Here is a 279,092-nt window from a genome sequence, read left to right as displayed (position 1 = left end):
AAACTAGACCCCCCAAGGCACCTATATAGATGCATAGTGAGCACTTGGAACCCCCAGGTGCTTCACAAATTGATTGATAAAAATGAAAAAGTGAAAAAAAACAAACACTTTTTTATTTTTATGGATTAATTTGCTAAGGACCTGGGGGTCCCAAGTGCTAACTATGCATCTAGATAGGTGCCTTGGGGGGTCTAGTTTCCAAAATGGGGTCACTTGTGGGGGAGCTCCAATGTTTGGGCACACAGCGGCTCTCCAAACGCAACATGGTGTCTTCTAACAATTTGAGCCGACAATTTGTTAGCGGACACCATGTTGCATTTGGAGAGCCGCTGTGTGCCCAAATATTGGAGCTCCCCCACAAGTGACCCCATTTTGGAAACTAGACCCCCCAAGGCACCTATATAGATGCATAGTGAGCACTTGGAACCCCCAGGTGCTTCACAAATTGATTCATAAAAATGAAAAAGTGGAAAAAAAAAACACTTTTTTGATTTTTACGGATTAATTTGTGAAGGATCTGGGGGTTCCAAGTGCTCACTATGCATCTAGATAGGTGCCTTGGGGGGTATAGTTTCCAAAATGGGATCACTTGTAGGTGAGCTCCAATGTTTGGGCACACAGCGGCTCTCCAAACGGGACATGGTGTCCGCAAACAAATTGAATGGAAAATCGGCTCAAATTGTTAGCGGACACCATGTTGCGTTTGGAGAGCCCCTAATGTGCCTAAAAAGTGGAGCTCCCCCACAAGTGACCCCATTTTGGAAACTAGACCCCCCAAGGCACCTATCTAGATGCATAGTGAGCACTTGAAACCCCCAGGTGCTTCACAAAATGATCTGTGAAAACAAAAAAGTACTTTTTTTTTCACAAAAATTCTTTTAGCCTAAATTTTTTAATTTTCACATGGGTAACAGGATAAAATGCATCCTAAAATGTGTTGGTCAATTTCTCCTGAGTACACTGATACCTGATATGTGGTCATAAACCACTCTTTGGGCGCATGGCAGGGCTCAGAAGAGAAGGAGCGCAATTTGACTTTTGGAGCTAATTTTCCATTCAAAAAGTAAAATGGCGCTCCTTCCCTTCTGAGCCCTGCCGTGTGCCCAAACAGTGGTTTATGACCACATATGAGGTATCAGTGTACTCAGGAGAAATTGACCAACAAATTTTAGGATGCATTTTATCCTGTTACCCATGTGAAAATTAAAAAATTTAGGCTAAAAGAAAATTTTTGTTAGAAAAATAAAAATGTTCATTTTTTTTCTTCCATGTGGCTTTAGTTCCTGTGATGCACCTGAAGGGTTAATAATCTTCTTGAATGTAGTTTTGAGTAGCTTGAGGGGTGCAGTTTTTGGAATGGTGTCACTTTTGGGTGTTTTCTGTCATAAAGACCCCTCAAAGGGACTTCAAATGTGATGTGGTAACTAAAAAAATGGTTTTGTAAATTTTGCTGGAAAAAAGATAAATTGCTGATGAACTTTGAACCCTTCAAACTTCCTACCAACATTTTTTTTTTTTTCAAAAATTGTGCTGATGTAAAGTAGACATGTGGGAAATGTTATTTATTAACTATTTTGTGTCACATCACTCTCTGGTTTAGTAGTAAAAAAAATCAAAATTTGAAAATTGCAAAATTTTCAAATTTTTTCCCATATTTTTGATTTTTTCACAAATAAACGCAAATATTATCGACCTAAATTTAATACTAACATGAAGCCCAATATGTCACGAAAAAACAATCTCAGAATCGCTGGGATCCATTGAAGTGTTCCAGAGTTTTTACTTCGTAAAGGGACACTGGTCAGAATTGACAAAAATGCCAAGGTCTTTAGGATCAAAATAGGCTGGGTCCTGAAGGGGTTAATCCCCTTCCCCCACTGTTAGTGGAAGGCTAGGTTGTATTCATATCCCCCTAACCTCTCTTCAGAAGTGGGGCACCCTGGTGGGTTCTTTAATATTTTTTTTTTTTTAATTATACATGGGGTAATGTGATGTTGAAGTGGGAATCTCAAAGGTTGGCCACGCTTGCTTTATTTTTATGCCTACTTGTTGACGGTTTTCATAATTACACCACTGGATCTGGTGCATTAGAGTCCAATGGATTCCAGAGTGAAGAATTTGGACCTAGACCCTCACCTGCATCTTAGTCAGATTTAATGGCCCTCGTGGCATTCTAGATCCTAATAAAGACCTATAAGTGTTTGCCCACCTACCACCGCCATGAAATAGTGTCCTCTGTCCTAGTTACTTTTTGTAGTATCTTCTACATCCTGGGCCTCTTCCTGCTATAATGTCCCCCGTCCTGATCAGATCAACTTATATGTTGCACTCCTATACAATCATATAGATAAGTGGCATCTAATGTCTCTTCTGTATCTTGAAGTTTATAAAATCGGGTGTTTCTGTGAAGAGTCCACAAGATATGGAGCCCACTCTCAGCACTAGAAGTTGAATGACTGGAGTGGTCACTATTGGAAACTTTATTGACCTGTGACGATTATGATTTGTTACTTAGTTAAACAAACACTTTGCTTTGTACACAACAGGAAGGGTTAACGGTATTGAGTCAGCAACACCAAACTGATTATCTCCAGCCATGTATTTTCCAGGTGAGATTAAACGCTGAATTTACAATCGCTGCTACTTTCTAAAATCCCTGTAATGTCCCAAGCTCCAACTTTTTGTTAACTTTTTTTTTTTTTCCTCTTCCTCCTCTTCCCCCCCTCCTTCAATCCCATCTGCTTGTTCCAAATCACAGTACGAAAGTGGAGAAAAAAAACAAAGAAATGCTCCGCTATACTTTACACTGCAACACAATCCCTGGCACTAAGGTGAAGTCTTGACTCCACAGTTGTCCTTCACTTTCAGGCAAAGTAATGGTCCATAGCATCAACACGCCAGCAAGGAGGAAGGCAAAATGGCCGTTTTTATGGCTTTCCCCCCCCCCCCCCCCCAGTTTAAAGCTGAAAATTCCCTTTTTAGTGCTTTCCGTTTTGCAGCGCAGTATAACATAGGCCTACAATAGAAATCTACCAGTGCTCATCAACAAGCACAAATGCTAATGCTCAGATGGTAAATCACAGCGGACTTTGCTCCTTCAGGCACATGTGGGTGGGGGAGGTGGTGGCAGAAGTCCCCGGGGTGCAGCCGTCTGTTGGCAGTAATCTGCGCCGCCTCCTAGTAGTGTGTATATACGTCAGTAATCATCTTGTATAAACTGTGCAGCGTTACTGTGGATTGTAGGCGCCGGATTTATTTTCTTCACAATAAAGTCGTTCATTTCCTAAGGAAGGAGACGATCTTGAATGCTGATTTTTGGCGCACTATTGTAAAAATTCAGGGTTTACGTCAATTTTGGCAATGACATCCAAAAGTCTAATATGTACAGAGCCTGGGAAACCCTCACCGAAAATCTCCTGGAAAAATAGGACAAAATGGATCTTACTACAGCGATGAGCGGCAACTGCAGCATCTTGGCCCAATCAAGTATTGTCCAATGGAGAGAAAAGGCTCATAAAGGAGGAAAATTTCATTGTCCTTCCATATAATTCTGTCATGGTTATCTCCCGCCAACAGTTACATGCTATGTTTACCGCCAGCCTGGTTGTGAAGACGTTGCGGCGAAAAATCTACATTTTCCAAACTAATAAATAGGTAGAGATCATGTGTGCACCATACAGCGGCAGCCTCAGGCACTCTTACATACATCTCAGCTATGAAAGTCCAGAAACAAGGACACAGCACAGCTATTTTTTTTTTTTAATGCAAAGTAACTATCAAAATGATCCCCCCTCAGCACCCCCCACACAGTATGATGTCCAGACCCAAGATAATACCCCCAGAGTGGCCAACACAAAGTATGATGCCCCATATCCCCCTCACAGTATGATGTCCAGACCCAAGATAATACCCCCAGAGTGGCCAACACAAAGTATGATGCCCCATATCCCCCTCACAGTATGATGTCCAGACACAAGATAATGCCCAACACACAGTATGATGCCCCACATCCCCCTCACAGTAAGATGTCCAGACACAAGATAATACCCCCAGAGTGGCCAACACAAAGTATGATGCCCCATATCCCCCTCACAGTATGATGTCCAGACACAAGATAATGCCCAACACACAGTATGATGCCCCACATCCCCCTCACAGTAAGATGTCCAGACACAAGATGATGTCCTCAAGAGTGCTCCCTCTCATTATGATGCCCCCCATGCAGTATGATGTCCAGACACAAGATAATGCCCAACACAAAGTATGATGCCCCATATCCCCCTCACAGTATGATGTCCAGACCCAAGATAATACCCCCAGAGTGGCCAACACAAAGTATGATGCCCCATATCCCCCTCACAGTATGATGTCCAGACACAAGATAATGCCCAACACACAGTATGATGCCCCACATCCCCCTCACAGTAAGATGTCCAGACACAAGATAATACCCCCAGAGTGGCCAACACAAAGTATCATCCTCCACATCCCCCTCACAGTATGATGTCCAGACACAAGATGATGCCCTCAAGAGTGCTCCCTCTCATTATGATGCCCCCCATGCAGTATGATGTCCAGACACAAGATAATGCCCAACACAAAGTATGATGCCCCATATCCCCCTCACAGTATGATGTCCAGGCACAAGATAATGCCCCAGAGTGCCCATCACACACTATGTTGCCCACATCCCCCTTCACAGTATGATGTCCCCACACAAGATGATGCCCCAACATAGTATGATGTCCCACAGTGCCCTCAACATAGTATGATGTCTAGAGTGCTCCCAACTTAGTATGACGTCCTCACAAAGCCCCCAGCACAGTAAGATGTCCAGAGTGCCCCCAACTTAGTATGATGCCCCCACACATTATGACGTCCCCACATTGCCCCCAAAACAGTAAGAGGTGCCCTACAAAGATTATGATGTCCTCAGTGCCCCCCACACAGTATGATATTCCCATCGTGCCTCACCACACATAATATGATGCCCCTCTAAATGCCCCCAGAAACATAATGATTACCTCAGTGCTCCCCACACAATTTGATATCACCACAATGCCCTCCATATAATATAATGCACCCACAGTGCCCCCCCCCCTCCTCCCCAAATAGTGTGATGCCCCCATAACCTCAGTATGGTGCCCCTCCACCCCACTGGCAAAAATAAAAAGCTCATCTGACCCAGTCCCCAAGATGAGAGTAGAGATCGCCGCTCTGTGCTGTGCGTGTCCCGGTATGGCGGGTGTGATGTAGTGACGTCATTGCGCCCCCTGAGCAGAGTCTCAGATGGCACAGGTGAATGTTGGCGCAGGGAACCGACCGCCTCCATTATGTTCAGCTGTATCTATGCCCTAAAAATGCATATACAATTGAAAGTGGGACCTCGCCCCGACCGTCCTGCTGGATCCAGGGCGGCTCAGAGTGGCAGTGGGACCCCCTCACTATGATATGCACCCATCGTTCCCATAGTCTTCCTGGCAATGGTGACGGCAAGGTGGGCACTGGTGGTTTCAAAGGTACTAGACGCATAGGACTGGCAAGGAGCGCGGGTAAATGGTGCGGACACAGGAGACATGGCCGTCACACACTGCTGGGTAATGGACTGTGTGATGTCACAGCAACATCTCTGACCCCAATGATATGGCCTGATATATGGCTCCATGTTGGTATTTGTTTACTCCACCTGTGCTAATGATGTTCTGTAAATACATGTGAACGCTGCTGCCAATCACTAGCCTCAGCTTTAGCATGTGACCATTGACTGACTACAGGGGTCATGTGGATGTACATGATAAGGACTGGTGGGGAGCAATGGCGCTGGACAAGTCAGGCGAGCTATAGTTAGTCTGTTTATTATATTTACTGCAGATACTTTATTTTCATGGACACCCCCTTTAAGGCTCATGTATATGGCGGTGCTCAGAGGTCATACTACACTTAACACAGATACTAGAGCAGTGACTATATATAAACTGAGTTCTTGGCAGAAAATGTCTGTAACCCCCCCCCCCCAATCACTGTATTTAGGCCCAGAACAGGAAGGACTAGGCCTGGTTGCCATGGACACCAGACTCTTCCCCTGTTGCCAGGCGGCCCCCCTTTCTCTGCCCTATCTGCTGTCTCACATTGGCCACACCCCTAGCAGCACATTCCCCGCCTCCCTAGAGCGCTGATTGGTCACCTCTTACATTCTGTGGGTGGGGTCTTCTGATGTCACATGAGCGTTCTCGCAAGATGGCCGCCCGGTTGTTTTGATGAATAATCGTGTGTGAAGCGGCGCCGCTCCCGGTGTACAGGCCCCGCCCCCGTGTCCCCGGTCTACCCGCGTTACCTCACGGCGTCGTAGCGGAAGGAGCGTTGTGTGCGACGGCGCAGAGAACTGCTCCTCTCCTCATCAGCCATCATTCTCTCCAGACTCTGCCGGAGACAATGCAGCCCTGAAGCCGGAGGCCCCCGGCCCTGCCGCCCCCCCCTCCTGCCCCTCACACGGAGCCCACGACTCAGCCACCATTAAAAGGAAAATCATGGAGGAGCTGAGCGCTGACGAGGTGAGAAGGAGACTCCGGGGGGCGGCTGCTGGGCTGGAGCCGTGTGTGTCCTATACAGTGCTGGGCTGAGGTGTGTGTGTATATATATATATATATATATATATATATATATATATATATATATATATATATATATATATATATATATATATATATATATATATATACACACATACACATACACATACACATACACACACACACACACATACACACACACACACACACACACACACACACACACACACACACACACACACACACACACACACACACACACCTCAGCCCAGCACTGTATAGGGGACTCACATATATTTATATATGTATACACACACCTCAGCCCAGCACTGTAGAGGGGACACACATATATATTTATCTACATACACACACACCTCAGCCCAGCACTGTAGAGGGGACACACACATTATATATATATATATATATATATATATATATATATATATATATATATATATATATATATATATATATATATATATATATATATATATATATACACACCTCAGCCCAGCACTGTATAGGGGACACACATATATATTTATCTACATACACACACACACCTCAGCCCAGCACTGTATTGGGGACACACGTGTGTGTCTATATATATATATATAGACACGCATTAGGCTCTAGCCCAGCACTGTATAGGACATTATATTTTGTAATGTCCCGGGCTGGAGCGTAATGTGTGTATGTATATATAGTTATTAGTGTGTATACCATATAATGTCATGGGCTGGAGTGATATTATAAAATATACGGTATAGTTCGTATACAGTCCTGGGCTGAGGTGTCATTACACTTTAGTGTAATATATGTACTAATCTGTGATATATAGTAATTGACTGTAATATAAAGTCTGGTCTGTAATATAATGTTCTGTAGTCTGATATATAGTATAATGTATAGTACTGGAGTGTAATATGTGCTGTAGTGTAATATGTTATATCGTGTGCTTGGCAGTAATATGTTCTGTAATGTTTAGTCCTTTGATATAATAGTCTGTAATTTAATGTACTGTAAAATAAAATCCTGTATTATAATTTTTTTTCTATAGCGCCAACATATTCTGCAGCGCTTTACATTACAGAGGGGACTTGTACAAACAATAAAGACATTACAGAGTAACAACACCGATACCAAAAGTAGTGCGGGCCCTGCTGTCCTATAATGTATTAGTGCGCAAGACGGATATACTGTACTGTAATATAGTATATGATGTAGGACTAAACTATACTATAATGTCTGTAATATACAGGAATATTCTCCTAATTTCAGGGCTCCTGTGATCTTACAAATGATGTCCTGATTCTGATTTAGGGGCAGGACGTAGCATTTCTGTCTGAGTTGGGTTCACACCCCCCCTCAACTTTTTATACCTTTTATCTAACATTTGTAGACAAGGAAAACCTCAAAGTAAAATTACTTATTATATATAAAATACTTTTATCCTTTCTGCTTCTGGGAAAGCAAACAACGTGGCTGCTGCCAGTGAAGGGCTGTCAGTGAAGGGCTGTCTCCCCGCTTTCCTGGAGGGCGCCTATTGCCTTGTCCCTGTGGTATACTGCTCCTTTCCTTTATGTACAGCGCCTTAAAAAAGTCTTCATACTCTGAACTTTTCCACATTTTTTTTCATGTTACACTCACAAACTTTTAAAAATATTTTTATTGGGATTTTATGTGATACCAACCCAGACTAGCAAGTAATTGTGAAATGTAAAGGAAAGGATACAAGGTTTTCTAAGTATTTACTAAATATAAATCTGAAAACTGTGGCGTACATTTGTATCTAGCCCCCTGTAGTCTGATCCCCCTGTAGTCTGATCCCCCTAAATAAAATCCTGACTTACCAATTCCCCCAAGAAGTCGCATAATTAGTACAATGAATTCACCTGGGTGTCACTTCTCAGTAGAACTACAGCTGTTCTGTGAAAACCTAATAGGTTTGAGAACATTAGGGATCAAACAGCATCATGATAAACAATGAGCCCACCAGACAGGTCAGGGATAAAGTTGAGGAGAAGGCTAAAGCACGGTTAAGTTATAAAAATTAGCCCAAGCTCTGAACATCTCGCGGAGCACTGCTCAATCCATCATCAAGAAATGGAAAGAGTATTGAACAACTGCAAACCTACCCAGATATTGCCGTCCACCTAACCTGACATCTCAAGCAAGGAGTTCACTAATTAGAGAAGCAGCCAAGAGGCCATTTGTCATTGGAGGAGCTGCAGAGATCCACAGCTCAGTGGGGAGAGTCTGTCCACAGGATTACTCAGTCGTATACTCCACAAATCTGGCTTTTATGGAAGAATGTCGAAGAAATTATATTGGTTTTCTAATTATTTTAAAAATATAAATCTGAAAATTGTGTCGTGCAATTGTATCCAGTGCCTCTGAGTGAGTACTTTGTAGGACCATCTTTCGCTGCAATTACTGCTGCAGTCTTTTGGGGGTTTTCTCTCCCAGCTTTGCACATCTAGAGGTGACATTTTTACCCCTCCTTTGTACTCTTGCTCAGTGAGATTGGATTGAGACGTCTATGATCATCAATTTTCAAGTCTTCAAGTCTTGTCACAGATTCTCTGGGATTTAGGTCTGGACTGTGACCCTCTGTTGTAGCTCTGGCAGGATGTTTAAAGGTGTTGTCCTGCTGGAAGGTGAACCTACTCCCCAACTCAAGTCTTTTGCAGCCTCTAACAGGTTTTCCTCTAGGATTGCCCTGTATTTAGCTCCATCCACCTTCCCATCAAATCTGGCCATCTTCCCTGCCCCTGCTGAAGAAAAGTCTCCCCAGATCATCATGCTGCCATGTGCCACCACCATGTGTGATGGTGGGGATGGTGTTTTCAGGGTGATGCGCAATGGCAGTTTTCCGCCACACATAGTGTTTTGCATTTAGCCTAAAAATTTCTCCTTAGGTCTCATCTGACCAGGGCACCTTCTTCCACATGCTCGCTGTGCCCCCTACATGGCTTTTTGAAAACGAAATTTATTATGGCTTGCTTTCAAAAATGTCTTTCCTTTACACTTCACAAATACTTGCTATGTAGTGTTGGTGGAAAAGTTCACAGGGTATGAATACTTTTTCAAGGAACTGTGTAACTAGCTGGGTTCGTCATTCAGTTTTTGTGTGAGCTGTAAGGGCAGCCATATTGATTGTCACCCAGCTTTCCCCAGGTATTAGCTGCTGGTCTCCTGTGGCCATTATCAATTAGAATGGATTGTATCATTACTTTGGTTGGCAGATGTCCCCGGTTGACCTGTGGTGTCATTTAGTGACCACGTGATTTCAGTCCTGTGCCCGATGCTGGCAGAACAGGTGCTGACTCCAGAGCTGGGTCTCCTCCAGATTACACCTTTACTTGGGTGACCGGGTCATCTGCTGATCCTAGAAAGTGCCGATAATACCAGCAGCTTGTACTTAACATTTGGGAAAAAGTTTCCTTTCCCAGTTAGAAAACTACAACTCCCGGCATGCCCTGAGAGCCACAGATTGCTGATTCCAGTTCTAGTGTCTGAAGGTGCATTTCTGCAATTGTTTGCATATTGACTCCCCTCATGTATTTATTGGTCACAGAACAGAGTCAGGCTACAGATACACTGCTGAAATCTCCCACTGTTCATTGTTGGGTCTGTGATTTGCACTCAGGACGTTGTCTTTACATTAGACTGTTATATAGGAAAAGCTAGACAGGTCAGAATAGCTACTATGGGCCTCCTCTATCAAATCTATGGAGGGACTGATCATCGACAGGTTACGGGTCAGAAATAGTATTGGTGGTCACGGCTATCGGGTCTATGGAGGAACTGATCGACAGGTTACGGGTCAGAAATAGTATTGGGGGTCGCGGCTATCGGGTCTATGGAGGGACTGATCATCAACAGGTTACAGGTCATAAAAAGTATTAGGGGTCACGGCTATCGGGTCTATGGAGGGACTGATCATCGACAGGTTACGGGTCAGAAATAGTATTGGGGGTCACGGCTATCGGGTCTATGGAGGGACTGATCATCGACAGGTTACGGGTCAGAAATAGTATTGGGGGTCACGGCTATCGGGTCTATGGAGGGACTGATCATCGACAGGTTACGGGTCAGAAATAGTAGTGGGGGTCACGGCTATCGGGTCTATGGAGGGACTGATCATCGACAGGTTACGGGTCAGAAATAGTATTGGGGGTCACGGCTATCGGGTCTATGGAGGGACTGATCATCGACAGGTTACGGGTCAGAAATAGTATTGGGGGTCACGGCTATCTGGTCTATGGAGGAACTGATCATCGACAGGTTACGGGGCAGAAATAGTATTGGGGGTCACGGCTATCGGGTCTATGGAGGGACTGATCATCGACAGGTTACGGGTCAGAAATAGTATTGGGGGTCACGGCTATCGGGTCTATGGAGGGACTGATCATCGACAGGTTACGGGTCAGAAATAGTATTGGGGGTCACGGCTTTCGGGTCTATGGAGGGACTGATCATCGACAGGTTACGGGTCAGAAATAGTAGTGGGGGTCACGGCTATCGGGTCTATGGAGGGACTGATCATCGACAGGCTACGGGTCAGAAATAGTAGTGGGGGTCACGGCTATCGGGTCTATGGAGGGACTGATCATCGACAGGTTACGGGTCAGAAATAGTAGTGGGGGTCACGGCTATCGGGTCTATGGAGGGACTGATCATTGACAGGTTACGGGTCAGAAATAGTACTGGGGGTCATGGCTATCCGGCCCATTGGGGGACTGATTGTCAGGTTACCGGTCAAATTAACTATCGGGAGCCACAGCTATTGGGTTTATGATGGTGACTGGTCATCGGCAGGTTACGAGTCAGAAATACTATCGGGGGCCACAGCTTTCGTGTCTATGGAGGGACTGGTCATCAGCAAGTTACAAGTCAGGTTAGCTCCCACGGGCCACAGCTATTGGGTCTGTGGAGGGACTGGTCGTTGGCTGGTTATTTTACACACTAGATTACTGAAACCTGGTTTTACAAGTGTAGTTCTTCTGATATACCGGAAAGCCCGTGTGCTGTCACTGGTATTCGATCTTTTAGGGAAAAAGTGTTTTATATGAACTTTGCTGTCACTACCCAGTCCTTCCTTTCCTATATGTGGCCTGGGGAGTACAGGAGTACTGATATCCTCTATTAAATGAGCTTTTTATTACTATTTGTAGTATGTGGCGGACACTGGTAACTTGTACTTTTACATTTATAAAACCTCTGACATGTTAAAATACTTATCAGAAGTTTTGGTCGTGGGGAGTTGGATGCTTTAATGGAGTTCTATGTTCAGATCTGCCCCGGTAGAGGTGGTAAGCAGCGTATGGCCTCATAAAAAGTAATGAAGTCCATATACCAACAAACTGATGTCTCTGAGGAGCAGTCATAGAGGCGTCGTACCTGGGCAATAGGGCACCGCTCACATAGAGGCACTTCTTTTGTTTTCATTGATGTTTCAGCGCCCAGAATCTCAGACTACAACTTCTGACATGTCAAAAGTTTTCTGAAACTAGAAGAACACTTTAAACTTTTGTATAAACTTCTGCGTGAGTGTGTAGCGGGGGGCATACTTAAGGGATTTAAGTGTTTTTCTTAAAGGTAATGATATGGTTGCTAGGACATCTGATCAATGGCGGCACCCCACAATCCTGAGAGTGAATTTATAGGGAGACGTTACAGGGCTGATCATTATGTCCGTGTACATCCAGTCTGCATCACAGGGGGATCGGCTGCTGTAAGATGCCGCTCACTACAATGATTTGTTGTGGAGGAAATAAATGACTGGGATTTCGGCTGCTGTTGTCTGTTCCCCCAGTGCCACCAGTCCAGTGTGTTTTTCCATACTGGTGCTTGTCAGACAGGAGGACTATTGTATTGGCTGTTGGCGCTCTGTATATAAACTGAGTCACGTCGGTGCAGTGACTGATGCCGGTAATTGCAGCGCCGTTCCAGGTAAAGCACCGCTGTCCCTGTTATGTGACCTACTTTGCTTTCTCGCTTGTCACTTACATGCGATTATGGAAATGTTTGTTGTGATTTCCAGTGCAGGTTCACTTTAGAAACAACTGTGTGTAAACCGCCGCGTATTCTTAAGTTTACCAACTTTGTCATGTACTTTCTTTAGTTTCGGGGGTGCGGTTGACCTGGGGAAGGGATCGCAAAAGAAATTCAGCCGTCTAAGGTTATTTTTACACCACGTATTAAATGGGTTAAAATAAAACTTTGCCCAGGGGATGGGATGTGTAAAATACACCAAACTCAGACAGTCACCTGCCTGGATCCAGAGCAGGTCGCTCCATGAAGAGACAGGAGGCGGTGATGTCACCGTTCCACAAGCCGCTGGACCGCTGCAGCTAGTGATTAGCTGCATCATTGTTATAAATCCATTGTTACATTGCTAGGATTTCCCTAAAAAGAATTGATTTGAAAATCCACACGGCCTAGTAAAAATCTGCTGCAAACACCCGACATGTATGAATCCCTGATGAAACATGGGGGAGAAAAGAGGTGCACGAGTCCCCTGTATGAAGGTGACCTGAAGAAACCCCTGTTGTTGCCTTGTCATTTGCTTTTTCTCTTATTTGCATTCCCGTTCCCAGAATGCAGCGTTGGCTGTGACACATGGCGTGATTCTGTGCATCCGCCGTCACATGCTTTCCCCAGGACTGAAATAATATCTGGGATCCAAGTCTTGTGCAATGCAGAGCAGTCACGCTGCCGGCTGTATGGAGGACGGCGCAGTGGAGAACAGGATAATAATAATAATAAAAAAAAAACACTTAAGGCTGTCCTCTTGCATAGATTATAATGATTATATATTTTGCATACATGTGCCCTTGTATTGAACACATAGTTTCGTGCATGTTTTTGCAAATTTGTCTGGGTTTTTGGTAGCTTTTGACAGCAAAAATAGCAAGATCTGCAGGACTGTTATTGCCTCAGGAAGAATAATTGCCCCCCCCTTTTTAATTCAGCAACGACGCTAGTGTGAACATAGCCTAAGCACGTGAGGATTTGTAACCATTGCCTTTTTCTGTTGGATGATGAATTATGAAATACAAATATACCTGTTTAATAGTTATCAAAACTTTGAAGCCACATGCAAATTAGCCTGGGAGTGCTTTTGGGGGCGTGTTTATGCACTTGGTGAATTGGCACGCCCCCAATGCACCTCCAGGCTAATTTGCACGTTGCTTTAAAGTGTGATTTCTCAGCGCTGGCACATCAGATTACTTCCTAATCATTGTACTAGGACCTTTACAGCCCTAGCACTGGTTTCAGTAGTAAAATCGTCCTGATGAGTGAGTGCCCTCTAGGGTGCTGGTGGACGGCTGTATAGAAGCGCTTTGTAGCTTTTCCTCTTGAGTATTTCCAGTATTGGATTGTACCTTGATTTTTTTTTCTGCTGGGAAACGCAATGTTCCTTTTAATGCTGTGCGAAACGCAGCAGCCATTATGTGCTTGCGCCAAATATGAAGAATGGAGACTGGATATTGTTATGTGATAGCCGTGAAATAATAAGACCTGTTACTGCACAATAGTGTAACCGTCTGTATGCACACGGAGTTATTGAGCTGTAATGCAGCCTATGGGGCCTGTAATTTGCACGGACCTAGGGCATGTATGTGCAGCAAAGACAAGATGTTCATAAAAATTAAAGCTTTTCCAGGAGGAGTTACAGGGGGCCTGTCAAGACTTCTATGTATAGTGTATACATGCTTATTGGAGGGGGTCTGTTATTAGGTCCGTGTATACTACATAAGCCCACCCTACCACTTCTGTCAGTACCTGAGATCTTTTGTACATTACTCCATGTTTCTTTTCACTTTTACAGATAAGACGAAGGCGCCTGGCTCGGCTTGCTGGTGGGCCTTCTTCACAGCCCACGACTCCTCTTACGTCTCCACAAAGAGAGAACCCACCTGGACCACCAGTAGCAGGACCCGTTCCCAGTGCGTCCCACCAGCTTGGCCTAAATGTTCAGGGGATAACCCCAGCTACCTCACCCATAGGAGCTTCAGGTACTGGGAGACTATAACTGTGCAGATCTCGTGTATATAACGTCTGCATCGTGCTGCATTTCTGTGAACCGCATGGTCTCTGTATGAACCTCCGGAGGGAAAATAGTAGAAAAGTAATCGCTTTTTTTTTTTTTTTTTACTTTTCAATTGTTTCACGTCGACTTGCTGAGACCTTTTGCACCTACTGATCTTATTCCGGTCGGGGTTAAAAATTCCTCACCTGAATATTGTATTGCAAAACATCACTGCAATAATGTATGATTCTGCAGGACTGACTCTGCATTGTATATAGTGGTGTCTGGATACATCAGGGGTGGGGTGGATGGCACCTACATACATTGTAATGTTGAAGAGGACATTATATTCCGTCCACCTGGCTGGAGACTATTAAAGGGATCCTGTCTTGTGCCACAATGAATTGGGGCTTAAATAACTGGCGACACATGGCTACCCCTCCACTCGGCGTCACCAGACGGGGCCCCATTCCCCAGATAGGTGTTGGGTCTGCATCTATCAGACTTTTGTGGATATTTATGCCTAGGATGTCCTGGCGCAGAGGTGTAAAATACAAGTATCCTGCCAGGTTACATCATAGCGGACAATCAGCCATAAGTCCAGATGTGGTGGATAATTCACACCGTGGATCTGGAGCACAGTTTGCACATGGTGCACATGGATTTTGCCCCCTTTTGCACTGGAAACAAAAAATCCAGTCTTTTTTTTTCCCATTATATGTGGATGCAGTTTTCTTAATGTCACACTCACGTTATGGTACTGAACGCACCCAAAGTCGGCCACGTCCAGACAAACCCAAAATGCTTTTCAGATGTGTCACTTTTGGATGGATTTTCCCGTGTCAGTGGGGATAGTGACATACTACTCCTTCAGATGCGTTTCCTGCTGGTGTGCGGTCCACTAATACTTTTAATTTCTGTATTTTATGATTATGAGCTTTGTCCACTGCTTTCTCCATTTCATGTCGTGGGAATTGATCTTTTGGCTAAAATAATCCAAGCTTATCAATGGACATTGGTAACTGATGGGCACAGAGAGATTCAGTCCTGCGTGCAAACGACCCCTTGACTTAAGCCAGGAGGTTGACTAGTTTGAAAACCTGTGGCTGTGCAGGAGGAGGGACACCCCCCCCCCCCCCGTGGATGTGCAGGAGGAGGGACCCCCCCCCCCCGTGGATGTGCAGGAGGAGGGACCCCCCCCCCCCCCGTGGGTGTGCAGGAGGAGGGACCCCCCCCCCCCGTGGGTGTGCAGGAGGAGCCCCCCCCCCCCCCCGTGGGTGTGCAGGAGGAGGCCCCCCCCGTGGGTGTGCAGGAGGAGGGACCCCCCCCCCCCTGTGGGTGTGCAGGAGGAGCAACCCCCCCCTCTGTGGGTGTGCAGGAGGAGCGACCCCCCCCCCCCTCTGTGGGTGTGCAGGAGGAGGGACATCCCCCCCCCCTGGCTGTGCAGGAGGAGGGACCCCCCCCCGTGGCTGTGCAGGAGGAGGGACCCCCCCCCCGTGGCTGTGCAGGAGGAGGGACCCCCCCCCCCGTGGTGTGCAGGAGAGGAGGGACCCCCCCCCCCCTGTGGGTGTGCAGGAGGAGCAACCCCCCCCCCTGTGGGTGTGCAGGAGGAGCAACCCCCCCTCTGTGGGTGTGCAGGAGGAGCGACCCCCCCCCTCTGTGGGTGTGCAGGAGGAAGGGCCCCCCCCACTCTGTGGGTGTGCAGGAGGAGGGCCCCCCCCCCATGTGGGTGTGCAGGAGGAGCGACCCCCCCCCCTCTGTGGGTGTGCAGGAGGAAGGGCCCCCCCCACTCTGTGGGTGTGCAGGAGGAGGGCCCCCCCCCCCATGTGGGTGTGCAGGAGGAGGGCCCCCCCCCCCCCATGTGGGTGTGCAGGAGGAGGGCCCCCCCCCCATGTGGGTGTGCAGGAGGAGGGCCCCCCCCCCCATGTGGGTGTGCAGGAGGAGGGCCCCCCCCCCCCCCCTGTGGGTGTGCAGGAGGAGGGGCCCCCCCCCCCCCTGTGGGTGTGCAGGAGGAGGGACCCCCCCCCCTCTGTGGGTGTGCAGGAGGAGGGACCCCCCCCTCTGTGGGTGTGCAGGAGGAGGGACCCCCCCCCTCTGTGGGTGTGCAGGAGGAGGGACACCCCCCCCCCCCCCCCGTGGGTGTGCTGCAGGAGGGTACCCCCCCTTCCCTGGGCGTGAGGGGGGGTGTGCAGGAGGGACCGGGGGGGGGGGTTGCCTGACTTCACCGATGGTGATGGCACATTTGCCCTGGTCATCTGACTGGGACGGATACTAGGAGAATGAATGTCGCGGTCGCAGTCATACACTGCAGATCCTAATGTTCCATATTGTTCTCCAGTTTTCCAGTGTGCACTGCCCCTTATGGGATCCCCCTACGGGAGGCCTGGTGGGATGTATGGGTGTGAACACGTCAAACCTCTACTATGCCAGCTAGTGGATGCTGCGAGGTGGTAGACAAGGGTGAAGCCAGAGGTTGGTTGGGCTCTCCCTAATCTTTGAGGGGGGACGATTTATCCCCAATCTTTGTGGAGCCCCCTCCGGAGGGTTTGCTAGCTTGTGTCTGCATCGTTGTGTACTTTTTTGTGCAGCTCATTGCACTTTTTTTTATTTCTTGGTTGAAGTACGCAGGGGAGCAGTCGCTTTTGGTGACTAGAGTTACGGTATATCTATTATTTGATCTCTGTACATTGTTCCCTTCCCGGTTGGTTGTAAGGCTGCACTGTGTTTGGGGTCTCTGTGTGTGCTGGGAAAGCATATGCCGACTGTTATGTACTTCCAGCCTGCGTCAGGCGGGTGCACGCTGCTGTACTTTGTGGCATTGCATCGTCATAGTGTCCCCGGACCCCCTGGTATTGATGTGATCCTGTGCCCGTTCCCAGAGGAGGAGCAGGTTTAGTAATGGATGTTCCTGTGAGCAGTGTAAACAGAACATGGTGTCCCGGCGGGGGAGGCTGTGGGGTAACGCACCATCTCTGGCCGCTCTCTAGGATGTAAACAGCTGTGGAAGCAGAAACACAGGTTTGGTCAGATGTTCAGACTCTGCTTTTTTTCACATGTCTGATAGTTCTCGGCAGGTCAGGAGAGTTTCCAGAGTAGCCGGATTGCTGTCTTATGTGTCCGTCAAACTTGTTGGTTTTCCATCAACAACATTAAAGGGGTTGTCCACAACGAGTGATTGGTGATCAATATCATTGCAGCCGGCCCCTCCGCCGATCAGCTGCTAGCAGATGGTACAGCTGCCAGATGTACGCAGTGTATGGAGTCCGGACACCGCAGCTAGTACACTGTTGTGGCCGTTCTCAGGGACTCAGCTCCTATTGCAGTAAATGTGGTCTGAGCTGCAGTACCGAGAATGGCCACTATACACTGAGTGACGCTGTTTTGTTCCAGCAGCCACTGTGCTGCTGTGGGGGCTTTAAACAGCTGATCGACCTCCTCTGACCTGGTGGTGATCAGCCGTCCTAGCACAGGCCTGGGTCAGAGCCATGGACAATCTCCTTAGGTGGCTACATATTACAAGTTGAGAAAATTTGTAGAAGCTGGTAATAAAAATCAAAGTAAAAACTGCAGAATGGGACCTAAACTGGTGCGACGGAGTTACTGATGAAAAGACACGTCTAAATCATCGTCCTCAGTGACAAATGATTAGTGTTGAGCGAGTATGTTCTGTTCCGAGTATGCTCGGGCCGAGCTCCGAGTATTTACAGCAGCTCGGTGATATGGTTGAATCGCTCCCGTGTGCATGATTTGCAACTGTTTGACAGCTTTATTACATGTGAGGAATGTGTAAGAAATAGACATTCCTCACATGTATTAAAGCTGTCAAACAGTCACAAATCATGCACACGGGAGCGATTCAAGCATAACACCGAGCAGCTGTAACTACTCGGAGCTCGGCACGAGCATACTCGCCAAAAGTGTTAATAGAACATACTCGCTCATCACTACAAATGATGTGTTCAACAACGTGGATAAAGACGATCACAGAAATAATGAACATCATTGAGAAAAGACTACGTGTTCTACATAAACCATGGCCGGATACAAGCGCCGGTCATGTAACGTTGTGCATCAATGCTCGTTGTTTATCCATTTACATGCAGCGATCGTTGCGACATCCAGACTTTCTTATCCAAATCGTGGCTGCAATTCTCGGCCCGACGACCGCTGATGCTGGGAGTTTACCTGCGGTCGGTCACAACACGGATGACAAGCTACAGTTAGGTCCATATATATTTGGACAGAGACAACATTTTTCTGATTTTGGTTCTAGACATTACCACAATGAATTTTAACCAAAACAATTCAGATGCAGTTGAAGTTCAGACTTTCAGCTTTCATTTGAGGGTATCCACATTAACATTGGAAGAAGGGTTTAGTAGTTTCAGCTCCTTAACATGTGCCACCCTGTTTTTAAAGGGACCAAAAGTAATTGGACAGATTAAATAATTGTAAATAAAATGCTCATTTCTAGTACTTGGCTGAAAACCCTTTGTTGGCAATGACTGCCTGAAGTCTTGAACTCATGGACATCACCAGACGCTGGGTTTCCTCCTTTTTGATGCTCTGCCAGGCCTTCACTGCGGTGATTTTCAGTTGCTGTTTGTTTGTGGGCCTTTCTGTCTGAAGTTTAGTCTTTAACAAGTGAAATGCATGCTCAATTGGGTTGAGATCAGGTGACTGACTTGGCCAATTCAAGAATATTCCACTTCTTTGCTTTAATAAACTCCTGGGGTGCTTTGGCTTTATGTTTTGGGTCATTGCCCATCTGTAGAATGAAACGACAACCAATCAGTTTGGCTGCATTTGGCTGGATCTGAGCACACAGTATGGCTCTGAATACATCAGAATTCATTCGGCTGCTTCTGTCCTGTGTCACATCATCAATAAACACTAGTGACCCAGTGCCACTGGCAGCCATGCATGCCCGCGCCATCACACTGCCTCCGCCGTGTTTTACAGATGATGTGGTATGCTTTGGATCATGAGCTGTACCACGCCTTCGCCATACTTTTCTCTTTCCATCATTCTGGTAGAGGTTGATCTTGGTTTCATCTGTCCAAAGAATGTTCTTCCAGAACTGTGCTGGCTTTTTTAGATGTTTTTTTGCAAAGTCCAGTCTAGGCTTTTTCTTCTTGATGCTTATGAGTGGCTTGCACCGTGCAGTGAACCCTCTGTAGTTACTTTCATGCAGTCTTCTCTTTATGGTAGATTTGGATATTGATACGCCTACCTCCTGGAGTGTGTTGTTCACTTGGTTGGCTGTTGTGAAGGGGTTTCTCTTCACCATGGAGATTATTCTGCGATCATCCACCACTGTTGTCTTCCGTGGGCGCCCAGGTCTTTTTGCATTGATGAGTTCACCAGTGCTTTCTTTCTCAGGATGTACCAAACTGTAGATTTTGCCACTCCTAATATTGTAGCAATTTCTCGGATGGGTTTTTTCTGTTTTTGCAGCTTAAGGATGGCTTGTTTCACCTGCATGGAGAGCTCCTTTGACCGCATGTTTACTTCACAGCAAAACCTTCCAAATGCAAGCACCACACCGCAAATCAACTCCAGGCCTTTTATCTGCTTAATAGAGAATGACATAACGAAGGGATTACCCACACCTGTCCATGAAATAGCCTTGGAGTCAATTGTCCAATTACTTTTGGTCCCTTTAAAAACAGGGTGGCACATGTTAAGGAGCTGAAACTCCTAAACCCTTCATCCAATTTTAATGTGGATACCCTCAAATGAAAGCTGAAAGTCTGAACTTCAACTGCATCTGAATTGTTTTGTTTAAAATTCATTGTGGTAATGTCTAGAACCAAAATTAGAAAAATGTTGTCCAAATATATATGGACCTAATTGTATATGTTTGTGTGAATTCGCTCTTTAAAGCAGTGACTGTTTCCCTTTAAAATCCACGTGGCGTCCTCCATGTCTAAAGCTCCGCTGACGAGTCCGGTCTCCGGCTTCTGGCGCTGCTCCATTACATATTATTTAACCGTGACGAGCGGTCACACTGCTGCTTAGTGTCCCGGCCATGTGTATGCCCCACGCAGATGCCGTATTAACTTTATAAATAGGCCATCAATCTGGTTTTATACAACTCTTGTAAATCCTCCTGCTATTCAGAGAATGCAGCTCTAATATCCCAGAGCCACTTTATACCAGTCCTGCCGATCGCTGGCGCACCGTCGGCTTAGGGCTGACTAAGCTGTTTTGTATTCATTGATTCCTTTGTGCCAAGATTAATTATGTGGACCTATACGTAAGAAAAAGCCACTTAAAGGGCTTGTCCTGTTATATGTAAATCAATTCTGGACAACTCCTGGAGATGAGGCGAACACGTGCGAAAAGGATGTTTTCTGGGCTTTGAAATTGATCATGTGAATGATGGACGTGACGTCATCACTGCATTTACACTAGTTTGTCTGAAATATTTTGTTTTTTTCTTTTTTACTTAAAGGTCTTCGTTCTTCTACTTATTTGCTGCAATACTTGTTAGGATTTATTGTCTGTCCTTGCTAATTTTGTCCTGTGATCTGTTCCAGGGGTGGCCCACCGGAGTCAGAGCAGCGAAGGCGTCAGCTCGCTCAGCAGTTCCCCATCTAATAGCCTCGAAACACAGTCCCAGTCCCTGTCTCGTTCTCAGAGCATGGACATCGACAGCGTCGCCTGTGAAAAAAGGTAAAACGCAGGAGAGGTTATTCATAAGTGACCCCGTCCGCAGGTTCACGCTGCCCGAACCACACGCAGAATGAGACTGAGTCGGAGTTATCGTAGCTGTGTATGTCTTGCTCTGCAACGCTGCAAGAAAACATACTTCAAGACATCTTACGGGGACTATGCGTCTTGAATGACTAGTCCGGGATTTGTCCCCATCCCCTAGACTGACAGTTCTTTCCTTATACACACATAGGGACACACTTGCATGTTTTCTTTGAAACACCGCAGCTTTTCGGAGTAGCGGTTCATGCATACGTCCATGTAACCACGGTGCGAGCACAGAACACAATGCACGGACTGGCCGCCGGTTTCCTGATCTAAGCGTAACAGCCTGATAGAATATGATGCTGTCGCGTTCAGGTCAGGAGTCCTGCGGCCGGTCCTTGCTCAGACCGTGTTACACGGACACCTGCATGAGCCCTAAAACATACACTGCTGCAATAAAGCAGTCCGGCTGTGATTGTTGCTGCCCATGGTTCGGTCAGCATGAATCTCCTGACATGTTCCCTTTAAACCCTCACCCTGTTTTATGTGCCTAAAGTCTTGGAGTCAATAATCCAACTGTTTAGAGGATCATACTGAGCACTTCTGCCAAGAATAAAGGATCAATATGGTGTGACTGAGACTTTACAGCACGGTGTAACATTTGTGGGTGGTTAATGAGGTATTCCTATGCCAGTAAGGCCGATCTCACATGTCCTTATTATTCGTTCCTCGCTTAGTCCGCAATACCCACCATGACTGCTGGTCTCCTGGTATGAACTAGACGCCCCTCATATACTTTTGAGGTTGCTAGCTCTGGTCAGGAGACCCACAGTCAGGACAGGTTTACTCACTGATCATATAGTAGGGACATGTGAATTAAGCATTTGTGGTGGTATTTCACTGGCATATGCGATCGCTGAGGAGAATGCAGGGGTTACTGCACAAATTTTCCTTTCTTCTGGCCTTAGCTGCCCTTACATGGTAGCAGGTGGCCCCCAGAAAACCCTTGTCCAGAGGAAAAGCTGTGACCGGGGCACGGTGCTGAAGCTGCATCGCCTCCCCTGGGAATACCATGCGTGTCTCACATGTAGATGGGTTTATGGTGATCTAGATATGTGATCAAAGACATAAAACATCCCAAAGTTCCCCTCCACAGCCCAGTAGATTGTCCATTTGGCACTATTTGGATCTGCATTATTACTACAGGGTGGCAGAACCAGTCTAATATCTACGGGTCACTCTAGGTTAAGGGTGAGCTTACATTTTGTAAAATTGTATTGAACATAACCTTTCATTATGTTAATGCATTACACCTCTATCCGAGAAGACATAATCTCCTGTTTCTTGTCTTCCAGCATGTCCCAGGTGGATGTGGACTCAGGGATCGAGAACATGGAGGTAGATGAGAGCGATCGCAGGGAGAAGAGAAGCCTTAATGATAAGGTAGGGTAGATTACCAGAACTACGAGCGATGAGCGCGGCTGAAGATGAGGGTGCTCTTCTTGCATGTGCCGTATCAGCCTACAGGACAAGACTGAATAGTTAACGTCTATGCAGTGCATATTCAGCACAGCTGGGGCGTTTCCTTCCGGTTTATTAGGTGCCTCCGTCTTTTGCAGGAATCCTCTTCAGGATCTGAGGTGTCTGAAGAACAGTCGCTGCAGCTGGTCTGCAAGATCTTCAGAGTATCTTGGAAAGACAGAGACCAAGATGTCGTTTTCCTGAGGTCTCTATCTGCTCAATTCAGGCAAAACTCTAAAGAAGGTAAACCATAAACCAGGACATGGATGATTTAGAGGGGTAATTCCTATGTTATAACCGCTTGCCCCTTATGATCTGCCCATGTAAAAGTTCCTCTGATCAGGAAAACTCTTGTTCATCAGCTGATCAGATCGTTTCTACAGGCCAGTAAATCATTGATGTTAGCAGATCGTCTTCCTCCGTCCATAGGGGGTGTCCTGCTGCTAACATGCATGTGGTATTAACCTTCTTAAAGTTTGACAGTGGCCCTTGTGAATTGGCCTTTAAAGGAGCACCAATCTGCGCTCGTTAGAAATATACCCATGTATACAGACTTTGAGCTATGGCTAGGATATGATTGCTTGATAATTGCTGGGGGTCTGACTTTTGGGACCCCAAAATGAAAGCGGCGCAGTGCTGTATCTTGTTCCAAAATTCCCTTGAATTTCACCGCTCTTGGCCACCGGACTGCAAGGAAATGCAGCTGGCCTCATTTACTTAAAGGGAGCTGTATCTGCGCAAGTGGGCCAGAATCGCCCCCTATACAGAGGTAAAACTGAGAAACTTATCCTCAGCATTTGTGGAGGATTCTAGCAATATACCATCACTTACTGAGTTGACCAGAATTAGAAAAACATGGTGGCTTTCTTTCTTTTCTGACCATGGTTTGTGTGTGATGTTGCAGCTGCATTCACTTCTATAGGGATGAGTTGTGATACCAGACACTGTCGTTTCCTGATGTCTCTATCTGGTAATGGGTGATGCTGTGTCTAATAAAAAGCAGCCATGTTTTTTTTTTTTTCTGAAACAGGCCCCTTTTAGGCTACCTGTTGGACAATTCACACTGCCAAAACCGTGGATGAATCACAGCCGACACTTCCCAGCGCTTCTGCAGGTGATGAACAAGCCTCTCCCTACGTAAACTCAAAGGAGAGACCTGTCAATCACCTGCAGCGCGCTGGGAAGAGCCTGCCGGCGGCGTCACTAGCTATGGTCCTTGGCCAGATCTTCAAAAGCTTCTTGCAATTGCCTTTAATCCTGCAGCGGGCGTCCCACTTCCGAAATTGAACTTTTGACTAAACTCATGCCGTGCAGGTTTAGTGATTACCCGATGTTCAGTTACGGTTTACTAACACGCGCCGTTTTTTTTTTTTTTCTTTTCCGCAGTCTTCTCCAATTTTAAAGACTTAATAGGGCAGATTTTAATGGAAGTCCTGATGATGTCCTCGCAATCTAAGGACGACAACCCTTTCGCCAGCTTGACCGCCACGTCGCAGCCAATTGCAACCACGCGAATCCCAGAGAAGACTTTATTGCTGAACTCTGGGTCCACGCCCGGCACCAGCCCCATGTTGTGTAACTCCGGATCCTTCGGTGCCAGCTCCTTATCGAGGCAAGTGGAGTCAGCCTGTAGGATATTGTTACGGAGTCGTCTGTAGTAACTCCATCATGCCTCCAGAATTGCCAGTCACTTTAAATTACTTTCTATTGTGTTCCTGTAACTTGTAATTACGGAAAATGTCACCTTGATCCAAATCTGCCAGAGTACAATGGAGTCACGAGACGTGGTAATCGAGCAGTCGATTACAGGAGTAGCGGGATTGTCTCATGAAAGCAACCCCTGTCTTTTCTCTATTAGGACACATATATGGCAGAGGATGGGCCCCCACCTGGGAAGGAGAGACTGTAATAATTAGTAGCTTTTACTAATTATCCTGCCTAATTATGTATTACCTCTTCCGTCATTTTTCTGATTGTTTGCTTTGTTTTTGTACATTTCCCTTTTAGCAACTGGCCACAGCTTTCCCGGTTAAATCAGATGTTTGCCGGAAGGGAGACCCCGAGGGTTGTCTTTGGGTAGGCAACCCCTTTAAAGAAAACCTGTCGCCTCACCTGATATATTGAAAAATATTACCATGAAAAAAAAAAATTGAGCAGCTTTTCATAGATCCCGTCAACGTTCCGTTCCGCTGTTATTCCTCCTGGTAATGGCCAATTTATTTATACAAGTAGGTGATACCTTTCCCAATATTAGTGGGGGTTTTCTCAACACTGTCTTGCCTACAGAAACTGATCTTTCTGTGTAGGAACTCTCTCTGTTGACAAGAGAAATGGTAACACCTATTTGTTAATTTTTTTATACATTACCAGGAGGTATAATAGAGGAAAAGCACAATGCAGAGTTCTAAGAAAAGATGCTCCAAGATTATTTCTTTAGGAATTAAAAGTATTTACTGCTTCAGACATTTCAGGAGTGTTGATATTTTCCCCTGGCTCCGCTCACTTCCACATCGGGAATGACGTTACGTCTGCACTTATCTGATGTGACTCGTCTCGTGCAGGATCGACAGGTAATGTGCACGCGGCTGTACAAGTATGTGCAAATGCAACTATCTCAATGCTACCCACCTCTTTGTGGAAGTGAATGGCGCCAGACAACCCCTTTAACTGTAAGTAGTGTGGGTGTGCAATGCATAAGTATCACACTTAGATCTCGAGATCTGTTCTTGCAAAGTTTTGGGACACCATCGCTGCACATTTTGATTTCTCTGTATGCAATGTAGTGTAAGTGTATTAAATACTCACTAATCGCCGTCTTCCCCGGTTTCCAGCGCTGCTCCGGTTCTTTGCCGCACTGGAGCTTTGCTGGCCCACGCGACCGCACTGGAGCTTTGCTGGCCAACGCGGCCGCACTGGAGCTTTGCTGGCCCACGCGGCCGCACTGGAGCTTTGCTGGCCCACGCGGCCGCACTGGAGCTTTGCTGGCCCACGCGGCCCCCACTGGAGCTTTGCTGGCCCACGCGGCCACACTGGAGCTTTGCTGGCCCACGCGGCCGCACTGGAGCTTTGCTGGCCCACGCGGCCGCACTGGAGCTTTGCTGGCCCACGCGGCCGCACTGGAGCTTTGCTGGCCCACGCGGCCGCACTGGAGCTTTGCTGGCCCACGCGGCGGATCCACAGACTTGCATTGAGAAAGTGACTTCCGCTCCTCACATAAACCTGTGTGTGATCCGGTAAGATTGATCTGAGGTCTTGTGGTCCTGAAGAAGACCGGAGCGGCTCTGGAAAATGGGAAAAACGATGATCAGTATATATTTTATACACTGAGAGAGGATTGAAGGGAAATAATTCCTGCGAGTCCTACTTTAATCTATTTTTTTTCCCATGAAACTACTACATTTTTTCTTATGCCGGTAACATGTCAGCCCCTCTACAATATTCACGATTTATTACTTTTTTTGCTCCTGTCTAAATATTGTTTTCACTTCCTATTTTTCTCTATCCAGTCTTTACGATGCTAGTCCCGTTAATACTGCTCCTGTGCCAGCACCACACTCGCCATTGCCCTCCGTTTCTTTTGCCCAGTCGTGCAGCACTGCGCAGTCTCCGCCTGTACCGCCAAGCCCATCCCTAGGCCATGCATCGTCCTCCCCTCGTTATCGGCCTTACACCGTCACCCATTCAGGGCCCATGCCCATTCCTTCCAGCCCAGGGACTTCCAGCCTCTACCCTGTCTTGCACCTGACGTCCAGCCCTCGCACCTTGTCCAGCAGTCCTCGAGCCGTGCCGGCCAGCTCACCTAGACGGAGGTCTCTGGTATCTCTCAGAGAGTCCCCACAGCAAAACCGGATCCCCCCTAGGTATTCTGTGTGCAGGTTGTTGGTGTGTGCATGGTCTCTGTATGTTGTCTGTTCCCTTTTACTGACTGGTTTCTGAAGCATGAGAATTCTGCATGGTAGCTGAAATCTCAGATTATTAGTTGCACCTTTTATGGTGATGGAAACAAAGATGTTGTTGGAGAGGGGTGTGCTCTAGACTGCAGACTGCTTTCACCCACCTCTGCATTTTTTGGGGGCAGGGATGTATGTAATTTCAGTCTAAGCGTGTCATAGATTTGCGGCACAATATACATCATTTTCCATATGTCTACCTGGCCATGTACTGACATTTACTATGACTGCTGTTACAGCTCTTACAAAGGTGGTCACCCACCGTCGACTTGCACACATTTCCTGAGTATCCGGTAAAAGGTTTGTCACATTCCAGCCGTTGATCTGAATAGTAGCAGCAAAAACAAAACCTGTGCTGTGCGCGGATTTACAGACTGGGGGTCGTACTTTGTGCCGTATTCACGACCTCTCTGCTTGCTGGGGTTTGCAGTGCCGCCCTATGAGTGCTGCATGCCGTGTGACTGCCGGAATGAAACGGCCAGTGTCATATTGCTAATGTGTAGATATCCCCCTGACGTCCGTGCTGTAGGGTTATCTGCTGCCGCCTGTCGGCCTCCCGGACTAATGCATATGGATGTAGACAGATAGGACTTGCTGCCCCGTTTGTATTTGGCGCTTCATCTTTTCCCACCCTTCCAGTTATTGACTGTGTGTTTTCATGTTGTGCCAGTGCATATGACAACCCTCTGTCCCTCCTCTTCCTCACCCACGTCAATGAGGCTGAGGACAGCAGTGACGAGGAGAGCGACGAAGAGGATTTCTCTAGTGTGCTCTTTGGGTCCAGGTACTTGGCATGTCGACGTGCCCACGCGCTCACTAACTCACGTACCAGTTGCTGTGCCTGTCCAGTGAGTTGCAGTTTTTTGCATATGAGTGGGCTTTCTATCTGGACCGCATGCTACTTTTAGGGGCCCAAATTTGCTATTGAGGAAATAATTACAGAGGAAGAAGTCCGGATGTGAGAAAGTGCTCAACAAATCTCATCCAAAAGTTTCTGAAAGTTTCTGCACATAAATTATGATATTTTTCAGATTTCACCTTTGAAAGGGTAATATCTGCAATAAATCCACACTTAAATGCAGATAGGCTGCACAATAATCCACAGCAAATTGTCTACATGTGAACATACCCCTAAGCCACGTTCCTATGTGCAGAAATGCTGCGCTTTTTCCACAGGTGTCCGCATCAATATATGCAATAGCAATCTGCTCCAATTGCATTTTTTGCAGTGATTTTCTCTTTTTATGTATTTTGGGATGACCCGAAAGGTAAAATAATGCTCATTTTGTGCCATGGTTCGGCTGTGACCCCTTTGCCCTTCAGACCCCAGTTTCCCTCTGTTTTGGGAACGCGTCCTTATCTGTATCCTTACACTGGAAAGAGATGACTAAATCGCTGTGTGAACTAAGTCCTAACACTCCAGGCGTCTTTTGCCGCTTTCTCACTAACTTATTTTTTTTAATCTTATTAATGTATGGTTTTTCCTTCCTTGAATCGCTGATACTGTTAACTCTGCAAGTTTGAGATCTTGTGCACTGGATCCCGAATGATTGTCATTTTTTTTTTTTTTTTTACTGTTTTTCTCCTGCAGTGGAAATAGTACAGAGTCGTGCGGCGATCACTTCACTATAGAAACGTGCAAAGAAACCGAGATGCTCAACTACCTCATCGAGTGCTTTGATAGAGTGGGAATCGAGGAGAGGAAAGCACCAAAGGTAACATTTTGGAGATGAGCTGTAAGTGCATCCTGCGGCCTCTGGGTGGCAGCACTGCTCTGTGTAGTCTGCATTGGCTGCGGCCGCCATATATAATGAATGCAGAAGAGATAACACTGATCTGTTTCCTCCGGTAGATGTGCAGTCAGCCAGATGTGAGCCAGCTCCTGAGCAACATTCGATCGCAGTGTATCTGCCATGCTGCGCTGGTGTTACAGGGAGCACTCACCCAGCCAAGGTGGGTACAAGACGAGAAAGGGCATCACTCAGAATAGGACATACTTGCTGATGGTGCATGGATCCCGGAGTTATCTGTAGATTCATTGTCATCAGCAACCACTCACCTCCTGATGTTAATGGGAACAACGGGGGTCTACAAAATCCTTTACCATCAGGCTGGTTCCTAGTGATCCATCGTAGCATTTTAGATTGGGATAACCAACCTCTCGCCTGGTGCCATATGTCGATCTCTTACTATGTACTGAAATCAATATAAATGAGTGCACAGCTGTCCCCTCTCCCCATATGTAATTTGTTTTTTCTCGTTCAGGTCTGTACAGCAGCAGTCTCTCCTGGTGCCATATATGCTCTGTAGGAACCTGCCGTTCGGCTTCATTCAAGAACTCGTAAGGACGACCTATCAAGACGAGGAGGTGTTCAAACAGGTACGACAAGTTGTGATCCCTTCATCCCTCTGGAAATGTCGGTGCTGGTGCATTACACGGACAAGATAATAAAACCCTAAGATATTCCATATATTTTTTTTGTACACAGATCTTCATCCCCATTCTGCAAGGATTGGCTCTGGCAGCTAAAGATTGTTCTTTGGATAGTGACAATTTCAAATACCCATTAATGGTGAGGATCGCCCCACTTTCTGAATATACACACCCAGTGATGACGGCGAGGCCGGACGCGGCACCACCGCCCAGGCCGTGTTCTGACTGCTTGTGCATTGCATTAAAAATACAGAGAATCACAGCATTTACATAGAATTATTTTTGACACTTTTGTTTTCCAAGATCTTACACTTCGGGCGTGTAAGTTATGGACTTGTGATGAGTTGGGATAGTTTACAGGTTCACGATGAGGAGATGTACAGACGGTCTATCATAGTGTATCTGAGAAGGCTTTCCGATGCAATCCCCGGAGTAGTTAACCATTGTTCCCATATCTTTAGACATTTTTTAAGGGTGTTTCTTTTAATATATGTTCCCCTTTCCATACACAAGACATTGTTTAGTTTGGATTTCAATAGGATTTGTCTATTTAATTGCGCAGTTTCCTACAGAAGGGAACCGGATCGGCAGATGAACCCCTTGTTCTCTGCAGGGTTTCTCTTGCTGGGATGGTTTCTAATGCAAATTAGTAATAGATTGTAGTTCTCGGAGTTCAGCGATGTCTTCTCTTTTCTGCAGGCTTTAGGTGAACTGTGCGAGATTAAGTTTGGAAAGACTCACCCCGTCTGTTGCTTGGTAAGTAATTATTATTTTTAATTTACCATTTTTCTCAATTGTGTGTTACTCTTAGAAAAAAATCCAGAAAGGTGTACATCGCCTTCTCTATTGGTGTATAAGATTATAATACGCCTCATTACACTACGTTATGTTTTAGATGGCCTCTCTGCCCCTCTGGTTACCCAAGTCTCTGAGCCCTGCGACTGGCCGGGAGCTGCAGCGCCTCTCCTACCTTGGCTCGTTCTTCAGCCTCTCCGTCTTTGCCGAGGATGACGTACGTTTTATTTTTTAGTTGCTGTAACTTTGTCTTTTTTTACTTTCCAACATTTTACGTGGTCTTGAATGGTCACAGATTTATCCCGGTCATATAAAAAAATATACTACAAAATCCTCTATCTCCCGACAGAACAAAGTTGTAGAAAAATACTTCTCTGGTCCTGCAATTACTCTGGAAAACACACGAGTGGTCAGTCAGTCCCTTCAGCATTACTTGGAGTCGGCACGGGTGAGTATTGTACGCTGCTACTATGTTGTCCATGTGCCCCAATGATGGGACAACCCCTTTGTTTTTCCGTGGGCTTTATATGCAGTGGATTTGCCACCATTGAATCGCACCCAAATTCTGAGGAGAAAAATCTGCAGCGTAAATTGACCAGAAATGCTGATTTTAACCACCAGTAAATTTTTGGTGCAGATGTCACCTTTTGTAATGGAAAGGGAAAAATGTGCAGAAGCGTCATTGAGTTTCTGCAATGAAACTGTCTTTTTTGAATGTACACTTAGAGGGGCTTTCCACTACACTGATATTGATGACTAATCCCTAGAATAGGTCATCCATATTGGGCAGATACATTGCACAAACTAATGATGTGAGCAGATGAGGGCAGCACTCCATTTTTAACCCCTTACTGGCCTGGGGCGTATTAGTACGCCCCAGGCCATCACCCCCGCTTCAGCACGGGCTCCGGCGCTGAGCCCGCACTGAACCGGGCACATATCAGCTGATTCTTGCAGCTGACATGTGCCCGCAACATCCGCGGGTGGAATCTCGATCCACCCTCGGCTGTTAACCAGTTAAATGCCGCTGTCAATCTCTGACAGCGGCATTTAACAGCGCCGAAAGCGCGTCACTTACCCCGCCCATCGGTGACCCCGTCACGTGATCGCTGGTCACTGATGGGTGGGCATGACAACCCTGGGTCTGTAGTAGACCCCAGTGGTTGTCATGTAAAGATCGCTATGAGTGCCACCTAGTGGTCGGCACTCATAGTACAGGAGCATTTCTGCTACATAGTGGTGATCTGCTGATCACCACTATGTAGCAGAGGTGATCAGACAATTGCTGCTTCTAGTCTCCTATGGAGACTATTGAAGCAAGCAAAAAGTGTAAAAAAAAGTTTTTAAAAGTATAAAAAAAAATAAAAGTTTAAATCACCCCCCTTTTGTCCCATTCAAATTAAAATAATAAAAAATAAACCCCACATACACATATTTGGTATCGCCGGGTTCAGAATCGCCCGATCTATCAATATAAAAAAAATTAATCCGATCGGTAAACGGCGTAACGAGAAATTCCAAACGCCAGAATTACGTTTTTTTTGGTCACCGCAACATTGCAATAAAATGCAATAACGGGCGATCAAAACATTGTATCTACCCCAAAATGGTATCAATAAAAACGTCAGTCCGGCGCGCAAAAAATAAGCCCTCAGCTGGCCCCAAATCTCAAAATCTCAAAAGATGGAGACGCTACGGGTCTCGGAAAATGGCGCCATTTTTTTTTTTTTTTTAAAACTTTGGATTTTTATTTCACCACTTAAATGAAAAAGAACCTATACATGTTTGGCATCTATGAACTCGTAATGACCTGGAGAATAATGATGGCAGGTCAGTTTTAGCATCCAGTGAATGTGGAAAGAAAAAAACAAATAAAAATCAACTGTGGAATTGCATTTTTTTTTTTTGCAATTTTACCGCACTTGGAATTTTTTTCCCCCATTTTTCAGTACAAGATATGGTAAAACTAGTAATGCCGTTTAAAAGTACAACTGGTCCCGCAAAAAATAAGCCCTCACACGGCAATATTGACCAAAAAATAAAAACGCTATGGCTCTGGGAACAAGGGGAGCAAAAAACGGAAAATCCCAAGGTCGTAAAGGGGTTAATAATCACATTAATGCTGTTAGACTTTTTTACGTGTCTTTACATTTTTTATTTATTTTTTTTTTTTAGCAAGAGTTATTTAAGATTTTGCACAGTATTTTGCTAAATGGTGAGACCAGGGAATCTGCACTGAATTACATGGCTGCCATAGTCAATGGCAATATGAAGAAGGCGCAGATGCAGGTACTATCCTGTCCACAATTCCCTTTCTTCTAGATCCGCTCACAGTTTTTAATCCTGATTCTTTGTGCATTACAGACAGATGACAGGCTGGTGTCGACCGACGGATTCATGCTGAACTTCTTGTGGGTGCTACAGCAGCTCAGCACCAAGATTAAGCTGGAGACTGTGGACCCCATGTATATTTTCCATCCAAAATGCCGCATAACGTTGCCCAGTGATGAGACCCGTATCAAAGCCACAATGGAGGAGGTCGCCAGCTGGATGACAGAGCTAAGTAAGGGTCATATGCTAGTCACAAGAAATAATTTTTATTAGTAAAGATTTTATCTGGCGCAACTGGACCTCCAAATCGGGAGGTGAGCAAAGTGGATGACGTCAAGTCTGTACACGGCTGCAGATCCTGTATATGTCCTGGCATCCTAAACATTGCTCACCTGGTAATGACCAGTGTCGGGAAACCCCATTAATGGATGGTGCAATTTACCATTGTCCTTGTTGCTGCAATAAATATTCTATATCCAGTTTATAATTTTTATTTTTTTTGTAGATCAAGATCCTTCTTCGTTTTCTGAGCCCAAGTTCCCTACAGAATGCTTCTTTCTGACCTTGCACGCTCATCACCTCGCCATCCTGCCTAGCTGCCGCCGTTATATTCGGCGATTAAGGGCCATTCGTGAGCTGAACAGGTGAGCAATACTGCAGCGTAAAAGCCTCCCATCAATTCTGCCTAAATTTACGTTCACGGTAGTCGCACATATTGTGTGCAGTTTAGGGAGACGGTCATGATCCATATGTTTTTACCATCCTTAGGACAGTGGAAGAGCTGAAGAACAATGAAAGTCAGTGGAAAGATTCTCCTCTTGCTGCCAGGCACAGAGAGATGCTAAAACGTTGTAAAACTCAGCTCAAGGTTCGTTCACATCTTTACAGAATATTTTTTTTATTGGAGAGAGCAGCGTTTCTTGTTTCTCCCCCTTCAAATGAGTCACTTACTCCAAAAAATGTAGTGAAAAACCTAGTAAAAATCCCTGACCTCCCCTGATTCTGCCACTCTCTTCCGTTTTGTGCTGCGTCGCTCCATTTCTGAGATATTCACATGTTTTTTTTTCAAGCGCAGTAAGTGAAATCTCAGCTTGTAGATCAACTGGGTGTTTCTTCAGTGTCTTCTCTGCGGGTGTGCGCCTTCACCCCTCCCTCCCTGATATTACCATTCACCGCTCTGCAGCTGATTGTAGTGGTCTCAGGTGCTGCCGAGCTGTGATTGGCGGCGTCTGGGAGGGAGGGGTGAAGGCGCACACCTCCAGAGAGAAGAAAGCTTATATAGTCCAGCACCGCACCGTGAAAAAATTTAAAAAAACAACGTTTATTACTAAAATGGATTAAAAATTCATATTCTAAAATAAAACAATCGCGGTGTCAGATTTTTTATAATATAAATTTTTAATCCATTTTTTGTAATAGAGGTTGTTTTTTATTTTTTTTCCTGATTCCCCCCTCACCACCCAAAGGTATGGTGCTGGACTATATATATATATATATATATATATATATTTTTTTTTTCCCTCCCTGCCTGGATTTCTTGTGGCCGATACAAGTTTCAGTCCGTGCACTAACGGAGGATAACATCAGGAATGAGTGAGTAAGCTGGATATACATTCTTTCTCCAATAGCCTCCACGACAGCACCACTTGGAGGTTGCCTTCCCATCCTAATTAGGGACAGGAAACACAAGAGGTTAAATAGCCCCTCCCCTATACTATCCCCAGTGTTGCCCTGAGGTTCCTAGGGTAGCTGTGGCCGGCAAGCAGTGCCCTAATAATATACGTGAGCCGGGCTGCAGGGATCGAGCGCCATTTGCCTTCCTCCACTGTTAGCTCCCGTTCCCTCCGGAGCGGGACCTCCTCCCTCTCCTGCACTTTCGGGTAAAGCTGAGTGGGTGATGGGCTGGGGGCCTCCTGTAGCTCCCCAGCCTGTGGGATTGTCCTCCGTCCTCCATGGCAACGTCCTGAGCGCGTGCAGGATACACCGGAAGTACGCGATGTTCAGCCGGCGACGTCACTTCCGATTTGCATTCCACAGTGGAATGCATGGGGCCCCGGCGGGAAATTTGAAACTGCGGTTTTTCCCTAAAGTGGAGGAAAACTTCCACTTGTGTGATGGGAGTCGGCGCTGGATCTCGGTTCCTTCTATAAAAGGCCCAGATGAGAAGACACCGATAAGGTAGGACAGAAAATGTCTGTATCTATGGAAGGTGTTGTCTACAAGCCTGCATCTGCAGAGCCCGGCGTGAACCCGCTCCAGTAAGTACTCCTGGTTATTCCCCACTCTGTTGAGCAGGATCCGAAAAGTTTAAATACATCTTCCCTTCTAATTTTAGGGAGACAAGCATCCTGCTCCGAAAGTGTGTGAAAGTACTACAATACTCAAATGTGCCATCTGTAGAAAAAAAGCTTACCTCGGGCCATAAGAAACCCCTGCGCCAGAGATGTACGGAGAATATTGTGAAAGAGGAACAGCCGTCCCTTATGGAAGAAGTTAGGGGAATGGTCCAGCAGGAAATACAGTCCTCACTAGCTTCCTTCTCACAGTCCTTCCAGCAAGCGAGGGGTTGAAGGTCCTTCCCCGGCCAAAAATGAAGTATCCAGTCAGCGATCCTTCAGACTCAGAGGAAAATATTTCTATGGAAGAGCTTGAAGAAGGTGACCTGAGTGCAGATCAGGGAAGTGAGGACAAAAAGTACTATTTTTCGTCAGAAAAATATGAAAGAGTTGTTATTGCAAGTGAGGGACACTATGTAGGTGGAGGAAGAGAAGAAAACCCGTACAATCCAGCATGAGATGTTTGGGGGCTTGAAGTCGAAGAAAAAGCTAGTGTTCCCGGTGCACGACAATATCCGTAGTCTCATCATGGATGAATGGGAGTTTCCGGAAAAAAGGTTAAATATTGCTGGAGAAATGAAAGAGAGATTCCCGCTAGATGAGAGTATGACTAAAGCATGGTCAGAGATTCCAAAAGTAGATGTTCAAGTTGCAAGGGTGGCGAAAAAGACGACACTTCCATTTGAAGATTCCTCCCAACTAAAGGATCCAATGGAGAGGAAGATGGACAGCCTGTTGAGGAAGACATGGGAAACATCTGCGGATTCCCTGAGGACAAATATCGCCTCGACTTGTGTAGCACGATCCATGTTCCTCTGGTTACAGCAATTAGAGTATCATCTCTGGAAAGGTACTCCTAGGGAGGACCTTCTTGCATCTCTTCCCCTACTGCAGAAAGCCACAGGATTCTTAGCGGATGCCTCTGCAGAGTCTGTTAGAATTGCAGCAAGATCGGCAGTACTATCCAATTCCACGAGAAGGGCTTTATGGCTGAAGATGTGGAGCGGAGATAATGTGTCAAAATCAAAGCTTTGTTCCATCCCGTGTAACCCCTTCGCAACCTTGGGTTTTGTCGTTTTTGCTTTTTCGTTTTTTGCTCCCCTTGTTCCCAGAGCCATAGCGTTTTTATTTTTTGGTCAATATGGCCGTGTGAGGGCTTATTTTTTGCGGGACAAGTTGTACTTTTCAACGCTATTACTAGTCTTACCATATCGTGTACGGGAAAACGGGAAAAAAATTCCAAGTGCGGTAAAATTGCAAAAAAAAGTGCAATACCACAGTTGTTGTTTTTTTTTTTTTTTTTTTTTTTTTTTTTTTTTACCACGTTCACTGAATGCTAAAACTGACCTGCCATTCTTATTCTCCAGGTCATTACGAGTTCGTAGACATCAAACATGTATAGGTTATTTTATATTTAAGTGGTGTTTTTTTTTTCCCAAAATTTGGTAAAAAAAAACTAAAAAAAAATAGCGCCATTTTCCGAGACCTGTAGCGTCTCCATTTTTCGTGATCTGGGGCCGGGTGAGGGCTTATTTTTTGCGCGCCGGGCTGATGTTTTTATTGATAACATTTTGGGGTAGATCCGATGTTTTGATCGCTCGTTATTGCATTTTATTGCAATTTTGCGGCGACCAAAAAACGTAATTCTGGCGTTTAGAATTTTTTTCTCGTTACACCGTTTACCGATCGGATTAATTCTTTTTTTATATTGATAGATCGGGCGATTCTGAACGCGGCGATACCAAATATGTGTATGTGTTTTTTTTTTTTTATATATATTTTATTTTGAATGGGGCGAAAGGGGGGCGACTTAAACTTTTATATTTTTTTATATTTTTAAAAACATTTTTTTTTCACTTACTGCATGCTTCTATAGTCTCCATAGGAGACTAGAAGCAGCAGTTGTCTGATCGTCTCTGCTACATACAGGGGACGAGCAGATCCCCTGCATACAATGCTATGAGCGCCGACCACTAGGTGGCGCTCATAGCGACCAGATCATGACAACCACAGGCATCAGCTGCAGACCCTGGGTTGTCATGCACGCCCATCGGCGACCCGCGATCACTTGACGGGGTCGCCGATGGGCGGGGCTTATGACGCGCAACCCGGAAGCTCGCGTTAAATGCCGCTGTCGGAGATTGACAGCGGCATTTAACATGTTAACAGCTGCGGGTGGATCGCGATTCCACCCGCGGCTGTTGCGGGCACATGTCAGCTGTAAGAATCAGCTGACATGTGCTCGGTTCAGTGAGGGCTCAGCGCAGCAGCACTCACTGAATCGGGGGTACGCAAATGTGCTTACTAATACGGCAAGGGTTGGAAAGGGGTTAAAGGAGAATATATGTTTGGTTTGGCCTTGGATGAGCTATTAGGAAAAGCTTCGGACAAGAAAAAATCTTTACCAGACCCAAAAGTTCCAAAAAACTTTAGGAAGAGGTCATTACTCTGTTGCCTCATTGGGGGACACAGGACCATGGGTGTTATGCTGCTGTCCACTAGGAGGCGACACTATGCATAACCTGAAAAAGATTAACTGTGGCTCCTCCTCTGCAGTATACACCCCTGGACGGCGTCTGCCTTCTCCAGTTTTTGCTTAGTGTAGCATAGGAGGCACACCTAAAACTTTTACTCCGTTTTTCACCGACAGGATTACAGATGAAGAAAAGTGGGTCTACTGCGAGACTCCCGGCATGGCTCCTTCCTCGGCCCCTTATTATGGGGTGCACGGTTGAAGTTGAGATGGCTATTCCCCATGTTGCTCCTTCCCCAGCCCCTCGGGTGCTGGTTCGAAGTAGAGACCCCCCTCCTTCCCCAATTCCCTTTGGTTTCTGGGTTGAGGCCGAGGCGAGGATATAGCTCCCTGATGGTGACAGCAGCACCTCCCTAATCCCCCCCGGGGTATTAGGTTGAAACGCCTCAGGTACTTCCTGTACAGACAGCAGCTCCCAGCAGCCAGCACACTACTGCTGAATCCAGGGACCCCAGCCCTCCTGCGGGCTCCTGTCGGGGCCGGGGGGAGTGCAGGCAGAACACAACAGATGCACAGGCCTCCCTGCGCCCTGTTTCTGCGGTAGCACCAGCTCTACGGTGACTCGGGGACTCTTCACAGGGCCCCCCCCCCCTTCTGCTTATACCCGCCATCCAGCCTTTAAATCTGGGGGGTCCGGTTCAGATCTGGCCCCCTCCCGGACTTCCGCGCCGGCCTGCAGTCCCTTTGGGCATCAGGCATCTAATTTAGGCCACCTCCTCTCCCCGGCCCGCCCCCCCCGGATGACAAATATGACACTCTACAGTGTCATAGAGGGGGCGGATCGAGACTGAAAGGGCGCGATTTCACACAGTTCTGCCGCCCTTTTCAGCTCTTTCCCCCCTTCTTCCTTAACTTTTCTCCGGCGGCCATTATCTGCTGCAGGATAAGGGAAGACAAGCCAGTCTCCGGGGAGCACAGGACTGTGGATCTTCGGCTCTGGACCTAGGGACACACTGGTGGGATAAGATCACAGCTGGAGTTCTTCCTCGGCTGTGAGTCCAGGCTCCTCTGCATAGCCACCCCAGTGCACTATGACGGGCTCAAGGTCCAAGAGAACCAGGTAGAACTGCTATTACACACTCTGTACAGCCTGCAGCAATACTCTCCCAAGTGGCAGAACATACCCGCACTGCCAGGACTACATCCAGACTATTGTGCCAGAGCCCCAAGAAGCCCCTGCCAATGCTTCGGTGTCTAATGTCATGCCGGAATGGGTCACTCAGATGTCGCAATCTATGACGTAGTCTATAGATAACCTAACCTCCGCATTGCTCCAGACTCTGCAGAGTCATGCCTTGGCTATGAACGCTACCCAGCAAAGGGAAGGCTCGACTCAGGGACATGACTACCCGGGCACATCCACGTCTAGGTCAGGACACAAGCGGACCCACAGGTCACGTTCATCTGCGTCATCCCATAGCACACGGTCATCCCCTTCTAGGGAGAGACACCGTAGTTCCAGGTCTTCTAGACCGTCCCCTACCAGGGATAGACAATGCCGTTATCCACAGCGATCCCTGACCAGAGAAGGCCTCCACCCTGGTTGACCCAGCAGGAGGCGCCTTAGCGCTACACAGGATTCGTAAGGCATCTGTGATTCCGACTCAGACAAGGAAACTGAAGGGTCTCTGATCCCAATCCCCCCTAGCAATACAGCGCTAGTTGAGGACCTAATCTCGTCCATCCATTGGGTGCTGGACATTTCTGATCCGCCCCCGGAGGCACCACAACACAAGATTTCCTTTGAAGGAGTTCTGAAGCCGCCTAAGGTCTTCTTTGACCACCCAGAGTTTAAGTTGATCCTTAAAAAGCAGTTCTCACAGCCTGAGAAGAAGTTTACCAATCGCAAATATCTGGAGGCGCGGTACCCCTTCCCACAGGAGACCACCAAGGAATGGACAGATCCACCCGAAGTGGATCCCCCAGTCTCTAGGCTAGCAGCACAGTCACTCCTTTCACTGCCAGATAGCTCAACCCTCAGGGACACAGCAGACCGGCAGGTAGAACGCATGGCTTGTTCAATTTTCGAGGCCACAGGGGCTTCCCTGGCTCCCGCGTTTGCTTCAGTTTGGGCTGCCAAGGCCATCCTGGGTTGGGCCCAAAATTTACAAGCTGGCCTCCAAGTATCTGCTCCTGAGCTGTCGGACCAAGCGGTTCAAATAGCACTTGTAGCAGATTACATGCTTCATGCAGCTCTGGATTCTGCAAGGGGTGCAGCTGGGATGGCATCAAACGCCATCATGATTCGGCGTATCCTCTGGCTGCAGGAATGGAAAGCAGACGCAGCCTCAAAGAAGTCCCTCACGCACCTCCCGTACCTCAGTGGTCGACTTTTTGGTGAACGGTTGGACACGATGATATCCAACGCCACCGGGGGTAAGAGTACCTCTCTCCCCCAACTGAAACCCAAACGCACTTACAAGAAGCGTAACCAAACTCGATTCCGATCCTTTCGGAACTCTTTGGGCTGGTCCGTCTCGCGGCCAGCACAAAATAGCAACCGCTCCCTACGCAGGGACAACTCGCGGTCGACGCAAAAGTCGGACAAGACCTGGCAGTCAAAAGCAGGCCAGTCAAAGTTCAATAGAGGAAAATCTCAGACTTCCTCCTCATCATGAGTCATGGACTCCGGAAGACACCCCATCTGTAGGCGGCCGACTTTTGCTCTTTCATCAAGTCTGGCTGCCTATTACAGAAGACAGGTGGGTCATGGAACTAGTGTCTTCGGGATACAAGATAGAGTTCACTTACAACCCACCAAACAGACTCATTCTGTCTGTTCCCCCAAAACCGCCAGCCAAGGCTTGTGCCTTCCGCCAAGCGGTCTTCTCGCTTCTTCAAGCAGCAGTCATAGTACCGTTCCCCGCTGCCGAGCGCTTACGAGGGTTCTACTCCAATCTATTCGTAGTCCCCAAGAAAAGAGGCGGCGTACGGCCCATACTGGACCTGAAATAGCTCAACAAATATGTACGGGTACGTCATTTCCGCATGGAGTCCCTTCGGTCCATCATTGCGTCCATGGAAAAGGGAGAATTTCTCGCCTCCATAGACATACAAGACGCATACCTGCATATACCAATTGTACCCCCCCATCAGAGATTTCTCAGGTTCGCAATCGACCAGGACCACTACCAGTTCGTGGCTCTCCCGTTCTGACTCGCCACAGCTCCCAGAGTGTTTACTAAAGTCATGGCAGCCACCATGGACGTCCTGCACTCCAGAGGCATAGTAGTCGTTCCATACCTGGACGATCTTCTTATCAAGGCTCCCACCTTCAAGGACTGCGAGCTCAGCGTCTCAATCACAATCTACACTCTGAGTCGCCTGGGCTGTTTAGTCAACCTACAAAAGTCATAACCAACCCTGAGTCAGTCTCTGACGTTCCTGGGAATGCTATTTAACACCTTCAGGGGTCTAGTGCTCCTTCCCAAGGACAAGGCACTGCCTCTCCGTCTAGGAGTTCGCACTCTCCTCAGCAAACCCCCTCGATCTCTCCGGTTTGCCATGAGAGTCCTTGGCAGGATGATGGAGGCAATAGAAGCGGTCCCATTTGCCCAGCTTCACCTCAGGCCTCTCCAACTAGCCATCCTCAAGTCATGGGACAGGAACCCTTTTTCTCTCGACAGGGAGTTCCAGCTGACGTCGTCAACCAGGAGGTCCCTGCACTGGTGGCTCAAGCCAACCTCACTAACAAAGGAGAAATCCTTTCTCACGGGTCAATGGAAGGTTCTGACCACCGACGCAAGCCTGACGGGTTGGGATGCAGTACACCTACACCACAGAGCACAGGGCAAGTGGTCCCCAGCGGAAGCAACAATGCCCATCAACATCTTGGAAATTCGTGCCATCCTCCTGGCGTTGAGAGTCTTCCATCACTTACTGGCAGCCTCTCACATCAGAGTACAGTCGGACAATGCCATGGCTGTGGCATATGTGAATTACCATGGGGGGACCCGCAGTGCCCAGGCGATGCGAGAAGTGACACACATTCTCCACTGTGCGGAAGACACAGGTTCGGTTCTCTCTGCGGTCCACATTCCGGGTGTGGACAACTGGGAAGCAGACTTCCTCAGCCGGCAAGCAATGGACTCGGGAGAGCTCTCTCTCCATCCCGAAGTTTTTCGCCAGATCTGCCATCGCTGGGGGACTCCGGATGTGGACCTAATGGCATCCCACTTTAATGCCAAGGTCTCCAACTTCATGGCCAGAGCTCACGACCCACGGGCTCTAGGAGCGGACGCCCTGGTTCAGGACTGGACCCAGTTCCAGCTCCTGTACATTTTTCCACCTCTCCCCCTGATATCCAGAGTGGTGAGGAAGATCAAGCAAGAGGCAGTTCCAACCATCCACATCGCGCTAGACTGGCCCAGACGTACATGGTACGCCGACATCGTACAGCTCACAGCAGACGTCCCCTGGCGTCTCCCCGACCGCCCGGATCTTCTGTCACAAGGCCCGTTCTACCACCAGAACTCAGGGGCCCTCAATTTGACGGCATGGCCATTGAGACCTGGGTTCTAACCCAGTTAGGGTTCTCGCCGGACGTCATTGGAACCATGATCAGGGCACGGAAGCCAACCTCTGCTAAGATTTATTACTGTACCTGGAAAGCCTTTTTTACCTTGTGGGAATCTCGTTGCCAGACCCCATTCTCTTATTCCCTCCCCAGGGTACTTGGGTTTCTCCAATCGGGTCTGGAGGCCAGACTGTCCCTGGCCTCCCTTAAGAGCCAGGTGTCAGCTCTCTCAGTGCTCTTTCAGATGCGCATTGCTAACAAGCCGCAAGTAAGGACATTTCTTCAGGGGGTTTCCCGATTGGTTCCCCCCTACAGACGACCACTAGAAACGTGGGACCTCAACCTGGTGCTGACAACATTGCAGGAAACACCTTTGAACCCCTTAGTGAAGTCCCACTCCGCCTTCTATTCCAGAAAGTGGTTTTCCTGGTAGCAATCGCCTCGCTACGCAGGGTGTCTGAACTGACAGCACTCTCCTGCAGACAACCCTTCCTATTTTTTTTTACCAGGACAAGGTAGTCCTCTGTACGGTTCCATCCTTCCTTCTGAAGGTTGTGTCCAACTTCCACCTCAATGAGGAAATTTCGCTGCCATCCCTCTGTCCAGTCCCGGTTCATAGAGTGGAGAAGGCTCTGCATACGCTTGACCTTGTCAGGGCATCACGTATCTATGTGTCTAGGACTGCGCCCTTCCGGAAGTCTGATTCTCTTTTCCTTCTTCTGGAAGGTGGCCGCAAGGGTCTGCCAGCTTCCAAAGCTACCCTTGCTAGGTGGATCAAATCCACCATACAAGAGGCCTACCGCCTCAAAAATTCTCCTCTTCCAGCCGGTATTACCGCACACTCTACACGTGCGGTAGGGGCCTCCTGGGCCATTCGGCACCAGGCTTCGGCAAAACAAGTGTGTAAGGCAGCCACCTGGACTAGCCTACACACGTTTGTCAAACACTGCATGGTTCATACCCAGTCCTCAGCAGACGCGAGCCTGGGTAGACGTATCCTGCAGGCGGCAGTGCCTCAATTATAGGGGCCTGTCTACACAATATTCGTCCATTGCTTCCCACCCAGGGACTGCTTTGGGACGTCTCATGGTCCTGTGTCCCCAAATGAGGCGACAGAGTAAAGGAGATTTTTGTGTACTCACCGTAAAATCTCTTTCTCTTAGCCTTTAATTGGGGGGACACAGCTCCCACCCTGTCGCCCATTCCAGGCCGTTATGTTGAGTTCTCATATTGTTTTGAGCTCGTACATAGTTGCCTTCTTATAGGCATGGTTATGTTATCCATGTTGCGTTCCTCCTATTGCTTTTGCACAAAACTGGAGAAGGCTGACGCCGTCCAGGGGTGTATACTGCAGAGGAGGAGCCAAGGTTAATCTTTTTAAGATTATGCATAGTGTCGCCTCCTAGTGGACAGCAGCATAACACCCATGGTCCTGTGTCCCTCAATTAGAGGCTAAGAGAAAGAGATTTTACGGTGAGTACACAAAAATTTCCTTTTCTTCCACCTCAGCAACAGCAATCGTTTCACTATAGAGGAAAAGGAAAATCCGGTCGCTGGTATTACCCCAAAGGTGGAAGAGGGAAGAATATTTTTCAAGACAAGACAGACAATGAAGCCAGGAAGGTAGGAGGCAGGATTGCAAGTTTCCTTCCACAGTGGCGGCTAATATCAACAGACAGAAAGATACTGGAGATGGTGGAAACAGGAGTCAAAATCGGCTTCGCTGCTTACCCACCAAGAAGAGTAGAGATGACAACCTTGTCTTCCTCAAGATTGCAGAAAGTCCTTATATCAGGTCTTCAGGATTTACAAAATGCAGGAGTAATATCAACAGTTCCTGGCAGAGAACTATGAGAAGGTCACCATTCTCGAATATTCTTGTTAAAAAAGGCATCAGGTGCCTACAGGATAATTCTCAATCTGAAACGTCTCAACCAATATGTAAAATACAGAAGGTTCAAGATGGAATCTTTAAAGTCCACAATTCCACTAATTGGGGAAGATTTTGTGATGGCAACAATAGACCTGCAAGAGGTGCACTATCATGTGCCAATTCATCCTTCTTACAGGAAGTTCCTCAGATTTGCTGTAAGTCAAAATCAAAGAATACATCATTTTCAGTTTAACGTGCTTCCCTTGGGGATTTTGTCGGCTCCCCGCTTGTTCACGAAGCTCATGGCGGAAGTGGTGGCCTTTGTAAGAAGACGGGTCATCAGTATCGTTCCGTATTTGGATGATTTTTTTTATTAATGGCTCCCTCAGTCCCAATATTGAAGGAGCACCTCCAGATGACTCTTCACTAATAAACCAGAACAAGGTCTCAATAAGATTTGCCATGTCCGTCCTGGGGACCATGACCTCCTCTATTCAAGCAGTACCTTGGGCTCAAGCACATACAAGGGTTCTCCAGAACTTCATCCTTTCCCACTGGGACAGATCTCTTAAGTTCCCCTCACCAGCAGGATTCATCTACCATAGCAGGTGAAAATATCTTTAAGATGGTGGCTTTGTCCGAGAAATCTGGAAAAGGGAACAGAATGGTTTCAGCATCCATTTGTGTCAGTCAAGACAAATTCCAGCAAGAGGGGATGTGGAGCTGTGGTCTCCCAGGTGGCCTTTCAGGGAATTTGGTCGCAAGAAATTGCGGATCAGTCCTCGAACTTAAGAGAATTGAAAGCTGTGGAAGAGACCCTTCTGGTCGAGGGGTCGCATGTCAGAATATACTCGGACAATATGACAACGGTAGCCCACCTGAGACATCAGGGAAGCACAAGGAACAGAAACCCGCAGTTAATCTCAGCAAGGATCTTTCGCTGGACAGAGCTTCATCTCCTATACCTGTCAGATCTGCACCTGAAGGGCTCCGACAATTATCAGTCAGATTTATTAAGCAGAAGGGACCTTCATCCGGGGGAATGGAGTCTGAACTGGAAAATATTCCACATGGTCGTACAGAAATGGGGAAATCCAGAAGTGAATCTGTTCGCAAACCACGAGAACGCCAAAGTAAAAACCTTTTTATCCCTGGACCCCTAGGGTTCGGCAGCGGGGATAGACGCATTTGCTCAGTCAGACTCGCATATGCGTTTCCCCCAATTCTGTTACCAAGGACTTTACAAAAAATCAGGGCCGAAAGGGTAAAACAATCCTCATGTGGCCCAAAAGGGCATGGTTCGGAATATTGAACAGTTTGAAGGTGGCAGATCCGTTGACTCTTCCTCAGATACACGGATCTGTTGCATCAGGGTCCGATCTACCATCCGACCCCTCAAAATCTCTCCTTAGCAGCCTGGCTTCTGAAGCCACCATCCTGAAGGCCAGAGGCTTTTCAGAGGAGGTGATCCATACACTGCAGAAAAGCAGGAAACAGGTCACGAACTCCATTTATGGAAAGATCCGGAAGACCTTCAAGCTGTGGTAAGACCCTCATACACTAGATCCCTTTCAGCCGAATATATTTAAGATTCTGGATTTTTGGCAAAACGGTCTATCTAAAGCAGGGGTCCTCAAACTTTTTAAACAGGGGGCCAGTTCACGGTCCCTCAGACCATTGGAGGGCCGGAATATAGTTTTTAAAAAAAACTATGAACAAATTCCTATGCACACTGCACATATCTTATTTTGTAGTAAAAAAAACAATACAGGAACAAATACAATATTTAAAATGAAGAACAAGTAAAGTTAAATCAACCGGTATTTCAATAGGTAGGTAACTGTACCCAATAGGCAGCATAGGTCCCCAATAGGCAGGTAAATATCCCCAATAGGCAGGTAAATGTCCCCAGTAGGCAGGTAAATGTCCCCAGTAGGCAGGTAAATGTCCCCAGTAGGCAGGTAAATGTCCCCAGTAGGCAGGTAAATGTCCCCAATAGGCAGGTAAATGTCCCCAATAGGCAGGTAAAGGTCCCCAATAGGCAGGTAAATGTCCCAAATAGGCTGCATAGGTCCTCAATAGGCAGGCTGTTTCCCCCTTATAATGCCCCATGCAGGATGTCACCCCCCATATTATGCCCCATGCAGAATGTCACCCCCCCATATAATGCCCCATGCTGGATGTCACCCCCCCATATAATGCCCCATGCTGGATGTCACCCCCCCATATAATGCCCCATGCTAGATGTCACCCCCCCCCCCATATAATGCCCCATGCTGGATGTCACCCCCCATATAATGCCCCATGCAGCATGTCCCCCCCCCCCCCATATAATGCCCCATGCAGCATGTCACCCCCCCCCATATAATGCCCCATTCAGGATGTCACCCCCCCCCCATATAATGCCCCATTCAGGATGTCACCCCCCCCCCCATATAATGCCCCATTCAGGATGTCACCTCCCCCCCCATATAATGCCCCATTCAGGATGTCACCCCCCCCATATAATGCCCCATTCAGGATGTCACCCCCCCCATATAATGCCCCATTCAGGATGTCACCCCCCCTCCCCATATAATGCCACATGCAGGATGTCACCCCCCCCCATATAATGCCCCATTCAGGATGTCACCCCCCCTCCCCATATAATGCCACATGCAGGATGTCACCCCTAATATTATGTCCCATGCCTCCATACATTAAAAAAAAAATCCAATACTCACGTCCCTCCTCCTCACCTGCTGCCGCTGCTCAGGTCCGGACTCCAGCGTTGCCGGCGTTGTCCCTCTCTGCGCTCCCTGTGACGGCACTCGGGAGGACGCGGTGTAAAGACGTCACCGCACCCTCTGACCTGAGACGTCACAGGGAGCGCACACCAGGAAGACAGCGGATCTGCGGAGGCACGGGGAGAGGTAAGTATCGGGCTGCCGGGGCCCTGAGCAAGCGGGGGGGGAGGGCGGGCGCTGACACCGCTCTCCTCTGCCCACAGCCCGGCAGGCCGGATAAAAGTCCTCCGCGGGCTGCATGTGGCCCACGGGCCATAGTTTGAGGACCCCTGATCTAAAGGATTAAGACCAAGCACTCTTAAGGTCCAGATCTCGGCCCTAAGTTCCTATTTTGATACTGACTTGGCCCAAAACAGATGGATTAGGAGATTCATGATGGCTGCATCACGAATGAACCTGACAAGAGCAAGAAATTTTCCACCTTGTGATCTCAATACTGTTCTTAAAGGTCTTACCATGCAACCTTTCGAGCCAATATCTGAATCTCAAATAGACAAGCTGTCATGGAAAGCAGCATTGTTGGTAGCCCTGACTACAGCTAGGAGAGTGGGGGAAATTCAAGCACTTTCCATCAGAGAGCCTTACTTTCGTGTTTTGGAAGACAGAATCATTCTCTAGTTGGAGCCTTCATTTCTTCCCAAAATCTCATCTGAATTCCATATGTCTCAGCCTATAATCCTTCCATCCTTTTGTCAGAATCCATCAAATAGCGAAGAGGAGTTCCACTCGCTGGATGTTAGGACTATCATCTTCTACTTAAGTCAGACTGAGTCCTGGAGAAAGGATCAGAGCCTATTTGTGCAATATGGAGGCCCCAACAAAGGGAAGAAAATCTCCAAAAATATGCTGGCAAATTGGATTAAAAAAGCGATTTGTGAGGCATACAAAAATCAGGATTTGCTTCCTCCAGAATCCTTGAAAGCTCATTCCACCAGAGCTAAGTCTGTCTCCTGGACTGAAAAGGCCAGCGCATCCGTCCAGCAGATTTGCGGGGCAGCTACATGGTCATCCGTCCATACCTTTGCTAAACATTATAGATTGGATGTAATGTCAAATGGAGACCTAGCATTTGGAAGGAAAGTCCTTCAGGCGGTTGTCCCTCCCTAAAATTCATTCTTTGGTGTTGCTCCAGGTGGTGCTGTCGTGGAGGGGATTGGAGAAAATCGAATTACTAGTAAGACTAATTCTGTATCTAAGACCCTCCACGACAGCACGGGTAATTCCCGCCCTTTCTTGATTTATGACAAAAACTCCTTAGTGTTACTAAAATATTATTGAATCATTCATCTTGTGTGGTCCTTTGAAAACACGGGGGATAGTATAGGGGACGGGCTATTTAACCTCTTGTGTTTCCTGTCCCTAATTAGGATGGGGAGGCAACCTCCAGGTGGTGCTGTCGTGGAGGGTCTTAGAAACCGAATTACCGGTAAGACTAATTCTATTTTCTCTTACCTCCAGAGAAGACTCTGAAGAAACGCCCCGTTGATCTACAAACAGAGATTTCACATACTGTGCTCAAAATGTAATTATGTGAATATCTCTGCAATGGAGTGGCTCAGAGTAAAACTGAAAACAGCAGCAGAATCAGGGGAGCTCAGGCATTTTTACTAGGTATTTCACTCAGTTTTTCTGCGCAGTGACAGGTCCACTTAATTTGAATTGATTTGGTTCTTTTATGCCCTCATTTTGCTTTTGTGCAGTTTTCTAATACAAAAAACCTCATTTAATTCAGTGCATCGAAAGCTATAAGATTCCTCCATCTGTTCTTACTGCAGAAACTAGTACGTTGTAAGGCCTGTGCCGATGCCGGTTTACTGGATGAAAACTTCCTCAGAAGATGCCTCAATTTCTACGGGATGGTTATACAACTCTTATTACGCTTGGTAGATCCTGCTTACCCGAGGTTAGTTTTCCTTCAGATGCAGTGATAACAAGTTGATCATTTGTATTGTTGAACCGAGAAAACTTCATCCTTATATTCGTCTGACATGACAATGTTTTTTTTTCTCTTCCAGTATAACGCTGCCTTTAAACCCAGAGATTCCCAAGATATTTGCTGCACTGCCGGAGTTTTATGTAGAAGATGTAGCTGAATTTTTGTTTTTTATTGTGCAGTAAGTTAACCTGTGGTCTCCCTTGTATACTGTTTGTACTCTGCTCCTCATGTTCCTCTATATTGATTTTGTATATCTTGCTTGGGGGGGGGCTTTGCTCATTGATTTTCTTGGATTCCCCCCCAGATATGCTCCTCAGGTTCTCTTCGAGTCCTGTACTCAGGATGTTGCGACGTTCCTGGTGGTGCTTCTATGCAACCAGAATTATATCCGAAACCCGTACCTGGTGGCCAAGCTGGTGGAGGTCATGTTCGTGACTAATCCGGCTATCCAGCATCGGACTCAGAAGTTTTTTGAGATGATTGAAGGTCACCCTTTGTCCGTCAAACTTCTCGTGCCCTCTCTGATGAAGTTTTACACAGGTAAGGGACAAGGCGGCCGTTCACCATGATCAGTCTCATTGGTGGGTATTACTGAAGAGGATAGTCCCTCTTGGCCGCTGGGTGTTGTATATGTTTAGTGCATTTCCCATCATTAATGAAGGACCTCTCGCCGCCCCCTCAGTAGCTAATGGCTGGGAATGTGAGAAATGCGTGAGCCTTGCATGGCATGACCTTGTGTTTATTCGGACAGTTCTTTCATGGCTTCTGCCCGAGCGATTCCTTCCATTAGTTCCACTGTGTCGACTTGCAAAATCAGATTTTCTCTGGTTCTCTCGTGGCCTCCAGCTCGGGGGGCACTGGATATTTTTCTGAGGCAGTGCTCCGTGTCATGGCCTGCTTTTTCTCAGGCTGTGGGTTCATCAGTAAGCGTTTCTGCTTCTCTCTCCAGATGTCGAGCACACGGGCGCCACCAGCGAGTTCTACGATAAGTTCACCATCCGCTACCACATAAGCACTATCTTTAAAAGCCTCTGGCAGAATCCGGCTCATCATGGCACATTTATGGAAGAATTCAAGTAAGTGCAAAAACCACAAGAATCAGCCTCAAATTGTATGAGACAACCTCACTGCAACGTGATTGTCCAGCAGAAATGACCCGGTCCCTGGGCTGTTAGCGGTAAACATTAAAATTAAAAGTTCCTCCGGTCGTGAGAATGGGGAGTGTTTTTAATAACAAGTCAATTGCAAAGTTGCATGTTTTTACAAGCACTTTGCAGTTTTTTCCCCCTTTTTAAGACCATGAGAATTACCCTTTTAAAGGCTACATGGTTTAGTGGATGCAACTACTGTTTACCTGGATGATTGTGCAGCCATTTAGTGTATATCCAGCAGGTATACAGAATTACATGGTTGATAACGGGCTGATTCAGGCTGTTGCTGCCATCTTTGCACAAGCTCCATGTATCCATTAAAGAGGCCTCATCTCCCAAACTATTTTTATTCACATAAATGAACAAAAACTGTCAATTGGACAGTAAAACCTGGCACTCCCACCCAGGTATATGTACCCCTGCAGAAACAAGCGGCAAGGGATGCAAAAATTGGAATGTGTGCGCATTGCAATTTCTGTTTTTATGCATATGTAGCTTTTTCAAAGAAAAGTCCAGCAATCCCTTTACGTGGCCAATCTGTTCCTGTTACTGCGCAATTGGCGTTTGAATTTATACACACATGAGTCGAAAGAGTTATGGTAGATCTGAAGCCTCTGTCATTCCAGCTCTATTCCCCGGCCAGCTCCGCCGCCTCCTGCTTGACTTACAGCCTCTATGCCGTGTGACTACAGGCTAAGGAGCTGTCAGTCAAGCAGGAGGCGGTGGCATTGGGTAAGGCATAGAGCTGGAGTGACAGAGGCTTCAGATCTACCATAGCCATTCAGCCTCATTTGCTCATCAATTCAAAAACTTATTTCCCATTAATGGAGGAACAGACTGATCATGTAAAGGTATTGCTGGACTTGCCTTGGAAAGAACTAGGAGGTGAAATTTTGCTTTTTTCCTCCAGCTTAGGATCTATTATGCAAGTTTTGCCTGCAGTAGAGACGCCCTTGGTTCGCTGGAGCTTAGTACTTCCTAGCACATACTTTCTCCAGATCTAACACTATTTGTTCCGGATATGCACATATTTCATGTGCCTTATATGACTGTTCACTATGTGTCTTCACATAATCACATCCATGGTGCTCCTCAGAATTTATCAAGGTCCTAAACGCAGACATGTTTGTTTCTAGAGTTTGGATCCGTCACTCACACAATTACCCCAGTGTTCCTCGTCATAATGCAGGTCCTTGAAATGCCTTGATATTGGTAGAAACATTTTCATGACCTATTATTAAACTAGGAAAACTGAGCAGAAAATATAATGTACGTATCTAATAGTGTCTCCTGAATCTGCGAGTGTCTTGACCCGTTTAGCTGTGATGTCTTTGATTTTTTTTTTTTTTGCTTTTTGGGTAAGGATCGATATTGACATGTTCTTGCGTTTGCAGCTCGGGGAAGCAGTTTGTGCGATACATAAACATGCTGATTAATGACACCACCTTCCTGCTGGACGAGAGCTTGGAGTCCCTGAAGCGAATCCATGAAATGCAAGAGGAGATGAGGAACAAGGAGCACTGGGAGCAGCTGCCTCGGGTCAGTGTCACAATGCAACTTGCCTTCTGCATGACGGGGCTGTCGGAGCTGGGGAGGGCATATCCATTTCTGGTTTCGTGTGCCCTGTGCTGTACTGATGTCTTATCATAGGAAGCCTGATGATTATGTTGCAGGCGTTTATGATACGTTTGCATTTACTTTTCAGGATCAGCAGCAAGCACGCCAGTCCCAGCTGGCCCAAGATGAGCGCGTCTCCCGGTCCTATCTTGCTTTAGCCACCGAGACTGTTGACATGTTCCACATTCTTACCAAACAAGTGCAAAAGCCGTTCCTCAGACCCGTGAGTGCTGCACCTCTGACTTTCTGATTGCGGATCCCGTTGTATTTCACCTTTAATCGTTGCCGTCTATATTCTGCTTTCTTTTTCTGCAGGAGCTTGGTCCCCGGTTAGCAGCCATGCTCAATTTTAACCTGCAGCAGCTATGTGGACCGAAGTGTCGAGACTTGAAGGTGGAGAACCCAGAGAAGTATGGTTTTGAACCAAAGAAACTTCTGGATCAGCTTACAGATATCTACCTGCATTTAGACTGTCCCCGATTTGCAAAGGCCATAGCAGATGACCAGGTGTGTACGACAACCATACATCTGTTACCTATGGATAGCGCACAGATGTCACCTTAGATCCAGCAGCAGAATGAAATGACAAACACATTTGTGCTCTTTCCCCAGAGATCCTATAGCAAAGAACTTTTCGAAGAGGTCATATCCAAAATGAAGAAGGCCGGAATTAAATCTACGATCGCCATCGAGAAGTTCAAGCTCTTGGCGGAGAAGGTGGAGGAGATTGTGGCCCGGAACGCCCGGGCAGAGATCGATTATAGTGATGCTCCAGATGAGTTCAGAGGTATTTTATTACTCAGGAAAAATAAAAGTATGTTGTCAGAAAGCCTGCAAAGGTTTCTTTGCATCGTTAAAGGCGTTTAACCCCTGATGATGAGTATATGATAAACATAATATGGGCCTAAAAGGCCTGTGTCGTGGAAATATGTGGTTTTCCAAAAAAGCATTTTTATAAAAAAAAATGTCTATCACATAAAACGATATAAACAACTGGAAATTTACAAAAACTACAAGTCTGAGGAATACCTAGAGTTTCAAAAGTTAACTAATCTTGCAGAAAATAGCAAAAAAGTAAACTAATGGCCTCAAAGGCCCGCGCTATGCATCCTAGGGTTAACCTCTTAAAAGCTGCTGTCAATCAGGGGGTGTTGATGTGTTGTCTGAAGGCCTCTGTCACTGCCATTTGTGTACTTCCATCATTATTTTTTGTATATATTTCAATACGCCAGTATTGCTGTATGTGCAAGAGTTCCAGTATATGTACGTATAGAGGGAATATAAAGTAAAAGTGAATTTATTTGGAAACTGTCTACAATAACACTTGGGAACTAAAAGGAAGCTTGCATCCATCAAATGCCACTTAAGAACATGTCTTTGGTTAAAGGGATTTGTCTTAACGACAAAAAGGCAAGAAATGAATGTTATATTTGGCCTTTTTGCCCATCAGATTACAGATGAGGGTCACAACCTGTAGGTGACAGTCTATTGGGGGTAAATATTGTGTTTTTCACACATTTAGTAATTTGTGTTCATCACACCCAGATCCCCTGATGGACACTTTGATGTCGGAGCCAGTGAGACTGCCGTCTGGGACCATCATGGACCGCTCGATCATCCTGAGACACCTCCTTAATTCATCTACAGATCCCTTCAATAGACAAACGCTCACGGAGAACATGCTTGAACCAGGTATGACGCACGCCGCTTCCCAATGTGTTGTCTCACATTATACACGTATCACTGCCTAGAGATATCGCGTCTTTCCCATAGAAGTGAGCGGCGCAGAGGTCACTTGTACTTCATTTACAATGGAGACTTTGTGACCCACATTGCTTTGTCTGCGGCCGGTTTTATCGGTGCGGTGACGTTCTGTAATCTGTCATGTAAGGGAGGTGCATTCCTCTCCTATAATTGAATCATTAAGAAAAGCATTAATGGCCACATTTCCTGGCACACCTGATATATAACCGTCTTTATGTGGCTTCATATGCCTTCATTAGGGTGTTACCGTCTCGACAGACTATGGGCGGGGGTGTCTCTTATTTCTACAATTAAATAAGACCAAATCTCCTGCACACACAGGTCTGATCTGTATATATGGTATATGCATCATGTCCTGCAGTTGCTGCCGATAATCTGCAAAATTTTATCTTGAAGGTCAGCCGTTTATATGCATCAATTGGGTAGAACAAGAGCTCGTTGGGCTTAAAGGAGGAGTTCCTCCATAGTAGGACAGTCCGTTATAGCAATCGGCTAAATGGCAACCTCACCACATAAAGGGTTATTCCCAAAATGAAAAGTCATCACCTATCCAAAGTATAGGCAACAAGGTGTTGGACCCCCCACTAAGCAACTACAAGACCCCTACACTGATCCTGAGAACAAGGCATGTGGGGCTGCGCGTGTCCCGCGCATTGCCTGTGGGGCTGCGCGTGTCCCGCGCATTGCCTGTGGGGCTGCGCGTGTCCCGCGCATTGCCTGTGGGGCTGCGCGTGTCCCGCGCATTGCCTGTGGGGCTGCGCGTGTCCCGCGCATTGCCTGTGGGGCTGGGCGTGTCCCGCGCATTGCCTGTGGGGCTGGGCGTGTCCCGCGCATTGCCTGTGGGGCTGCGCCTGTCCCGCGCATTGCCTGTGGGGCTGCGCCTGTCCCGCGCATTGCCTGTGGGGCTGCGCCTGTCCCTCGCATTGCCTGTGGGGCTGCGCCTGTCCCTCGCATTGCCTGTGGGGCTGCGCCTGTCCCGCGCATTGCCTGTGGGGCTGCGCCTGTCCCTCGCATTGCCTGTGGGGCTGCGCCTGTCCCGCGCATTGCCTGTGGGGCTGCGCCTGTCCCGCGCATTGCCTGTGGGGCTGCGCCTGTCCCGCGCATTGCCTGTGGGGCTGCGCCTGTCCCTCGCATTGCCTGTGGGGCTGCGCCTGTCCCTCGCATTGCCTGTGGGGCTGCGCCTGTCCCGCAGATCCGGAAGTGCCATAGAGAATGAAAGTAGCGGAGCGCACATGGATGCATGGCCACCGCTGCTTTTATTTAAAGGGGTTGTTTGGGGACAATTTTTTAATTTTTTTACGAGTGTATTTCTAGCTAAAAATCGTATTTGTAATTGGGTTTAATTAAAAAAATTTACATACTGCTTTGCAAATTGCATCGTCTATTGCTAGCTGCAGAGTGGGCTAACTGAGAATCCATCAGTGAGCTGGTCTTTTTTTTTTTTTTTTAAGCTCCTTTCAGCTGATTTGACCACATCAAAATTGAATTTACGAGTAAAGGAAAAAAAGGAGGCAGAATTTCTAATGATTCCCAATTTCAAAAATTATTTGTAGCCCCAAATACATGCATTTTAAGCAACAACAAAAAAAAGTCACGAGAGGTGGACAACCCCTTTTAAGACAATGTTCTCGGTCAGTGCCAGTGGTCTGACCCTCAATTATACGCCAATTCCTCACTTATTCTTTGGATCAGTATTATACTTTTTTTTTTTTTTTTTTTTTTCCCAGGAAATTAAAAATCTTTTGAATACTTTTTGTTTCAGTGCCAGAACTTAAGGAGAGGATCCAGGCGTGGATGAGAGAGAAGCAGAGCGCCGACCAATGACGCGTCCGTGAATGGCAGAGAGGTTTGTCAGTCTGGAGGCCGCCGCACCACCACAGATGAAACTCTGTACATATATTTAAATAATGTCACGCGCATAGACGAGCTCACCCGGCGAGGAATACACAAAAAAGGGGATTATATTTTCTTAACAAGGGCCGACAATTACGTTCCGGAGACCGTCGGGCTCATCCGTGCCAGAGAGCAGACGGACGGGAAACATCAAGCTTTCACTACAAGCAGGCGACAAGTTGACTACAATAATGTATCATTTTTTTTTTTTTTATTATTATTATTTTTTTTACATATATAATTTTTTTTCTGCTGCTACATCCTTTTTTTTTTTTTTTTTCACCCCTTCTGTTCTTCCCGCCAGGACGCCAGGGTGAAAAGATATCGAAAATATCCCCCAAAAAAATCCATATTTGGGCTGAGAATTTTTGTTTTCCTCTCATGTCGTAACCACACGTCCCTTCCTCCGAGATGCGCTATTCTAATTTTGGGACCCGATTTGTGGACCGCCGCTCTTTTTATGATCTATATATAATATATGATATATATTACCAAATATATATTTATATATTATAAGTAAATTTGTTTTAAGCTTAGCGACTGCAGATGTTTTATCACAGGCTTTAGATGCTTTTTTTTTTTTTTTTCCTTTCTATTTTTCATTCAATATTATTTTTTTTTCCTGAAAGAGCAGCACTGGGATTTGCTTTTAATTGCTGACTTTCTTGAGATTCGGGGGGGAGGTAATGGTTTGCCAGGTTACACCCCAACGTTACTTTGCACCCCCCCATCCTCCTGCTTACATGTGAGAGGATAATTGCCCTGTATGTGAAATCTTTTTGCACCTATTGTTTAGCCTTACCAAAGTGACTGGTGCCAGGGGGACTGGCATGTGCAAAGGTTTTTTTTTTTTGGCTTTTTTTCTTTTTTTTTTTTTTACGAAACCTTTTTGTATTACTGCCCTCCACGACATACTTGAATTCCTGTACTCTCTTCATGTGGAACGGCAGGAAACTTTTAAAATGAAACTTGTAAAAAGAAAAAAAAAATAAGACGTGTGTTCTCCCTCTCCTTATATTTTCACTTTTTTCCTGCAGAATTTACTTCCTACTTCCCAATGAGTTATGGAGTCTGGGAAGGGAAAAAAAACGAAAAAAAACAATAAATGATGATGACATTGCAGAGGCTGGGTCGTGTCTTCATTGTCTCACTATTGCATTTCTCACAGGGTCGGCCATGATGCATTAATCTTACAGCATCGGGACGCACAGTGTGCAGCGGCGGCATCGGGACGCACAATGGGCATCGGCGGCATCGGGACGCACAGTGTGCAGCGGCGGCATCGAGACTTATTTCTTGCCATTGTATAGGTGTAATTTATCATAATAAGAGCAATGCAGATGGCATCAAAGAAAATGTCCAGTTGTGGTAAAAAATGGCATGTAAGTGGCGACCTGTCGCCCTCCGGTGTATAACCTCCATCCTCATTGCCGAGGATATTTAACCTCCAGCCCCCCCACCATGCTGTCTGCCTATACTAACGGCCGTTGGTGAAAAGCTCAATGACACCAGCACGATCCTGTAATAGGAGACACCGGGGTAACAAGTCCGTTCAGGACATTTCTTCCTCCTGGATCTCTCCCCCCCCATCATCTGAGTGATATGATTGAGAAGTGGAAGGAACCGCAGCAACTCAGTCACAAAGTGGAGACCCTGTAACGTTACAGAGCGGGGGGTGCCGAGTGCTGTGGGCAGAAAAGTCACCACCGCTCTGCTGACCCCATAACTGCAGAGTCCAGATCTCCTCTGGTATTAAGATCAGCACAAACACTACGCCCCCTCCAGGAGCTCAATATCCGAGCAGCTGCACACAGCCGTACATCACCAAGCACAATGCAGAGTGTCGGATGGAGTGGTGTGGAGGAGACGTGTTCTGTGCCGTGACTGATCGCACTTCTCTAGCTGCGTCTAATGGAGGAGTCTGGGTTTGGTGATTCCAGGAGAACATACTTTCCTCCATATAGTTTGTGTAAATAATTTTTTTCCCAATTGGTGGAAAAAAATTTCAATGCTAGTTCCCCAATGTGTTCGATCAGATGGCATTTTTGTTTAGATCTTTTGTCTTCCCGCCAGAAATGGCCGACACTTCCCTCGTGGAGAAATCCCATCTATTATCCATGTATAAGTGACGTCGGTGACCTTTCGGTTGTGCAGAGGACGCTGCGCACCGCTGTAGCCTTCCGATTTCATACAGACGGTTTTTCTTTTTCTTGAATTGTTTTGGAAATTTGTATCTTGCTCCATCGGATGCAACAGTAGAGATGTTTTATGTCCTAGAGGGGTCCGGGGGCCACAGGGAGCCATACAGACACTATGCACCTAGTTCTGCCCTGTGCATGACCCCTTTATTGGGGGCGCACGAACGCTTGACTTGAGTCATTACTCAAGTGATGTTGTGTCCTGTGTGAATGTGGGAAATTCATAGATCTCCAAACATCAATCTATTAATACATTGAGATAATATTGCTGAACGGATGTCTGGGGAATTTATCAAGAAAACCATAAATCCTGGGAGGGCTGTAGGCCCTTACGAGCAGGTAAAAATCCTAAAATTATTGCATTTTTGCATCTGTAATAGGTGTAGTTCGGCTGCTGATAGGAGTCCGGATCCATTTTTTTCCCTACACCTCTTAACAGTCAAATTTTTGCTAGTCTATGTGACGCAGAGCCCGCTGACCGTATACCTAGCAGGGTACGTCCTTATGAGATGACCCCTTTAAGGTTAGCTTTTTTTTTTTTTTCATATTTTTACGTCGTAGGAATTTTTACAACCTTAATGCAGTGATGTAGCATCTATATAATCCGTTTCCTTTATTGCAGTTGATTAGCAGAGCCGAGTGTGCTGACCGTATTAGTGCGGGATGTCGAGGCCGCTGCTCATGTCTTATGAATTATTCTCTTGAGTAGTAAATTCATCACCGAGACCTTTTATAAAACGCAGCTTTCATCGTCCCGGCTATTAATAACTGTTTTGAGAGGTGACTGATTCATAACTCTGCCTGTCGGGCTGTGGGAGCGGAGAATACATGGGGATCCGGGATCAGGAGGTGCGGTGAGTGTTAATTCTGCCATATTTACTTGTGGTGTCTGCATAAAGTGACTCCGGGAGGGGGGGGGGCATTAATGCTATTGCACTATTAGGCTGCGTTCACACCAATTCTGCAGTACAAGATTCCAGCAACATTTTGGTATCGGAAATTCGGTGCTGATTTTGAAACAAATTTCTTTGGAAGAATTTACCTTTTGCGATGCGTGCACTAAAGTCCATCAGATCTGCTAGGAGTGAACTATATGTGAAACACTATAAACCCGGGGGGATTCTGGTGGGCACCGTTACTATACAGCTTAATAAAGGGTCAATATACATGACACTAATTGGTGAGAACTATTCTGGCGGTTCTACTATTTTCAGGGGGGCTATCAGTATGGCAGACCTTTTTTGGGGCACCATATTGTAGCTATTGTAGTTATAGCTTCATATAACATGTCGAAAATATGATGCTTCCTCTACGTGTTTGTACCCCAGGATCTTTAGGATCCGTCCGTAGACCGTGAATAATTTAGTTTTTGTTGCATTTATTTGCCGTAATGGGAAAACAATGCAACGTGTGTCCCCCCCCCCCTCCTTCTGGAATGATTGGTTTATCGTGTGACTGTATGTGGACGGAGAAGCGGAGAGCGATAAGGCGGAAGATCATACAGGCTTATATTATTACAAGTCGGGACAAACACAAATCCTCCTCCATAAGAAGCAATTAACCATTCCCTCTACACCAGGGGGAGTGTAATCCCTGTTTAGCGGCTTGTGGCTGCAAAATAAAAGATTAGCGGCTTGCATGCAAATCATTCAGCGTCCCCTTCTACAGAATCCCAGCCCCGGAACCGGCATTGATCTCATCCTGACAGTAGAAGGGTCACCGGGGAGGCTGCTTCTGGCAGGATCTAACGTGCGGAGCAGACTAATAACGCTGCGCCGTCCAATTCACGGCAGGAGACTCCAGGAAAACTCCTTCCTGCACCTTCATTATATTTACAGCGGAAGACGTATCTGTAAGATAGAAAAAGGCTGAAAAAACGGGGGGAAAAAATACTCTGAAGATTTTTCTGATTTTTTTTTGCATTTATTCTTTAGTGTGTACAGAATGAAATAAAAATGAGTTTACAGTCATATAATAAACGGAAAAATATGGCTGCAGACTAAACAAACCCTGCATAGTCTAAGGCTATGTTCACACGTTGCGTTTTTTTGCTTCCATTTTTTTTTTTTTTTTAATGCAAATGTCAAGCTGTGTTTTACAGTACCAGCAAAATAGATAAGATTTCAGAAATCTCATGCACGCACCATGGTTTTTTTTTTTTTTCCTGACTGATTTGGCAAACTGCAGCATGTCACTTTCAAGTTTTTTTTCACTCCTAGAAAGCAATGGGTAAGTACAAAAAAATGCAGGTATCAGGTTTTGGTGCAAAAACCTAAGGAAGTTTCATCATTTTTTTTTGGAGGGCATTAAACTGTATCAGCATGCACAAGAGGCAATAAAAACGCAGCAAAGAATTCAGCAAAACCTGCTTTTGTGAAGCTGCTTCTTTACAGGTTTTGCCTACGGAAAAAAAAAAGCGACTTCTGGACATAGCCTAAGGCTTCATTCAGACGTCCGTTTTGTTTTTTTCATGCATGTGGACTTATTTTCATGTAAGAAAAAAAAAATAAATAAAGCTTCTCCTTATAATATTAAAAATAGGCAGCACACAGATGGCATTCATGACCACGGCTGTTATGGTTCCATAGACTTGCATGGAAAACTATAATCCATGGCATGACGCCATGTTGTTTTTTTTTTTTCTTTTTGCAGACCCACGGTCCAGAAATAACACTGATATGAGAACTGCACCACAGACTAAAGGATGTATGTTGTATCTGTGAAACACGGACATGTGAATGAGGCCTAAGCCTATGCTGCGTAATAGCAATTCTTGGACAAGCGCTGAGAATTTCCTTCAAATTTTTCATGCATTCAATAAATTCTGTCCTCGAGCACCAGCTTCTTGGTGCATTAGGAGACGTTTTGCATGTCCAGGACGGAGCATATGCCAAGATTTTTCCAGTGCAAAAAATAGTGGTGCTTATAGATACGACACCTATCGCAAAAATTAATGGCCAAGAGCTCGGTCTCCATTCTTCAGTTAAATTGCTCCAATACATCTCATTGTTTATCTGTACATTCCAGCAGCAGAGACGCAATCGCCTTCCCTAAGGGATTATCACTACAGCACCCCAAGCTCTACATCTCCGGGGGTGACTGAATCTTGACAAGACCTTCATTTACACTGGAGTCTGAATCCCCTGACCCGCCATGGGTTTCTTATCGATATAAAGAAATCGCATCTTACTTCTGTGCAGGAAATAAAGTTTCTATGTTTCAGCTTTTTACATTGAGAAAGACGCCGAAATGCGTTGGAACAATAAAGAACCATTTTGGAACTCAAAAGTCTTCTCATTTACTGCAACACAACCCGTACAACGTGATACCATCCTCCTCTACTGCGTTTCATTCTCGCCTTAAATTGTCTCCAGAGAGTGAAAAAAAAAAAAAAATAATCGGGGGTGAATCCCATCTTGTTTCTGTCCCAATTTTAATTTCCATACAGAATATCATGGTCTCGCATACACAGCACCGAGAGATGGATTCCTGTTCTTTATTCCTTAGCATACAGTAAGAATCAGCAACATGGAGGATATTATACAGCAGTACTGAGCAGTGTAGTTATGAATCCAGCTCTGGGTGAGGTAAAAGACTTGTTAGAAAGCTCAGCTTTATCTTTTTGTGTCTCCCTTTGCTTGTTCCCTCACCCCTCCCCTCTCCATAGGAAATAATGGCTTGCGTAGCCTGACTCTTCACTGTGCAGGCAGCATGTCTTCTCTTGAGCAATTTTTTGGAATGTTTTGTGAGTTCGGTGAGAAGTGGAGAAAGAAGCAAACTTTCTTTGATATATTGCAATATTTCTTATATTCCCCAGTTTTAAAGGGAACCTGTTGTGTGATTTGGAGCATGTAAACTGTCCCCAGGTGGTTGTTAGTGATGCCATGTGCATCATTAACATGCTTTATTCATGAAACTCGGCGCTATAATCATTTGCAAAAAAAACACTTTAAATACTAACAGTGAAGGAAATAATTATTTGATCCCTTGCTGTTTTTGTAAGTTTGCCCACAAAGACATAAACAGTCTATAATTTTAACATTGAGAGAGAGAATATCCAAAAAAAAATCAAGAAAATCACATTGTATTAATTAGATAAATTTATTTGCATTTTGAAGTGAGAAATAAGTATTTGATCCCCTACAAACCATTATGAGTTCTGGCTCCTACAGACTAGTTAGACGCTCCTAATCAACTCGTTACCTGCGTTAAAGACAGCTGTCTTACATAGTCACCTGTATAAAAGACTGTCCACAGACTCAATTAATCAGTCAGACTCTAACCTCTACAACATGGGCAAGACCAAAGAGCTTTCTAAGGCTGTCAGGGACAAGATCATAGACCTGCACAAAGCTGTAATGGGCTACAAAACCATAAGTAAGACGCTGGGTGTGAAGGAGACAACTGTTGGTGCAATAGTAAGAAAATTGAAGAAATACAAAATGACACTCAATCAACATCAATCTGGGGGACCATGCAAAATCTCACCTCGTGGGGTATCCTTGCTCATGAGGAAGGTGAGAGATCAGCCTAAAACTACACGGGGGGAACTTGTTAATGATCTCCAGGCAGCTGAGACCACAGTCGCCAAGAAAACCATTGGTAACACATTACACCTTAAAGGTTTAAAATCCTGCAGTGTCCGCAAGGTCCCCCTGCTCAAGAAGGCACATGTGCAGGCCCGTCTGAAGTTTGCCAATGAACACCTGGATGATTCTGTGAGTTATTGGGAGAAGGTGCTCTGGTCAGATGAGACAAAAATTGAGCTCTTTGGCATTAACTCAACTCGCCGTGTTTGGAGGATGAGAAATGCTGCTTATGACCCAAAGAACACCATCCCCACTGTCAAGCATGGAGCAGTTAAACTCGCTGCCAGGTCGGCGAATTTGTCTAATGCTGCCAGACGAGCCCTGTGGCTCAAGGGTTGCCCAGGAGACCTACAATCTAAGCATAAGCTTTGTTCTCTTCCGTGTGATGGTAAACTGTTGTTTGGCCAAAAACTGGACGAGCTTTTGGAGAAGGCTGGCGACAGAAAGAGAGGTTTCCCAGGGTTCACGGGGGAAACAAAAAAAAGGTCCTATTTTCGGAGGAAGAGATTTAACCTGGGTCGCCCTCCGGGAGAAAGGAAAAGATGGGAGCCCAGATCTAAAAAGGACTCTGGTTACATGTTTGGAGGACCATCCTCCAGTTCCAAAAAATCTCTCCAATGACGCGAGGCTAGAGGTCGGGGGAAGGCTTTCCCATTTTATCCCAGCTTGGGAAGCCATCACTTCAAATCCCTGGGTGTTGGATATCATAAAGAACGGCCTAAAGATACGCTTCAGTCAGGTCCCACACCAAACCTTCATGATCACCTCCAGGAGGAAGTCCAGGGAGGAGCAGATGGCTCTAGAATCAGAGGTATTAGACTTAGTCAACAAGCAGGTCCTTCACGAAGTTCCGGATTCACAAAGGGGAAGCGGATTTTATTCCCCCCTGTTTGTGATAAAAAAAAAACATGGGTCCTTAAGGACCATTATCAACCTCAAAAGTCTAAATCAGCTGATAATCAACCAGACTTTCAAGATGGAATCAGTGAACTCTGCAGTGAAACTCTTACACCACAATTGTTTCATGGCGGTCATCGACCTAAAAGATGCCTACTATCATGTCCCAATCCATCCAGACTACCGGAAGTACCTAAGGGTAGCCCTGTTCATCCAAGGGCAATTGAGACATTTCCAATTCACTGCCCTACCTTTTGGACTCTCGATAGCACCGAGAGTATTTACAAAGGTTATAGCGGAGGTGACAGCTTTTCTCCGAATCAAGAACGTGGTGATTGTTCCCTATCTGGACGACTTTCTGATAATAAGGAAATCGGAGGACCACTGTTCCTCTCAACTTTTAGAGGTCAGGACAGCTTTACATCACCTGGGGTGGTTAATAAATATTCAAAAATCAAAGCTATCCCCCCTCAAGGACTCAGATCTTTCTGTGCTTGACCCTAGATTCCCAACACCAATCCTGTTTCCTCCTGGAAGACAAGGTTTGCAAAATAATCAGCCTGGTCTCAAGGGCCATAAAGTCTCCAGTGATGTCGCTGAGAGGAGCAATGTCCCTACTAGGCTCCATGACTTCCTGTCTCCCGGCAATCAAATGGGCCCAGAGTCATATTAGGCTTCTTCAGTGGGAGGTCCTGTCGGCTCAGAAATCCTTCAACGGACATTTAGGAAGAAAACTATCTTTCTTTGGGGACAGTAAACTCCCTCTCCTGGTGGACAAACAGGGAGAATCTGACTGCAGGCTTACAATGGTCCAAACCAGTCGACCACACAATTACAACAGATGCAAGTGGCTCCGGCTGGGGGGGTCATCTAGCAGAGCTCTCAGTTCAGGGGCTCTGGCTACGTCACGAAAAAGAAGCGTCATCAAACCTAAAAGAGCTTTTGGCAGTAGAGAAATCCCTGATAGGCTTTCTTCCCCACATACAGGGTCGCCATGTCCAGATCAGGTCCGACAATCAGACGACAGTGGCATATATAAATCACCAGGGAGGAACAAGATCTCGCTCCCTTATGGTAGTGGCAAACAGGATCCTGCATCTAGCAGACCAGTATCTCCCATCCCTCAGTGCTCTTTACATCCGGGGGGGGTATAAAATTCAAGAGCAGATTTCCTCAGTCTCTACACTTAAAGACAAGGAGAGTGGGCTCTAAAGCCGATAGTCTTCCAACAGATTATACAGCTATGGGGGTCACCGGACATGGATTTGTTCGCCACCAGGGCGAGCAGGAAGGTGGAGAGGTTCTGGTCACTAAATCCAACAGACAATCCCTATGCTGTAGACGCTCTCCAGATACCCTGGAAGTTCGGGAAGGCCTACGCATTTCCGCCGATAGTAATGATCCCGACAGTTGTGAGGAAAATTCGGGAGGAGGGGGCGAGGATAATTCTAATAGCCCCCTTTTGGCCCAAAAGACTCTGGTTCTCCCTGCTTCGCCTAATGTCTGTCTCAGATCCCTGGGTCCTGCCGGACAGGCCGGACCTTCTCATCCAGGGGCCAATATTCCATGCACAAGGCAAAGGTTTCCATCTGGCGGCTTGGAATTTGAGAGGTTGTTACTGAGCAATAGGGGGTTTTCACCAGGCCTAGTTTCTACCCTGTTGGGTAGTAGAAAGCCCATAACAACTAAAATTTATTCCAGAATCGGGGGAAAATTCCTGGATTTTATAGACTCCCCATTGTCGGATAAACCTCCAGTTAGCACGGGAACACTTAAAGTTCAGGTGTCCGCCCTAGGGGCGCTCTATAATTGTAACCTGGCAGGGAACAGATGGGTCTCTATATTCATTAAATCCTGTTCCAGAGCTAAGCCAGTTCGGGCTCGGAGTTCCTCCCTGGGACCTGAATTTGGTTTTAAACGCACTCTCTGGCGACCCATTTGAACCCCTGCAGGTTATCTCTGCAAAGTTCCTCACCCTCAAAACCATCCTCTTAGTGGCCCTAACGTCGGCCCGTAGGGTGAGTGACCTGCAGGCCCTTTCTGTTGATCCCCCATACACCCAGATTCATGAGGGCCGGGTCGTCCTGAGTACAGATCCGGAGTACCTTCCTAAAGTAGTATCCAGATTCCACTGTAATCAGGAGATTGTACTTCCCTCTTTCTGCAGTAACCCTAAAAACCCCGGGGAGGTTAGGTTCCACAATCTAGATGTTAGAAGGGCATTACTACAGTACATAGACATGACTAGTCAGTGGAGGAAGGACAAGTCCTTGTTTCTGGCCTTTCAGGGGAGTAGGAAAGGTCACGGGGTATCAAAGGGAACTATTGCTAGGTGGCTTAGGGAGGCCATTTGTCTAGCTTATACATCTACAGGTGTTCCGGCACCGGACGGTATTAAAGCTCATTCCACCAGAGCTGTCGCAACCTCCTGGGCAGAGAGAGCAGTCGTCTCGATTGACCAGATATGTAAAGCTGCTACTTGGTCTGCACCATCCACCTTCTACAAGCACTATAGGTTGGATCTATCCTCCTCTGACCTGACCTTTGGGAGAAGGGTACTTCAGGCGGTGGTCCCTCCCTAGGGTGCTCATATTCTCCAAAATTCTCTCAAGGTGTGCTGTCATGGGTGAGGGGAAAACACCAAGGTTACTTACCGGTAGCCGGTTTTTCCTGAACCCATGACAGCACCTGTAGTCCCCCGCCCCCCCCCCCCCCCCCCTGTCTTTCTCACGCCCTGGTGAAGCACTTTACATTTTGGGTGATTTTATATATATATATATTGTAGGTGTTGGTTGTTGGTTATGTGTCTAACCTTTTCTGGAGGTCCACTCAATGGTCTGTAATCCAACTGAAGCGAGGGAGAGGTACCGCCCTTTTATTTCAGATGGTTTCCTGTCCTTGGGGGGGATCCCTCTCTCAAGGTGTGCTGTCATGGGTTCAGGAAAAACCGGCTACCGGTAAGTAACCTTGGTGTTTCTCTGCTAAGTGCACAGGACTACTTCACCACATCAATGGGAGAATGGATGGAGCCATGTACCGTAAAATACTGAGTGACAACCTCCTTCCCTCCGCCAGTACATTAAAAATGGGTCATGGCTGGGTCTTCCAGCAAGACAATGACCCAAAACATATAGCCAAGGCAACAAAGGAGTGGCTCAAAAAGAAGCACATTAAGGTCATGGAGTGGCCTAGCTAGTCTCCAGACCTTAATCCCACAGAAAACTTATGGAGGGAGTTGAAGCTCCGAGTGGCCAAGCGACAGCCTCAAAATCTGAATGATTTAGAGATGATCTGCAAAAAGGAGTGGACCAAAACTCCTCCTGACATGTGCGCAACCCTCATCATCAGCTACAAACAACGTCTGACTGCTGTGCTTGCCAACAAGGAGTTTGCCACCAAGTATTGTGTTGTTTGCCAGAGGGATCAAATACTTATTTCTCACTGCAAAAAAAAAAATTATATAGTAATACAATGATATTTTCTTGATTTTTTTTTATTTTTTTTTATTTTTTTTTTTGGATATTCTATCTTTCAATGTTAAAATTAACCTACCCTTAAAATTATAGACTGTTCATGTCTTTGTCAGTGGGCAAACTTACAAAAACAGCAGGGGATCAAATACTTATTTCCTTCACTGTATATCTTACTTGCTCGTTTAGTCATAGGGGTGTTCTTCACTGTATTCAGTCAGGCTTGTCATCGCCCACCCAATTTGAATTATGTCCCCGGGTTTGCGGCGACGTCACATGAATATTCGAGTTCAGATTCTGCGCTTGTGCACTGTGTAGTGTGAGCCACGCTTGCGCAGTGTGTATGCCAGTGTCCGCTCTTGTGTAGTGTGAGCCACGCCTGCGCAGTGTGTATGCCAGTATCCGCGCTTGTGTAGTGTGAGCCACGCCTGTGCAATGTGTATGCCAGTATCCGGGCTTGTGTAGTGTGAGCCACGCCTGCGCAGTGTGTATGCCAGTATCCGCGCTTGTGTAGTGTGAGCCACGCCTGTGCAATGTGTATGCCAGTATCCGCGCTTGTGTAGTGTGAGCCACGCCTGTGCAATGTGTATGCCAGTATCCGCGCTTGTGTAGTGTGAGCCACGCTTGCGCAGTGTGTATGCCAGTGTCCGCTCTTGTGTAGTGTGAGCCACGCCTGCGCAGTGTGTATGCCAGTATCCGCGCTTGTGTAGTGTGAGCCACGCCTGCGCAGTGTGTATGCCAGTATCCGCCGCTGTGTAGTGTGAGCCACGCCTGTGCAATGTGTATGCCAGTATCCGCGCTTGTGTAGTGTGAGCCACGCCTGCGCAGTGTGTATGCCAGTATCCGCCGCTGTGTAGTGTGAGCCACGCTTGCGCAGTGTGTATGCCAGTATCCGCGGCTGTGTAGTGTGAGCCACGCCTGCGCAGTGTGTATGCTAGTATCCGCGCTTGTGTAGTGTGAGCCAAGCCTGCGCAGTGTGTATGCCAGTATCCGCGCTTGTGTAGTGTGAGCCGCGCCTGCGCAGTGTGTAGGCCAGTATCCGCGGCTGTGTAGTGTGAGCCACGCCTGCGCAGTGTGTATGCCAGTATCCGCGGCTGTGTAGTGTGAGCCACGCCTGCGCAGTGTGTATGCCAGTGTCCGCTCTTGTGTAGTGTGAGCCACGCTTGCGCAGTGTGTATGCCAGTGTCCGCTCTTGTGTAGTGTGAGCCACGCCTGCGCAGTGTGTATGCCAGTATCCGCGCTTGTGTAGTGTGAGCCACGCCTGTGCAATGTGTATGCCAGTATCCGCGCTTGTGTAGTGTGAGCCACGCCTGCGCAGTGTGTATGCCAGTATCCGCGCTTGTGTAGTGTGAGCCACGCCTGCGCAGTGTGTATGCCAGTATCCGCGCTTGTGTAGTGTGAGCCACGCCTGTGCAATGTGTATGCCAGTATCCGCGCTTGTGTAGTGTGAGCCACGCTTGCGCAGTGTGTATGCCAGTGTCCGCTCTTGTGTAGTGTGAGCCACGCCTGCGCAGTGTGTATGCCAGTATCCGCGCTTGTGTAGTGTGAGCCACGCCTGCGCAGTGTGTATGCCAGTATCCGTGGCTGTGTAGTGTGAGCCACGCCTGCGCAGTGTGTATGCTAGTATCCGCGCTTGTGTAGTGTGAGCCAAGCCTGCGCAGTGTATATGCCAGTATCCGCGCTTGTGTAGTGTGAGCCGCGCCTGCGCAGTGTGTAGGCCAGTATCCGCGGCTGTGTAGTGTGAGCCACGCCTGCGCAGTGTGTATGCCAGTATCCGCGGCTGTGTAGTGTGTATGCCAGTATCCGCGGCTGTGTAGTGTGAGCCACGCCTGCGCAGTGTGTATGCCAGTATCCGGGGCTGTGTAGTGTGAGCCTCGCCTGCGCAGTGTGTATGCCAGTATCTGCGCTTGTGTATTATGAGCCGCACCTGCGCAGTATGTATGCCAGTGTCCGCGCTTGTGTAGTGTGAGCTGCGCCTGCGCAGTGTGTATGCCAGTATCCGCGCTTGTGTAGTGTGTATGCCAGTATCTGCGCTTGTGTAGTGTGAGCCGCGCCTGCGCAGTGTGTATGCCAGTATCCGCGCTTGTGTAGTGTGAGCCACGCCTGCGCAGTGTGTATGCCAGTATCCGCGCTTGTGTAGTGTGAGCCACGCCTGCTCAATGTGTATGCCAGTGTCCGTGCTTGTGTAGTGTGAGCTGCGCCTGCGCAGTGTGTACGCCATTATCCGCGCTTGTGTAGTGTGAGCCACGCCTGCGCAGTGTGTATGCCAGTGTCCGTGCTTGTGTAGTGTGAGCTGCGCCTGCGCAGTGTGTATGCCAGTATCCGCGCTTGTGTAGTGTGAGCCAAGCCTGCGCAGTGTGTATGCCAGTATCCGCGCTTGTGTAGTGTGAGCCGCGCCTGCGCAGTGTGTAGGCCAGTATCCGCGGCTGTGTAGTGTGAGCCACGCCTGCGCAGTGTGTATGCCAGTATCCGCGGCTGTGTAGTGTGAGCCACGCCTGCGCAGTGTGTATGCCAGTGTCCGCTCTTGTGTAGTGTGAGCCACGCTTGCGCAGTGTGTATGCCAGTGTCCGCTCTTGTGTAGTGTGAGCCACGCCTGCGCAGTGTGTATGCCAGTATCCGCGCTTGTGTAGTGTGAGCCACGCCTGTGCAATGTGTATGCCAGTATCCGCGCTTGTGTAGTGTGAGCCACGCCTGCGCAGTGTGTATGCCAGTATCCGCGCTTGTGTAGTGTGAGCCACGCCTGCGCAGTGTGTATGCCAGTATCTGCGCTTGTGTAGTGTGAGCCGCGCCTGCGCAGTGTGTATGCCTGTATCCACGCTTGTGTAGTGTGAGCCGCGCCTGCGCAGTGTGTATGCCAGTATCCGCGCTTGTGTAGTGTGAGCCGCGCCTTCGCAGTGTGTATGCCAGTATCCGCGCTTGTGTAGTGAGCCGTGCCTGCGCAGTGTGTATGCCAGTATCCGCGCTTGTGCAGTGTGTATGCCAGTATCTGCGCTTGTGTAGTGTGAGCTGCGCCTGCGCAGTGTGTATGCCAGTATCCGCGCTTGTGTAGTGTGAGCCGCGGCTTCGCAGTGTGTATGCCAGTATCCGCACTTGTGTAGTGAGCCGCGCCTGCGCAGTGTGTATGCCAGTATCCGCGCTTGTGTAGTGAGCCACGCCTGCGCAGTGTATGCCAGTATCCGCGCCTGCGCAGTGTGAGCCGCGCCTGCGCAGTGTGTATGCCAGTATCCACGCTTCTGTAGTGAGCCGCGCCTGCGCAGTGTGTATGCCAGTATCCACGCTTGTGTAGTGTGAGCCGCGCCTACGCAGTGTGAGCCGCGCCTGCGCAGTGTGTATGCCAGTATCCGCACTTGTGTAGTGAGCCGCGCCTGCGCAGTGTGTATGCCAGTATCCGCGCTTGTGTAGTGAGCCACGCCTGCGCAGTGTATGCCAGTATCCGCGCCTGCGCAGTGTGAGCCGCGCCTGCGCAGTGTGTATGCCAGTATCCACGCTTGTGTAGTGAGCCGCGCCTGCGCAGTGTGTATGCCAGTATCCGCGCTTGTGTAGTGTGAGCCGCGCCTGCGCAGTGTGTATGCCAGTATCCTCGCTTGTGTAGTGTGAGCCGCGCCTGCGCAGTGTGTATGCCAGTATCCGAGCTTGTGTAGTGTGAGCCGCGCCTGCGCAGTGTGTATGCCAGTATCCGCGCTTGTGTAGTGTGAGCCGCGCCTGCGCAGTGTGTATGCCAGTATCCTTACTTGTGTAGTGTGAGCCGCGCCTGCGCAGTTTGTATGCCAGTATCCGCGCTTGTGTAGTGTGAGCCGCGCCTGCGCAGTGTGTATGCCAGTATCCTTACTTATGTAGTGTGAACCGCGCCTGCGCAGTGTGTATGCCAGTATCCGCACTTGTGTAGTGTGAGCCGCGCCTGCGCAGTGTGTATGCCAGTATCTGCACTTGTGTAGTGTGAGCCGCGCCTGCGCAGTGTGTATGCCAGTATCCGCGGCTGTGTAGTGTGAGCCACGCCTGCGCAGTGTATGCCAGTATCCGCGCTTGTGTAGTGTGAGCCACGCCTGCGCAGTGTGTATGCCAGTATCCGCGCTTGTGTAGTGTGAGCCACGCCTGCGCAGTGTGTATGCCAGTATCCGTGCTTGTGTAGTGTGAGCCGTGCCTGCGCAGTGTGTATGCCAGTATCCGCGGCTGTGTAGTGTGAGCCGCGCCTGCGCAGTGTGTATGCCAGTATCCGCGCTTGTGTAGTGTGAGCCGCGCCTGCGCAGTGTGTATGCCAGTATCCGCGCTTGTGTAGTGTGAGCCGCGCCTGCGCAGTGTGTATGCCAGTATCCGCGCTTGTGTAGTGTGAGCCGCGCCTGCGCAGTGTGTATGCCAGTATCCGCGCTTGTGTAGTGTGAGCCGCGCCTGCACAGTGTGTATGCCAGTATCCGCGCTTGTGTAGTGTGAGCCGCGCCTGCGCAGTGTGTATGCCAGTATCCGCGCTTGTGTAGTGTGAGCCGCGCCTTCGCAGTGTGTATGCCAGTATCCACACTTGTGTAGTGTAAGCCGCGCCTGCGCAGTGTGTATGCCAGTATCCGCGCTTGTGTAGTGAGCCGCGCCTGCGCAGTGTATGCCAGTATCCGCGCTTGTGTAGTGTAAGCCGCGCCTGCGCAGTGTGTATGCCAGTATCCGCGCTTGTGTAGTGAGCCGCACCTGCGCAGTGTGTATGCCAGTATCCGCGCTTGTGTAGTGAGCCGCGCCTGCGCAGTGTGTATGCCAGTATCCGCGCTTGTGTAGTGTGAGCCGCGCCTACGCAGTGTGAGCCGCTTCTGCGCAGTGTGTATGCCAGTATCCGCGCTTGTGTAGTGAGCCGCGCCTGCGCAGTGTATGCCAGTATCCACGCTTGTGTAGTGAGCCGCGCCTGCGCAGTGTCTATGCCAGTATCCGTGCTTGTGTAGTGAGCCGCGCCTGCGCAGTGTGTATGCCAGTATCCGCGCTTGTGTAGTGTGAGCCGCGCCTGCGCAGTGTGTATGTCAGTATCCGCGCTTGTGTAGTGTGAGCCGCGCCTGCGCAGTGTGTATGTCAGTATCCGCGCTTGTGTAGTGTGAGCCGCGCCTGCGCAGTGTGTATGCCAGTATCCGCGCTTGTGTAGTGTGAGCCGCGCCTGCGCAGTGTGTATGCCAGTATCCGCGCTTGTGTAGTGTGAGCCGCGCCTACACAGTGTGTATGCCAGTATCCGCGCTTGTGTAATGTGAGCCGCGCCTGCGCAGTGTGTATGCCAGTATCCGCGATTGTGTAGTGTGAGCCGCGCCTGCGCAGTGTGTATGCCAGTATCCGTGCTTGTGTAGTGTGAGCCACGCCAGTATCCGCGCCTGCGCAGTGTGTATGCCAGTATCCGTGCTTGTGTAGTGTGAGCCGCACCTGCGCAGTGTGTATGCCAGTATCCGCGCTTGTGTAATGTGAGCCGCGCCTGCGCAGTGTGTATGCCAGTATCCGCGCTTGTGTAGTGTGAGCCGCGCCTGCGCAGTGTGTATGCCAGTATCCGTGCTTGTGTAGTGTGAGCCACGCCTGCGCAGTGTGTATGCCAGTATCCGCGCTTGTGTAGTGTGAGCCGCGCCTGCGCAGTGTGTATGCCAGTATCCGTGCTTGTGTAGTGTGAGCCGCGCCTGCGCAGTGTGTATGCCAGTATCCGTGCTTGTGTAGTGTGAGCCACGCCAGTATCCGCGCCTGCGCAGTGTGTATGCCAGTATACGTGCTTGTGTAGTGTGAGCCGCGCCTGCGCAGTGTGTATGCCAGTATCCGTGCTTGTGTAGTGTGAGCCACGCCAGTATCCGCGCCTGCGCAGTGTGTATGCCAGTATCCGCGCTTGTGTAGTGTGAGCCGCGCCTGCGCAGTGTGTATGCCAGTATCCGCACTTTTGTAGTGTGAGCCGCGCCTTCGCAGTGTGTATGCCAGTATCCACACTTGTGTAGTGTAAGCCGCGCCTGCGCAGTGTGTATGCCAGTATCCGCACTTGTGTAGTGAGCCGCACCTGCGCAGTGTGTATGCCAGTATCCGCGCTTGTGTAGTGAGCCGCGCCTGCGCAGTGTGTATGCCAGTATCCGCGCTTGTGTAGTGAGCCGCGCCTGCGCAGTGTGTATGCCAGTATCCGCGCTTGTGTAGTGTGAGCCGCGCCTACGCAGTGTATGCCAGTATCCACGCTTGTGTAGTGTGAGCCGCGCCTGCGCAGTGTGTATGCCAGTATCCGTGCTTGTGTAGTGAGCCGCCCCTGCGCAGTGTGTATGCCAGTATCCGCGCTTCTGTAGTGTGAGCCGCGCCTGCGCAGTGTGTATGTCAGTATCCGCGCTTGTGTAGTGTGAGCCGCGCCTGCGCAGTGTGTATGCCAGTATCCGCGCTTGTGTAGTGTGAGCCGCGCCTGCGCAGTGTGTATGCCAGTATCCGCGCTTGTGTAGTGTGAGCCGCGCCTGCGCAGTGTGTATGCCAGTATCCGCGCTTGTGTAGTGTGAGCCGCGCCTGCGCAGTGTGTATGCCAGTATCCGTGCTTGTGTAGTGTGAGCCGCGCCTGCGCAGTGTGTATGCCAGTATCCGCGCTTGTGTAATGTGAGCCGCGCCTGCGCAGTGTGTATGCCAGTATCCGCGCTTGTGTAGTGTGAGCCGCGCCTGCGCAGTGTGTATGCCAGTATCCGTGCTTGTGTAGTGTGAGCCACGCCTGCGCAGTGTGTATGCCAGTATCCGCGCTTGTGTAGTGTGAGCCGCGCCTGCGCAGTGTGTATGCCAGTATCCGTGCTTGTGTAGTGTGAGCCACGCCAGTATCCGCGCCTGCGCAGTGTGTATGCCAGTATCCGTGCTTGTGTAGTGTGAGCCGCGCCTGCGCAGTGTGTATGCCAGTATCCGCGCTTGCGCAGTGTGTATTTTGAAGCCGTGCTTGCAAATTGTCCATCGGCTCCTCCTACGTGCATTTTGACAAGTGGCAGCCCGCTCGTGCGCAGTGATCACCATGACTGAATGCCGTGAAGAACACCGCCTATGACTAAACGAGCAAGTAAGATATACAGTACAGACCAAAAGTTTGGACACACCTTCTCATTTAAAATTTTTTCTGTATTTTCATGACTATGAAAATTGTACATTCACACTGAAGGCATCAAAACTATGAATTAACACATGTGGAATTATATACTTAACAAAAAAGTGTGAAACAACTGAAAATATGTCTTATATTCTAGGTTCTTCAAAGTAGCCACCTTTTGCTTTGATGACTGCTTTGCACACTCTTGGCATTCTCTTGATGAGCTTCAAGAGGTAGTCACCGGAAATTGTTTTCACTTCACAGGTGTGCCCTGTCAGGTTTAATAAGTGGGACTTCTTGCCTTATAAGTGGAGTTGGGACCATCAGTTGTGTTGTGCAGAAGTCTGGTGGATACACAGCTGATAGTCCTACTGAATAGACTGTTAGCTGCTTTTTTCTTGCCATAATACAAATTCTAAGTAAAGAAAAACGAGTGGCCATCATTACTTTAAGAAATGAAGGTCAGTCAGTCTGAAAAATTGGGCAAACTTTGAAAGTGTCCCCAAGTGCAGTTGCAAAAACCATCAAGCGCTACAAAGAAACTGGCTCACATGAGGACCGCCCCAGAAAAGGAAGACCAAGAGTCACCTCTGCTTCTGAGGATAAGTTTATCCGAGTCACCAGCCTCAGAAATCGCAGGTTAACAGCAGCTCAGATTAGAGACCAGGTCAATGCCACACAGAGTTCTAGCAGCAGACACATCTCTACAACAACTGTTAAGAGGAGACTTTGTGCAGCAGGCCTTAATAGTAAAATAGCTGCTAGGAAACCACTGCTAAGGACAGGCAACAAGCAGAAGAGACTTGTTTGGGCTAAAGAACACAAGGAATGGACATTAGACCAGTAGAAATCTGTGCTTTGGTCTGATGAGTCCAAATTTGAGATCTTTGGTTCCAACCACCGTGTCTTTGTGCGACGCAGAAAAGGTGAACGGATGGACTCTACATGCCTGGTTCCCACCGTGAAGCATGGAGGAGGAGGTGTGATGGTGTGGGGGTGCTTTGCTGGTGACACTGTTGGGGATTTATTCAAAATTGAAGGCATACTGAACCAGCATGGCTACCACAGCATCTTGCAGCGGCATGCTATTCCATCCGGTTTGCGTTTAGTTGGACCATCATTTATTTTTCAATAGGACAATGACCCCAAACACCTCCAGGCTGTGTAAGGACTATTTGACCAAGAAGGAGAGTGATGGGGTGCTATGCCAGATGACCTGGCCTCCACAGTCACCAGACCTGAACCCAATCGAGATGGTTTGGGGTGAGCTGGACCGCAGAGTGAAGGCAAAAGGGCCAACAAGTGCTAAGCATCTCTGGGAACTCCTTCAAGATTGTTGGAAGACCATTTCCGGTGACTACCTCTTGAAGCTCATCAAGAGAATGCCAAGAGTGTGCAAAGCAGTCATCAAAGCAAAAGGTGGCTACTTTGAAGAACCTAGAATATAAGACATATTTTCAGTTGTTTCACACTTTTTTGTTAAGTATATAATTCCACATGTGTTAATTCATAGTTTTGATGCCTTCAGTGTGAATGAATGTACAATTTTCAAAGTCATGAAAATACAGAAAAATCTTTAAATGAGAAGGTGTGTCCAAACTTTTGGTCTGTACTGTAAGTATTTAAAGTATTTTTTTCTTCAAATGATTATAGTGTTAGTGACGCACATTGCATCACAAGCAACAACCTGGGGACAGTTTACATGCTCCAAATGACATTTCAGGTTCCCTTTAATGATTTACTCAGTCGGCTGATAGTACAGTTACCTTTTAAAAGGCTTAGCCCAAAATGCATTTTTTTTTTTAATGCCAGTGCCTATATAATTTTTGTATTAAAAATAAAGTTTGTGTTGCCATTTTCCAAGACCCAGTAAGATAGGGCTTATCTATTGCATGTTGAGTTGTATAATTTTGGGGTACAAATGATTGATTTGATCACTTTTTTGTTTTTTTGGGAGGTGTAGCTAACGAAAAGCAGCAATTACAGAGTTTTGACTCTTTCTTCGCAGCATTTAATTTATGGATTATATATTTTGACAACATCTTTACAGATGCAGACAAACCATTTTTTTTTTTTAAATGTCTATCTTTGGATGGGTAAAGAGGGGGGTGAATTATTCCGAAATAAATATATATATTTTTATATATAAAATAAAATGTTATCCACTCGGGTGCTTGAGCCTGCAGTTGTTTAATCACTTGTATTATGAACTGTAATATTTCATTTTTGCAGTATATAGTAAAAATTACAATCGCCAGACTGGATTTCACAAGAGCCACCAAGATGGCAACAGGGGCCTACAGCAAGCCCCATTGCCACCCCGCAGTAATGAGCGAAGAAATGGATCCCCAGCATGAATAACAGCGGCATTTAAGTGGTTAAAAAGCAGCGAGCGGAGCTAACTCTGATCGCTGCTGTTAGAGGCAGGTGCCGGCTGTATAGTACAGCCGGCACCTGCCCTGTAGGGAGAGGATCCTTTGCCCACTCCCTACAAATGCATTCTCCCTATACATTTCTGGGGAGTTCTGATATCCACCTTCTGTGCCATTAGAGGCTGCCGCTCTATCCATCCCCAATTCTTTACACTGCAGCTCTGCTTAGCTGCTGTTCAGTGCAAAAAAAAATGTTTTTTTTTTTAATTAGCATTTTAAAAGTATCGGTAAATGTAATGTAGGATTTGAAAACAACGTCTCCCAATTATGAAGTGCTGATTTATGTGAGATCACGTACACGACGTTCCCAAAGTGAGTCATGGACGTCGGACTGTTAGGAGGAGATTACTGAACTCTGCCATTAATCAAAGTTGGATGTGATTTTCTATGTGGCGCTCGTTTACTAAAGTCACTTGTGATGATGTGAGCTGGAAATTATAATGGCTCAGTGATATTTAGCCGGCGGATCATTTATATGAGCTGGATTCTGCATCACTGCCAATTATAAGAAGCTTATGTGTAACTGCTGGACATGAGCATAATACAGTTATATCATATTCTATACATAGAACACTACAACTCCCAACATGACCCAACTACTGTACATGTCCATGATGCAATTCTATTACACTCTCTATAACACTACAACCCCCATTATGGCCCCACTGCTGAGTTGTGACCATGGGATATGCACTGAATGCCCACGATATTCTTGCTCCACGATGTGAAGACTATACTTAGAATGTGAGATTGAAAAAAAGAGGTCAGAGGAGGATGTGAAGAATCGTTCTGATGCAAGGATCAGAGGAGGATGTGAAGAATCGTTCTGATGCAAAGATCAGAGGAGGATGTGAAGAATCGTTTTGATGCAAGGATCAGAGGAGGATGTGAAGAATCGTTCTGATGCAACGATCAGAGGAGGATTTGAAGAATTGTTCTGATGCAACGATCAGAGGAGGATGTGAAGACTCGTTCTTATGCAAGGATCAGAGGAGGATGAGAAGAATCGTTTTGATGCAAGGATCAGAGGAGGATGTGAAGAATCGTTCTGATGCAACGATCAGAGGAGGATTTGAAGAATTGTTCTTATGCAAGGATCAGAGGAGGATTTGAAGAATCATTCTGATGCAAGGATCAGAGTAGGATGTGAAGAATCGTTTTGATGCAAGGATCAGAGGAGGATGTGAAGAATCGTTCTTATGCAAGGATCAGAGGAGGATTTGAAGAATCGTTTTGATGCAAGGATCAGAGGAGGATGTGAAGAATTGTTTTGATGCAAGTATCAGAGGAGGATGTGAAGAATCATTCTGATGCAACGATCAGAGGAGGATTTGAAGAATTGTTCTTATGCAAGGATCAGATGAGGATTTGAAGAATCGTTCTGATGCAAGGATCAGAGGAGGATTTAAAGAATTGTTCTTATGCAAGGATCAGAGGAGGATTTGAAGAATCATTCTGATGCAAGGATCAGAGGAGGATGTGAAGAATCGTTCTGATGCAAGGATCAGAGGAGGATGTGAAGAATCGTTTTGATGCAAGGATCAGAGGAGGATGTGAAGAATCGTTTTGATGCAAGGATCAGAGGAGGATGTGAAGAATCGTTCTGATGCAACGATCAGAGGAGGATTTGAAGAATTGTTCTGATGCAACGATCAGAGGAGGATGTGAAGACTCGTTCTTATGCAAGGATCAGAGGAGGATGAGAAGAATCGTTTTGATGCAAGGATCAGAGGAGGATGTGAAGAATCGTTCTGATGCAACGATCAGAGGAGGATTTGAAGAATTGTTCTTATGCAAGGATCAGAGGAGGATTTGAAGAATCATTCTGATGCAAGGATCAGAGTAGGATGTGAAGAATCGTTTTGATGCAAGGATCAGAGGAGGATGTGAAGAATCGTTCTTATGCAAGGATCAGAGGAGGATTTGAAGAATCGTTTTGATGCAAGGATCAGAGGAGGATGTGAAGAATTGTTTTGATGCAAGTATCAGAGGAGGATGTGAAGAATCATTCTGATGCAACGATCAGAGGAGGATTTGAAGAATTGTTCTTATGCAAGGATCAGATGAGGATTTGAAGAATCGTTCTGATGCAAGGATCAGAGGAGGATTTAAAGAATTGTTCTTATGCAAGGATCAGAGGAGGATTTGAAGAATCATTCTGATGCAAGGATCAGAGGAGGATGTGAAGAATCGTTCTGATGCAAGGATCAGAGGAGGATGTGAAGAATCGTTTTGATACAAGGATCAGAGGAGGATGTGAAGAATCGTTTTGATGCAAGGATCAGAGGAGGATTTGAAGAATTGTTCTGATCAGAGGAGTATGTGAAGAATCTTATTGATGAACAGGCTCTGCACAGTCAGGAAAACTGCAGCCAAATATAGCACTAGCATCCATCTAATGTGTCCAAATATACAGCTTTCATTACGTGGATGGGTTATGACAGAAGCAACTGGTTCCAACACCATTGCTATCTAAGGGAAACAGAGCAGTGACTCCAGTAGGCAAAGGAGCAAGAATTGTATCACTGAGCAATAGAAAAACATTGCCTGGTCAGATGCATTCAGATCTCTGGAGATGACGTAATAATGGGAAAAACTTTTTTTTTTTTTTTTTTTTTGGTGCACCCTGACTGCTTTGATACCTGTGGATGGATGACTCTTCTTGTCAGGCTGGTGTAATAATGGTAGGGGGAAGGCCTTTTTTGCCGCACCCTGGCTCCTCTGATACCTGTGGATGGATCTTTGGACAGTATGAATGGCCTAATTATTGAGTTCATCCCTTAATGCACCATATGCAAGTAGCTACTTCAGAGAGGAAGAAGACTTGAACCCTAGCGCCACCTATTGGAAGTAGGAATCCTGAAAGTCAATATTGACCCTTCAACCCCTTTAAAGCCTGGGGTGTAATATTATGCACCAGGCCATCACCCCCAGTTCAGTGAGGACTCTGGGGCTGAGCCCGCACTGAACCGGGCACATGTCAGCTGATTTATACAGCTGACATGTGCCCGCAACAGCCGCGGGTGGAATCGCGATCCACCCGCGGCTGTTAACCAGTTAAATACTGCTGGCAATCTCTGACAGCGGCATTTAACAGCGCCAGAAGCGCGTCACCCCGCCCATCGGTGACCCCGTCACATGATCGCTGGTCACTTATGGGTGGGCATGACGACCCTGGGTCTGCAGCTGACCCCAGTGGTTGTTATGCAATGATCGCTATGAGCGCCACCTAGTGGTCAGCGCTCATAGCACAGGAGCATTTATCAGTCGACCATGACAGCACCACGAGAGAGGGGATCCACCCACCAAGGACAGGAAACCTACAGGCTTAAAAGGGGCGGCCCTCTATCTCGCCTCAGTTTGGTTTCCTGTCCTTGATGGAGGGAACCTATAGCAGGCTCGTGGAAGATCTTCGTTTGGAACTGGATGGCGACAACTGTCGAGCAGCGCCCCTATCTGGGACCGGCAGCTCCAGCGTCAGCTATGCGGGTGCACCCCTATCTGGGGAATGCACAGCATCCTTGCACCGGATAGCAGTGGGCTGCGCCCCTATCTGGGGTGGCAGCCCTTTCATCATCTGCTACAGCCAGGTCTGCGCCCCTATCTGAGGGGGGGACTGCCCCTGGATTGATTCAGACTGCAGTGGGACTGTGCCCCTATCTGGGGTGGCAAGCCCACCAACGCCCTGAAGATGATGGCGGGTTGCGTGGGGTGCCATTTACATCGACACTTGGCAGAGGTCGGTGCGCTGGATATTCTGGATGCTGCGCCCCGATCTGGGGTAGCAGGCCCGTCGGTTCAGCAGAGCCTACCTGGAGCAGCGGCAGCTGGAACATCCCGGCATGGGCCTATGCAGGCGCGCACTTCCGGCCTCCTCCTGTGAGTCGCGGCCCTATGACGTAACCACGCCTCGGGGCGGTCACTTGACCGGGACCTGGAAGTCCGGTCACGACGTGCATCTAAGTTGTAAGTGCGGTATTAACCGCGGTGGCGCCCCTGAAGGGAAGGATAAAAAAAATATATATATATATATATATATATATATATATATATATATTTAATTTAAATCAGGTGGCTGAGGGAAGGGTGGAACAGTTGCTATTTAACTGGCCCAGGCACCGCTATTCGGGGCTTCCCAGCTTCAATTCTCCCTATCATGGAGACTGATAGTGAGCAGCAGCAGCAGCAGCTACTGCTGCAGCCGCCATCTCCACCATCTCAGCAGCTGTTTGGGGAGCTTCAAAAGGTGCATCGCCCTCGTGTTACTGGTAATGCCCGGTCCTCAGGAAAATGAGGTTCGACGTCTAAGTCCAGTCATCACGGCTCCAGCAGGATGGACGAATCTGCAGCCTCCAGGGATGATCCCCCGGCTGAGAAAGGTCCTTCCTCCAAATTGGTGCCAGCCCTTTGAGCCGCCTGAGTAAGTGATCTTCGAGAAAGTTCGCTTAGTAATGGAGTATCCCTTCTCCCCTTCTATTTTTAATAGGGGAAGAAGTGTACCTCCAAGACCAAGCATTTTCAATGTGCATTGTGTAACACCGTCCTTCCTGACTCGTATCCCAAAAAATTGTGTCAGTCCTGTATAAATCAGACGCTAGCAGAGGAGACCCCTAGTTTGGCCTCAGGATTGAAAACCTTGGTCAGGTCTGAAAATAGTAAAATCCTCTCTAAAAAGACTAAGGAGAAGGTGGATACAGACCGTGAGATCTCCCCAGCCCCTGATGACTCCCTGTTGTCGGCTTATGAGTTGGACTTGGACAACTCAGCCTCTTCATCATCCTCTTCCTCAGACAGTGGTGCGTGTCAGCATTGTTTCCCACTTAATGGAATTAATGGTTTGATTAAAGCGATTCGGTCAACCATGGGTATTAGAGGCCAGACCGGAAAAATCAGTCCAGGATGTTATGTTCAGGGGGGGCTGGGGCAAAGGAAAAGAAGAAGTTTTCCCTTTAGCGATAAACTTCAGGATTTGATACGTAGAGAATGGAAAAGGCCAGAGAGAAAGGGTATTCTTCCTCCGTTCTTTAAAAGGAAATACCCCTTTGAAGACTCAGCTTCTTCCTCCTGGGAGAAAGCCTCAAAAATAGATGTGGCTATAGCTAAGGCATCTAGACGATCGTCTCTCCCCTTTGACGATATGGGAGCTCTTAAGGACCCTTTGGATAGGAAAGCTGACACCTTTCTCAAAGGGACCTGGGAAACGTCTGCGGGGGCCTTAAAGCCGGCGGTTGCCGCTACTTGTACCGCCAGGTCCCTAATGATATGGTTGGACCAACTTGAGTCCCATCTGAGAAATAACATCCCCAGGAAAGAGATTTTATCAGATAGGTCACTCTTACAGGGGGCAGCAGCCTTCCTGGCGGATGCCTCTGCGGATTCAGTCAGATTGGCAGCGAGGTCAGCCGCCATGTTCAACGCAGCCCGTAGAGCCCTGTGGCTTAAATGTTGGCCAGGTGATATTCAGACAAGAACGAGACTCTGCACTATTCCATGTGAAGGAGAGCATCTTTTGGGGCCTGTTCTGGATGAGCTTCTGGATAAAGCTAGTGACCAAAAGAAAGGTTTCCCTAGCTTGTCTATTCCCGGTTATAAACGTCCTTTCCATAGAAGAAGATTTCTACGAAAAAGACCGCAGAAGGGTCAGGAGAAATGGGAAGACCGCAGACCGAAAGGTAGAGGGCTCTGTAAGGCAGCGGTGTTCACACCGTGCAGTAACTGAGGCAGTGACCCAAGCAAGTCCAACATAAACAGCTTTTATTCAGCAACTCACGGGTAAACAGAAAGTCCTCCTGTTCGCAGCCGGGTTAACATGAGTCCATAAACAACGGTTGCCGGGGACAACGGCCACGCCTGGGCCGCTCAGAGCCTGACAGGTGCAGAGCCTTCCTAGGTGGTGGTTCAGCCACACTCCGTCCTGCTGAGCTTTCCTGCTGTGCTCCTAGCAGGTTGCAACATAGAACAACACTAAACCTTAGTGAAGAAGTTTTAAAGGACCTGTGGCAAGAGCCACTGGAAAACCCGGGTTGGAGGGAGGAGGCCGCCTCACTGCCTCCTGTGACCTCCTCCAAGAAATGAAGGCCCTGCTGGGTTTTACTAATCTGCCTTAGCCAGGTAGTCTGACCAGGTCAATGCTCACCTTCATTCCTGCATTGCAGCCGCAGGTGTGTCTGTGACTGCAATACACTCCAATGGATTTAATAGGTCTCTGTAGTCATTCTGGGGGATATATAACGTCCCTCATATACGATTCCGGTCACTGCCTCACATATCCCCCCTCTGTTCAAACTTGTGGGGTTGAACATTTGCCACCATACAGGGTGCCCGGGACAGGGCATCCGCGTTTCCCTGCGACTTCCCAGGGCGATGTTCTACCGAGAAACTGAAATTTTGCAGTGACAGGAACCACCTGGTGACTCGCGCATTCCTCTCCTTGGCATTCCTCATCCATACCAAGGGTGAGTGGTCCGTCACCAAGCGGAACTGACGCCCGAGTAAATAATAACGTAGCGATTCCAAGGCCCACTTAATAGCCAAACACTCCTTCTCTACCACGCTATAGTTTTTCTCTGCCGGGACAAGTTTTCTACTCAAGTAGGTGACCGGGTGCTCTTCACCATTCACTTTTTGTGACAATACCGCCCCTAGGCCTACCTCCGAGGCATCTGTCTGTACAATGAAGGTTTCACTGAAGTTGGGGTTGATGAGGACCGGCTGTCCACACAGGGCCAACTTCATGGACTGAAAAGCTTCCTCTGCCTGAAGGTTCCACTGAACCATTACCGATTTTTTTTTTTTCCTTTCAAGCGATCAGTCAGGGCCGCCGTTCGCCCAGCAAAATTAGGTATAAACCGGCGGTAATACCCAAGGATGCCAAGGAACGCCCTCACCTGCTTTGTACTTGACGGTTTAGGCCAGTTTTTTATGGCCTCAACTTTATTGATTTGGGGCTTAATAGCTCCTCGGCCTATCACATACCCCAAATATCGGGCTTCCTCTAGCCCTATCGCACATTTTTTTGGATTTGCCATTAACCCCGCACCTCTGAGAGAATCCAGAACCGCTTGTACCTGGGATAGGTGCGTATGCCAGTCAGTGCTAAAGATGATAATATCATCTAGATACGCGGATGCGTACTCCTGATGAGGCTTGAGCACTATGTCCATGAACCTCTGGAATGTAGCCGGGGCCCCATGTAACCCAAAAGGTAAGACCACATAGTGGTATAGACCCTCTGGAGTTACGAAGGCGGTCTTTTCCTTCGCCGAATCTGTGAGGGGTACCTGCCAGTAACCCTTGGTGAGATCGAGCATGGTAAAGTACTGGGCCTGCCCCAGTCTCTTAATCAGCTCATCCACCCTGGGCATTGGATAAAGGTCAAACTTTGACACTTCATTTAATTTCCGGAAATCGTTACAGAAGTGTAATGATCCGTCTGGTTTTGGAATCAGTACGATGGGGCTAGCCCACTCACTCCGTGACTCCTCTATGACGCCTAGCTGAAGCATTTGTTTTACCTCTGCCGTGATGGCTTGCCTCGGGTACCCGGTACGGTCTTATTCGTACCCTTACGCCAGGTTCGGTGACAATGTCATGTTGGATAACCGTAGTCCTACCCGATAGCTCTGAGAACACGTAGTTATTGTGCTGCACCAGCGAGCGAGCCTCCCGTCGCTGCTGTTTAGTGAGGGCACCATTTATCCTGACCTCCCCCTCGGATGCTTCCCTGGCTAAAGGTAGAGAACTCTCTGGTGATATGCACGGGGTGACGTCTGTAACTAAACCCTCTCGATCTTTCCAAGGTTTTAGCAGGTTTACATGGTAAAGCTGCTCAGGTTTCCTTCTTCCGGGCTGATATACCCGGTAATTTACCTCCCCCACTTTTTCTCGAATCTCATATGGCCCTTGCCACTTGGCCATGAACTTACTCTCGGCTGTGGGTACCAGTACTAACACCCGATCGCCCTTGTTAAAAGACCTGACTCTGGCTCTTTTATCATATGTGCGCCTCTGGGCTGCCTGGGCATCTAACAGATGTTCTTTCACGACGGGCATGACGGCCGCGATCCGGTCCTGCATACTAGCCACGTGTTCAATTATACTCCTATGCGGAGTCGGCTCTTGTTCCCATGTCTCTTTGGCTACGTCCAGCAGATCCCTAGGGTGTTTGCCATACAATAACTCAAAGGGAGAGAATCCTGTGGAAGCCTGGGGTTCCTCACGGACGGCGAACATCAGATAGGGTAACAACATGTCCCAATCCCTTCCATCCTTAGAAACCACCTTTTTTAACATGGACTTGAGGGTTTTATTGAACCGTTCTACTAGTCCGTTGGTTTGAGGGTGGTACACCGAGGTGCGCAATTGCTTAATTTTTAGCAATTTGCACAGTTCCCTTGTCACTTTGGACATAAAAGGGGTCCCTTGATCCGTCAGGATCTCCTTAGGTAGTCCAAGGTGACAGAACATAGCAAACAGCTCCCGTGCAATCAGTTTTGCTGCTGAGGTGTGGCGTAGTGGTATAGCCTCAGGGTACCGGGTGGCATAGTCGATGACCACCAGTATATGTTGGTGGCCCCGGGCGGATTTTACAATGGGCCCTACCAAGTCCATTGCAATCCGTTCGAAAGGTACCTCTATTACTGGCAGGGGTACCAATGGGCTGCGGAAACTTGCAGTGGGCGAGGTCAACTGACACTCGGGGCAAGATTCGCAGTACCTTTTGACCTCCGCGTAAACCCCAGGCCAAAAGAACCGCTGTAAGATATGTTCTAGCGTCTTCTTTACCCCTAAGTGTCCACCGAGTGGGTGTGAGTGTTCCATTTCCAGAACCGCTCGACGGTACGACTGAGGTGCCACTAACTGTTCCACCACCTCGTCCCTGATCTTATCTATCCTATAGAGCAACTCACCGTTGATTACCATGCGTGGAAATACAGTATCTGCACCGGGCTGTTGAGCTACGCCATTTACCTCTAACATCCTTTCCCGCGCCTCAGTCAGGGTGGGATCCTGTAGCTGAGCTGTCCCAAATGTGCCCCGGGACACTTCCAGCTCGGGGATCGATGGGGTGTCCTCGACCTCTCCTGCCAGCACCTCTAAGGGAAACCTATCGGGTTCACACTCTGTCCCTAGGTTGGACACCCCTACGGCAGGTTCGTCGGGTACAGCGTCTGTAACACATTTTACTGGGGAAGAGTGGATTTTATTTTTCCACAGAGACCAGAACAGGGGCAAGTCTCTTCCCAACACAGTCCCATAGGGAAGAGTTTTTACCACTCCCACCATATGTTTTATGTCCCCACATGGCGTGGACAAAACTACCTCTGCAGTTGGGTACTCGCGGAGGTCCCCATGGATACACACAACCCCGACTGGCCGTCCACTGGGGTTGTCTCCTGCCACCAGCGACCCATGTACCAGAGTCACGAGGCTCCCTGAGTCCAGGAGAGTCTCCATGGGGTACCCATTAACCAGTACCTGACATATTTGGAGTTCATTGTCCTGGGGTTCGGGGCTCACTGTGGAGACGGTCTGGGCGTACATTGAGACACGGCGGCTATATCCGCAGTCCATGGGTTCTGTAGTCAGGGGACAATTAGCAATCACATGTCCCGGCCCCTGACACCGCCAGCACCTAAGGGTGGTGGTACTGTTAGGTCTTATGACAGTTTGGGAGGGAACTGGTCTCCTGCCACTCTCACTGCGAGGCTCCCCTTCAGCACGGATACGGTGCTGACTGTCCTCAGCAGAGTGACGCGACCCCTTTCCCGATTCCTGGGTTGGCAGGGATCGACGTTACAGCCGAGAGGGGGCGGAGTCTCGAATGAAGTCCTGAGTGGCTGAGTAGCGCTCGACCAAACTGACCACCTGGTCGAGCGTGCCGGGGTCCCCTTGCCCCACCCAACGTTGGATAGCGACTGGCAGAGTCCTCACCAGCCGGTCAACCACCACCCTCTCCACTATCTGGGCTGGGGACAAAGTCTCAGGTTGGAGCCACCTCTTTACCAGCTGCAGGAGGTCATAAGCCTGAGACCGGGCAGGTCGGGTCTCCACATAGGCCCACGAAAACACACGCTGAGCCCTCACGTATGTATTGACCCCTAGCCGGGCAAGGATCTCACCTTTGAGCCTCTGGTAGTCCCGGGCGTCCTCCTGACTGAGGTCGAAACAGGCCTTCTGGGCATCGCCAACCAAAAACGGAGCCACGACTTCCGCCCACTGGTCGGCTGATAGGTTTTCCTGCTCTGCTGTGCGTTCGTAGATGGTAAGGAAGGCTTCCACGTCGTCCTCCGGTCCCATCTTCCTCAATGCTGAGCGAACCTTGTCCCGGGCGTCTCGACGTTCCGGGGCTGATGCGGTCGGTGTCTCCCGCAGGGCAGCAATATGTTGCATCATCAGTTCATTTGTTTTTTGCTGCTGCTGGTACAGTAGCTGCTGCTCATGCTGTTGCCGTTCCCTCTCCTGCTGTTGCCGCTGAGACTGCAGCAACTGCTGCTGGGCGAGTGCAAGCTGCTTTAATAGCTCCTCCATTTTGTCCATGGGGTGGAACTGAAAGGTGGTCATGCAGCTGCCGGTGGGGTATGCCTCAGTCACAATGCCCGCATTCTCCAGCAAGCTGTAAGGCGGCGGTGTACACACCGTGCAGTAACTGAGGCAGTGACCCAAGCAAGTCCAACATAAACAGCTTTTATTCAGCAACTCACGGGTAAACAGAAAGTCCTCCTGTTCGCAGCCGGGTTAACATGAGTCCATAAACAACGGTTTCCGCTCTGGGCCGCTCAGAGCCTGACAGGTGCAGAGCCTTCCCAGGCGGGGGTTCAGCCACACTCAGTTCTGCTGAGCTTTCCTGCTGTGCTCCTAGCAGGTTGCAACGTAGAACAACACTAATCCTTAGTGCAGGGATTTTAAAGGACCTGTGGCAAGAGCCACTGAAAAACCCGGGTTGGAGGGAGGAGGCCGCCCCACTGCCTCCTGTGACCTCCTCCAAGAAATGAAGGCCGCGGTTGGTTTTACTAATCTGCCTTAGCCAGATAGCCTGACCAGGTCAATGCTCACCTTCATTCCTGCATTGCAGCCGCAGGTGTGTCTGTGACTGCAATGCACTCCAATGGATTTAATAGGTCTCTGTACACATTCTGGGGGATATATAACGTCCCTCGTATACGATTCCGGTCACTGCCTCACAGCTCCTATTCGACTCTTCTCCTAACCCCGGAAACCGAGTCAATGACTCGCAGCCCAGGTTTGGGTCTGAGGTTCGAGTTTCAGCAGATTCCTCGTGGGAGATTCATCTTAACCCCAAACCGTTCCTCAGCGTTAGAGCAGACGGCCCTACAAGTGGAAGTCCTGGACTTGGTTTGTAAAGCGGTCCTAGTGGAAGTCCCGACAGCAGAAAAGGGGCTAGGATTCTACTCGTCTCTTTTTGGTTTCTAAGCCTGACGGTTCATTTAGGTGCATCATTAACTTAAAAGCCCTTAATAAGTTTTTGATAGTTCCCACCTTTAAGATGGAATCCATTGAATCTACAATAAAGTTACTTTTTTTCAGGCTGTTACATGATAGTGTTAGATCTAAAAGACGCCTATTACCATGTACCTATACATATGGATTTCCAGAAATACCTTAGGGTGGCTTTGATCATAGATGGAGAAATTAAACATTTCTAGTTTTAGAGCCCTACCGTTCGGTCTGGCCATAGCCCCCCGGGTAGTTACTAAGGTTATAGCGGAAGTCATGGCTCATGTTGGGTAACATAATATTTTAATTATCCCTTACCTGGATGATTTCTTGATAGTTGGAGACTCAGCCTCCCAATGTGATAATCACCTAAAATTAGTATCCTCCATCTTAGAAAGTCTGGGCTGGATCCTGAATCTAGAAAAATCTAGGGTAGTGCCTTCAAAAATACAGCAGTTCTTGGGTGTTATGCTGGATTCAGACCTTCAAATAAGTTTCCTCCCGGAAGCCAAAAAACAAAAGGTTAAAATTCTAGTAGGGAAAGCATTATCAAACCCGGTCATGTCCCTTAGAGCTGCGATGTCCTTGTTGGGGACCCTGTCATCTTGCCTTCCCAGGTTTCTGTGGGCATAATACCACTCCAGGGTTGTACAGTGGGACATTCTACTTAATGAGGTTTTGTTAGATGGGCACTTAAAGGACGAATGTCCTTGTCACCCCGATCTGTTGAGTCCTTGCAGTGGTGGGTGAACGAGGCGAACCTGTCACGAGGAGTTCCCTGGGTGTTTAGAGTCACTAAGATAATTACAACCGATGCAAGCTTCTGTGGGTGGGGGGCCCATCTGGGGGATATGGTGGCCCAGGGGTCCTGGCCAGATGCTGAAAAGGGTCTTTCCTCCAACAATAAAGAACTGCTAGCAGTGGATAAAGCGATTAATCATTTCTTGCCTTTCCTTCATTATAAAAACGTTAAGATCCTTTCAGATAATAGGATAGCGATAGCTTACGTGAACCATCAGGGGGGTACGCGTCCAGGATCACTGATGAGAGTGACGGATCATCTTTTTCAGATTTCGGAATGCCATCTCCTTTCCTTAACGGCCCTCCACATCAAAGGAAAAGAAAACATAAAGGCAGACTACTTAAGCAGTTTTTCTCTGAGGCAGGGCGAATGGGAACTAAAGTAGGACATTTTTTCCCAAATAGTCCGAAGATGGGGGCTTCCGGTGGTAGATCTCTTTGCCACAAGGCTAAATCGAAAGACAGAGCTCTTTTGCTCCCTAAATCCCAGAGAAAACCCCCTGGCAGTAGACACTCTCCAAGTAACTTGGGATTTCAGCCTGGCCTATGCCTTCCCCCCCATTGAATCTTCTTCTTATGGTCCTAAGAAAGATCAGAGAGGACAAGGAGAGGGTCCTTCTGGTCGCCCCATTTTGGCCCAGGAGGCCCTGGTTCTCATGCCTGAGGAACATGTCCATCTCCGATCCTTGGGTCCTGCCCGAAATTCCGGATCTCCTCGGCCAGGGTCCAATACTCCATCCTCAAGCTCCTGGCCTCCACTTGACGGTGTGGAACTTGAGAGGTCTCTGTTAGAACGCAAAGGATTCTCCCTTAAAACAGCGCTTCTAATAGCTCTAACATCAGCTAGAAGGGTTAGTGACATCCAGGCTCTGTCTTCAGCCCCACCTTTCACTCAGATCCTGGACGATAGAATAATTCTTAGAACTGGCCCAGCGTATCTCCCTAAAGTAGCTTTCCGTTTCCATAGACTCCAAGAAATAATCCCACCCTCGTTCTGTCCTAATCCAAGTAACCAAAAAGAGGCAGAATTCCATACCTTAGATGTAAGAAGATGTGCGATTAGGTACCTTTCGGTCACCCAGGCTTTCAGGAAAGATAGTTCTTTATCTCCTACCAAGGGGTTAGAAAGGGGCTTAAGGTTGCTAAGTCCACCATAGCTAGGTGGATCAGGGAAGCTATTAGTCTAGCCTATGCCTCCAGCGGTGAGGAAGCGCCACAGAGGTTGAAGGCTCACTCTACCTGAGCAGTGGCGACCTTGTGGGCGGAGAAGACGGGGGTCTTGATGGAAGACATATGTAAGGCTGCTACCTGGTCTTCTCCATCTACCTTCTATAGGCACTATAGACTGGATTTGGGTGTTTCATCTGACCTCACATTTGGGAGAAGGGTGCTCCAGGCTGTGGTCCCTCCCTAGTCTTCTTCATCTCTGCAATTCTCTCGTGGTGCTGTCATGGTCGACCGATAAAGTCATAAGTTACTTACCGGTAACGGGATTTTTCAGAGACCATGACAGCACCCTTATATTCCCTCTCTTCACTTTATGGGAGCACTCCTCATTTATTAATTAAAATTTTCTCACTTAGTGTTGTATAAAAATATTATTTTTATGGTTGTTTGCTATGTCTACTAACCTGGTGGTCCTCTCAATGCTCTGTAATCCAAACTGAGGCGAGAGAGAGGGCCGCCCCTTTTAAGCCTGTAGGTTTCCTGTCCTTGGTGGGCAGATCCCCTCTCTTGTGGTGCTGTCATGGTCTCCGAAAAATCCCGTTACCGGTAAGTAACTTATGACTTTCTGCTACATAGTGGTGATCTGCTCATCACCTCTGTAGCAGAGGCGATCGGACAGTTGCTGCTTCTAGTCGCCTATGGAGACTATAGAAGCAAGCAAAAAGTGTAAAAAAAAAAAAAAAAAAAAAGAAGTTTTTAAAAATATTAAAAAATATAAAAGTTTAAATCGCCCCCCTTTTGCCCCATAGAAAATAAAATAATAAAAAAAAACACATACACATATTTGTTATCGCCGCATTCAGAATCGCCCGATCTAGCAATATAAAAAAAGAATTAATCTGATCCGTAAACGGCATAACGAGAAAAAAAATTCTAAACGCCAGAATTACGTTTTTTGGTTGCCGCAATATTTCAATGCAATAACGGGCGATCAAAACATCGGATCTACCCCAAAATGATATCAATAAAAACTTCAGCTCGGCGCTCAAAAAATAAGCCCTCAACCGGCCCCAGATCTCCGAAAAATGGAGACACTACGGGTCTTGGAAAATGGCGCCATTTTATTTATTTATTTTTTTTAGCAAACTTTGAATTTTTTTTTCACCACTTAAATAAAAAAGAACCTATACATGTTTGGTGTCTATGAACTCGTAATGACCTGGAGAATAAGAATGGCAGGTCAGTTTTAGCATTCAGTAAACGTGGTTAAAAAAAATAGAAATAAAAAAAAAAACATCTGTGGTATTGCACTTTTTTTTGCAATGTCACCGCACTTGGAATTTTTTTTCCTTTTTCCCATACACGATATGGCAAAACCAGTAATGTCGTTCAAAAGTACAACTCGTCCCGCAATAAAATAAGCCCTCACACGGCCATATTGACCGAAAAATAAAAACGCTATGGCTCTGGGAACAAGGGGAGCAAAAAACGAAAATGCAAAAACGGAAAATCCCAGGGTCCTTAAGGGGTTAAAAGGGCCTTGTCACATGACTTAACAGAAGAAGCCTAACCAGACCCTCCATTTGCACACATGTGTTTGCCCCTCGTTAGTGAAAAGTAAGAGGTCTGATTTGGCTGGATGAGAGGCCTCTGACATGGTCTAAGGGGGAACGTTTCTTCTTGTGGTGAGTGCCGAGCCAGCGTTCGTTGCATTGCCTGTAAGGTTCCTTACATTGGTTTGGCAGTTTCTTCATGCGCCATAGCACAAGGGTCGCGTAGTCCTGGATCGAAGCTTCAGCATATACTTGGAAAATGTGCTGTCATGGTCAAGACGGTGACTGGGTGCTGCTTGGGACATCAGGAGGAAGAGGACTTGTGGCTCCTCCAGTGAGGTGACCTAGTTAACTTGTGTGTGACCCAGACTCTGACCTTGCCTTTAGCTGTTCTACTGGACCCTACTTTCTTCTTGATCTTTGTATTCATCCCCTGGTTCTAGGAGTCCAACATCCTGGTTTTGCAATAACTCTTGGTTCCTGGTTTTTCAAATACTAAGCTCTTTCCCATTAATGACCCCTGGATTCCTAACTGCACCTTACAAGCAGTGTACCTTCTCCCAGTTGGTGCCTATTTTCATAATCATGGGGTAAAGGGTAATTCAGACATCAGGAGGTGAGTGGCACCTCAGATGCCACGTGTACAGCTACTTGCAATGACAAGCACAATTGGGCAAATATCGTGCGTCAGCCTATTCTAATGAAACAACCTGAAGAAATGAACTGGAATGTAAATTGGTGTGTATGCAGCATATAAGAGCATGTTCACACGTGGCCATTAAACAGAAAAAAACAAAGACAGAAACATAATACACAAATACCCTGCAATAAATAAATAAACCACAATAGTGCATGAAAATAATATAGGGTACTTTTAGTTAACATAATTTTGATCAAAATAATGCACAAGCCATCCCACCTCGTCATGGTGACCCTATTTGGGACAGTCCTAACAGTAATATAAAAAACCTAACCGTTTGTCAAGTGACATACATGTGAATAAGGACTGAGAGACTGAACCCAGCTAGTGGACACACAGACCTGGGACGCAAGATGAATGAACTTTCCAGCTCAAGGAAAAGGCGGCCACACCCTTAAATGCACTTGTGCACATTAAACTGAAGAAATGAACTGGAATGTAAATTGGTGTGCATGCAGCATGTAAGAGCATGTTCACACATGGCCATTAAACAGAAAAAACAACAACAGAGTTTTAGAGTTAGGACTGTCCCAAATAGGGTCACTGTGACGAGGTGGGATGGCTTTTGCATTATTTTGATCAAAATTATGTTAACTAGGTACCCTATATTATTTTCATGCACTATTGCGGTTTATTTATTGCAGGGTATTTGTGTATTATGTTTATTTGTTGTTGTTTTTTTAGCCTATTCTAATGAATGGGACAGGTGATCAATACTTACCTCCCGGGATGCGTGCACACATGGTATCTGTAGAAGTGACAACAGCGGCGCTGCTCACCTCCTGATGCGGAAGTGAGCGGTGCTGGAATATCTTTTAGGTCATGGCCCCACTATCAGTATTTGGTCAGTATTCGATCAGTATTTTTTCTCAGGAGTGGGAGCCAAGACCAGGAGTGGGTGATGAATGCAGAATTGGTGACTTGATTCTATTATACCTTTTCTCTGATTGTTCCTCACCTGGTTTTGGCTCCCACTCCTGAGAAAAAATACTGACCAAATACTGATAGTGGGGCCGTGGCCTTAGACTCACTTTAGCCAATGCCAGACTGATTGCAGTTCAAAGATTCACTTTTCTAGTGTGAACTGCAGCAATAATACTAAAGACAATAATAATACAGTAGGTTCTTCATTCCTCAAAGGTGTAAAACTAGAAATGGATGGGAACAGAAAGACAGAAAACCGTACCAGTCTGCAAGATATTGAAACCGTGATATGCTCCATAACAGCATGTGACTGGTGATGGGCACTATAGTGTGCAGTTAGGGTCACCCACTGTGTGTGGTGAAAAGTGGGTAAGTGCCGCATAATAGAAGTATCAAGGACAAGCTTAGATTTTATACTACACCAGGACTTCAATTGCCTGCTGCTCTCGATGCCAAAATTGCATAGTACACTGGTCCTGTTCTGCTCCAACAGTCTGACTTCCTGGTCTTTCCCCTATACAGAGATATTATATGTTCCCCAATCAAATACACCTGACATAGTAAAGCCGGTCTATCATACTGCAGATTCTCCTGCCTGTTCCGTGCCTCTTATTCCTGACTTTTTCCCCTTACTGAACTTCCTGGCTCCTCTTGCCACTTCCACTGCGCTGGTCTGTGCTGCTGCTGCAGCTCCTCCTGTTTCTTCCTCCTTTCTGCTCTCTGCTGCTGCCACTTTCTTCTGCCTGCTCTTTGCTGCTGCCTCCTGGCTGCTTTGTGCTGCTGCCTCTTGCCTGCTCTATCCTTTTTCCTTTCAGCTGATCGGTGCCTCTTTCTCCTGCCTGCTCTGTCCTTCTTCCTCCCGGCTGTCCTGTCCTTCTTCCTCCCGGCTGTCCTGTCCTTCTTCCTCCCGGCTGCCCTGTCCTTCTTCCTCCCGGCTGCCCTGTCCTTCTTCCTCCCGGCTGCCCTGTCCTTCTTCCTCCCGGCTGCCCTGTCCTTCTTCCTCCCGGCTGCCCTATGCCTCTTCCTCCTGCCTCTTCCTAATGGCTGCTCTGTGCCTCTGCCTGCCAGGTGAGCATTCCATATGTTTACCTACTCTGTTCTACTAGGATAGGACCCTATTGCGCTTTGTGCCTCCCCACAGCCTCTTTTCCTCTTGCCTCTTCCTCCTATCTACTCTTTGCCTCTTTCTCCCAGCTGCTCTGTGCCTCTTCCTTCTGCCTGCTCTGTGCTGCTGCTACTTTCTCCTGGCTGCTCTGTGGTGCTTCCTATCGCCTGCTCTGCCCTTTTTCCTTCTGGATGATCTGTGCCTCTTTCTCCTGCCTCTTCCGGCTACTCTATCTCTCTTCCGCCAGGCTGCTTTGTCTCTCTTCCTCCCAGCTGCTCTGTGCCTCTTCTTCCCAGGTGAGCATTCCATGTGTTTACCTACTCTGTTGTACTAGGATAGCACCTATTGCACTTTACACGTCCAGGGCCTCAAACCACATACACTGTACAGACATATATCCATGAGGACCTGGACGAACCTAGCGTCAATCAAATGAAACCCCAGAAAGGCAGAAATAACCACCTTATTTTTGCCCATATGGATTTCAGCCGGTAGAAAAAAAACATGACCTACTCACGGAGGAGATATATACACCCTGGTTGCTACCCTCCCCACAACCCGGGCTCCTTAGTTTTCCGGTGGCTGTTTACGGTGAGGTAGGGAAGGACAAGCACACGCGAAATGACCCTTTCTCCCACAGTAAAAACATACTCCCCCTTTACACCAAACTACAATTTGATCCACAGAACTAGTGGCCCTACTCAACAGCATGGGTTTCTCAGATGACTCAGACTGGGGTTCCTTTGGCCTCGGACCTCATGCACATTGGGGTGTCTCTTTATGTCTCTGGTGAAGATGGTGATACAGCTGGATAGCCAGAGACTTGGCCGCCTCAAGGAAAACTGGAGTCTCATAGAAGGCAAAGGCATCCTTCACCCTTGACAGAACTGGCTACGGAGTGTGGGGTGGGTCATTCCACTTAATGTCACTGGGCCACCTCCGAAACTCGGAGCAATACTCCTCTGCGGGTTGGTCTCCCTATGTCACGGGTGTGTCAGAGGTGACAGACAGTTGCCCTGCAGTTGGATGCAGGAGATCTCTGTTTGGCATTACAGACATCTTCTTAGAGGCTGGCTGTCTCTAGAACCCAGCGGCTACCTTTCTCTGGCTAATTAACACCCTGGCCTGGGTGTATAAATACCTGCTGTGTGCCAGAGGGAGGTGCCGGCGATATTCACATAATCCCTTGTGAAGGCTTGAGCAAGACCTCTCTGGTGCTAGAGGACCTATGCGCATTTGTCTGGAGTCGTCTAAAGTTAAGCGATTTTCCCTTGTTTGACCCCCCTTGTTGTCGGTAGTGGTCAGTGGAGATCGACTAGCGCTCATCTCCTTCCCTAGCAAGGGCCCAAAGCCAAGGAAAGACAGGGCGCGTGTGGCAATTTGTGAAGAACCAACATAGGGACGTCAATGGAGAAAGGGTGAGATTAGATCTACCTAGGAGGTCTCCACTCTCCCCTTTCCCTAGAGTCTGGGCTCCCTTTCCCTCTTCCCTTTGTGCTGCACTTAGTCTTTCCTTCACCTTGCATGACACCCTGCTGAAGCTGATGTAGCGTGGACTCAGCCAGGGAGACATGGTCGGAGTTGTCGTATATATGACCCAGCTCCAGAAAAAAATTCTCCACTGTCCGGAGCGACTGGGAGTCCAATGGTAGAAAAAATACCCTTGCTTGGTGATCACCCTAAAGGAGCGAGATTGAAATCCACACCCATTGGTCCTCAGTTCCCGAAGAGAAAGGAAGTAACCTGAAGTACAGCTTACAGACCTCCCTGAAAACAAACTTGTCATGCCCCCCGGAGACAAATCGATCTTGGGCTGCACTAATGGTTGCCTGTGAGTCAGGGTCTCTAAACCTGATGTGTCAGGCTGTGCGCCCACGATGCGTTTTTTAAGCGTTTCCACAGCAGCAAAAACGCTGCAGAAACGCTTAAAAAACGCATGGTAGAAGGTCTGCCATGTACCCCAAAAAAACGCAGCACTACCAATTATTTTGCGGAAGTGCTGCGTTTTCACCGCCATTGACTTGCATTACAACGCGCCATTTCCGCAAGACTGCATCTGTACTTGCGTAAATGGCGCGTTCTAATGTGCGGATGGTACCCGGGTGTAGAGGAGAGGAGACTCTCCTCTGGACCCAGGTACCATTAAAAAAGCTGTAAAAAAAGAATAAAATAAAAAATAAATATATACTTACCTTCTGGCGGCCCGCGCTGCGCTCCTCCTTGCTTCCCGGCACTTCGCGATGGAATGAAGGACCTGCGCTGACGTCAGAGTCATGTGACGGGTCACGCGACGCTGATGTCGGCAGCTCCTTCAATCCACCGCTGCTGGCAGCCGGGACGGTGAAGCAAGACTCCAGGGGCCATCGGAGGGTAAGTATACATTTATTTTTTATTTTTGGACATTCTCTCGGTCACGCTATATAAATCCATGCTGGTTGTATGGATTTATATAGTGTGACCAAGTTGACAAATACTTTCCAAGTGATGCTAAAATCGCTTGGAAAAGCGCTTGATAACCCGCATGCGGAAATGCAAGTGAAGAACGCTTCACATCCGCATGTCCCTGGCAGGAAAACGCATGTACAATCCGCATGCGTTTTTTTTCTGCCAGGGATATGCAGAAACGCTCAGGAAAAAATCCTGAGCATTTCTGCATCGTGGGCACATAGCCTTAGGGTTCTATAACACTACAGTGCTTAGATCTGTCACCTCCAGGCTAAGTTGCTGCAGTTGCCCTATCAGTAGTGATAGGATCCATGATGGATCAGAAAACGGTTTCTGCCAGAGCTAATGTCACGACTCTGTTGTCGGGATCCCCGAACCAGGGGCTCCTTCCCTGTCCCTAACGCTAGGGGCCACCCTAGCTAGCCCTGTAAGGTGAAGACCCTTGGGCCACATACTTTGTCTGAGCTCCTGAATCCGCGCTCAGTGTGTTCTCTCCCCCCGACCCAGGGAAGAGGGGTGTAGTAGTGTATGGCAATACACCATCCAGACTAACAAGGTAAAACAAACAGGGCTAAAGGAAAATACCAATCATACAAATGTACTCACACAAGCAACAGAGGAAAAACACTGGGGAGTGGAGAATGGGGAAAAAAACAAAGAAGAAGAAGGGGATTAACACATAACCAAAACCATGCAACAGTCTTGGATAAATCCACTAAATGCCTTCTCAGCACTCCACCAAACTCCTGAAACCATGCAGCACGAAGCTAGCTCTGGAAATGACTGCTTGCCAGAGCCCAGAATATACCGTGGGGCAAAAAGTATTTAGTCAGCCACCAATTGTGCAAGTTCTCCCACTTAAAAAGATGAGAGAGGCCTGTAATTGACATCATAGGTAGACCTCAACTAAGAGAGACAAAATGAGAAAACAAATCCTGAAAATCACATTGTCTGATTTGGAAAGATTTTTTTTTTCAAATTTTGGTGGAAAATAACTGTTTGGTCGATTACAAACCAGCAAGAGTTCTGGCTCTCATAGACCTGTAACTTCTTCTTTAAGAGGCTCCTCTGTCCTCCACTCATTACCTGTAGTACTGGCACCTGTTTGAACTCGTTATCAATATAAAAGACGCCTGTCCGCAACCTCAAACTGTCACACTCCAAACTCCACTATGGTGAAGACCAAAGAGTTGTCGAAAGGCACCAGAAACAAAATTGTAGCCCTGCACCAGGCTGGGAAGAATGAATCTGCAATAGGCAAGCAGCTGTTGGCGCAATAATTAGAAAATGGAAGACATACAAGACCACTGATAATCTCCCTCGATCTGGGGCTCCACACAAGATCTCACCCCGTGGGGTCAAAATGATCTCAAGAATGATGAGCAAAAATCCCAGAACCACATGGGGGGACCTAGTGAATGACCTGCAGAGAGCTGGGACCAACATTACACAGGCTACCATCAGTAACATCCTACGCCGCCAGGTACTCAGATTCTGCAGTGCCGGACATGTCCCCCTGCTTAAGCCATTACATGTCCAGGCCCATGTGAAGTTTTCTAGAGAGCATTTGGATGATCCAGAAGAGTATTGGGAGAATGTCATATGGTCAGATGAAACCAAACTAGAACTGTTTGGTAGAAACACAACTCGTCATGTTTGGAGTAGAAAGAATGCCGAGTTGCGTCCAAAGAACACCATACCTACTGTGAAGCATGGGGGTGGCAACATCATTGTTTGGGGCTGTTTCTCTGCCAAAGGCCCAGGACGACTGATCCGTGTGCATGAAAGAATGAATGGGGCCATGTATCGTGACATTTTGAGTGCAAACCTCCTTGCATCAACAAGGGCATTGAAGATGAAATGTGGCTGGGTCTTTCAGCATGACAATGATCCCAAGCACACCGCCAGTGCAACGAAGGAGTGGCTTTGCAAGAAGCATTTCAAGGTCCTGGAGTGGCCTAGCCAGTCTCCAGATCTAAACCCTATAGAAAACCTTTGGAGGGAGTTGAAAGTCCGTGTTGACCAGCGACAGCCCCAAAACATCACTGCTCTAGAGGAGAGCTACATGGAGGAATGGGCCGACATACCAGCCACAGTGTGTGCCAACCTTGTGAAGACTTACAGAAAACGTTTGACCTCTGTCATTGCCAACAAAGGATATATAACAAAGTATTGAGATAAACTTTTGCAATTGACCAAATTCTTATTTTCCACCAAAATTTGAAAAAAAAAAAAATTCTTTCCAAATCAGACAATGTGATTTTCAGGATTTGTTTTCTCATTTTGTCTCTCATAGTTGAGGTCGACCTATGGCGTCAATTACAGGCCGACCTCATCTTTTTAAGTGGGAGAAGTTGCACAATTGGTGGCTGACTAAATACTTTTTTGCCCCACTGTATAGGAGCAGGGAGAGGCTAACAGTGAACAGCTGAGAGCTAAAGCAGGGAAGCTTCCAAGAGCTCTCAGCTAAGCATATTAACCCCTGCACTGCTAAAATAAACCTGTACCATTTAATATGAAGGTGAAATGCTTCTAATCAGTGCAGGAGTAGGAGGAATCAAACGCTGTGATCCTCTGTCACGGTAAACCTGTGACACTCTGTGCCTCTTCCTTTCACCTCTTCCTCCTGGCTGCTCTGTAACTCTTCCTCCTGCCTCTTCCTCTCTTCTGCTCTGTCTCTTCCTTCCACCAGCTCTGTGTCTCTTCCTTCCGCCTGCTCTGTTTCTCTTCCTCCTTCCTCTTCCTAATGGCTGCTTTGTGCCTCTTCTTCCCGGCTGCTCTGTATCTTTTCCTCTCATCTCTTTTTCTCGGCTGCTCTGTGCCTCTTCCTCTTGCTTTTTCCTCCTGCCTCTTCCTCCCGGCTGCTCTGTGCCTCTTCCTCCCAGCTGCTCTGTGCATCTTCCTCTCGGCTGCCTTGTCCCTTTTCCTCCCGGCTGCTCCTTGTCTATTCCTCCTTCTTCATCCTAATGGTTGCTCTGTTCCTCTTCCTCCCGGCTGCTCTGTGCTTTTTCCTGCTAGGTAAGCATTCCATATGTGTACCTGCCCTGTTCTACTAAGGAAATACCCTATTGCCCTTTACGTGTCTCTCCACAGCCTCTCTTCCTGCTGCCTCTTCCTCCCGCCTGCTCTGTATCTCTTCCCCTTGCTGCTCTGTGCCTCTTGCGCCTGCCTCTCCCTCCTGTCTGCTTTGTGCCTTTTCCTCCTGCCTGCTCTGTGTCTCTTACTGCTAGCTGCTCTGTCTTTTCCTCCTGCCTGCTCTGTCCCACTTCCTCCCCGCTGCTCTATCCCACTTCCTCCCTGCTGCTCTGTCCCTCTCCTGGCTGCGCTGTCCCTCTTCCTCTCGGCTGCTTAGTATTTCTCCCTCCTGTCGCTTCATTTCGGCTGCTCTGTGCCTCTTCCTCCCTCCTGCTCCATGCTTCTTCCTTCCGGCTTTTCTGTGCCTCTTCCTCCTGCTGTCACGCAGGGTGCGGGAAAGACTGCAACACCGAGGGAAGAAGGAAAGGGAGCCCAGACACTAGGAAAAAGGGGGAGTGGAGACCTCCTAGTCTGGTCTAGTGTCACCCTGTCTCCCCTAACATCCCTATATTGGCTCTTCACCTATCGTCGCATGCGTGCCTCGCCCTGAGATCGCACTTGTCGATCTCCACTAAACTATAGCCCACAAGGGTAGACAAACAGGGGGGGGATTGCTTTGCTTTAGACGACTCCAGACCAATGCACATATGGCCTCAAGCTCCAGAGAGGACGAAGTACTGCTCTTGCTAAAGCCTCACAAGTAGTAATGAATATCACCGTCACCTCCCTCTCAGACACACCAGGTATTTATACACTCAGGCCAGGGAGCTAATTAGCCAGCGGGAGGTAGCCGCTGGGTACTAGAGCCAGCCAGCCTCTAAGAAGATGTCTGTAATGACAAACATAGAGATCTCCTGCAATCAACTGCAGGGCGACTGTCTGTCACCTCTGACACACCCGTGACAGTACCCTTCCCTTTACGAGTGGCCTCCGAACACTCAGGACCTGGTTTCTCAGGAAAAGAGGTGTGAAATGAGCAAACCAATCTGAGAGCATTCACCTCTGACGCTGAGACACACATCCTCTCCTCTGGACCATAGCCTTTCCAGCGCGCCAAGTATTGTAGAGAACGACGTTGGAGACGAGAATCTACAATCCTCAAAATCTGGAACTCCAGATTACCATCAACCATTACTGGGGGGCCGGTGGTAGAGGCGAGGGCTCAAGAGGTTCCACATATTTTTTAAGTAAGGGCCTATGGAACACGTTGTGGACTTTAAGGGACTGAGGAAGTTCAAGACGAAACGCTGCTGGGTTAATGACGGCGGTTATTTTGTAGGCACCAATAAACCTAGGTCCCAGCTTCCAAGAAGGAACTTTCAATCTTATATTCCTGATAGATAACTACACAAAGTCATTCACATTCAGGTCCGGACCTGGCAAGCATTTTCTGTCAGCCATACATTTATACCTGTCTCCCATGATCTTTAAATTACTCAGCACACCCTGCCATACCGAGGAGAGCAACGAAGCAAACCGTTCCTCCTCAGGAACTTCTAAAGTGCCTCCCCCACTAAAGGTACCAAACTGTGGGTGATAACCGTATGCACCGAAGAACGGTGACCTGACAGTGGATTCTTGACGATGATTATTAATGGCAAATTCTGCCAGCGGTAGGTAGGATGCCCAATCCTCCTGATTTTTCGGAAATGAAACACCTGAGGTAGGTCTTCAAATTCTGATTGACATGCTCGGTCTGTCCATTCGCTTGAGGGTGGAAGGCAGAGGAAAAGGACAGCTGCACCCCCAGTTGAGAGCAGAATGCCTTCCGGAACTTGGAAACAAACTGGGTCCCCCGATCTGACACCACATCGAAGGGAACCCCTTGAAGCTTCACGATCTCATTTATAAACACCTGAGCAAGTGTCTTGGCATTTGGAAGTGCAGGCAATGCGACAAAATGAACCATTTTACTGAACCTATCTACCACCAAAACCACCGTTTTGCCTGCAGAAACTGGTAGGTCAGTAATAAAATCCATGGACAAGTGTGTCCATGACCTACTAGGGATAGGTAGCGGAAGAAGAGCACCAGACTGACCGGTGTGCGAAATCTTAGAATGCGCGCAAATACTACAAGCAGCTACGTGTTCAATTACATCCCGATGCAACCCGGCCATCAAAAACGTCGAGAGAGGAGGTCCGCGGTTGCCTTACCACCTAGATGCAAGCACAGACTTATGATGTTCCTTAATAACTTTGTGGCGAGGATTAGATGGTACAAATAACTTTCCTGAAGGGCAGGAGGCAGGGGCGTCACCCTGAGCCTCCAACACCTCACCCTCCAGTTCAGGATAAAGTGGCGAAATGACTACCCCTTTCTGTAATATCGGGGCAGGGTTCTCATGGTCACCTCCACCAGGGAAGCTCCGGGACAAAGCATCAGTCTTGACATTTTTGACCACTGGACGAAAATTGACAATAAAATTGAACCTAGTAAAAAACAGGGACCATCTGGCTTGCCTAGGGTTGATACGTTTAGCTGACTGGAGATATGACAGGTTCTTATGGTCAGTAATAACAGTAATAGGATGGACAGCCCCCTCCAACCAATGTCGCCATTCCTCGAACGCCAAAAGTTCCCTATTACCCACGTCATAATTTCTCTCAGCCAAAGACAATTTTTTAGAAAAGAAGGTGCATAGACGCGATTTACCAGGGGACGAACCCTGAGACAACACAGCACCAACCCCGACATCCGAAGCATCGACCGCCACAATAAAGGGTTGAGAAACATCGCGTTGACTTAGTATAGGTGCAGTGTCAAAATGATTCTTTAAGGAAGAAAAAGCCTGGATGGAAGCATCCGACCATTTGGAAAAATCAGACCCCTTCTTACTCATGTCAGTAATGGGTTTCACTATAACAGAGCAATTTTGGATGAATTTCTGGTAAAAATTAGTAAAGCCCAGAAAACGTTGTAGAGCCTTCAAATTTTCGGGACATTCCCAGTCAAGGACTGTAAGGATCTTCTCCGAATGCATCTGAAAACCCGAAGATCACAACAAGTACCCCAAAAACTGCACCTCCTGAACAGCGAAAACACATTTTTCTAGTTTGGCATAAAGTTTGATATCCCGTAATAACTGGAGCACCTGCTTAACATGCCCCCGATGAGTCTCCAAAATCAGGTGAGTAAACCAAATATCGTCCAGATAGACCACCACAAACCTCCCCACCAAATGTTAGAAAATATCATTTGAAATGCTGGAATGCCGCAGGTGTTTTGGTCAAACCAAAAGGCATGACCAGACTCTCGAAATGTCCTTCCGGGCTATTGAACGCTGTCTTCCATTCGTCCCCTTCTCTAATTCTAACCAGGTTGTAGGCTCCCCTTAAATCCAACTTGGAGAATACCTTAGCTCCCACAACATGGCTGAACAAATCAGGAATCAGAGGAAGAGGGTATGGATCAGGGATGGTAATTTGATTTAATTCCCGGAAATCTAAACAGGGACGTAGACCGCCATCTTTTTTTCTTCATAAAGAAGAACCCTGCCACCATGGGCGAAGATGAGGGTTTGATATGTCCCTTCTCCAGACTTTCCGCAATGAAATCCTTCATGGCTTGTCTCTCAGGGCCAGAAAAATTATACAGCCTAGACTTCGGTAGTTTAGCTCTGGGGGTCAGGTTAATAGGACAGTCATAAGTGTTGCGCTCATGCCTGGACTGTTTGGCGTGGTTTGTGGTCCCACTGGGCCATGAACCGAGGAGTGCCTGGAGGAACATGACTAGGGACCTCGCCAGATCCGACCACGGACGCACGGCGGCTTAATCGACTCTGTGGTCTGAGGGGGGTCGAGGGAGGTGACCCAGATGCTACTCCAGGTCAGACCCCGGTCACACAGCTGTAAAACCAAATCGGGGAATGCAGAAATGGGCCGCCTTGGCTGCTATACAGAGAGACGGGTACTGGCAGGCACGGCTGGTATACAGACAGGCAGCTACTGGCAGGCACGACTGGTATACAGACAGGCAGGTACTGGCAGGAAGGTAAACAGGCTGGATAGGGACCAGTACAGGCTGGGATACAGGAGCAGAAATGCAGGTGCGGACGGGAAGCGGAGCAGGGCAGAGCAGAGCCGCAGGTGCGGATGGGAAACGGCGCAGGGCAGGGCAGAGACGCAGGTGCGGACGGGAAGCGGAGCAGGGCAGAGCAGAGCTGCAGGTGCGGACGGGAAGCGAAGCAGGGCAGAGCAGAGCCGAAGGTGCGGACGGAAGCGGAGCAGAGCAGAGCCGCAGGAGCGGACTGGCAGAACAGGGCTCTGTTCACATGGAATAGACAGGGACAGGAAAACAGGAAGATAGCTAGAACACAGGAGGTAGATACAGAGGCAGGAATACGGGATAAGTAAAACCACATACACACAAGGTACTTTCTATGAAGAAGCAAGTGGACTCAGAACTCGCAAACAGACGTACAGAGACAACGAGTTGGAGTCAGGTACTGGTTCAGACACTGCAGGAAAAGGGAAGGATCAGACATAGAGACAAACAGGTAATGGGCTAGGACACAGTTCAGTCAGGAACAAGATACAGGTACGGGCCTGGTTACTCAGCCACCAGGGTGGCGGAAACAGACTAGAAGTCACAGATACAGGTAACGAGCATGGGTATACAGCCCCCAGGGTGGCGGAAACAAGCAAGATTCAGGACAGGACCTGGCACCTCACAGTTGCACAGAACACACTGTAAGAAAGTGTTGCTCAGGCACCTCCCACTGGGTGGAGGTGGTTTAAGTATCCAGTGACTCACAGAAATAGGCTGGGGACGCATTAGGACTGCGCACACTGTAACTTTAAGAAACAGGAAGTTCCAGCACTGCCACCCTAAGCCAGCAGACAAGAGACATGCATATAGCAAGTAGAGGAGCATAGTGTGCAGCCAGGACTGGTAGGTAAATTGGCGGTCTTGCATGGTGGGAGATGGTAAGCCCTGCCAGCACGCTGCCAGGGATGTTACAATAAGCACGATGAGGAGGCAAATCCTGACACCCCCTCTCAGAAAAAAACATCCTCAAAACCAGACAGAAAAGCAGGTAAAATTGCCGTAGAGACAGAAGCAAGGGAAATATCTAAACAGTTCTCATGACAGTAATCTCCCCGTTCAATAATCTCCCCAGTTTGCCAATCCACCAACGGATTATGTTTAACAAGCCAAGGGATACCCAAGACAATTGGTGTGGGAAGATTGTCCAGAACATAGCAAGGGATGATTTCACAATGAACTGACCCCACCCTCAGTTTTACATTATGTACAGTTTGAGTAAATGCTTTCTGTGCAAGTGGCGCCGAGTCAATGGCAAAGATGGAAATAGGGTCAGCTAAAGCACAGCAAGCAAGACCATGAGTTTTCACAAACTCAGCATCAAATATAGAGACTCCGGCTCCACTGTCAACAAACACAGAAATTTTCTCGGTTTTGCTCTCTAGCACCACCTCTGCTGTCAGGAGAAAGTGGGAACTGCAGCTTGTCCACAAATGCACCCCTTGTTTATCCAACTCCAGACTACCAAGAGTTAATCGAGTCTCCTTTTGTTTTGGAATTGAAGGACAGGTCCCAACAAAATGTCCCTTTTTCCCACACAAAAAAAATACGCCTTTTTTCTCTGGGGAGATGTATGATGTTGAGACACCCCCTAACTGCATGGGTTCCTCCACCTCCCCCAGTACTGGTTCACCCCCAGACCGCTCCCCTGGCAGAGATACACAACCCCGACAAGAAGGCCCCGGAGAAGGTGGTCTCACCCGTCTATCCCAAAGGCGCCTATCCAGAAGTATGGCCAAAGACATGGCTGCCTCGAAAGACTGAGGGGTTTCATATACAACCAAGGCATCTTTCAACCTTCCAGTAATCCCCTCACAAAATTGACTTCTAAGGGCTGAGTCCTTCCATTTGGAATCCGTCGTCCATCTACGGAATTCCGAACTGTACGTTTCCACTGACCGATTCCCCTGCTGAAGGTGACGTAGCCGAGACTCAGCCAAGGAGACTTGGTCAGGGTCATCATAGATGACGGCCAGAGCCCCCGAAAAACCCCTCCACAGACCGGAGACAAACTAAGTCCTGCGGTAAAGAAAACGCCCACGACTGAGGATCTCCCTGCAATAGAGAGATCACAATACCAACCCGTTGCTCCTCATTACCAGAGGACGAAGTTTGAAATACAATTTGCAGGCCTCCTTAAATACAAAAAACTTGTCCCTACCTCCTGAAAACCTGTCCGGGAGGGCAACCTTGGGTTCAGGCTGGACAGGCCTACCCGCAGAGACCCCCACATTGGCGACTTGTAACCGCTGATACTGCTGCTGAACCTCACAGCGGAGGTCATTCACCTCCAGAGACAGACAGTAGAACTGCTCTGCAAGCTCTACAACTGAACCCATACCAAGGGAGAAAAGAAAAAAAAAGTCCATGCCCAAAAACACAGAGAAAAACCACCCCAAAATGTCAGTTTTTTTTTTTTTCCCTTTTCAAAGCGTGCTCAGCCGGCGATAATGTTACGCAGGATGTGGGAAAGACTTAGTGCAACACAGAGGGAAGAGGGAAAGGGAGCCCAGACACTAGGGAAAGGGGGGAGTGGAAACCTCTTAGTCTGGTCTAGTGTCACCCTGTCTCCACTAACATCCCTATATTGGCTCTTCACCAATCGGCACACGCGTGCCTCGCCCTGACTTTCCCTGGCGTATATCTAAGGCTAGGGAAGGGAGGTGATGAGCACTAGTCGATCTCCACTAATCTCTATAGAGAACAAGGGTAGACAAACAGGGGAGAAATTTCTTAGCTTTAGACAACTCCAGACAAATGCATGCACAGCCTCAAGCTCCAGAGAAGATGAAGTATTGCTCTTGCTAAAGCCTCACAAGTAGTTATGAATATCGGCAGCAACTCCCTCTCTGACACACCAGGTATTTATACACTTAGGCTAGGGAGCTAATTAGCCAGAGGGAGGTAGCCACTGGGTCCTAGAGACAGCCAGCCTCTAAGAAGGTGTCTGAAATGCCAAACGTAGAGATCTCCTGCAACCAACTGCAGGGTGACTGTCTGTCACCTCTGACACACCCGTGACACCTGCCTCTTCTTCTTGGCTGCTCTGTGCCTCTTCCTCCTGGCTCCTCTGTGCCTCTGTCTCCTGCCATTTCCTTCTGGCTGCCCCTTGCCTCTTCCTGCTAGGTGAGCATTCCATATGTTTACTTACTCTGTTCTACTAGGATAAGACCCTATTGTGCTTTACGTGTCTCTCCATGGCCTCTCTTCCTCCTGCCTACTCTGTGCCTCTTCCTTCTGGCTGCTCTGTTTCTTCCTTATAAGCCTATAAGAAGAGCTGACAATCACAATAAGAACATCCAAGAAAGGAGGGAGAGGGATATTATGGAGATAATACCAATATGTAGAAAGAACATCACCCTCAATAATAAGCAGCCAAAGGTATAGCTGTTGTTGCAAAATGCAGCATCTTTATTAGTTAAAATATAACATACAATGTATGACCGTAAAAGACAAACAGGAGTGACTCGGATGAAAGACCACAATGGGGGTTAAGAAAGAAAAAACCCCCTAAGAGTGAGAGGGAAAACCTTGGCCCAATTGCAGGTGTAACTCCATAATGAATGACCAGGTATAATACGTAGTCAGGCAATGTGGTATAGATCCAGCTAGGCTATAAAACTGAGTTAAATAAAGTGATATAGCAGATAGAGGTATCAGAAATAATCTGCTTGTAATGATCAGAATAGCCACACATTACCTTGTGACATGATGATGACCAGGTAACAGGAGTCTGCAAGAGGGGATGAGTAGCGCGCCTCGACGCGCGTTTCACCGAAGTGGCTTCGTCAGGAGGCGTGGCTAAGGTCCGTCGGAGGGTGTATATATACAGGGACTGATAGCAGCGTCTGTCCAATGGACACACAGCCCGTCATCATATCCCGCCCCCTCAGGCACCCGAGCGAGTCCCGCGCCGCCAGACACAGCAGGAAGGGAGGAATGAACGTCCCCTCCGCTGTCTAGGCAACCAGGGCACGCCCACGACGCCCGAGCGGCAGGGCAAGAATCAGAAAAGACAGGAAAGAAAAGTGAGTAGGATAGTTGCGATCATGAGCGGATCTCCTGCCGAGGGGTGGGTGGCCAATCCACAGATCGGCAGGGAGGCGCTCAGATCCGCAGAATAAGGAATAGAATGAAGAGAACATAGGATCTCCTATGTAAGGAGGACGATTGGGAAGGTGTGCATTAGCCAACATAATAGAGATAGTCAAAAATACAATAAAAGGTAAACCACTATAGTGGTAGGATGAAATAGCAGGTCATCAACAGAAAAACAACAAAACAGGAATAAGTACGCATATAATCCTACAGAACAAAACAGATAAATAATATCGGGCCAGAGTCACTGTTACAATATATTGCTAAGTTACATAGATTATGACAGTTCAAAAGAATCCCACAGGTCAGTCATAGAAGATAAAGCTGAAGAATACAGCTATTAATATAACAAGATTCGTATAGTAATTGCGAAACGTTCAGGCAAGGATAAATCACAACTTGCCAATATAGAGAATATATCCAGTGTTCATTGCAGATTATAATAGTAACAAAATGTATAAAGTTTATAAAGATTATGGGTCTTCAAGGTGGTATATATGGCACACATCCATTCCTCCCGTACAGGTCAGGCGCTGCTAATGTGAAGAACATAAGGAAGTATCTAGGGTGAAATAGAGACAGCAGTTAAAATCTTATATGAACACACAGGATAAATAAAATGGACTGTATAACCCACCGGTTATTTAGACCAGGAAAGACTTAAAACTCACATATTCATTGAGTCCGAAGGGAGCTATTGTATTAAGGACCGTTATCCAACGGGTTTCTTTTTGTAGGAGTTTTTGTTTGACATTACCCCCTCTAATCCCCAGGTAAACATGATCAATACCACATATGGTTGTACCCATAGGGTTGCCCCTATGTTTTTCTAGATAGTGTCTGGGGATTGTTTTGAGAGTTTGTGGATCAGGGCATGTGCTTGAATTTTTAATATCACGGATATGTTCTTGAATGCGGACTTTTAGTGGTCTCGTGGTCATTCCTATGTAAATAAGTCCGCAGGGGCAAGTAAGATGGTATACTACAGCCTCAGTATCACATGATATGTGGTGTACTATTTTGTATATTTTGTTATCACTAGAACCATGAAAATCTGAAGTTCTGGGAACATATTTACAAATAGAGCATTTACTGCAGGGGAAACTTCCCCATGGTGGACCTTTACTACCAAAGATAAACTTATTACAGGGTGGTATGTAGTGACTCCTAGAAAGCAAATCTCCTAATGTCTTAGATCTACGCCATGTAATGGTAGGATATACTGTGAGATTAGGACGCAAGTCCTTATCTGTGAGAAGAATGGGCCAGTGTCTTGAGACAATAGATTTAATTTCTGACCAATTAGTATTAAATGTAGAAATAAAGCGAGGAGTTAAGTTAGATTGAATATTACCCTTGTTTCTGTATGTACCTTGGGGTTTATTTAGGAGATTTTGTCTGTCTGACTGTAGGGCTCTGGTAAATCCTCTGTCAATATCCCGATATTTGTACCCCCTCTCATAGAATCGTTTAGACAGTTCTTGTGCTTGATCCAAAAAATTATCCTCAGTAGAACATATCCTGCGAGCCCTCAAGAACTGACCTATTGGTATAGAGTTCTTGAGTTTTGGAGGATGGGATGAGGTGTAATGTAGTAAAGAGTTCGTTGAAGTTTTTTTACGGAAAATATCCGTTTCCAGACTTCCGTCTGAATTTTTATAGATAAGAAGATCCAGGAAGTCAATCTGTTTTTGGCTGTATTTCCATGTCAGCCTGATATTTTGGTCATTGTTGTTAAGACGAGTGAGAAAGTCCTCCAACTGCGACGTGGAGCCCTGCCAGACAAATAATACGTCATCGATAAAGCGTGACCAGAGGATCACCGCCTCATTGCCCGGGGTGTTAAGGACCGTATCCCTCTCCCACAGCCCCAGGAAAAGATTAGCATAGGAGGGCGCACAGGCCGCCCCCATTGCTGTGCCCTGGAGCTGTAGGAAGGGGCGGTCCTTAAACACAAAATAATTATGAGTTAGAATGAATTTCAAAAGTCCCAGTATGAAGTTAATCATCTGGGGTTCGAGATTAGTCATGTTCAAAAAGAATTTGGCGGCCCGAATCCCCTGGTCATGTCCTATCGATGTATAGAGCGACTCCACGTCGCAGGTAACTAACCACATGCTCTCGTCAAGCTGCACCCCATTCAGCCTTGTTAGGACATCAGTAGTGTCCTTAACAAAGGAAGGAAGGGTCTCCACACATGGTTGCAAGAAAAAGTCCACAAATTTGCATATGGGTTCACAAAGACCCCCCATGCCGGAAACAATGGGTCTGCCAGGTGGGCAGTGGGGGTCCTTGTGAACCTTAGGTAGGAGGTAAAATGGCTGCTCTGTGCCTCTTCTTCCTGGCTGCTCTTTGTCTCTTCCTCCTGCCTCTTCCGTGCCTTTTCCTCTTGTATCTTCCTCCCTGCCTACTGTGTGCTTCTTCCTTTTGCCTGCTCTGTGCCACTTCCTCCCTCCCGCTCCATGCTTCTTCCTTCCGGCTTTTCTGTGCCTCTTCCTCTAGGCTGCTCTGTGCCTATTCCTCCTACCTCTTCCTCCCGGCTGTTCTGTCTCTCTTCCTCCTGGCTGCCCTGTGCCTCTTCCTCATGGCTGCTCTGTGTCTCTTTCTCTTCATCTTGGCTGCTCTGTGCCTCTTCCTCCTGCCTCTTCCTCCCGGCTGCTCTGTCTTTCTTCTTCCTGGCTGCTGTATCTCTTCATCTTGACTCTTCCTAATGGCTGCTCTGTTCCTCTTCCTCCTGCCTCTTCTTCTCTGCTGATGTGTGCCTCTTTCTCCTGCCTCTTCCTCCAGGCTGCTCTGTCTCTCTTCCTTCTGGCTGCTCGGTGTCTCTTCCTACTGCTTCTTCCTAATGGCTGCTATGTGCCTATTCCTCCTGCCTCTTCCTCCTGGCTGCTCTGTGTTTCTTCCTTATGCCTGCTCTGTGCCTCTTCCTCCCGACTGCTCTTTGCCTCTTCCTCCAGGCTGCTCTGTGCCTCTTCCTCCCGCCTGCTTTGTGCCTCTTCCTCCCGGCTGCTCTGTGCCTCTTCCTCCCGGCTGCTCTGTGCCTCTTCCTCCCGGCTGCTCTGTGCCTCTTCCTCCCGGCTGCTCTGTGCCTCTTCCTTCTGGCTGCTCTGTTTCTTCCTCCTGCCTTTTCCTAATGGCTGCTCTGTGCCTCTTCTTCCTGGCTGCTCTTTGTCTCTTCCTCCTGCCTCTTCCGTGCCTTTTCCTCTTGTATCTTCCTCCCTGCCTACTCTGTGCTTCTTCCTTTTGCCTGCTCTGTGCCTCTTCCTCCCTCCCGCTCCATGCTTCTTCCTTCCGGCTTTTCTGTGCCTCTTCCTCTTGGCTGCTCTGTGCCTATTCCTCCTACCTCTTCCTCCCGGCTGTTCTGTCTCTCTTCCTCCTGGCTGCCCTGTGCCTCTTCCTCATGGCTGCTCTGTGTCTCTTTCTCTTCATCTTGGCTGCTCTGTGCCTCTTCCTCCTGCCTCTTCCTCCCGGCTGCTCTGTCTTTCTTCTTCCTGGCTGCTGTATCTCTTCATCTTGACTCTTCCTAATGGCTGCTCTGTTCCTCTTCCTCCTGCCTCTTCTTCTCTGCTGATGTGTGCCTCTTTCTCCTGCCTCTTCCTCCAGGCTGCTCTGTCTCTCTTCCTACTGGCTGCTCGGTGTCTCTTCCTCCTGCTTCTTCCTAATGGCTGCTAAGTGCCTATTCCTCCTGCCTCTTCCTCCCGGCTGCTTTGTGTTTCTTCCTTATGCCTGCTCTGTGCCTCTTCCTCCCGGCTGCTCTTTGCCTCTTCCTCCAGGCTGCTCTGTGCCTCTTCCTCCCGCCTGCTTTGTGCCTCTTCCTACCGGCTGCTCTGTGCCTCTTCCTCCCGGCTGCTCTGTGCCTCTTCCTCCCGGCTGCTCTGTTCCTCTTCCTCCCGGCTGCTCTGTGCCTCTTCCTCCCGGCTGCTCTGTGCCTCTTCCTCCCGGCTGCTCTGTGCCTCTTCCTCTCGGCTGCTCTGTGTCTCTTCCTCCCGCCTGCTCTGTGCCTCTTCCTCCCGCCTGCTCTGTGCCTCTTCCTCCCGGCTGCTCTGTGTCTCTTCCTTCTGCCTGCTCTGTGCCTCTTCCTTCTGCCTGCTCTGTGCCTCTTCCTCCCGCCTGCTTTGTGCCTCTTCCTCCCGCCTGCTCTGTGCCTCTTCCTCCCGCCTGCTCTGTGCCTCTTCCTCCCGCAAGCTCTGTGCCTATTCCTCCCGCTTGCTCCGTGCCTCTTCCTCCCGGCTGCTCTGTGCCTCTTCCTCCCGGCTGCTCTGTGTCTCTTCTTCCCGGCTGCTCTGTGTCTCTTCCTCCCACCTGCTCTGTGTCTCTTCCTCCCGCCTGCTCTGTGCCTCTTCCTCCCGCCTGCTCTGTGCTTCTTCCTCCCGCCTGCTCTGTGCCTCTTCCTCCCGGCTGCTCTGTGCCTCTTCCTCCCGGCTGCTCTGTGCCTCCTCCTCCCGGCTGCTCTGTGCCTCTTCCTCCCAGCTGCTCTGTGCCTCTTCCTCCCGCCTGCTCTGTGCCTCTTCCTCCCGGCTGCTCTGTGCCTCTACCTCTGCCCGCTCTGTGCCTCTTCCTCCTGCCCTCTCTGTGCCTCTTCCTCCTGCCCGCTCTGTGCCTCTTCCTCCTGCCTGCTCAGTGCCTCTTCCTCCTGCCTCTTCCTCCCGGCTGCTCTGTGCCTCTTCCTCCTGGCTGCTCTGTGCCTCCTCCTCCTGCCTGCTCTGTGCCTCCTCCTCCTGTCTGCTCTGTGCCTCTTCCTCATTCCTCTTCCTCCTGGCTGCTCTGTGCCTCTTCCTCCTGCCTGCTCTGTGCCTCTTCCTCATTCCTCTTCCTCCTGCCTGCTCTGTGCCTCTTCCTCATTCCTCTTCCTCCTGGCTGCTCCGTGCCTCTTCCTCCTGGCTGCTCTGTGCCTCTTCCTCATTCCTCTTCCTCCTGGCTGCTCTGTGCCTCTTCCTCCTGCCTGCTCTGTGCCTCTTCCTCATTCCTCTTCCTCCCGGCTGCTCTGTGCCTCTTCCTCCTGCCTGCTCTGTGCCTCTTCCTCATTCCTCTTCCTCCCGGCTGCTCTGTGCCTCTTCCTCCTGCCTGTTCTGTGCCTCTTCCTCATTCCTCTTCCTCCTGCCTGCTCTGTGCCTCTTCCTCATTCCTCTTCCTCCTGCCTGCTCTGTGCCTCTTCCTCATTCCTCTTCCTCCTGGCTGCTCCGTGCCTCTTCCTCCTGGCTGCTCTGTGCCTCTTCCTCATTCCTCTTGGCTGCTCTGTGCCTCTTCCTCCTGCCTGCTCTGTGCCTCTTCCTCATTCCTCCCGGCTGCTCTGTGCCTCTTCCTCCTGCCTGCTCTGTGCCTCTTCCTCATTCCTCTTCCTCCCGGCTGCTCTGTGCCTCTTCCTCCTGCCTGCTCTGTGCCTCTTCCTCATTCCTCTTCCTCCCGGCTGCTCTGTGCCTCTTCCTCCTGCCTGCTCTGTGCCTCTTCCTCATTTCTCTTCCTCCTGCCTGCTGTGTGCCTCTTCCTCATTCCTCCCGGCTGCTCTGTGCCTCTTCCTCCTGCCCGGTCTGTGCCTCTTCCTCATTCCTCTTCCTCCCAGCTGCTCTGTGCCTCTTCCTCCTGCCTGCTCTGTGCCTCTTCCTCATTCCTCCTGCCTGCTCTGTGCCTCTTCCTCATTCCTCTTCCTCCCGGCTGCTCTGTGCCTTTTCTTCCTGCCTGCTCTTTGCCGCTTCCTCATTCCTCTTCCTCCTGCCTGCTCTGTGCCTCTTCCTCATTCCTCTTCCTCCCGGCTGCTCTGTGCCTTTTCCTCCTGCCAGCTCTGTGCCTCTTCCTCATTCCTCTTCCTCCCGGCTGCTCTGTGCCTTTTCCTCCTGCCTGCTCTGTGCCGCTTCCTCATTCCTCTTGCCTGCTCTGTGCCTCTTCCTCATTCCTCTTCCTCCCGGCTGCTCTGTGCCTCTTCCTCCTGCCTGCTCTGTGCCTCTTCCTCCTGCCTCTTCCTCCCGGCTGCTCTGTGCCTCTTCCTCCTGGCTGCTCTGTGCCTCCTCCTCCTGCCTGCTCTGTGCCTCTTCCTCATTCCTCTTCCTCCTGGCTGCTCTGTGCCTCTTCCTCCTGCCTGCTCTGTGCCTCTTCCTCATTCCTCTTCCTCCTGCCTGCTCTGTGCCTCTTCCTCATTCCTCTTCCTCCTGGCTGCTCCGTGCCTCTTCCTCCTGGCTGCTCTGTGCCTCTTCCTCATTCCTCTTCCTCCTGGCTGCTCTGTGCCTCTTCCTCCTGCCTGCTCTGTGCCTCTTCCTCATTCCTCTTCCTCCCGGCTGCTCTGTGCCTCTTCCTCCTGCCTGCTCTGTGCCTCTTCCTCCTGCCTGTTCTGTGCCTCTTCCTCATTCCTCTTCCTCCTGCCTGCTCTGTGCCTCTTCCTCATTCCTCTTCCTCCTGCCCGCTCTGTGCCTCTTCCTCATTCCTCTTTCTCCTGGCTGCTCCGTGCCTCTTCCTCATTCCTCTTCCTCCTGGCTGCTCTGTGCCTCTTCCTCATTCCTCTTCCTCCCGGCTGCTCTGTGCCTCTTCCTCCTGCCTGCTCTGTGCCTCTTCCTCATTCCTCTTCCTCCCGGCTGCTCTGTGCCTCTTCCTCCTGCCTGCTCTGTGCCTCTTCCTCATTCCTCTTCCTCCTGCCTGCTGTGTGCCTCTTCCTCATTCCTCCCGGCTGCTCTGTGCCTCTTCCTCATTCCTCCTGCCTGCTCTGTGCCTCTTCCTCCCGGCAGCTCTGTGCCTTTTCCTCCTGCCTGCTCTGTGCCGCTTCCTCATTCCTCTTCCTCCTGCCTGCTCTGTGCCTCTTCCTCATTCCTCTTCCTCCTGGCTGCTCTGTGCCTCTTCCTCCTGCCTGCTCTGTGCCTCTTCCTCATTCCTCTTCCTCCCGGCTGCTCTGTGCCTCTTCCTCCTGCCTGCTCTGTGCCTCTTCCTCCTGCCTGTTCTGTGCCTCTTCCTCATTCCTCTTCCTCCTGCCTGCTCTGTGCCTCTTCCTCATTCCTCTTCCTCTTGCCCGCTCTGTGCCTCTTCCTCATTCCTCTTTCTCCTGGCTGCTCCGTGCCTCTTCCTCATTCCTCTTCCTCCTGGCTGCTCTGTGCCTCTTCCTCCTGCCTGCTCTGTGCCTCTTCCTCATTCCTCTTCCTCCCGGCTGCTCTGTGCCTCTTCCTCCTGCCTGCTCTGTGCCTCTTCCTCATTCCTCTTCCTCCCGGCTGCTCTGTGCCTCTTCCTCCTGCCTGCTCTGTGCCTCTTCCTCATTCCTCTTCCTCCTGCCTGCTGTGTGCCTCTTCCTCATTCCTCCCGGCTGCTCTGTGCCTCTTCCTCCTGCCTGCTCTGTGCCTCTTCCTCATTCCTCTTCCTCCCGGCAGCTCTGTGCCTTTTCCTCCTGCCTGCTCTGTGCCGCTTCCTCATTCCTCTTCCTCCTGCCTGCTCTGTGCCTCTTCCTCATTCCTCTTCCTCCTGGCTGCTCTGTGCCTCTTCCTCATTCCTCTTCCTCCTGGCTGCTCCGTGCCTCTTCCTCCTGCCTGCTCTGTGCCTCTTCCTCATTCCTCTTCCTCCTGGCTGCTCTGTGCCTCTTCCTCCTGCCTGCTCTGTGCCTCTTCCTCCTGCCTGCTCTGTGCCTCTTCCTCATTCCTCTTCCTCCCGGCTGCTCTGTGCCTCTTCCTCCTGCCTGCTCTGTGCCTCTTCCTCATTCCTCTTCCTCCCGGCTGCTCTGTGCCTCTTCCTCCTGCCTGCTCTGTGCCTCTTCCTCATTCCTCTTCCTCCTGCCTGCTGTGTGCCTCTTCCTCATTCCTCCCGGCTGCTCTGTGCCTCTTCCTCCTGCCTGCTCTGTGCCTCTTCCTCATTCCTCTTCCTCCCGGCAGCTCTGTGCCTTTTCCTCCTGCCTGCTCTGTGCCGCTTCCTCATTCCTCTTCCTCCTGCCTGCTCTGTGCCTCTTCCTCATTCCTCTTCCTCCTGGCTGCTCTGTGCCTCTTCCTCATTCCTCTTCCTCCTGGCTGCTCCGTGCCTCTTCCTCCTGCCTGCTCTGTGCCTCTTCCTCATTCCTCTTCCTCCTGGCTGCTCTGTGCCTCTTCCTCCTGCCTGCTCTGTGCCTCTTCCTCCTGCCTGCTCTGTGCCTCTTCCTCATTCCTCTTCCTCCCAGCTACTCTGTGCAGCTCCTCCTGCCTCCGCCTCTTCTGGTGCTGATGCTGCAGCTTTCCTGCATTCCTCCCACTTACCGGTAGAGGTCTCGGTAGACACATTCTCAATCTCCGCAACCCCCGACGTCATCCTAACTCCACGCCCCTCCTTCTTCCCTAAATCTGATTGGCTGTTGTTTGCGTTCCGCGCTCAGCTATTGGCTGCTTTCCCTGTCAGCCATGTGACGCAGAACGTGTGTCCCGGCGCTGACTTCACTCGGCACAGGGGCCTCAGTTAGAGCCAGACCGCCGAGGAGGAAGCATCGGGCCCCAGGCGGGTCAGGAAACCCTCACACTACAGCACACCCCGGCCTCAGTCCTCCTGGTGCCCCCGGAATTTCCATGGCGGGGCTCCCTTCTGTTGGATGACTGTCCCAGCCCACGGTAAGTCGCGACCGCTCGTCCTATCGCTGAAGAGAATCGGGATAGTGGCCGGGGTGTGGCATCCTGACTGGAGCACAACAGGGTGACATCAGGGGACGTCACTGCGGGAGGAGGCCGTCACCTCTGTCGTGGGAAATCCTCTATGTCACGATAGTGCTGACAGCTGCGTCCCCAGGAGGCGGGAGGGTTATTATTGTGCTGTTATAATGGATGGGTGCAGAATGTGACGTCACGGCCGGGTGATGACATCATGGCTGGCTCAGATTGGGGTCCTCCCGTTTTACCCTTGCCCTCCCCCTGCAGAGCTGGATGTTGGGGGTCCATGTCCTCTGCACTGGGGGGGGGATCTGCAGACACAACAGGGCGTCAGCTGCGGCTTCTCCCTTCCTTGGGGGAGATATTAACCCTTTCTGCATGGAGCAATGGCCGGAATCTGTTAACCCCTTCAGTGACCGTATCGATAAATTCACCGCCAGGGATGTAGACACTTATATTAACCCCTTCTCGGCTCAGTGAGCTGCCGGATTAACCCTCCGTGATCCATTATTAGCGCTGACGGATTCACGCCTTTGGCTGCTGGTGCATTTTCTGTCTGCGTCGCTGCTGCTGCTGCTGCTCGCCGTCCCCCTCCCTTGATCCATATTTTTCTTCCAACGTGTGAGCCGACCCCGTCTGCCGGCCGGGACTCAGGAGCTCCAGCAGCCATATTATGTGAGAGCCCAAGATGGCAGCTCCGTGCGTGGCCCCGGCCTCCCTGATCATGTCACATCCCTCCGCTGTTATCAGCCACCGGCCGACCTGTGACCTCACCGCTGGTAAGTGAGAACTAACCGGAAACGATCGATCTTGTACGTATCTATCCGTGTAGATCCGTCTCCATAACGGTGAGATTCGGCCTGCAGATGCAGCAGAGCCGACTTTGCCACTTGCCGCCGCTCCTTATGATGTCAGCATCTTTCTCCCCAGCTCTGATCTATATGACAATGAGAAATCAATAATCCATCCCCCCCCCCCCCCCCCCGACTTCTGGATAGGATTAAAGATAATTCCGGTTATTGATCCCACCGTGCAGAAAAAATTATATGGTGACAACGCGTTCTCCTCTGCTACATCGGTTTGTTTGACGCGTTCTCCTCTGCTACATCGGTTTGTTTGACGCGTTCTCCTCTGCTACATCGGTTTGTTTGACGCGTTCTCCCCTGCTACATCGGTTTGTTTGACGCTTTCTCCCCTGCTACATCGGTTTGTTTGACGCGTTCTCCCCTGCTACATCGGTTTGTTTGACGCGTTCTCCCCTGCTACATCGGTTTGTTTGACGCGTTCTCCTCTGCTACATCGGTTTGGTGTCTCGGTCGCTAATAGATCATTGATATAAGGCCTTGTATGGGATTACCTGCATGTAAAACCTTGCTTCATGTTGTGGGCATTGGTGACATCACAGCGATATTTATACCACATGACAAATTCGTCCCTGACGTGGTACGGATGACGCTCGGTGACGAGCTTGGCTCTGCTACATTTCTATGTTTAAATTTATTGACAAAGCTCACAGTTTGCTGTCTGGATTTACATAGGACTGCAGATTGACCCATTGTATTTTGTTTACCGACACGATCGGCTCTGCTACGTTATTCTGGTTAGCAGGGTGTGTAATCCGGACCGTAGCGCATATTCGCAGCAGGACGGTCACTCTGCATATGAAACGTTCCCCGGCACCTGCTCCGCTGCTGGTGGCACCAGCGATTCCCCCGCGTGCGAGGGCTAGTGCGCGGCACTACTGCGGCTCTCATCAATGCCAGACACAAGGACCGTCTTATGATGTCACTCACCGGTTTCTATGGAGACAGAATGACGGAAAGGGGAACCTGATGGGTAGAAATTGCAGAATTTTAATGTTCCCGGTACAGACTAATGAGTTATTAAGACAGGATCTCGCTGGCGTCATACGACGTCGTCCGTGAGTCATCCTCCTCGTCATTGATCGGAGGCAAGGAACTGACGTGTTCACCAGTTCGGGAAAGCAGAGCTGTAATGCACTAGATTTACCTGCAGTCCCATGTGAAACACCTTACTGACAGACTGGGTGCTCCTAATTTATCACAATGATGCAGGATGATACACTTGGTGCATCTTTAGAAACCTTTTTGCCACCTTGTGCTTGGCTCGTAGTCAGGTGGCATCGGGCCTAACATGGCTGCGTCCTTGCAATGCGGTTGGTGCCTCAGAATAGCTTTGACTAAGGCTATGTTCACACATTGCGTTTTGCTGCGTTTTTTTCTACAGGCAAAACCTGCTCTCTTGGCAGTAAAAAAAACTGCTTACAAAAAACTGTTTTTTTGGTGCTTTTTTGTCAGGTACATTTGTCTCTTGTGCATGCTGATAAAGTTTAGTACATAAAAAAAAACATGATGCAACTTCCTGAGTTTTCTGCACCAAAAACACTGAAAGTGACCTGCAGTTCGCAAAAACGCTGCAGTTTTCCAAATCAGTCAGGAAAAGAAAACAATGTGTGTACATGAGATTTCTGAAATCTTATAGCTTTTGCTATGTGCATAAAATGCATAAAAAAAAAGCCGCAAAAACGCAACGTGTGAACGTAGCCTTAGTCGGTGTAGTAAGATAGCAGACGTCCATTTTTATTTTTTTCTGAAATGAGGCCTTGTGCTCCTGTAACTCATTACCCTGGCATGCTGTTGACTTCTTAGATGCTGCGATCACTATTGACTGTGGCATTGAAGCGGCTGTACGGACGGGATCGGGCTGATGTCTGACGGACGGGATCGGGCTGATGTCTGACGGACGCTGCGGCTGTAAATCACTTGCAGTCTGAACATATAGTTGTCTCTTTCTGGTTAGGGCGAATATCATGAGACTTCTTGCAGCATCGGTCCTGGGCTCGACTCCGTCCAGGGGCAGAATCTGCTTTGGGTTTGCATGTTTTCCCAATGTTTGTATGGGTTTCTTCGGTTTTCTCCCACACTCGATTACATAGGTAAATTGTGAGTGATGGCGATCTCTGTACAGCGCTGCAGATTATGTCGGCGCTATATAAATGAAGAAGTGTAATTGTGCCGGTCCTCTGGAGTGACTGGGACCTGGATCTGCATTAATTCTACCTTTTGTTACAATTGTAAATGTTTTTTCTTGTCGATTTGTTACATTTGTAGCAAAATATTTTAAACAGGAAATTGCTCATCTGCTCAGCACCTCCAATCAGACCACACAGATAAGTGATGGGTTCGGTGGCCGTTGGACTACGATACTATTTGGGCTGTGTATCCTGACAGGCTGGTCGCCTCCTATAATCTGCGGTGGCTGACGTTCCTTCCGTGCGTTCCTTGGCATTAACATTTGCACATGTGGAATTCCCATCATTCGTCTCCCAGATCTGTTTCCTTCATTCTTCGCGGCATGTGGGATATCTGTGTGGAATCTGAGGCTGCTGTTATAGATGTGATGAGACTGGAATACGCCCCCTCTGTATGACGCCCACAAAACCACTTATAGGGCTAAGTTCAGTCCTCTATAACTGTGGGGTGATCCAGGTCTGGCAGCTGTAGGGCCGCGTTCAGACGTCATCCATAATATGGCCAAATGTTACTGTCCACGGCTGCATATCGTGATCTGATTGTGGGGCTCGTTGTTGGTCATTAACAGACGTGTGGGCAGTAGGATCAGGCCCTAAGACTGGTTAACACTTCCTTTTACCCCAATAATCAGTGCAGGGCTTGATTTAAAGGGGTTGTCCACTCCTAATCTTTCAGAATAAAATTAGAATATTGTCAAGTTACTAATCTCCTGCCCTTTTCTTCCAACACTCCCTGGGTCCCCGGCCAGTGTCTGTGCCCCACCCCCGGCCAGTGTCTGTGCCCCACCCCCGGCCAGTGTCTGTGCCCCACCCCCGGCCAGTGTCTGTGCCCCACCCCCCGGCCAGTCATGTGACTGCTGCAGCCAATCAGTGGTGACCAATTTGCTTCCCTAATTGCAGATCTCTCTCCTTTGGCCGAGACTCCTGATAAATAGAGATTAGTAAAATGTCTCAATCTTATATTAGGTTATTTTTTTTTTGCACAATTTGGACTCTGCTGTTCCTGCTGTGAGTGCGTCATGTCCAATGTGTGTCGTGCCCGACGTATAATTACTGATCATCTTAATTACTGACTCATAAAACAGGTTTCTTTATTATGTGCGTTCACTGTTGTGCATTATAGCCGCCCTACCCATCCCCCGCACAGTAAAACATCCAAATGGTCACAGCAGCACAGAGCATTTGAGGAGATGTGTTGGTCTCGTTGAAGTCCTATAACCAATCCCCTTCCCTCCTCCTGTATATATCACAAGAGTGGCTCGTCTGATGGCCGCCCCTTTTCCTGGGTCCCATGTAGCACTCCCCTATTCATGAGCTCTGTATAAACCCGTCCCTACCACTTATTGGTAGTTTTCTGTCTATGCACAGTGTACACAGTAAGCTGTCAGTCAGTGATGTGGGCGGAGTTATACAGAGCTCAGCAGTCAGAGCTCTTCTAGATGTGTAGCAGAGATAAGTGATTTTATCAAATCAAGAGCAAGCAGCTCAGTAAGCGACACATCGCTGGAATCAGGGTCTCTGTCCCTACATCATGCTGCTCTCAGGGCAGCAATTTTTGGTGGCGGTTTCCCTTTAAGGCCTGGCATGTGCGCATTAGGGCAGAGGACGGATCGCCGTGATTTACTGGGGCAAGAAGAAGAAAGCGAAAACCAGAAGTATCCACCCAGTATCTCCATAAACAAAGCTGCGTGTCTGGAGAGGCCCCGCCGTGGGATGAAAGGCACGGCCTATATTTGTAGGCTTTATAGGAAGATGGTGGCTTCCTCGGTCACAGCCGGAGCAGCGCTCATTGTGCTGCGCACAAGTCGGTGCTTTCTGATCATCCTCCGCTGAGACTTTGTATTTGATCAGCCAAGATATGAGATGCTCGATATTAACACTTTCAGGGGCTTTTTACTTGTCCTTTATTCATTTGCTCGGAGGCAGGATATGTTGGAGGATGACCCCGTCTGTCTACAGGCCCCGTGTACCCGCATTAGGCCGAATCAGCGGCTTTTTGACCGGTTTGGATTTCCTATAATATTTTGAACAGATCAGTTGGGGGGGAGGTGCGACCTCCGCATTCATCTTTTTGCCATTCTGTATCTTTGGAAAGTTGGGTAGCTGCCATTTGTACTGTCAGCGCCGGATAGGCAACTTTTTGATGTGTGCGGCATAACGGACTCTTATTATATGGCGGCACTTTTTCAGTGTTCTGTCACCTGCCTCCGTGAAACGCAAGCGATGGCGGCTGCCCGGGCAGCAAATGAAGCGCAGAGGAGAACGTCCTGCTCTCTGCAAACTTTAAAATCCTGAATTTTCTTGGATGTGGGAATGATCTCATCTGCTGCGCTCCCCACGAGGAGGGGGCTTCACTCTTTGTCTCGCCTCCCAGCCCCCCGCCACCGCTCCTCACAGGTTCATTCCCTTACACTCCCTTTCAGAGGTCAAATTCTTCACATCCAAATGCCGGGACAGCAAGAAAAACTGTATTATTCCAACTACCAGGAGCGGAGTCATTGTCCACACTCCACACTGCCGTGCCTTGTGCTGATTTCAGTTGTGCGGCGTTCTGTGTAATCTCTGAGGTCTGGTGGGCGTGTGTGGCCTCTCTGAGGTCTGGTGGGCGTGTGTGGCCTCTCTGAGGTCTGGTGGGCGTGTGTGGCCTCTCTGAGGTCTGGTGGGCGTGTGTGGCCTCTCTGAGGTCTGGTGGGCGTGTGTGGCCTCTCTGAGGTCTGGTGGGCGTGTGTGGCCTCTCTGAGGTCTGGTGGGCGTGTGTGGCCTCTCTGAGGTCTGGTGGGCGTGTGTGGCCTCTCTGAGGTCTGGTGGGCGTGTGTGGCCTCTCTGAGGTCTGGTGGGCGTGTGTGGCCTCTCTGAGGTCTGGTGGGCGTGTGTGGCCTCTCTGAGGTCTGGTGGGCGTGTGTGGCCTCTCTGAGGTCTGGTGGGCGTGTGTGGCCTCTCTGAGGTCTGGTGGGCGTGTGTGGCCTCTCTGAGGTCTGGTGGGCGTGTGTGGCCTCTCTGAGGTCTGGTGGGCGTGTGTGGCCTCTCTGAGGTCTGGTGGGCGTGTGTGGCCTCTCTGAGGTCTGGTGGGCGTGTGTGGCCTCTCTGAGGTCTGGTGGGCGTGTGTGGCCTCTCTGAGGTCTGGTGGGCGTGTGTGGCCTCTCTGAGGTCTGGTGGGCGTGTGTGGCCTCTCTGAGGTCTGGTGGGCGTACGTGGCCTCTCTGAGGTCTCGTGGGCGTACGTGGCCTCTCTGAGGTCTCGTGGGCGTACGTGGCCTCTCTGAGGTCTCGTGGGCGTACGTGGCCTCTCTGAGGTCTGGTGGGCGTACGTGGCCTCTATGTGGGCAGAATAGATAAGCAATGGTTTGCTTGTTTATTTGGTGACTTTCAGGAATTAAAGGGTCTCCTCAGTTATTGACTTCTGCTCCAGAGGACCTCTGGCATCCATTTAAATACCATAATGGTTTCTCTTTGATTATAGTGGTCGCCTTGTGATACTTCGTTCCCCCCCAGCGGAGGCGCTGCAGAGAAAGCAAGCACTCTGTTGTCTACCGAAATAAGAGAGATCATTGGTTACTGAATAACTTCTGCCATTGTAGAATACATTTTGTGTGTGTGTGTGTGTGTGTATGTATGTGTATGTGTGTATGTGTGTATGTGTATATATATATATATATATATATAAAATATATACACACACACATCTCAAACCACCTTTTTATTAATTTGTTCTGATTCGTTTCTGAATCGGCAGTGCACTTGAAGTCCACTTCCTCTGACTTTCTATCATGCTGTGTATGAATGTGAGCACTCATGTTTTAAAGGGATATCTGTCATGATCATAACCACCCACACCAAACCCCCTCCTTTCTGCTTTCTGGCTATGTAGTCAAGCCAGTAAGCTGTCAATCAAACAGTAGAAATCGGCACTAGGCAGGGTATAGAACCGGGGAGGTAGAGAAGTTCGGAAAGTGCTCTGATCACGCCCAGAGCACTTCAGCCTCATGTGCATATGGAATGAAACATTTATTATATCATTTTTTGGTGGAAGGGGGATATAAGTAAAGGTACGAATTGGCTTTTTGTCACGCAAGATGTGGGAAAGACTAAGTGCAACATGAAAGGAAGAGGGGAAGGGAGCCCAGAATCTAGGGTAAGGGTGAGTGGAGACCTCCTAGGCTGATCTGATATCACACTGTCTCCCCTATCGTTCCTATATTGGTTCCTCACCAATCACCGCACAGGAACCTAAGCCCTGTATTTCCCTAGCGCTTGGCCCTGGATATGGAAGGGGGGAGTGAGCACTAGTCAGTCCCCACTAGCAACTAAAGATAACAAGGCAGACACACACGGGGAAAAGTACTTAACTTAGCTTGAGCCGACTTCAGAGAGATTACACCAAACGTCGTCCTAACACCAGAGAGGAAGTAAGCAGACTGCAGCTCCAAGCCTTCACAAGGAAACATGTGAATATCACTGGCACCTCCCTGCTGAAAACAGAAAGTATTTAAACACCCAGGCCTGGGTGTTTAAATACTTTCTGTTTTCAGCAGGAGGGAGGTAGCCGCTGGGTCCTAAAGTGAGACAGATTCAAGAAGGCGTCTGTAATGCCAAACGAAGAGATCTTCTGCAACCAACTGCAGGGCGACTGTCTGTCACATCTGACACACCTGTGATACTTTTCTTTCAACAAGCTACATGACTATCTAGGTGCTTTTCCTCTGCAGGATCTGAGGAGCACAGGGGGCTACTGAGGAGCCGGGGGGGGCTCTGAGAATATCAGGATCCAACCAGTTTCTGAGCAGCGTTTGCAAGCTGCATATCAGAAAGCTTACAGGTGCTGCGCTCCTTGCCTAGGAGACGCAGGCTACCTCTGATTAACTGCAGCGGTGGCTAGTAACCTAGGCAACAAACTTAATTGCAAAGTTGCTTGTTTTTACAAGCATTTTGCAATTTTTTTTTTCTGCATTTTTGTCATTTTTGCTGATGTTTTCATGCTACATTGACGGAGTCGGCTGAATTGCTCATGACTAGTAAAATTCATTTATTTCTCTTGCACTGGAAATATGTGTAGGGAGCGGTTGCCATGGCGTCCCCCGTATACTGTAATATGCACTGATTTGCTCTGCAGTCCTAATGGCTCGTGCATCGTTACGTAAGGCTGGTGCTGAATAAATGGGAAATGGGAAATCAGAGAGCGACTAATTAGGGATGGGGGGGGAGGCGAGGGTAACGGGATAAGGGAAGTGACTGGCATAAATGATGGCCTCCATATAGTGGATCTCTTCAGTCCTCTCGGCTTCCTGCCTCACACACCAGCCGCCGGGTCATTGACATAACACAAGCTGCTCTCGGCAGGTGACAGATCGCTCCCCGCGAGCACAGATATTAATATATAATGCCAGGCGCTGGCACTGATATATTTAGTCTCACTGAGGGGCAGAGGTGGGGCAGGGCACATTTTTCTTTCCTAAGAATATTGTATTTTGCAATCTGAACAATGCCAAAATATTAGCAAAGTATTAAAAATTATATATATTCATTCATTCATTCATTCATTATTGGGTCTATGCTTTACACTGCAGCTCATCTTTATCAGATAGGCTCCTGTGTACTAGCAGCAGCTCAACAGCAGGAAGTCGGTGTATAGAGTTGATTTCCACTGCACCAAGGACAGAATATCTATATATTACTCGACTTCCTGCTGAGCTGCTGCTTGTACACAGGAGCCTATCTGATCAAGATGAGCTGCAGTGTAAAGCATGGAGCTGATAAATAGCTTATGCCTCAAATTAGGTAAGAGATGGACTTCTAACTTTCCTGGAGATGCACCGCATATTGAGGTCCTAAAAAATAAACATTTAACTTGGAAAAATAATTGACAAATTCTGGTGGCCTCCAAGATGGAGTTTGGGGCTATCACCTGAGTATTACCTGGGGTGTGTGTCATCTGTTTTTGGTTTCCTCCTGGCTTAGAGATCATACATGACTATTTTAAGAGCAATTGGTTCTTTATTAAGCATAAGGGATATTTAATACCCGGAAGGAGCGTGGCGACCGCTGAGGAGTATAAAAGACGTGAAGCTCTCAGGGGTCGGACTGTATTGATGTAATATAACCTGGGGCCATTGCTCCGACCTCCTATGTGACGGCGCTGCAGGAATTCACGTTTGGTTCTGCGCACATCTTCCTCTGGGATGTGAATGGTGGAGGTTTTATTTTATGAGCTGGAAACCTCCCTGCTGTTTGCAGTGGACACTGGAGAAACAATGGGCTTTGTAGTCTGAGCCGCGTCCTATTGTCTTCATGGGGCGGGGGCTGATCAGGAAGAATGGCTTTAGACCCCCTCTTGGGCTCCTGCAGCCCCCTCTAGGTCCTGGGATGTGCGGATCCCTGGAGAGAGGAATTCGATATAGTTGGAATCAGATTCCTTCTTTCATGATTCTGAATATATTTCTTCCCGTATGTAATAATCCCACATTGTCGGAGCTCCCGGACTGAAGGATTCTTCCTGCGAGTCAACTCCTTAGGTTATAGACAGACATAATATGCTCCGGGCGGCTGTGCAGAATCGTGCGGGCATTAAGGGTCTGCTCATTATTGGTCGCATGATTTTGCAAGTGGTCAGCAGCTTTATTTGCAAAACCCATTAAAGTCTATGCGGCTGTACACGTGTTTTTTTTTTTTTTTTTTGATGAATCAAATGGTTCACACCAAAACAGTCATGTCCATTTTTTGATCCGAATGATAGATCCAAATTACCCATAGAGGTCTATGGGTCTGAGATAGTCAGGGACAGCACACGGCCCATGACTGATATTGTAACGTATAGGAGAAGCTTTGCAAAGTTTTATCATTTTATTTTATAAGCATATGAGAAAATCACTAATGGCAAAAACAGACACTGGCCAAACTCTGATGAAAATCTGATCCACGGACTAGCAGGTCCCGGCCATTACTGTGTAGGTGGAAACAAGGCCAAAAGAGCTCAAGTTTTTTGATCTAAAAGTGGAAAAATTATGTGGATTATTGGTGCAGAGAAGGTTTTTTAGGTGCGCCCTGGTCCTCTGGAGGTTTTGATGTTAGGGCTTAAGCCTCATTCACATATCCGAGTGTCGCAGACCCAGTATGCGATTTAGGGGTTGGCTGCGGTGTCCTCGCCTTCCCATGAGGCTGTTAAATCTGTGCTAGGAGGCCCACGGCCGGTCCGTGATTTACAGTCCTCGGATTTGTGAATGTGGCATTGCCTATACATTGTGATTGACCAAGTTCAGCTATTTCCCCTGTGGCAGAAGGACAATGCCCATTGGCACTAGGGTCGTATAGTCATGGATCGCTTACAAGGACATGACAGCGATTTTACTTCCCGTCCTTCATGGTCCTTATTACATCTCCAGCACTACTAGATGGTCGTCTCCTAAGTGGCCGGGGATTATATCCAAAGCTTCTGCAGAGAGTGATGGCCTAGATTTCCTAAACTCCAAAATGTCAAATATGCCTAGTTATTAAGCGTCTTGGCTTCATTGCCTTCATGGCTAAAAATCGGTATGAGTGCTCTTTTTTTTTTTTTGTGTGATTTTTTTTCCCAAGATTAAACCATAATGTCTTGGTGTCATCACCTAAGATGGCAGTTAGGATTAGTACAGTTTAATTAAATTAGTGATATATGTAAAGTAAACATTGGCCGACCAAGGTGTGATATTGAACAATACCTGATCAGCTCAAGGGCCGACCAAAGTGTGAAAGTAAACAGTGTCCTACAAACTCAATGCTCTTCCAATGTATTGGGTAAACTATGCCTGACCAGTTCACTTTCCCCCCGCTGTTAAATTTATAATTGTGTATTTTTTCATGAACTTTTGTGTTCAGAATAGTCACAATTTTTTCAGACATAAAAATCTTTTTCTGCTAAATAATTTTATCATATTGCCCTTGGGGGAGATATAAAATACTAATTGACTGTGACTAATTTCTCATCGTTCTATTGTCTGGGATGGGAGGGGGGTCTTGTATGTGCAGGACTAATGTCCCAGCTAATGGCTTTAAGCAACTCTCAGATTTCTTGTGACCCAAATATATTTCAGAGAATAAGACGCCCTAATCCCATTGTTCCCCGTACACCGAGGAGCCGCGCTCTCGTCTCTCTGATCTTCAAGAAGCATCTGAGGAGCTTTTGAAGCCTGGGAAATAAAATGCAAGGAGATTTTGTATATCTCACAGTCTGTAGGAGTTGTTATCCAGCGCTCGTGGTTGTCAGGGCCAAGCAGGCGCTTATTGAGGGTCATTTTGGTAATCCAGTATTAATTACTGCTTAAGGTTTGGAAAATCAAACAATCAGAGTTCGGCTTTTATTTCCTAATCTGCTCTGAGCAAATGTAAGCTGCTTTGTGATTGGTTGCTATGGACGCAGAGGAGTCACTGGCCGAGCTCCTCCGGGAAGGTTCAGGTGACCGCATCACCAATGAATTATCCTCGTCCTGACACCCTGCCGCTCTCCATGACTCTGCACCAAGTGAGGGGCGTAGGGACAGCTGCAGCCGATCAGGGATTTGTACATGACCCCTACTATAGACGGCGGTCGGAGCTCGGCACACACAACTCGGGCCGCAGTAACAACCCCTTAAAAATGCAACCAATTTTTGGGGTTTTTTTGCGTTTTTTTCCCCTATTCCAAACGTCGTAATTTTTTATTATTTTTCAGTTGATGGAGCTGTATGGCAAAAATAAAAAAAAAAAAGACAAAACTGCGGGTTGTTTTTTTTTTTTTAAATGTATTTATGGCTTTTATTGTGTTGGTTAAATAATTTTTAATAATTTGATTATTCGGATTTTTACGGACACAGCAAAACCAAATATATTTAGAGTCCGATTCATTATCTGTGATTTTCTTTTAAGTCACAAAAAGGCGCAAATGCAATAATGAATCAGACTCTCGGATGTTAATTATAGATAGATGTCTGTCCCCGTCGCTCTTTGTAAACCTTTTAAACTTCTTTTTGTTATTTTTCAGTCCCCTACGGGGACTTGAACATGTTTCCTTCTGATCACTTGTTCCTTATCCTGTAATATTCCAGTATTATTGTAAATAGTGAAGATGACACTATGAAGCCCAATGTGGTAGTGACAGAGATCTTCAGCGGGTCCCAGGCTGCCATCGCTGGGGCTCGAATGGACGCGTGGGCAGGATCACGTCTGCATTTTAAGGGGTGTAACGCCAATCGGACCTGGCTCTGATCGCTGCTGTATAGCACAGCTGGCATCGGTTCACTATGGAGCAGGCTCAGCTCCTGAGCCTGCTCCACACACCCGTTATGGTGCATGAAGGAGTTTACATTTCTAGCCCATGTTAGCAGACTAAAAACTTTTTTTGGTTTTGTCTTTTTTTTTTTTTCTTCATTTTTCTGCACTTTAAACTTGGCTTATAAGTCTAAATTTATAGCATTTAATTATGGAGTGACTTGTGGTCAGTGATATGAGGCTACAAACAGGAAGTGATTGTGTGCACCAGGAAAGTGTCCCCCTTCCCCTCGCCACTGTATTGGGTGAAGAGCGATGTTTTTTTGTTCAGGGCTTTGCAGTGGTGGCCGTACGGGTTGCGGCCCAGCTCTGCCTGAGCTGTTGTCCTGTGTTCAGCTTGCACCTGGTATACGCTGTATACTCTGCTGAGTCAGGTCCTCGGCTGCTCCCAGTTTTTTTAACCCCCTGTTTGCCTATAGCTGGGTGCATGACGTCAGGCTCCTCCATAGATCCGGCTGCGGTGCGGAGCGTTGTTACCGTCTTGTTACAATGTCGTTCACTCTTCTATTATTAACGTCACATTGTTTGATCTTTCTTTTCCAGAATGAGGACCTGAGATTTACCACCTCCCCCCCCCCCCGCCCCAACAGACTTTCTATTCTTTTATACATTTGGCACGTCCCTCCCTCGGACCACCATGTCGGGCGCTTCTGTGAAAGTGGCCGTTCGGGTTCGCCCCTTCAACACAAGAGAACTCAGCAAAGAATCAAAATGCATAATCCAGATGCAGGGAAATTCAACCAGTAAGTATAAGCATCACCCACACCCGTGCCTTACTTTGGGGGTCTGCTGCGGTGACATGATCTGCAGGGTCTGGAAGGGTGGGGGGTAAATATATATCCACCTTTTGAGCACCATTTTATAGTTTATGTATAGATATGATGTGCATAACAAGTAGACAAGCTTTGTAAATGCATTACTTTATTATAGTCCAGAGCTGCACTCCTAATATAATTATAATTTTATTTATATAGCACCAACATGTTCCTCAGCACTTTTTAATTAAGCGGGGACATGTACAGACAATAGACATCACAAAGTAACACACAGTTCACCAGTTACAGAATCAGTAATGTATGTACAAAGTGACTGCACCAGCAGAATAGTGAGTGCAGCTCTGGAGTATAATACAGGATGTAACTCAGGATCAGTAATGTAATGTATGTACACAGTGACTGCACCAGCAGAATAGTGAGCACAGCTCTGGAGTATAATACAGGAGGTAACTCAGGATCAGTAATGTAATGTATGTACACAGTGACTGCACCAGCAGAATAGTGAGTGCAGCTCTGGAGTATAATACAGGATGTAACTCAGGATCAGTAATGTAATGTATGTACACAGTGACTGCAATAGTGAGTGCAGCTCTGGAGTATAATACAGGAGGTAACTCAGGATCAGTAATGTAATGTATGTACACAGTGACTGCACCAGCAGAATAGTGAGTGCAGCTCTGGAGGATAATACAGGAGGTAACTCAGGATCAGTAATGTAATGTATGTACACAGTGACAGCACCAGCAGAATAGTGAGTGCAGCTCTGGAGGATAATACAGGAGGTAACTCAGGATCAGTAATGTAATGTATGTACACAGTGACTGCACCAGCGGAATAATGAGTGCAGCTCTGGAGGATAATACAGGAGGTAACTCAGGATCAGTAATGTAATGTATGTACACAGTGACTGCACCAGCAGAATAGTGAGTGCAGCTCTGGGGGATAATACAGGATGTAACTCAGGATCAGTAATGTAATGTATGTACACAGTGACTGCACCAGCAGAATAGTGAGTGCAGCTCTGGAGTATAATACAGGATGTAACTCAGGATCAGTACAGGATCCGTAATGTAATGTATGTACACAGTGACTGCACCAGCAGAATAGTGAGTGCAGCTCTGGAGTATAATACTGAAGGTAACTCAGGATCAGTAATGTAATGTATGTACACAGTGACTGCACCAGCAGAATAGTGAGTGCAGCTCTGGAGTATAATACAGAAGGTAACTCAGGATCAGTAATGTAATGTATGTACACAGTGACTGCACCAGCAGAATAGTGAGTGCAGCTCTGGAGTACGATGTATGGGATAAGTAATGTATTCACAAATATCTCAGCTCATTCTTCAGATCTCCTCTCCCTTCCCAGGAGGTAAAGCCTTGGTGCAGGATTATAGCTCGTCCCTGTGTCCCTTAGCTCTTAGGATGTCCGCTGTCTATTGTACCCTCTTACTTGTTCAGCATGCAGCCTGTGTACTCCCTGCAGTTCTCAGGCTCTCGCTGAATGTTCCTGTCTCCTCACTGCCCTGGGTGATTATAATTAGATGGGTCACAGACTAGTAACAGCATACAAACCACACAGAACCCAGGGGCTGCACGGCCCGGACTCCCTCTGTCTTTTGGGGTCAGTAACGTCTGACCTGACTTATGTTACAAAGTCAGAGTCTATCATTGGAATAGAAAGAAATTGAGAAACAGATTACATGAGCAGCGTTTGGTGATCCATTGCTCTGCACAGGAGGAGAGCGCCTCATGGGGTCAGCACAGGCTATAGGGTCCTGGTGCAGTTTGTGCTGGAGGTTTCTTTGGTTGCTATGGGTTACATATTCTTTTTCACATGCTCTCCATGCGTTCTTGCATTTTCTGAATATACAGGTATTGGGTTGACGTAGTTGAGTGAATTGGAGACTTTTAAGGCAAGCGCTCGCAATGTGAAGGTAGATGTTATCTAATATATATATATATATATATATATAATATATTTTGCATCAGCATATAAGAAGTTGCTGGCAATTTACCTTTTATAGTTTCTCGCTTTCATCTGGAAGATGCGTTATTTTGTACAGCAGCACAGAGCATTTTAGCTTGGCTCGATTGATGTGATCTGAGTGGGCCATATATTTAAAGGATTTCTACTTTGCAAAAAGTGTGACCTTTTTAATGTTTACAGCTCCTGTGCAGAACTATGTATCTCCATCGTTGTGCACAGTTTTTTTTACTTGTAGGTTATCAAACAGAGGAGGGAGAGGGAGCGAAGTACCACCTGACCGCAGGATCACACCACAGAGTGTTTGACGTCTGTCGTCATTGAGACACTTAGGTCTGCACAGGAGCTGCATACTCGGCCAAACCCACCTTTTTTTTTTTTTGGCTGGGACCCTCCATCTAAGTAAAGATTTATGGTTGATGTCCACACAGCAGGTATCGGGGGCAGGATTGGACATGTTTGGATTTCAACATGTCCAATCCTGTGTTTATTTTTCTGTTTGTGGCCGATAAGTCTCAACTAGGGGTTCTGTGCAGCGCTGTACTCCCCTCTCCCCATTTAGGACATACACATGCTTGGCCAGTATAAATGTGCTTGTGTGTCCATGCTGTGTGCCAAGCTGTCAATCCTTTGGAGCGCACCGCCACTCAGCAAGCAAGTAACTGGGAGGCAGGATAGCGGTGCACTTTACACTGGGGGTCAATTTCACAGCCGGCAGATTGTGGTGAACACAAAGAGTTAAGACAAATTCATCTCTGCTCCTTCTATATCCAGTTATTATCAATCAGCCGCAGTGCAATTTGCAGAGCAGACTGATGCATTATTTACCTTCCAGTGCGATCTAAATGGAAGGATTTAGAGGAAACCGCGTCATGTGTTTATGGCAGCAGGTTACAGAAAAGGAATTTTAACCGATTGTGCCGGTCGGATGAGAATGAAATATTTACAGGGTCGGAGCTGCTCCGCACCGTCCTATCATTCAGCATGTGATTCTTTGGTGTTTTTCAGGCTATTTAGGGCTCATACCAGAGTTAGGAAAGAATTCAGGAGGCGATCACAGCTCAGCGGAGGGAAGGGCCGAGCGCAGGGACAGGGGCTGCCAAGTCTGAGTGTTGTGGTGGGTGTGAGGGAGCGCGGCTTTGTGTCTGCTCCTTCATCACTGCTTCAGAAAACTATACAATTATGCAGCCTTTTATACTTCTCTACAGCAGTGGTCAGCAGCCTGCGGCTCTCCGGCTATTGCAAAACTGCAAACTTCAGCATGCAAAGATAGCTGGCGTGCTGGGAGTTGTAGTTTTACCACAGCCAGATTGGTAAAATGATTTGCAACATAAAGACTTTGCACAGTTGTAATTTAAAAAATGTGTATGCAGCTCCTATGCAGACTTATGTGCATCCATGGTTGCAGACTACAAAGCAACCCTGTGTGATTTCTGATTCTGAAGCCATGTGTTACTTTACAATCACCACTTTTCGGAGTTAGGTCTGTTTGCAGAATCTAAATGGTTAAACAGCAATCGCTGAGAGGGTGCAATCGCCAGTGCACATGAAAATATTTTGCCATGTGGCTGCCATATTGGGATTCCTCTGATGCCCAGCCATCATTGTACACAGAGCAAGCGATGGAAGGTTTCCAGGCAGGAAAAAGGCTGAAAAAGAAAGTATATATTAAAAAAAAACCAATACATTTATATATAGTATAATAATAATTATAATAAAAAAAATATACAGCATATATATATCATTTTTTTATTTAAATTGTTCATCTATTTCCAGCTGAAAAGTAAACCCATCTGCTTTCACCAGATTTGTAAATGCTCAATTTATTAAAAAGATCAAAGTAATTAACCTGGAAGATAAGCGCCTTTTTTAGATAAAAGAAAAATGCAAATGCAACAAAAAGTTGATCAAACTATATCTAGATCCAAAAGTTATCGATAAAAATACCAGCCCGCCATACACAAAAATTTGGATTTTTTTTTCCAGTATATTATATTATAGGGTAAAATGAATGGTGTCTTGCAAAACTACAACTTATCCCGCAAAAAAACAAGCCCTCATACATCTATGGAGATGGAAAAATAATAAAGTTTTGACTCTTGGAAGTAGGGGAGGAAAACCATAAAAAGGCTGTTATCACTTTGTACTGGACCCTATTACTGACTGATAATGCAGGATATTTGGTTTTCTGATCTATTCTACTGGTGATGGATTAAATGGATTTTTACATTATTTTGAATTTTATATGTATTTTTTTTATTTTTGTCGCCTGCGTTGTCATCTCCACCTGTGCGCACATCCGGACATCTCCCTCTATGACGGGGAAGCCACAGGGGCAGGATGTCCCCCCCCGATTTGCACATCTCTCTGCTGTGTGACCCTTGCCTCCGTCCCGCTGAGTCTGTATTGTGGCGAGCGCCTTATGAAGGGTCCGGAGAGGACGAGCGCCGGCAACGTGAGGAATATCGCCTTGTTTTCCCAGGAGCTGAGATTCCATATCCTCCCATACTGAGTCCCCAAAAAGTGAGGAGGGGAGCATCCCACAATATGGACATCAAAGAGCTCCTGTCGCCTGCATACAGGAGTCCGCCAGGACTACGGTTTGGGGACGGGGGTCTGAGCCGTCACTCTCTGCAGCAGACAGAGCCCCCAGATCTAACCATGGAATATCTGTGGCCGGCACGAGGCGCTGCAGCAGCTCCTGGTGTTGTCTCCTCTCTGGTTTCCATTGCTTAGGAACGGTAATATTTGTGTGGGGAAGAGTCTGAGCAGCACCCAGCTGCCATCACATGAGCCCCATCCATTAATGCCGGTATGCTGGCAGTGGGCCCGGGGGTGCGTTGTGCGCAGGGGCCATGTGAGTGTGAAGGCTTTAGCTTTGGGATTTGATTGAAGTGCGGCCGACACAATGGTGAGAGGAATAAAGAGGCCGTCCGGTCTGAAGCTTCCACATTCTCCATAGAAAAATAAATACGTGGTGCAAAATCTTAGAGATCCCAAACTTGGATGTAAAAGGAATTATGTGACGTATATGGTGACATGCCAATGGACTCTGACCCTCAGTATAGGCGCTGTATACAACTAAGTTACCAGCAGTAGGGGCCCTGTATACGGGAGCATTGCTCTCAGTAGGGGCCCTGTATACGGGAGCACCCCTCTCAGTAGGGGCTCTGTATACGGAAGCATTGCTCTCAGTAGGGGCCCTGTATACGGGAGCATTGCTCTCAGTAGGGGCCCTGTATACGGGAGCATTGCTCTCAGTAGGGGCCCTGTATACGGGAGCATTGCTCTCAGTAGGGGCCCTGTATACGGGAGCATTGCTCTCAGTAGGGGCCCTGTATACGGGAGCATTGCTCTCAGTAGGGGCCCTGTATGCGGGAGCATTGCTCTCAGTAGGGGCCCTGTATGCGGGAGCATTGCTCTCAGTAGGGGCCCTGTATGCGGGAGCATTGCTCTCAGTAGGGGCCCTGTAAGCGGGAGCATTGCTCTCAGTAGGGGCCCTGTATGTGGGAGCATTGCTCTCAGTAGGGGCCCTGTATGCGGGAGCATTGCTCTCAGTAGGGGCCCTGTATGCGGGAGCATTGCTCTCAGTAGGGGCCCTGTATGCGGGAGCATTGCTCTCAGTAGGGGCCCTGTATACGGGAGCATTGCTCTCAGTAGGGGCCCTGTATGCGGGAGCATTGCTCTCAGTAGGGGCCCTGTATACGGGAGCATTGCTCTCAGTAGGGGACCTGTATGCGGGAGCATTGCTCTCAGTAGGGGCTCTGTATACGGGAGCATTGCTCTCAGTAGGGGCTCTGTATACGGGAGCACCGCTCTCAGTAGGGGCTCTGTATACGGGAGCACCCCTCTCAGTAATGGCTCTGTATACGGGAGCACCCCTCTCAGTAATGGCTCTGTATACGGGAGCACCCCTCTCAGTAATGGCTCTGTATACGGGAGCACCCCTCTCAGTAGGGGCTCTGTATATGGGAGCATTGCTCTCAGTAGGGGCCCTGTATACGGGAGCACCCCTCTCAGTAGGGGCCCTGTATACGGGAGCACCCCTCTCAGTAGGGGCCCTGTATGCGGGAGCATTGCTCTCAGTAGGGGCTCTGTATACGGGAGCACCCCTCTCAGTAGGGGCTCTGTATACGGGAGCACCCCTCTCAGTAATGGCTCTGTATACGGGAGCACCCCTCTCAGTAGGGGCTCTGTATACGGGAGCATTGCTCTCAGTAGGGGCCCTGTATACGGGAGCATTGCTCTCAGTAGGGGCTCTGTATACGGGAGCACCCCTCTCAGTAGGGCTCTCAGTAGGGGCTCTGTATACGGGAGCATCCCTCTCAGTAGGGGCTCTGTATACGGGAGCACCGCTCTCAGTAGGGGCCCTGTATACGGGAGCATTGCTCTCAGTAGGGGCCCTGTATACGGGAGCATTGCTCTCAGTAGGGGCCCTGTATGCGGGAGCATTGCTCTCAGTAGGGGCCCTGTATGCGGGAGCATTGCTCTCAGTAGGGGCCCTGTATACGGGAGCACCCCTCTCAGTAGGGGCTCTGTATACGGGAGCACCCCTCTCAGTAGGGGCTCTGTATACGGGAGCACCCCTCTCAGTAGGGGCTCTGTATATGGGAGCACCCCTCTCAGTAGGGGCTCTGTATATGGGAGCACCCCTCTGAGTAGGGGCTCTGTATACGGGAGCACCCCTCTCAGTAGGGGCTCTGTATACGGGAGCACCCCTCTCAGTAGGGGCCCCGCATACGGCGGAGTTGCTCCATTGAATCTTTGGCATTGCTGCGGTTGTGGATTTCTCGCTTCTTTATTATTGGCCCCATCCATTGGGCTCCTATGTTTTCGATGGAATATATGACACGTGCACCACCTATCTCCCTCCTGATGAGCTTCTGCCACAGCCTGGGGGTCTCCGCTCACAGCAGCCTTTGTGTGAGGAGACCCCTTTTGTTTCCTCAGACGGGAGGGATTATTTCCTGGCTCCAGGTTTGGTTTCTTCTCCAGGGGCTGAAGTCCACCTTGTCTGTGATCATAAAGGCTCAGGACCGTGACCAAGGAGCTAATGGCTTCCAGCATGTCTGCAGCGTCCTGGTCACCTCAATTGATTTAGGGTGTGTGGCCCTCTCCCCCTTCTTGGAGTCGCCCCAGTCTCTGTCGCTCTGTGCGCTGTCTGCCATGTCACCCCTGCCTTACTGCAGATTTCTCAATACATTTTCCCTTTCTGGGTACTGGAGGACAGAGAGCACGATGATTATTTCTACTGGTCTGCAAATATGTAGATGTGGCAAATTCATGAACCTGGTGGCTCAGGATGAACATCGAAGATATGTACAAATATAGAGGCACACTGCCGCATTATTGCACATTATATCACCAGCTATAAGTTTCCATAGGAGTCCTGGGAGCCGTGCAGATTGTATTCTGGCCCCTCTTCTGTGTCTGGGCCTCTTTGCAGAGGAGCCTGAGCGCTGATCCCCCTTTTCTCGGTGCAGTTGACCCCCTCCTCCGTCACTCCAGGCATCAAGCAATTTTTCCGAGAAGCGTTTCTAGGGCCGTTTGTATTAGTAACATCCCTGCGGTCTGGAGATGTCTGGTCGCTGTAAAAGCCGAGCTATCAATCTTGTCCTGTGTCTTGGATCGGATCCGCCTTCCATATCGATCCTCTGCACTTGATGGCTCAGTTCTGTATTGACGTCTCAGCCTTTCACTAATGCCGTGCAATGTGTGCAGCTTATAATGGTGTATTTAACCCCTTCCAGTAATTTTTATTAAGTTTCTCTCCGAACTTTCCGTTACTTTATTTCCTGACCCATCTGTTTCTATCCTGAACCTGTGCATTATGGAAGCTTTTAGCCATGCTGAAGGTTTTCTACAGGGAGACAGTCAACAGGTCGAATAATTATGCATTAGGCTATCCGGTCTGTCAATAGCAGGGGTCAGTTCAGGTCCTCTGCAGCGCCACCACTGGTTAAATGCAGCATTGATTTGCATTTTTGAGGTGATACAGTGAATGGACTTGTACCCACTAGGTGGGCATAGTGCAAATGTGTAAATGGTTGCAGATTGTTGATTGACTCTTTGCCCGGGCCTCTTTTTAGCCCCGGGCCGCTTCCTCCTAGCCCCGGGCCGCTTCCTCCTAGCCCCGGGCCGCTTCCTCCTAGCCCCGGGCCGCTTCCTCCTAGCCCCGGGCCGCTTCCTCCTAGCCCCGGGCCGCTTCCTCCTAGCCCCGGGCCGCTTCCTCCTAGCCCCGGGCCTCCTCAGACCTGTGTCAGATGGGGTAATGCAGGCCCATTATATTGTCCCTACCCGTGCCGTGATACACTTCCTGAAGGCGTCCTACTTGTGTGTTCATACACTGAGGGGCGATTTATAGGGCCGCTGCTGACATTTTTTTAATGATGGGTTACCGCCGTTCTTGCCCTGGCATGTAGAGACCTCCGTTGCCCTCAGTGCCACATTACTCACATTGCACAGATGCTTCACGCTGACTTTGTCACCATTCCTGAGATGCTTTTCTGGCGTTTTCTGTCACTCTCAGATGTTTTTCCTGCGGGTTGGTTAGATGTAATTATATTTTGTGTCTGGCCCCTGCCCTGTGTCGCTCCTCTGTGCCCTTCCCGATGCCCGTCCTGCTCGCTCAGCTGAAGGGCTTTTGTATGAAATGACTCTGCTAATCCTTCATTGCCAGCAGGGTGTTGTGCCCGGCCAAATCCTCACCAGCCGGGTTCTAGAAAGCTCCAGCGGCCGAGGCTGTGTACTGTGTGTGTCTGCCTGGACTGGAGTATATATCTGAATGTATATGTATCTGGTGACAATGGTGGCGAGTGAACAGTCCGTACAGGAAGGATCTGAGCCACTGTGGAAGCGGGCACATTGTGATGGTGCTGGGTCACAGCATCTTTAAAATTGGAGATCTTGTGGGGTGTTCCTGGTTTATGGCAGGTCTTATGGGATGTTCCCAGTATACAGCATGTTTTGTGGGTTGTTCCTTATATACAGCAGGTCTTGTGGGGTGTTCTTGGCATACGGAGAGTCTTATGGGATGTTCCCAGTATACAGCATGTTTTGTGGGTTGTTCCTTATATACAGCATGTTTTGTGGGGTGTTCTTGGCATACGGCGAGTCTTGTGGGGTGTTCCCGGTATAGCATGTTTTGTGGGGTGTTCCTTATATACAGCAGGTCTTGTGGGGTGTTCTTGGCATGCGGCGAATCTTGTGGGGTGTTCCCGGTATACGGCGGGTCTTGTGGGGTGTTTTCAGTATACGGCAGGTGTTGTGGGGTGTTGTTGGTATATGGCAGATGTTGTGGGGTGTTGGTATATGGCAGGTGTTGTGGGGTGTTGTTGGTATATGGCAGGTGTTGTGGGGTGTTGGTATATGGCAGGTGTTGTGGGGTGTTGGTATATGGCAGGTGTTGTGGGGTGTTCTTGGTATATGGCAGGTGTTGTGGGGTGTTCCTTTATATACAGCGGGTCTTGTGGGGTGTTCCTTTATATACAGCGGGTCTTGTGGGGTGTTCCTTTATATACAGCGGGTCTTGTGGGGTGTTCCTTATATACAGCGGGTCTTGTGGGGTGTTCTCGGTACATGGCGGGTCTCGTCTGTTCTCGGCACAAGTTGGTTCCGTTATGGGGTCGTACCCTGGATATATAAGATGGGTCTCATGGGGCAGTTCCCTGGATATACAGCATGTCTTGTGGGGTGTTCTCGGTATACGGCGGGTCTTGTGGGGTGTTCTCGGTTTACGCCGCCTCTTGTGGGGTGTTCTCGGTATAAGGCTGTTCCTTATGGGGTGGTTCCCGGGATATCTAAAGCGGGTCTCATGGGGCAGTTTCTAGGATATAGGGCGGGTCTTGTGGGGTGTTCTCGGTATACGGCGGGTCTTGTGGGGTGTTCTCGGTATACGGCGGGTCTTGTGGGGTGTTCTCGGTATACGGCGGGTCTTGTGGGGTGTTCTCGGTATACGGCGGGTCTTGTGGGGTGTTCTCGGTATACGGCGGGTCTTGTGGGGTGTTCTCGGTATACGGCGGGTCTTGTGGGGTGTTCTCGGTATACGGCGGGTCTTGTGGGGTGTTCTCGGTATACGGCGGGTCTTGTGGGGTGTTCTCGGTATACGGCGGGTCTTGTGGGGTGTTCCCGGTATACGGCGGGTCTTGTGGGGTGTTCTCGGTATACGGCGGGTCTTGTGGGGTGTTCTCGGTATACGGCGGGTCTTGTGGGGTGTTCTCGGTATACGGCGGGTCTTGTGGGGTGTTCTCGGTATACGGCGGGTCTTGTGGGGTGTTCTCGGTATACGGCGGGTCTTGTGGGGTGTTCTCGGTATACGGCGGGTCTTGTGGGGTGTTCTCGGTATACGGCGGGTCTTGTGGGGTGTTCTCGGTATACGGCGGGTCTTGTGGGGTGTTCTCGGTATACGGCGGGTCTTGTGGGGTGTTCTCGGTATACGGCGGGTCTTGTGGGGTGTTTGCGGTATACGGCGGGTCTTGTGGGGTGTTTGCGGTATACGGCGGGTCTTGTGGGGTGTTTGCGGTATACGGCGGGTCTTGTGGGGTGTTCTCGGTATACGGCGGGTCTTGTGGGGTGTTCCCGGTATACGACGGGTCTTGTGGGGTGTTCCCGGTATACGACGGGTCTTGTGGGGTGTTCCCGGTGTTCGGCTGTTCCTTATGGGGTGGTTCCCGGGATATATGGCGGGTCTTGTGGGGTGTTCTCGGCGGGTCTTGTGGGGTGTTCTCGGTATACGGCGGGTCTTGTGGGGTGCTCTCGGTATACGGAGGGTCTTGTGGGGTGTTCTCGGTATACGGCGGGTCTTGTGGGGTGTTCCCGGTGTTCGGCTGTTCCTTATGGGGTGGTTCCCGGGATATATGGCGGGTCTTGTGGGGTGTTCCCGGTATACGACGGGTCTTGTGGGGTGTTCCCGGTATACGACGGGTCTTGTGGGGTGTTCCCGGTGTTCGGCTGTTCCTTATGGGGTGGTTCCCGGGATATATGGCGGGTCTTGTGGGGTGTTCTCGGCGGGTCTTGTGGGGTGTTCTCGGTATACGGCGGGTCTTGTGGGGTGCTCTCGGTATACGGAGGGTCTTGTGGGGTGTTCTCGGTATACGGCGGGTCTTGTGGGGTGTTCCCGGTGTTCGGCTGTTCCTTATGGGGTGGTTCCCGGGATATATGGCGGGTCTTGTGGGGTGTTCCCGGTATACGACGGGTCTTGTGGGGTGTTCCCGGTATACGACGGGTCTTGTGGGGTGTTCCCGGTGTTCGGCTGTTCCTTATGGGGTGGTTCCCGGGATATATGGAGGGTCTTGTGGGGTGTTCTCGGCGGGTCTTGTGGGGTGTTCTCGGTATACGGCGGGTCTTGTGGGGTGTTCTCGGTATACGGCGGGTCTTGTGGGGTGTTCTCGGTATACGGCGGGTCTTGTGGGGTGTTCTCGGTATACGGCGGGTCTTGTGGGGTGTTCTCGGTATACGGCGGGTCTTGTGGGGTGTTCTCGGTATACGGCGGGTCTTGTGGGGTGTTCTCGGTATACGGCGGGTCTTGTGGGGTGTTCTCGGTATACGACGGGTCTTGTGGGGTGTTCCCGGTATACGACGGGTCTTGTGGGGTGTTCCCGGTATACGACGGGTCTTGTGGGGTGTTCCCGGTGTTCGGCTGTTCCTTATGGGGTGGTTCCCGGGATATATGGCGGGTCTTGTGGGGTGTTCTCGGCGGGTCTTGTGGGGTGTTCTCGGTATACGGCGGGTCTTGTGGGGTGCTCTCGGTATACGGAGGGTCTTGTGGGGTGTTCTCGGTATACGGCGGGTCTTGTGGGGTGTTCTCGGTATACGGCGGGTCTTGTTTTTTTTTTCCGGTGTTCGGCTGTTCCTTATGGGGTGGTTCCCGGGATATATGGCGGGTCTTGTGGGGTGTTCTCGGTATACGGCGGGTCTTGTGGGGTGTTCTCGGTATACGGCGGGTCTTGTGGGGTGTTCTCGGTATACGGCGGGTCTTGTGGGGTGTTCTCGGTATACGGCGGGTCTTGTGGGGTGTTCTCGGTATACGGCGGGTCTTGTGGGGTGTTCTCGGTATACGGCGGGTCTTGTGGGGTGTTCTCGGTATACGGCGGGTCTTGTGGGGTGTTCTCGGTATACGGCGGGTCTTGTGGGGTGTTCTCGGTATACGGCGGGTCTTGTGGGGTGTTCTCGGTATACGGCGGGTCTTGTGGGGTGTTCTCGGTATACGACGGGTCTTGTGGGGTGTTCCCGGTATACGACGGGTCTTGTGGGGTGTTCCCGGTGTTCGGCTGTTCCTTATGGGGTGGTTCCCGGGATATATGGCGGGTCTTGTGGGGTGTTCTCGGCGGGTCTTGTGGGGTGTTCTCGGTATACGGCGGGTCTTGTGGGGTGTTCTCGGTATACGGCGGGTCTTGTGGGGTGTTCTCGGTATACGGCGGGTCTTGTGGGGTGTTCTCGGTATACGGCGGGTCTTGTGGGGTGTTCTCGGTATACGGCGGGTCTTGTGGGGTGTTCTCGGTATACGGCGGGTCTTGTGGGGTGTTCTCGGTATACGGCGGGTCTTGTGGGGTGTTCTCGGTATACGGCGGGTCTTGTGGGGTGTTCTCGGTATACGGCGGGTCTTGTGGGGTGCTCTCGGTATACGGAGGGTCTTGTGGGGTGTTCTCGGTATACGGCGGGTCTTGTGGGGTGTTCTCGGTATACGGCGGGTCTTGTGGGGTGTTCCCGGTGTTCGGCTGTTCCTTATGGGGTGGTTCCCGGGATATATGGCGGGTCTTGTGGGGTGTTCTCGACGGGTCTTGTGGGGTGTTCCCGGTGTTCGGCTGTTCCTTATGGGGTGGTTCCCGGGATATATGGCGGGTCTTGTGGGGTGTTCTCGACGGGTCTTCTGGGGTGTTCCCGGTGTTCGTCTGTTCCTTATGGGGTGGTTCCCGGGATATCTATGGCGGGTCTCAAAGGGCAGTTCCCGGGATATACGGCGGGTCTTGTGGGGTGTTTTCAGTACCAGGTGGGTTTTGCACGGTGCTCCCAGTTTGCAGTTTTTACTACTTAACAGAACTGACCCAAGGTAGAATCACTGGAGAACCATCTGCAGGGTGTTGGACTCTTAGAGATCCTTGATGTGAGCAGATTTCTAGCCCACCTGGTCCTATAGAAGATCTACTGTTACACACGTTGCTAAAATTATGCTTGCTAATATACATTAGGAGTCAGAACAAGCAGAGCATTACAGCTTTGATGGCAAGTTGTGATGCTCTGCCTCCTTTCTGTACATGGGGCAGTGTAGTCACAGACCGGTCAGAGCTCAGGCTGATTCCTGTGAACTTACAGAAGTGCCTGCAGTTTACACATGAGCATCAGAACGGGAGCAATGGAAGACGCGGCCGGGCCTGATGAATCTTGCTTTCATGTGGATGGCCGGGTACATGTCCATCACTTATCTGGGGAAGAGAAGGTGAAGAAAGCCACTATAGGAAGAGTACAAGTCTGCAGCCGCAGTGTGATGGGGCCACTATGGGAAGAGTACAAGTCTGCAGCAGCTGTGTGATGGGGCCACTATGGGAAGAGTACAAGTCTGCAGTGTGATGGGGCCACTATAGGAAGAGTCCAAGTCTGCAGCGGCAGTGTGATGGGGCCACTATGGAAAGAGTACAAGTCTGCAGCCGCAGTGTGATGAGGCCACTATGGGAAGAGTACAAGTCTGCAGCCGCAGTGTGATGGGGCCACTATGGGAAGAGTACAAGTCTGCAGCCGGAGTGTGATGGGGCCACTATGGGAAGAGTACAAGTCTGCAGCTGCAGTGTAATGGGGCCACTATGGGAAGAGTAAAAGTCTGTAATGTGATGGGTCCACTATGGGAAGAGTACAAGTCTGCAGTGTGATGAGGCCACTATGGGAAGAGTACAAGTCTGCAGTGTGATGGGGCCACTATAGGAAGAGTACTAGTCTGCAGCGGCAGTGTGATGGGGCCACTATGGGAAGAGTACAAGTCTGCAGCGGCAGTGTGATGGGGCCACTATGGGAAGAGTACAAGTCTGCAGCGGCAGTGTGATGGGGCCACTATGGGAAGAGTACAAGTCTGCAGCCGCAGTGTGATGGGGCCACTATGGGAAGAGTAAAAGTCTGCAGTGTGATGGGGCCACTATGGGAAGAGTAAAAGTCTGCAGTGTGATGGGGCCACTATAGGAAGAGTACAAGTCTGCAGCGGCAGTGTGATGTGGCCACTATGGGAAGAGTACAAGTCTGCAGCCGCAGTGTGATGGGGCCACTATGGGAAGAGTACAAGTCTGCAGTGTGATGAGGCCACTATGGGAAGAGTACAAGTCTGCAGTGTGATGGGGCCACTATAGGAAGAGTAAAAGTCTGCTGTGTGATGGGGCCACTATGGGAAGAGTACAAGTCTGCAGCGGCAGTGTGATGGGGCCACTATGGGAAGAGTACAAGTCTGCAGTGTGATGGGGCACTGTGGGAAGAGTACAAGTCTGCAGTGTGATGGGGCACTATGGGAAGAGTACAAGTCTGCAGCGGCAGTGTGATGGGGCCACTATGGGAAGAGTACAAGTCTGCAGCAGCAGTGTGATGGGGCCACTATGGGAAGAGTACCAGTCTGCAGCAGCTGTGTGATGGGGCCCCTATGGGAAGAGTACAAGTCTGCAGTATGATGGGGCCACTATGGGAAGAGTACTAGTCTGCAGCCGCAATGTGATGGGGCACTATGGGAAGAGTACAAGTCTGCAGCGGCAGTGTGATGGGGCCACTATGGGAAGAGTACAAGTCTGCAGCGGCAGTGTGATGGGGCCACTATGGGAAGAGTACAAGTCTGCAGTGTGATGGGGCACTATGGGAAGAGTACAAGTCTGCAGTGTGATGGGGCACTATGGGAAGAGTACAAGTCTGCAGCGGCAGTGTGATGTGGCCACTATGGGAAGAGTACAAGTCTGCAGCCGCAGTGTGATGGGGCCACTATGGGAAGAGTACAAGTCTGCAGCAGCTGTGTGATGGGGCCACTATGGGAAGAGTACCAATCTGCAGCAGCAGTGTGATGGGGCCACTATAGGAAGAGTACAAGTCTGCAGCAGCAGTGTGATGTGGCCACTATGGGAAGAGTACAAGTCTGCAGCAGCAGTGTGATGTGGCCACTATGGGAAGAGTACAAGTCTGCAGCAGCAGTGTGATGGGGCCACTATGGGAAGAGTACAAGTCTGCAGTGTGATGGGGCACTATGGGAAGAGTACAAGTCTGCAGCGGCAGTGTGATGTGGCCACTATGGGAAGAGTACAAGTCTGCAGCCGCAGTGTGATGGGGCCACTATGGGAAGAGTACAAGTCTGCAGCCGCAGTGTGATGGGGCCACTATGGGAAGAGTACAAGTCTGCAGCAGCTGTGTGATGGGGCCACTATGGGAAGAGTACCAATCTGCAGCAGCAGTGTGATGGGGCCACTATAGGAAGAGTACTAGTCTGCAGCAGCAGTGTGATGTGGCCACTATGGGAAGAGTACAAGTCTGCAGCTGCAGTGTGATGTGGCCACTATGGGAAGAGTACAAGTCTGCAGCCGCAGTGTGATGAGGCCACTATGGGAAGAGTACAAGTCTGCAGCTGCAGTGTGATGGGGCCACTATGGGAAGAGTACAAGTCTGCAGCAGCTGTGTGATGTGGCCCCTATGGGAAGAGTACAAGTCTGCAGTATGATGGGGCCACTATGGGAAGAGTACTAGTCTGCAGCAGTAGTGTGATGGGGCACTATGGGAAGAGTACAAGTCTGCAGCTGCAGTGTGATGGGGCCACTATGGGAAGAGTACAAGTCTGCAGCAGCTGTGTGATGTGGCCCCTATGGGAAGAGTACAAGTCTGCAGTATGATGGGGCCACTATGGGAAGAGTACTAGTCTGCAGCAGTAGTGTGATGGGGCACTATGGGAAGAGTACAAGTCTGCAGCTGCAGTGTGATGGGGCCACTATGGGAAGAGTACAAGTCTGCAGCAGTAGTGTGATGGGGCAGAGTTCCTCTGGCATCATGTGGATGTGACACGCACTAGTGGCAGCGCCTCCATCTCATCGATTGGGATGTGCTGCAGAGACAAGTCCTCTCCATGGATCTGGCATCAGGCGGCCCTCAGGACTGATCTCCTGGTTGTCTTTGTCTCTGTGGTCTGAGTTTTGGGCTGTGTACATAGTGTCGTGTATGGCGGCAGAGCCGGCCTGGAGTGTCTCCGGGATTCTCCATGTGTATATAGGGCCTTATCATGCACCAGCTGCACAGACTGTATTTATAGCTGGCAGCTGGAGAGGAGGGAGCTTTCCGCATTTTCTGCCGCTCTCTACATTCCTGGAGCCGTCCAGATTTCATTCATCTTTCCTGGAGCTGCGGCTTCTTCCTTTCATCCCTGAACGTCCTGCACCGTGGGGTTGTCCCTGGCCGGCGTCAGGTCGCTCCTTATACCACATTCTGTACATGGCACCTCCCTCTGAGGATTTTTGTGTCCAGAGTTTTCGGTCATCCTATAGAACCTTCTTCTTTATTTTTTTTCCTCCTTTTCGTCATCTGCTTCATCCTCTGATTTGAAGGATTTTCTTCGGTAATCGCACTGTTCCAGTGACCTACATCTGCATTTCAGGCATCAGAGTTGGCTTTACGTTAAGTCGCAGACACCAGCGTGGCCCCCTCCCCAGTTTTAGGATCTTTAGAGGTCTGTTCCTGCAGGGGTCCCTGAACCTGCTCCAGACAGGGAGGGGGTTATTCCTGATCCTCCACCATCTGCTCAGCACTCCTACTTCTGACCTTGCTGGATCCTCTCCTCTTTGTGTCTGGATTTATCTGCAGGAAGATCCATTCTGGCTTTTAAAGATGTCCTTTAATGGAGGAGGCGCACAGCACACGTCTTCCTATGTGCCTGTGTGTCATGACACTGACAGTAATGTGTTTTTTCAGGAGGTGTGAGTCATGATTAGAGCAGTGATAATGGATGATGTCATCTGTTCTCTGCTGAAACCAATGACATCATCTTCATTTATACAGAGGATTATGTTTGGCTTCATGTCTGCTCTATCAGTTGCAAATAGCAAAGGGTTGTGGCTCAGCTGCACATGGAAAAGGACAAACATTGTATCCAGTGGTGACATCAAAAAAACCTTCCTGTATATGTCCTGTCAGCCAGAACCTGAGGAAAGAATGGTCCTGCTGCCTCCATATCCCACAATATGGCGTTTGGGGCACATTCCTGTTTAATATTTCCTGCAAATATCTCAATTTTATTACTCTATAAATTGCCATCCACTTTTTCTGAGTGAGCATTTCCCTTTCACCAGTATCTCACCAGCACTATAGGTGCTTGAACTTCCTTTTTTTCACTTATCATGCATTGTTACTTTCTGTTGAGGGGGTCGCAATCATGCCTCCGCTTTCTGTTGAGGGGGTCGCAATCATGCCTCCTCTTTCTGTTGAGGGGGCCGCAATCATGCCTCCGCTTTCTGTTGAGGGGGCCGCAATCATGCCTCCGCTTTCTGTTGAGGGGGCCGCAATCATGCCTCCGCTTTCTGTTGAGGGGGCCGCAATCATGCCTCCGCTTTCTGTTGAGGGGGCCGCAATCATGCCTCCGCTTTCTGTTGAGGGGGCCGCAATCATGCCTCCGCTTTCTGTTGAGGGGGCCGCAATCATGCCTCCGCTTTCTGTTGAGGGGGCCGCAATCATGCCTCCGCTTTCTGTTGAGGGGGCCGCAATCATGCCTCCGCTTTCTGTTGAGGGGGCCGCAATCATGCCTCCGCTTTCTGTTGAGGGGGCCGCAATCATGCCTCCGCTTTCTGTTGAGGGGGCCGCAATCATGCCTCCGCTTTCTGTTGAGGGGGCCGCAATCATGCCTCCGCTTTCTGTTGAGGGGGCCGCAATCATGCCTCCGCTTTCTGTTGAGGGGGCCGCAATCATGCCTCCGCTTTCTGTTGAGGGGGCCGCAATCATGCCTCCGCTTTCTGTTGAGGGGGCCGCAATCATGCCTCCGCTTTCTGTTGAGGGGGCCGCAATCATGCCTCCGCTTTCTGTTGAGGGGGCCGCAATCATGCCTCCGCTTTCTGTTGAGGGGGCCGCAATCATGCCTCCGCTTTCTGGTGAGGGGGCCGCAATCATGCCTCCGCTTTCTGGTGAGGGGGCCGCAATCATGCCTCCGCTTTCTGGTGAGGGGGCCGCAATCATGCCTCCGCTTTCTGGTGAGGGGGCCGCAATCATGCCTCCGCTTTCTGGTGAGGGGGCCGCAATCATGCCTCCGCTTTCTGGTGAGGGGGCCGCAATCATGCCTCCGCTTTCTGGTGAGGGGGCCGCAATCATGCCTCCGCTTTCTGGTGAGGGGGCCGCAATCATGCCTCCGCTTTCTGGTGAGGGGGCCGCAATCATGCCTCCGCTTTCTGGTGAGGGGGCCGCAATCATGCCTCCGCTTTCTGGTGAGGGGGCCGCAATCATGCCTCCGCTTTCTGGTGAGGGGGCCGCAATCATGCCTCCGCTTTCTGGTGAGGGGGCCGCAATCATGCCTCCGCTTTCTGGTGAGGGGGCCGCAATCATGCCTCTGCTTTCTGGTGAGGGGGCCGCAATCATGCCTCCGCTTTCTGGTGAGGGGGCCGCAATCATGCCTCCGCTTTCTGGTGAGGGGGCCGCATTCCTGCCCCCGCTTTCTGACGAGGGGGGCGCGCAGTCCTGCCCCCGCTTTCCGTCGAGGAGTACGTAGTCCCACCCCCGCCTTCTGTGGAGGGTCACGCAGGCTCGCCGCCGCTTTCTGTGGAGGATCACGCAGGCTCGCCCCCTCGCTTTCTGTCGAGGCTCACACAGGCTCACCCCACGCTTTCTATCAAGGGGGACACAGTCCCATCTCCACCTTCTGTCAAGGATCTCGTAGTCCCACCCCCGCCTTCTGTGGAGGGTCACGCAGGCTCGGCCCCGCTTTCTGTGGAGGGTCACGCAGGCTCGCCCCCTCTTTCTGTGGAGGGTCACGCAGGCTCGCCCCGGCTTTCTGTGGAGGGTCACGCAGGCTCGCCCCCGCTTTCTGTGGAGGGTCACGCAGGCTCGCCCCCTCTTTCTGTGGAGGGTCACGCTGGCTCGCCCCCGCTTTCTGTGGAGGGTCACGCTGGCTCGCCCCCGCTTTCTGTGGAGGGTCACGCTGGCTCGCCCCCGCTTTCTGTGGAGGGTCACGCTGGCTCGCCCCCGCTTTCTGTGGAGGGTCACGCTGGCTCGCCCCCGCTTTCTGTGGAGGGTCACGCAGGCTCGCCCCCGCTTTCTGTGGAGGGTCACGCAGGCTCGCCGCCGCTTTCTGTGGATGGTCCCGCTGTCCTGCCCCCGCTTTCTGTGGAGGGTCCCGCTGTCCTGCCCCCGCTTTCTGTGGAGGGTCCCGCTGTCCTGCCCCCGCTTTCTGTGGAGGGTCACGCAGGCTCGCCCCCACTTTCTGCAATGGACATTACATATCACCTCCTGTGTAAGTCTAAGGAAATGTGAGCGGTTCTGGTTGGGAGAGAGGGCTCCAGCTCCATGAAGAGCTCATTAGATGGTTGCACCCCTTTTCCTAGGGCATCTTTCCCTGAACCTTCATTCAGACCACAGGCCCCTTTGGTACCTCGCACACCGGGGTCTTTGCTTTGCATTGTATGTTTTTCTCAGAATTCTGTTTTTCCCACATTGATGCATTTTTATAAAGGACATCGCTCGCCGCTTCTTACTGTGCGTCATTATTTCCGCTGGTTATTACAGTCCTGCAGCAGTGCATTCTGGGAGAAATGTAATTATATAAGCATCAAGTGTTGCCTCTCTGGAGCAGGGCACCGACAGACGTTTCTGCGGACCCTTAATCGCCTCCCAAATTAGGTTTCGTTCTTTCTTTCTAGGAACATTCCCCAGTGATGATAATGATGATATTCTTACCAGTCAGCGCTCACATATAAAGCAGAAGATTGCTGATAACCACACTATTTATAACTCATTAATGTCCTATGCTCTAGTCACTTCCAAAGCTGCAGCTTTTTTAATATTTTTTCTGGAAATTCTTAGATTTGAAGTTCCTAAAAGTAATTTTTGCAGTTGGATTTAATTAAACATTTTGCACCATTACCTTCTATAGCCTCTGTGTTGAACTATGTATGACTGGCTGCAGTGAGTTAACTGAGAATTTGTCAGCGAGCTCTTTCAGATTAAGTACCGGGAGAGTTTGGAACTCTTTTCATGGTCTTTTTTCCTGTGCTGCTTTCAGTTGGTTTAGGGCCACAGACCACAGCAAAGTTGAATGTGCCACAAAACAAAGAGCCTGTAAAAGCCAAACTGCTTTTATTTAATAAAACCCAATTGCAAAAAAATATTTTTATTTACATTAAAGTAAAAAAAAAATAAATGTATAAACATGGCGGACCGCCTCGTGATTGTTGGCGGCCATCCTCCGCAGCTGTCGCTTCTTTTGTTCTGCGCACTGTGGCTTTCACACGAGCCGCTTCCTATAGACGCTTCCGTGTCCGGTTTCCTCGTGAGACGTCTTCGCTGCGGCTTTATCATAACTGAAGGTTATGGAAACCACTCCGATTACCAAACACCCACGGATCCTGAAATCCTCTGCAGCCCCGGAATCCAGCTGGCACTGAGCGGGTTAAGAGGGCCGCCTGCGAGAAAGCGGGCGACGTATAATACAGTCAGCCCTCAGCCGATGGTTTCCGCAGCCTCTCGCCGCTGCCGAGCGTTTAATTATAACCGAGGTGACAGATCTCAAGAAACTTTTATTCCGCTGTTTGCAAACACACAAGTTTTTAATTACAGCTGAGCCGTGAGGGGATCTGCCGTGGCCGACACCGGCGAATGTAACATCCTTTCCGCATCTTTTGTATTTCACCGTGGCATCTAAACATAGCAACGCCGTCACCCGCTGTGCGCTAGGAAGCGAATCCAGATAAAGCTTTTCCTCTGGGGTAAAGCGCTGATCTCTGGCACAATGGTCGTTGTATGCAGGTAGATAATACGTATTTTAAGGGAACGTGTAATCCAGGATATGCAATGGCTTATACACGGGCATCAGCAGTGGCTCTTCGATATATGTGTATACTAGGTCCATTAACCCATCAGAGCTGAAAAACTTAACCCTCTTGGAAACCGTAGTCCTGGGATTTAAATCCACGGCATTGTCATTGTTCGGCTCATAGTCCTGGGATTTAAATCCACGGCATTGTCATTGTTCGGCTCATAGTCCTGGGATTTAAATCCACAGCATTGTTATTGTGCAGCTCGTAGTCCTGGGCTTTAAATCCACAACATTGTCATTGCGCGGCTCGTAGTCCTGGGCTTTAAATCCACAACATTGTCATTGCGCGGCTCATAGTCCGGGGCTTTAAATCCCATGTTATAGTAAATCTACTCAATGGGTTTAAAGCAGCAGACTGTGTCAGAACAAGCCACGGACCTTGAGGAGAGGATAAGTGCAAATTATAACCTCTGCACCAGCGTTCTCTTTTCCACCGTAAATAAGAAGAAATGTCCCTGGATCATGGGATCGCCGTTTAGCAAATGAACTCTAACATCATCCCAGGGGCTTACTTCCCCTATACTTACAGCTCCTACAAACTGCAAAATTAAATTCCAAAAGGTGAACATGCCCAGGAGTCTCTTATGACCTCTAGGTGGGAAAAAAAAAATCAGGTTAAAATAATATATGTGAACATAAGTAAAAAAGAAAGAGAGCAAATATATTTATATATATATATTTTTTTATATTCATATATAATCCTATAGCCATAGCCGTCCTGTATACATGATGACAACACTGCATCCAGTTTCTTTTTTTTTTTATTTGAATCCTTGATCCTTTGGAGCAATACATTTTTACACAGATTAACCCTTTTAAAGAATAAAGAACTATAAAAATGACTTTCTTTCTACTTTCCTCATAAAACTAAGAAGAAAAGAAAACAGAAAGAAAAAAGAAACGACAGAAAACAGTATTTAATAAATGTTCCACCGATAAATGTAGGGCACTGAAATCACTGCAAGATCATCTAGGATCAAAACACTCAGGTTGTTAAAGGGGAATCTGTCACCAGGTTCTGAGAGCAGCATGGTGTAGGGACTGAGACCCTGACTCCAGCGATGTTACTTATTGGGCTGCATACTGTCGTTTTGATAATCTCCTGCTGATTAAAACAGTGATTTTATCAAAATGACAGCAAGCAGCCCGGTAAGTGACACATCGCTGGAATCAGGGTCTCTGTTAAAGTAATAGGGAGATTTCCCATTGATTTTAATTGGTCACATGTAATCTGTAATCATTTAAAGAGCTGCGACACCTGCAGTCACGTCTGATCCTGGGGCTCCGAGTAACAGGACCCCACTGGTTTTGTGCAGAAAAGAGTGTGGGTCCAAAGTGGAGTTGTCCAATGCAATCCCTCTAATATATAAAAATCTTAAAGGTATAAGATGCAGACGCAAGGACTCGTGTGGGTCTGGATAAGCCCTTGAGCGCACCTTGTTGTGCGGTGTGCGTGTGGCACCGAGGTGCGATTATACAGTGAGGACGGCGCTCAGGCCTTGATACTGCGGATGAGTCAGATGTGATGTGAGCGCTCTGTTTGGGAGGAATGTGCACCTCTCGTGCGCTCTCTCTTTTGGAAACAGAACGTTCACTGTGAGTCACCATTATCCCTAATCCCTTTAAACTCGGCCTCTGCAGCTGCTTCATATCCCCCGGGGAGGGGCGTTCTCGCCTGGTAACCGAGCGCCAGGGTAATGTGCTTCCAAACAGGGTCCCTGATACTATTTATACTCCCTCCTTCTCCGTCCGCCATGTTCATCTGTGTCCTCCTGCGCCAGACCTGACCTGTGGCTTTCCTGTATAGAAATCCCACTATATCCTATATCCCACTGTGACTGTCACCTGGCTGGTACATTTATTTATTACTCTGATCTTTCTGTGCTTCAAGTGGAAAACTGAACGTTCCCCCCCCAAAATTTACCATCCCATTTAAGCATCTTTTTTCTGTGACCCCAAAAGTGTATTTAAAGGGGCCTATTTTTAATAGATCACCTGTTTGGACCCCTAGCAATCAGCTATAGCCTGTGAGAAATCCTGACAGTAACGGTTCGGTGGTGTAACGTCAGTATCTTGCATGCATGTGCCAAGGTGCTTCTTTTAAATTCGGGATGTCCTCCGGTCATGTGTTGCGCTTCTCCTTTTGCTGCGCTTCTCCTTTTGCTGCGCTTCTCCTTTTGCTGCGCTTCTCCTTTTGCTGCGCTTCTCCTTTTGCTGCCCTTTCTCCTGCTTCATTGGTGGCAAGACGCAAGACCTGCTTCATTGGTGGCAAGACGTTCAGTGGAGTGTGGTAACATGACTACAAGTTCCGACTACACAAGGTTTGTTTGTAGTCTGTAACCATGGAAATGCATAGGTCTCCCCTGGAGCTGTGGACACACAATGATGCAAAGTTGCTTGGAAACTAATGATAAAAAATTTGACTGCAGAAGTGCAGACGCTCTGTAATTCCATGATGTGTAGAGCAGCCGAAGCTTTCATCAGCCTTTGGTTGTTTGCTTGTGTAGCTTACTGTACATGTATTTAAATAATAAATAAATGAATTAAAGAAAAAATGGTGTGGGCTCCTCCATATTATTCTTAACCAGCTAAGGGAAAGCGGACAGCTGGGGGCTGGTGTTTATAGTGTGGGAAGGGGATAATAAACATGGAGCTTCCTAGGCTAATAATATCAGCTCACAGCTGTGTGCTTAGCCTTCAGTGGTCATTAATAAGGGTGGACCCCACAAAAAAAATGACGTGGGGTCCCTCCTATTTTTAATAACCAGCAAAGGCTAGGCAGACAGCTGTGGGCTGATATTTATAGACTAGAAAGGGGCCATGGATATTGGCCCCCTTCCAAACGAAGAACATCTGCCCACAGCCGCCCAAGAAATGGTGCATCCATAAGATGCACCAATTTTGGCGCTTAGCCTCTGCTCTTCCAACTTGCCATGGTGCGGTGGCAAGTGGGGTAATAGTTGTGGAGTTAATGTCACCTGTTTTATGGTCACCTCCATCAAGCCCAGGGGTTATTTATGCAAAGAATTCTGCAATCTTCACCCTTCACTGCGACAAGCAGGTTGCAAGGAATCCAACTGGCTCTGACTTTTTGCGACTTGCTCTAGAGGTCACAATGCGACCCCCATTACCTGCATTACTCTGTGATGTAGCGGCTGCACAGAATGACCTTTGGCCGCTTGTCCTGTGTCCTTTCCAAAGTCGCTGTGTAGCTGCAGCGTTATTACTGGGTGAGGTTAGAAGATCTGAGCAAAGCGGGAACGATCCGTGCGGAGGACGGCAACGAAATTGCACTGATTGTTCTCCCCGTGTCTGCTGTGCCTCCTGCCCACAGGAGTCAACACTCTCGAATTATAGATGAGTCAGGTGCTGTTGGCTGCAGTTTTTGTTTTTATGAGGTTTTTTTTTCAGTTTATGCCTATTTTTTTCTTACAAATGCAGTTTTATTAACCCGAATTTGCTAACTGAAGACTAGTGTGTTGCATTGCAGGACGCTGTGTTACGCTGACATTCTTGCAAGGTGCATCAGGAAGGTTTATTTAAGGGAAAATGACATAAGGTTTTATTACTTATGACTACAGATAATATTAGTTTAAGCATTTCTTTTATAACCCCATTGCCTCCTTTCCATGTTCCTTCGGCTGAAAGGGCAGAGTCTGAAATAGTGCTCAGAATTTGGCAAGTCCGGCTATTTCTGGTGCGGCTGAGACTTCCAGGGAATCACAAGGACACTACATCTGCTAGGAAGCTTAGCTCGGAGCAGGTGGCGTTCTGATCTTTGTGGCCGTCTGTCAGTTCCTGGTAGTCTTCATCTTACCTGCCCTCGTTCTGCCTGTGGCACAGATGACCACTTGTTTTCTAGAACAGTAATAATTACAATATAAAGACTTGCACTATGGTTACCACCAATTGAGACGAATCAGTTGGAATGAATTATTTGCCCCATGTAACGTTGGGTGTCGGTGTTGCCGTGCTTCTGGGTCCTTGGGTATCCCTGTCATTTTGGGTGCTGATTTTGCCTTGGTTCTGGGTCTGTCGTGTTGTTCTGGATCCTGGTAGTCAGTGTTGCCGTGTCCCTCGCTCCCTGGGTGATATTGCCATGCCTCTAGGTTTTTGGGTGTTCGTGTTGGCATGGTTCTGGGTGTTGCCATGCCTCTAGGTTTTTGGGTAACTGCGTTGGTATGGTTCTGGGAATTGCCATGCCTCTGGGTTTTTGGGTGTCTGCATTGGCATGGTTCTGGGTGTTGGCATGGTTCTGGGTGTTGGCATGCCTCTAGGTTTTTGGGTGTTAGCATTGGCATGGTTCTGGGTATTGCCATGCCTCTAGTCTTTTGGGTGTCTGCATTGGCATGGTTTTGGGTGTTGGCATGGTTCTGGGTGTTGCCATGCCTCTAGGTTTTTGGGTGTTCACGTTGGCATGGTTCTGGGTGTTGCCATGCCTCTAGGTTTTTTGGTGTCCACGTTGGCATGGTTCTGGGTATTGCCATGCCTCTGGGTTTTTGGGTGTCTGCATTGGCATGGTTCTGGGTGTTGGCATGGTTCTGGGTGTTGGCATGCCTCTAGGTTTTTGGGTGTCCGCGTTGGCATGGTTCTGGGTGTTGCCATGCCTCTAGGTTTTTGGGTGTCCGCGTTGGCATGGTTCTAGGTGTTGCCATGCCTCTAGGTTTTTGGGTGTTCGTGTTGGCATGGTTCTGGGTGTTGCCATGCCTCTAGGTTTTTGGGTGTCCGCGTTGGCATGGTTCTGGGTGTTGCCATGCCTCTAGGTTTTTGGGTGTCTGCGTTGGCATGGTTCTGGGTGTTGCCATGCCTCTAGGTTTTTGGGTGTCCGCGTTGGCATGGCTCTAGGTGTTGCCATGCCTCTAGGTTTTTGGGTGTTTGTGTTGGCATGGTTCTGGGTGTTGCCATGCCTCTAGGTTTTTGGGTGTCTGCGTTGGCATGGTTCTGGGTGTTGCCATGCCTCTAGGTTTTTGGGTGTCCGCTTTGGCATGGCTCTAGGTGTTGCCATGCCTCTAGGTTTTTGGGTGTTTGTGTTGGCATGGTTCTGGGTGTTGCCATGCCTCTAGGTTTTTGGGTGTCCGCGTTGGCATGGTTCTGGGTGTTGCCGTGCCTCTAGGTTTTTGGGTGTCTGCGTTGGCATGGTTCTGGGTGTTGGCGTGCCTCTAGGTTTTTGGGTGTCCGCGTTGGCATGGTTCTGGGTGTTGGCGTGCCTCTAGGTTTTTGGGTGTCCGTGTTGGCATGGTTCTGGGTTTTGGATCTATGATTGGTATTGTTTCTGGGTGATGATTGTCATGGTTCTTGGCACCGTGGTGGTGTGATTCTAGGTCCGTTTGTGTGGTTCTGTCCCCTTCTGCTCCTCGGTCCTGATTTCATACGTGCCTGTGCTTCCATAGTTTTTGTATTCCACTTGCAGGTATAAACTCTCCGCTTGTGACGATACATTGCAGTGCACAGTCGGGGCTGGGTGACTGTATATCGTCATCATATTCTTTTTTTGCTCCGCGGTCCAGTAATAACTCACACATTTCTCCTTTTCTTCTTTTAGGTATTCTCAATCCAAAGAATCCCAAGGAACCAGCAAAAAGTTTCAGCTTTGACTATTCCTACTGGTCCCACACCTCGGTAAGTCCTATAGAAATCCTTTTTGATTGATCTGTAGATAATTTTAGTAATGGCGCAGTCAGACGGCCGTATTTCTCACGCATCGCGATCCTCGGACTGACCGTCTTCTCTCCTGACCTGAGCATGTATTTCTATGCTCAGGTCAGAATAGCCGACGGCCAGTCCTAGGATTGCGATACGATCCTCATGCGAGTGATACAGCCGTCTGTTTGCGCCCTAACAGTGTTTCTTGCAGATGTGCTTGTTTCGGTAAAGTTTGATCACCTGTGCCCGCGCTCACTGACTGTGCCACGTCCTCTCTTTGCACAGCCGGATGATCCCAGTTTTGCATCCCAGAGCCGCGTGTACAATGACATTGGAAAGGAGATGCTGGAGCACGCCTTCGAGGGATACAACGTTTGTATATTTGCCTATGGGCAGACGGGTGCCGGCAAGTCCTATACTATGATGGGTAAACAGGAGGAGACGCAGGCGGGCATTATCCCTCAGGTACTGTTTTGTTTCCTTTGGTCTCTAAAATTTCTCATCAAACTCTGTCTTGCAATCCCTAAATATCCCTTTAACCTGCACATATAGGCTGCAAATTAAACTAAATATGTTTATGGGATGAAACCTAAGACCATATAGCAGGACGGCTGTGTGACTCGCCACATGGCTTCCTTGTGTGTATATACTGCATGTGGGGACATACGGACCCTTATAAACAGTTTCTTGCTCTGGACATTGATGGTTTATTCTGTCAGTATTGACGGAGTTACAAGATGACCGGATTCAGCACAAATGTGCTTATGTCTGAGCTTATACATTATAATATAAGCCCAAGTGCTTGACTGTTACCATATTTCTTGTTCACTTTAAAGGGATTGTGCACTACTTACACAACCCGTTCTTAAAGGGATTAAAAAAAAAACCTGTCCCTCGTTCACCCTCCCCAGGTCCGGCGCTAACTCTCTGCCGCTGCTTCTGGCGTCTGGTATTGTCACATTGACAGCTCTTTGGGCAATAATTGAGCTCGTCGGCTCGTGCTGTCAACTCTGGTAGACCCCCTGAGTTTGGTTATTGGTTGAAGAGCTGTCAACGTCATGTCACCTCTGCAGACGGTAACCGACACCTGAAGCACCAGCGGAGACTCAGCACTGGACCCAGGGAGGGTGAACACTGCGCAGTTTGTTTGTTTTTTTAACCAAACTGGAGCAGGAAGACAGGGATTTTCTGAAACCAGAAAACCCTTTTAAATGCTGTTGTCCCCTGTGGAAAATAAAAACCTTATGCTCTACTCCCACATCGGCAATGTCGGCATTTGTGTGACATTGTCTGCAGCGCTCTCGTAGCTTATCAATCAATGACCACTGACGGACTGCTTCGCTCACACTTCAATTGGATGATGTGAACTTTGTCCGAGGGAAGTGTGAGCGAAGCAGTCTGTCAATGGTCGTTGATTGTCTGCAGCGTGTACATGGCACAGTAACCTCACACAAGTGCTGGGAGACACTGCAACATTGCTGGAGGGGAGTATAAAGTTTTTTTAAAAAATTTTACACTACTAACTACGTCATTTAGAGGTGCTGTCCGGTACATTAATATTGATGGCCTGTCCTTAGGATAGGTCATCAATTTCAGATCGGTGGGTATGCGACTCCAGACACCCCTGCCTATCAGCTGGGCCTGGTGTCTCACTGAGAGATCACTTTACCCATGCCTACTGAAGCCTATGGGCAGGGGGAAGGTTGAGAGAGAGGGAGGCAGAGGGATGGAACTGCTGCTTTACAGTAAGAGTTTATCTCACCCCAGAGCTGGATTTACAGCTACACAGCTCAGTACTGCTGCATAATGTCTTCCATGCTGCTGCTTTGTAGTATTTTATCTCACCCCAGAGCTAGATAACCGGTGAAAAATACAAGAAACAAGTCATATTGGTTGTCGGAAATAGTGTTATTCCTCATGTATTCACACAGGACAGCAAAAAAAAAAAAAAAAATAAATAAATGTTACATATATTTATAAAATATATAAATATATATATATATATATATATTAATCACGTGAATTGACAGACTGAAACTAACCCCCCTCCCGTGTTCTCTCCCCAGCTATGCGAGGAACTATTCGAAAAAATCAATTGTAATAACAACGATGATGTGTCATTCTCCGTGGAGGTGAGTAGTGACTGCTCCGCACCCGATAGAGCATCGGTATTGCCATCGTGCCGGTCTTTCTCTAGCGGCCATATATATCATCGAGAAACCTCTCCGCAATCAGTATCGCAATAACTGCAACCAATCAGATTCTAGCTTTCATTGGGGTAATGCAAGGTATGGCATAAAAGCTGACATTGGATTGGCTGGCATTATGGCGGTTCTGTATACACGTATATATGCAGCATGAATGCTTTGTATTCTGCGGTATTAAGTATATATTTCGTGACAACCCTGCCGGGTATATAAACGATCATCTCTGCTCGCCGCGATCCCCCACTGTAACTGTTGTTCTGCCGAGAGCGGTTTATGTGATTATATAAGATTACATACCGCCACATAAAGCTCTGGGACTCGCGGTATCATGGCGTCGACAGGTTGCAGACATTTCTTGGCATAAGCGGGTTTCATTCATTACAGTGTGTGGCCATTGCTGTTCACATGGGGTCCAGATAATTGCAGGTTCCTCTAACAAGGTCAGGTCCTTTCATCTACGTCAAAGCAGAAACTTTAGCTCGGCTGAAAAAAAATAAAAATCGGCGTCGCTGTGAGTCCCCGCCGGGCAGTGATATCGAGCGGGATCCTGTATCCAGGTACATGGCGATGACTAATGTAACTAATGAGTAGCCACAGGGCATTACTGACGGCCATTCAGTCCACCGAGGCGACTTTCCGATGATTGATTAATTGATTATTACAGTCATGGCTGAAAGTGTTGGCACCCTTGAAATTGTTCTAGAAATTGAAGTATTTCTCCCTGAAAATGATTGCAATTACACAAGTTTATTTCCTTTGTGGGTATTGGAACAACGCAAAAAAAAACTAAGAAAAAAAGGCAAATTGGACATACTTTCACACTAAAACCCCCCAAAGATGCGCCAAACAAAATTGTTGGCACCTTTCCAAAATGGTGGGTGAACAATTTTGTTTCAAGCATGAGATGCTCATTCACAATTACCTCTGGCAAGTAACAGACGTGGGCAATATGAAAATCACACCTGAAACCAGATCAAAAGGGGAGAAGTTGACTCAATGTTTGCATTGTGTGTCTGTGTGTGTGTCACACTAAGCATGGAGAACAGAAAGAGGAGAAGAGAACTGTCTGAGGACTTGAGAACCAAAATTGTTGAAAAATATCAACAATCTCAAGGCTATAAGTCCATCTCCCGAGATCTTGATGTTCCTTTGCCCACAGTGCACAACATAATCAAGAAGTTTACAACCCATGGCACTGTAGCTAATCTCCCTGCGCGTGGACGACAAAGAAAAATTGATGAAAGGTTGCAGCGCAGGATAGTCCGGATGGTGGATGAGCAGCCCCATGCAAGGTCAAAAGAAATTCCAGCTGCACTGCAGGCTCAGGGTGCATCAGTGTCATTGTGAACTATCCGTCCACATGTGAATGAAATAAAACGCTAGGGCAGGAGACCCACGAGGACCCCACTTCTGACCGAGACATAAAAAAGCTAGACTGTAGTTTTCCAAAATGTACTTGAGTAAGCCAAAATCCTTCTGGGAAAGTGTCTTGTGGACAGATGAAACCAAGATAGAGCTTTTTGGTAAAGCACATCATTCTATGGTTTACTGAAAACTGAATGAGTCCTACAAAGAAAAGAACACAGTACCTACAGTCAAGTATGGTGGAGGTTCACAGATGTTTTGGGATTATTTTGCTGCATCTGTCACTGGGGGCCTTGGCTTTGTGCAAGGCATCATGAAGTCTGAAGATTACCAAAGGATTTTGGGTGGCAATGTAGCGCCCAGTGTCAGAAAGCTGGGTTTGGGTTCTAGGTCATGGGTCTTCCAGCAGGACAATGACCCCAAACATACTTCAAGAAACCCCCAGAAATGGATGGAAACAAAGCGCTGGAGAGTTCTGAAGTGGCAGCAATGAGTCCGGATCTAAATCCCATTGATCACCTGTGGAGAGATCTTAAAATTGCTGTTGGGAGAAGACGCCTTCACATATGAAACCTGGAGCAGATTGTAAGAAGCTGATGGTTATAGGAGGCGATTGATTGCAGTTATTTATTCCAAAGGGTGCAAACAAATATTATTTGTATGCGCTGAGCTCATGAGCTCCCCCTAGTGGTGGTGGCTGCAGTCAGTTTTGTCATTCAGGGGGTCTTTTGGAGGATTGATGGTCATTTAGCTCGGATTCTCGCACTGATTAGGGGTCTCCTTTCTCGTTAGATCCTTACAGAGATCTAATGATGTCACAACTTAGTGCTAATCATTATAAGACATTAATGGTGGCACACGTCCATACAGTCCATACAGTGAGGAGAGGCTTTGATTTCGGACGCTCCTCTTCGTTACACTGGATCTTTCCCTTCAGCATCGCATTACAGATTGCCCTGTCAGCTCCAAAAACTCTACATTATTTATAGGAATCGATTCCTTTTTAAAAATCCATATCTAACCATTACCTGCTCAGCGAGACACGTGAACACATCTCGTTCCCTTTTACCTTGATCCCATCATGCGCGAATAGGAAAAACATCATTAATGCCGATCCGAACGACGCGCCATCTATACAGAGATTACGGGACCGAAAAGTGAAATAAATCCCTGAAAATCAAATTGGTCGGATCTTTGCAAAAATCAGTTTCTTGTACGATTGCACATGAAGTGATGCATGATGCGCACCCCCCAAAGTATCTACAGCAGGTACAGCGCCACGGGGGGGGGCTCAGACCAAAGCATAATGTTGACTATGGAGATAGTAAAGGATTTGACGGCCTCCATGTATAAGCAGCGGTGCAGCACATTTATATGCACAGATATAAACTTGTCTCGTGATTCTCAAGATCCAGGACTTCCCTCCGCTGATTATATGAAGCCATCGAAGATCCAAACTCCCAGTGAATTATTCATTGCTTCCTTATAAAACTTTAATGCCAACATTACTAATGTGCGCTGATGAGCCGGACGGCTTCAACCAGCCAGATGAGAACCGATGAAAAGGTTTTTTTTTTTTTTACAATGATAAAGTTTAATCTGCAGAAAACATGAGACTTTATGCCGAGAATCCACAGTAACCGCATGGATCAGTAGTCGTGCATGAATTGTCTTTGTACGTTCACTTTTACAACTGTTCTTTCAGTTGCTCCAATGCAGCTAAATTATGTTTTTTTTTCAGGAAAATAAACTAAAATCTGATTTATGTGCACAGCTCCTTTCTTCTGTCTTCCTGCATTCTCTTTGCTCCAGGCTTAATTGTGGGCAGAAGAGAGTAACACTTGACTGTAGGGTGGAGATGCATAGATGCGCATTGGAGCTGTAAACACAAAATGGTCGATTTTATTTATTTATTTTTTTATTTATTTTTTTTTTTTTTAAATTAAGACTTTTTGCAAAATTAGCTTTTTTGCTTAAAAAAAACAATAATAAATTGATCATTGCTCAAATTTATCATTGGTCTTTCTCCACTTTTCAGGAGTAATTGGCTCCTTTTCAGTGATCTTAGTATTTGCGCTTTATTCTCTATATATTTTGTGCCACTTTTTAAGTTGTTTTATTCTTTTTTTAAGTCATCTTTTCCTCTACAACTTAGCTTATTTAAATGTTTTAGACCGATTCACGAAATGTACCTATTATCAAATTTTTTGGGGGATGCATCTAGCTCTAGTTCTGGCTTGAGTATAATTACAGGAGGAGTTTATTTTACTCACTTATATAGCGCCATTAATTCCGCAGCGCTTTACTTTACAGACATCATCATCACTGTCCCCATTGGGGCTCACAATCTAGGTTCCCCATCAGTCTTTGGAGTGTGGGAGGAAACCGGAGAACCCGGAGGAAACCCACGCAAACACGGGGAGAACATACAAACTCCTTGCAGATGTTGGGATTTGAACCCAGGACCCTAGAGCTGCAAAGCAACAGTGCTAACCACTGAGCCACCATGCTAACCACTGAGCCACCGTGCTGAGTTTCCAATTTGTCTTACTTTTTAAAGGATTTGCAACTTTTGGTATTCTGGTTTAAAGGCAAAAAATAAGAGCATTTTTGATTTTCTGTCATGAATTTGGCACAGAAAACATCACTGAATACCACAAGTAAAAAAAAAAATAAGTGACTATAATAAATTGCAAATGAGGAATCGGGCTCAATAGGTGCAAAATTTCAGATCGGAGATTGGCAAGAGACAACTGAGCATTATTGATCATTATACATCCAAGTTTTCTAATGATGAGAATCCTGTCCGTAACTCGTCTTTTTCTTATGATCCTCCTAGGTCAGTTATATGGAAATTTACTGTGAGCGAGTCCGTGACCTGCTAAACCCTAAAAACAAAGGTAACCTGCGGGTGAGGGAGCACCCACTGCTCGGTCCCTATGTAGAAGACTTGTCTAAGTTGGCCGTCACCTCCTACACAGACATTGCTGACCTGATGGATGCAGGGAATAAGGCCAGGTAGGTGGGGGCGGAGGTTGCCTTTAACTTACTTGTCTGGCCACAGTTTGACCACCAGGGGTCACTTGGTCATCAACCGATCTATGGGCACCTAGATATGGGGGATACCCACCAATGTCATCCTCGGATATCTGTAATGTTTTAAGTCTTGGATCCCTCAGGATGTCATTCATTTGGGGGACAAAGACAATACTTTACCAAACCGCCACCTAAATAACATATAAACGGATCCTTCTTTTTTGTGCATTGATGGATTTGTATAAAACTGCACATCCGCTATGAATAAATTCATATAGTCGCGTAATAAATTATAATTTATTGTTTTGTCTTCTTCCCAGGACTGTGGCCGCCACAAACATGAACGAGACCAGCAGTCGCTCCCACGCAGTCTTCACCATAGTCTTCACCCAGAGGAGGCTCGACATAGAGACCAATCTCTCCACGGAAAAGGTAGATCTGTGTAATAGACTCATTTTGGTTTCTAGCACACAGATTTCAGCACGTAAATTAAAACATTTTGCATTGTTTGCAATGGGAAACTCGGCTGCACCTTGAATATTGAAAATTATTGACGTAGATTCCACCAGGAAACCGCGGCTGGTAGCCATACGCAGAATTATTTCCTATCTATAAATGATGTGATATTACATGTGCTAGATGATTGACATGGGACATATGATTAAAAAGTGTGAGGCAAGATAAAGATTGACTTTAATAAGTTCTCCGACAGCGAGTTTGGATCTGAGGTTTGGTGCGCAGTTTGGAGGGTCCGTCTCCCATCTTCTGGTGTCATTAATCCTGAAATGTTTATTTCCTCTTCAGGTCAGTAAAATCAGTCTGGTAGATCTGGCCGGGAGCGAAAGAGCCGATTCCACCGGAGCCAAGGGGACCCGACTAAAAGCAAGTATTGATCCTTGGTAACACGAGCATCACACGGCCCCATTGTCTCCAAGAACTCATGTTATTACGTCTTGGATCCAGAGACTTAAATACTTTGGAACCAATCCATTTCACTATTGAGTAAATCCTATCCTAGATGACGGGGGGGCAAATTCTACACTTACTCACATCTTATGTCCCAATGACATGATGTGCGGACCGACTCCGGAGCTACTGACATGATCTCGCTGTGTTTGTGTCCGGAGACTCGTAGCCGGTCCACATATCACGACACATTCTCAGGCCGTGTCAGACTTATGGTGAGGACAAAACCTAAATCTTTCCTCTATGGTCTAACAGGTGTTGAGTCCAATCCAAGATCTCTGTAAGCGTAATATTCTGACAAGTGCTCGCTGTGCACCCATTCCCGCCCTGCCCGCAGGGTCCAGCTGTGATAAGCCCGCCAGGAGTACGGTGGGGTTGTACCGGTGCTGCATTTAGCACTTGTCAAGCTGCATTTTCCTCTCTTCAACCACATTACATCCTCACATTGAGCACGACCTGCTGCCTTTTACCAACCTGCAAAAGTTTCCTGTTAAACTAGTTTCTACGTTGCCGAGAGAGTTTCCCGTGAATGATTCTAGAACTCGTAGAGTTCATGTAAACTTGGTAATTTTAAGAAAGAAAAGCAGAAAAACTGAATGTGCATCGGGCGTAAAATACAGCGAGAAATAACCTTGTGATGTTTTGTGTTTGCAGGAAGGTGCTAATATTAATAAATCTCTGACCACTCTGGGGAAAGTCATCTCGGCTCTTGCAGAGGTGGTAAGTGTCATTAATACATCGTGGGAACGGAAATTAAAAGGCTGTGATCCAGCAGTAATGAAGGGGTTGCTGAAATTTCTTAAGGGACTGATCTCCCAGACAAATCCTTACCTGCAGATTTAATGTCGCAATTTACATCCCACCTAATCGTTTTAGTGTATAGGGTAATTGTAAGTTCACAGGTCCATGGATTTGTTTAGCGTCTATTTATAACAGAATCCATGCAGTAAGTCCAGGGCTGATGGTCGTATTTTTGCAGCAGATGATCCACACTAATACTTTCCCTATGTACAGGGGGTAATCAGGGGCTGTCCAATGCTGAATCTGCAGGAAATGGAAACTCTTGCAGACAAGTTTTTTTCCACAATGTGGACAAATAAAAACCATCCAAATTTTTGGGGGATGTGAAGGAAAAATTCCATCTAACCCATTCACATGCATTAGTGGGGCAATGAATGAGCATTTCCGTGCAGACAGATCTATTGCCACTATTTCATACACTGGAAAAACTTACACTGACCCAATAGAAGCAAAACGGACACTGTTGGCATCTGACATGGCGGCCTACGAATATGTTTGATATATGTGCACGTACGGCAAGCGCTTACTACTAAATGACTTGTAAGATGTAGTTTGGATCCGGCCTCTTATATGTCTGTGCTCTCCTCCTCCATGCTGTCTATCAGGATAACTGTCCCAGCAAGGTATGATCCATCCACTGTCTATGTAGTTGGTGCTTTCCACTCATTCATTTACTTTTTTACCATATTCGTGTAAATCATAACTAGAACCCGTTGTGTAAAACGTCCTCCTTCATTTGAGGCTTTACTTTAATATTTTTTTTAATGTATTTTCAGAGCAAAAAGAAGAAAAAGTCAGACTTCATCCCCTACAGAGACAGTGTACTGACCTGGCTGCTGCGGGAGAATCTAGGTATGAACTGCAGCTCCGGAGGCAACATTCAGGAAGCAGCAACTATCACTAGTCAATTGATCGGCCGAGCTTCTATAAACGGTGATCACATTTGGCGGCTGAACTTACGGGATCTAATCGTGAGCTTCTATTTCAGGTGGAAACTCTCGCACGGCCATGGTCGCAGCTCTGAGTCCTGCAGATATAAATTACGATGAAACTCTCAGCACATTAAGGTGAGAGAAGAGATGGAAAAGTACAAGAGGTGTTAAAGGGGCTGTCTATGGTGCCATATGTGTCGCCTTCTGCACTTCCTTGTCACAGTATATATATATATATATATATATATATATATATATATATATATATATATATATATATATATATATATATATATTATAATATAATATAATTAATTTCCATATCTGACTTGTGGATCTCTTTATAACAGATACGCTGACCGAGCTAAACAGATCAAATGTAACGCTATTATCAATGAAGATCCCAATGCTAAATTGGTGCGGGAGCTTAAAGATGAAGTGTCCCGTCTGAAGGAGCTGCTGCGAGCCCAGGGCCTGGGTGATATCATCGACAGTAAGTGGCACCGGCTGATACCACTGAAGTTAATGTATACGTCTGCTTGACATTTTACCTTTTATTAAAGGGGTATTCTTCACCCAGACACTCGCGTCATATCCACAGGCTGTGCCGTAAGTGTCTGATAGATGCAGATCTGCTTCTTTGTGTAACACAAGAGTCCTTGACCCACCGGGTGGGAAAATAAATGCTCTGTTCGCTCTGGAACATAAGTGGGTTTTCCATAATTTAATATTGTCTGTCCTTAACCAGGAGTATGTAATTTGGTGGGGATCAGCCGAATGAATGGGACATAGTGCTTGGTAAAGGTGACGCTCTCGACACTGTGGCCGGGTCTGTTACTGCTGCATTCGGCTATGGCTGACTGCAGTACCAGACTCAACCACATGGCGGTGCTGTGTCAGGAACGTTAGTGTATTGGGCATATTTTGTCCCCACACACCTAAGGGTTGGACATCAGGGTTAAATTCTGGAAAAACCCCTCTACACATCACTGAGTGTTCCCGAATACTTAAACTTCCTTCTGTCTTGTCTTTCCTCCTGCTTCCATCAGTTGATTCAATTGAAGACAATTTCCGTGGAGTGAAATGTGTGTATATCCGTCCCCTTTATACCCCTCGGCCTCGCTTACCAGCCACAAGCAGCGTACAGCTGAATCTTGCATGCCAGCACAGGCCGCAGAGAAATCCCAGACAGGATTATTGTGGCGCTAGGAGAAAATGCAGCCAAATTTCTACATCCCACAAAGCAACTTCTGGGTTCCCGTCTTATATTTAGGCTCCAGGTTCTGATATAATTGCACAGCAAAAGTGGCCAATTTCTTATATTCATTAGGTTTTCACTTATTTGCTAAGATACATAAGGATCTGTTCACACCTGCGTCATGGTGACTGTTTATTACAGACACCCGGGCCAAATCTGTCATATGAAGGACACAAACTGCACCCGGCTGAACTACCTAGGTTCCCCAATCACCACTGGGCATGGCTGTTAGAAAGCGGGCATATGATTTCCAATGGCAGTTAGCTGAATAGTGAGTGCAGCTCTGGAGTATAATACAGGATGTAACTCAGGATCAGTAATGTAATGTATGTACACACTGACTGCACCAGCAGAATAGTGAGTGCAGCTCTGGAGTATAATACAGGAGGTAACTCAAGATCAGTAATGTAATGTATGTACACAGTGACTGCACCAACAGAATAGTGAGTGCAGCTCTGGAGTATAATACAGGATGTAGCTCAGGATCAGTAATATAATGTATGTACACAGTGACTGCACCAGCAGAATAGTGAGCGTTGCTCTGGAGTATAATACAGGAGGTAACTCAGGATCAGTAATGTAATGTATGTACACAGTGACTGCACCTGCAGAATAGTGAGTGCAGCTCTGGAGTATAATACAGGATGTAACTCAGGATCAGTAATGTAATGTATGTACACAGTAACTGCACCAGCAGAATAGTGAGTGCAGCTCTGCAGTATAATACAGGATGTAACTCAGGATCAGTAATGTAATGTATATACACAGTGACTGCACCAGCAGAATAGTGAGTGCAGCTCTGGAGTATAATACAGGATGTAGCTCAGGAGCAGGTAGTTAGATGTGTGTGTAGATGGATATTATTTTGTACGTTGGTGGAGGGGCACTTTCTATAGGATTGTGTGACCTCCGGGTGATTGATTGAGGTTGACCAGTTGCGTTGAGTTGTGGGATCCTGCAGAGCAGCGGTGATGGATCAGACCTTAGTGCCAGCGTTGTGTAGACATCACGGAGGACGCCCCCTGCAGGCTCTAATACCGCTGACACCTTTCATTGCCTACAGTTCTGTTTCTGGGTAAGGTTCAGCATTTCTGCTCCGCGCTGTGAGGATCTGTCTGAGATTTCCTGCACATTACGTCTCTGCTGCTGAGGACACTAATGGTTCTGCTGGGGATCTTTGCATGACGGCTTCGCAGTCTCTTACCAAGCGATCGACATGTTCTCCCGCTAATGGCGCCTGAATTCTGTATCTATTATCGTTTCTGTTTCTTACTGAATTAATCATCAAGCAGATATTATTTTTCTACCTTTAATGAGGTCGTCCAGTCTCAGTCGTAATTGTGGTATAATAAAACGTCACACAATCTTGTTTTCCTCCTGTTGCTGTCAATAACTAGAATCTTGCTCTCCGTGTCGGTCTTTATTATAGGTCATTTAATATGATCCGGGACTTCTCACCCATCAGAAGAATGAGGGGGAACGCTCCAGCAGTCATTGCAGTCCTGTCCCTGTCCACACGGGCACAGTGCCATAGACATGCCAGCCCTGTCCCATTCACTTAGACTCCAGACCGGCCTTTTCTGCGCTGATACATTGTAACAAACTTCAGCTATCTGCAGCTTTGAATGTAAATATCAATATTCCCATTCACTGACTGCAAGTAGAACTTAATACACTTTATGTATCACAAGGTTGCAGACGTTTTATCATACGATTTAAGCTTATGACTGGATGACCTCTGTAGGGAATATTTACTCCGTACATTTATGGCAGAAATATTTGCAACCGAATACCACAAATGCGGATGATTTGTCGGCAGGCGCATGGATTTCTGCAAGCCCCATTCATCTGGTGCAGAAATTTCTGCAACAAATCTGCTGCGTGTGAATAAAACCTTCTCGCTTCTTTTCCCGGTCTCGCTCGCTTCGTACACTATACTACTGGTCGGCTTTGCTGCTCTCTATGATGTTTGCTGCTTTTTGCCCAAAATGTTACCAAAATGATCATTTTTTTTTAGCTTTTCTGGAAGATCCTGATTATTGTGTTAAATGTGAATTAACCTAGAATGGAAAAGTCAATGAAAAATCCATCAGTAAACCTAAATCCCCAAAGCTTCTTCCCAAGGGGGTCCCATACTGTGACTACATAGGTGCATGTATAGGAAATGACTGCATTGATGAAGCAATGGCGTTGGCCATGGATGCCTGATTTTCATACTATAAATTGATAGTTGTAACATGATCGGTGATCAGCCCGGCATATCTACATGACCCCCAGTGTGCACCATCCAAGATGGGCTCCCGTGATCTAAGACTTCTTATCAGATGCTGTAAAGCGAGTAGTATCTTACACTGCTACATCTTGGGGGATGTACCCCCTGAATGACAGCAGTCCAATAATGACATCTATGGGGGTACAATGGTAGGGACCCTGCTGGGATGGCGGGCTATAATAAACTCTAGCTGGGACCCCAGACCCATTTGCTTGTCTCAGGAAGGCTCTTATATTGGCAGGAGTTTTATATAAGCTATGGAGACTTGGGTTTGCTGTAATAATCACCCCTCTTAAATGTGTATCTATAGGGCAGCACTGTGTTGTGTGCCGTGAGCCTATCTGCAGCCGGCCGACGCTGTCCATACTGAGCGTGTTTTCAGCATTGTGGGATTGCTGCAGGACGGGCTTATTCCACCATTTATTGCATAGTTGTGATATAATAGGCACCTCTCTCCACCACCGTCTACCTGTCACTATCCACCTGTCACTCCCTTGTGATTTCTGAGCTGCCATCATGTCCGATGTGATGCAGAGTCTCTCCTATCTCTCACTGCCGTTTCCCTCTCTCCTTGTTCCTCCTCCTTATGGCGCTTCTCCCGTGTCCAGCTCTTCCTTCTGTCGTGGCCTGCCTTCCTCTCTCAGACATCAACGATAACCAGAACCTTAAGAATAAGTACTTGCTGTCCAATGAGAATCAACGGCCTGGCCATTTCTCCACAGCCTCCATGAGCTCGCTGGCATCTTCCCCATCATCCTGTTCTCTCAGCAGTCAGGTGGGGTTATCGATGGTGACAAGCATCCAGGAGAGGATCATGTCCACCCCCGGAGGAGAGGAAGCCATCGAGCGACTCAAGGTAAGCTTAATATATATGCGCCCTCCCTACCGTGGAGCATCGATCTTCTCCAACCATTCATGGTGTCTAGATCTCCACCATGAAGTGCGGTGGTGGATATGGAGATCTCCTAGTCTTGGTGGAGGACCAGCTCCTTCTAGGACGTCTTTATATTTATGATTTGCCAAATTGATTTGTGCCAGTCAGATTGGGGCCATGAAAAATAACTTGGGACTTTTATATTTTATGTGTAAATTCTTTTCCAGAGTCTGATTTTTTTTTTTTTCTATCCTCGAAGATCTGCCTAGAATTCCTTAACCATGCCCTATTGACCACATATAATGAACGCTGCAAAATTGCTCTTTCCCCATTGCAGCCCATTGTTCTGCGCTCTTATACACTTTCCTGTTTTGGAATATTCCTAATTTAGTTCTTGGAAATTGTGTAATGCAAATGCCATAGAGCTGGAGGTTTATGATCCATCACGTTTCATTTGGTAAAGCTTTAGCATTTTTCAGAAAGCCCCTTCACTCCGTACGTGAAGATTTATAACACTAGTGCAGAATACGCCGTATTCAGTCACATTGGACAATAAAGGAGAGATGACTTGCCGATCACTGGTCGTTCCACCACATGGACCCCCACAGATCCAAATAATGGGCTCGGAAGAAGAGAGATGTCCACTGTGTGATTCCTGGTGTATGGGGCTGCCGGGGATAGCGGAGGACAGCTCTGGCCCATCACTGGCGGTCCCGGTGGAGCGGTCATCACTCTTTTCAAACAAGGCACTTTAGAACCCTTTATGGGGGTCCCAGTAGTGAGACCACCAGCAATTAGCAACTCATCACTAGGAATGAGAAAAAAAGATTCACACACTCCTGTTCTGGCTCTGTAGCAGCCAGGCCAGTGCGGACTTCCTCGGCCGGCACTCGTGACTACTAGGCCCCAGAGACGTCATGACATCGCAAGGTGCTATTAATTTGAAGGGGCGCCCCAGGATCCTGACCGGAGAAGTTGTCACCGCCCTGTTCTGGCTGCCACGGAGGACCAGGGTTGGGCAAATCTTTTTGCTCATCTTTTGTCGCCTATCTTGTGGTTAAAATGAGTGACTGCCCCTTTAATGCAGACCGGAGTAGTCGCTGTTGATAAAACATCCACTTCTTGGATCAGCAGAGACCTTATTGAGGGAAGGACAACGCCGAGTGCGGCGCCTCCTAGAGGCTCTTGCACAGATGGCCGAGATATGACCCCATTCACTTCAATAAAATCTACGTATCGTCTGCACTGCTTGTTATTAAAGGTTTAGTCAGCAGCTTAAATATAATGGAAAATAGGGAAAAAATTATCTTTCAGAAGAGGATTACATAAGTATTGCCCCCAGAAAAGCTATAGGGGGTGTGATTGGGATGTTTGGGGCCTGCGCTCCTCCTCCTATCTGCCCCCATCCTGCGGCTCTACAGTTGTACAAGACAGAGACTGTACAGTCCTAATATCTGAACAGTTCCCCTATTGTCTGCAGAAGCCGGGGCCCGAGCTGTCGTCCATTTCACTTATATGCAGAATGCAAAGAATAGAGCGATTATTGGGCCTGATTTCCTCAGTGCTCGGATCGCACCACGCGGTGCCTGATATACCCAGGAACGTCTGCACCCGACCTGCCGTCTGCACGGGATTATCCCAGACGGGCGCGCGGCTTCTCCTGCAAAGTCTTATTTATTCTCAAGGTGCAGTAATGCAGGATATGTAGATGCCGCAGTTCTTAAGGTTTCTGCTTGTAGTCCGTGATTGTAAATCTTCACTGTCTTCTCCAGGATGACAAGCTTGTGATGGACACTGGTGCACGGCTCGTTACTGTCACATTACTTATTGCAGATCTGTTTTGTAACGGGCCGTGCGCCCGGGTCACCTGCACAGGACTTGTACAGAGTTTCACCTTCTGGAGCAGAGCAATGTTTCCATTCACTGACAACAAGCAGAATTCTGGGAAACAAGAATTGGGGCATAAAATGTACTAGGAAATGGCATAATGTATGTGCTATAACCAGCGATCGCATATTGATTGGATAGTCCATCACTTAATGACTACTGCGCTCAGGGGTCAACACCTTTATGTTTGCAGCAGTTCTGTAGTATAGGGGTTGTCGCACCTTCACCGCTATATACCAGCACACCGGCTCTGGAGTGCCGCCTTTATACTAAGCGATGGTCCCACATGTGCACCACTCATAGGCGTGAATGGAGCGATGGTGCGTAAGAGGGACAGTGGCTTTATTCAGATGGAGCACCCCTGGGTGTCCCAGTGGTCGGACCACCCCATCGGTCAGCAACCTACTACCTGGCCTGTGTGCTTATGATGGGGCAACCACTTTAGTGAACCTCTCAGATTCCCTTTATCCTGACTTGTAGGACATAATTATGTCACCGTGAATCCCCATGTTCTCTGTGACCCGGGACCATCATGCCCTTTATCCCCGTTATGCCCGTTCATGTTAGGCGGCACACATCTGACTTATGTCCGATCTTCCACCAGGAATCCGAGAAGATTATTGCAGAACTCAATGAAACTTGGGAGGAGAAACTTAGAAAAACGGAGGCGATCCGGATGGAGAGGTAGGATGGACCGCGCTGATATGGGGCTCCTGATCTGTACCCGGCATTTTTATGGCTTCCTGTAGCTGCCTGAGTTTGCACCGCTGCCGACGGCTTCTGTCTGACATCTGTGGATCCGGCCTTTGTAAATCCACTGGAATCTTATAGATCGTAGTCTGGGGTGACACAAACTGATCCTTCATGTGTTTCTTTTCAGAGAGGCGTTATTGGCAGAGATGGGGGTGGCAATCCGAGAGGACGGTGGAACATTGGGAGTCTTCTCACCGAAAAAGGTAGAGACCTTCCTTATGGACTATCCTGTACGGCTGGAGGACGAATGACGGGTTCTCATTCATGATGTGACAACAGAACATACTACATGGTTTAATATAGTGTATTTAGCTCATATCTATAGTATATATTTAAAATATTGCAGGTCGAAAGTCAATTTTTAAGGGTTATCCTACTGACAGCATTTATCACCTATCCTCAAGATGGGCGATACATGGTGTCCGGGTGGCTGAACCCCTTAACCCCTCCATCACATATGTGCACTACTCCTATAGAAATAGATGGAGTAGTGGTCACGTGCACTACTCCTTCTATAGAAATGGATGGAGCAGTGGTCACACGTTCACCACCACTCCCATATAAGTGAAGGGAGCAGCGGCCCCACATGCGTAATACCACTCCAATCACTTGGGGTAACTGGGAGGATAAGGACCCACATGTCCATTCTCGTGTTCACTCTCTTTAAGAAAGTAGCTGTTAGTGACAGCATCTATGATGGCACCATCTTTACACAGGGTAAGACCCCATTAAACTTGGGCACCTGAATGGTGCGGTCATAAAAGAACATTTTTGACCCAGTATAAAGTTCTGGTCTGTGAGGCTGGGGCCGGTGTCTACCATGTGCTGTTGGAGAATTGCCCATGCTATCTTTGAGGCCTGCTGGGGGGTCTATAGTATAACACCTAATGGCATTTATTACTTGCACATTAGCCCCTTCCTCTAATATACAGGCATGTGGGTGTCTGGCGCTACGTGTGCCAGGTGTGGGGAGTATGAGCACTACGCCCATCTCCTCTCGTCTCCATACTCTCCATTTATGACTTTCCCTATGTTCATCTCACATTTCATTCTCAGATTTCCTCCATGTTTTTTGATGAGTATTTTGACTCGCTTTCTGCAGATCAGGTCTGTCGTAGTAACTAATTCCGTACCCTCCCATAGTAGTCATTAATAAAGTAGTAGCTTACTTCCACCTCCCTTCCTTCTTCCCACTGTTCATGACCCCTGTTTAAAGGGAATCCAAACTATTATGACTTTTAGCCGCCATATTGATGTAGACGATTGGGTATTCTGCCAGCGTGGGCGAAACGGGAATGGGGTGAAGGTGCAGCTGCCCATCATTGGGCATTAAGGAGACCCGATCAGTTACATCCCATCCTCTGCTAAAATTGGAAAAATCCCTTTAAATGTTACCAGGGGAAGACCTCGGCTTCATCCACCAAGACCCATTGTAGTAACCTGTGTCCCTGTGTAGTAGTAGAAGTCCAGATCCGTTCCACCTCCCAGACTCCTCTGTGGTTGTGTAGGTGTGGGGGATTCTGGGATCTGTAGTTCTACAATGTCAAGTTATAGACACAAGTAGCAAGAATGAAGCCCTGCAGGTCGTGTGGTCATTGTCGCTCTGCCTTCATCTGTCTCCATCCTCACTCATCTGTCCAGATCTCGTCACCCAGCCTCTGCGACCTCATGGCCGACTCCTATGGGGTCTTCTCCCCCAAGAAGGTTTGTCATAGTGGATAGTCTAACTCCTAGTAATGCGATCTATCTGTGACCCCCAATATTTGCTTTTCCGTGAAATGATTGTTCTCACAAAGTGTCATGTAGAGATTTCCTGTAATGGTGACATCTTTACTGGTGGAAAAATGATTTATAGTTTATAGACTAATAGATATAATATAGATAATTAGTAATCACCGATTTATATTTTACTCAATGAGACTCAAGATATTTATAAAACATAATCGTCGAATAATTAAAAGTTTTGGCAACTTTCTAATAGTTTTTTTTTTTTTTTTAAATCCTTGTCAAAATCTCTGCTTGCTGTGTAAAATGGAAAAGTCTTAATCTTGCCTCCTGTTGCAATTTATCAATGAAGACAATTGATTATGAGCTTCAAGGGGTTAACAATTATTAGAAAACATTCACTGGAAATGTGGATGAGCTGCAATACCAGGCATGGCCATGGACAAGAGTGGGCGCTAAGTGTCGGCACAAATGGATCTCCTCCTGTCCAGGTCACGGCTGGTAGAAATAAATATATCATTGCTATAGATAAAACCTTATGAGGTCAGGTCCATTTTTAGTCTCTGATGCTTCCATTTACTGACAGGAAGCAGAGATGTGTCACAACTATATTTGCACAAGTTTTACATGAGACGGGAAAACTTTATTTCCGAGTTCTGCGCTCTCACTTTGTTACTGATCCTGTAATGTCTCATTCCAGACTCCGCACCTCGTTAACCTTAATGAAGATCCTCTCATGTCAGAGTGCCTTTTGTATTACATTAAAGACGGCATAACCAGGTGAGGTCCGAGGCTGCCGATCACGTGTGCCCACCGGTGGATTGCCCTCCAAATTGGGCTGCCATTGGCTATTGCACGTGGGCTTGATTTTCATGGAAGGGATCTGCGTAGAAAAAAAATCAGCCTAATAATAGTTATACCCTTGTTATAGCGACAAGTGATTATAATTCTGGCCTTATGTCTGCAGGGTTGGTCAGGCGGATGCAGAAAGACGCCAGGACATTGTTTTGAGCGGTGCCCACATTAAGGAGGAACACTGTGTATTCCGCAGTGAGAGGAAGCCCACTGGAGAAGGTGACCGTCTTTTTGCAGCATTTTCTACCTGTCAGTGTCAAGATGAGCCCTAGATCATGTCATGTCAGACAAGGGCTTATGTGAAGGGATTGGATGGTTAATATGGAGCCGGACGTTACACCTGATGCACAAACGCCACCGCTCCTCCTGAATATCTGATGTGGATTTCTTTAGTACATCTAGAATTCCCCTTTTTTTAGTTGGTACTTTCCTGTCTGTAATATAGGCTGTGCTGTGGATTTCTTTAGTACATCTAGAATTCCCCTTTTTTTAGTCGGTACTTTCCTGTCTGTAATACAGGCTGTGCTGTGGATTTCTTTAGTACATCTAGAATTCCCCTTTTTTAGTCGGTACTTTCCTGTCTGTAACACAGGCTGTGCTGTGGATTTCTTTAGTACATCTAGAATTCCCCCCTATTTTTAGTCCATTATTTCCTGTCTGTAACACAGGCTGTGCTGTGGATTTCTTTAGTACCTCTAGAATTCCCCTTTTTTTCGTCTGTTCTTTCCTGTTTGTAATACAGACTGTTCTGTAGATCCAAACATCTATGTGAATTTCTTTAGTACATCTAGAAGTCCCATTTTTTTGGTCTGTTCTTTCCTGTCTGTAATACAGGCTGTGCTGTGGATCCAAACATGCATTGACGTCCATTAAGAAAAGAAGCCATTCATTATATTTTTTTTTTTTGCAGTGCTGTAAAATGATGTAGCCCTTACTATTTCACTGTTTTTCAGCAGTCCATACTGTTATCTCCTCATAGATATCATTGTACATGTTTGGTTTGGAAAGTGTCACTGAGCATCATTACACTTGTATTGGCACCAATCTCAAAAAAAAAAAAAAAAAAGAACATTGTTTTTATGTCTTTTTTTTTCTCTTCCAGTTATTGTGACTCTGGAGCCCTGTGAACTTTCGGAGACCTATGTCAACGGGAAACGAGTGGTTCTTCCGGTGCAGCTTCGTTCTGGTGAGGAGTAAGACTAGGCATACATTAAATGTAGCGCTCCTTATTTAAAGCTGTGTGTTCCAGCCATCAGCTTTGTTGGGGTGTCCAGGCTTTCTATGGTTATCAGATTAGTGGTGGTTGGACCCCCCAGGACCCCCACTGATCAGCTGCGGCGGCAGCCGGATGTGTTCGGGCACCACAGCTCCATTCACCGTGTAGTAGCCGCTCTCTGATGCAGTTGGTCTTATTTATGGCTGATGGTATTTTCGTTATTTGATCCCCTCAGGCAATCGTATCATTATGGGCAAGAACCACGTATTTCGGTTTAACCACCCTGAACAGGCCCGTGCAGAGAGAGAAAAGACTCCTTCAGCCGAGACCCCCTCAGAACCGGTGGACTGGACCTTTGCCCAGCGGGAGCTCCTGGAGAAGCAGGGCATTGACATGAAGCAGGAGATGGAGAAAAGGTAGGAGGACGGGATGTCATATACATAGACGCCCCGTGTGGCATGCTACCATTGAGGAAGCCCATTTATTGCAATGGTGCTGTCTTGCTTTGGGTTGTGTTCTGTTTCGATGGCTGCCTTGTCTTTGGAGCATCCATGGCGCTCAGTTTTAATATGGATTGTCCTGTCTTACAGGCTCCAGGAGATGGAAATCCTCTACAAGAAAGAGAAGGAGGAAGCGGATCTGCTCCTGGAGCAGCAGAGACTGGTAAGAGCCCCGACACTTTCCTCCGCTGTCGCTCACTCACCTCCCCGACACCAGTGCCGGTCTGCACTTCTGAGCTTGCATATTGCTCTTCTTCTGGAGACTCTTTTACAGGACACTTATAACCTTTATATACCAATAACCTGCCGCACATTCAGCATCTTCGCCGCCGCTCTGTGATGCATGCTAAATCTCCTCTTACCACGACGCATGAAAGTCTTTGGAGCTGGCTTTTGCTTTTAGAAAAAATTTTCTTTTTTTCTCCTGGTAGTTAGGACCCTTTTTATATCACATGGCCCCTCACAAATGAGGGAGCAATAGATTATTGGGCGAGGCGGCTAGTAGTAGACGCAGGACCCTTCATTGTATATGGCCCCTCCTGCCTAGGTACTGAACAGTCATGTTTCTGATATATTAGAGATGATCGTAACCTTCACAAATAGTGCCGTAAGTAAGAAGTGGAGTAGGTTCTCCATTGCTTGGAGGATTTATTTTAGATAACTTTTTGTATCTCTCCATCGAATATTGATTTTTCTGTACTTACTGAGTTTATTTGCACATCTTAATATTTGATAAGCTTTATGGAGGGGATTAGATGCATGGAGTGTACATCTTACTGACGTGTTTGCTTTATAGCAACTTTTGCCATTAACTTGTACTAGGCAGCAGCAGATCCAATTTGTGGCCTAGAAAAGCTACTTGTGAAATGGCTATGACTTCTGCCGCTGGGTCCTGGGTACATCCGTGCCACCAGGCTGCTCTAGTTATTTTATGGCCTGGATATATTAACCCGTCCTCCACTGCGAGGCTCAGTACTGTGCATGCGTTCTCTCCTATCGCTGCATGCCGTCTTGTCTCCTACCCCCACGGACATTGCGATCAGTGTCACACCGTACCCTACGTGCCGCCATATGGTTAGAGCAGGGCACTGACTCTATGGACCTTCGCCATGTAAATACCTCTTCTTCCTATATACGGACCCATATAATTCATCAAACTAAGATGCGACGATGCAGGAAGTTGCCGTTGGAAAAAGTTTATTTAGCCAAGATCATGGTAAAACCTTCTCTGGAGTGTCACTGTGATGTTGGGTGAAGGCTTTTCTTCCATTTGCAACTTTCTGCAATGCGGCCTCAAAATATCACCATTTGCCGTCATACTGAACCAATTTTTCCATTGAGGGCCTCCTTTATGTGAGGATATATCAGGTCTGGTACTCTGCCCCGTAACATTGTCGGCTGATCCTGCCTTGTACTAGCCTCGTAGCGGACAGTGGACATGTCCAAGTATATTATGTCTGATCATGGCACAATAATAATCATCCTGGTGATACCAGACCCATAGGAAGGGGTTCGGAGTGCAGTGGCGCCAAAATACACCCCTCCATTACCTAATGTAGTTATCTATACCTTTATACAATATACAACATATGTTTTTATTTTGTAAAATAAGAATGTAGAAGTAATTAATAATATAATTGATTTTTAAAGTCACGTGAATATTAAAAATGTAGTGAACACTGCCGCTATAGTAAGCGATATAGGTGTGAGATATGTGACCGCTTCATAGAGTAACTGATCGCTGGGGCCCTGCACTGATCGCTGGGGCCCTGCACTGATCGCTGGGGCCCTGCACTGATCGCTGGGGCCCTGCACTGATCGCTGGGGCCCTGCACTGATCGCTGGGGCCCTGCACTGATCGCTGGGGCCACAATTCCCCCGATCCTGCACTGTATTTGGGGTTGCATGTAGTCCATTCAGTGTCTATGGGACGGAGCGAGACGGCCAAGTACACTTCTCATAGACCTGAATGAAGCATCCGTGGTGATGAGACCTTGCTGCTTCATTCAGTCCTGAACGGAGGAGGAGCGGGAAATCAGCACCTGGGACTCTGGATAGGGGATATAGGGGCCTTATGTGGAATAGATCAGAATGATTTAGTACTATGGTATATCCCCATGTGTCTTCTGCAGGTGGGGTCCCGTCAGGAGCGGCCGTCACAGGTTACGTTGTAAATGCTGGAAGAGCAGGGCAGTGTACGGCACAGCTTTATATGACCGTAACCTGCGGACCACATTAAAGTGGATGGGATCCATTGGGCACCATTGCTGTGTGTCATATAACAGACACTGCCGTTATTTTAGTTTTTCTGTTTTATGACGGAGCAGAAATGACGACGCAGATACACTGAATACGGCCCCGACCGTCCGCAGCCCTGCAGGTTTATCTCACTAGTTTCATGCATTTTGTTTGCGGTAAATATGTGTAATGTATAGTTATTCCTATACGATAGATTTGCAGTTTGAGTATTTGCAGAGTTTGTTATTCCTCATATATAATATGGCAATGTTATAAGCCTACTGCAGTCACCCTTACCATAGGCGTGTAGGTAATTGTGGGGGTCCCTGCTGCTGTGACCCTCTGACATAATAATGAGCATCCATGTTGGAGGATGTGATGGTTTTCCTCCTGTGCAAAAGCCTCCGTTTGCAGGGACAATGGCGAAAACAGTAAAAACCGTAAACCCCTCTTCTATTGCATCTTTAAGGGGATTGTCAGCCCAAACTGTGAATTAAGCACAGAAGGTACAGTACCTATAAAAGTCACATCTCTAGTGATCTAATCGCTGCCTCCGTTCTGCGGGAACTGAGCCTCGAGGCTCCGCGCACCGCTCTGCGCACTGTTCCGTGTGTTCCGCCTCCTTCACTCGTGATTGACAACGCTGTCTGGCATGAGCTTTCTCTGTAGCATGCACGGCTCTCTCCAGTCAAGCCAGCGCTGTCAATCACCAGTGAGGGAGGCGGGGACATGCAAAACCAGTGAGCTGTAAGGTTCATTAAACCTCTAGGCCACGCCCATGTGCACCGAGCAGCCTAATTAGCATGTCTGATTAAACTTCAGTTTCTGCAGAACGGAGGCGGCGATTAGGACAGTAAATGTGGGATCTTTATGTGCTTATATCTGGAAAAAAATAAAAAAAAGAGTGAAAATAGCCTCCGCCGGTCATGGGCGACGCCCCGGCGCCTCCATCGGTCATGGGCGACGCCCTGGCGCCTCCATCGGTCATGGGCGACGCCCCGGCGCCTCCATCGGTCATGGGCGACGCCCCGGCGCCTCCACCGGTCATGGGCGACGCCCCGGCGCCTCCACCGGTCATGGGCAGTGCCTCCGCCGGTCATGGGCGACGCCCCAGCGCCTCCACCCATCAGCTGGTGGGATGTGATCACCTGTATAGTGGCCACAGCGCATTACTGCGGATCCACTCCCATTCATTGTAGTCGGGGGCGGGTGTGCAGTACCCGACAGCGGCCTCTATACTGATGACTGCGCTGTGCTCTGCAACTGGTCACATCCGGCCGGCATTGGGAACAGCGACTCGGCGGGGGTCCCAGGTGTCGCACCCCCTCTGATCTGATATTGATGACCTATCCCAAGGATCAGCCATCAATATAAAATAGTGGACAACCCCTTTAATAGGAGTAGCGCCTGTGAGCACGTGCAGTAGGAATCTGCTGTGACCTGAAGATGGCCTGTACCACATACTGTCATACCCGCGGAGGCTCCTATTAACATTGTAGGACAGATTTCTATCAGTATAACAAGGCAGCGGCCATTATATACAGCCAAAACAAATCTAATTTGACAATTAAAGGTATTTAGGATTTTTTTTATTATGATATGTTCCTCCTACTAATGGAGTGCTCCCATTAATATTGGGTGTGGGGTTACACCAGACCGCCCCCATATAGCGTGATCGGAGGGCTGGCCAGGTTTTTGCTGTGGGATGGATATTGGGGTGAATGTGTAAATCTCCTTGGGCAAACGACCTCGAATATGTAGATTGAAGCCGCAAATTAGTGTCCGCCATCGGATGATAGTAGCGCTGCTCCTCGTACACACTCGCGTAACACGTCTCTTCTGATGAATAACTCCCGTCTGTGCGGCTGCCGAGCGTCTGCCATCCACTAACCTGCGTGCACTCACCTTCTTGGCTGACCTGTCTGTCTTGCATCTTGGAGTGGTGGGTTTGCTGTGCGGAGAGATGCAGGATTGGGCCTGTGTGTCGTGGGCATGGGCTTGTTTCTCCTCCACCTCTAACTCTGCTCTCTCGATGAAGGCTGCTGCCTGTCTTCTCTTCAAACCTTTCACACGTTCTAGGTGAGGACTAAATATTTTTCACTTTTTTTTTTATTTATTTATTTTTTTTTTATAATTTAAGTCACTCCTTCATTTCAATTTTCACATCCCCTTCATTTTCCTTTTTTACATTTCATATTTGTCTTTTTTAGTTTGGTGTTTCCATTTTATTTTATTTTTTTTTAGTTTCTTTTGGGGCCATTTTGATTTTTTTTCTTTCTCAAGGATGCGGACTCAGATAGTGGAGACGACTCCGAGAAGCGATCGTGTGAAGAGAGCTGGCGTTTAATCACCTCTTTACGGGAGAAGCTTCCTCCCAGCAAAGTGCAAAGCATCGTTAAGAAATGCGGCCTCCCCAGCAGCGGCAAGAAACGCGAGACCAACAAGATGTACCACATCCCTCAGAGACGTCGGCTGAGCAAAGACTCCAAGTGGGTGACCATCTCCGATCTGAAGATCCAAGCCGTGAAGGAGATCTGCTACGAGGTGGCTCTGAACGACTTTCAGCACAGCCGGCAGGAGATCGAGGCTCTCGCCATAGTTAAAATGAAGGAGCTGTGTGCCATGTATGGAAAGAAGGATCCCAACGAGCGGGACTCCTGGCGGGCAGTAGCGCGGGATGTGTGGGATACCGTAGGTGTGGGGGATGAAAGGATTGAGGATGTGGTGCCGGTAGCGAAGGGACCAAGCGATGTTGATGATCTTAAGGTTCATGTAGATAAACTGGAAGACATATTGCAGGAGGTCAAGAATCAGAACAACATGAAGGACGAGGAGATAAAAGTCCTCAGAAACAAAATGTTGAAGATGGAGAAGGTGCTACCTCTGATGGGTCCACAAGCAGAACGGAAGACTCGAGAGTCCAGTACCGAACGTGATAAAGGAAACGCAAGTGAAACAAGTAAAACTTCCTCGGCGGACCCCGAAAGAGACGAAAGGGTAAATCAACTTTTAGAAAATGACGCCTTGTTCTGCAGAGGACGGTCCACCTGGATGAGGCAGGAACAAGTCAAGTTTAAGAACCTCCAACAGCAGGAAATCGCCAAGCAGCTGCGGAGGAATAACGCTCCACACCGGTTCATCCCACCTGAGAACCGCAAACCTCGCTTCCCTTTCAAAAGCAATCCCAGCCACCGGAGTTCCTGGAGTCCGGGCACGCACATTATCATAACCGACAAGAAGGTCATAGAGGTTAAAATCCCAAAAGATGCCCAAATCCAGGAACAGGAGGAGGTGGATCCAGAAAGGCAAATCTGGAGCCCCTATAGCCAAATGCGCAACCAGCACTTAAACCAGTACCGGGGGCAGCAGGATAACCAAGACAATCCACCTGGTCGCTGGAGAAGCAATTCTCTCAACGGGTTTCAGAAAGGACTGAGACGACAAGCATCGGGCTCCTCCGAGTCCCTACAGTCCTGTGACTCTCAGCCGACCGACTCGCAGAACTTCTACCATCCCGAAAATCCACACAAGCCACAAGACTGGGGTCTGTACCACGGCAACAGCAATAACAGCAGCAACAACTCCTACAACAGACCGGCCGAGCGACCCCACCATTACAACCAGTTTGTCACCCCGCCCCGCATGAGGCGTCAGTACTCCGCTCCCAACCTCAAATCCGGACGGGAGACGGCGGTGTGAGCCGCTATCTTGGAAGGACTGGTGCTGGCAACGTGTATTAGACTGGGAGGTTTGTGCCAGGTCTTGTGCCCGCTAGACTGGTTGATCAGCCGTAGCAGTGCTGGGTCCCTGGAGGCTCCTACTCCGGATAAGTTTGTGTGTGTTTGTTTGTGGACCCTAAGAGAGAGTGAAACGCGTCTCTAATCTGTGGGAGGCTCCGTCCACATCCCCAAGACCTACTACCTCTCCCACCTTCAGTATTAACTACGTACAAACCCGATCATCCCACAGACTGAGATAATCACATAATCCCCATATCGTGGTTTATTCTACGTGGCCTTTTAGTAAGTGCACTGAGTTTTTATTTTTTGCAAGTGTTAAGATCAATGTTATACCACTAGTCAAAAATCACTAATAGACTGAAAACACTAACCCCAATCCCAAAACATTTAGGCCTCATTCAGACGCTGAAATGCCTGTTGTACTTTAACATCCGTGTTACAGTCGCAGATCCCGGGGTTGATTGCGAATCTACTGAAATCTGTTGTGGATCCGATGATGCTGGTAATTCAGGTTGTGTAACCCGCAGCCGAAATACAGATGCTAAAGTGCAGCCACCGCATTAGGGCCGTTGGTACGAGGCTTTGCCCGGACTGTCTGGGGCGGGGGGATTGCCCTGACTGTCTGGGGCGAGGGGATTGCCTTGGCATTACACTAAGCGGAGATCTGCTTTCCATGTGATATCTGCAGCCTGTCCTTGTATAGTCCTCATTTTCCCGTCTACTTCTTATTGCAGTAACCATTAACCACTTTAGCTTTTATCACCCCCTTCTTTTCCCTAATTCTCTCATGTCAGACATTACCTATCACATTGGCAATGGGTGGAAAGTTGCATGGCGGCCCTTAGGTTGTCAGGTTTCCATTATAAAAGGGCCTGGACATTTGTTTTTAGGTGTGATCCAAAAAAATTTAGACCTTTGCTTTGCCATTGCTTCCAAAGAGTCTATTCATGGCCCACTTTCTTCTCTGCAGGGTTAAATGCTCTAAGGCTGCGTTGCCACTATGCGGTTTTCAAGCGTTTTTGCCACTGAATTTCCGCAGCGAAAACGCTTAAAAAACGCTTGGTAATACGTGCCCCATGTTCCCCAATGATAATCCGCATGTGCTGTGCACATGCTGCGAAAATTTCCGCTGCGGATTATCATTGCGGGAAAAAAACGCAGCGTGTCCATTAATTTTGCAGACACGCAGCGTAATTGCCACCATTGACTTGCATTGAATCGCTTAATATCCGCATCACTACATGTGCTCATGCGGATATTAAGCGATTCAATGTGCGGATGGTACCTGGGTCTGGAGAAAAGGACTCTCATCCAGATCAGGGTACCATAGTACCTGTTAAAAAAAAAAAATTAAGTAAAAAATAAACATATACTCACCTTCCGATGTCCTCCGGTCTTTTCTCCGCTGTGTCCGGTCTCTTGTACGGCTCACAGTGGTGTGAAAGGACCTTTCATGACGTCATTTAGTCATGTGACAGGTCACGCGACCGCTGACGTCGGCGGTCGCGTGACCTGTCACATGACTAAATTACGTCATGAAAGGTCCTTCCACACCACCGCGAGCCGCACAAGAGACCGGACACAGCAGAGAAAAGACGGGAGGACATCGGAAGGCAAGTATAATGGGTTTTTTTTTTACCATTTTTATTATTTTTTTTAAACTATTAAGTTGGTCACACTATATAAATCCATGCCGGTTGCATTGATTTATATAGTGTGACCAAGTTGTCAAGCACTTTCCAAGTGATGCTAAAATCGCTTGACAACCCGCATGCAGAAATGCAAGTGAAGAACGCTTGACAAACGCTTCTACCTGGCAGGAAAAACGCAAGTAAAATCCGCATGCGTTTTTCCTGCCAGGGAGATGCAGAAAAAATATGCAGCATTTCTGCATCGTGGGCACTTAGCCTAAGGGTGTGTTCACACAGGGTTTTTTTTTTTGCAGAAACTCTGCAAAAAACACAAGTTTTTATTGGAGAGTTGGAGAGGAGTCTCTGCTGTGAAAACTCAGTAAAAATAAACTTAGTGTGAACACACTCATAGCTTGGTGAACACAGATGGGCAGCTCCACTACAAAGTATTCTAGAGCTCTGTTCACACAGGTACCATGATTTTTGTTGCCCCCTTGGCCGGCAAAAAGTGACAGATAAGTCAATGGGCTTCATGAAGTTCCAATAAGATCCTTTGCAACACAGATCTGATATATGCACCATGGATCCTGTAAAAAAAAAAAAAAAAAAAAAATGAAAATGTGATGTCAGAGTGAACAGGGCAGGGCTGAGAACCATTTCCTTCCATTACTTGAGAGGTTCGGGTTTTACTGGGCCACAAAGAGACAAATTTAGCTTGGCTTAAAAGCTGCTCTTATATCACCCAGCAGGTTATGATGTCATGTGCCCATGGGAGCTATGACATCATGCTCAGTGACGATGAAATGCATTTGTATAGTGAAATAGCGCCACCTAGAGACATAACGTTTGAGACGCACATGTAGAACAAGACCGTGCACGTTGGCCCTTCACTTAACTCACGAGAACTTTTAAAGAGATGTTGATCCAAAACTTTTCAAAAAGTTCTAAAAGTTTTTCTCCCACTACTTCTGTCCGCTGACTATAACTTCCTTACACTATTAGTGCATCGGACCACAGGGACCTGCTGGATCTAATTCTTTTTACAACTAGCTTCTTAGATTAGAATCTAAAACATTTCTTTTATTATTTTTGGAAACAGTCAGCAAGTAGAAGGCTTCAGAATGTTCGGTTACGATAACTCGAGCTCGGGAACTACTTTAGATGACATTTTGCTTTGTTTTTATCCCTATTGGAGTTGCTTTTGATCGGGAGGTAAGTTTTCATGCGTGCTGTGCTACGTCGTGGCTAGCATTGCCTCATGGCGAAAGACCCAGCAAGTGTCTAAGAATAGGTATTGTCAGAGGAAAGAAAGGAAGCGTCCAGGATTAGAAGGATGCATTATTCCAAAAACAGCGCCACACCTGTCCATATCTGGTATTGCACCTGATCTCCATTCAGGTAAATGGGGCTGGGATGTAATATCTTCTGAATAATTGAACTCCAACCTGTAGACTGATGCCTTTAAATGGTGCCAGTATTACACCATATGTAGAATTAGTGATGTATAGGTCTAATTTTTTTTTTTAGCCGAGTGATCAAAAATAGGTAATTCACAGGCGCCAATGCGAGAGATAATGCATCCAATGAGATTTGTCTGTGTGCCCGGTGATCTCCCGGCTGCCCGGTGATCTCCCGGCTGCCCGGTGTGTGTCTGTCTGGTCAGCCTGTGTATGTGTCCAGGAGCTTTCCATCCACCCAGCGCTGAGTCTTGATCTTCCACGATTCTTTGTCCTGATGTTATACATGATACTACCTATTGGTGCCTCCACCCTGCGCACCCCCCGACGGTGGCTCTGATTTCTCAATGTTACCACTTTAGGGGTCTGTGCCCATCCAGGCTGAGGGTGAAACAAAAATGCCTTGTAAAGTGTTAAACCTGGAAATAATAAGAAAGTACGTGTTCCTGTGGGGCCCCGCGGGGCCCAGACATTCTCTATGGATTGTAAGCTGTCAAATGGGCAGGTTTCTGTACTGAGTTTACATCATGTCTGGTTCATGGCTGCTCTATAAATAAACTTTGCCCTGATACTGAAGTTGGCTCATTTCACTCCTTATTGTGTGTTGTATATTATTTCTCTTATCTGTCTTATTAAAGGGGCACCCCGACCTAATGGGCTGACCATAACAGGGCCAGAGCAACATAGGTACAAAAAATCCCCATCCTGCACTGCCCTTCCTTGGATCCTGCAGCTCCTAGACCCCAGGTCCTACACTGCACTCCTCAGGTCCTGGGTCCCCAGGTCATACACATTGCCCTTCTCGGGTCCTGGGTCCCCAGGTCCTATACTGCTCTCCCCAGACCCTATACTGCCCTTCCCGGGTGCTAGGTCCCCAGGTCCTACACTGCCCTTCACAGGTCCCCACCAGCTCCTACACTGCTCTCCCCGGGTCCTGGGTCTCCAGGGTCCTACACTGCTCTCCCCGGGTCCCCAGGTCCTACACTGCTCTCCCCGGGTCCCCAGGTCCTACACTGCCTTCCCCGGGTTCTGGGTCCCCAGGTCCTACACTGCCTTCCCCGGGTTCTGGGTCCCCAGGTCCTACACTGCCTTCCCCAGGTCCTGGGTCCCCAGGTCCTACACTGCCCTCCCTGGGTCCCCAGGTCCTTCACTGCCCTCCCTGGATCCTACATGCCCCAGGTCCTACACTACCTTCCCCCAGGTCCTGCAGCCCCTGGGCCACTAGGTCTTACACTGAACTCCCCCGTGTCCTGCAGTCCCTGGACCCTAGGTCCCGCACACCCACTCTGGGTCCTGCAGGCCCGCAGGTTCTGCACCAGACAGAACATGTGGTTTAGGTTTTTTTCAGTGTTCCTTTAAGAAAATGATTTTCTCACATATACCATCACCCAGAGAAGACTCCTCTGTAGAATGAAGCTTTCCTGCTTTTTTTTTTTTTTTTTTGTAAACCTCAAATATTTCTGTAAGCTGCAAATCCTCCTCTGCATTCAGAATTGTGCTGATTTCCTGCAGGACCTCAGCTCTCCGCAGCCTCCTGCAGGTTCAGTGTCTGTTCACTCATCAGAGGGCGCAGAACCTTACATCTCCCAGAATGCAATGCGTGGTATTATAGGATCATAGTTTGGAGGTTGCCGGGGATTTGCGCGGTGCTGATGGATTCCAGGTGAGCATCAGACATCAGAATTTCAGATGCAGCTTTAGATGTAACTAGAGAACTGGAATAGAGTATAATTAGGATTGTTTTCAGATGTAGCCTGAAATCCCGAGTTTGGTGTCTGCCACAGTTCAGGTTGATATCAGGTCATCAGTAGTCTTACATAGGACTGCATGCAAATCCTTATAATCTTAGAGGGATTGTCCTTGGTAAGAAAACATAACTGCGTTCTACAGGAACCAGTGCCACTCCTGCTCATAGGTGGTGTCTGGTCCTGCAGCACAGGGCTATGAAATAGAATGAGACTGAGCTGCAATTCCACACACAGCCTGTGGACAGGTGTGGGGCTGTTTTCACATTCTGGACACCCCCTTTAATTTAGTGTTTTTACAATGTATTCCCAAAGAATTAGATAATAAATTCAGCTCTGCTGCACCTGTGTATAGGTTACATCTGGGCTGTACAAGATTTTAATCTAAATACAGAAATTAAAGGGATTTAAAGGGCTGTTCCCACCTTAGCAAGCTGTCACTTATCTACTGGCTGATCCCTGGGGTTCTTGGCTCCATAATGGTGGCTCCACACTGCCATCTAGTGGCTGAAATACAGAATGCACATTTCAGTCTCCATCAATAACTGCTTCATCTATTCCCTTGAAACCATCAACAAGCTGCTGTTGTTGGATCTGCTTTTCCTGTTACACATCTCTGTTTAGAGCTTGTCTCATCTCTACTGTGCCACAAGGAAAATATCTTCATTTTCTTTTAGAGTCTCTTTTCAACCAGATATGTCCACAAGTGCTGGAGCTCCTGTGTAAAAACTTGTGATGACAAAATGTGACCGTATCAGTCTGTAACCTGAAGAAATCAGACTCCGCTTTCTACCTGCATTCGTTTTTATACCTGAGTCCTTGTGATCTTTATTAACCTAAATATTCACCTAAATAAAGCACAGATCGCCATAACTTAATAATGAAAAAAAAAAGCTGTTCTCCATACGAATTGTTGTCTGTGCTTGTATATAATTTAATTACAGCGATAAACGTGGAAAGGAAGTTTCCACCAGTCAATACATTTTCTTTATCACTTTCCTGTTCTAAATATGGACACATATCCATATACTCGGGTGTATTGTGTAATCCCTGCCAGCAATGGGCAGCAGAGAGCTCTATCAGATTATATAGGTGATCAACAAGTGCACCAGTTTTATACTTGTCTTTAGACCATCATTCAGACCCGGGTTACATTTTTTTTCTCTCCAAAAGAACATTCTTTGTCATGCAAAGAAAAATCTTGTTTCTCCTCTTCGCCATTCATAGTGCAAATTGAATAACTGAAGTATCAGATTACAGCCTTGTGCACATGACTGTGCATGGCCTTCATTTTTCAGTACAGAGAAATGACGGCATTTTGCACCTGCAACTAAACTGTTGTGGCCCATGTCGCAGATGTGGTATTATGCAGTTACTTTTCTCTTGCAGTTGGAGCAGAATTCGGTGCCTCACAAAGGTGTCACTGGCTGTGTGTCAGTGATGAGGACCTGGTGCCTCCGTACAGGGTCCATACAAGCTTCTATTCCTTATAAAAAGAATTTGGAGTAAATATAATAGTATTCCATCAGCCGTAGATGGCGGGTGTTTCCTAATCCCCGGCTCAGCCCTCGTGTCCGTTCATCCCTGCCGTGAACTCCTCTATACTGTGACATAAGAGCTTACGGGATCAGGGCATTAACCTCTAGGTGCTCCGGTCACCGCTTCGTTTTATCCAGTTATTACATATATCCTGTGTCCCTGGAAATCAGAATTCATCAGTCTTATTTTATTAGTCCATCGTCGTCTCTAGCGACCACTCTGCCCCAGATATATATATATATGTGTATGTGTATATATATATATATATATATATATATATATATATGTATATATATATTTATATATATGTATATATGTATTTATATTACAGTGGCCTGTAAAAGTTTGGGCACCCCTGGTTAAAATTACTGTTATTGTGAACATTTAAGCAAGTTGAAGATGAAATGATCTCTAAAACGCCTAAAGTTACTGATGACACATTTCCTTTGTATTTTAAGCAAAAAAAAAAATTTCATCTTTTACCTTTTAAAAATGTTAATTACAAAAAGGAAAATGGGCCGCTGCAAACGTTTGGGCACCCTGTATGGTTAGTACCTAGTTGCACCCCCTTTTGCAAGTATCACAACTTGTAAACACTTTTTGTAGCCAGACAAGAGTCTTTCAATTCTTGTTTGAGGGATTTTCGTCCATTCTTCCTTGGAAAATTCTTCCAGTTCTGTGAGATTCCTGGGGCGTCTTGCATGCGCTGCTATTTTGAGGTCTAGCCACAGATTTTCAATGGCGTTTGGATCAGGGGACTGTGAGGGCCATTGTAAAACCTTCAGCTTGCGTCTTTTGAGGTCGCCTATTGTGGATTGTGACGTGTGTTTTAGGATCATTATCCATTTGTAGAATCTTCCTCTTTTCATCTTCAGCTTTTTTTACAGATGGTGTTATGTTTGCATCAAGAATTTGCTGAAATTTCATTGAATCCATTCTTCCCTCTACCAGTGAAATGTTCCCCGTGCCATTGGCTGCAACACAACCCCAAAGCATGATTGATCCACCATCATGCTTAATGGTTGGTGAGATGTTCTTTTCCAGAAATTCTGTGCCTTTTCTCTCCACACATACCTTTGATCATTGTGGCCAAAGACTTCTATTTTACCTCATCAGTCCAGTTGTTTTGCACTTCTGACGCTGAATTTTATGATGAGGACGCAGGAGGTTTTCTTCTGATGACTCTTCCATGAAGGCCATATTTGTGCAGGTGTTTCTAAACAGTAGAACAATGTATCACAACTCCAGAGTCTGCTAAATCTTTCTGAAGCTCTTTTGCAGTCAAGTGAGGGTTCTGATTTGCCTCTCTAGCAATACTAAGAGTAGCTTTCACTGAAGTTTTGCTTGGTTTTCCAGATCTTATCTTGACCTCCCCTGTTCCTGGTAACTGCCATTTCTCAATTACATTTCGAACTGAGGAAAGGGCAACTTGAAAACGCTTTGCTATCTTCTTATAGCCTTCTCCTCCTTTGTGGGCCTCCACCATTTTTATTTTTAGAGTGCTAGGCAGCTGCTTAGAGGAACCCATGGCTGCTGTTTTTTGGCACAAGGTTAGAGGAGGCTGGGTTTTATAAAGCTGGGCAATGTGCATCACCGGCCTTTCCTAATGATGGTGAACAAGCCATAACCCTAACAGACTAATTAAGGTCTGAAACCTTACAAAGTAATCTGAGCGCACGAATCTCCAAGGGTGCCCAAACTATTGCATTGTTCCATTTTCCTTTTGGTAATTTTTAAAATGAAAAAAATGGTGACTTTTTTTTGCCCAAAATACAAAGGAAATGTGTCATCTTATTACTATAATTTTTAATATTTGACAAATGCCAGAATAATGAGAGCGAGAGAATGTTTAAAGGCATTTTTATTACTTACTGCAAAGTCAAAACTGTATAGCACCTGACCCGCAACATCAGCTGTCCAGAGACGTCACCATTCACGTCGGTCCCTGGCCCCACTACACGTTTTCTTTCCCGTCTTTCCTATCCTATCTCTCCATCCATAGGATTATGAAAGCAAACTGCTGGCTCTGCAAAAGCAAGTGGAAACCCGGTCACTGACAGCTGAGACCACCGAGGAAGAAGATGAAGAGGAAGAGGAGGGTAAGAGTCTTTGTTCCAGAGAGAAAATTCCAGGATGGGTTGGATAAGCCTTGCTCATATTGCCCCACCACTTCCAGAGCACATGGAAGTGATTGGGGCTGAACTGCAGGACTAGAGTGTATCTCTGTACAGGGAGCTCCCTCTAGTGGTGGCTGCAGACAGAATCTTATCATGTATCTCTATACAGGGAGCTCCCTCTAGTGGTGGCTGCAGACAGAATCTTATCATGTATCTCTGTATACAGGGAGCTCCCTCTAGTGGTGACTGCAGACAGAATCTTATCATGTATCTCTGTATACAGGGAGCTCCCTCTAGTGGTGACTGCAGACAGAATCTTATCATGTATCTCTGTATACAGGGAGCTCCCTCTAGTGCTGGCTGCAGACAGGATCTTATCATGTATCTCTGTATACAGGGAGCTCCCCCTAGTGGTGACTACAGACAGAATCTTATAATCTATCTCTGTATACAGGGAGCTCCCCCTAGTGGTGACTGCAGACAGAATATTATAATCTATCTCTGTATACAGGGATCTCCCCCTAGTGGTGACTGCAGACAGAATCTTATCCTGTATCTCTGTATACAGGGAGCTCCCCCTAGTGGTGACTGCAGACAGAATCTTATCCTGTATCTCTGTATACAGGGAGCTCCCCCTAGTGGTGGCTGCAGACAGAATCTTATCATGTATCTCTGTATACAGGGAGCTCCCCCTAGTGGTGACTGCAGACAGGATATTATCATGTATCTCTGTATACAGGGAGCTCCCCCTAGTGGTGACTGCAGACAGAATCTTATCATGTATCTCTGTATACAGGGAGCTCCCTCTAGTGGTGACTGCAGACAGAATCTTATCATGTATCTCTGTATACAGGGAGCTCCCTCTAGTGGTGACTGCAGACAGAATCTTATCATGTATCTCTGTATACAGGGAGCTCCCTCTAGTGCTGGCTGCAGACAGGATCTTATGTATCTCTGTATACAGGGAGCTCCCTCTAGTGGTGACTGCAGACAGAATCTTATCATGTATCTCTGTATACAGGGAGCTCCCTCTAGTGGTGACTGCAGACAGGATCTTATCATGTATCTCTGTATACAGGGAGCTCCCTCTAGTGGTGACTGCAGACAGAATCTTATCATGTATCTCTGTATACAGGGAGCTCCCTCTAGTGGTGACTGCAGACAGGATCTTATCATGTATCTCTGTATACAGGGAGCTCTCTCTAGTGGTGACTGCAGACAGAATCTTATCATGTATCTCTGTATACAGGGAGCTCCCTCTAGTGGTGACTGCAGACAGAATCTTATCATGTATCTCTGTATACAGGGAGCTCTCTCTAGTGGTGACTGCAGACAGAATCTTATCATGTATCTCTGTATACAGGGAGCTCCCTCTAGTGGTGACTGCAGACAGGATCTTATCATGTATCTCTGTATACAGGGAGCTCCCTCTAGTGGTGACTGCAGACAGGATCTTATCATGTATCTCTGTATACAGGGAGCTCCCTCTAGTGGTGACTGCAGACAGAATCTTATCATGTATCTCTGTATACAGGGAGCTCCCTCTAGTGGTGACTGCAGACAGGATCTTATCATGTATCTCTGTATACAGGGAGCTCCCTCTAGTGGTGACTGCAGACAGAATCTTATCATGTATCTCTGTATACAGGGAGCTCCCTCTAGTGGTGACTGCAGACAGAATCTTATCATGTATCTCTGTATACAGGGAGCTCCCTCTAGTGGTGACTGCAGACAGGATCTTATCATGTATCTCTGTATACAGGGAGCTCTCTCTAGTGGTGACTGCAGACAGGATCTTATCATGTATCTCTGTATACAGGGAGCTCTCTCTAGTGGTGACTGCAGACAGAATCTTATCATGTATCTGTATACAGGGAGCTCCCTCTAGTGGTGACTGCAGACAGAATCTTATCATGTATCTCTGTATACAGGGAGCTCCCTCTAGTGCTGGCTGCAGACAGGATCTTATCATGTATCTCTGTATACAGGGAGCTCCCTCTAGTGGTGACTGCAGACAGAATCTTATCATGTATCTCTGTATACAGGGAGCTCCCCCTAGTGGTGGCTGCAGACAGGATCTTATCATGTATCTCTGTATACAGGGAGCTCCCCCTAGTGGTGGCTGCAGACAGGATCTTATCATGTATCTCTGTATACAGGGAGCTCCTCCTAGTGGTGGCTGCAGACAGAATCTTATCATGTATCTCTGTATACAGGGAGCTCCCTCTAGTGGTGACTGCAGACAGGATCTTATCATGTATCTCTGTATACAGGGAGCTCTCTCTAGTGGTGACTGCAGACAGGATCTTATCATGTATCTCTGTATACAGGGAGCTCTCTCTAGTGGTGACTGCAGACAGAATCTTATCATGTATCTGTATACAGGGAGCTCCCTCTAGTGGTGACTGCAGACAGAATCTTATCATGTATCTCTGTATACAGGGAGCTCCCTCTAGTGCTGGCTGCAGACAGGATCTTATCATGTATCTCTGTATACAGGGAGCTCCCTCTAGTGGTGACTGCAGACAGAATCTTATCATGTATCTCTGTATACAGGGAGCTCCCCCTAGTGGTGGCTGCAGACAGGATCTTATCATGTATCTCTGTATACAGGGAGCTCCTCCTAGTGGTGGCTGCAGACAGAATATTATCATGTATCTCTGTATATAGGGAGCTCCCCCTAGTGGTGGCTGCAGACAGGATCTTATCATGTATCTCTGTATACAGGGAGCTCCTCCTAGTGGTGGCTGCAGACAGAATATTATCATGTATCTCTGTATACAGGGAGCTCCCCCTAGTGGTGGCTGTAGACAGAATCTTATCATGTATCTCTGTATACAGGGAGCTCCCCCTAGTGGTGACTGCAGACAGAATCTTATCCTGTATCTCTGTATACAGGGAGCTCCCCCTAGTGGTGACTGCAGACAGAATCTTATCATGTATCTCTGTATACAGGGAGCTCCCCCTAGTGGTGGCTGTAGACAGAATCTTATCATGTATCTCTGTATACAGGGAGCTCCCCCTAGTGGTGACTGCAGACAGAATCTTATCCTGTATCTCTGTATACAGGGAGCTCCCCCTAGTGGTGACTGCAGACAGAATCTTATCATGTATCTCTGTATACAGGGAGCTCCCCCTAGTGGTGACTGTAGACAGGATATTATCATGTATCTCTGTATATAGGGAGCTCGCCCTAGTGGTGGCTGCAGACAGAATCTTATCCTGTATCTCTGTATACAGGGAGCTCCCCCTAGTGGTGACTGCAGACAGAATCTTATCATGTATCTCTGTATACAGGGAGCTCCCCCTAGTGGTGACTGTAGACAGGATATTATCATGTATCTCTGTATATAGGGAGCTCGCCCTAGTGGTGACTGTAGACAGGATCATGTATCTCTGTATATAGGGAGCTCGCCCTAGTGGTGTATCTAGCATTAGCTGCAGACAGTCAGGCCTGCTCCACCCTCCTGTATGGTGGCTGCTGGGACTGGACGCTGTGGAGAGTGCCGTCCTCGGTCAGTGCCGCTGTGCAGCCGATGCTTTTAGGTGCCCATTGGCTGTAACGCTTTACCTCTGTACAGTTCCCTGGACTCAGCACGAGTTTGAGCTTGCCCAGTGGGCATTCAAGAAGTGGAAGCACCATCAGTTCACATCTCTCCGGGACCTGCTGTGGGGCAACGCTGTGTACCTAAAGGAAGCCAACGCCATCAGCGTGGAGCTGAAGAAGAAGGTGAGGAGCTCGTCGGACCTTCGTTAATTTTCTTACCCGCTTCCATGCGGAGAGTTGGAGGCGCGAGAGAACGGAGGAGACAGCGATTCTGGAAGCCTTTTAACCATTTCTTCCCTGTCTTCCCATTAGGTGCAGTTCCAGTTTGTGCTGCTGACGGATACGCTGTACTCGCCACTTCTGCCGGAGCTGCTTCCTCCTGAATCTGAGAAAATACCTGAAGATCTGCCATTCCCTCGTACCGTGGTGGCTGTGGAAGTGCAAGACCTGAAAAATGGAGCCACGCACTACTGGTCACTGGAAAAGCTCAGGCGAGTTACCACTGATCTGCTATGATAATACTTAAAGGGATTCTCCAGAAAAAGGTCTGCAAGTAATTTGCAAACAACAGTGCCACTCATGTTTACAGCCTGTGTCTGGTATTGCAACTCGACCTCTTTCACCTGGCTGTGGCTGAAAAATAATAAAGATGCTGTTGTGCTATGTCAGAAAAGCCTTCGAGTCTGGCAGATATCTTCTCTAATCTTCTACATCTGCTCCCGCAGATTGCGACTAGAACAGATGCGAGAAATGTACGACCGAGCGGGAGAAATGGCGTCTAACGTCCAGGATGAGCCGGACGCGGTGCTGAGCGGCGGTGACCCCTTCTACGATCGCTTCCACTGGTTCAAGCTTGTGGGCAGGTAGGGTCATCCCCGGGTGCGAGCCTCGTGCATGAGGCCGCTGCTACACTGACAGCGGGGGGGCTTTTGTTTGGTTTTATATCACTCCCACCTTTATTCTTAATAATGGATAACACATGACGGCCTGTGTGAAATCCTAGAAACGCTTTTCAGTCAACCGTCAGAGGTGGAACCCATTTGTCGTTTTTTAAAATTGTTGCCCAAAACTTTGCAACTTTTTTAACTCCACTTTTCTGGCATAAACAGTTGGATGAATTTACCCCTCCGTATGTCAATCATTGTGTTTGATAACACAACAATAGTGTATTAGGGCACGTAGACATCATCGAGGGGCTTCTTCCGCTCTGGACCCCCTCTGTAAACCATAATAAGCTGCAGTAATTTGGGCGCCATCCTTGTCTGCTCAGATTCCTGGCAAAAATACATTTCAGGATCCGCTTGATCAAGAAAAAACAAACACTAAGTATGTAAAACTAAAATCTAAGGCTGCACCACCGAGAGCTGCGCCATGCCTCCCGTCAGGTGCGGTGGAGGCCGATAATCGTCTACTTCAGTATCTACATCCTACGTGACATTTGTGTTTGTAGAGGATGATTTGGCTCCACATAAGGGGGAAGGGGGTTTGTCGTCATCGGAATCTCAGTAGTGCAGCCTCAGGCCGATCGTTTTTCATGGTCGGATTTCTCCTGGTGGCCCTTGCAGAACATTGGGACTCCTCTTTGATAACTGGCGGACACGTTTTGCTGTCATAGGCCCTATTACATTGTGCTTGGCTTGGTTTTATACGTAGCCCCCCATTGCACCGCCATCTGCCCCTATTATTTTTGCACCTGACAATATACAGTAGTTATTGATGTATTTACTTCCTATGTTATTCTGCCCTGTGCATTGTGCACACCCACTGCCCCTATACGTTACTCTTTGATTTGCACCTTGCTTGTCTCCTCGCCGCTCTCTTTTTGCTTATTTCTCTGCCCCTCCGGTCTTCCTCCTCTTTCATTTTTATTTGATTTATGCTTTGTTTCACTGGTGATCTATGGAGTGTCCGAGCCCCGCCGCCCTCCCATCCCCCATCCTCCTGCACCAGTGCCTCTGGGTTATGATAACGACTCTTCCATTGCAAATGTCTAGTTCTCCCATATTCCACGGCTGCGTCAACGAGCGGCTGGCAGACCGCACCCCATCCCCCACCTTTTCAACAGCCGACTCCGACATCACCGAGCTGGCGGACGAGCAGCAGGACCAGATGGAAGATTTCGACGATGAGCCATTTGTAGATGACACCGGCTCAGATGTGGGGAATGAGGAAGGATCTGACCTCTTCAGCGATGGGCACGACCCGTTTTATGACCGGTCCCCATGGTTCATTTTAGTAGGAAGGTTGGTGAGGTTGCGCAAGGATTTGGTAGGAAAGGACGAAGTTCTTCACATTGATCCTAAAAGCACTTTATTTGCAGTCATATGGGAGTTGGTCAAAGGAAAAAAAAGGATTAAAAAGAATAAAATTTGAGACCATGAAGGTATAAATGTCCGGACTGGAGCAGCAGAAGCACCCTCACCATCCTCTATTCTTCTTAAGCCTGGTGTCATCCCATATGGTCACAATAGACGATCTCATTGAATATCTGTACCTCAATCATTGTATATTAAATATTAAAGGGGACCTCTCCCCCTTTCTCAGATCCCTTTTACATTATAAGTCTAGATAATGTATCAAAGTTGAAGTTATGAACCCAATTGTTTCACCAAATGGCACCTTATGGTGCCAAAGAAAGCGGTAAGAAAAGCAGGACACACCCGTGAGGAATTCCTGAGCACCCCTGAAGTGTCTTGTGATCTGTGTCCCCGCTGCTCAGGGGCTGCGAGGACCCCGAGAAGAGGGACATAGAGGACAAAACTGTTTTACACTCCCATTGGCACTTTGGGATCATTATAGTATGCTTAGGATCGCCGTAAGATAATGCTTCAGTTTTGGAAACTTGAAAGCTTTATACTGAATTTAAATACCCTAAAAGTTTTCTGCTGTTAACTCCTCCCCCCGGTCCGGTGGGTAAATGTGAGAACTTGTCCTTTCCTTGCCTATCATAGGTTGTCAGACGCAGGAATGCTAAGGAAGTGTGACAGGGTCATCACCTGAATTTCATTTTCATTTTTTTTTTTTTTTTTTAGTTTTAATTTTTTTCTTTCAAAGAAAAAGGAAAACAAAGCATATTTTACTTTTTCCTTGGTTTGTAGTTTGTTTTGTGTTGCCATTTCCTCACCAACCTCGCTGCTAATACTTTTGTTCCCTTCCTCTTGTCCTTGGCTATGGTTGTGGGGAATACCAGATGGGAGCAAAAGGAACACTATTTAAAAGTTTGGGTTGTCTGTGCTCCTCATAGGCAGGACTTAGTAACTCATGGTTTACCACAACTCCCTCCCACACCACTAAATGAGCTAGTGCCTTAAAGGGGTATTCTGATAATTAAATATCCTTTTTCTAATACCTTTCATACTAGCCTGTCGTGTATTTTAAATTACAGATGTAACTAGTTTTAGACTTTTTCTAAAGGTTTTTTGTGATAATATCATGTACATTGGCCTTCAGATAAAACTACTGTGCAACTTATATATAATACACAAGACATATTAATTGTCACTTTCTACTATACTTTGTTTTAATGACTTAAAATATGAGATCTCTGCTTGCTGCCAATGAATTCAAACCCTCGCTGACCCAAACCTATTTCTCGTCGTGGGTTTAAAGCAATATAACCAGTCTAAAAAAAAAGTCCTCTGAAAGCTGAAGCAGTCATTTTTGGTTTCGACCAACTTTGTATAAGTCAATAGCACAAATGAATATAAGAAACTTTAGTAAAATATCTGCTTCTTTCTCCATTTATGAGACACTTCTTTTCCTCCCCTGATCTCCTTGTTTACTCTGAAAAACTGCTAAAATGAGACTTGGTGAAAATAAGACATCCTGCTATCTCACTGAGGGATCATGTTACGGCTTCATATTGAAGTCTATGAAGAGAGAGAAGCATAGACCAATCAAAACCTGTTTGGCTGCTTTCTAGTAAGTGTTTATCTGACCCCAGAGCTGGATTCATAGCCACACTGCTCAGTACTGCTGAGTAATGTCCTCCATGCTACTGCTGCTTCTTTCACAGAGACTGGTGAAAAATACTGATTATAATCTCACAATAGCCAGAAATATCAGCATCTCCACCGCAGCGGCTGCACAAATAGTGAACATTGCAATTCACTGCCAGTAAGCAGAGATCTTGAAAATAATTGGAGCACGGTATATTGGCAATCTCACCATCATACAAGGCTGAGAATTTATCGGGTTGATTGTATGGCAGGAGATGTCATCCTCTCTTCTCACACGGCCCGTATTCAAGGCCAGTTCCCCGGGTGAATCCATCACTGCCGATTTCTGCCACCTCTGGACTCCCCTCCTTCCTAGAGACATTTGAGGTCCGGAACACAATAGCTCTATTTTATTTTAATACTTCATGATTCCTTTGCAGCTACTTCCTTTACTTTGCAGTGTGGTTATAACACGGCTGATTAATCCTTTTTTATGCTTTCGGTTCTGATTATGTTTGTAACCTGTGTTCATTTTCATTTTGGTTTCTTTCCGTTGCGTTCCCTTTAACCCCTCGCCGGTTGAGTTAGATGAGCGTGGATCCATGGTGTATGACGTAGTGTCTAGTTTCGGCCTCCATCGTCTGGTGCTGTCTATCACATCTGTCGCTCATCATTTCTGGGTGGATGCAGACGACGTGTTCTCGGATCCTGACAGAGAGAAGTGACCTGTGAATAGGCGGCAACGCAGCGCAGTCATGTAACGCAGCGCCCTCCGTGGTTTCTCTTCCAGAGCGTTTGTCTATCTCAGTAATCTGCTATTCCCCGTCCCCCTGGTCCATCGGGTGGCCATAGTGAGCGAGAAGGGGGATGTACGTGGGTTCCTGCGTGTTGCCGTGCAAGCAATTGCTGGTAAGTAGCAATAGTCGGATTGCTTCTATATCGTACTGACTATCATCCGGCAGGGACAGGTCATGGGGGCAGCACATCCCAGCTCGGCGTGATTGACAGGTCCAGACCTATCAGTAGAGCCGAACCACGGGCAGCATGAGTCTCCTGTGAGGGTCCTATGTTTTAAACCTTTCATATTAATGTTTTTTTTTATCAGGTGATGAAGAAGCTCCAGATTATGGATCCGGCATTCGACAGTCGGGAACTGCCAAGATCTCATTTGACAATGATTACTTTAATAAGGTAAGTTATCAAGAGAAAGGTCACACGTGGGGTATAGCGCCCACCACTGAGGGTCTTGTGCCGAGGCGGAGGACAACGTGGATTTTCATGCTTCATTAGTAGATATCATTTAACGACACTTAATTTCTATGTGTTCTTAAAGGGGTTGCCCAGGACTATTATATATATATATATATATATATATATATTTGCTATTAGAGGCAACTATCTGCCTGTTCTACCCGCTGCCGACTCAGAGTTGTCACAGACCGCTACTGCCAGCGACAAAGCGGCTTCTGCTGACGTCATGTCAACAGAGCAGCTCTTCTTCTTCCGGGCTGCTCTGTCGACAGGGTGTGACTATCGACATCATACTGATTGACAGCTGACTCCCCGCAATAAGGCAGCAGGGAGCTGGCTGTCAATCAACATGATGTCGTCAGTCACACCCCATCAACAGAGCGAAAGAGAAGTCGCTGCTCTTTCGATGTGACGTTGGCAGAAGCCACTGAATCGGCCTGTGACCGCTCTGCCGGCAGAGATCGGCGCCGGGCACAACAGGCAGGTAGCTAGCAACTTACTGCCTATTAGTGCTTCGTCCCATAGTAAATGAAAATAAGCTCTTTAATAAAATCACATGATGTCTTCCATAGGGATTATTATGCCGTGTTTACACGTGCGTCTGCACCAATCGGCTACATGCAATCTAATCGGCGGTCATTTATGAACCTATTTAGACCGGCCGACTGCACGTCTGTGCACAAAGCATGATCGCTAACACGGCCGTTCTTTCCTTCCACATAGGATATCATTGTTCTCTGCAGCACATCGTCTTGTTTACACAGGAAGATGTGCTGCCGAGAACAATGATTTTGGAGCCGGCTTTAAAATGACTGCAGAAGACGAGTGAGCGTTTTTCTCATTCTTTGGGAGATTTCTGACCTGTTTAGAGCCTGATTACTTACTCTGTCAGTCCGGGCTCACAGACTCCCTGTAAGTGAACTGTAGATAACTACTTTTTGACATTTCTTCTCTGTCGCAGAATGATGTATTCCCCGCCGTCCTCACTCGCTCTGGGTTGTCTCTGGAAGAACTGCGCATTGTAGAAGGACAGGGTCAAAATTCAGAGCTGAACACTCCTATGGAGGAAGTCAACCGGCTGGCTGAGATGGGTAATGGACCTAGGGGCACTGAACCAGAGTCCTGCCACCTCCTGCTCGGCCCTTTTCTTATAACCTCTTATAACCCCACAGACATGAAATCCGGCAGTCTTCTGGATGGGAAGATGATGATTGAAGGGTTTTCTGAAGATATAGGAGAACACCTGAAGATCGGCAGCGTCTTCACTTTCCGGGTCACCGTGCTACAAGCGAGTGGCATCCCCCAAGAATACGCCGACATCTTCTGCCAGTTCAAGTGAGTTGCCATTCAATCACTGCTGTAATAAATGTGGCGTCCATTGCGTCTACGACCATGAAAGTGGCCTGCGCCACAGTAACATCCCCCTCTGTACGTGTGATCATCTGCTTCTGGTGGTTCAGTATCGGGCGCTGATTCCGAGTGTCTTGCAGCTTTTTACATCGGCACGACGAGGCCTTTTCTACAGAACCTCTTAAAAACAACGGTCGTGGGAACCCGCTGGGCTTCTACCATGTACAGAATGTAAGTGGCCGGCGACCAAGACTTCGACTCGCTATACTGGAGGCTATGGAATAACGAATCCACATTTATTTATTTCTTCACAGATCGCAGTCGAGGTTACCAAATCCTTCATAGAATATATCAAATCCAACCCTATTGTGTTTGAAGTGTTTGGACATTATCAGCAGCACCCGCTCCACTCCCAGGGCCAGGACCTCAGGTGGGGCAGTGTGCGTGTATGCACCTATGTGTCTAGCACTTGTCTCATGGATGGGTCATAACGAATTCCTTTCCTTACAGCCCAATTCAGACTTCCCGTCGTCATTTTCCCCCTCCGATGCCCCTCTCTAAACCTGGTGAGTAATTACCATATAGGATGATGCAGTAACCTTACACACCATAAATTCTCTTACTTTGCCCCGCACTGATGATTGCTGCTCTGCATGCTTTATGCTTTTCATACGTTTAACCTCTCATTTTTTCATTCATTTTTCTCGCTGCATGATGACTATATTTTTCTTTTTTTGGTTTTTACCCCCTGGCCTTGCATTTCCCTTTGCTTTTTCTCCTCCTTTGCATCATTGAATTGTCCCTGGTAGCGGGCGAGAGGAAGATAAATTTGGTCAGGTACCTAATGTCCAGCTATGTCAGTGTGCCAGTGCTGGACACACTATCTGAGCACGCTCATGCACTCTCTGCGACGCTCCAAGACAGGGCCGAGCAGCTGCCGTCATTTCTCTCCCTGCCAATACCCACCTGCCTGCCGGAGAGGGCTCCCAAGAGAGATGGTTAGTAGTGGAGGTCTCGGTGATGTGGCCGTGCAGTGCCCACCTCCTGTAGGTTTTCTTTCTCCTACGTTGGTCCCAGTGCCTTTTTTCTCATTCTCTGCATTTACATTACAGTTCCAGCCACCAAACTAAATCCTCTAAGCAAACCGAGCCTTGGACAGAGCGTCAGCAAATACGACCTGTTGGTTTGGTTCGAGATCAGTGAATTGGAGCCTACAGGAGAGTAAGTGAGAGGATGAGGATGCAAATTGTACCCATCGTCCATATTCAGGGGGTGACCGCCATGTGCTGCTTTTCTCCAGGTACATCCCGGCTGTTGTGGATCACTCCGGAGGTCTGTCCTGCCAGGGAACCTTCCTGCTCCACCAGGTATGTCACATCGAGAGAGAATGGGCTCAGTGTAGATTTACTATGTGTACCGGGGAAGCTCCTGGCACAAATCGTAAACCGGCCCCCGTTCACCATAAGGAGGCCAAGAGTCTGTTCTTTTGCCCTCCTTCTCGCCGGTATATGTCTGGATTTTTTTTTCCTTATTTTTTGACCATTTGATTCCATATAGAGAAACATAGACTGTTATTATTTTCACAAGTTCTTTACATTCTTTAATGCAAAATAGCCAACTGGATTTTAGCATGTGAAAAAAAAATAAAAAAATTAGCCTGGTTTAAGATGGTATACATGCAGCACATAAACGTATGTTCACAATGGCCATAAATCAGGCAAAACCAGCAAGAAACAAAATGAGCATTAACCCTGCTGTAACTAAATAAGTAAAGAGCAGAAGTGCATTTAAACAACATAGGGTTCTTAGTAACACTGTTTTTGATCAAAAATAGCATAAAAGCCATCACACAATGGCACGGTGACCCTATTCAGGATGGTCCTACACTGAATATTCAGGGTCACCGTGCCATTGTGTGATGGCTTTTATGCTATTTTTGATCAAAAACAGTGTTACTAAAAACCTTATGTCGTTTAAATGCACTTCTGCTCTTTACTTATTTAGTTACAGCAGGGTTTATGTTCATTTTGTTTCTTGTATGTTTTGTCTGTATTTTAGCATCTGTTGTTCAGCTGCAAGACTCCGATGTCCCCACAGTAGAGATGAGCAAAAAGATTTGCAGGACCCCTATCCAACGCCTAGATCTGTAGTCCGTGGCCACCGGGCCATATACCTGCGAATCTCCTCCTTGCTGCTGGCAACTCCACCAGTGATTACTAAGCCCGGCGTAGCATCATCATTGCAGCGTGACGCAAACATGTCGGTGCGCCCTGGACCTACTAATCAGAAGATCCCCTGGGGATGCCTGCAGGGAGGAGGACGTACTTAGGGCTCTGGTCCAGTGGTCACAACCGACATGGTTGCTGGAGCATGGGCCTGTGAGCCTCCTCCTAGCTGCTGCCATCCTCGTTGCCTCTGCTGATTAGTAAGCCCAGTGTGATGCACACGTTGGTGCCCTCCGGGCCTACTAATCAGAAGATCCCCTGTGCATGCCTGCAGGGAGGAGGACGTACTCAGGGCTCTGGCCCAGTGTTGTGCTGGAGGAGGATCCTGAAATTTTTTTTGCTCAACTGTACCCCACAGTTCAAGAGCACCGGACTGAAGGTGGCCATTCACATGTGATAGGAGTAGGCCAGTGGTCTTGCAGCTGTGGATTGTCTGCAGAATAATCATCATATTTTAGACATAGCAGATGCTGATGTCTCACAAGCTTATCATGACGAAGATATTTATTGTGACAGGGGATCCAGCGCAGAATCACGGTGACTATAATACACGAGAAAGGGAATGAGCTGCACTGGAAGGACGTGCGGGAGCTGGTAGTCGGTACGTATCATGGCCGCTGTCACCTGTTAGGATGTAGCTCTTGGGTCACCACTAACCTGCTGTCACCTGTGCGTCCGTCTAGGGAGAGTACGTAACAATGCAGAAGTGGATGAAGCGGCGGCTGACGCGGTTCTTTCCCTCAACATAATCTCCGCCAAATACCTCAAAAATCACAGCAGCAGCAGGTAATGTCTGATAGCAGCAGGTAATGTCTGATAGCAGCAGGTAATGTCCGATACCAGGGCCCATTAACCTGTTCATATCCAGTGGAGCGGCTTACGCATATATGGCTTTGCTGTCATTCTCCATCTTCTGTTATATTTTGCGTTCCTCTTCATTTTTTTATTTTATCCTCTCTGCTGATCCCTTGTCTCTCTTCTCCCGGGTTCCCCCCTCGGTTTTGTGCCCCTCACGGTCTCTGTCACTAATGGCAGCTTCTTCTTCTGTGTCTTTCAGGCTGTTTCTTGATAAGGATATGCCTAGGTATTTTCTGTTTTGCTTTTCCCTTTCCCGCACATAAAGATTCTCAGGCCTCGCACAGAATACTTTATGTCCCCCACCCCGTTCACCCTCCAGCTTTACTTCCCCCGCTCCCTGCCTAGCGCTTTTCTACTATCTAGACTATTATACCTTGTAGATTTCAAGCTGAGGTTTCATGGGACACTACTGTGATTTCTTACAGATTCGGACTGCAGAGAGTCAAAAAGAAAACTTTTTTGCAAAGTTTCTCTTGCATTTTACAGGGTCTTCTGTCTGCAATAGATCTCTGCAACTTGTATTAAAGCTCTGCCCATCTTTATTGATGAATCTCGTCTGATAATGCTTGTAAAAACAAGCACTTTTGCCATTAACTGCTTATTAAAATTTGCAGCTGTTCTTGAGATGTTAACACTTTTTTTCTTTTGTCTGAAGCTTGTTTCCTAGGAGACCGACCACCACTGCTGTCAGTCTTGTAAGCTGTGCTCTGAGGCTGGCCGGGATTAGGAGGGATCAGCGAGCTCCAGTGATTCTGACCAGCTTCACAGCAAGCACTTACATGCTTAAAAGAAAAGAGCTTGTAAACACTGTGTACATTATAGCAGCAGTGGTTGGTCTCCGAGGCAACGAGCTGTCAACAAAAGAAATGTGTATATCTCAAGAACAAATTAAAATTTTAATAAGCAGTAAACTGCAAAAGTGCTAGTCTTTACAAGCGCACTCAGACTATACCCATTTATAAAGATGGGAAACAACCCTTTAAATATTAATTGGACCTGGGTTTCATGAGTGTCTCCAACTTTGTTTCTCTTTGTATCTTTGACTCTATCCATCCCAGGTTTATGGGTCCATAGAAATGCAATGAATAGCTATGATCAAATGTACTTCCGTTCTTTTCCACCCAAGTATCCAATTGTGAAACAGCACCCCTAGTGGTCAGTCATCCAAAAGTCTTATAGATAAGGAATGAGAAGACCCCACATTTCCTAGCAGTACCCCATCCTGTGTAGAGCCCAGTACATCGCTCTGGTTGTGTCCTTGTGTTTTTTGTTGGGTCTGGGATGCGCCGTCAATGCGGATAACTCACATCATCCATTCCCCGCGGCTCTGCAGGACGTTTTATCGCTTCGAGGCGGTCTGGGACAGTTCCCTGCATAACTCTTTACTCCTGAACCGCGTCACCCCCTACGGAGAGAAGATTTACATGACGCTGTCGGCCTATTTGGAGGTATTTATTGTCAGATCTGCTTCTCTGTATTTTACGGCCGCACAGTTTAGACGCTGTATAAACTGCAATATAATGTAACTTTGGGTTCTGTTCCTCGCAGCTCGACCATTGCATCCAGCCGGCCGTCATTACCAAGGACGTATGCATGGTGTTTTATTCTCGTGATGCCAAGATCTCCCCTCCGCGTTCCCTGCGCAGTCTCTTTGGCAGCGGCTACTCCAAGTCCCCTGACTGGTAAACACTTACATTTATTTGTACTGGGATTATTGAGGTTTTTCCCTTAATAGGATAATTGGACCTCTTGTGTGGGTGATATGTGGGAATATTGGTGCACACTGCAGGGACTGATGGGGCAACTTATAAAACGTTTGCAAAAAGTTTGTAGAAAGTTTGTAAAAAGTTTGTATAGACTATGAGCAGTACTGGGGGACAGCAGCTGTTACTCCGTACATATGATTATCATGTCTTTCTTTTGCAGTAATAAAGTAACTGGAATCTATGAGCTCAGTTTGTGCAAAATGGCGGACACAGGGAGTCCAGGTAAGAGTCCGTCCGTGCCAGAATTGTGCACATGTCGCTTGTCTGACATCCGCCCACAATGGAAGCAAAGGGACTCTGTAAAATATTCCGTTATTTCTCATGACATTTTCTCCGGGTTATTCCAATCTCGATAGGTGATGATATGAGAATATAATATGTCGCTGAGACTCCCACTGCTCCTGAGAATGGAAGGGCTGCAGAAATCCTTCATATGTGCCATCACTTAAAAGAATATTCCTTTAACCAATATTTATTTTTTTTGAGGCGTTCTCCTTTATTTGTTTTTCATTCTTTTATTTTTTATTTTACCGTTTAGGAATGCAAAGAAGAAGAAGAAAGATCCTGGACACCTCAGTGGCGTACGTCCGAGGGGAGGAGAACCTGGCCGGCTGGCGACCCCGTGGGGACAGCCTGATACTGGAGCATCAGTGGGAGCTGGAGAAGATGGAACAGTTACATGAGGTACCACAATCCGATTATTCGCTCAACACCGTGAACTGAGCGGCCCTTGTATCTGTGGATTGTACTCGTCTATAGAACGAGAAAGAATAGACGGATGGGATTCTGCTCTCCAGTCCTATTGCTTTCCACAGCGTTGAGTGGCGTTGGAGGAGTCTGGCAGACACTTATCTCTTTCCATAGAGATAAGTATCTGTTCAGCCTAAAAATCATTCATCCACATTAATCATTGCTACATCATCCATGATCGAAGAGGTAGAAAGGCACATCGATCCCCAAATTGTGCCCAATATAATACCATCTAATCCAGCTGTATCTTCAAGGAGATCATATTCCTTCAGGGACTTAGCTTTGTGGTGAAGACTCTTTGGCACGTTGGATTGTGTTACTGGCAAAAAGTTTAGGTTTCTAAACATGTTCAGAATCATCTTGTGTTACACGCCTTAATAAGAAAGTTTAAGAACAACACAAATGACCCCAAGGGTTAAATAAGAGAGATATTATCAAGAATCGTCCTATAACGAATCCCCCTGACTGTTCTTCCAGGTGGAGAAGACTCGACATTTCCTCCTGCTCAGAGAGAAGCTCGGCGATAGTATCCCAAAATCCCTGAGTGACTCCATATCCCCCAGTCTGAGCAGTGGGACGCTCAGCACCTCCACCAGCATCTCCTCCCAGATATCCACCACCACCTTCGAAAGTGCCATCACCCCGAGCGAGAGCAGCGGATACGACTCCACCGACGTCGAGAGCCTGGTGGATCGTGAAAAGGAGCTGGCAACTAAGGTAGTCGAGATCCTGCACATTGACCGTCGCCTCCATTTTCTCTCTTATTCTTGGCTTTGTGTTAACGATTTCTGAAAGCAACAAAGGCCAATATCTTTATTGCTTTTCTTGCAGTGCTTGCGACTCCTCACTCATACGTATAACCGGGAGCTGACCCAAGTATGCAACAGCATCAGTGATTGTAAGGTGAGGTGCACATTGTGACCTCCAGAGGTGCTGCGTCTGCTTTTCCGAACTTTAAAGGGGTTATTATCTTGATAAATTGGTAAAAATGTAAATAAAATCCTTTAAATAGACACTACTCATACTTTTCTGACCCTAAATAACTCACTTTATTTTAATAAAGACTTGGATTTGCTTTTTAATATAAATTTAACTATAACTTTTCTCTTTTCAAGCTGTCCGATATTTCCCCCATCGGTCGTGACCCGTCCGTCTCCAGCTTTAGCAGCGCCACCCTCACCCCATCTTCTACCTGTCCATCGCTAGCGGACTCCAGATGCAGCTCCGTAGATCAGAAGTGAGTGATAAGCCGACACATAGATGTACCTGTACATACGTGCTGCCCCCACATGAGCTTCATCCGTGCTGTTTCTTACAGGACCCCCGAAGCCAATTCCCGCGCTTCCAGCCCTTGCACGGAGTTTGAACAGTTCCATATCATTCCCCCAGTAGAAAGCTCGTACCTGGCCCGCGCCGGCAAGAACGAGTTCCTGAACCTGGTACCCGACATCGAAGAGCTGAGACCCGGGTATCGGAGACCGATAAGCGGAAAAATACACATGTCCTTGTCAGGAGATCATTCCTCGGATTGTTGTATGAACCCCATTTCCTTTGTCTCCAGGTCGGTGGTCTCTAAAAAGGGGTATTTAAACTTCAAGGAGCCTCAGTCTCATTCTTGGGCCAAGCAGTACGTGGTCGTCCGGCGTCCATATGTCTTCATCTACAACAGTGACAAGGATCCGGTGGAGCGGTGTCTTATTAACCTGTCTACAGCGCAAGTGGAGTACAGCGAGGACCAACAGGCCATGGTGAAGGTCCGATCCGAGACCGACGTATTGAATACAATTCCACATGTATTTCTAGGATATTCTCATTATTTCTTAAACAGGCCTGAGTGCTTTGGTGCAGAAGTTTGATGGTTCCAACTAACTTTTTTTTAATATGCTACCAGTGTATATATATATATATATATATATATATATATATATATATTCTTGTTACTATTTTTGTAGAAATCTATTTTTCTTTCCTGTCGCCAGGTGAGAGGCGATTCTCACAGTTCCCGTTCAGTGGCCTGAGGTTACTGTTGTGGCCGGTGGACCGAGTGGTGCGAGTCGATTTGCACCAACTTTAGTATTTATTTGTACTTCGATTGGTCCTGAACAGGTTAATTCCGCAGCTGTGGATCGCTGCCATGTTGCTTTCCTTTTTTTTGCTGGTTGCATGGCACGAGTCAAGCTTTGTCATGTCTGACAGTCTAGTTGCTAAGGATATACTGCCTAACAGCCAAGGAAGTTATTAAGACGTCTGATACCAAGTTCTGCACCCCAAGGCAGAATTGCTATTACTTGTTACTACTACAACCACCATCATTTTTCACAGATTTTGTCTAACTTTCTCCTGTATTGTTTAGAGTCCCAACATATTTGCCGTCTGCACCAAACACCGCGGGATCCTGCTACAGGCTATTAATGACAAGGACATGAACGACTGGCTGTACGCCTTTAACCCCTTGCTAGCTGGTACAATACGGTGAGTACGGATGTAGGATAACGCCGCCTCTCTGGTGATGGGATGTGATTTAGGAAATAATAGTTTCCCATTCTATCCACGTGCTGACGATGTGGTTTATTTTGATATCTGCAGATCGAAACTCGCAAGACGTCGTTCCCTGCCCAAGTTCTGAGCAGCTTGTCGCCTTCTAGCGTGAAGAGTTAACCCCCTCTCCCCATTTTGTGATTCTTGACGTTTTTTCTTGTCTGTAAAACTGTGGCTTTTCCCCGGCTCCTCTTCCGTCTGTGCCGAAAAAAACGAACCCAACTTGTCGCATGTGGCCGACCACAGAAGAAAGGACAGAGAGAGAAACGGACTCCCGATCGCCCTCTTTTCTTCTGAACGCGCGTCCGGACCCCCGCCCCCCCCCCCCCACACTCCTTTCTTTCCCCGGCGGTCTCTAGTGTCTGTAGCGTAACTCGTCTGTTGGAAAATGCATCATTTAGCATTTTTCTCCTCCTCACATTATTTTTTAATATTTCTCAGCTGTGGGAAACCTCCCGCTCTCCCCAAGATGTTACTCATCCTCCTGTATCTCTCGTCGTGCTGCTAACCACTCCTGGGGAGGGCAGGAGGTCCCACGTCGACGACTTTCTCTGTCTCTTCTCCTCCAGCTGTGGCATCGCCAATGCTGGAGGCTGCACTGTGACCATTCCTGCGCTGGGGCTATAATAGTGGGCTGGGAGTGGCAAGTTTCAGATTCTTTCCCCCCCTCTCACTCCGACCCCCTAAGGAAAATGATTTTCCTTATCGGAAAGTTCTGAAACTTTTGAAAACTTTATTAATGTTGCTAGGCTTCTATGTGTCCATGGCACTGTCGTCCTCATGCCCTGCAGAGCTGCGCGGACAGGTACCCGGTGCCCTTTAATGTACGGATTACCGACTTTAATGCACAACAGAATTTGGGGAGGTTTTTTTTTTGTTTTTATGATGTTTAGAAATTGTAAGATTCGAAAAATGCTGCTTTTATTTAGTTATCTGTAACTAGGAGGTGACAAGGAAGGAAAAGAGCAGGAAATCGAACCCTTTTCTTCAGTGGGGGCATCTGATAACCTATTTTATACCATCTGGTGTCTCAGGACAAAAAATGCGCTCGCCTGAAAAGCTGCTTGTGCGTCATGCAAAACGCACCCCAGCCAATCCGGTAACTCGTCATAAACCAGGATTGGGGTGGGGGAGGGGTACAATGTACATTTGGTTTTTACTACCACATCTCTGAAGGTTTTTCAGGAGACACTTGGTGCCCCCCAAAGAGCTTCACTTGTCAGCTGGAAGGTCTGATGATGAGAGTTATGCTACATTAACCCTTTCTCTCCTGTTGGGGTTCCTGCAGAGATTTGCAGACTTGCTCTACAACAAATGGGCTATACTCTTGATATAAACTTATATTTCTACATATTATATATAAATATATAATTCTATTGGTTTAGAGGAAACAAAATGTCTCGCGGTCTTTGCTTCGAGTGATCCCAGAGCGATAATGAACGAGATTAGACCTTTATTTATATGGCGCTAATATATCCCGCAGCGCCGTACAGATATGATCATCGGTCCCCCTCGCCACCAAGGCTCACAGTCTAATATCCAAACTAACCCAATAGTATGTTGTAGGGGGGCAGGAAGAAAGCGGAGACCCTGGAGGTCTCCCATAAGGATACAGGGAGGACATCCAAAATCCTTTGTCAAATTCAGCACCAGGAACTCAAGACAATAGTATCGACCCCTGAGCCATCGATGCTCCATAGGTTGGCACCCCACATCTTGCCAGTCACGGCCTCATGGCCGCCTCCACTGTATGCAGGTAATATATAATATATCCTATGTATAAAGGTCCAGCACAAAACGACCACCCATCTGTAATAGGACATTCAGTGAGCACAGGCTGCCGTTGTTCTCGGCAGCACATTCTGTTTACACAAGACAATGCGCTGCCGAGAACGATAATCTTTTGTGCAGGAAAAAAGATCATTTCACTCAACAAACAAGCACATGGGGTGATAGTCAGCCTGTTTAGACTGCAGGATCATCGTGAGTGCACCTTAAGGATTCTTAAAGGGAGAGATTCATTTGATAACTGTACAACAAGCGAATTTCTGATGGAAGCCCCCGTCACGTCCAGAGTCAGCCAGCTCTGTGACTTTCTGTATAGATCATGCCATGGGCCAGCAAACCCAGTGAGCATGCTCCAGATAAGGCGGGCCCAAAGCAGAAAGTCCCTTGTTTGTAAAGCTAAATGATCAACGTAAGCGCGTCTCCTGCCTCCCCCCCCCCCCGAGCGCCTCCTGCCTCCCCCCTCTCAGCGCCTCCTGCCTCCCCCCTCTCAGCGCCTCCTGCCTCCCCCCTCTCAGCGCCTCCTGCCTCCCCCCTCTCAGCACCTCCTGCCTCCCCCCTCTCAGCGCCTCCTGCCTCCCCCCTGAGCCTCCTGCCTCCCCCCTCTCAGTGCCTCCTGCCTCCCCCCCAGGGCCTCCTGCCTCCCCCCCCCAGGGCCTCCTGCCTCCCCCCTCTCAGCGCCTCCTGCCTCCCCCCTCTCAGCGCCTCCTGCCTCCCCCCTCTCAGCGCCTCCTGCCTCCCCCCTGGGCCTCCTGCCTCCCCCCTCTCAGTGCCTCATCCCCCCCCCCTCTCAGTGCTTCACCTCTCCCCCCAGGGCCTCCTGCCTCCCCCCTCTCAGCGCCTCCTGCCTCCCCCCTCAGCGCCTCCTGCCTCCCCCCTCTCAGCGTCTCCTGCCTCCCCCCTCTCAGCGTCTCCTGCCTCCCCCCTCTCAGCGTCTCCTGCCTCCCCCCTCTCAGCGCCTCCTGCCTCCCCCCTCTCAGCGCCTCCTGCCTCCCCCCTCTCAGCGCCTCCTGCCTCCCCCCTCTCAGCGCCTCCTGCCTCCCCCATCTCAGCGCCTCCTGCCTCCCCCCTCTCAGCGCCTCCTGCCTCCCCCCTCTCAGCGCCTCCTGCCTCCCCCCTCTCAGCGCCTCCTGCCTCCCCCCTCTCAGCGCCTCCTGCCTCCCCCCTCTCAGCGCCTCCTGCCTCCCCCCTCTCAGCGCCTCCTGCCTCCCCCCTCTCAGCGCCTCCTGCCTCCCCCCTCTCAGCGCCTCCTGCCTCCCCCCTCTCAGCGTCTCCTGCCTTCCCCCTCTCAGCGCCTCCTGCCTCCCACCCAGCGCCTCCTGCATACAATGATGGTGGACTATCAGGTGCTGTTATATGCAAAGTCAGACGGCACCGCCTGGGACCCATTAGATGGAAATATCCTTATGACCTGCACTCTAGTTATACACAGAAAAAGTAGTCAGGTTATCTGTTTTATCTTGGTATATGTAAAGTAAGGCTCCGACTTTACTTACCACCTCACCTTTAACTCAAGTGATGGCGCCATATAAATACGGCCATATATTTCCTACATAATATTGCAATTCAGTTCCCAAATAATGCCACCATATACCGGGTGTTTTAATTTGCAGCCCCTATTAAATGAGGGTCTTGGACAACTGCCCAGTTTGCCTCCCTGTAATATTGGCTCTGCGTTTGTTGTCCTAATATTAGGTGTCAGATTATGTCACTTATTTCTATTAAATGCTACTTCGACCCCTCCCTGCTCAGTTTATTGATCGTCACCCCCCCCCCTTTTATCCCGCTCCTTGTGACTGATGGTCCCGTCACCACAGCTTTAAATTGACACGCATGCACTTTAGTTTTAACGTCATTTTTTCCTTTTATCCCGTGCTCTGGCTTCACGTCAAAGCAAAGTCCGCCGTTCGCTTGTTTACTGATTTAAAGGGACGTTAACTTGTTTCTCGGTGTTTTGTGTATTGTATTTATGCCTGCGTTTACTTGCACATGATGGAGGGGAGAGAACGGCATTGATGGCACCTTAGCGGCGGAGCGGACTATGCATATCACAGCTACACGAAAACCTCACCGCCGTCCCGGGCCGCTGCGGTCTCACGTGTGAAATTAAGAATTTCTACTCCTCAAGGTGCCCGGAGTCCACGACTGATAGGAAGCTTAGAAGGGATGTGTATGAAACTGGATTTCAGAGCTCACAACTCCCAGCATCATGCACAAAGGGCGGCACGCTGGGAGTTGTAGTGATGGCGGTACCTACACCATTATCCGAGCCGTGCTACACTTGTCCTTCCTCCTCCAGAAATCAGGCGACTTTAGTGTCATTATTTCTTTAACGCACAAGTTTTAGCTTTGGATTAAGAACCACTAATAATTACCCCAGTACCAAATGCCGATGTTCTGGAAGCGCCGGCTCGGTGTTGCATGCTATGGTAAGACATACTTGCTTCTTAGCACCAGACTACAATCCACTACTTGCCGTTTGCTAAGGAGCAACCGATAGAATGTTATAAGTGGGAAATCAAAGCGCCGAACTCGTCTCCACGGATCTGCGCCTGCTTAAAGGGCCAGTAGCCTAGGGGTTCATTCCGGGAACTAAAATACCTTTTCGCTGCTTCTGAAACATGGCGGCGTTCCCGCATAGTGAAGCAAAGGCGTCCATACACGCCGCGGCACAACCGGATGTGTACGTGTCATGTTCTCCACTATCTGGGTTTGTTTTCATTCTGATCGTGGCGGATATCTTGTAGCAGATTCACATCACCTTTGTAAAAACATATCAGAATTCTAACGAGGCGCCAAACTATAAGCGATTAAATTGTGCCGCCAAACCGCGCGTCATGTCCTCTATAGTCTGACGGACGGCTTCCCTGTCACTCCGGCTTACGACCACCTAGAAAAAAGCCTGCGGTGGGTTCCTAGCAATCCGCCGCCGTCACATCATCCGCATCTCGTGCTAGAACTTTGTAAAGCTTTGTTATTGTAGGGTTAGCCACTATTTTCCCTTGAATATAGGTAGAGGTGTAGACCAGTAGGGGGCGCTACAGACGAGACAAATGGTGACATATCTATGGTTTCTGATTGTCCGAAGCACTGGATTTAGAGAAGGAACCTAAACCTGCGGCCGGGCAGATGTCACCGCCAGTGACCCATGATTACACAGTCAATGTCTCGGCTCCAGGAACTTTTTATTTTATATGAAATGTTAGTTTCACCTCTTACACTACAATCGGGCCGATCGCTCATTAGCACATGCACACCCTGAATTTAGTAGATTAACATTTAGAATTTATCAGGTATTAAACATAAATTGCCTACGGCCGTCAATGATAATAAAAAAGAAACATGCAACTCATTTAAAGGGGTTGTCCAAGATTAGTAAACCATGCCTGTTCTCTTCCAGAAACAGTGCTGTCTACTGGTGGTGTCTGGTACTGCAGTAGTAAACAGAACTGAGCTGTAACACCACCTGTGGACAGGTGTGGCGCTGTTTCTAGAAGAAGGCCTCCATGCTTACCCCAGCACTGAGATGTAGTAATACGGGGTTAGCAGTAGGGACGAGGTTTTGCTTTAATCCCCCAGACCCGCTTCCTCCATGCACTTACCAGGTGATACTTCGTCTTACCTTTTCCAGACATTGGATATTTTATTGGACCAAAGCATTCACCTTTTTAAAAGAAAAAAAAACAATCTTTTAATAAAAAAATAATTTGTGTTTTTATGTCATTTCCAAATCCCAGATTTACAGAATGTCTACAGTCTTTGATGCCCATAATATTCAGGGCGCCCCCTTTAGGACGCAGACTCGTCTGTAGATCACATCTCCTTATTGGTGGCACTTTAGGAGGATACAGCCTGTGACTACACCTGTGACATCACTCCTGCTCCGGTGATGTCATCCGCTGTCAGCACACACAGGCCGCATCCTGACAGATCTCACCTTAGGCCATTTGTCGTCTGGTTATTTGCCTCGGACAAGAGGACGCTTGGTAAGGTTCTTGGCAGTGTAAGGGTCACATACACCCGAGCCTTGGCTCCCATTAAACAGCAAGGAAATACTAATCTCTCTAAAAACAGGACGGAAACTCTCATCACGGTTTTAATTTTTTGTGTTTTACTTTGTAAATATAATTGGACGTGTGGGCTTGAGTATACAAAATGTAAATATATCATGTATTTGTACTAATTCTGATCCATTTGCTGTATAGCCTAGATGTGCAATGCAGATATATATATATAACTCTGTGTATTGGTAATCTTGCACCACTGGAAATGTTAGTGAACAAGACCTAACAATAAAAGTACAAGCCGTGCATTAACAGCTCGGGGCCCCGTGTCTTGTGTATACACCTGCATGATCAAGATTAGAAATACATGGCTGCTTTCTCCCAAAAACAGCGCCACACCTGACTACTGGTTGTGCCTGGTATTGAAGCTCACACATCAGATGCATCCGCACTGGACTTATCCTTTGCAGACTTTCCACAAGGTGCAAATTTCATTGCAAAATCGCTGTAGATTTGCAAAGGTTGGTAAGCCATGATAAAAATGTGCAGCATTGATTGACATGCTACAGATGTGATAAGAATGTGCAGCATTGATTGACATGCTGCAGATGTGATAAGAATGTGCAGCATTGATTGACATGCTGCAGATGTGATAAGAATGTGCAGCATTGATTGACATGCTGCAGATGTGATAAGAATGTGCAGCATTGATTGACATGCTGCAGATGTGATGACAATGTGCAGCATTGATTGACATGCTGCAGATGTGATAAGAATGTGCAGCATTGATTGACATGCTGCAGATGTGATAAGAATGTGCAGCATTGATTGACATGCTGCAGATGTGATAAGAATGTGCAGCATTGATTGACATGCTGCAGATGTGAGAAGAATGTGCAGCATTGATTGACATGCTGCAGATGTGATGACAATGTGCAGCATTGATTGACATGCTGCAGATGTGATAAGAATGTGCAGCATTGATTGACATGCTGCAGATGTGATAAGAATGAGCAGCATTGATTGACATGCTGCAGATGTGATAAGAATGTGCAGCATTGATTGACATGCTGCAGATGTGATAAGAATGTGCAGCATTGATTGACATGCTGCAGATGTGATAAGAATGTGCAGCATTGATTGACATGCTGCAGATGTGATAAGAATGTGCAGCATTGATTGACATGCTGCAGATGTGATAAGAATGTGCAGCATTGATTGACATGCTGCAGATGTGATAAGAATGTGCAGCATTGATTGACATGCTGCAGATGTGATAAGAATGTGCAGCATTGATTGACATGCTGCAGATGTGATGACAATGTGCAGCATTGATTGACATGCTGCAGATGTGATGACAATGTGCAGCATTGATTGACATGCTGCGGATGTGATAAGAATGTGCAGCATTGATTGACATGCTGCAGATGTGATGACAATGTGCAGCATTGATTGACATGCTGCGGATGTGATAAGAATGTGCAGCATTGATTGACATGCTGCGGATGTGATAAGAATGTGCAGCATTGATTGACATGCTGCAGATGTGATAAGAATGTGCAGCATTGATTGACATGCTGCGGATGTGATAATGTGCAGCATTGATTGACATGCTGCGGATGTGATAAGAATGTGCAGCATTGATTGACATGCTGCGGATGTGATAAGAATGTGCAGCATTGATTGACATGCTGCAGATGTGATAAGAATGTGCAGCATTGATTGACATGCTGCGGATGTGATAAGAATGTGCAGCATTGATTGACATGCTGCGGATGTGATAAGAATGTGCAGCATTGATTGACATGCTGCGGATGTGATAAGAATGTGCAGCATTGATTGACATGCTGCGGATGTGATAAGAATGTGCAGCATTGATTGACATGCTGCAGATGTGATAAGAATGTGCAGCATTGATTGACATGCTGCAGATGTGATAAGAATGTGCAGCATTGATTGACATGCTGCAGATGTGATAAGAATGTGCAGCATTGATTGACATGCTGCAGATGTGATACGAATGTGCAGCATTGATTGACATGCTGCAGATGTGATAAGAATGTGCAGCATTGATTGACATGCTGCAGATGTGATAAGAATGTGCAGCATTGATTGACATGCTGCAGATGTGATACAAATGTGCAGCATTGATTGACATGCTGCAGATGTGATAAGAATGTGCAGCATTGATTGACATGCTGCCGATGTGAAGCCACATAGCTGGTCGCTGTTTGCTGCAGATTTTCTACGTTGTGTGTAGATGAGTTTCTTAAAATATTATCCATAATTCTTGTAACTGTAATAAGCAGTGAAATTTGCAGCTCCTTCATTTCATGTGTATATACCTTGATCCCTTGGCAACATCAACCTTAGGCCACGGCCCCACTATCAGTATTCGATCAGTATTTTTTCTCAGGAGTGGGAGCCAAAACCAGGAGTGGATGATAAATGCAGAATTGGTGACTTGTTTCTATTATACCTTTTCTCTGATTGTTCCTCACCTGGTTTTGGCTCCCACTCTTGAGAAAAAACACTGACCAAATACTGATAGTGGGGCCGTGGCCTAACGTAGGATCTGCATGTATGGAGCAGGCTCAGGAGCTGAGCCTTCTCTATACAGCCGGCACCGGAGTGTAATTGCTGCTATTGGAGCTTGCTCCAGTTGCAGCAGTTTAACCCCTTATATGCAGCTGTAAATTCTGACAGCGGTGTTTCAGCAGGTGGAAGTGATCCATTTTGTCACACATGGGCTCCCCTGTTATGCAAATGTGGGGTGCTGAGATTGTGGAGGGAGCTAGGAGGCGTACTGAAGACCCCCATGTGCACCCTTTTTGCACCAGTGTTGCGTAAAAATTTTCAAAGTGTTTCTGTCATAAAAACTTTGAAGAATCGCGTCTTTTTGTGTTGAGACAAAGTGTATAGTATGTGAGTGTATGATAATGAGCAGCAGGATACTATACAGAGGGACACTGCAAAGAAATGCACACCATGCAGTACGCTTTTCTTTTTTTGACAGTGGGTCCCTATTTTGGACAGATGCCTTGGAAACCATCCTGACCGGCCCGGTCGGGCACGGTACCCCCTGGGCGTTTGCGCCGGTCGATAGCCACAAACAGTGTGGACCTAGCCTAACCGTTAGATCCAGGCCGCTTGTTGGGTGTTGGTGCAGGGTTGGCCTAAACTGGGGAGTAGGGTTAGATGCAATATAAACATGAACGGCCACAATCTGCTGCTGACTATGGAAGCTATCCAGCTCATTTAATAAGTCATTTTGACTCAGCAGATTTCGGCACTCCTCCCAGACAGGGCACAATAGAAGCTGACGACGGCCTGGAACCTTCCCTGCCGTGTCCTCACGTCCCACAGATCCATCTGAGATCTCGGCTGCTTTCTTGTCCTCCGCGGAATTCACCAGATTGCAAAAACAAGGAACTTTACATAGAAAGAAATCCATGAATTGTCCTCATCTTATGTCAAGTTAATCAATGGATTCTCCACAGTTTCATAGTTCTGTATATTGCAGGGAAAGCTGAGTGACAGCCAGTATGGCTGCTATTGATCACGGCTTCTCATTAGGCTTTCCTGCACTCCTGTACGGCACCTCTTATTAAATTTTACAAAACTTTCTCCAGCTGTAAAACAAAATGCCAGTCTTGATCAATTCTCCTGTGACTATTTTCATTTATTTCTTAGTCTGTACTGATTAGGAGGGCACTAGAGAAGAAGCCGAGCAGGACAAGTGTTTGTCCCTTCCATAATGAGCAGAAACACATCTTTAATGCTGTATATCTATCTTCAGACTTTATTTTACAGCGGCCTATGTCTCCATAAACCCTGGAGTGAGGAAATCATAGGATCCCGAGAGAGAAGAGGGACGGTTTCACCACTCAGCGACTTCCACCCAAGAGTTACATTTCACATCCTTCCTCCTATGTAATATTGTAACACACCGACCCACAGTGGGCACATAGCCATCGCTGTTCTGTACATTGGATCACTGACTCGTCATAGACACAGATTCCTTGCTCTCAGTTCTATCCCTGGGAGAATTCGGCACCCGCAAGGACCCCATATCCCACAGGAAGAGCTGCTATGGAGCACATGGGAAGGAATGATGGCTCCTTCACACTTGCCTATGGCCCATTTGGATCCATATGGGAAGGATAACCCATCATCACAGGATAGTTTTTGTTTTTCCCCTTGGTTCATTTGGACCCCAGAACAAAATAGGGTCCAAGTGGGCCATAAGGAAGGAGCTATCGTATATGGAAAGAATAGCCCAGCACAGGCTAACTCCTTCCCGATAACCCACTTGGACCCCATCACATAACGCAAGGATAGCCCAGCACAAGATAGAGCCTTCCCGATGTGCCTTTAGACCCCAATATATATGGAAAGGATAGCCCAGCATAGGATAGTTCTTTCCCCTTGGGTCATTTGGACCCCAATACAAGATAGATCCTTCCCGATGACCCACTTGGACTCTGTAAGATATGAGAAGGGTAGCCCAGCACAAGATAGCGCCTTCCTGATCTCCATTTAGAACCCAATATATATGGGAAGGATAGCCCAGCATAGGATAGCTTTATCCCCTTGGGACATTTGTACCCCAGCATGAGCGAGAATCCAAGTGGGCAATAGGGAAGAAGTTATCACATATAGAAAGCATAGCCCAGCACAGGATAGCTACTTCTCTAAATCCTTTTAGACCTCAATATATATGGGAAGGATAGCCCAGCAAAGGATAGTTCTTTCCTCTTGGGTCATTTGGACCCTAGCACAAGATAACGCCTTCGCGATGTCCCATCAAACCTCAATATATATATGGGAAGGATAGCCCAGCATAATAGGATAGTTCTTTCCAGTTCAAAAATGACATCTACAGATTGGGAGAAATAGAAAGGAGGGCTGCCACCAGGAGTTTCGGGGCCTAATACTGGCAAAACTTTTGGGCCCCCTTGAGACTCCGCCCAGGGTCCACCCCAGCTCCGCCTCCATCCCTCGAACCTTCCACAGTCCCACCGCTCATTCCTGGAAAAACTCCACTTCTGTACCACGTCTTCACCAATCACACATTAACAGTTCCCATTGAACACCAGTTCACATACATAGCCAGCAGCTTTTGTTTTGGCCAAAAGATATTTTAAGTCGCCACCACGACAAGGTGACTCTTCTGGCCGAGTCCTACTCTACTCTAACCTATTAAACATTTCTTATAATACCCAATATTCTTTTTAGGTATATTTTATTTATGGGAATGTGTCACATACATTTTTCAAAATGACCAATAATATCACATGCGAGGCACAAATACCGTCAGACCATGACCATATCGCATATTACCACCACATAGTGACCGAATAATACCACATACAAGAGACAAATACTGCTACACCATGACCAGACCACATATTACCACCACATAGTGACCGAATAATACCACATACAAGGGACAAATACCGCCACACCGTGAGCAGATCACATATTACCACCACATAGTGACCGAATAATATCACATACAAGGGACAAATACCGCCACACCGTGACCAGATCACATATTACCACCACATAGTGGCCGAATACTACAATACTGATCCTTAATAAAAAAAACAGAATACTAATATTACCATAAGTGCCATTATACACAGGAGCTCTGTACATAGTCTACAGTGTATAGTGTCAGTGTACAGATAACACGTTGACTCACCGGTGCCGTCTCTAGTTGAAGTCCTTCATCTTCGCTTTTTCTCTTCATCCAGCGCAGACATCCATCACTTCTTCCAGCCAGGACTCGTCTCTGCATAAAATAACACAGTTATCTAGAGCAGCTTACAGAGCACATTCCCCAATTTTTTCCCAACTTCTACACTACACCAGATGAAGAAAAAAGTGACATATTGTCGCCCCGCACAGTAACAGGACCCCCCCCTCACTGAAAACAGTATCCTCAAAAATAAAATACATCCCAACAGTAGTAATATCATTTAATTAGCCCTTACAGTAATAATGACCCACATCCTGCTCCCAATGTCTCCATCCTGCCCCCAATGTCTCTCCATTCTGCCCCTCATGTCTCCATTCTGCCCGCCCCATGTCTCTCCATCCTGCCCCTGATGTCTCCATTTTACCTCCATTCTGCCCCCCATGTCTCCATCCTGCCCCCCATGTCTCCATTTTGCCCCCATTCAGCCTGAATTCTGTCTCCATTCTGACCCCCATGGTGCGGCTTTAAAAAAAAAAAGTTTCTTCTTACCTTGCGGAGCTCCAGCAACGCTCAGCTCTCCCATCACCAGAAGCACGATCACTGGTGCATGACAGTGACATCATACGCCAGCGACATGGGCGCTGACGTCAGCTGCCGGCCTGTGATTGGCTAGCGGCTGTTAACTATTGCTGTGCGGGAGGCTTCCAGCACGGCAATAGATTTAAAGTGAACCTGTGTCCGAGGATGCACATTCACAGTGACTGAATATGCAGGGGGCAGCTGGGGGCCCAGTGACCACTGCCGCTGGGGCCTGTTGCGCAGAACAACGGGGCCCCCTCTGTTCACCGGGCCCCATACTCCAGTAAGGGCAGTAATACCCTGATGGCGGCCCTGGAACTAAGCAACAGCACGTGTGAAAAAGACTTGGGTATACTAATAGATCACAGACTGCACGAGTCAACAGTGTGATGCAGCAGCAAAAAGGGCAAACACAATTCTGGGATGTAGTAAGAGAAGCATAGAGTCTAGATCATGTGAAGTAATTATCCCCTCTACTCCTCCTTGGTCAGACCTCATCTGGAATACTGCGTCCAGTTCTGGGCATCACATTTTAAAAAAAGACATAGCAAAACTGGAACAAGTTCAGAGAAGAGCGACCAGGATGGTGAGCGGACTGCAAACTATGTCCTACGGGGAACAGTTAAAGGATCTGGGAATGTTTACCTTGCAAAAAAAAAGGCTAAGAAGAGACTTAATAGCTGTCTACAAATATCTGAAGGGATGTCACAGTGTAGAGGGATCATCCTTATTCTCATTTGCACATGGAAACACAAGAAGCAATGGGAAGAAACTGAAAGGGAGAAGATACAGATTAGATATTAGAAAAAACTTTTTGACAGTGAAGGTGATCAATGAGTGGAACAGGCGGCCACAAGAGGTGGTGAGTTCTCCTTCAATGGACGTCTTCACACAGAGTCTGGAGAGACATCTGTCTGAGATAGTTTAGTGAGCAGGGGGTTGGACACGATGACCCTGGAGGTCCCTTCCAACTCTAACATTCTAGGATTCTTCTTGGATGATTTGGAGCCCAGCACAGGATAGCTCCTTCCCGATGGCCCATTTAGACCCATCACATATGGATAGGATAGCCCAGCACAAGACGGTTCACCCTGATGACCCACTTGGACCCCATCACTCCTACAAGGGGAAGAAAAAAAAATTGCATACTAATCACTGCGTCCTCCTGTATTACTAAGGTCCGTTTACAGACCGCGATGTCCAGACTGGCGCTCAGCATATATGACTATGAGGCTTTAGCATTCGGGTCAGGAGACCCTCGGCCGGTCTGGATTCGGACTGTGAATGTCGGATGTGTGAAATCAGCCTGATGGATTTCTGGAAGCCTCATGACAGCTGCTAAAATTTCTGCCTGAAATCTATAGTGTGAATATACCCGAATACCGGCCATAACGAAGGATCAATGCACAGAAAGGCTACAGAGGGGATTTTTATACTTTATTATCCCAAACAATTATTTAATAACAAGAGCGTCATCACTTCCCCCTGCTGCTCCCCGCCGGCCTTTACTGACTTGATCGCTGCAGCCAATCACTGGGATCTGGTGTGATGTCATCTACGTCAGCGCTGCAGCCTGTTACAGACCAGCAGGAGACTAGGAATGATACTTATTAATTTTAGGGAGAAGAAGCCTTGGGATAGTAAAATTTTAAAAAAAAGACAACCCCTTTAAGAAATCCTGAACCAGAGGCCGTTCTCGTGAATTGCATTTGCCAAATCTTGAGAATTTTCAGTCTTTTTTTTCCAAGAGAAAAACCTTCCACCCTCCTGACTTCACTGCTCTTGTCGAGGATTAGATAAACATGGTGGGTGTCTTCCACAAACAGCACCACCCTTGTTCACAGGTTGTGCCTGGTACTGCAGCTGCATTGACGTTCATGAGGCTGAGAAGTAATTCCACAGACATCCTGCTGCAATGTGTAGCGCTGTTTTTATTATTACTAAAAGAAGAAAGCAAACGTGTGTGGAAGCTGCAGTATAATCTGCTGACAGCCTGTCGGGGTCACAGTGATGATGATGCAATGGCCTCCCCGGCTGCAGCCAGTCACCCACCTTCCCCCTCCAGGCAGGTGAGGAGCAGCTTCCTGCAATGTCATCGCCCTGTCAGCAGGCGCAGGGTTAACAGCTCGGGCTGTGATTGCTCTGGTCTGATTGGTCGGCTCACTGCCTGACGAGCCACCGTCCCCTCGCATAGGACGAGTCACCACCAGGCCACGCCCCTTTACATGATCCGGGGCCAATCGTAACGAGCCACCGTCCCCTCGCATAGGACGAGTCACCACCAGGCCACGCCCCTTTACATGATCCGGGGCCAATCGTAGAGAGGACAGGGCGTGACGTCAGATGGTTTTTAGAGAACTACACGGACTGAAGTCTGGATCTGTCACACGGCGGCGAGAGGAGGAAACGGCAACAACCGGCACCGGCATCACCGAGCAACAAACATGGCGGAGTGAGTGCGGGGGGAGACGTCACTGCGGGGAGACGTGCAGCCCCAGCGTCCTGCTCCTCAGCCTGCGGGCGGCACCTGGCAGGGCATGCTGAGACTTACAGTTCTCAAGCTGCAGCTGGTCACGTTACTTGACATCCGGGGTCACAGTGCAATAGTGACAGGTGTAAGGGTCCCCAGATAGCGGGGTCTGAGGGCGGCTGCCCCCTGTCTGCACCCCTGTAATCTGCACCCCTAGTATTTTATCCCCCTGTATCTGTGCCCCCTATATTCTCCCTCTGTTCCCCAGACAAGGTGCCCACTGCGTCCCTGATCTCTGCGTCCCTGACTGCTCCCTCTGCGCCCTGATGACAGCCACCCCTGACTGCTCCCTCTGCGCCCTGATGACAGCCACCCCCGACTGCTCCCTCTGCGCCCTGGTGACAGCCACCCCCGACTGCTCCCTCTGCGCCCTGGTGACAGCCACCCCTGACTGCTCCCTCTGCGCCCTGATGACAGCCACCCCCGACTGCTCCCTCTGCGCCCTGGTGACAGCCACCCCCGACTGCTCCCTCTGCGCCCTGGTGACAGCCACCCCCGACTGCTCCCTCTGCGCCCTGGTGACAGCCACCCCCGACTGCTCCCTCTGCGCCCTGGTGACAGCCACCCCCGACTGCTCCCTCTGCGCCCTGGTGACAGCCACCCCCGACTGCTCCCTCTGCGCCCTGGTGACAGCCACCCCCGACTGCTCCCTCTGCGCCCTGATGACAGCCACCCCCGACTGCTCCCTCTGCGCCCTGGTGACAGCCACCCCCGACTGCTCCCTCTGCGCCCTGGTGACAGCCACCCCCGACTGCTCCCTCTGCGCCCTGGTGACAGCCACCCCCGACTGCTCCCTCTGCGCCCTGGTGACAGCCACCCCCGACTGCTCCCTCTGCGCCCTGGTGACAGCCACCCCCGACTGCTCCCTCTGCGCCCTGGTGACAGCCACCCCCGACTGCTCCCTCTGCGCCCTGGTGACAGCCACCCCCGACTGCTCCCTCTGCGCCCTGGTGACAGCCACCCCCGACTGCTCCCTCTGCGCCCTGGTGACAGCCACCCCCGACTGCTCCCTCTGCGCCCTGGTGACAGCCACCCCCGACTGCTCCCTCTGCGCCCTGGTGACAGCCACCCCCGACTGCTCCCTCTGCGCCCTGGTGACAGCCACCCCCGACTGCTCCCTCTGGGCCCCGGTGACAGCCACCCCCGACTGCTCCCTCTGCGCCTCCTATACATATATATATATTATTCTTCCTCTCTGTAGATGTCAGTGACCTTGTTGTTTCAGTGATTTCCATTGACTTCTATGAAGTTCCTGTAATGGGCCCCAACATACAACATGTAGGAAGACTTGTCACCCGCCGTAACCTTAAAGGGGTCACTCACAGACACAACGCATCGCTGGGGTTCAGGGGTCCCGTGTTCTCTCTTTATCGGAGCGGTGGCCGGACTCCTGCGCCTCCATTCCCTTTATTGTCTATACGGGGCTGGGGGTGTTGGGCTCCTGGAGTCTTTGTCCAACATTTACTGACACTTTTACACCAACATTCAGTGTTCTCTGCACTGGAGGATCTGGTGATGCCTTCATTGTAGCTCTATTCTTTGGGTGTTGGGTGCTCTTGGCCCCCTCTTAGTAACGCTTTTTGCCCTTTTAGTGAGTTGGTTCTCGGCCTGGTTCAGTCGGCCATAATTCTCGGTTCTTATATGGACTGTAATTCACCGACCTCCGGCCTCGCAGCCTGAGCCTAGTTTTGCAAGTGAAAAGTCGTTCTACTGGAGATATCGCCCACCCATTAGCATTCAGTCTGTAAGCTGCAGTGAGACCTGCGCCTGTATCTCCGCAGCGGGGAGGCCGCTTCTTTAGCTTTTATACCGTTTGTCTATTGAGAAGATTTTAGACTAACGCGGACACCAATAGACGGAGCAGCGGAGCTGGAGCCGCTGATCGTAGCTGCCTCTCCTGCAGATTGTTCTGTGGATTTCAGACCAGATCCACAGTGGAGATTTCTCGCCATGTGTTCACTTAACCTTAGAGCAGATACAGACACCGACCTTAGAGGATTGGTTGCAGCATATAAAGGGTTAACAGTGACCCCGAGTCCCGGTAATGGGAAATCCTTAACTTCCCTGATTCTAATCCGTCTCTCGGCGGCAGTGATGTAACGTGACAGCGATGGAATCTGGATTTTCCCAAGGAATCCAGTAATCCTGTGTAGTAATGAGATCTCCGGGGGTTATTTATATACCTGTTAGATGATCTATGGTAATTAGCTCCAGAAAACGGTTATGGGCGATATGCAAAACGCCGCTGGTCAGGAGATTACACCTACAGGATATCCTAGAGCTGTGGAACATTGTGAATGCTGGATGATCATACAGAGCCTTCTGGTTCATATCCGGATCTGCTATAAGTGATATTGGGGCAGATGCAGAATTTCCCTTTTCTATTCCAAAATGCGAATGTTTAAAATAGACGCTCCCTCCTCTGATTCACACCAGGGGAGGCGGATGTCAGTGTTCTTCTTCTTCTTCAGGAAGGCGTGTCAGGCCGTGTAGAAATCCGGGACTTTACAGTTTAATCCTGTCCATGCGGGAGAGGGTTAATCCCCGCTGCCCTTGTTTGTTCTAGCTGCATGCCGTGTCATGCCATCGCCTGGTGCATCCAGCGCCTGCACAGAGCGGGCAGGTTTCTATGGCTGTGTATGGGATTGGCATCCGTCGGTGAGGTAGAGAGCGCCTCGTGCCTCCATGACCGCAGTGTCGTTGACTTGTGTCTGCACCTGGGCCCATTACCCGTAGGCCGAAAAAGCGGGAGATTGCAGGATAAGTTTTCCCCAAGTAACGAGATAACAAACTGCTCCAAAATGAAGGAAGACTTGAGTATGTTCCAATAGAGCAGATTTTTGTGCCTATATAGCACAGCAACAGGTTACGAAATCGGCGGAAAAATTGTCAGCGTGCGCTGACCTGAACAGTACAAGTTGCGGATGTCACCGCAGTGCAAGGGGTGAGCAGTGCCGCGGATCTGCCGCAGTGAAGGCTGCACTGGTGTGTGCGCCCCTGCAGCAGGAGGTCTGTGCAGAAACGTCACGTGGGAATATACCCTTAAAGAGAGTTATAACCTCAGGGCTGATGATCAGAGGGGGTCACAGTGGCTCTGCTCCATTCATGCTCTATGGAGAGAGCGGAGAGGTGCAATTGGATATCTTCAGCAGAGTGGATGGAGCGGTGGCGCACATCCCTTGCATGATAACGGAGATAAGACGTGACGTTTATAACAGACATACGCAGTTTTATTATCCACACAAAGTTCCACACTCTTTCCAAAATCAACACCTGAAGTGACTGCGGTGAGTGATGTCCTTTGTGCACGTTCCCCGATCCTGTCATCGCTGCTTGTTCGGCTGGGTGTGTGCGATAATCTCCCCCCGCCGTGTCCTCTGCTGATCTCCGAGTTCATGAAACTTTATTTTTATTTATTTTTTTTTTTCTCTCTACCAGAGCTGATATCGCTCTCATCGGATTGGCTGTGATGGGCCAGAACCTGATCCTGAACATGAACGACCACGGCTATGTGGTAAGTGGTGAGATGGCGAAACGCGTCGTTGGTTCATCTCTGGATTATGTAACGCCCGGCTCTTGGGTGACTTCCTTCCTTGCTGAACATTAAATATGTGCCAATATAGCAAAATAATGGAAAAATTGCAAATTGTGGGCTAATACTACGCCTCCCAGCGGGGCATGATGAGAGCTGAAGCTTTGCAATTGGAAGTCAAAGCCCTATATCACGGGCTTGTATGTCAACCTTCGTAGCATATACGCAGTTGTGCGGGTTATACGTGGTCCGATATGTGACTGTTCTCCTCCACCAGGTTTGTGCATTTAACCGGACGGTTTCTAAAGTTGACGAGTTCCTGGCTAATGAGGCAAAAGGCACCAAGGTGATCGGGGCACATTCCTTACAAGAAATGGTCTCCAAGCTGAAGAAACCTCGTAGGATCATGATGTTGGTGAAGGCCGGGACGGCGGTGGACGACTTCATTAATAGCCTGGTATGTATTGATAGCCGTATAGGGCACCATCGCTGTGTAGGAGTATGGGGTCAACCTGTCGTTGCCCAATTCGATGAGGCCTGGTGCTGCCCATGGCCACCCTGTCATCACATGCTTTTTATAGTCGTGTTGATCCTGTGCGGGCACTAGGGGGCATCTCACAATGCAGGGTGGAGGACGCGTGATCCGGTCTGATTATTACTCCCTATCTGCCCAATATTTAATCACAATCTGGAAATACACAGGATCCTTTGTCCCGGGCCCGCTCCCAATGGGCACGGCCTGCGCCCTGTTGACATTACCAGCTTAGTAAGGATTCCCTCGCTGCCAGGTGTGACTACAATCTCCTGAGTCATCTGATCTGGGCATTTCTGGCCGCTGGTAACGTCATCTTGTTCTATGGCTGCAGGTTCCTCTTCTTTCACCTGGCGACATCATCATCGATGGCGGCAATTCGGAGTATAGTGACAGCACGGTAGGTTTCCATCTGGGCTGCCGTGATTACAGCATAGTCGTATCTGCAAAATCTTTACTGTATTTATATTTTTTTGCTTTCCTTTCAGAGGCGCTGTAAGCAGCTGAAGGCCAAGGGCATCCGGTTTGTGGGCAGCGGTGTCAGCGGAGGAGAGGACGGGGCCAGATATGGACCCTCGCTGATGCCCGGAGGAGATAATGAAGCTTGGTAAGAGTTCTGAAAAGTTCACGCACCTGTTAAGAGTTTTATTCGCCCCAATAAAGTTGGGGTTAGAGATCAAATGCCCGCCGTGCCCTCTGCAGACGTGCCAGGGAACACTCAGGGGTTTCTCTCTTCTTTTTCAGGCCTTACATTAAGGACATTTTCCAGAGCATCGCAGCGAAGGTCGGCAATGAGCCGTGCTGTGACTGGGTGAGTGAATGTCCATGATGACTCGGGACCAAAGTCCTCGTTATTATATTGCGTCATTAGGATTAGAGAGGGTCTCTAAGAAACCCCCTCCCCCATGAATGAGCAGATACAAAGAGCGCTGCAGAGGAATTGCCCACTGCTGTATAGGATGGGGACCTTAAAGGGTTAACTCAGCATTGGCTGTTACTGGATCCTTTGATTGGCAGGATGTAGTTCCTACATGTATGTGCAGAAGTCGTGTACAGTGCCCCCTGGTGGTTCTGTGCCAGTTTAACCCCGTGTGGATTATGTATACTTTCTTATCTTCAGTCTTCCTCATGCCTTTATACCTGGACCTGACGCCATACTGTGATTCTCTCTTTCTGGGCAGGTGGGTGACGAAGGCTCCGGACACTTCGTGAAGATGGTTCACAATGGCATTGAATACGGGGACATGCAGCTGATCTGCGAGGCTTACCATCTGATGAAGGACATCCTGGGGATGGAGCAGGACGAGATGGCCAAGGTGCAGCGTTGGGACGTGCACTAGAAAAAAAAAAACTTCCAAAAATTCAACATTTTTTACTTTATTATTTTTGCGCTCATTGTGTATAATTGTTTTCTGTTCAGACGTTTGAGGACTGGAACAAGACGGAGCTGGACTCGTTCCTGATCGAGATTACGGCCGACATTCTGAAATTCCGGGACACGGATGGAAAGCACCTGCTCCCGAAGATCCAGGACACGGCTGGGCAGAAAGGCACCGGAAAGTGGACCGCCATCTCCGCTCTAGATTTCGGGGTCCCGGTTACTCTCATCGGTAAGCACTTTATTTATTTTTTTTCTTCTCCAGTCACATCTAAAGCTGCATTCAGAACTTTGCTAGTGCATTGTTGGAGCTGGACGGGTTTTATACGTCAGAGGGCAGGCGGCAGAATTTGGAAAGCATCCTTGGTGTGAATGCACTGATCAAACTGTATTGCAGCATTTTTGCTTCTTTATGGCTTTTTGCAGCAGCTGCTCTCTAGGGGTCCAGCAGGGGGTCCCCCTTTACTGCATGCAAACTTACTATTAAGTAAATGTAGCGTCACATACAAGTGGTGTTAATGTAGGATCAGCTGAGGGGATGGAAAAGTAAACTGCATTTTTGGGGTGTTCAGGATTAAACAAAAGAAAAAACATTGCAGCTTTCTTCCAAAACAGCACCATGCCTATCTACAGGTTGTGTCTGGTATTGCAACTCTCGGCTCCTTTTTGAAGTGAATTAAAGATGCATTACCAAACACAACCTGCAAACAAGTGTGGCGCTCTAATTCTGTGCAATGTGATAATCCAGAAGCTTTCTGGACACATTATCTGTTCCTGGTGAAGATACTTCTTATCAGACCTCATAATTCCCTTTTTTTTTTTACATAAGCTGGTAGATTGACATTGCAGTAAGAGTCGTATAACTTGTTGGGGAGGATTTCATGTTTTTCAGTCCCTTTCGCGCCCGCTCCCCCGCTCACAGTGTTGTAATCCCATCAGGAAGCGCTGCACAACTTTGTGTCATCGTGAAACCAGTTCTGTGGGATGATGCTACTGACGGGGTTAAAATATATAGTCGCAGCGCTGTCCTGATGAAGCGGAGAATCTTACTACCCGCTTCTGCAGAGCATCACATCTGTCTCAGGCAGATCAGGGAATGATGTGGCCGCTGGTCCTGTGAATTTAGTCACTCAGCTTCCTGCACCTCCGCTGCAATAGAGCTGCAGTACCAGGCACAGCCACACTCTTGTGTGGCGCTGTCTGCAGTGATTGCCTGAGCGCCCTTCATTCCTCTGAATCGGGGTTAGGTGATCAGTATTTTTCGTAGGTTTCGTGCAGTGAGAACCTGGCCGGAGATACTGGTGGAAATCTTCTTACACTTGTCCTCCATCCCGCAGGTGAAGCAGTGTTTGCTCGCTGTCTGTCATCCTTGAAGAAAGAGAGGATTGTGGCGAGCCAGCAGCTTCAGGGACCAAAACAGGCGCCATTCAAAGGAGACAAGAAGGCGTTCCTGGAGGACATCCGCAAGGTATGCACTAAAGGAAAGGAGCATTTTGCTAATGCTGAGAACAGACCTAAGACTAATAATATAAATGAAAACTGCAGACCCTGAATCAGCAGGAAATGGGAGACGTAAGCTATGAAATCTGCAGTATTATGAATGCAGCTCTGGAGTATCTTAACAACATGTGTGAACAGTGAATTCTGGCTTCTCATACACTTTGCTGGTACTGCCAGACGCAGCTGAAAATTTACATAAAAATCTGCAGCAAAACACAACGTGTGTGCACTTACCCTAAAAGTATTTTTTATATCTATTTTTTTTATTTTTCCCCTTCAGGCTTTATATGCATCTAAGATCATTTCTTACGCACAAGGATTCATCCTGTTCCGTCAGGCGGCGAAGGATTTTGGTTGGAAGTTAAATTACGGAGGAATTGCAATGATGTGGAGAGGAGGCTGCATCATCCGCAGGTAACGGGAGGGTTTTAGAGCGACTTTCCAGCTGCTTTAAAACTACAACTCCCAGCGTGTCCTGATGGCTCGGTTGTGATTTTTGCAGCAGCTGGAGAGCGAGAGGTCGGATCTCACGATGTAAAGAACTAAATCTCTACATCGACGCCTGTTTCTCATTTTTGCTGCAACTTTAGGATTCTTCCCTTTTTCTATTCTTTTTTATGATTAATAAATGAGAAAAAAAAAAAAAAAAAAAAAAAAAAAAGCATGCATATATTTATTTATTTTTATTTTTTACAGTGTGTTCTTAGGCAAAATCAAGGAAGCCTTCGACAGGAATCCTGATCTCCAAAACCTCTTGCTGGATGATTTCTTCAAAAAGGAGATGCACAACTGCCAGGTGAGCGCGGGGGGAGCAGATAAAGGAGGGCGTCCATTAGGTCCGACACTACGCCATCTGTAGCTTAATCCTTTCGGCTCCATTTCCTGAATTAATGTTTGCAGAACTCTTAGCGCCCATGGATGCTTATTGGTCCTATTATCAGGGGTCCGCAGGTTGTGGGTCGTTCACTTGCTATATAAGATGATGGCGATGCTATAAAGTACATGTAGGGGTTGTGGGCCCCTATTAAAGATGTTTGCATTCACTCACTGGTTCCCTCCTGTCCCCCAGGAGTCCTGGCGCCGAGCGGTGAGCACTGGGGTGCAGCATGGGATCCCTATGCCGTGCTTCACCACAGCTTTGTCTTTCTATGACGGCTACAGGCATGAAATGTTACCAGCAAACCTGATCCAGGTGAGGGGTTTATTTCCTGTAATTTGGTGGTCTCCGGCTGCTGCTGAACTACAACTCCCATCATGCCCTGGTGGACTTGGGTTGCAGAGTTGATGGTGTTTCGTTTTATTATTTATTTCAGGCTCAGAGAGATTACTTTGGGGCTCACACCTACGAGCTCCTGACCAAACCTGGAAATTACGTTCACACTAACTGGACCGGTCATGGAGGCAACGTGTCTTCTTCTTCCTACAATGTGTGAGCTGCTCGTCCGTTGTCTGAGAGAGTCGTCCGGACCCATCATAGTCGCTGTCTTATGTGTTGTCCGTTTTATTTTTTATTTTTTTCTAATCTGTTTAGTACGAGAATAAATGTTTTTATATGGTTGCTGCCTTGTGCCGTGACTGAGATATTAATCTGTCTTCCTCATACGGTAACGAGGGTCTAATGACATCAGAACTCTTACAATATTTTCTATAAAAGGGAAGAAAACTTTTTTCTCTGCTCCTGAATCCTCAGATGCGTCGTTTTCTTACTCGCTTTCACTCCAGCTGTACGTTTCCCGCACCTCCATCTTTCTGACTTTGCATTCAGACTGGATTGACTCCCGCCTTCTCTTTTTGTTTCTAGAATATAAAAAGGTAAAATCCTTCATCTGAAAAAAAAAAGGTTCCTTAAAAATCCAAATCCTTCCCTTTATAACACTGTAAGGGAAGAGCAGACGGCCGTATAATTCGAACGAGGATCACAACGCAATCCTCGGACTGGCCGGCAGCTCTCTTTACCCGAGCATGACAGCTGCATAGAAATATACGGCGTCACTCTTGGGTCGGGAGAGCCGCCGGCCAGTCCAAGCAGTGTTGCGATCCTCATCCGTCTGCTCTTCTCTTACAGTGTTATCAGGATGAGCTTTGTCCGTTTTTTTTTTTTTTAATTATAGGTTTTTGTTACTTGTTTAACGTCCAAAAAATGTTCAGTTCTCCCGCCTTGGTTACCCCGAGGTCTGAATGGCAGTCGGTGATGATGGGATGTTCTCACCTCACCTGAGTGATTTAATCTCCTGCATGTAGAGAACAAAACATATTCTGGAATCGTGACGGGGTCCTACCTAAATCCCGCCATCTGGGATGTGTTGCAGAAGGACTCTGTAGTATTGTACAGTTCTTCCACAATTTTTTTATAGTTGTGCAAAAACTTTGCAACTTTTGTTATTTTTACACCATTATTTTGCTCCGTGTGTAGAATGACAAATTCATAGTTTTTATGTCCAAAAAAATAGCCTAAATTACAATAAAAATATATACTCGGGTCCCTGACAAGAGTAAAATGGATTTGGTGCCTCTTAATCCAGCAAACTCTTCGGAGACCGGCGTGCAATGAACGAGTGTCCCTTTGGCCTCCATCAGGGATGAATAAATTGGTAATGCTGCTCTCCTTTCCCTCCAGATGGATTAGTTTAGTCAGTTCTGCTGTTCTAGCTAGAGACATCGCCGAAAAAAAAAAAACCTGCATCCCTCAACTACAGTGGGGAAATAAGTATTTGATACTCTGCCGATTTTGCAAATTTTCCTACCAACAAAGAATGGAGAGGTCTGTAATTTTTATCGTAGGTCACTTCACCTGTGAGAGACAGAAACTAAAAATAAAATATGTAAAATCCTACAATGTGATTTTTCTGGAATTAAATTGCATTTTATTGCATGAAATAAGTATTTGATCACCGACCAACCAGCAAGAATTCTGCCTCTCACAGAACTGTTCCTTTTTTCTTTAAGAAGCCCTCCTACTCTGCACTCATTACCTGTATTAATTGCAGCTGTTTGAACTTGTTACCTGTATAAAAGACATCTGTCCACACACTCCAACCTATCCACCATGGCCAAGACCAAAGAGCTGTCTAAGGACACCAGGGACAAAATTGTGGACCAGGACAAAAGGCAAGCAGCCTGGTGAGAAGGCAACAACTGTTGGCGCAATTATTAGAAAATGGAAGAAACACAAGATGACTGTCAATCTTCCTCGGTCTGGGGTTCTATGCAAGATCTCGCCTTGTGGGGTAAGGAGGACTGAGAAAGGTAAGGAATCAGCCCAGAACTACACGGGAGAACCTGATCACTGACCTGAAGAGAGCTGGGACCACAGTCTCAAACATTACCGTTAGTAACACACTACACAGTCATGGATTAAAATCCTGCAGGGCACGCAAGGTCCCCCCGATCATGCCAGCACATGTCTAGGCCCGTTTGAAGTTCGCCAATGACCATCTGGATCATCCAGAGGAGGCATGGGAGAAGGTCATGTGGTCAGATGAGACCAAAATAGAACTTTTTGGTATCAACTCCACTTGCCGTGTTTGGAGGAAGAAGGATGAGTACAAACCTAAGAACACCGTCCCAACCGTGAAGCATGGTGGGGGATACATCATACCTTGGGGGTGCTTTCTGCAAAGTGGATAGGATGACTGCACCGTATTGAAGGGAGGATACATGGGGTCATGTATTGTGAGATTTTGGCCAACAGCCTCCTTCCCTCAGTAAGAGCATTGGAGATGGGTTGTGGCCGGGTCTTCCAGCATGACAATGACCCGAAACACACAGTCAGGACAACTAAGGAGTGGCTCTGTAAGAAGCATTTCAAGGTCCTGGAGTGGCCTAGCCTGTCTCCAGCCCTGAACCCAATAGATAATCTTTGGAGAGAGCTGAAACTCAATGTTGCCCAGTGACAGCCCCAAAACCTGAAAGATCTGGAGAAGATCTGTGTGGAGGAGGGGGCCAAAATCCCTGCTGCAGTGTGTGCAAACCTGGTGAAGAACTAGAGGAAACGTCTGACCTCTGTAATTATATCAAAGGTTTCTGGACCAAATGTTAAGTTCTGTTTTTCTATTGTATTAAATACTTATTTCTTGCAATAAAATGCAAATTAATTATGTAAAAATCATACAATGTGATTCTCTGGATTTTTTTTTAAGATTCTGTCTCTCACAGATGAAGTGACCTATCATAAAAATTACAGACCTCTCCAGTCTTTGTAGGTGGGAAACCTTGCAAAATCGACAGTGTATCAAATACTTATTTTCCCCACTGTATATGAGAAATCTGTCGCTGCTGCCCATAGAGAAGCATCGAGCGGAGGGTCTCACTCTTGGGCTCTTTCTTCCTCTCCACTAAGGGCTCGCTCATATGAGCGAACAAATAGGACAAGTGCACTCCGATAAAAAATCGGATTGCACTCGCCCCAATGTTACCCTATGGTGCAGCTCACATCTGAGATTATTTTCTCATGCCGATTCAGCATGCTGCGAATGGTTTGAGAATCTGAACCTGAAAAGCCACAGGGTCACATGCGCCAATCTGGGGCTGCAGCCTTTCCACCATTGCGGTGAATTCTGAATGTGATGTGTGAAGGTTTTCTTGTCCCCTCACTCTTCCCTGGGGGTGTATGACCCCGGCCCGCGCCCTCACGGCCTAATTGCTCCGCTGTGGGTGTGCACGACCTCCTCGCTCTGCTGTGGTGGTGTACAACCCCGGCCTGCTCCCTCCTCGCTCCGCTATAGGGTTGTACGACCCCGACCCACGCCCTCCTCGCTCCGCTGTGGGGGTGTACGACCCTGGCCCACACCCTAATTGCTCCGCTGTGGGGGTGCATGACCTCGGCCCGCGCCCTTCTCACCCTGCTGTGGGGGTGCACAGCCTCGGCCCGCGCCCTCACACTCCGCTGTGGTGGGTGTACGACCCCAGCCTGCGCCCTCCTCACTCAGCTGTGGGGGTGTATGACCCCGGCCTGTGCCCTCACGGTCTTCTCGCTCCGCTGTGGGGGTGTACGACCTTGGCCCACACCCTAATTGCTCCGCTGTAAGGGTGCATGACCTCGGCCCGCGCCCTTCTCACTCCGCTGTGGGGGTGCACGGCCCCAGCCCTAACACTCCACTGTGGGGGTGTACGACCCCAGCCAGCGCTCTGCTGTGAGGGTGTATGACCCTGGCCTGTGCCCTCACGGTCTTCTCGCTCCACTGTGGGGGTGTACGAACCCGGCCCGCGACCTCACAGCCTAATCGCTCCACTGTGGAGGTGCACAAACTCAGCCCGCGCCCTCCTCGCTCCGCTGTGGGGGTGTACAACCCCGGCCCGCGCCCTCACTCCACTGTGGGTACATGACCCGGCACGCGCCCTCACGGCCTAATTGCTCCCCTGTGGGGGTGCACGGCCTCCTCGCTCCACTGTGGGGGTGTATGACCCCGACCCGCGCCCTCCTCGCTCCACTGTGGGGGTGTAAGACCCTGGCCCGCACACTCACGGCCTCCTCACTCCGCTGTAAGGGTGCACGACCCTGGCTCGCACCCTCACGGTCTCCTTGCTCCACTGTGGGGGTGTAAGACCCCGACCTGCGCCCTCACAGCCTAATCGCTCTGCTGTGGGTGCATGACCCCGGCCCTCATGGCTTAATCGCTCCTCTGTGGGGCCCTCACAGACCTCGGCCCGCTCCTTCACACCCTCCTCGCTCCACTGTGCGAGCATACGACCCTGACCCGCGCCCTCCTCGCTCCCCTGAGGGGGTGTACAACCCCGGCCCGCGCCCTCCTCGCTCCGCTGAGGGGGTGTACGACCCCGGCCCACGCCCTCCTCACTTCAATGTGGGGGTGTACGACCCTGACCCGCGCCCTCCTCGCTCCCCTGAGGGGGTGTACAACCCCGGCCCGCGCCCTCCTCACTCCGCTGAGGGGGTGTACGACCCCGGCCCACGCCCTCCTCACTTCAATGTGGGGGTGTACGACCCCGGCCCACGCCCTCCTCACTTCGCTGTGGGGGTGTACGACCCCGGCCCACGCCCTCCTCACTTCGCTGTGGGGGTGTACGACCCCGGCCCACGCCCTCCTCACTTCGCTGTGGGGGTGTACGACCCCGGCCCACGCCCTCCTCATTTCGCTGTGGGGGTGTACGACCCCAGCCCACGCCCTCCTCACTTCGCTGTGGGGGTGTACGACCCCGGCCCACGCCCTCCTCACTTCGCTGTGGGGGTGTATGACCCCGGCCCACACCCTCCTCACTTCGCTGTGGGGGTGTACGACCCCAGCCCACGCCCTCCTCACTTCGCTGTGGGGGTGTACGACCCCGGCCCACGCCCTCCTCACTTCGCTGTGGGGGTGTATGACCCCGGCCCACGCCCTCCTCACTTCGCTGTGGGGGTGTACGACCCCGGCCCACGCCCTCCTCACTTCGCTGTGGGGGTGTACGACCCCCTCACTTCGCTGTGGGGGTGTACGACCCCAGCACCCGCCCTCCTCACTTCGCTGTGGGGGTGTACAACCCCGGCCCGTGCCCTCACCAGCCTCTCTATACGCCGCCATCTCTACACCGTACATATGGTAATGATATAATGAGTATGGACGAGAATTCAGCCTGAAGTTGCACAAAACTGAATTCTGTGGAGTTGTAGGACACAAACTGAACCCACACCCTGCTAAATGGTGTAATAACGACATGTGGCTCAACCATAGCCCTGATATTGATGACCTGAGGGCATAACCTGCTGGGACTTGTAGTTCTACAGCTGCAGGAAAGTTCTGCTTATAAATACACTGGTACCAGTAGGGAATAGCCTGGAAGAGACCCAGCAGGAGCAGAAAGTGGCCCATATTTACGCTTCGCGTTGCAGCTTGGTCCGCCTCGGTGCCCGTAGTTGACATTTGGCGGTAAAGTGTGGAGGGAGTTGGTGACGGCTGACTCTCGTTACGGGGCGTTATGGCGGAGGAAGAGGAGCAACGACTGCCGCACACCCAGGTAACAGTCTACTAGTAACTTATGTGCCGGTTATTACCGGAGTATCCGGCGAGTTACAGCCCGGTGTACGCTCTGACATCTTACATCTGCTCAGTACAGCGCGGCGGGACTGTGACTGTGCTCACTGCGCCATCTGGCGGTGGTTTTGTGAAATTACATATTTTTTTTTCCCCTCAGCGCGCCCTCTGCTGGCCACTTCAGTGATGAGCACCCGTGTTCCTGCTGTGCAGCGTTTTCATTGCTGGTTATGACGTCACATTTGTGCGATGACGTCATAATTGTAGAAGAAAGTCACGAGAGAAACTGTCTCACTTTTTCTTTTTTTTTTAAATGCATTGCTGATCATGTTGTATTTTGTCTATTTGGGATATGTGTTATATTGATAAAACTCATACGGTATATATATATGTATACACACACACTGCAGAATTTTCATTGTCTCTGCTGTTTCTCTTTCTAGGTCTATTGGTATATTTTTGAGTAAAATGGACATTGTTGTTTTAGTCTATAAACTACTGACGACATGTCTCCGAAATTCAAAGCTAAAAATTTTGCATTTATTTGCAGAAAATGAGAAATCGTCAAAATAATAAAAAAGAAACAGAGATCCAGTGATCCAGAGATCCAGTGCTTCCAGACCTCAAATAATGCCAAGAAAACAAGTTCTTATTCATTTAGAAACAACAATCCTCGTGCTTTATCTCAGGCAGAGTTCAGACATCAATACTTGGTGGAATATCCATGATTTTTGATCCCGGCTTTCCTGCGTCTTGGCTGCTTTCCTCCAGTCTTTCACGCTGCTTTTGGGTGACCTTATGCCACTCCTGCCGTTCTTCTTTGATGGCTTGTGACCATCCATCTTCCTCTTGATTACATTCCAGAGGTTTTCCATGGGGTTCAGGTCTGGAGATTGGGCGGCCATGACAGGGTCTTGATGTGATGCCCCTTCATCCACACATTGATTGACCTAGCTGTGTGGCATGGGGCATTGTCCTCAGAGTTGGGGACCATTGCCTGAGCAGAAGGAAGCAAGTGTTTTTCCAGGATAACCTTGTATGCGGCTGGATTCATACGTCCTTCGCCCAATTCCAGCCTTGCTGAAGCATCCCCAGATCATCACCGATCCTCCACCAGATTTCACAGTGGGTGCAGACACTGTGGCTTGTACGCCTCTCCAGGTCTCCGTCTAACCATTAGAAGACCAGGTGTTGGGCAAAGCTGAAAATTAGACTCATCAGAGAAGATGACCTTACTCCAGTCCTCTATGGTCCAATCCTTATGGTCTTTGGTCATCTTCAGGCTGGCTCTCCTTTGCTTCTCATTGATGGAAGGCTTTTTCCTAGCTTTACATGACTTGAGGCCTCTAGGAGCCGGTTATGAACTGTTCTTGCCGTGCTCTTCACCCCGGCTGCCATTTGCCATTCCTTTTGTCGGTCACTTGATGTCATCCTGCGGTTGCTGAGTGACATTGGAATAAGATGACGGTCATCCCGGTCAGTGGAGAGTCGCTTTCGCCCTCTGCCGGTCTGTAGCTTTGTTGTCCCCAATGTCTGCTGCTTGACCTTGTTGTAATGGACTGCCATCTTCCAAATTTTAAGGATGGAGGCAACATGACGCTCACTGTATCCCTCTGCTAGTAAAGCCAGAATTGAGCCCTTCTTTTCCTCACTCAAGACTTTTCTTTTCAGCTCCTTTGGCATGGTGAAAAGTTATTTTTTCATTCCAATTACTTTTGGGCTGTTCCTAGCACTTGTTTTGCCATCCAGCTTGTCCTATTGCAAGAGGCTTGTGAAGACCACCGCAGTTGTTTTTTTTTTATACTTTCCCTCGTTACATAAGATTTGGTTCAGGTGATCACGATTCACTGATCAGTATTTACCAGAATGGTGTAAATCTGCTTGAAATGTAACTACATTTTCGCACAACTTTTAGAAAAGTGGGTGGAGTTTATGCCGACGGGGCGTGGCCAAGGGGCGCCCGACAAATTTACCATAATTTACGCCGGACTCGTCGGTACCATAGACCTGTACTTTTATTATTTTCTTTACTTATTTTTAGCCATATTGTATCTTTTTTTTTGTACAGAAACATTTTTTTTTTTTTTTTTTTTAATCTCAAATTCTCAGAATATTTTTTTCACTATTTTTCTTTATTTTATTTTTTATAAAAATTCTGATGGTTCTTTAGACTTACAGATGTTCAAGGTTTTTCTTTTAAATTCTTCACTTATTTTTTTTTTTTTTCGCCCCAGAACAGGATATTATTACTTTTCGGACTCGTTAGGGAGTTTTGTTTTTTTTTGTTTTTTTTTTCTTGGGTTACAAAAAAAAAAATGCAAAATCAATGAGATCTCCAACATCTCATTCACATTGTGTCTTTTTTTTTTTTCTTCCCCTTTTGTAAGTTGACCTGCTTTGCCGTATGTTAATTATTTTACCATTTCTACTGCTATTTTTTTTTTTTTTTTTTTTTTTTTGAGATCAATTCGAAAAAAAAAGGAAAAAACGTTTTCTACAGAAAAAAAAAAAATCACATAAAAAAAAAAAAATGAACAATTTAAAGTGGAATGGCCGCTGCAGCGAGGACGCTCCGGCGATCAGAACCTCCGATCTGCTTTGTAATATTTCTGTAGTTGCAGTTTTCTTGGCGAATCCCCAGCAGTGAGAATTACCCGATTGACCGTCGGGATCGGGGGTCCCATTCTTCGGACCCTTATCCTTTTGATTTGTTTTCATTCTGGACACCCCGCTTTAGGAGACTGATCCTTTCTTGCTTATTTTCCCTCTTTTTTTCCCAGCAGTTGAGGGCTGCGGTGCATTATACTGTGGGGGGCCTCTGCCAGGAGATTGCCGAGGAAAAGCAAGTTGCTTTCAGTAAGCAAGCTGTCGCAGCGATTTCAGAAATCACCTTCAGACAATGCGGTAAGAGAGAACTCGAAAGTCAAAATTAAATTAGAAAGCTACATAAGTTTTCATTATACGATGATTAAGTTGTATTTCCTAAACCAGAAACCCCCCCCCCCCCCTTTAATTACTACCCTCCTCCCGCCCTCGCAGACCCCATCCCCCCCATCTGTGACTTACCGCCACATTGTCCTTTTTAGGTTGCTGACGAATTCACGTGAAGCGCTCGCTCCTCTGTCTTGATGTCCTTCCAAGGTTTTTAATGATGAGTTTTCCCAGCCGCGCTAATTAAGGATCTCATTTCCATTTTTTTTCTCACTCAACAGAAACGTTTGCAAAGGACCTTGAGATATTTGCACGGTAAGTGTGAGAGCGATGAGACATGATGATTGCAGATCCCGGCACCCCACAGTCATGTGACCAGCGGCAGCACCAGATCTCATGTCATACGTGTGTAACTGCACAGGAAAGCTGTATCTCCAGTATTGTGCTCCAGAGCTGCACTCACTATTCTGCTGGTGCAGTCACTGTGTACATACATTACTGATCCTGAGTTACATCCTGTATTATACTCCAGAGCTACACTCACTATTCTGCTGGTGCAGTCACTGTGTACATACATTACATTACTGATCCTGAGTTACATCCTGTATTATACTCCAGAGCTGCACTCACTATTCTGCTGGTGCAGTCACTGTGTACATACATTACATTACTGATCCTGATTTACATCCTGTATTATACTCCAGAGCTGCACTCACTATTCTGCTGGTGCAGTCACTGTGTACATACATTACTGATCCTGAGTTACATCCTGTATTATACTCCAGAGCTGCACTCACTATTCTGCTGGTGCAGTCACTGTGTACATACATTACATTACTGATCCTGAGTTACATCCTGTATTATACTCCAGAGCTGCACTCACTATTCTGCTGGTGCAGTCACTGTGTACATACATTACATTACTGATCCTGAGTTACATCCTGTATTATACTGCAGAGCTGCACTCACTATTCTGCTGGTGCAGTCACTGTGTACATACATTACATTACTGATCCTGCGTTACATCCTGTATTATACTCCAGAGCTGCACTCACTATTCTGCTGGTGCAGTCACTGTGTACATACATTACATTACTGATCCTGAGTTACATCCTGTATTATCCTCCAGAGCTGCACTCACTATTCTGCTGGTGCAGTCACTGTGTACATACATTACATTACTGATCCTGAGTTACATCCTGTATTATACTCCAGAGCTGCACTCACTATTCTGCTGGTGCAGTCACTGTGTACATTCATTACATTACTGATCCTGAGTTACCTCCTGTATTATACTCCAGAGCTGCACTCCCTATTCTGCTGGTGCAGTTACTGTGTACATTACAGTACTGATCCTGAGTTACCTCCTGTATTATACTCCAGAGCTGCACTCACTATTCTGCTGGTGCAGTCACTGTGTACATACATTACATTACTGATCCTGAGTTACATCCTGTATTATACTGCAGAGCTGCACTCACTATTCTGCTGGTGCAGTCACTGTGTACATACATTACATTACTGATCCTGCGTTACATCCTGTATTATACTCCAGAGCTGCACTCACTATTCTGCTGGTGCAGTCACTGTGTACATACATTACATTACTGATCCTGAGTTACATCCTGTATTATACTCCAGAGCTGCACTCACTATTCTGCTGGTGCAGTCACTGTGTACATACATTACTGATCCTGAGTTACATCCTGTATTATACTCCAGAGCTGCACTCACTATTCTGCTGGTGCAGTCACTGTGTACATACATTACATTACTGATCCTGAGTTACATCCTGTATTATACTCCAGAGCTGCACTCACTATTCTGCTGGTGCAGTCACTGTGTACATACATTACATTACTGATCCTGAGTTACATCCTGTATTATACTGCAGAGCTGCACTCACTATTCTGCTGGTGCAGTCACTGTGTACATACATTACATTACTGATCCTGAGTTACATCCTGTATTATACTCCAGAGCTGCACTCACTATTCTGCTGGTGCAGTCACTGTGTACATACATTACTGATCCTGAGTTACATCCTGTATTATACTCCAGGGCTGCACTCACTATTCTGCTGGTGCAGTCACTGTGTACATACATTACATTACTGATCCTGAGTTACATCCTGTATTATACTCCAGAGCTGCACTCACTACTCTGCTGGTGCAGTCACTGTGTACATACATTACATTACTGATCCTGTGTTACATCCTGTATTATACTCCAGAGCTGCACTCACTATTCTGCTGGTGCAGTCACTGTGTACACACATTACATTACTGATCCGGAGTTACCTCCTGTATTATACTCCAGAGCTGCACTCACTATTCTGCTGGTGCAGTCACTGTGTACATACATTACTGATCCTGAGTTACATCCTGTATTATACTCCAGAGCTGCACTCACTATTCTGCTGGTGCAGTCACTGTGTACATACATTACATTACTGATCCTGAGTTACATCCTGTATTATACTCCAGAGCTGCACTCACTATTCTGCTGGTGCAGTCACTGTGTACATACATTACTGATCCTGAGTTACATCCTGTATTATACTCCAGAGCTGCACTCACTATTCTGCTGGTGCAGTCACTGTGTACATACATTACATTACTGATCCTGAGTTACATCCTGTATTATACTCCAGAGCTGCACTCACTATTCTGCTGGTGCAGTCACTGTGTACATTCATTACATTACTGATCCTGAGTTACCTCCTGTATTATACTCCAGAGCTGCACTCCCTATTCTGCTGGTGCAGTTACTGTGTACATTACAGTACTGATCCTGAGTTACCTCCTGTATTATACTCCAGAGCTGCACTCACTATTCAGCTGGTGCAGTCACTGTGTACATACATTACATTACTGATCCTGAGTTACTTCCTGTATTATACTCCAGAGCTGCACTCACTATTCTGCTGGTGCAGTCACTGTGTACATACATTACATTACTGATCCTGAGTAACATCCTGTATTATACTCCAGAGCTGCACTCACTATTCTGCTGGTGCAGTCACTGTGTACATACATTACATTACTGATCCTGAGTTACATCCTGTATTATACTCCAGCGCTGCACTCACTATTCTGCTGGTGCAGTCACTGTGTACATACATTACATTACTGATCCTGAGTTACATCCTGTATTATACTCCAGAGCTGCACTCACTATTCTGCTGATGCAGTCACTGTGTACATACATTACATTACTGATCCTGAGTTACATCCTGTATTATACTCCAGAGCTACACTCACTATTCTGCTGGTGCAGTCACTGTGTACATACATTACTGATCCTGAGTTACATCCTGTATTATACTCCAGAGCTGCACTCACTATTCTGCTGGTGCAGTCACTGTGTACATACATTACATTACTGATCCTGAGTTACATCCTGTATTATACTCCAGAGCTGCACTCACTATTCTGCTGGTGCAGTCACTGTGTACATTCATTACATTACTGATCCTGAGTTACCTCCTGTATTATACTCCAGAGCTGCACTCCCTATTCTGCTGGTGCAGTTACTGTGTACATACTTTACATTACTGATCCTGAGTTACATCCTGTATTATACTCCAGAGCTGCACTCACTATTCTGCTGGTGCAGTCACTGTGTACATACATTACATTACTGATCCTGAGTTACTTCCTGTATTATACTCCAGAGCTGCACTCACTATTCTGCTGGTGCAGTCACTGTGTACATACATTACATTACTGATCCTGAGTTACATCCTGTATTATACCCCAGAGCAACACTCACTATTCTGCTGGTGCAGTCACTGTGTACATACATTACATTACTGATCCTGAGTAGCATCCTGTATTATACTCCAGAGCTGCACTCACTATTCTGCTGGTGCAGTCACTGTGTACATACATTACATTACTGATCCTGAGTTACATCCTGTATTATACTCCAGAGCTGCACTCACTATTCTGCTGGTGAAGTCACTGTGTACATACATTACATTACTGATCCTGAGTTACATCCTGTATTATACTCCAGAGCTGCACTCACTATTCTGCTGGTGCAGTAACTGTGTACATACATTACATTACTGATCCTGAGTAACATCCTGTATTATACCCCAGAGCTGCACTCACTATTCTGCTGGTGCAGTCACTGTGTACATACATTACATTACTGATCCTGAGTAACATCCTGTATTATACTCCAGAGCTGCACTCACTATTCTGCTGGTGCAGTCACTGTGTACATACATTACATTATTGATCCTGAGTAACATCCTGTATTATACTCCAGAGCTGCACTCACTATTCTGCTGGTGCAGTCACTGTGTACATACATTACATTACTGATCCTGAATTACATCCTGTATTATGCCCCAGAGCTGCACTCACTATTCTGCTGGTGCAGTCACTGTGTACATACATTACTGATCCTGAGTTACATCCTGTATTATACTCCAGAGCAACACTCACTATTCTGCTGGTGCAGTCACTGTGTACATACATTACATTACTGATCCTGAGTAACATCCTGTATTATACTCCAGAGCTGCACTCACTATTCTGCTGGTGCAGTCACTGTGTACATACATTACTGATCCTGAGTTACATCCTGTATTATACTCCAGAGCTGCACTCACTATTCTGCTGGTGCAGTCACTGTGTACATACATTACATTACTGATCCTGCGTTACATCCTGTATTATACTCCAGAGCTGCACTCACTATTCTGCTGGTGCAGTCACTGTGTACATACATTACATTACTGATCCTGAGTTACATCCTGTATTATACTCCAGAGCTGCACTCACTATTCTGCTGATGCAGTCACTGTGTACATACATTACATTACTGATCCTGAGTTACATCCTGTATTATACTCCAGAGCTGCACTCACTATTCTGCTGGTGCAGTCACTGTGTACATACATTACATTACTGATCCTGAGTTACATCCTGTATTATACTCCAGAGCTGCACTCACTATTCTGCTGGTGCAGTCACTGTGTACATACATTACTGATCCTGAGTTACATCCTGTATTATACTCCAGAGCAACACTCACTATTCTGCTGGTGCAGTCACTGTGTACATACATTACATTACTGATCCTGAGTAACATCCTGTATTATACTCCAGAGCTGCACTCACTATTCTGCTGGTGCAGTCACTGTGTACATACATTACATTACTGATCCTGAGTTACATCCTGTATTATACTCCAGAGCTGCACTCACTATTCTGCTGGTGCAGTCACTGTGTACATACATTACACTACTGATCCTGAGTTACATCCTGTATTATACTCCAGAGCTGCACTCACTATTCTGCTGGTGCAGTCACTGTGTACATACATTACATTACTGATCCTGAGTTACATCCTGTATTATACCCCAGAGCAACACTCACTATTCTGCTGGTGCAGTCACTGTGTACATACATTACATTACTGATCCTGAGTAACATCCTGTATTATACTCCAGAGCTGCACTCACTATTCTGCTGGTGCAGTCACTGTGTACGTACATTACATTACTGATCCTGAGTTACATCCTGTATTATACTCCAGAGCTGCACTCACTATTCTGCTGGTGCAGTCACTGTGTACATACATTACATTACTGATCCTGAGTTACATCCTGTATTATACTCCAGAGCTGCACTCACTATTCTGCTGGTGCAGTCACTGTGTACATACATTACACTACTGATCCTGAGTTACATCCTGTATTATACTCCAGAGCTGCACTCACTATTCTGCTGGTGCAGTCACTGTGTACATACATTACATTACTGATCCTGAGTTACATCCTGTATTATACCCCAGAGCAACACTCACTATTCTGCTGGTGCAGTCACTGTGTACATACATTACATTACTGATCCTGAGTAACATCCTGTATTATACTGCAGAGCTGCACTCACTATTCTGCTGGTGCAGTCACTGTGTACATACATTACATTACTGATCCTGAGTTACATTCTGTATTATACTCCAGAGCTGCACTCACTATTCTGCTGGTGCAGTCACTGTGTACATACATTACATTACTGATACTGAGTTACATCCTGTATTATACTCCAGAGCTGCAGTCACTATTCAGCTGGTGCAGTCACTGTGTACATACATTACATTACTGATCCTGAGTTACATCCTGTATTATACTCCAGAGCTGCACTCACTATTCTGCTGGTGCAGTCACTGTGTACATACATTACATTACTGATCCTGAGTAACATCCTGTATTATACTCCAGAGCTGCACTCACTATTCTGCTGGTGCAGTCACTGTGTACATACATTACATTACTGATCCTGAGTTACATCCTGTATTATGCCCCAGAGCTGCACTCACTATTCTGCTGGTGCAGTCACTGTGTACATACATTACTGATCCTGAGTTACATCCTGTATTATACTCCAGAGCTGCACTCACTATTCTGCTGGTGCAGTCACTGTGTACATACATTACATTACCTATCCTGAGTTAGATCCTGTATTATACCCCAGAGCAACACTCACTATTCTGCTGGTGCAGTCACTGTGTACATACATTACATTACTGATCCTGAGTAACATCCTGTATTATACTCCAGAGCTGCACTCACTATTCTGCTGGTGCAGTCACTGTGTACATACATTACATTACTGATCCTGAGTTACATCCTGTATTATACTCCAGAGCTGCACTCACTATTCTGCTGGTGCAGTCACTGTGTACATACATTACTGATCCTGAGTTACATCCTGTATTATACTCCAGAGCTGCACTCACTATTCTGCTGGTGCAGTCACTGTGTACATACATTACATTAGTGATCCTGAGTTACATCCTGTATTATACTCCAGAGCTGCACTCACTATTCTGCTGATGCAGTCACTGTGTACATACATTACATTACTGATCCTGAGTTACATCCTGTATTATACTCCAGAGCTGCACTCACTATTCTGCTGGTGCAGTCACTGTGTACATACATTACTGATCCTGAGTTACATCCTGTATTATACTCCAGAGCTGCACTCACTATTCTGCTGGTGCAGTCACTGTGTACATACATTACCTTACTGATCCTGAGTTACATCCTGTATTATACTCCAGAGCTGCACTCACTATTCTGCTGGTGCAGTCACTGTGTACATTCATTACATTACTGATCCTGAGTTACCTCCTGTATTATACTCCAGAGCTGCACTCCCTATTCTGCTGGTGCAGTTACTGTGTACATTACAGTACTGATCCTGAGTTACCTCCTGTATTATACTCCAGAGCTGCACTCACTATTCAGCTGGTGCAGTCACTGTGTACATACATTACATTACTGATCCTGAGTTACATCCTGTATTATACTCCAGAGCTGCACTCACTATTCTGCTGGTGCAGTCACTGTGTACATACATTACATTACTGATCCTGAGTTACATCCTGTATTATACTCCAGAGCTGCACTCACTATTCTGCTGGTGCAGTCACTGTGTACATACATTACATTACTGATCCTGAGTAACATCCTGTATTATACTCCAGAGCTGCACTCACTATTCTGCTGGTGCAGTCACTGTGTACATACATTACATTACTGATCCTGAGTTACATCCTGTATTATACTCCAGAGCTGCACTCACTATTCTGCTGGTGCAGTCACTGTGTACATACATTACTGATCCTGAGTTACATCCTGTATTATACTCCAGAGCTGCACTCACTATTCTGCTGGTGCAGTCACTGTGTACATACATTACATTAGTGATCCTGAGTTACATCCTGTATTATACTCCAGAGCTGCACTCACTATTCTGCTGATGCAGTCACTGTGTACATACATTACATTACTGATCCTGAGTTACATCCTGTATTATACTCCAGAGCTGCACTCACTATTCTGCTGGTGCAGTCACTGTGTACATACATTACATTACTGATCCTGAGTTACATCCTGTATTATACTCCAGAGCTGCACTCACTATTCTGCTGGTGCAGTCACTGTGTACATACATTTCTGATCCTGAGTTACATCCTGTATTATACTCCAGAGCAACACTCACTATTCTGCTGGTGCAGTCACTGTGTACATACATTACATTACTGATCCTGAGTAACATCCTGTATTATACTCCAGAGCTGCACTCACTATTCTGCTGGTGCAGTCACTGTGTACATACATTACATTACTGATCCTGAGTTACATCCTGTATTATACCCCAGAGCAACACTCACTATTCTGCTGGTGCAGTCACTGTGTACATACATTACATTACTGATCCTGAGTTACATCCTGTATTATACTCAAGAGCTGCACTCACTATTCTGCTGGTGCAGTCACTGTGTACATACATTACTGATCCTGAGTTACATCCTGTATTATACTCCAGAGCTGCACTCACTATTCTGCTGGTGCAGTCACTGTGTACATACATTACTGATCCTGAGTTACATCCTGTATTATACTCCAGAGCTGCACTCACTATTCTGCTGGTGCAGTCACTGTGTACATACATTACTGATCCTGAGTTACATCCTGTATTATACTCCAGAGCTGCACTCACTATTCTGCTGGTGCAGTCACTGTGTACATTCATTACATTACTGATCCTGAGTTACCTCCTGTATTATACTCCAGAGCTGCACTCCCTATTCTGCTGGTGCAGTTACTGTGTACATTACAGTACTGATCCTGAGTTACCTCCTGTATTATACTCCAGAGCTGCACTCACTATTCAGCTGGTGCAGTCACTGTGTACATACATTACATTACTGATCCTGAGTTACATCCTGTATTATACTCCAGAGCTGCACTCACTATTCTGCTGGTGCAGTCACTGTGTACATACATTACATTACTGATCCTGAGTTACATCCTGTATTATACTCCAGAGCTGCACTCACTATTCTGCTGGTGCAGTCACTGTGTACATACATTACTTTACTGATCCTGAGTTACATCCTGTATTATACTCCAGAGCTGCACTCACTATTCTGCTGGTGCAGTCACTGTGTACATACATTACATTACTGATCCGGAGTTACATCCTGTATTATACTCCAGAGCTGCACTCACTATTCTGCTGGTGCTGTAACTGTGTACATACATTACATTACCTATCCTGAGTTACATCCTGTATTATACTCCGGAGCTGCACTCACTATTCTGCTGGTGGAGTCACTGTGTACATACATTACATTACTGATCCTGAGTTACCTTCTGTATTATACTCCAGAGCTGCACTCACTATTCTGCTGGTGCAGTCACTGTGTACATACATTACATTACTGATCCTGAGTTACATCCTGTATTATACTCCAGAGCTGCACTCACTGTTCTGCTGGTGCAGTCACTGTGTACATACATTACATTACTGATCCTGAGTTACATCCTGTATTATACTCCAGAGCTGCACTCACTATTCTGCTGGTGCAGTCACTGTGTACATACATTACATTACTGATCCTGAGTTACATCCTGTATTATACTCCAGAGCTGCACTCACTATTCTGCTGGTGCAGTCACTGTGTACATACATTACATTACTGATCCTGAGTTACAGCCTGTATTATACTACAGAGCTGCACTCATTATTCTGCTGGTGCACTCACTGTGTACATACATTACATTACTGATCCTGAGTTACATCCTGTATTATACTCCAGAGCTGCACTCACTATTCTGCTGGTGCAGTCACTGTGTACATACATTACATTACTGATCCTGAGTTACATCCTGTGTTATACTCCAGAGCTGCACTCATTATTCTGCTGGTGCAGTCACTGTGTACATACATTACATTACTGATCCTGAGTTACATTCTGTATTATACCCCAGAGCTGCACTCACTATTCTGCTGGTGCAGTCACTGTGTACATACATTACATTACTGATCCTGAGTTACATCCTGTATTATACTTCAGAGCTGCACTCACTATTCTGCTGGTGCAGTCACTGTGTACAGACATTACATTACTGATCCAGAGTTACATCCTTTATTATACTCCAGAGCTGCACTCACTATTCGGCTGGTGCAGTCACTGTGTACATACATTACATTACTGATCCTGAGTTACATCCTGTATTATACTCCAGAGCTGCACTCACTATTCTGCTGGTGCAGTCACTGTGTACATACATTACATTACTGATCCTCAGTTACCTCCTGTATTATACTCCAGAGCTGCACTTAGTATTCTGCTGGTTCGGTCATTGTGTACATACATTACATTACTGATCCTGAATTACATTCTGTATTATACCCCAGAGCTGCACTCACTATTCTGCTGGTGCAGTCACTGTGTACATACATTACATTACTGATCCTGAGTTACATCCTGTATTATACTCCAGAGCTGCACTCACTATTCTGCTGGTGCAGTCACTGTGTACATACATTACATTACTGATCCTCCGTTACCTCCTGTATTATACCCCAGAGCTGCACTCACTATTCTGCTGGTGCAGTCACTGTGTACATACATTACATTACTGATCCTGAGTTACATCCTGTATTATACTCCAGAGCTGCACTCACTATTCTGCTGGTGCAGTCACTGTGTACATATATTACATTACTGATCCTCAGTTACCTCCTGTATTATACTCCAGAGCTGCTCTCACTATTCTGCTGGTGCAGTCACTGTGTACATACATTACATTACTGATCCTGAGTTACCTCCTGTATTATACTCCAGAGCTGCACTCACTATTCTGCTGATGCAGTCACTGTGTACATACATTACATTACTGATCCTGAGTTACATCCTGTATTATACTCCAGAGCTGCACTCACTATTCTGCTGGTGCAGTCACTGTGTACATACATTACTGATCCTGAGTTACATCCTGTATTATACTCCAGAGCTGCACTCACTATTCTGCTGGTGCAGTCACTGTGTACATACATTACCTTACTGATCCTGAGTTACATCCTGTATTATACTCCAGAGCTGCACTCACTATTCTGCTGGTGCAGTCACTGTGTACATTCATTACATTACTGATCCTGAGTTACCTCCTGTATTATACTCCAGAGCTGCACTCCCTATTCTGCTGGTGCAGTTACTGTGTACATTACAGTACTGATCCTGAGTTACCTCCTGTATTATACTCCAGAGCTGCACTCACTATTCAGCTGGTGCAGTCACTGTGTACATACATTACATTACTGATCCTGAGTTACATCCTGTATTATACTCCAGAGCTGCACTCACTATTCTGCTGGTGCAGTCACTGTGTACATACATTACATTACTGATCCTGAGTTACATCCTGTATTATACTCCAGAGCTGCGCTCACTATTCTGCTGGTGCAGTCACTGTGTACATACATTACATTACTGATCCTGAGTAACATCCTGTATTATACTCCAGAGCTGCACTCACTATTCTGCTGGTGCAGTCACTGTGTACATACATTACATTACTGATCGTGAGTTACATCCTGTATTATACTCCAGAGCTGCACTCACTATTCTGCTGGTGCAGTCACTGTGTACATACATTACTGATCCTGAGTTACATCCTGTATTATACTCCAGAGCTGCACTCACTATTCTGCTGGTGCAGTCACTGTGTACATACATTTCTGATCCTGAGTTACATCCTGTATTATACTCCAGAGCAACACTCACTATTCTGCTGGTGCAGTCACTGTGTACATACATTACATTACTGATCCTGAGTAACATCCTGTATTATACTCCAGAGCTGCACTCACTATTCTGCTGGTGCAGTCACTGTGTACATACATTACATTACTGATCCTGAGTTACATCCTGTATTATACTCCAGAGCTGCACTCACTATTCTGCTGGTGCAGTCACTGTGTACATACATTACATTACTGATCCTGAGTTACATCCTGTATTATACCCCAGAGCAACACTCACTATTCTGCTGGTGCAGTCACTGTGTACATACATTACATTACTGATCCTGAGTAACATCCTGTATTATACTCAAGAGCTGCACTCACTATTCTGCTGGTGCAGTCACTGTGTACATACATTACATTACTGATCCTGAGTTACATCCTGTATTATACTCCAGAGCTGCACTCACTATTCTGCTGGTGCTGTCACTGTGTACATACATTACTGATCCTGAGTTACATCCTGTATTATACTCCAGAGCTGCACTCACTATTCTGCTGGTGCAGTCACTGTGTACATACATTACTGATCCTGAGTTACATCCTGTATTATACTCCAGAGCTGCACTCACTATTCTGCTGGTGCAGTCACTGTGTACATACATTACCTTACTGATCCTGAGTTACATCCTGTATTATACTCCAGAGCTGCACTCACTATTCTGCTGGTGCAGTCACTGTGTACATTCATTACATTACTGATCCTGAGTTACCTCCTGTATTATACTCCAGAGCTGCACTCCCTATTCTGCTGGTGCAGTTACTGTGTACATTACAGTACTGATCCTGAGTTACATCCTGTATTATACTCCAGAGCTGCACTCACTATTCTGCTGGTGCAGTCACTGTGTACATACATTACATTACTGATCCTGAGTTACATCCTGTATTATACTCCAGAGCTGCACTCACTATTCTGCTGGTGCAGTCACTGTGTACATACATTACTTTACTGATCCTGAGTTACATCCTGTATTATACTCCAGAGCTGCACTCACTATTCTGCTGGTGCAGTCACTGTGTACATACATTACATTACTGATCCGGAGTTACATCCTGTATTATACTCCAGAGCTGCACTCACTATTCTGCTGGTGCAGTCACTGTGTACATACATTACATTACCTATCCTGAGTTACATCCTGTATTATACTCCGGAGCTGCACTCACTATTCTGCTGGTGGAGTCACTGTGTACATACATTACATTACTGATCCTGAGTTACCTTCTGTATTATACTCCAGAGCTGCACTCACTATTCTGCTGGTGCAGTCAATGTGTACATACATTACATTACTGATCCTGAGTTACATCCTGTATTATACTCCAGAGCTGCACTCACTGTTCTGCTGGTGCAGTCACTGTGTACATACATTACATTACTGATCCTGAGTTACATCCTGTATTATACTCCAGAGCTGCACTCACTATTCTGCTGGTGCAGTCACTGTGTACATACATTACATTACTGATCCTGAGTTACATCCTGTATTATACTCCAGAGCTGCACTCACTATTCTGCTGGTGCAGTCACTGTGTACATACATTACATTACTGATCCTGAGTTACAGCCTGTATTATACTACAGAGCTGCACTCATTATTCTGCTGGTGCACTCACTGTGTACATACATTACATTACTGATCCTGAGTTACATCCTGTATTATACTCCAGAGCTGCACTCACTATTCTGCTGGTGCAGTCACTGTGTACATACATTACATTACTGATCCTGAGTTACATCCTGTGTTATACTCCAGAGCTGCACTCACTATTCTGCTGGTGCAGTCACTGTGTACATACATTACATTACTGATCCTGAGTTACATCCTGTGTTATACTCCAGAGCTGCACTCACTATTCTGATGGTGCAGTCACTGTGTACATACATTACATTACTGATCCTGAGTTACATCCTGTATTATACTCCAGAGCTGCACTCACTATTCTGCTGGTGCAGTCACTGTGTACATACATTACATTACTGATCCTGAGTTACATCCTGTATTATACTCCAGAGCTGCACTCACTATTCTGCTGGTGCAGTCTCTGTGTACATACATTACATTACTGATCCTGAGTTACAGCCTGTATTATACTACAGAGCTGCACTCATTATTCTGCTGGTGCACTCACTGTGTACATACATTACATTACTGATCCTGAGTTACATCCTGTATTATACTCCAGAGCTGCACTCACTATTCTGCTGGTGCAGTCACTGTGTACATACATTACATTACTGATCCTGAGTTACATCCTGTATTATACTCCAGAGCTGCACTCACTATTCTGCTGGTGCAGTCACTGTGTACATACATTACATTACTGATCCTGAGTTACATCCTGTATTATACTCCAGAGCTGCACTCACTATTCTGCTGGTGCAGTCACTGTGTACATACATTACATTACATTACAGATCCTGAGTTACATCCTGTATTATACTCCAGAGCTGCACTCACTATTCTGCTGGTGCAGTCACTGTGTACATACATTACATTACTGATCCTGAGTTACATCCTGTATTATACTCCAGAGCTGCACTCACTATTCTGCTGGTGCAGTCACTGTGTACATACTTTACATTACTGATCCTGAGTTACATCCTGTATATACTCCAGAGCTGCACTCACTATTCTGCTGGTGCAGTCACTGTGTACATACATTACATTACTGATCCTGAGTTACATCCTGTATTATACTCCAGAGCTGCACTCACTATTCTGCTGGTGCAGTCACTGTGTACATACATTACATTACTGATCCTGAGTTACATCCTGTATTATACTCCAGAGCTGCACTCACTATTCTGCTGGTGCAGTCACTGTGTACATACATTACATTACTGATCCTGAGTTACAGCCTGTATTATACTACAGAGCTGCACTCATTATTCTGCTGGTGCACTCACTGTGTACATACATTACATTACTGATCCTGAGTTACATCCTGTATTATACTCCAGAGCTGCACTCACTATTCTGCTGGTGCAGTCGCTGTGTACATACATTACATTACTGATCCTGAGTTACATCCTGTGTTATACTCCAGAGCTGCACTCACTATTCTGCTGGTGCAGTCACTGTGTACATACATTACATTACTGATCCTGAGTTACATCCTGTATTATACTCCAGAGCTGCACTCACTATTCTGCTGGTGCAGTCACTGTGTACATACATTACATTACTGATCCTGAGTTACATCCTGTATTATACTCCAGAGCTGCACTCACTATTCTGCTGGTGCAGTCACTGTGTACATGCATTACATTACTGATCCTGAGTTACAGCCTGTATTATACTACAGAGCTGCACTCATTATTCTGCTGGTGCACTCACTGTGTTACATACATTACATTACTGATCCTGAGTTACAGCCTGTATTATACTCCAGAGCTGCACTCACTATTCTGCTGGTGCAGTCACTGTGTACATACATTACATTACTGATCCTGAGTTACATCCTGTATTATACTCCAGAGCTGCACTCACTATTCTGCTGGTGCAGTCACTGTGTACATACATTACATTACAGATCCTGAGTTACATCCTGTATTATACTCCAGAGCTGCACTCACTATTCTGCTGGTGCAGTCACTGTGTACATACATTACATTACTGATCCTGAGTTACATCCTGTATTATACTCCAGAGCTGCACTCACTATTCTGCTGGTGCAGTCACTGTGTACATACTTTACATTACTGATCCTGAGTTACATCCTGTATATACTCCAGAGCTGCACTCACTATTCTGCTGGTGCAGTCACTGTGTACATACATTACATTACTGATCCTGAGTTACATCCTGTATTATACTCCAGAGCTGCACTCACTATTCGGCTGGTGCAGTCACTGTGTACATACATTACATTACTGATCCTGAGTTACATCCTGTATTATACTCCAGAGCTGCACTCACTATTCTGCTGGTGCAGTCACTGTGTACATACATTACATTACTGATCCTCAGTTACCTCCTGTATTATACTCGAGAGCTGCACTCAGTATTCTGCTGGTTCGGTCATTGTGTACATACATTACATTACTGATCCTGAATTACCTCCTGTATTATACTCCAGAGCTGCACTCAGTATTCTGCTGGTTCGGTCATTGTGTACATACATTACATTACTGATCCTGAATTACATTCTGTATTATACCCCAGAGCTGCACTCACTATTCTGCTGGTGCAGTCACTGTGTACATACATTACATTACTGATCCTGAGTTACATCCTGTATTATACTCCAGAGCTGCACTCACTATTCTGCTGGTGCAGTCACTGTGTACATACATTACTGATCCTGAGTTACATCCTGTATTATACTCCAGAGCTGCACTCACTATTCTGCTGGTGCAGTCACTGTGTACATACATTACCTTACTGATCCTGAGTTACATCCTGTATTATACTCCAGAGCTGCACTCACTATTCTGCTGGTGCAGTCACTGTGTACATTCATTACATTACTGATCCTGAGTTACCTCCTGTATTATACTCCAGAGCTGCACTCCCTATTCTGCTGGTGCAGTTACTGTGTACATTACAGTACTGATCCTGAGTTACCTCCTGTATTATACTCCAGAGCTGCACTCACTATTCAGCTGGTGCAGTCACTGTGTACATACATTACATTACTGATCCTGAGTTACATCCTGTATTATACTCCAGAGCTGCACTCACTATTCTGCTGGTGCAGTCACTGTGTACATACATTACATTACTGATCCTGAGTTACATCCTGTATTATACTCCAGAGCTGCGCTCACTATTCTGCTGGTGCAGTCACTGTGTACATACATTACATTACTGATCCTGAGTAACATCCTGTATTATACTCCAGAGCTGCACTCACTATTCTGCTGGTGCAGTCACTGTGTACATACATTACATTACTGATCGTGAGTTACATCCTGTATTATACTCCAGAGCTGCACTCACTATTCTGCTGGTGCAGTCACTGTGTACATACATTACTGATCCTGAGTTACATCCTGTATTATACTCCAGAGCTGCACTCACTATTCTGCTGGTGCAGTCACTGTGTACATACATTTCTGATCCTGAGTTACATCCTGTATTATACTCCAGAGCAACACTCACTATTCTGCTGGTGCAGTCACTGTGTACATACATTACATTACTGATCCTGAGTAACATCCTGTATTATACTCCAGAGCTGCACTCACTATTCTGCTGGTGCAGTCACTGTGTACATACATTACATTACTGATCCTGAGTTACATCCTGTATTATACTCCAGAGCTGCACTCACTATTCTACTGGTGCAGTCACTGTGTACATACATTACATTACTGATCCTGAGTTACATCCTGTATTATACCCCAGAGCAACACTCACTATTCTGCTGGTGCAGTCACTGTGTACATACATTACATTACTGATCCTGAGTAACATCCTGTATTATACTCAAGAGCTGCACTCACTATTCTGCTGGTGCAGTCACTGTGTACATACATTACATTACTGATCCTGAGTTACATCCTGTATTATACTCCAGAGCTGCACTCACTATTCTGCTGGTGCTGTCACTGTGTACATACATTACTGATCCTGAGTTACATCCTGTATTATACTCCAGAGCTGCACTCACTATTCTGCTGGTGCAGTCACTGTGTACATACATTACTGATCCTGAGTTACATCCTGTATTATACTCCAGAGCTGCACTCACTATTCTGCTGGTGCAGTCACTGTGTACATACATTACCTTACTGATCCTGAGTTACATCCTGTATTATACTCCAGAGCTGCACTCACTATTCTGCTGGTGCAGTCACTGTGTACATTCATTACATTACTGATCCTGAGTTACCTCCTGTATTATACTCCAGAGCTGCACTCCCTATTCTGCTGGTGCAGTTACTGTGTACATTACAGTACTGATCCTGAGTTACATCCTGTATTATACTCCAGAGCTGCACTCACTATTCTGCTGGTGCAGTCACTGTGTACATACATTACATTACTGATCCTGAGTTACATCCTGTATTATACTCCAGAGCTGCACTCACTATTCTGCTGGTGCAGTCACTGTGTACATACATTACTTTACTGATCCTGAGTTACATCCTGTATTATACTCCAGAGCTGCACTCACTATTCTGCTGGTGCAGTCACTGTGTACATACATTACATTACTGATCCGGAGTTACATCCTGTATTATACTCCAGAGCTGCACTCACTATTCTGCTGGTGCAGTCACTGTGTACATACATTACATTACCTATCCTGAGTTACATCCTGTATTATACTCCGGAGCTGCACTCACTATTCTGCTGGTGGAGTCACTGTGTACATACATTACATTACTGATCCTGAGTTACCTTCTGTATTATACTCCAGAGCTGCACTCACTATTCTGCTGGTGCAGTCAATGTGTACATACATTACATTACTGATCCTGAGTTACATCCTGTATTATACTCCAGAGCTGCACTCACTGTTCTGCTGGTGCAGTCACTGTGTACATACATTACATTACTGATCCTGAGTTACATCCTGTATTATACTCCAGAGCTGCACTCACTATTCTGCTGGTGCAGTCACTGTGTACATACATTACATTACTGATCCTGAGTTACATCCTGTATTATACTCCAGAGCTGCACTCACTATTCTGCTGGTGCAGTCACTGTGTACATACATTACATTACTGATCCTGAGTTACAGCCTGTATTATACTACAGAGCTGCACTCATTATTCTGCTGGTGCACTCACTGTGTACATACATTACATTACTGATCCTGAGTTACATCCTGTATTATACTCCAGAGCTGCACTCACTATTCTGCTGGTGCAGTCACTGTGTACATACATTACATTACTGATCCTGAGTTACATCCTGTGTTATACTCCAGAGCTGCACTCACTATTCTGCTGGTGCAGTCACTGTGTACATACATTACATTACTGATCCTGAGTTACATCCTGTGTTATACTCCAGAGCTGCACTCACTATTCTGATGGTGCAGTCACTGTGTACATACATTACATTACTGATCCTGAGTTACATCCTGTATTATACTCCAGAGCTGCACTCACTATTCTGCTGGTGCAGTCACTGTGTACATACATTACATTACTGATCCTGAGTTACATCCTGTATTATACTCCAGAGCTGCACTCACTATTCTGCTGGTGCAGTCTCTGTGTACATACATTACATTACTGATCCTGAGTTACAGCCTGTATTATACTACAGAGCTGCACTCATTATTCTGCTGGTGCACTCACTGTGTACATACATTACATTACTGATCCTGAGTTACATCCTGTATTATACTCCAGAGCTGCACTCACTATTCTGCTGGTGCAGTCACTGTGTACATACATTACATTACTGATCCTGAGTTACATCCTGTATTATACTCCAGAGCTGCACTCACTATTCTGCTGGTGCAGTCACTGTGTACATACATTACATTACTGATCCTGAGTTACATCCTGTATTATACTCCAGAGCTGCACTCACTATTCTGCTGGTGCAGTCACTGTGTACATACATTACATTACATTACAGATCCTGAGTTACATCCTGTATTATACTCCAGAGCTGCACTCACTATTCTGCTGGTGCAGTCACTGTGTACATACATTACATTACTGATCCTGAGTTACATCCTGTATTATACTCCAGAGCTGCACTCACTATTCTGCTGGTGCAGTCACTGTGTACATACTTTACATTACTGATCCTGAGTTACATCCTGTATATACTCCAGAGCTGCACTCACTATTCTGCTGGTGCAGTCACTGTGTACATACATTACATTACTGATCCTGAGTTACATCCTGTATTATACTCCAGAGCTGCACTCACTATTCTGCTGGTGCAGTCACTGTGTACATACATTACATTACTGATCCTAAGTTACATCCTGTATTATACTCCAGAGCTGCACTCACTATTCTGCTGGTGCAGTCACTGTGTACATACATTACATTACTGATCCTGAGTTACAGCCTGTATTATACTACAGAGCTGCACTCATTATTCTGCTGGTGCACTCACTGTGTACATACATTACATTACTGATCCTGAGTTACATCCTGTATTATACTCCAGAGCTGCACTCACTATTCTGCTGGTGCAGTCGCTGTGTACATACATTACATTACTGATCCTGAGTTACATCCTGTGTTATACTCCAGAGCTGCACTCACTATTCTGCTGGTGCAGTCACTGTGTACATACATTACATTACTGATCCTGAGTTACATCCTGTATTATACTCCAGAGCTGCACTCACTATTCTGCTGGTGCAGTCACTGTGTACATACATTACATTACTGATCCTGAGTTACATCCTGTATTATACTCCAGAGCTGCACTCACTATTCTGCTGGTGCAGTCACTGTGTACATGCATTACATTACTGATCCTGAGTTACAGCCTGTATTATACTACAGAGCTGCACTCATTATTCTGCTGGTGCACTCACTGTGTTACATACATTACATTACTGATCCTGAGTTACAGCCTGTATTATACTCCAGAGCTGCACTCACTATTCTGCTGGTGCAGTCACTGTGTACATACATTACATTACTGATCCTGAGTTACATCCTGTATTATACTCCAGAGCTGCACTCACTATTCTGCTGGTGCAGTCACTGTGTACATACATTACATTACAGATCCTGAGTTACATCCTGTATTATACTCCAGAGCTGCACTCACTATTCTGCTGGTGCAGTCACTGTGTACATACATTACATTACTGATCCTGAGTTACATCCTGTATTATACTCCAGAGCTGCACTCACTATTCGGCTGGTGCAGTCACTGTGTACATACATTACATTACTGATCCTGAGTTACATCCTGTATTATACTCCAGAGCTGCACTCACTATTCTGCTGGTGCAGTCACTGTGTACATACATTACATTACTGATCCTCAGTTACCTCCTGTATTATACTCGAGAGCTGCACTCAGTATTCTGCTGGTTCGGTCATTGTGTACATACATTACATTACTGATCCTGAATTACCTCCTGTATTATACTCCAGAGCTGCACTCAGTATTCTGCTGGTTCGGTCATTGTGTACATACATTACATTACTGATCCTGAATTACATTCTGTATTATACCCCAGAGCTGCACTCACTATTCTGCTGGTGCAGTCACTGTGTACATACATTACATTACTGATCCTGAGTTACATCCTGTATTATACTCCAGAGCTGCACTCACTATTCTGCTGGTGCAGTCACTGTGTACATACATTACATTTCTGATCCTCCGTTACCTCCTGTATTATACTCCAGAGCTGCACTCACTATTCTGCTGGTGCAGTCACTGTGTACATACATTACATTACTGATCCTCAGTTACCTCCTGTATTATACTCCAGAGCTGCACTCACTATTCTGCTGGTGCAGTCACTGTGTACATACATTACATTACTGATCCTCAGTTACCTCCTGTATTATACTCCAGAGCTGCACTCACTATTCTGCTGGTGCAGTCACTGTGTACATATATTACATTACTGATCCTCAGTTACCTCCTGTATTATACTCCAGAGCTGCTCTCACTATTCTGCTGGTGCAGTCACTGTGTACATACATTACATTACTGATCCTGAGTTACCTCCTGTATTATACTCCAGAGCTGCACTCACTATTCTGCTGGTGCAGTCACTGTGTACATACATTACATTACTGATCCTGAGTTACCTCCTGTATTATCCTCCAGAGCTGCACTCACTATTCTGCTGGTGCAGTCACTGTGTATATACATTACATTACTGATCCTGAGTTACCTCCTGTATTATACTCCAGAGCTGCACTCACTATTCTGCTGGTGCAGTCACTGTGTACATACATTACATTACTGATCCTCAGTTACCTCCTGTATTATACTCCAGAGCTGCACTCACTATTCTGCTGGTGCAGTCACTGTGTACATACATTACATTACTGATCCTCAGTTACCTCCTGTATTATACTCCAGAGCTGCACTCAGTATTCTGCTGGTTCGGTCATTGTGTACATACATTACATTACTGATCCTCAGTTACCTCCTGTATTATACTCCAGAGCTGCACTCAGTATTCTGCTGGTTCGGTCATTGTGTACATACATTACATTACTGATCCTCAGTTACCTCCTGTATTATACTCCAGAGCTGCACTCAGTATTCTGCTGGTTCGGTCACTGTGTTATTGTTGGGGGCTGACATCTGGTGACTATAACTACATCACAATAGGCCGCTGTTTGCTCTTGAGCCTTCTCTTTGTTCTGATGCGTGAGTTTTGCTGTGACACTTGCCTCCGGCCCCGGGATGTCACGCTGCGCATTGTTGATGATGCACGACGCCTGGTCGATGTGATCGGAGCGATCTCTGCGCTCTATGACATTCTTTCCTGACGTCACGGCATTAGTGCGACGCTCTCCTCCGTGCTGAGCTCAGTGTTTGCCGAGATCCGATCCATCACATTACCTGCAGGTGTCAGGAGATTGTGGGGTAATTGTCTCCATTGTCCTGAGACCCTTCAATCTGCCAGTAGAAGGGTCTGCAGTATCACAGGGTCCTCAGTCCTCGCAGGTGCCTCGCGCTCGTGTGCAGTGACGGCTTTCTGTAATGGGATGTAATTGCTTTTCTATATCCAGATTGCTTTCATCTTCCACCAACACCCACTCCGCCGCCGCTTCTTCACCGTTTGCATTGACTTTTCTTTTTTCAGCTTTGAAGATCTTAAACTTTCTTTTTATGAAAATGTTGTTTTTTTTCTTTAAAAGAGACTTTCTGATTTCAGAAAAGTTGTTTCCCCAGGTCCAACGCAGCTCTCCTGATCTCTTTTAATTGCCCGCAGAGGTAACGTCCCATTGACAACGCTGCAGCCAATCAGTCAGCTCAGCAGCTCGCGCCAACTACATTTATGCCTGGGGAAAACTGGAAAATCCTTTATTTTTATTTTTTTATCTGCATGAAAATCACAATATTTCTATGTGCAAAAAAATAAACAAAAAAATTCACTTTCATTGTCTTATAAAATTAAAAAATAAATGTTCCGGAGCTTCTAATTGCAAGAATATAAGACTTTACAGTTGCAGCGTCTGCCGCGGCCTGGACGAGCTCTCGCTTTTATCTTCAGATCTGTAAAATCCTTTTCTTCACTTCTTACATAGACATGGAAAAAGGAGCACGATCAGCATGGACGACGTGAAGCTGCTCTGCAGGCGCAGCCGATCGCTGGTAAGTATATTTCTATACGGTGAATGTATCCTAAGGGGAGACTCCGGAGGACTTCTCATTCTTGGGCTGTGTTCACATTTTGCTTTTTTATGCAAATACTGATCTGTTGCGTAAATGATACAGACGGAAGCAGAGGAGGGACCCCACTGATGATTATGGGGTCTCTCTGGGCTCCTTTTTGTGTTTGTTTTTAGAATGAAGAATAAATTCTGCTGCTGCTTTTTTTTTTTTCTTCTTCTTCTGTTCTGAAAACGAACAACTGACAGAATCCAAACGGCCTCCAAAATAATAAATGGAGGACCTCCTCTTTTGTGTAGTACAGGCCCAGTTTCTGTGTTATACAGTCACTCATACTCATTCCTGTTTTCTAGCTCAATCACATCTCCACCCACAGTGATGAGATTGCGGCCAGCAACCAGGAGCAGAAAGCGAAAAGAAAGAAGTCTGTCACCGCCGGGAAGAGGCGGTCGGATGGTAATTCAGAGGTGGCCGAGAGCGAGGACCACAACATGGATTGAAGGAGTCATGTACGGGTCTCCTCTGCGACAGATCACAAAATAATGTAAATATACCTGGAATTATCTCCCAGGTCTGAGGTGTAAAATATCTGTTTGTCTTTTTTGTGTGAAAATGTCAGTATTGTTTAAAAATAAATAAATCCGTTTTATAGATATTCTCATTCTGTGTGGAACTTTTTTTCTTGTAATAAATACATTTATTTCAGTGGGGAAATGGGAGTAAGACCTTTCCGTTCTCCCTCCTCCACTCCCGTCTGTATGTCCTTTCTCCCTCCTCCACTCCCGTCTGTATGTCCTTTCTCCCTCCTCCACTCCCGTCTGTATGTCCTTTCTCCCTCCTCCACTCCCGTCTGTATGTCCTTTCTCCCTCCTCCACTCCCGTCTGTATGTCCTTTCTCCCTCCTCCACTCCCGTCTGTATGTCCTTTCTCCCTCCTCCACTCCCGTCTGTATGTCCTTTCTCCCTCCTCCACTCCCGTCTGTATGTCCTTTCTCCCTCCTCCGCTCCCGTCTGTATGTCCTTTCTCCCTCCTCCGCTCCCGTCTGTATGTCCTTTCTCCCTCCTCCGCTCCCGTCTGTATGTCCTTTCTCCCTCCTCCGCTCCCGTCTGTATGTCCTTTCTCCCTCCTCCGCTCCCGTCTGTATGTCCTTTCTCCCTCCTCCGCTCCCGTCTGTATGGCCGTTCTCCCTCCTCCGCTCCCGTCCGGCCGTTCTCCCTCCTCCGCTCCCGTCCGGCCGTTCTCCCTCCTCCGCTCCCGTCCGGCCGTTCTCCCTCCTCCGCTCCCGTCCGGCCGTTCTCCCTCCTCCGCTCCCGTCCGGCCGTTCTCCCTCCTCCGCTCCCGTCCGGCCGTTCTCCCTCCTCCGCTCCCGTCCGGCCGTCCGTTCTCCCTCCTCCGCTCCCGTCCGGCCGTCCGTTCTCCCTCCTCCGCTCCCGTCCGGCCGTCCGTTCTCCCTCCTCCGCTCCCGTCCGGCCGTCCGTTCTCCCTCCTCCGCTCCCGTCCGGCCGTCCGTTCTCCCTCCTCCGCTCCCGTCCGGCCGTCCGTTCTCCCTCCTCCGCTCCCGTCCGGCCGTCCGTTCTCCCTCCTCCGCTCCCGTCCGGCCGTCCGTTCTCCCTCCTCCGCTCCCGTCCGGCCGGCCGTTCTCCCTCCTCCGCTCCCGTCCGGCCGGCCGTTCTCCCTCCTCCGCTCCCGTCCGGCCGTCCGTTCTCCCTCCTCCGCTCCCGTCCGGCCGGCCGTTCTCCCTCCTCCGCTCCCGTCCGGCCGGCCGTTCTCCCTCCTCCGCTCCCGTCCGGCCGGCCGTTCTCCCTCCTCCGCTCCCGTCCGGCCGGCCGTTCTCCCTCCTCCGCTCCCGTCCGGCCGGCCGTTCTCCCTCCTCCGCTCCCGTCCGGCCGGCCGTTCTCCCTCCTCCGCTCCCGTCCGGCCGGCCGTTCTCCCTCCTCCGCTCCCGTCCGGCCGGCCGTTCTCCCTCCTCCGCTCCCGTCCGGCCGGCCGTTCTCCCTCCTCCGCTCCCGTCCGGCCGGCCGTTCTCCCTCCTCCGCTCCCGTCCGGCCGGCCGTTCTCCCTCCTCCGCTCCCGTCCGGCCGGCCGTTCTCCCTCCTCCGCTCCCGTCCGGCCGGCCGTTCTCCCTCCTCCGCTCCCGTCCGGCCGGCCGTTCTCCCTCCTCCGCTCCCGTCCGGCCGGCCGTTCTCCCTCCTCCGCTCCCGTCCGGCCGGCCGTTCTCCCTCCTCCGCTCCCGTCCGGCCGGCCGTTCTCCCTCCTCCGCTCCCGTCCGGCCGGCCGTTCTCCCTCCTCCGCTCCCGTCCGGCCGGCCGTTCTCCCTCCTCCGCTCCCGTCCGGCCGGCCGTTCTCCCTCCTCCGCTCCCGTCCGGCCGGCCGTTCTCCCTCCTCCGCTCCCGTCCGGCCGGCCGTTCTCCCTCCTCCGCTCCCGTCCGGCCGGCCGTTCTCCCTCCTCCGCTCCCGTCCGGCCGGCCGTTCTCCCTCCTCCGCTCCCGTCCGGCCGGCCGTTCTCCCTCCTCCGCTCCCGTCCGGCCGTCCGTTCTCCCTCCTCCGCTCCCGTCCGGCCGTCCGTTCTCCCTCCTCCGCTCCCGTCCGGCCGTCCGTTCTCCCTCCTCCGCTCCCGTCCGGCCGTCCGTTCTCCCTCCTCCGCTCCCGTCCGGCCGTCCGTTCTCCCTCCTCCGCTCCCGTCCGGCCGTCCGTTCTCCCTCCTCCGCTCCCGTCCGGCCGTCCGTTCTCCCTCCTCCGCTCCCGTCCGGCCGTCCGTTCTCCCTCCTCCGCTCCCGTCCGGCCGTCCGTTCTCCCGTCCGTCCGTCCGTTCTCCCTCCTCCCGTCCGTCCGTCCGTTCTCCCTCCTCCCGTCCGTCCGTCCGTTCTCCCTCCTCCCGTCCGTCCGTTCTCCCTCCTCCCGTCCGTCCGTCCGTTCTCCCTCCTCCCGTCCGTCCGTTCTCCCTCCTCCCGTCCGTCCGTTCTCCCTCCTCCCGTCCGGCCGTTCTCCCTCCTCCCGTCCGTCCGGCCGTTCTCCCTCCTCCGCTCCCGTCCGGCCGTTCTCCCTCCTCCGCTCCCGTCCGGCCGTTCTCCCTCCTCCGCTCCCGTCCGGCCGTTCTCCCTCCTCCGCTCCCGTCCGGCCGTTCTCCCTCCTCCGCTCCCGTCCGGCCGTTCTCCCTCCTCCGCTCCCGTCCGGCCGTTCTCCCTCCTCCGCTCCCGTCCGGCCGTTCTCCCTCCTCCGCTCCCGTCCGGCCGTTCTCCCTCCTCCGCTCCCGTCCGGCCGTTCTCCCTCCTCCCGTCCGGCCGTTCTCCCGTCCGGCCGTTCTCCCGTCCGGCCGTTCTCCCGTCCGTCCGTTCTCCCGTCCGTCCGTTCTCCCGTCCGTCCGTTCTCCCGTCCGTCCGTTCTCCCGTCCGTCCGTTCTCCCGTCCGTCCGTTCTCCCGTCCGTCCGTTCTCCCGTCCGTCCGTTCTCCCTCCTCCCGTCCGTCCGTTCTCCCGTCCGTCCGTCCGTTCTCCCGTCCGTTCTCCCTCCTCCCGTCCGTCCGTTCTCCCTCCTCCCGTCCGTCCGTCCTCCCTCCTCCCGTCCGTCCGTTCTCCCTCCTCCCGTCCGTCCGTTCTCCCTCCTCCCGTCCGTCCGTTCTCCCTCCTCCCGTCCGTCCGTTCTCCCTCCTCCCGTCCGTCCGTTCTCCCTCCTCCCGTCCGTCCGTTCTCCCTCCTCCCGTCCGTCCGTTCTCCCTCCTCCCGTCCGTCCGTTCTCCCTCCTCCCGTCCGTCCGTTCTCCCTCCTCCCGTCCGTCCGTTCTCCCTCCTCCCGTCCGTCCGTTCTCCCTCCTCCCGTCCGTCCGTTCTCCCTCCTCCCGTCCGTCCGTTCTCCCTCCTCCGCTCCCGTCCGGCCGTTCTCCCTCCTCCGCTCCCGTCCGTCCGTTCTCCCTCCTCCCGTCCGGCCGTTCTCCCGTCCGTCCGTTCTCCCGTCCGGCCGTTCTCCCGTCCGTCCGTTCTCCCGTCCGTCCGTTCTCCCGTCCGTCCGTTCTCCCGTCCGTCCGTTCTCCCGTCCGTCCGTTCTCCCGTCCGTCCGTTCTCCCTCCTCCCGTCCGTCCGTTCTCCCGTCCGTCCGTTCTCCCGTCCGTTCTCCCTCCTCCCGTCCGTCCGTTCTCCCTCCTCCCGTCCGTCCGTTCTCCCTCCTCCCGTCCGTCCGTTCTCCCTCCTCCCGTCCGTCCGTTCTCCCTCCTCCCGTCCGTCCGTTCTCCCTCCTCCCGTCCGTCCGTTCTCCCTCCTCCCGTCCGTCCGTTCTCCCTCCTCCCGTCCGTCCGTTCTCCCTCCTCCCGTCCGTCCGTTCTCCCGTCCGTCCGTTCTCCCTCCTCCCGCTCCCGTCCGTTCTCCCTCCTCCCGCTCCCGTCCGTTCTCCCTCCTCCCGCTCCCGTCCGTTCTCCCTCCTCCCGCTCCTGTCCGTTCTCCCTCCTCCCGCTCCCGTCCGTTCTCCCTCCTCCCGCTCCCGTCCGTTCTCCCTCCTCCCGCTCCCGTCCGTTCTCCCTCCTCCCGCTCCCGTCCGTTCTCCCTCCTCCCGCTCCCGTCCGTTCTCCCTCCTCCACTCCCGTCCGTCCGCTCTCCCTCTTCCACTCCCGTCCGTCCGCTCTCCCTCCTCCACTCCCGTCCGTCCGCTCTCCCTCTTCCACTCCCGTCCGTCCGCTCTCCCTCCTCCACTCCCGTCCGTCCGCTCTCCCTCCTCCCGCTCCCGTCCGTCCGCTCTCCCGTCCGTCCGTTCTCCCTCCTCCCGCTCCCGTCCGTCCGTTCTCCCTCCTCCCGCTCCCGTCCGTCCGTTCTCCCCGCTCCCGTCCGTCCGTTCTCCCTCCTCCCGCTCCCGTCCGTCCGTTCTCCCTCCTCCCGTCCGTCCGTGCTCCCGTCCGTCCGTTCTCCCTCCTCCCGCTCCCGTCCGTCCGTTCTCCCTCCTCCACTCCCGTCCGTTCTCCAGAAAAACGAAGAGTCTGGAAAAGTCAAACTGCAAAATTTCTAGTTAAACCCAATTTGATTTATTTATTTTTTTTAGCCCCAAAGACATTCATTTGATTAAAAAAAATTCCCCAGAGAACACCGCAGCAGCTTTACCACATGAGTATCCTGCATACAGCAGCTCGTGTCTCAGCTTCCTGAAAACTATTATTTATGGGGATTAAAGTTGACTTGAAATTAGGACTCGGTTCTATTGTTAGACACAACAACCCCCTTTGAACTTTTGCAAAAATTAATTAAAAAGAAAGAAAAAAAAGTATCCCCTTACCGTTCCTTTCACATCGTACGTATTGTGCGTACAAAGCTGCAGCTGGTTTCCAAGAAGTGGAATTAGGATTTGATTGAATGTATGTGACGATCCTGTAAATGAGGGCTGACAATAAGTGTGAACACACGCATAGGAGACGCAGGAAGCTATTTCTTCTCATTTCAGCCCCTTATGTAACGTATCACCTTTTCATAAGTTTCTACTCACAAAAGAAGGTGCTTTACCCTCCTCCAGTATAAAGCGTGTTCTCTAATCACCGCATTAAACCCTCCTAGCAAATTGCTCTCCATTAAGCGTCACAGTCGAGGTTCTCTGCTTATATAAAGAGCTGCCAGGTGATGGCAAGGAAGCTGTGAACGATCCGCCAGCTGCGTCCCATCAGACATGTGCCAGTCGCTCAGCACCACACAACTCTTACTGGTCCTCCTGGCGAGCTGCACAGTGAGATCGACTGCGCCCATGAAACAGGACAGGGGAACAGCAAGTGACAGCATGGTAGGTATCAAGGCGGGGCAGTATTATAGTAGTTATATTCTTGTACATAGGGGCAGTATTATAGCAGTTATATTCTTGTACATAGGAGCAGTATTATAGTAGCTATATTCTTGTACATAGGGGGCAGTATTATAGTAGTTATATTCTTGTACATAGGAGCAGTATTATAGTAGCTATATTCTTGTACATAGGGGGCAGTATTATAGTAGTTAGGGGCAGTATTATAGTAGTTATATTCTTGTACATAGGGGCAATATTATAGTAGTTATATTCTTGTATATAGGAGCAGTATTATAGCAGTTATATTCTTGTACATAGGAGCAGTATTATAGTAGCTATATTCTTGTACATAGGGGGCAGTATTATAGTAGTTATATTCTTGTACATAGGAGCAGTATTATAGTAGTTATATTCTTGTACATAGGGGCAGTATTATAGTAGTTATATTCTTGTACATAGGGGCAGTATTATAGTAGTTATATTCTTGTACATAGGGAGCAGTATTATAGTAGTTATATTCTTGTACATAGGGTGCAGTATTATAGTAGTTATATTCTTGTACATAGGGGGTAGTATTATAGTAGTTATATTCTTGTACATAGGAGCAGTATTATAGTAGTTATATTCTTGTACATAGGGGCAGTATTATAGTAGTTATATTCTGTACATAGGGGGCAGTATTATAGTAGTTATATTCTTGTATATAGGAGCAGTATTATAGTAGCTATATTCTTGTACATAGGGGGCAGTATTATAGTAGTTATATTCTTGTACATAGGAGCAGTATTATAGTAGTTATATTCTTGTACATAGGGGGCAGTATTATAGTAGTTATATTCTTGTACATAGGGGCAGTATTATAGTAGTTATATTCTAGTACATAGGGGCAGTATTATAGTAGTTATATTCTTGTATATAGGAGCAGTATTATAGCAGTTATATTCTTGTACATAGGAGCAGTATTATAGTAGTTATATTCTTGTACATAGGGGGCAGTATTATAGTAGTTATATTCTTGTACATAGGGGCAGTATTATAGTAGTTATATTCTTGTATATAGGAGCAGTATTATAGCAGTTATATTCTTGTACATAGGAGCAGTATTATAGTAGTTATATTCTTGTAGATAGGAGGCAGTATTATAGTAGTTATATTCTTGTACATAGGAGGCAGTATTATAGTAGTTATATTCTTGTACATAGGGGGCAGTATTATAGTGGTTATATTCTTGTACATAGGAGGCAGTATTATAGTTGTTATATTCTTGTACATAGGAGGCAGTATTATAGTAGTTATATTCTTGTACATATGGGGCAGTATTATAGTGGTTATATTCTTGTACATAGGAGGCAGTATTATAGTAGTTATATTCTTGTACATAGGAGGCAGTATTATAGTAGTTATATTCTTGTACATAGGGGGCAGTATTATAGTGGTTATATTCTTGTACATAGGAGGCAGTATTATAGTAGTTATATTCTTGTACATATGGGGCAGTATTATAGTGGTTATATTCTTGTACATAGGGGGCAATATTATACTAGTTATATTCTTGTACATAAGGAGCAGTATTATAGTAGTTATATTCTTGTACATAGGGGCAGTATTATAGTAGTTATATTCTTGTACATAGGGGGCAGTATTATAGTAGTTATATTCTTGTACTTAGGGGCAGTATTATAGTAGTTATATTCTTGTACATAGGGGCAGTATTATAGTAGTTATATTCTTGTACATAGGGGGCAGTATTATAGTAGTTATATTCTTGTACATAGGGGCAGTATTATAGTAGTTATATTCTTGTACATAGGGGCAGTATTATAGTATATTCTTGTACATAGGAGGCAGTAATATAGTAGTTATATTCTTGTACATATGGGGCAGTATTATAGTGGTTATATTCTTGTACATAGGGGGCAATATTATACTAGTTATATTCTTGTACATAAGGAGCAGTATTATAGTAGTTATATTCTTGTACATAGGGGCAGTATTATAGTAGTTATATTCTTGTACATAGGGGGCAGTATTATAGTAGTTATATTCTTGTACTTAGGGGCAGTATTATAGTAGTTATATTCTTGTACATAGGGGCAGTATTATAGTAGTTATATTCTTGTACATAGGGGGCAGTATTATAGTAGTTATATTCTTGTACATAGGGGCAGTATTATAGTAGTTATATTCTTGTACATAGGGGCAGTATTATAGTATATTCTTGTACATAGGAGGCAGTAATATAGTAGTTATATTCTTGTACATAGGAGGCAGTATTATAGTAGTTATATTCTTGTACATAGGGGCAGTATTATAGTATATTCTTGTACATAGGAGGCAGTAATATAATAGTTATATTCTTGTACATAGGGGGCAGTATTATAGTAGTTATATTCTTGTACATAGGGGGCAGTATTATAGTAGTTATATTCTTGTACATAGGGGCAGTATTATAGTAGTTATATTCTTGTACATAGGGGCAGTATTATAGTATATTCTTGTACATAGGAGGCAGTATTATAGTAGTTATATTCTTGTACATAGGAGGCAGTATTATAGTAGCTATATTCTTGTACATAGAGTCAGTATTATAGTAGTTATATTCTTGTACATAGGGGCAATATTATAGTATATTATTGTACATAGGAGGCAGTAATATAGTAATATTCTTGTACATAGGAGGCAGTAATATAGTAGTTATATTCTTGTACATAGGAGGCAGTATTATAGTAGTTATATTCTTTTACATAGGGGGCAGTAATATAGTAGTTATATTCTTGTACATAGGAGGCAGTATTATAGTAGTTATATTCTTGTACATAGGAGCAGTATTATAGTAGTTATATTCTTGTACATAGGAGCAGTATTATAGTAGTTATATTTTACATAGGGGGCAGTATTTTAGTAGTTATATTCTTGTACACAGGAGCTGTATTATAGTAGTTATATTCTGTACATAGGAGCAGTATTATAGTAGTTATATTCTTGTACAGCAGTAATAGTCAGTATATATATTCTTGTACATAGGGGGCAGTATTATAGTAGTTATATTCTTGTACATAGGGGGCAGTATTATAGTAGTTATATTCTTGTACATAGGAGCAGTATTATAGTAGTTATATTCTTGTACATAGGGGCAGTATTATAGTAGTTATATTCTTGTACATAGGGGGCAGTATTATAGTAGTTATATTCTTGTACATAGGGAGCAGTATTATAGTAGTTATATTCTTGTACATAGGGGGCAGTATTATAGTAGTTATATTCTTGTACATAGGGGGCAGTATTATAGCAGTTATATTCTTGTACATAGGAGCAGTATTATAGTAGTTATATTCTTGTACATAGGGAGCAATATTATAGTAGTTATATTCTTGTACATAGGAGCAGTATTATAGTAGTTATATTCTTGTACATAGGGGGCAGTATTATAGTAGTTATATTCTTGTACATAGGAGCAGTATTATAGTAGTTATATTCTTGTACATAGGGGGCAGTATTATAGTAGTTATATTCTTGTACATAGGAGGCAGTATTATAGTAGTTATATTCTTGTACATAGGGGGCAGTATTATAGTAGTTATATTCTTGTACATAGGGGGCAGTATTATAGTAGTTATATTCTTGTACATAGGGGCAGTATTATAGTAGTTATATTCTTGTACATAGGGGCAGTATTATAGTATATTCTTGTACATAGGAGGCAGTATTATAGTAGTTATATTCTTGTACATAGGAGGCAGTAATATAGTAGTTATATTCTTGTACATAGGAGGCAGTATTATAGTAGCTATATTCTTGTACATAGAGGCAGTATTATAGTAGTTATATTCTTGTACATAGGGGCAGTATTATAGTATATTATTGTACATAGGAGGCAGTAATATAGTAATATTCTTGTACATAGGAGGCAGTAATATAGTAGTTATATTCTTGTACATAGGAGGCAGTATTATAGTAGTTATATTCTTTTACATAGGGGGCAGTAATATAGTAGTTATATTCTTGTACATAGGAGGCAGTATTATAGTAGTTATATTCTTGTACATAGGAGCAGTATTATAGTAGTTATATTCTTGTACATAGGAGCAGTATTATAGTAGTTATATTCTTTTACATAGGGGGCAGTATTTTAGTAGTTATATTCTTGTACACAGGAGCTGTATTATAGTAGTTATATTCTTGTACATAGGAGCAGTATTATAGTAGTTATATTCTTGTACATAGGAGCAGTATTATAGTAGTTATATTCTTGTACATAGGGGGCAGTATTATAGTAGTTATATTCTTGTACATAGGGGGCAGTATTATAGTAGTTATATTCTTGTACATAGGAGCAGTATTATAGTAGTTATATTCTTGTACATGGGGCAGTATTATAGTAGTTATATTCTTTTACATAGGGGGCAGTATTATAGTAGTTATATTCTTGTACATAGGGAGCAGTATTATAGTTATATTCTTGTACATAGGGGGCAGTATTATAGTAGTTATATTCTTGTACATAGGGGGCAGTATTATAGCAGTTATATTCTTGTACATAGGAGCAGTATTATAGTAGTTATATTCTTGTACATAGGGAGCAATATTATAGTAGTTATATTCTTGTACATAGGAGCAGTATTATAGTAGTTATATTCTTGTACATAGGGGGCAGTATTATAGTAGTTATATTCTTGTACATAGGAGCAGTATTATAGTAGTTATATTCTTGTACATAGGGGGCATTATTATAGTATATTCTTGTACATAGGAGGCAGTAATATAGTAGTTATATTCTTGTACATAGGGGGCAGTATTATAGTAGTTATATTCTTGTACATAGGGGGCAGTATTATAGTAGTTATATTCTTGTACATAGGGGCAGTATTATAGTAGTTATATTCTTGTACATAGGGGCAGTATTATAGTATATTCTTGTACATAGGAGGCAGTATTATAGTAGTTATATTCTTGTACATAGGAGGCAGTAATATAGTAGTTATATTCTTGTACATAGGAGGCAGTATTATAGTAGCTATATTCTTGTACATAGAGGCAGTATTATAGTAGTTATATTCTTGTACATAGGGGCAGTATTATAGTATATTATTGTACATAGGAGGCAGTAATATAGTAATATTCTTGTACATAGGAGGCAGTAATATAGTAGTTATATTCTTGTACATAGGAGGCAGTATTATAGTAGTTATATTCTTTTACATAGGGGGCAGTAATATAGTAGTTATATTCTTGTACATAGGAGGCAGTATTATAGTAGTTATATTCTTGTACATAGGAGCAGTATTATAGTAGTTATATTCTTGTACATAGGAGCAGTATTATAGTAGTTATATTCTTTTACATAGGGGGCAGTATTTTAGTAGTTATATTCTTGTACACAGGAGCTGTATTATAGTAGTTATATTCTTGTACATAGGAGCAGTATTATAGTAGTTATATTCTTGTACATAGGAGCAGTATTATAGTAGTTATATTCTTGTACATAGGGGGCAGTATTATAGTAGTTATATTCTTGTACATAGGGGGCAGTATTATAGTAGTTATATTCTTGTACATAGGAGCAGTATTATAGTAGTTATATTCTTGTACATGGGGGCAGTATTATAGTAGTTATATTCTTTTACATAGGGGGCAGTATTATAGTAGTTATATTCTTGTACATAGGGAGCAGTATTATAGTTATATTCTTGTACATAGGGGGCAGTATTATAGTAGTTATATTCTTGTACATAGGGGGCAGTATTATAGCAGTTATATTCTTGTACATAGGAGCAGTATTATAGTAGTTATATTCTTGTACATAGGGAGCAATATTATAGTAGTTATATTCTTGTACATAGGAGCAGTATTATAGTAGTTATATTCTTGTACATAGGGGGCAGTATTATAGTAGTTATATTCTTGTACATAGGAGCAGTATTATAGTAGTTATATTCTTGTACATAGGGGACATTATTATAGTAGTTATATTCTTGTACATAGGGAGCAGTATTATAGTAGTTATATTCTTGTAAATAGGGGGCAGTATTATAGTAGTTATATTCTTGTGCATAGAAGCAGTATTATAGTAGTTATATTCTTGTACGTAGGAGGCAGTATTATAGTGGTTATATTCTTGTACATAGGGGGCAGTATTATAGTAGTTATATTCTTGTGCATAGGAGCAGTATTATAGTAGTTATATTCTTGTACATAGGGGGCAGTATTATAGTGGTTATTTTCTTGTACATAGGGGGCAATATTATACTAGTTATATTCTTGTACATAAGGAGCAGTATTATAGTAGTTATATTCTTGTACATAGGGGCAGTATTATAGTAGTGATATTCTTTTACATAGGGGGCAGTATTATAGTAGTTATATTCTTGTACATAGGGATCAGTATTATAGTTATATTCTTATACATAGGGGGCAGTCTTATAGTAGTTATATTCTTGTACATAGGAGCAGTATTATAGTAGTTATATTCTTGTACATAGGGGGCAGTATTATAGTAGTTAAATTCTTGTACATAGGGGCATTATTATAGTAGTTATATTCTTATATATAGGGGCAGTATTATAGCATATTCTTGTACATAGCAGGATGTAATATAGTAGTTATATTCTTGTACATAGGAGGCAGTAATATTGTAGTTATATTCTTGTACATAGAAGGCAGTATTATAGTAGTTATACTCTTGTACATAGGGGCAGTATTATAGTATATTCTTGCACATAGGAGGCAGTAATATAGTAGTTATATTCTTGTACATAGGGAGCAGTATCATAGTAGTTATATTCTTGTACATAGGGGCAGTATTATAGTAGTTATATTCTTGTACATAGGGGCAGTATTATAGTAGTTATATTCTTGTACGTAGGAGGCAGTATTATAGTGGTTATATTCTTTTACATAGGGGGCAGTATTATAGTAGTTATATTCTTGTGCATAGGAGCAGTATTATAGTAGTTATATTTTTGTACATAGGGGGCAGTATTATAGTAGTTATATTCTTGTACATAGGGGGCAGTATTATAGTAGTTATATTCTTGTAGATAGGAGGCAGTATTATAGTAGTTATATTCTTGTACATAGGAGGCAGTATTATAGTAGTTATATTCTTGTACATAGGGGGCAGTATTATAGTGGTTATATTCTTGTACATAGGAGGCAGTATTATAGTTGTTATATTCTTGTACATAGGAGGCAGTATTATAGTAGTTATATTCTTGTACATATGGGGCAGTATTATAGTGGTTATATTCTTGTACATAGGGGGCAATATTATACTAGTTATATTCTTGTACATAAGGAGCAGTATTATAGTAGTTATATTCTTGTACATAGGGGCAGTATTATAGTAGTGATATTCTTTTACATAGGGGGCAGTATTATAGTAGTTATATTCTTGTACATAGGGATCAGTATTATAGTTATATTCTTATACATAGGGGGCAGTATTATAGTAGTTATATTCTTGTACATAGGAGCAGTATTATAGTAGTTATATTCTTGTACATAGGGGGCAGTATTATAGTAGTTAAATTCTTGTACATAGGGGCATTATTATAGTAGTTATATTTTTATATATAGGGGCAGTATTATAGCATATTCTTGTACATAGCAGGATGTAATATAGTAGTTATATTCTTGTACATAGGAGGCAGTAATATTGTAGTTATATTCTTGTACATAGAAGGCAGTATTATAGTAGTTATACTCTTGTACATAGGGGCAGTATTATAGTATATTCTTGCACATAGGAGGCAGTAATATAGTAGTTATATTCTTGTACATAGGGAGCAGTATTATAGTAGTTATATTCTTGTACATAGGGGCAGTATTATAGTAGTTATATTCTTGTACATAGGGGCAGTATTATAGTAGTTATATTCTTGTACATAGGGGCAGTATTATAGTAGTTAAATTCTTGTACATAGGGGCAGTATTATAGTAGTTATATTCTTGTACATAGGGGGCAGTATTATAGTAGTTATATTCTTGTACACAGGGGCAGTATTATAGTAGTTATATTCTTGTACATAGGGGCAGTATTATAGTATATTCTTGTACATAGGAGGCAGTAATATAGTAGTTATATTCTTGTACATAGGAGGCAGTATTATAGTAGTTATATTCTTGTACATAGGGGCAGTATTATAGTATATTCTTGTACATAGGAGGCAAGTAATATAGTAGTTATATTCTTGTACATAGGGGGCAGTATTATAGTAGTTATATTCTTGTACATAGGGGGCAGTATTATAGTAGTTATATTCTTGTACATAGGGGCAGTATTATAGTAGTTATATTCTTGTACATAGGGGCAGTATTATAGTATATTCTTGTACGTAGGAGGCAGTATTATAGTGGTTATATTCTTGTACATAGGAGGCAGTAATGTAGTTATATTCTTGCACATAGGAGGCAGTATTATAGTAGCTATATTCTTGTACATAGAGGCAGTATTATAGTAGTTATATTCTTGTACATAGGGGCAGTATTATAGTATATTATTGTACATAGGAGGCAGTAATATAGTAATATTCTTGTACATAGGAGGCAGTAATATAGTAGTTATATTCTTGTACATAGGAGGCAGTATTATAGTAGTTATATTCTTTTACATAGGGGGCAGTAATATAGTAGTTATATTCTTGTACATAGGAGGCAGTATTATAGTAGTTATATTCTTGTACATAGGAGCAGTATTATAGTAGTTATATTCTTGTACATAGGAGCAGTATTATAGTAGTTATATTCTTTTACATAGGGGGCAGTATTTTAGTAGTTAAATTCTTGCACATAGGGGCAGTATTATAGTAGTTATATTCTTGTACATAGGGGCAGTATTATAGTATATTCTTGTACATAGGAGGCAGTATTATAGTAGTTATATTCTTGTACGTAGGAGGCAGTAATATAGTAGTTATATTCTTGTACATAGGAGGCAGTATTATAGTAGCTATATTCTTGTACATAGAGGCAGTATTATAGTAGTTATATTCTTGTACATAGGGGCAGTATTATAGTATATTATTGTACATAGGAGGCAGTAATATAGTAATATTCTTGTACATAGGAGGCAGTAATATAGTAGTTATATTCTTGTACATAGGAGGCAGTATTATAGTAGTTATATTCTTGTACATAGGGGCAGTAGTATAGTAGCTATATTCTTGTACATAGGGGCAGTATTATAGTAGTTATATTCTTGTACATAGGGGCAGTATTATAGTATATTCTCTTACATAGGAGGCAGTAATATAGTAGTTATATTCTTGTACATAGGGGCAGTTTTATAGTATATTCTCTTACATAGGAGGCAGTAATATAGCAGTTATATTCTTGTACATAGGAGGCAGTAATATAGTAGTTATATTCTTGTACATAGGGGCAGTATTATAGTAGTTATATTATTGTACATAGGGGGCAGTATTATAGTAGATAATAGTTATATTCTTGTACATAGGGGCAGTATTGTAGTTATTTTCTTGTACATAGGGGGCAGTATTATAGTAGTTATATTCTTGTACATAGGGGCAGTATTATAGTAGTTATATTCTTGTACATAGGAGCAGTATTATAGTAGTTATATTCTTGTACATAGGGGCCGTATTATAGTAGTTATATTCTTGTATATAGGGGCAGTATTATAGTATATTCTTGTACATAGGAGGCAGTAATATAGTAGTTATATTCTTGTACATAGGAGGCAGTAATATTGTAATTATATTCTTGTACATAGGAGGCAGTATTATAGTAGTTATAGTCTTGTACATAGGGGCAGTATTATAGTAGTTATATTCTTGTACATAGGAGCAGTATTATAGTAGTTATATTCTTGTACATAGGGGCAGTAATATAGTAATTATATTCATGTATATAGGAGGCAGTAATATAGTAGTTATATTCTTGTACATAGGAGGCAGTATTATAGCAGCTATAATCTTGTACATAGGGGCAGTATTATAGTAGTTATATTCTTGTACATAGGGGCAGTATTATAGTATATTATTGTACATAGGAGGCAGTATTATAGTAGTTATATTCTTGTACATATGAGGCAGTAATATAGTAGTTATATTCTTGTACATAGGAGGCAGTATTATAGTAGTTATATTCTTGTACATAGGGAGCAGTATTATAGTTATATTCTTGTAGATAGGGGGCAGTAATATAGTAGTTATATTCTTGTACATAGGAGGCAGTATTATAGTAGTTATATTCTTGTACATAGGAGCAGTATTATAGTTATATTCTTGTAGATAGGGGGCAGTAATATAGTAGTTATATTCTTGTACATAGGAGGCAGTATTATAGTAGTTATATTCTTGTACATAGGAGCAGTATTATAGTAGTTATATTCTTGTACATAGGAGCAGTATTATAGTAGTTATATTCTTTTACATAGGGGGCAGTATTTTAGTAGTTAAATTCTTGCACATAAGGGCAGTATTATAGTAGTTATATTCTTGTACATAGGGAGCAGTATTATAGTTATATTCTTGTAGATAGGGGGCAGTATTATAGTAGTTATATTCTTGTACATAGGAGCAGTATTATAGTAGTTATATTCTTGTACATAGGGGGCAGTATTATAGTAGTTATATTCTTGTATATAGGGGTCAGTATTATAGTAGTTATATTCTTGTATA

General features: G+C 47.2%; 4 protein-coding genes across 25 annotated transcripts; all 4 read left to right on the top strand.

Annotated features, from left to right (window-relative positions):
- Window positions 1-6,198: 6,198 nt before the first annotated feature.
- UBE4B (ubiquitination factor E4B) lies at window positions 6,199-55,859 on the top strand. 2 transcript variants are annotated; one of them, XM_073657280.1, is made up of 29 exons: window positions 6,199-6,551; window positions 14,410-14,596; window positions 21,153-21,288; window positions 22,668-22,755; window positions 22,932-23,076; window positions 24,220-24,445; window positions 26,340-26,693; window positions 27,454-27,567; window positions 28,375-28,498; window positions 28,636-28,736; window positions 29,049-29,163; window positions 29,273-29,356; window positions 29,917-29,973; window positions 30,113-30,229; window positions 30,362-30,460; window positions 32,188-32,301; window positions 32,377-32,575; window positions 32,849-32,987; window positions 33,112-33,211; window positions 48,163-48,290; window positions 48,403-48,501; window positions 48,628-48,863; window positions 49,273-49,399; window positions 50,869-51,013; window positions 51,180-51,314; window positions 51,407-51,598; window positions 51,704-51,878; window positions 52,637-52,783; window positions 54,618-55,859. In XM_073657280.1, exons 1-29 carry the CDS (start codon window positions 6,528-6,530, stop codon window positions 54,677-54,679), a joined length of 3,969 nt encoding a protein of 1,322 aa, XP_073513381.1. In that variant the 5' UTR covers window positions 6,199-6,527; the 3' UTR covers window positions 54,680-55,859. The 2 variants fall into 2 exon arrangements, with proteins under 2 accessions (XP_073513381.1, XP_073513380.1); XM_073657279.1 differs by lacking the exons at window positions 26,340-26,693; window positions 27,454-27,567 and having other exon boundaries at window positions 54,618-55,855.
- A 59,229-nt stretch (window positions 55,860-115,088) lies between these two features.
- On the top strand, window positions 115,089-210,603 carry KIF1B (kinesin family member 1B). Of its 20 annotated transcripts, none has more exons than XM_073657264.1 (50): window positions 115,089-115,273; window positions 128,180-128,379; window positions 154,950-155,026; window positions 155,336-155,515; window positions 157,117-157,182; window positions 161,462-161,640; window positions 161,979-162,090; window positions 162,463-162,540; window positions 163,279-163,344; window positions 164,031-164,048; window positions 164,202-164,277; window positions 164,414-164,492; window positions 164,708-164,850; window positions 165,407-165,442; window positions 168,610-168,743; window positions 171,253-171,332; window positions 171,529-171,604; window positions 173,827-173,906; window positions 174,094-174,200; window positions 175,084-175,167; window positions 175,433-175,613; window positions 175,788-175,860; window positions 190,050-190,146; window positions 193,746-193,894; window positions 194,024-194,202; window positions 194,437-194,574; window positions 195,706-195,954; window positions 198,440-198,558; window positions 198,755-198,840; window positions 199,862-199,991; window positions 200,073-200,235; window positions 200,391-200,481; window positions 200,565-200,680; window positions 200,761-200,816; window positions 201,363-201,471; window positions 201,551-201,617; window positions 202,992-203,076; window positions 203,159-203,261; window positions 203,533-203,559; window positions 204,667-204,781; window positions 204,882-205,015; window positions 205,260-205,321; window positions 205,638-205,783; window positions 206,327-206,566; window positions 206,681-206,752; window positions 206,965-207,086; window positions 207,168-207,317; window positions 207,411-207,603; window positions 208,203-208,321; window positions 208,436-210,602. In XM_073657264.1, exons 2-50 carry the CDS (start codon window positions 128,274-128,276, stop codon window positions 208,473-208,475), a joined length of 5,388 nt encoding a protein of 1,795 aa, XP_073513365.1. In that variant the 5' UTR covers window positions 115,089-115,273; window positions 128,180-128,273; the 3' UTR covers window positions 208,476-210,602. The 20 variants fall into 20 exon arrangements, with proteins under 20 accessions (XP_073513365.1, XP_073513357.1, XP_073513355.1 ...); XM_073657256.1 differs by having other exon boundaries at window positions 168,496-168,743; window positions 207,411-207,597; XM_073657254.1 differs by having other exon boundaries at window positions 168,496-168,743.
- A 12,146-nt stretch (window positions 210,604-222,749) lies between these two features.
- On the top strand, window positions 222,750-231,489 carry LOC141172773 (6-phosphogluconate dehydrogenase, decarboxylating-like). The gene is made up of 13 exons (XM_073657275.1): window positions 222,750-222,911; window positions 226,428-226,503; window positions 226,799-226,978; window positions 227,388-227,453; window positions 227,542-227,660; window positions 227,798-227,864; window positions 228,235-228,369; window positions 228,474-228,663; window positions 229,769-229,899; window positions 230,212-230,345; window positions 230,628-230,727; window positions 231,001-231,123; window positions 231,245-231,489. The coding sequence occupies exons 1-13, from the start codon at window positions 222,904-222,906 to the stop codon at window positions 231,362-231,364; spliced, it is 1,449 nt and encodes a 482-aa protein (XP_073513376.1). The 5' UTR covers window positions 222,750-222,903; the 3' UTR covers window positions 231,365-231,489.
- Window positions 231,490-236,748: 5,259 nt separating this feature from the next.
- Window positions 236,749-263,367, top strand: CENPS (centromere protein S). Of its 2 annotated transcripts, none has more exons than XM_073657278.1 (5): window positions 236,749-236,879; window positions 239,680-239,800; window positions 240,109-240,142; window positions 262,622-262,688; window positions 263,060-263,367. In XM_073657278.1, the coding sequence occupies exons 1-5, from the start codon at window positions 236,841-236,843 to the stop codon at window positions 263,204-263,206; spliced, it is 408 nt and encodes a 135-aa protein (XP_073513379.1). In that variant the 5' UTR covers window positions 236,749-236,840; the 3' UTR covers window positions 263,207-263,367. The 2 variants fall into 2 exon arrangements, with proteins under 2 accessions (XP_073513379.1, XP_073513378.1); XM_073657277.1 differs by having other exon boundaries at window positions 239,677-239,800.
- The last annotated feature ends 15,725 nt before the right edge of the window (window positions 263,368-279,092 follow it).

The sequence above is a fragment of the Phyllobates terribilis genome, unplaced genomic scaffold (genome assembly GCF_046119375.1).
Source record: "Phyllobates terribilis strain yellow unplaced genomic scaffold, ASM4611937v1 Scaffold_12__6_contigs__length_324123572, whole genome shotgun sequence".
NCBI classification, from domain to species: Eukaryota; Metazoa; Chordata; class Amphibia; order Anura; family Dendrobatidae; genus Phyllobates; species Phyllobates terribilis.
The sequence above is the reverse complement of the archived record's forward strand: the minus strand, read 5'-3'. Positions and strand labels throughout refer to the sequence as shown.

Excerpts from the sequence above, each read along its gene's own strand:
- UBE4B (XM_073657280.1), top strand. The coding sequence starts at position 6,528 with ATGGAGGAGCTGAGCGCTGACGAG. Across the intron at positions 29,357-29,916 it reads ATTTCAAATACCCATTAATG|GCTTTAGGTGAACTGTGCGA; the intron begins GTGAGGATCGCC and ends TCTTTTCTGCAG. Across the intron at positions 30,461-32,187 it reads ATTACTTGGAGTCGGCACGG|CAAGAGTTATTTAAGATTTT; the intron begins GTGAGTATTGTA and ends TTTTTTTTTTAG.
- KIF1B (XM_073657254.1), top strand. The coding sequence starts at position 128,274 with ATGTCGGGCGCTTCTGTGAAAGTGGCCGTTCGGGTTCGCCCCTTCAAC. Across the intron at positions 204,782-204,881 it reads CGCTGTCGGCCTATTTGGAG|CTCGACCATTGCATCCAGCC; the intron begins GTATTTATTGTC and ends TGTTCCTCGCAG. Across the intron at positions 207,318-207,410 it reads ATCGAAGAGCTGAGACCCGG|GTCGGTGGTCTCTAAAAAGG; the intron begins GTATCGGAGACC and ends CTTTGTCTCCAG.
- LOC141172773 (XM_073657275.1), top strand. Across the intron at positions 227,865-228,234 it reads ATGAGCCGTGCTGTGACTGG|GTGGGTGACGAAGGCTCCGG; the intron begins GTGAGTGAATGT and ends CTTTCTGGGCAG. Across the intron at positions 228,664-229,768 it reads GGTCCCGGTTACTCTCATCG|GTGAAGCAGTGTTTGCTCGC; the intron begins GTAAGCACTTTA and ends TCCATCCCGCAG.
- CENPS (XM_073657277.1), top strand. The coding sequence starts at position 236,841 with ATGGCGGAGGAAGAGGAGCAACGACTGCCGCACACCCAG. Across the intron at positions 240,143-262,621 it reads GACCTTGAGATATTTGCACG|ACATGGAAAAAGGAGCACGA; the intron begins GTAAGTGTGAGA and ends CTTCTTACATAG. Across the intron at positions 262,689-263,059 it reads GCAGGCGCAGCCGATCGCTG|CTCAATCACATCTCCACCCA; the intron begins GTAAGTATATTT and ends CCTGTTTTCTAG.